Here is a 247,311-nt window from a genome sequence, read left to right as displayed (position 1 = left end):
ATCATTTATAATCTTGTTTAGCAAAAAAAAAAATCAGGCATGACTTTCAGGTGACCACGAGGGTCCTTGTGATTTCCTCATTGCGAATGTTTGTGTTTTCTCGTACGTATGTCACGTGTTGAATTCTGAATATGGTCATAATAAAACAAACTCCTTCATCTTCTCTTGCTGTTTTTTTTTTTTTTGAGGAGGGGCCCTTGGGACGTGTTCCCAGTATAGTTTTGCTGTCAAGGCGCAAATGAAAAATAGATGGAAAGGAAGAGAACTGTCGAGGTTAGACGGCTTGAGAAAGCCCTGAAATAAGTGTAACCTTTCACCACATGTGATTGCTGAAGAAAATGGTGCGACCGGAAGCAATCAGCCTTCCTCGCCATCACCAGAAATATGACTGCAGCGGAACATGCAAGGCATATTTGAACGTGTTTCCCACTATTATTCTTATATAATAAAAATATATATTTAAATGTTATAGTTACAGAGACGTTGCCATTAAGGAGCGACTAAGAATAAACTAAACAGTTTAAACACATTTTTTTCTCAAGATAATGTTTTACGCATTAATTCACATGATTTCCTACGTTATATGAACCATGTCAATGCACCACAATTAGTGCGTTTAAATGGCTGTTTGATAAAATGTTTAAAAGAACACAACACTCTCTCCACCGACACAGGTTTTTATCAATGTACACGTGAAACATCTGAAATTTAGTCAATGAAGTAACTTCTTTTGGGATGTAATAAAACTAACTCAACGTCACGTTTTAACGAAGACGGTAAACACACGAAACACTAGGATTTCCTACTTTATGTGATGTCGAATGCACCACGACCGATTGCGTTTATAGGGCCGTGTGCCACTCGACTACCGTTAAGTTTTCCTCCGTTCTGACCACGTTTTAGCGTTTGAATGGTGTTGAATTAACATTATAGACAACAAACAACATGTTGTAGTTCGGATAAACTGGAAGTAAGTGCAACGCAATTCGCATTTACTGGAGAGGACGTCGCTTTACACACGAGATAATGGCATTTCCTATTTTCAGATACAGCATTCAAACGCACCACGACTCTCAATGATTTCGAGGGGTCCGCTTGCTACGCGCGATGTGTATTCTGACCAATCTTTTCAACAGTAAAGTACTCGTCTCCTCTCGTAGACGACCATAAAAATTCTTTCATGTAGCCTTCTTAAAGCGATTTTACTGGGGAACCCCACGAAGCTCCTGTGGCGCAATCGGTTACCGCGCGGTACTTATACGGCAGTATGCAGCAGAGCAATCCCGAGGTCGTGAGTACGAGCCTCACCTGGAGTAGAGATTTGGTGAATAGGAAGTTACTAGTCCCTCACACGGACCTGGAAGAAGATGGAATTGTGCCACTTTTAGTCTAAGTGTAAGCCATTAAACCTTAAAAGGGCACTATTTTCCTGCAGTAGTATAAGGAAGTCGTATTGTGGAGTGAATTGTTTTACTAGTGAGTGCAAAGACTTTTATCTCAGCAGCGACATCCTCGGGTCAAAACTCTTTTGTTGTTGTAATGATTTAAGTTGACCACTAGAGGGTAGCCTAACAATGGCATTTAAAGATGTATTCTAATCTTTCTAGATGTTTCTTGTTTCTTTTAACCTTCATAGTGCGGGCTCACTACATTTGTGCTTTTACATGTGTGATGTCTTTCTTCTTTTTTAGATTTTTTTTGTAACGTAAAGAAACATTTGATTATTTACGTATGTGGGTGTGTGTGTGTGTGTGTGTGTTTGCGTGTGTGATGTATTTTCTTTATTGACTAATGCTGTGATGTATGGTCTTTTTTTGTAAACCAAAAATGCATTAAATATTTCCAAATGTCACTTAAGTGTGTGGATCGTCTTCTTTTTTTTTTTTTTTACAGCTGTTCTATTCCTTACGTGTGCGTGTGTGCGCGCGTGTGCGTGGGCGTGTGCGTGCGTGTGTGTGTGTGTGTCACTGTAAACCCGAGCAAAGCTGGGAATGAACAAGCAGAAGATTGCAGTAATGACGTGACCCAGATGTCCTGGCGGCAGCCTGAAAATGAGAGTGCAGATCAGGGGGCCTTGTTAACCCCCACCACCACCCCTCCCATCCGGTCATGGTGGTATTTAACAGCAGGATGTGCGTGTGCGTGTGTGTGTGTCACATTTTTAGGAGTGTGTGCTCTCTTTGCTCCGGATTACACAAAACACTTTTTTTTAATTTACCCTTCATCTTTTGGAGATGGCCCGAAGACCCCCCCCCCCCAAAATGCACCCCGATTTCCGCACCCCCTTTGTCAGACCAGGTGGCAAAACCAATCACACGCCATCCTCAGTGGGCTACTTTACCGGATGAGAAGTGTGTGTGTGTTGGTGAAAAAAAAGGGGGACAAAAGACAACAAGAGTTTAATATTTGGGATAAGCTGTGATTGAACATCCAGTGAGATCAGAGCGGAATGATCAAATTCTGCCACTGATAATCCCTCATCTTGGAAAATTAAATACCACTCGGCTCTAACACACTTACAACACACACACGCACACACTGGCGGAGAAAAAGTGGGTCTTAATCTGACCTGTCTCATCACCCCTTTTGCTTCCTTGGGGATGTGTTCTGATATCTGATGAGTTTTTCATTAACAAGACTCAAGTCTAATCCTGCGCGAGGAACATAAAACGACAACGGATAAGCCCACACGCACACACACACAGACACACACCCTGCACTGATATCCGACATGACATCTTCATACACACGTATACTATTTTTTTTAAAGCTTTAATCCCCTCTCGCCAGTTGTATTCATGCCAATCTTATCTCTGCGTGGCCACCGATGGTGCATTCACTGAACAAGAAGAAGAAAAATCTTATCTTTCACTTTGTGTATTCAAAACAACCACAGTTTAGCCTTTGGGGATAATGCACATACAAAATAGCTTTTATGCGCGGTGCTTTCACACTCGAAGATGTGACGAAATGGTGCAGCTACAACATATACACAGACAAGAAACAATACTCGAGTCATATATTGTTTATCCTCTGCATAGAATGACTCATATTAGTGCCGTACTGGTGAGCTGTGATGCGTTGAGACATCTTAAGGAACAGTATATATGCTGGTTGAATAACGTCCGAAGTTAGCCAAGGTGGCACTTTGGAAAGAGCAGCACAACAAGCATTCAGTTGACGCAGAGCCATTTTTCATCATTAAAACACTCATTACAACATTTTGGTAGTTTTGGCTGTTGGATTTGGAATGAATTAATTGCATTTTCATTCATTTCAAAGGGGAAAAATGATTTGAGCAGATTCCATTGACACCGCAACACAAGGGAGCTGAAATGTGATTGGGAAAAAATCGAACGGCCTCATATTGGAAGCGGTGTGGGAATCGCTAAATGACGAAAACCGACTGTTGGGGATCAATAAAAACACTTTTACGGGACAAATATTAGAATTTGGTTGTAAATGTAACTCAGTGGTTCTGAAAGTGTTTCAGCGTTTGGCCACTTTTGTATGGCATGGCATGACATTGTGCACAGCAATTATTGCATGTGTGTGTCCGTATGATAAGAGAGGCAGGGATCAATGTGCAAAGTGTCGAGGGTGAAGCTGCCTGAGCAAAAAAAGGAGCAAAGTCAAAGCATGACTCAAGCCATTTTTCAACATGACTGCGAGGCGCTTCATTTTTATAGGCAGGACCTCCCGGAGCTAGGACGTGTAGCGTCACAGGAACTTAATTTAAACACACTCAAGCGTCCCACACAAGTTCAGTTATCCATTTAAGTATTTTATTTAACTTCGTTTCCAAATTGGAGCCAACGCTACGCTGACGTTTTCACACCCCGTTTTTGAATTCCGCCTTGCGGGTGGACGCTGGTGCAGTGAACGAGCGCGTCATGACGAGTCAGATAATAGACCAATGAGCACGTCGTGTTTGGCTAATTGACACGGAAACCAGCAAATTAGCTGACATCTCGACCTCAAGGATTTTTCGACCAATCAGGTAGCGCCTACCCAAAATAACACCTCCTCTTGTTCAGCACCCAAAGTCGAAGGAAAGCTCTGCCTGTGGGCCTTTCAATGGAGGAAAGTGCCACATTTGGCACTCTTGTATAATTTTGCCCTCTTCTTTTTTTTTTTAACGGAATTTTCTTACATTCACTGCTGAGGGGGGCACCGAAGTAGCGTCAAACATGCATGATAATGAACGCCATCCAAGCAGGGAAGCACCGAGAGAGGATTTAACGCCGCTCAACTGAGGCCAGCCTCGAATTCGTCCCCCCCCCCCTTTCCCCATTTTCTCCTTCTCGCTCAAATAAGGAAACGTAGCTCCGCGTTAGCGCCGCAGAGAAGCTTCTCGAGGCTTTTCGACGACGCCAATCCAGCAAAGATTGGATCGGGAATTGCGGAACGACGGGAAAACGTAAGTAGCCTATGCTAAGTCAGCCCGTGTGTGTGTGTGCGCGCGCGTATGCTAACACGTTAGCTTTGGAGTGTCACTACTAAGTAGGCCTTTCCGCACCAACTCGGGGACCGTTTGAGTAAATTCCGCGTGCATTCGTAATTGTTTTTTTTTGGTCTCGTACACGCGCGTTGATGGCTGCTCAACGTGTGTGTTGTAACGCCAAGGCCTAGTGGAGTTTGAAAAGCCTTTAGCGACGAGCGTGAAGTTTTCAAAGTTACTGCATCTCTTCCGCCCCCCCAACAATCGTCACCAGTCGCCGTCATAAACAGTCGCGGTCGCTCCGATTAGAAGGTTGTTATTTTTTGTTTTTTTTACATTCGGAGTGGTAAAGACGTAAGCGAACCGAGCTAAGTAGTTAGCAACAAAGCTAATTTTTTTTATTATCGGTGGGGGTGCGGGGGGTCTTTGACCCGAAGGCTACGACAAACAATAGTCACTCAGATTATTTTAATGTCATTGTCAGTGGGGAGCAATTCACCTAGCTTAGCCTCCAGGTTGCAACGATGCATTGATTACATTCGCACAGTGAAACATTTTCGAAGAGAACTTCCTGACATTTTATTTCTGTTCATCAATTAAAACGTTACCTTAACCTTACCTAGCATTGACTTGCAATCTTTGTTGACGTCAACAACGTCACCAAATTCTACCAAACAAGTTTGGCCTAAACGTGTCAGTAAATAAACACAGATGTACAGTTTCCTCACTTGAACATTTTTGTTTTATGAACATTGACATGAAAACATGTGGACTGCTCCTCTCAAAAGCTGAACTTATTTATGTGCGCTGACTAAATAAAAATAACACATCTGGGCTGTTCCTGCTACAGCGTCAGGCTGCGATTCTGATACAGAGCATCCAAAGTTCATATATATCTAAATGTATAAAAATATTAATTTTGAATCAGCGACTGTTCTCCAGTTGGATGCAGGCTGCCAAAGCACAAGCTCCCGGTGATGAGAAACAAAAGGCGTTGACCATCACTTTCTTTTCCACGGAAATCAGCCGATTGCAATCGGTTTCTGATCACCACTGGTGCAGACATATGAAGCGTATTGTTTTCCAAATTGCACACTTTGCGATTTGGCAATTACATCCTACTAAACCGCCAATTATATTTGAATTTGATTCATTGTGCGTTTGACTGCCTGTCCCATAAAATAAACGGCGACTGTAGCTTGGAAAAGATGAAGTTGCATCACTCGTGTGTCAAACTACCACGCTGTAAACGTCTCAAGAAGATGCAGAGAAAGGTCGGGATTGTTGCTGGCAGTGGTGGAAGTTATTAATTGATCAGCTGGCAACAGAAGGTACATTAAATCTTTGCTTGTGCTGTATCCGCTTAACAAACAGATGTACCGTATCGGCAGCAATAACGGTTATCTATACATCCCTAACTTCCAACAATGACAAAAAGAATTCTGTCATTTCTCTGCATCATCTTGAAACGTTCTGGCGTCAACACCAGGAGGAGCCTCGGAGCCTCACCTGCCTGTCAGACCGCCGCGGGAATCTGCCATCACGCTGCTGTTTGTCATCAAATCGGCCAGCATTTGGGAGACACCGAAGTGTATATATATATATATATATTTTTTAATAATTCGAGTAAATGTTTCAATTAGGCAATTGTGATCTACTAACGGACACAACATGAATTGGCAGCTTAAATCGTGAGCTAGCCGCACATCCCAACCTCAAATGCCACGTGTCACGCTAACTCGCAGTCATATATTCTCTTTGTATATTTAGCCACACGTTACATTCTGCATCACACACATCTCAAGCCCCCCTCCCTCTCCCACCCCTTTTATAGGGCGTCTATATTTGGTGAAAGCCATGAAATGTCATCTATACTGTAGCTAGTCTTATCCGCTTGACGTGGCAGTAAACCATCTAACCCCAAACCTGGCTTCAAAGGGGATGACAGCTCGCTTATGACATGAACAAAAGTGTTTCATGCTCATAAAACTGACCAAAAAGATTCTAACGTGAGTAGCGTGGAGCTGAAAGCCTCGCAGATGCCGGTCAGCAAATTTTTTTCTTGTCTCTTAAAAGGGGGAGTGAGGCTTGTTTGTATATTTTGGGGCCTGAAAGTAAAATCAGATACTTTTTTTTTCCCCCGTTCTGAAATTTCATTTATTTCTCCAGATGATGGCAAAAGCAACTGTATCCTCCAAAAAGGCCTCAAAAACATTTGCGTGAGAATCAAGAGCAGACTATGAAACGCCAAATAGTTTTGTGTTCACTTTCTGTCGAAGCACCGGCAGGTCCCCAAACAAATTAGCCGTCAGAATTAGCGGCCGGAAGCTTCAGCGCTTTGGAGCAACACACTCCGCAGCGTTATGTAATCGTTCCCCCAACCTGACCTTCCACTTCCCTCTCGGTCGTCGCTGCTTTTTTGGCAGACGTGTGCGTCTGGGGGTGGCTTTTGGGGGTTTATCCCACGGTCACGGCGCAGGTGACGACCAGTCGTTTTTTGTATTGATTTATTTTATTTTTTGATGGGTTAAGCGGCGGCTTTGCGGACTTCCTGCCGTTAACGTGGAGCGTGAGCGTGATGTGTTTATTTTGACAGCGCTTGTGCGTGTCTCCATTCAGGGCTTCAAAGGCAGGATGATGCAATGGCCCTTCCGTCTTCTCACTTGCCGTGTGCATGTGTGTGCGTGAGACACACGGTAGTTGGTGCGGAGGTTTGTCGCTGAATGAAGCTAAGCCTGGATGTTTGCGCTGCAGGGTGGGTGGTTGCTAGGCGACGGCTGCGTGTTTGTTTTATTTTTAGCCGGAATCACTGCCGGCGCGAGCATACCAGATTTCTGCGCTTGCGTTCTTGCCGACGTCGCCCGGACGCTGAGTGGTGGGCTGGGTCTGGGGGGGGGCATTCGCTTTCCACAATGGTGTCGCGGCCCCCGGTCCCGCCCTGGCAGTGAAACCTAAAGCGGCTTGATGTATTAATAGTGTTTCCTCGCACACACATGCACACATTCCAATGAAAACGATTGTAGTGGCGGCCTTTTTTGGGCACATTCCTGTCGTGTAACGTGGGCGGTAAAACCCCTGCGAGGAAATGGAGACGTCAGATCGATTTGCTGCATTCAAATTTCTGCCGGGCATCCAAAAGTTTGTGAGACTGTTTGGCAGCCAAAATGCCAGCAAGTGCTGCCTCATGTTCGCGTTGATCATTGTCGACTTGTTACAAGTTGCAACAATTGATGACAACTAATCAGTTTGATCTACAAATTGAGCTACAACTATTTAAAAAAATCGTTTAATCATTTGGAGACGATATTTGATTCAAAATTTAGCTCCTTGGAAATTTAGTGAGTAAATATTCTCCCGATTCTGTCGTCCTAAATTTCGAGCTGACTGATTTTCTGTGCGTTTAATCAAAAATAAGAAATTTTAGACATTTGCAAACATCGGCAATTTTTAATAATATAAAAATATAAATCATCAATTAATCCCAAAACTTCTCGACGGCTTCAACAATTATTAAAGTAGCCGCTCTAATTTTCATGAGTGAGTCGTAACGCTCTCGCCAAATGAGCCAGCATGTTGTGAGCGCACGTCTGCTCTCAACGTACGACTCACTTGCGATTCGATGCCTCGTCGACGTCGTCCCAACTTGCCAGGTTGCCCTTTGGCCCACTGCTGATGCTCCGGCGTGACGCTGCCTTTGCTAGCCAACTTGGCTAATAGCATTAGCCGCCCCGCGTGGCGGTGTGTGTACTGGAAGAAGCTTTACAGACAGCGCTGTAATCCTCCACCTACCCTCCTTGTCTTTATTGTCAGGAACTCTGGCTCTCTCTGTGCGTTAAGTCATTAAAAGCGCGCCATCACTTACAAAGCGGTTTAAGTCCTGCCAGACTGCTGACGCGCATCCAAAAAAAAGCAGCAGATGATTTACAGAAGGCTCGTTTCAATGCGTCGTTGTTTTTATACTGGACTGGCGAGCCCCTTTGCACACCGCTGCTGCCGCCGCCTTCATACCGGCAAATTGGCGGAACGGCATTTATCTGCCTGTGCTTTTCAGACAGACAGCGACAGGTGATTTGGACACAACGAGGTTCTGTTTCTGAATTTCACGCTCGACTTTCGCGGGCCGCGTAAAATGATGAAATTAATGTGGAGGCTGGGATCAAATCAGCTTTCCTTGAGTCATAACAGCCCACTGGGAGGAAACCCGAACATGTCGAAAATATGTTTGGTCAGTCGCCAATGTAACTTTTTGTCTTCAGCTGTAGGCAGCGATGGGTGCGTTCCTGGACAAGCCGAAGACGGAGAAGCACAGCGCCCACGGCGACGGCAACGGCCTTCGCTACGGCCTGAGCTCCATGCAGGGCTGGCGGGTGGAGATGGAGGACGCCCACACGGCCGTGGTCGGCCTCCCCCACGGACTCACCGACTGGTCCTTCTTCGCCGTCTACGACGGCCACGCCGGCTCCCGCGTGGCCAACTACTGCTCCGGCCACCTGCTGGAGCACATCTTGTCCGGCGGCGCCGAGTTCAGCTCGGGTCCCGGCTCGGTGGAGGGCGTGAAGGACGGCATCCGCGCCGGCTTCCTGAAAATCGACGAGTACATGCGCAGCTTCTCCGACCTGCGGCAGGGCCTGGACCGCAGCGGCTCCACGGCGGTGTGCGTGCTGCTCAGCCCGAGCCACCTCTACTTCATTAACTGTGGCGACTCGCGGGCCGTGCTGAGCCGAGACAACAAGGTGGGCTTCTCCACGCAGGACCACAAGCCGTGCAACCCCCGCGAGAAGGAGCGCATCCAGAAGGCGGGCGGCTCGGTCATGATCCAGAGGGTGAACGGCTCTCTGGCCGTTTCCCGGGCCCTGGGGGACTATGACTACAAATGCGTGGACGGCAAGGGTCCCACGGAGCAGCTGGTGAGCCCCGAGCCCGAGGTGTGCGTGCTGGAGCGGGCGGCCGAGGGGGACGAGTTTGTGGTGCTGGCGTGCGACGGCATCTGGGACGTCATGTCCAACGAGGAGCTCTGCGAGTTTGTGCGTTCGCGACTTGTGGTGTGCGAGGACCTGGAGAAGGTGTGCAACTCGGTGGTGGACACCTGCCTGCATAAAGTAAGCGCCGACCTTTTTTGAGCCAAAGCACACGCACGCACACACACACACGGTGTCCAATTGTTGATGAAAGAAACTTGCAGTTAAATCTGACAAAAGTAGACATTTAATGCATTTGGACATTTAGCATCGCAGGTGCCTTCAAACTTGCAATCAGGGGTTCGCCGTGGTGACATGGTGTGTGGCACACTAAACGTGGCTCAGAGAAAGCGAAGGAGACGTTTCAGGTCATTATGAAGGAAACAATGACGAGCACGTTAAACATAAAGCAACTTGATGTTCCCGCGACTACTCTTGCTCATGTTATTCAGAAATGCCAGATAAAAAGAACTGGCGCCGACCTTCCTGGATGTGGCTGCAGGCGGAAAAATGAAGAACAACCGAATTTTTGTTAAAATAATTCACAACACGCCACCAAACAAACAAAAAATGTATATTGCGTGCAACCTCGCCGAGGATTTGTAATTCGCAGTTGTGGTGTGGTTGCCTTTTGACATCTGGCTTTTGGAAACGTGTGTCACGCTGCAGGGGAGCCGAGACAACATGAGCGTGGTCCTGGTGTGTTTACCCGGCGCTCCCAAAATCTCAGAGGAGGCCGTAAAGAAAGAGGAGGAGTTGGACAAGTATTTGGAGGCTCGCGTCGAGGGTCAGCTCGCCACCGCGCGTTCATTTACACGCCTCTCGTCGGCTCAACAAGACTGAGCCGATTCCTTTTCTTCTCTTGGCGCATTACAGAGCTCCTCGCCAACGGCGGCGAGGCCGGAACGCCCGACCTGGTGTCCGTGCTGAGGAGCATCGCCACAGAGAACATCCCCAACCTTCCGCCAGGTGGAGGCCTGGCCAGCAAGTAGGTAGCACACGAGGGACGGAAGATTTTATTTTATTTTATTATTTTTTTCTAGCAATTCAGTCAAATTTATTCGGCAGGATAAACGTTAATGCTAAAGGAAAAGCCGTGATTGGTTTCAAGGAAAATAAAACGTAAGGCAAAACCAATTCTAGGAAAAACAAAACACAGATTTCAAGGTTACGCCACTGAATTGCATCCCAAAATGGCAAAATTGTGTCAAATGCGTCAAATTGTGTTGCTCTTAAGCGCCAGCTGACTTTCAGGAAATCAATTTGTGTACATTGTTGCTAAGTGCGTCGCTGTTTGTTTTTTCTTTCCAGACGAAGCGTGATCGAGGCAGTCTACAACAAGCTCAACCCTCACAAAGAAGAAGAAGGGGTGAGTCTGTAGTTCTTTCTTCTTTATTTACCCCCCCGTCACACACCCCCACCTCCAAAACCTCTCACCTCTTCGTGCACACATGACGTGTGTGTTTGTTGTACGATGTACCATGTGGGACAACATCGAGTATGTTTCAGAATACATTCAATTTATCAAGTGTGTGTGCGTGTGTGTCTCTTGGTGAGTTCCTTAGTGTGTTTTCCTGTGCGTCAGTGAGAATGTATGTCCGTTAGAGTGTTTAATAATGCGTGTGTTTGTGTGTCCGATTGAGTTTCTTGTTTGTTGTGTATCTCTCAGTGATGGTGTGTCTTAGTTTCTTAGCGTGTGTGTTTTGGCATATGTGTGTGTGTGTATGTCTTTTAGCAAGTAGACGCCACGTTAGCGTCCCTGCGCATTCATTGCAAATATGCCGAAGGGTTGACGTTGGCCGACTCAAGAGGCAGCGTGGGCATGACGCCGTCTTTTGTCAAGATAGTTGGTGCGCGTGCGTGTGGCGCTGGCGCGTGCCTCCCATCAGCTGAGTCTGACCCCCTGGCGTGTTACCTCAGGCTTGTGCGGGGGGAGAGGAGGAGAGTGAGGAGGGAGAAGGCGGCGGCGGCCCGGCGGCTCACCTGCTGGAGGCGCTGCGGCAGTTCCGCCTGCACCACCGGGGGCAGTACCGCGCCGTCCTGGAGGACTCCCTGGCCGCCTACCAGCTGCGTCCCGACGGAGCGGGCCAGCGCCGGAGGAACGACGGCGGAGGCGAACACGACCACGACGGCCGGGAGCAAACCGCCTCCCCTCCCTCTCCCCCCTCGCCCCCGCCCTCACCCGCCGCCGCCGAGTCCGACGCCTGCCAGGACGCGCTCGCTCCCGAGTCCGATCCCGCCTTTTGACTCCTGTCTTGACTGACCTCCTCCTCCTCCTTTCTTCCTTTCCTCAGTTGCTACTCTCAATCAGTACCTTCCTAACGCGTCCGTCTGCTCAAGTTCTGCCTCTTCAGTTGACACCAGGCGCCATCATCAACTTCATGGTCTGTGCTTTCACCCCCACCCCCTCACTTTTTTTTTTTTTTTGGGCCACCCGGATGTACCCTAGTAAGGTCGATAGCGAGAGTGGCTGCATAAGCACCTGGAGCTTTGGCTTTAATAGGACTCGCTGGTCTGTCTGTACCCCCAGTCACCCCCCTTCACCCCTTCGTCCCTCCCCCTTCCCTCCCGAGGCCCTATCCCAACCTCTCCCACACCAAATTCTCAGTGGACGGAGCAAAGAGAGCACACTCAGAACGGCTTAGTAGAACGCACTCCAACTTTTCTTTTCACACTCTGAACACACACTCATCTGCGCGCGTGTGTCAGTATGCGAGGATAAACTGCAAGTGTGTATGTGTGTGTGAGTGAGAGACTAGCAGGTGACCAATGATTGCTGCTGACATTCTTTTTTTGTTTTAACATTTTATTTTTTTTTTTTTAAACTGCAAATTGTCTTGAATGTGTGTGTGGTCGCGTGTGGGGGTGTCCCACTGCTCCCCCACCCTGGTCATGTAAAAATGAGCGCCACCTTGAGGCTTCCGTGTTAACTAACTCCATTTGTGGGACGTTCAACACAGCATTAACTATCGTGAGGTTCACACTGATTCAGGACATGCATGTTTCCAAGGCACTTTGTGTGCGTGTGTGCGTGCGTGAGTCAGTGCAGTTACATGGGGCCAAATCAGTCTCGCAAAGTAAATAAAAATGATTTCAGGTACATGGCTATGTCTTGTCTGTCTGTCTGTGTGTGTGTCCACTGCAAACTGGTCCTCAGCCATCTTCATCATCGTCATCCCAATTTATTGATCCACATTGTTAGCAGATGACAAATATCACACAAGCTTTGGCTTGGTGCCATTTTACCGCATTTTTAGGGGGCCAGGAGGGGCCCGGAAGGTTCCTGGACCTCTCTAAATTCTTTCCTTCGGTTGTGGGTGCTTCATTTTGTGATCTGTAGGATGCCATGTTTGATATTTTTCAGTACGGATAAGGATAGAAACAAATAAGAGGTGCAAGAAATTAAATATCCAATGGTTGACTGTCCTCCCAAGCTCGCTCCTTCCATGCCCGTTTTTAAGTTGTGCGGGCGTCCTGGTGGCGCTCGGCAAGGTGAGTCCTCGTCAGGTTGTTGGTCTCGTCGTCGGACGCGGCGCAAAAAAAGCGCCCCAGGCTATTTCGTGCGACACTGCGATTATTCAAAGCGACCCTCAAGACTAACTCGCTTTCTCCATCCCTTTGACCCGCCCAGTGTGCCAGCGAGCTAGAAGACCCCTGGTAGCCGTGGCAACCGACCGCGTCCCCTCCACCCGCTGCTGGATTGCATCCGCCCCCGCGGACGAGGAGGAGGAGGAGCAGCAGCCGCAGCCGCAGGAGGAAGAGTCTCACCATAGCGCCGTGTTCTTTCTCCACTTCAACGGGACTTTTGGTGTGTGTTGGTTGTGTGCGTGCATGCGTGCGTGCGTGTCTGCCGGCGGGACGACAACATGACACGCATACACACGCGCAGACCGCTTCAATCTGGGGGGGTTGTCAAGATTTTATGAACTGAAGCATTGTGAAGGTAAAGATTTTTTACCATTAAGATTTTTTTTTTGGGGGGGGGGGGGTGGAGTGTTCTTTCTTGAATGTCGACGCCTGACTCCACAATGACATGAGGACCGCGTGTGTGTGTTTGTGTCAAGGGTGGCTGAGAGAAGATGGTGGATAAAGACTACAGTGAATCCCCGGTTATCGCGGTTAATGGGGACCGAGACCACCCGCGAAAACTGAAAATCCGCGAAGTAGCGTCGCACCTTAAAAAAAAACAAAACAAAAAAAAACACCGTATATATATACTTCACACCTACATATATATATATATATATATATATATATATATATATATATATATATAGGTGCGAAGTGGCGGCACACCTTCAAAAATGCTTAAAAAAAAAAAAAAAAATATATATATATATATATATATATATGGGTAGAGAGAGAGAGAGTGAAATTCATGTTATAACAAAAAAAAAAAACCAAATTATTATTAAAACTTGTGTTTTTATTCCCCAGCCATTATTTTTGTATTTATTCAATTACTTCTTTTTGTATTTATTTAATTACTTCGACTTTTACCTGCTGGTACGCCGTCCGGTGTGCCCTGTGAATGTTATGATCAGGGAACAGGACTCTCCAAACGCAGACACGGGAAAAAAGGTGGTGATACAAAGATAGTGTAGCGACTTTGTAAATGGTTCAAGGGTTCTGTGTTTTCCTCTTTTCTGTGGAGGCTGTGAAGGCAGCAGGGGAGTGAACGTTATGTTGTTGTCGTTGTGTTGCTCTCTCTCTCTGATCGGCGTGGTTGCGGCCAACAGCAGCCGTTTTTGGCTTAATAATAAAAGCGTTCGCTGATGGACAAATTGGCCTGATTTATTATACAACGTTACAATATTTATTATAATCACAATATAGTCAGTGTAATCAGCGCGTCTCGCAGCAGCTGATGGCATGGCGCGAGACTATCGCTGGAGGAACGCCCACACAGCTGAAAAAACAAAAACACACGCGGCATGACAGGCACGGATCATGACAGTGAAATGAAAGGTGGCATTCTTCATTTATTTACTTATTTATTCATTCATAACTGACAGCCTCGCGCTCCGCCCGTGCCCGGGGAAGGTGCTCCTCTTCGGCTGACTGTGACGCGAGCATGCCCTCCTCCTCGGCAGCTCCCATTCGGTTAAACTTAGGGGCCGTTTGGCACCGCCCGTGCCCGGGGAAGGTGCTCATCTACGGTTTAACTGCCACGCACGCCGGCCGGAGCTCTGATACGGTCCGAACCGCGCGAAACGTCGCCACCAATCGTGTCCGGGGGAACCTGCTCTTCTTCGTCCACTCTCCTCTTCGGCGCACGCCGGCCGTCTAACCGCTTCAGCACCCCCTTGTGCCGCTCGGCGAAACTACAATGCCCCCGAATATTTTTTAGACCCGCGAAAGGTGAACCGCGAAGTAGCGGGGTTTCACTGTACTCAATTCTTCTACTGGACTACTTTTTTTTTTTTTTTTTGGTTGGGTGGGGTGTCACCCCCCCACCACCTCTTCCACGCCAACACACACACACACACGCGCGCGCGTTAAGTCCACCCGTGCACGTACTGTACGTGTTGTGCCACCAACGCAGGCCACACTGCATGAGGACTCCACATGTTCAAGGACCTGTCATTAATAGGTGGACTCTGACTCCGCCCCCCCCTTCCAGCAGCTTCTGGACTCTTATTGGCCAATCTCCTGTCTTTGTGTGTCGTCATGGTGGTGATAATCAGGCAAGAAGAAGCTGGGATGTATCTTGCGATTGTGGGTAAGACTAAAAAGGGGTGTTTAAGAGTGTAGTATCACTGGTTGGACTTTCTGGTTGTCGGTGAGGGTGGGGGTGACCCTTTGAACCCCCCCCCCTTTTACTAGCACACTTGGAAGCGCACATGGCGGCATGTTTTTCCTCAGATTTTTATTTTTTTGTATTTTTTTTTCTTCCAATGTTGTCCATGAGGTTCCTTAGCTGCTCGCTTCGTAGAGTGAGTGAAGTGGTCGTTTAAAAAAAAAAAAAATAATAATAATCCAGTACGTTTCTGGTTCTCATGTTTGTATTGGTGTTGTTTGTTTGCACTCAACATTTGATTACAGAAAAAGCGTCTATATATGAAATAAAACCAGAGGGGTGAAGAAACCCCGCCATGGACAAGTGCTGGATGTCCTTTTCTGCCGCCGAAGGAAGTGCAGTGGGTGTTTTTCAAAATAAAAGGTGACGAGAGGTCAGTGTTTTTGAGTATCAACTTGTCCAATGATGCTTCGATCGTACTTTTGTTCTTTTTACATTTTGTGGAGCCTTAGTCACAGCAAATCCTTTCCAATTTGGCGAAAATCTGGATTAAACGTAGCATATATGTTTTTTTTTTTTCTTTTCCTCATTTGACCCCGCTAAGAAAAAAAAAAAATCAGGTGCTCACGGCATATGCTGGTTTTGCTCAAATGATTTGAGCTTTGCACTCAAATAACGTACGACCACAAAATATCAGCCCCATCTAATCTGTGACACTGTCATTTAATCATAATCACATTGTGTCTTTAAGGTCTTCTCAATCCACGGTGGGATTATGGGATTTGTGTTAAAATGTGAATGAGCAATCTAAATATATTGTATGAAGAATATAGTCCAGGCGGGAGGGTTTACGTTCAATTTGGATGATTGTTTGCCGCACAGACACGTGGCCACAATCCACTTAAAAGCCGGTGTTAAAATGATGGTGACCCGTTATCAAGTAGCATATGTGCGCCCTAGCCGGACCCGTGTTTAATCTCCGCTCCTCTCGTTTGTTTGTGTTGAGAAAAAGCAAAATAAAGGTCTGCTATGCTAACAAATTAGCCGGCAGACAAATCCATTCGCTGCCACCCATGTCACTCACCAGGCCTGGCTCTGATTTTTAAAGCCACACACACGCACACAGTCGCAGATACTACACTAAGTAGAATGAGACGTGCCCCAAAGTGAACAAAGAGAATTCCTACACCTCACATGCACATTATGTTTAATGGCACAAAATCAGTTTTTATCGGATTACGTAATGGGATAAATAACGGAATACTGAAAATAGTTTGGTGTTGCTGCCCTCCCTGCTTTGTCAAAGTATTACTTTTAAAATAACTATTTGACACGTTTCTTGACCTCTATTAATTTTTTGTACCGTTACATTTTACACATGTGCTTGAATCATGAGATATTTTAATAGCCACTTCCAAAAATTTTATTTCACGGTGACTCCCATTGACCCGCCCCCCTCCCCGCCCAATAAAAATAACCCTTAAATATTTTCAATGATGTCCCCCCCCCGCCTCAAATGCCTCGTTTTGGTTGAGGCCATTTGCAGTCTTTATCTCCTTGCTCTTTTTTTTATTAGTTTTTTAATCTTCTGAAAATTATGCAAAATTAGAAGTCCAATTTCTATGCATGGTTTTTAAATGCAGTGTGTGTGTGTGTTTGAGTGTGTGAGTGTCTCCCCCTCCCTCGAGCGAACGTGCACGCTCATCTCTGCGCGAAGCATATGATTTTGAGTGGAGTAATTTAGAAGATGAGCGGCCGGCCATTGTTATCGGGATAATCTGGCTCTTGCTGCTCAGATAGGTTAACATGCGGCGGATTAGAGGGGGGATTACCCTCCCGACCACACCAGACAAGGCCACCTCCCCTCCTCGCCCCCCCCCCCCCCCCGCCATCGACTCACAATGTGACCCCACCTTTCGCTTGCTTTTTAATTTAGCTTTCACCCTCTCCTTTCATCGTTTTTGTGTGTGCGCTTAAAAGCCCCCAAAGAAGACTTAGTGTATGTTTGAATCGAACATTAATATCATATTTTGAGCTCCTCCCCTGGCTAAAAAGCGATTGCCAAAATATTAGAAAGGCCTCATTTTGTTGATCTGTGAACTTAATCTGTGATCGTAGCAAACAAAAGTGTGATACAGGGCCGGTTTTCAAAATGGTGTACGTCGTGCTGCAACTGCGTTTAATAAAATATCAGAGACAGGCTTATGTGTTGTGTCACTGTGGCAGCGTTGTAACACTTTTAGCAACGGAGAGTTGGAACACAAACATAACAGAACTCGCGGGCACGTTTTTTTTTTCGACTACGACTGCTCGTAGAGTAGTGGTGAAACTCGTCTTCTCTTGTTTGCATCACTGTATTCTACTGTCCCCTGGTGGCCATGTTGAACACACCTAGAGGTGCCCCAATGAATTATTCGTGAAACACATAAAAACAAAAAATAAATAATAAAATAGATTTTTATTCCAAGCCATTTTAAGCGTTTTTTTTCCCTAAACGAATGAGCGTTGTGTCGCTAATCACGCTAATTGCTACGTCGCGCGTGTCCATCGCCAGACATTGTTTGCGCTCCAGCTGTTTGTGTTTTTATGGCTTGCGCGGTCACGTTCGCCGTTGCTATTGTTTCACGCGACCGCACAGTGACCGCACGGGCCGCAACATCTGCCGCAATCCCGGCCGGGATTTATTAGTCAAATTATGGGATTATCTTGTTTGTCCGTTTAGCGGGAAGGTGTTTTGTGTTTTCATGTTGGTGGTGACCTGCATCTGTCTCCGTGTTGTTTGTGCACATCTGTGGCACGCGGGAAAATTCCTTTTTAATTGAATCAGGAAGTCTAGATTTTTTTTTTCTTGCTGTCGTTATGCTATGCTAGAAAATCACCTGCCTTCTTTATAGGTCAAAACAATGTAAATGGGCTTTCAATCTTGTAGGAAAGGTGCCCCCCCCCCCCACACACACACACACACTTTCTGTCTTACCCCCCACCCCCTCCCTCACCATTGTGCCACAAACTCTGCTGGCGTGTGTACTCCCAACAAAAGTCCCCCAAAGTGCCAGGAAGTGATTAGCGGCTTAACGAAGACGAGGAGCGGGGGTCTCTGTGTGACCCCCCCCCACACACACGCACACACACACCCGTCAACCCCCTCCATTCCGTCAGGTAAAGTTAAAGTTTGGTTGGGTCGTTGGGTGAGGGGAGGGCTTAAGAGGTCAGTATTAAGTTGTCAGAGGTCAGATGAGGGGTTAATTGGGTGTTGGGGTCTTTGTTTACAGCGCAAGGGGGGGGGGTAAGCACTCCAAAAGTGTCAACCATCTTTACACTAATTGTCCCGCCTCTGAAAGGAGACGTCGCGTAAGTGACTTGATTGTCGCCATAATATGGATGCTGCTTCTTTGTTGTGCAGAAGTGGGCAAACTTTGTTACTTTTTAAATATGTATATATATATATATTTTTTTTTTTCATAATATTTTGGTTTGCTTGTTCTCGCGATGTGACAAAGCCACGGTACAAAATATACAAGAAATGCCGTCCCCCCGCCGCCGTCATCCGGCAGAGTTGACCACAAAGGAGCAGCTGATGTGTGAGCAATCCTCCAAAGTATGTGAAGGCGCTTGATTTTTGCCCCGCCCCCAAAACACATTTTGACTTTTCTAATTGATGTTAGCGGCCCTTCCGGACCCCCCGCTTGACCAAAAGTGGCACGCTCCCAAGCATATGGCGCTGCCGGCCCACCAACGTGTTCATGTTGATTGAATAACGCGCAGCTATTAGACTAATGTTAGCCTCTCTTTAATCCGAGAACGCGGCTTAGCTCGCAGTTTTAACAATATTAGAGAACAGACAAAAGTGATTAGAGTGGCGCGAGATACACGCGCCGTCCGTGAAGCGGCCCGGCTAGCTGGATCGTTATGTGGTCACAGTCGATTTTTTTTTTTTTTTTCATCGATCATCCGTGCGTTTCGTAAAGTTGTTGTGAGAAGAAAGTCAAAAGTAAGGTTGAAATGAGAACAAAAGTCAGACTTTTTAATCGAACGCTATGAAGATTTGGTGATGTTTCGAATGCATTCACGAATACAACACAAATGACAACTTTTTTATGAAGTTTCGACTTTGTCATAATATGACTTCCGTGAAACAACTTATTTTTATAACTTTTCGTCACTATATTCATGAACTGACAAGGTTGCGACTTCATTTTTACAGAAGATTGCAATTTATTTTAAATGATTACCTTTTCACATCAAACTTCAACTTTACAACCTTACAACTTTTTGAAACTTTCCAAATTATTTTGTAAATTCACATTTTTTGTAAAGATTTTTTTTGGGGTGAAATTTTGACTATACAAATAAAACTTCCCTTCTTAGAACATTGTGACTGCATTCTCATCAAACGGGGTTTTCTACTCTAAATCAAACTTTGAAATTTACGTCTGTCGAAACATTGCTTAATTTAATTCATCATATTTAGAATTTATTCACCAGTCGTCACATTCTACAACTCGATTATAAATTGTCAGCTCAGGTCGTGTCACTCAAATGTTGTTGCACTACAAACATCTGGCTGTGCACATTCGACGGATGGTCGTCGCCCTGACGACCATCCGTCGTCTGTCCAATCAGAAGTGCGAGCGGCGGTCCCGCCCTCCCGCCAAGGTGCACCCAAAAAGCGCATCCCTGAGCGACTTGCCTCCACATCGTCCGGACGCCTCCGTCCCCTCCACATGGTGTTCAGGTCGCCTCTCGACTTCTTCTCCGCCTCCCGCCTGCTCCTCCCCCACCCGGCGGATGTCCCCCCCGGCGACCCCTCGGTCTCGGGCGCCCCTCTGCCGGGCCTGTGCTTCTCGGCGTCGCAGATCGCCAGCGTGTGCGAGACGCTGGAGGAGACGGGCGACGTGGAGCGCCTGGCGCGCTTCCTCTGGTCCCTCCCGGTGACCTCGGACGGCCGCGACTCCATCTCCGAGCACGAGTCGGTGCGGCGCGCGCGCGCGGTGGTGGCCTACCACAGCGGCAGCTTCCGCGAGCTGTACCGCATCGTGGAGACGCACCGCTTCACGCGCGCCTCCCACGGCAAGCTGCAGGCCATGTGGTTGGAGGCGCACTACCGCGAGGCGGAGAAGCTGCGCGGCCGCCCGCTGGGCCCGGTGGACAAGTACCGCGTCCGCAAGAAGTTCCCGCTGCCGCGCACCATCTGGGACGGCGAGCAGAAGACGCACTGCTTCAAGGAGCGCACGCGCGGACTGCTGCGCGAGTGGTACCTGCAGGATCCCTATCCGAACCCTGGCAAGAAGCGAGAGCTGGCGCACGCCACCGGCCTCACGCCGACCCAGGTGGGGAACTGGTTCAAGAACCGCAGGCAGCGAGACCGAGCCGCGGCTGCCAAAAACAGGTGAGACGCTCCGACCGTTTGGATTTCTCGCGATTAAAACTTTGAACCTTTTCTATTTGCCAGCAATTCTGAGCCCTAACGAGCTTTTTTGTGTGATTCCTTCACCCTTCCGAGTGGCTTTACTAGCCAACTGTGGCGACTGTGGCCGCGCGTAAAAGGAGCATTCATGCGTAAAAGTGCGCAGCCATTCAAACTTGTTGGTTTTGGGTAATTTCGCTCAGGCAGAACTAACTATGTCTGTCTAGGACTACAAATGGATTCAAGAGGGGGCGGGGGTGGAGATGAACAATTATTAGTTTCAATATTTTTCTACACCTTTCTTTCAAATGAGTTGTGAAAAGAATAGAACTTGTCTTGATGGTGTTTAATTATGGTGCAATTTAGCGTGTTTTTTTCTCTCCACAACATTGAATCTTGAATGAAAATAAAAATATACATTTTATAAATTGTGTTTAAATGATTGTATAATGGAAGTAAGAACTCAACCACTCCTTTTAACTTTTATTGTATTTCCAATGCCTCAAAAGTAACGTTTGAAATTTATTTCAATTTGAATAAAAAATTGTGTCCGTTTTTTTTAAAGTTACCTTAAAAAAATCGTACGACTAGTAACTTGTGGCATTTTCTCCATTTAACAGTCTATCCATTTTTTTCATTGTCACCAAATGTACTTTATTATTATTTTATTCCAGGTTGCAGCATCACCGGTTGTGTTCCGAGCGCGTCGGCCTCCCCCTTCGCGGCGGGGCGTGCAGTCCACACGTGAACGCGGACCGAGCCGACGGCCAAACACTCCTCTCGGTAACGGACAGTGACTCGGACCTGGATGTGTGAGCCATTATTGTTATTCTGAAAATGAATGGCCTGGATTGAGAAGACCCCGCGGGAGTTAAGTGATCCGAAGCAAAAAGACCCTCGCACATTGAGCTATGCAAGCTTGTTGCAACATTGACATGTTCCCATGAATGTCAAAATCCGTATTTCATTTTTTTTTTTTAATATTCATCCCTAGTGTTCACTGCTGTAGACAATCACGAAGTTTCCTCTCTCATCTTTAGCCCTGGTTTAATTTAATGCTGACCAATGTTTTTATGTTCCTAAAATGAAATATTTTGCTATTTTATATAAATAAAACTATTTAATCTATATGCCTGCTTTTGATTGAGTGATTGTGTCTTGTTGGAAGAACTAACATTGTACATTTTGATTTTAAATGGAATGTTTTTTTCTCCCCAAGGAGACTGCATTTTTTCACAATATAAAGTATACAGGCAGACACCTGCAGAAAAACGAGTACAAACAACGCAGAAACATAATTCCACAAACACACAAGTACGTCGACACAATTACTTTTGCAGACTCACAAACAGTATGGACACACTGAAACCCGGACGATATAAGTAATTATGATTGATGTATTGCTTGTATTTCTTCGAACTATTACAAAAAAAACATGTTCGTTAACAGGTCAACCACTGAAAAGAAATGGGCGCCATTTTATGGTTCAATCCGGTAAAACCTGCTTCCCAAAAGCATTTTTTGGGCCTTCAATATTCATCTCGACACTCGAGATGATTTCACAGTTTTATTTTTAAATTTCTGTCCATGTTCTCCGGCAAAGATGTGATTTAGAATGTGCCAATCTGCTGCGAGCCTTCGAATAGCTACATAGCTGCCAGGATGGCCGAGTGGTCTAAGGCGCCGCGTTCCGGACCCAGTCTCCCCAGGAGGCCTGGGTTCGAATCTCGTGGCTGCCAGGATGGCCGAGTGGTCCAAGGCGCCGCGTTCAGGACCCAGTCTCCCCAGGAGGCCTGGTTTTGAATCTCGAATTTCCCCATTGTGGGACTAATAAAGGCATTATTATTATTATTATTATAAAAATCTCTTAACTTTTGTCTTTGATTTGTTGTGGCAATTAATAACCAGATACACTTGAACATAGCGCCATTCACGAGAAGCTTTAATTTCGGAAGTGTCATTGAATCTAAGCTCAGCAATTCAGGATCTTGGTGCTGTGATTCCCCAGGTGTCATTGAACACACCACCATATCCAGCGAGTCATGAATTTCAGTAAATCATAATGGTGGTGTTGTAGTTTTCTAGGTAACAGTGAACCTGTCACTCTTCCGTCACAGCTTTTTCCGTGCTGACAGGAAAATGTCCCAAGTGCCATTGAACACACCCGCGCTGCTACGTGACGTCACATCCTGGAAGCTGGATAAACCGTGGCGACTCGTCCAGACATCCAGAGGGGGTCGCAGTTGCTCAGGTTTTTAAAACGCATGTCACCCATACTCCTTGGCTTATTTATGAACATTTATTGATGTTTTGTATATTTGGAAGTAACGTGTCGTGACATTTGTACGAGCCTCGTTGTTACCGTATCTTTTTAAATTCAGCTGTCGTGTCGTTTTTGAATCTGCTGCCATTGTTGTTAATGCTACTCCCTGTCACTGCTGTTCATGTTTTGTTTTTTCCTAATAATGACTTTGCCGCTCCGCATTTATGTTTTTTTTAACATATTGTTGAAGGTTTAAAAAATGTAACAGGTCTATTTTGACAAATTAAGTAGAAAATACTGATACATATTTTCACATGTTGAGACTAAAAGTTATCAGAAAAATATATACTCAAGTAAAGTACAGAATACTTCACTTTTACCATTTCTGTTACTCGAGTATCTTCTTTTTATTACATTTCTGCGGAAATCTAAAAGCAAAAGTGTTAAATTGGCATCATCGCTGGCAACAATGACAGACACGACCGCGGGCACGCGCCCCACCTCTGCCTTCCTCTCCTCGCGAGCGCGCGCGAGTGACGCGTTTTGCGCATTTCCTGCGGGCACGCGCGGAGACGGGAAGCAGAGGCAGGCGGGGGCGCGCGCGCACGCACACGAACACGCGCAAACACGCTCACACACCCATACACAGGCACACACACTGAGAAAAATCGAGCGGTGACGAAGAAGCGGACGTGAATGATGCACTCGTGAACGCCGAGGAACCGAACACGCACCCCGGGGGAGGCGGACGACTCGGAGCCGTGGTTTTGACGCGGGAGCGAGCCCCGTGAATTGAGCGGTTAAGCGGCGGGAGATTAATCCTTCTCGGCGGAGGGGGGAGCGACAGCCCACAGACTGGGGGCCGGAGACTGGAGCGCCAATCCCGGATGGCTAGGCGCGGCTTCTCCCGCTCTCCCCCACCCTGAGCCCGAGCAAGGCACACCGCGGACGTGTGTGCTGTGTGTAGGGGTGGCGGGGGTGGGGGGCCGCAGAAGAAGACCGCTCACGGGAGGCCGTTAGTCGGCGTCCCGGGTTTGTGATCCCCGGCCTTGTTTCCGCTTTTGCCCGAGCGTAAACAAACACACCGAGGCCAGGACGTCTTCATCCTTGTCATCTTCAGACCTGAGTATGTGCACACGGCTGATATGTCTGCAGAGTCCAGGCGTCATTATGGGATGTAGCCCCACTGTGGAGTGAACGCCCCCCCACCACCCACTCCCCCATTTCCCCACTCCACTCATTGGAAGGAAACTGCTTGGAAAAGGCAGACGACCTCCAAACAGCTCAAGGAAGGAAGCAAGACTCAGCCATGCCGGTGTTCAGCGGCCTCCTGAAGGTGCGTGTGTGCGAGGCGGTGGACCTGAAGCCCACCCCGTGGGCACTGCGTCACGCCGTGGGCAAGAGCGGCTCCTTCCTGCTGGACCCTTACCTGGCGCTCAACCTGGACCAGACTCGCCTGGGCCAGACGGTCACGCGCACCAAGACCAACAGCCCTGCCTGGCACCAGGAGTTCTGCACCGAGGTGCGTGAGGGCCGTAGCCTGGAGCTGTCCGTGTTCCACGACGCGCCCATCGGCTATGATGACTTTGTGGCCAACTGCACCATCCAGCTTGAGGACCTGCTGCAGAACGGGACCAGACACTATGAGGACTGGGTAGGTGGGCTTCATTGCAACTTCTTGAGGTCTTGTGACTGTAGAGAATGCTTTTTGGGCCTTCCGAGCTTCAGTAGTTTGTGTGTTTTGGTCATTCATTGTCAGAAGTTTTTATGTTGTTAGAACAGTTAAGCTGAAACTAAGAGCTTGAAGCCAATCAGGTACTATCCAAAAACAAGTGCCATATTAGCTGCTGTCAAAACCGGGTGCCAAAGTCATATCAGCTACTTCGAAAAAAAAAATTAGGTGCCTAAACTTGAGACTTAACCGGGTCTTGTAAAACCAGCTACCAAACTAGGGACTTCCAAATCAGGCACCACTAAATTCTAGTGTTAAACCTAATGTTACCAGGTACCAACAGTTCTGGTACCACTAAATTCTGCTGTTCAACCTGATTTTACCAAATCAAGTACTCACAAAACAAGTACCAAATCCTGTTGGCAAGACCGGTACTAGCGAACCAGGTGCCAATCAAATACCACCAAGACCAGGCAAGAACTATGTCGTTTCAAACCAGGTGTCAAATCTGGGACTACGAAATCAGCACCAAAACAGCGACCAAATCAAATCCAACCAACCCTGATGCCAAATCAGCTCTTTTTCAAACCTTATTTGCATATTTTGTGACACAATGGCGGAAAGGTGTGATTTGCCTGCAAATCGTATCCCCTCCAAGCTGCCACTAAAACGTTGGCAGAAGTCGTTCATGTTGCGCTAGCCCAGTGAGTCCTGATGTTTTGTCTTTTTTTTTTTTTTTTTTTTCAATTAAAAATCTTGCGCCACCGCATCCCTGGTGCCGGTCCTCCCTCCACAATTCTTTACATTCCTCCGAGGCTGGAAGGAATGGGATGTCTCATTCCCAAGCGTCCAGGTTGCAAGGCGCATGAAGCCCCCGTAAACCCCCCCCCCCCCCACACACACACACACAGAAGCGCTCCTAATTTCTTGTCATGTAATCCGATTTGATTCGGTACCGTGACGTCGGAACGGTGCATCCGTATGCCGCCACGTATAAAAGGGCCCGTTTGTTCGGGGGCCTGCGAGTTTGTCCTCAGCGACAACATGTGATCTCGTCCACACACTAACCCCCCCGCCCTCCCCCCCTCCCTCTCTCCGTCCCTCCGCTCTCCAGCACTTTTGTTTTATCTCGTCTCACTTCATGTTCCAACAAAAGGGGAATTCTGCTGGGGACTCTGGGTTCAATTAGCTCCACGTGCTGTCTGGAATTTGGTTCTGAAGATGCCCACGTTTGAATAAAGTCTTGCTTTGAATTCATTCATTCCGAGCTCAGTGAACTTCATTCACTACCATATGGAGATGGCAAATAGCTCGTACAAAAACCAGGCACCAAATCATTTAGGACCAAAAATCAACTGTTACCAAATCTGACAAAACCAAAAATGGATTTTTGTGCCAATACCAAGATCAGGAATCAGACGGACATGTCACCTACTACCAAAACCAAATGCCAAATCAGGTCCCACCGTAACCAAATTCTAAACCTGATGCTACCAAAATCACATGTACAATTTCAAAGCCGTTTGTAACGTTCCAAAACACGTTGATTGCTTTTTTTCCGCGTTCCAATCCAAATGATAAGAAAGTGAGCGAGTGAAAATGTTTACGCACGTTACGCTTACGTAAGCTTTGGCTACATACGTTAGCCTCAAAATAGGGGCAGGCACGCTCGCACCCTCGGCCGCCCACGCTAAGGTCAGACCGCGATTGACCGCCCTCGTATTGATTAGCTCGCCGCTCAGTCGTTACATCACAGCGACGCAGCCCCCACTTCTTGGTGGCCAAGCCGCATTCGCGCGCTGCTACGACGTTTACGATTTTCATCCAATCGCTGGCTGGCACTTGATTTTTTACGGTGCATTAAGGCGGCCGTAGAAGTTTTTGTGGCCGTCTTAATCGATTGCGGGATGTTAAATTTCATATGAAAATGGAAATTGATCGCCAGAGTTTTTGGGCCAAAGCTCATACCACAACCAGATTCAATTTCTTCGTACTTCGAAAATGAAGCCTAAAGTTAAAATAAAATAAAAATCCCAAATTGTGCCGTCCCTTTCCATTCTGTTCCTTTCCTTTCCATTCTACCCGAAAACCAGACTCCCCACCGGCCGCCGGCCTCATCGCATGGGTGAAATATTAACCAGGCTTTGATGCTTATTAATTGCCCCCCCCCCGACGTCCTCCCCCCTCAGTAATTGAGATGCTCTGTGAAGAGCGTCCCTATGGCGACGCTGACAGGCCGTCCCCTTGGTGACAGCCTCTCACCTACAGACGAGGAGGCGCAGGAGGAGGAGGGACAACAAAGTGCACATGAAGCATTTCTGAAGGAGGCCTTCAAAGACTTTTTTGGGGGGGGGAATAAATGTCATTTTAAATGAACGTGAACAAAAGCATGACAACAATATATATATTTTTGAAAAAACACAGCATTTAGAAAATAAAACATTTATTCATTTCATTTTTCCAAGTTCAGCGGGCCGGATTAAAACGTTGAACATGTGGCCCCCCGGGCCGTAGTTTGCGCACACCTGAAATATGGCATGGTTAAAACCTGTAGTACCAAAAGCACTTACTTTTATTTATTTCTTTTTTGAATGCTTCTCCCTTGGCAATGACGTGCGCTTAAATCTTGTGGTGTCTTTGGTGTCATCGGGATGACACGGTAGCGCGCAAAAGTGTGTGTGCGTGCGTGGGGAGGCGGCCAAAGTAGAACATCTTCATGTGGTAAAAATGGGGACTCTTGCGGCGGCCTTGGCGTCTCGTCTTTTTTCTGCATCTCTGCGGTCGCATCTCGTCCTCTTTTGTTTGTCCACAATCGGCTCATTTTATGGAGCGGCCGTCCATGGCGGCGCCAGCGACACCTTAATCCAACGTCACGTGTCAAAGAAGACGCGCTTCGGTGCACCGCAAAAGTCTTGCATGCAGTCGGCGCTTTCGTCTCGTCTCCGCATGGTGGAGGTGGACATCGGTTCTGGCGTTTTTTTTGTTTTTTTCTTCCGCTTTCTTCCGTGTCATCACGTCGACACTTGAACGCAACGCTGTTTCCATCACAGTGACACGCCAACCTTAACCTAACACGCACACACACACGCACACACACACGCATACTTGGCAGGATTAACGACTGCAATACAGCCATTAACGTCTCAAATTGTGTTTTGGATGCTCTGCAAGAGAAAGTGTGGGTCGTCATTATAAAAATAAAATTTCTGGAGTGCATAGCAAACGACATGTAAAAAAGACGATACATCCCCCATGTTTTTATTTTTCTGTAAATAAATAAATATTTTGACACCAAAGGCCGATTTTCAGTCTTTAAAGTTGTATAGTTTGAGATTCACAAATGCAAAAAAATAATATTTGCATCAAAATCAGTGCTTTTTACTCCGCTTTGCTTTTTTCTCCGCTCAACTGGTGATTTTGAAAGTGCAGCAAAAGAAACTTGACTGCTTATGCCATTTAGACAATATTTTGTCGGTCTGGAAAAATCCGCCCGAATGCTCCGAAGGGCTGCTTTCAGAACAGCTGGCAGTGAATGAATGCAGTATTCTGTTAAAGGGGGCGTTTTCTTCAAGGAGAACTGTTGCATTATCTGTAAAAAAAAATAAAATAAAATTACAAAAAAATGTCAGTGCTGGTTAATCTATAAAAGCCTGCTTTCAATTTCAGAAGTAAAACATAGCCCAGAATCAGAAAAAAAAAATCATAATCTTATCACTCATCCCGATACAAAAGTATTCAGGTCAGCCTCGTTTTGCGATGCTAACTTGTAGCCACCTAGCATCGGCAAAGGATCGGAACGTATCGTGAAGGTGACCCGCCTTCTCCTTCCCTGACTGACACTCGATCGGGGGGGCCGTATCTGGCACCTCATCAGAGCGCCCGGTGCCTTGTCGTGCGGCTCCTCTTACATGATTAGCCGTCTATGATGTTCCATTAAACTTGCATGAGGCGCATGCTGCTTCACTCTGCACACACGCACGTGCGTGTGCGCACGTGCGTGTGTGTGAACCTCATTGCCATGACCTGGATTCCTGCATCAATTGCTCATAAAATGTGATCTGAGTGGATACAATGGGCCAGCACAGTCCACTTGAACTATTAGCACACAAACAAAGATGTGTTTTCATGTTTTCACTGGAAACACAATTTCAATGTTCACAGTTGCGGTCTGTTTAAAAAAAAAAAAGCCCGAGGTGATAAAGGTGGAATCACAAGAGTCATTTGGAGTCAGCAGTCAGGCAATCTAGAGTGGAGTCGATGGCACAAGATTGGGAGTGTCGCTTAAAGCCGCCCTGTTCTGGAAACACACACACGCACACACACACACACACACACACACCCACGCACATCAATTTTGTGGGTGTTCTCGCTTGTGTGCGTTTATATTTGTATCTCTACATGTGTTTTCATGTGTGTATTCTGTGTACTGTGAGGGCATTTTCATGTGTGTGTGTGTGTGTGTCTGTTTCCGTGCACACGTCGGTACCTGCCGGTGTATTCTCATGTTTGAATGTGCATCTTTGTGTGTATTTTTGGAGATGAGTGTGCATGTATTTATGTTTATGTGAGTGTTTCTATTTGTGTTTTTTCATGTCTGCATCAGTGTGGACGCACGTGTATTTTCAAGTGTGTATAGATATTACGCGTCGGCGAGTGTGTGTTGTCGTGCGGGTTTGCTGGCATCTCACGCTCGCTTGTGAAGGACTAACGCACGCACGCACACTCGCAGGCAAGTCTTAGTGCGAGTGTGACGGCGCTCCCTCGGCTGCCATGGCGAAACGTGTCATGTGACAGATGGATGTGGGAGGCGGCCTGTCAACGAGACTAAACGCTCCGCTGAGGGCCGCCGTCTGAGTGGGAGGGGGGGGAGGCGAGGGGAGAGGGTGAGCGAGCCACTAGCGCACTATTGATACAATGCGTGCTTTGACTGGCCTGTCTGCGCCGCATATGGTGTGCGTGTGTGTGTGTGTGTGTGTGTGGGTGTGTGTGTGTGTGTGTGTGTGTGATGTCAAGCTTGGACAGTGGCAACTTGATTTAGGATGACCCCAATTTCTGGTGGTGTTTTTTTTTTCTCCCCAAAATGAATTCCCCCCATTGAAATGAATTGAAATACCACGAATCCGTTCCAGCCTCCACAAAAACACAACCAAAATTTTTTTTTGTTTTGAAAACAGCAAAATATAATTTTTATTGTGGTATCAAATGGAAAAGATGTGTGTTGTTGTGCCTTTGAGGGGGCGTGGCCAAGTGAGTGACATCAGCGCGCGTGAGCGTCTTCACGATGTTCCTTGCAAGTGTTGTCATTTGGTATTTGTGCATTTGGCTTTTTGTCATGCTTAAAAAAAAAAAGCTTACTTGTAATTCAAATTTAGGCCCGCAAGAAAAACAGACAAACGACAAAGCGACTTTGAAAAGTTCATAAATTAGGGCACGCTTACTTGGTAAAGGGACCATTTTATATGTTTTATGATAACCTCGCAAATCTGTTTTATAATCCGCACACACAGACACATTTCTTTGGGTTTGTGAAGTTATCCGTGTCCTCCTGCTGGTATGTGCTTCCTAATTGGACTAACAAGATTAATGAGGCCAACTAGATTCTCCAACCTTCTCCTCCCATCTTTTGTAGCCAGGCCCAAGTGCGTGTGCGTGTGTGTGTGTGTGTGTGTCCCAACTAAAGAAGAATGTGACGCCAGCTGAGACCTCCAGTACATTCACTTCGACCTCCTTTATTTGTGCTTCATTCACATTAACAAAGTTTGCAACTTTGAAATTGTTTGTACCCTTAACCGAGTCTGTCGGGTAAGGCATTGCAGCGACATTTACCAACCTGAAGGCGTGACACCCCCCCCTCCCCTCCCCCCTTTGGAAAATGGTGGGCGAGTGCATCTCCCTCGTGTTCAAATCCTGCCGCGTTACGCAAGAGGCAGCGTTTGAGGATTAACGTCTGCTTTTCAAGGGTAGCGGACGGACGTGAAGAATCCCAATCACGATATTGGAAACGGCGCGGAAGCAACACGAAAAACGAAAGCAATAAAATGATCAAGGTGCAGATTTCTGGCCACCACAAATCAAGATTGCTTCGTGTCCAACGGGTGAAGCGTGATGCGTCTGTATCGCAATTTTTTCTTTTTGTGTGTTTTTGATTTATTCGCCAGCCGTGCGTTAGCGTCTTTCACGCGGGCCTGATGTGCGAGTTGGGCCGCTTGCATAAGAGGATCTGCGGCTGTCCCGGAGCTTAGCCAAAGATTTAAAGCCCCCCCCCCACCGCTTGCTTTCCTCGTGCCCCGCCCCCTCCCCCACCCAACTCTAATCTGTGTAATTGCGTGTGTATTGTAAGGGGATGATGTCATAAGGGCTTGAATAATTTGGTTGGATGGTGTCTTTTATAACGTTTGGGGTCTTAATCTCTCCTCGTCATCGCACACTCAAGCACGCTGGCTTGATTAAATGTCTTTTTTATTATATTGTTATGACCTGAATGCTAAAAATGACCAGAATTGATTATTAAAAAAAAAAAATTGGTGGAGTTAATGTCCTAACTTCACGTGTCTTCACAAGATCAAATCAGTTGTACTCACAAAAAAAAAAAAAAAAACGGTCTAAAAGGATATAAATTGCAAGTAAAAATTAGTTAAAGGGAAACTCACGTCAAAAGTTTACTTTGCAATAATATTCTGTATCGGCGAGCATCGACCCGCTTATCGTTATCAAGCCTTATTTTGAGGTATCGGCTTCTCATGGAGGGTGCCGATACCAGCCACTGATACTTTTTTCGGGCCCCTAAAATTTCATCGAAATGTTTCCTTTGCCTCTTCCAACTTTCTTAGACAAGAGTTGTCGTAAATCAACATCCATTTTCTATTTTGAATCTTTTTTTCTCCAGATTGACTTGGAACCAGAGGGGAAGGTTTACGTGGTCATTGATCTGTCCGGATCGTCCACTGAAGGTAAGAGAAGCTGCAATCGATTGATGGCATTTCAGTTCATTTGGAAGCAGGAAATTGCTGCGTGACCATGTACATGTCAAAACCCATAAAAAAAAAAATCTGCAGTTTCGCTCGGCACGATGGAGGAAGCGCTATATACGACGACTCAGACGACTTTATATATAATTGAAGTTCCAGCATGAAAAACTAAGAAGCCAAGAGTGGCGCTCCATGTCATTGTGTGATGATACGACGTCCAACGCATACATTAGAGAACATCCTGCGGCCATTTTGTTCCCTCAAAAGACGGGAGGCACACAAGTAATTCTTATTTCCCCTCCTGTTACAAAAAAAAAAAAAGCGCGTGCACCTGCACCTGTGCGCCCTCACGCCCCCCCCCTCCTATAAATAGACGTGCTGCCTTCCAGTGGGAGTGTGTGCATGCGTATGGATGTTAGGAAGAGGAGGAGGAGAGGGAGGTTCTCCGTGGTGACGGGACAGGGAGGGGCAGGGGAGGGGAGAAAGGGGTGAGGGGTGTTTTAAAATAGCAGGTGAGATTGAGCTAAGGATTACGCACACGCACGTCTGAGAGACGGCGGCATCTTGGCGGCCATTGGACAGGATGGCCGTGACCTCACGGTTGCGTGGCCACGCCCACTGCTGAACTTCCTGCCAGAGTTCAACTGGCTGGAGTGGCTGCAGATGTACACAACTGCTGTGTGTGTGCGCGTGTGTGCGCGTGTGTGTGCGCGTGTGTGTGTGTGCGCGCGTTTCCTCCTCCGCTCACTCTCGTCTTCATCATTTTCTTGCAGGAGGCAAATAATCTGACCTAATCTGACCATCTGCGCTCCCTCACTCCTCTTCCTGCATCTTAATTCTTAACTGCCGTCATTTCATTTCGACCTCGATCAGTCCACAAATAAAAATAATAAGCCAGTGCGCTATTCATGAGTAGCCACGCCGATTCCAAGTATTTTATTTTATTTATTTATTTTATTAATCCCAAATGATTTATTGCGTTACGTCTGCTCACTCATGACTGGATGGATTACTGCCATACGTGTGCGTGTTGCGCCAGAGTGCGTCTGTCGCCACGACGATCACTCTCTGCCGTTGTTAAGCCTCATCAACCTTTTTTTGTCTTCCTGTGTGTGTGTGTGTGTGTGTGTGTGTCTCTGGACAGATGGATGATGTATTATGTAAAACAAAAGTGATCCCACTGATGGCCTGTTTAGCTGTCGCCACACTCTTGCCAGCATCGCACACACACACACATACACACACTGCGCAGTGTAATCTTGCCTCAACTAGCGAGCTATGTTTACGGCCTTGAAAGTGTTTCTTCCCCGGATGCCACAATTTACAGAAACATCCAATCGATTGACTGACCGACTTGCGACTATGTGGGCGGTCCAATGGAGTCCAAAAGATTTGCGTTAAAACAAGGTCCTTTGCAAAATTCTTCACAGGACTTGACCATTAAAGCTGAATTCATGAGGATTTTTTTTTAATAATGATTTTACACACACACACACACACACAAGCTGTACGTGTGTGTGTGCGCGTCCCTCGATATCTCGCCTGTAATTGAGCTCAGGAGGAGTACGCACATCTCCGCCTCACCCGGGAGAGAGGTACTTGCATAAAGTAGGACGCCGGCAAGTGTGCAGTGTGTGTGGGAGGAGTGCGCGCGGAGGCGGTTCTCTTGTCTTAAGGTTGCCCTCCGAAAGCGCCCGTCGTCTCTTCCGGGGAAGCCAACCAGCCGCCTAGCTCGCGAGGAGGAGTATTTTTATTTTAACACGCCATCCTTCGCTTGTGCCAGCGCCCACACGTTGAGGTATTAATAGCGGCGGCAACCAGCGCTCGCCCCTCCCTCGCCCTTTAAACGATGAAACATCTTAAGCCAGTTGGTACCTCGGCCTTTGGTGGGGAATTAATTCACTTCTTAATACTACCACTATCACGTTGCAAATATAGAAACCATCAACTCGATACAATCACCCAAAATAAAAACTGTAATGCTGCTCAACGGATGCAGCCTGAAATCTGATTGGACAAAAAAAAAAATCTAACATCACATCCACCGACTCGAAGCAGCCAAGAGAATGGCTACGTTAAAACTTCCAGGAACTGCCTTCCATCGCTTCCTCAAGTGAACGAATCTCAGTCACGTTCATCTTCTCATGTTATTTGTGCGCCCGTTCTCCGCGCAGCCTCGGGAGCCAACGACAATGAGGAGCGCGTCTTCCGCGAGAGGATCGGCCCGCGGCGGCGCCAGGGGGCGGTGCGCCGGCGCGTCCATCAAGTCAACGGACACAAGTTCATGGCCACCTACCTGCGGCAGCCAACCTACTGCTCGCACTGCAGAGACTTCATCTGGTACACACACACACACACACACACACACTCGTTGTGTGTTGAAATGACGTCACCGTGCCATTAATTCTCTGTGCGACCTCGTAGGGGCGTTCTGGGGAAGCAAGGCTACCAGTGTCAAGGTGAGTGCTTCTCAAAATATCAACGACACCTGATCTAGATACACAAAGAAATGCCAAAACATCAAAGACACATCTGCTCCAAAAAAAAACAAATAGTTACGTGATGACCACATATGTGGAAGTCTCTAGTAAACATTCCCGAACGACATATCATGTTATTGTTTTCTTCTGGCAGTGTGCACGTGCGTGGTCCACAAGCGTTGCCACGAGCTCATCATCACCAAGTGTGCCGGCATGAAGAAGCAAGAGGACACCCCGGAGGAGGTAAGACAGCAAATGTCCTCCAATCAGCACACGCCTGCCACCATGTGAGCGCTCGCTTCCTGTTTGTCTCCCCCTGCAGGTGGGATCGCAGCGCTTCAGCGTCAACATGCCGCACAAGTTCAGCATCCACAACTACAAGGTGCCCACCTTCTGCGACCACTGCGGCTCGCTGCTGTGGGGCCTCTTGAGGCAGGGCCTGCAGTGCAAAGGTGAGTTTGGGCGCCGCACGCACCTCTCAGCGTTTTCCTGAAATCACGCACGTGATCTTGTTTTCTGAATTTGCAGTGTGTAAGATGAACGTGCACAGGCGTTGTGAGAAAAACGTGGCCCCCAACTGCGGCGTGGACGCCCGAGGCATCGCCAAGGTCTTGTCCGACTTGGGAGTCACACCCGACAAGATCTCCAACACGGCGCAGCGTCGCAGGAAGGTCAAACGAAACGGACGCCTTTTGGCCGAGCAGAAAAATGACACATCATCACGCTCAAACACAGGATATATTTCTTCCGATGTTTGTTTATTTATTTATTTATTTTTGTTCTCAACACTGACTGCGCTTGTTTCTGCAGTTGACGCCCGGGCAGGACGCTCCCCAATCTCCTCCGGAGCTCTCGCAGTCGGAGAGCAGCTTCAGCCAGCCAGCTGTGCCCACCTCGCCTTCCCAGCGGGGTAAATATCCCATGAGCGCCTCGTTTCGTCTGCTTCACGTGACTGACGCAAACCTCGATCGAGAAACACTTCATTTATTGAACGGGAAAGGTTCTTTATCAAGGACACTGAACACTTTCTCCGCGCAAACATCAAAGACACTTGCTCTAAAGATGCTCAACCGACAAACATTGTCAAAGCACTTCATTTAGAAGAACCTGACTAATCTAGAACCACTTCAGAGGAAATCCATCAAAGACACGTAATATAGATCATCAAAGACACTTCATGTAGAAAGTCTTGGCTCATCAGGAAACACCCAAGTGACTGCAAACACCTGAGAGACACACAGAATCAAAGATGCTTCATTTAGAGGCGCTTTACAAATCCAGAAACCACAAACATCAAAGAGGTTTCATCTACCCACCAAAATGTGTTTTATATGTTTTGTACACACAAAAAATAAATCGGCTTTGGCAATCAATGTGAATAATGTTGCGGCCTCTTTTCGAAAGAAGTGTGAGCGGCCCCACTGGAGAGCGAACCTGAGGAATTCTAACGCGCCGCCCACCGCCATTTGCTCGTCGCAGTTAGTCATCACCGCCTCACACTTTTCCTCGCACATCTTGACTCGTTTTGTTCTCCAAAGTGCCTCTCGCTGATGCCGTGAACGAAAACTTTTTGTTCCATTAGTTTTGCGTTCCCAACTGAAGACGACGGGTCCCAAAAACGTGTGCCTTGTGCGCCCACAGACTTGGCGGAGTTGGATCGCCTGCAGGACACGCTGTCATTGGACCAGCAGGGACCCCAGCACTCCTCCTCGTCGTCGTCCTCGTCCTCCTCCTCCGCCACCTCCACCACCTCGTTGTCCACCGCCTCGTCGTCGGGCGGCCGCGAGAACGGACAGAGCCAGAGGAGGACCCTCAAGGATTTCAACTTGATCAAGGTTCTCGGCAAAGGCAGCTTCGGCAAGGTTTGTTGTTTTTTTTTTCACCTTTTCACGCCATCAAAGACACGATCTAGAAACACTTGACTTCCAAACACCATCATCAAAGACACTTCGTCTTCACTTATCAGTTTGCGTCTTGTCTCGGTTTCAGGTGATGCTGGCCGAGCTGAAGGGGACGGAGGAGGTTTACGCCGTCAAAGTCCTGAAGAAGGACGTGATCCTGCAGGATGACGACGTGGACTGCACCATGACGGAGAAGCGCATCCTGGCTCTGGCCCGCCGGCACCCCTACCTCACCCAGCTCTACTGCTGCTTCCAGACCCGAGTAGGACAAACAAACCTTGAAAAAAAAAAAAGAAAACTGAAAACTGATTGAAAAAACGGACACAAGCAAAAACACTTGAGCAATCTCAAAGCGCTCGAAAACCCGAAAACCCTTGACGGATAAAAATTTTGTCAAAATATTTTCAGCCGACATGGCCCATCACGGCAGTTCTGTTGTATTTAACTTTGAAGATGAATCCGTTCACATGCAACCGTTTTGTTTGCTGGCAGGACCGCTTGTTTTTCGTGATGGAGTACGTCAACGGCGGCGACCTGATGTTCCAGATTCAGCGCTCGCGCAAGTTCGATGAGCCGCGTTCGCGCTTCTACGCCGCAGAAGTCACGTCGGCGCTTATGTTCCTGCACCGCAACGGCGTCATCTACAGGTGCGCTCTTGTGCTCATTTCTGATTTTTTTTTTTTTTTTTTTTTTTTGTCCGTCGTGGAAATCTCTGCACAATTGCAAAAATGTTTGATTTTTTCCAAATCTTTTGCTTCCGTCAGGGACCTGAAGCTGGACAACATCCTGCTGGACGCCGAGGGCCACTGCAAGCTGGCCGACTTCGGCATGTGCAAAGAGGGCATCATGAACGGCGTGACCACCACCACCTTCTGCGGCACGCCCGACTACATCGCCCCCGAGGTGAGCGCAGGCCACGCCCACAAATCGGACCACTGGCCGTTCTGGTTGAAAGGTGACTTTTTTTTTTTTTTGTGGCGTCAGATCCTGCAGGAGCTGGAGTACGGCGCCTCGGTGGACTGGTGGGCGCTGGGTGTCCTGATGTACGAGATGATGGCGGGCCAGCCGCCGTTCGAGGCCGACAACGAGGACGACCTGTTCGAGTCCATCCTGCACGACGACGTCCTCTACCCGGTGTGGCTCAGCAAGGAGGCCGTTTCCATCCTGCGAGCGGTAATGAGCACGGAAAATCAAATATTATTTTCTGTAGACTGATATTGTACATTTTGTTTCATTTAAAATTTTGCAATAATGTATTATTTATTAATTAAATTATTTTCAGTTTTTTTTAGATATTTTTATCATTGTCGATTCATTTTTTAACATATTTTGTTAAATGTTAAAAACATTTTTATTACATTTAAACAATATTGCTTTTTTAATTCCTTTTAATTATTGTTTTTATTTTCTGTTTTTAAAAGATCACATTTTTGTATTTTTTAATCATGGATTTTTTCCCCCTTTTTCTTTAAATTACTGGGAAAAAAAAGATGATTGTCAATATTTGGATCAAGCCACTTTACTTCACGACTTCCCGCTACGCAGGTGTACCTAATGTTGTGTCCGTTATTGTACTTTCATTTCAACGACAAACAAAACGTTTCATTCACATTTCCACACACTCAAACCCTTGACGCCACTTAGTGGATGAGGTGGTTGGATTCTCTTAAAAAAAAAATAAAAGTCAGTCAGAGGTTCCGAACACTAACAACGTAATCATAGAGCCGCAAATTGCTGTTGCTGTACTTGACAGACGCCGACACAAAAGCGCGGCGCGCTTTCAGCGGCGGGAAACCGCCGGCCCTCGGCTGACCTGTCTCATTAGACGCCTCTTTGCACCATTATTGCCGATTAACGCCGCCCCGTTTTGTCCCCGCCATTTACCAGATGGAAGAGATAAAGAGCTGTGTCGTATATGTGGAGCTGACACGCTCCTCGTCGGAATGCGTTGAGGTAGTTTGCGCGTGTGTCACGACGGATCGGAAGACATGTCGACATCTATGGTGAGTCGGACGTCATATCAGCAAGCTCGAGTGCTTGGAGGTTGTACCCCACCTTGGTCCGATCGATTGCCTTGTAGAGGAGCTACTGGGCATGGCAAACTTTTCATTTCTATCTGATTGATAGCCGAGGTCCACTTAATTTCTAAATATATTTCTCATCTATGTATTATTTGTGATTTGTGTGTGCAGTTCATGACCAAGAACCCGGCCAAGCGTCTTGGCTGCGTGGTGAACCAAGGCTGCGAGGAGGCCATCAAGACGCACGCCTTCTTCCGCGAGATCGACTGGCTGCTGCTGGAGCAGAGGAAAGTGCGACCTCCCTTCAAGCCACGCATTGTAAGCGGAGCCCACCTCCAAAACACTTTGACAGCTTGACAAATTCACTTGCAGGCACTTTGATGATGAAACAACGACACCTGGTGGCGGCTCACGAAGTGTTCAGTGGCATGCAATTGCAGACAGTGCTCTGATGGTGGCGCTGTCTTACTGGGATTGCTTATGGACAACGTGTGTGTGGCCTTTTGTAGACATTTTTAGTTTTTAAAATTTGTATTTCATTTTTTTCCTTTAGACTAGTTGCTATTTTAATCTTGTAACTTAATTAAAATATTGACCTTTTTTATATATTGATTTTCTATTTCCATGTATTTATTTTTCAGTTTCAATTTTATAATTTTTTTAATTATTTTGATGACAAAGCAATGCCATTTTCTTTTCAAGTTTTATTTTTTTCCCCTAAATCTTAAGACAACGTGCTAGGAAAAAAAAATGCTTTTGCTTGGTATTATTCAGCATCTTATAAAGACAAACAATATTTTGCGCTTCCACTAGATGGCGCAGGGTGCCCATGGTGATTTTTCTTGTTTTTGTTCTTTTTCTTGCAGAAAACCAAGCGCGACGTGAACAACTTTGACCAGGACTTCACCAAGGAGGACCCCGTGCTCACGCCCACCGACGAGGCCATCATCCGGCAGATCAACCAGGAGGAGTTCAAGGACTTCTCTTACTGCGCCCCCGAGGAGACGCACACCTAACACTCACGCGCACACACGCGCACACACACACACACACACTCTTTTTGATGCTATTGTTACTTTACACGCATTGTCGTCGTCGTCGTCGTTCTTGTTGTTGCCTGGATTTTATGATGAATATGCACCTCCGCTTGAATACACTTTGACACCCGTACGGTGCATCCCGAAAGTAATCCGAGCACTTTGCTTTTCCCACATATTGTTATGTGACAGCCTCATTCCAAATGAAGTCAAATTTCATAATGACAACACGATAGAAGTTGTAGTGGAGATTTCACGTCAAAATGTTTTGGACAATTTCCCAAAACGTTTTGACCTGATTTGTGTAAACACACAATTTTTTTTTTCTTAACTAAATGCACCGCTTATTCACATGTTTATTTATTTATTTTGATCAAATTCTTTTTTTCAATGTCAGTTATAAGGGAAGGTCAATTATTCACGATCCACATTTGGGCTCAGTCCGTATAACATAACTTACATGTTGAAAGAAAATGAAGTGCTTTGAATACTTTCCAGATGCACTACACACACACACACTCACACGCACACACGCACACATGACTTCTTCCTCTCAGCGGACTGCCTGTATATATAAATCCATATATTAGCCTGTGTCGCGTGGCTGTATTGTGTCGCAATCGTCCGCAAGCTTGTGGCGCATGGACAAGCCCCCCCCCCCACCCCTCCCGCCCCAAAATAACCCCATCTGTCTCTTCACGGCCCTCGTTGTGGACCAGTTAGGGCCCCGAGTCCCCCCCCGTTTTGTGCAATATACCCCCCATCATATCTCTCAATATTATATATTTTATGTGTTTTTTTTTTAATCATTCTCGATCGGTATGAATGACGCTCCTGTCCATCCAATGAATGTGCAGCTTACTCACAGGCTATTGAACTAATTATGACGAGCCGCCGTTTTGTCCCGAATGTACATTTTGGCTTGCGCGTGCGTGCGTGTGTGTGAGCGTTTCCACGGTTACCAGCAGTGTTTACCCCCCACCCCTCTGCAGCCAAACCGCTTGCTTTACTTTTTCTTTATTACTTTTTTTTAATTCTAATTATTATTATTATTATTATTATTGTAAAGTGTATTATCCGAACGACATGTTTATGTATATTACTCTCAACTATACTATTGTAGGTCTGTTACAGCCTGAGTGAGAGGACCAGCAGTTGAATTACCTCACATTTCCAACACACACACACACACACACACACACACAAGCGCAAATATATTTACATTCACACGTGCACGCACAGTGGCGGCGGTCCTTGCTTGGCTTGAAATGGAAACCCATAGACACCCTTCTGGCACACACACACACACACGTCCATGTGTGTGCATAAGCCGACCTGTGTGGCCTCACATAATGTGCATGCCAGAAATCGCCACTGTACACGTACTGTACACACACACACACACACACACACACACACATCCATATACAAGACTGTTGTTGCGTGCACTGTAATCGGGAGGGGGGCCCAGGTTAAAAGGTGGAGGGGTCAGGTGCGTGTGTATGTAGTGAAGCTTCGCGCAATCCAGGGATTAGCCTGATCCCGTTCACACTATCTTACTTTGTGCCAAAAAAAAAAAAAAGTGAAAACAAACCAATGTAGTGCGATGGCAGCCAGGCCCTGTCGTCTGTCTGTTGTCCGTCTGTCTGCTCTGACTCCAATAAAACGAGAAAAAAAACGAAAAGCACCCGTGCTGGTGACAGCGCTCCTCCTGCATTCTTCCTTCCTTCCTCTTTTTTCTCACTTGTGAGGCTGCGGCTGATGCATGCAGAGGGGAGGGGAGGGGAGGGGGATGCTCTTTCTCTCCTGGATGACCTTTGAACTGCAGTTCAGTCATCGCTGTCTAATTGATGACGGACGGACTAGACGGCCGACGCTCAACGTGATGCGGGTTGACAAGGAGAGGAGAAGGTAAATTGACTTTTAATAAATCATTTGTAAATTTTGCTTTGACTTGTGAGGATGAAGTGGCAAATTTTACAAGTGCAATAACGAGCATACTGTAATGAAATAATTCAATATTTGGACTTGCAAGTTAGTTCTTTCCAAATCATGTCGTACATTCTTCTACAAATTTGAGTGAAAATTGCATGCTAACGTATTTCATTTTCTCACCAATCGTTTTTTTCTATTCTTTATTTTTAGTTTTAATAAAAAATAAATACTTTAGTTACATTTTCTATGCTTTCATCTTATTTTTATTGCCGTATTTTATATTATTATATTTTATTTCTTTTTGCTAATGTTAATGAAAAAAATCCATGTCCAAAAATTTGAATTTTTCTTGTAATTATTTTGCAAAAACTACGTTTTTCCCTTGTGTCTTCTTAAAGTTTCAATTTTGTAAATTAATAAATAGTAATTCCCCAAAGACTTTTAAAGTTAACTTCACGGTTCAAGTTTCAATGTCGAGGTTCATAAAATATACGCAATCAAAATTAAGAAAATAAATCAAATCCAGTTCTACAATGCACGATACCTCCTCAAGAACTGAACAGCTACTTATGAACGAGTTTTAATAAATGAGGATGTAAAATAACGACATAAAAACCACATTCACTTGAGAAATTGCTCTCGTGAAAATTCAACTCAACGAGACTTTGAGAGCACTTTGAAAACAACCACGGCTGCATGAAGTAAAAAATCAGACATCAAACCATCAAATGGAAGCTTTCCTGTTGCTACAAAAGCTCAACAGGTGAGCGTTTTTAAAACAATAATTGGAGGTTAATTACATATTAATGCTGGCACAAAACCTACTGAAGCAAAAAAAAAATGTCAAGAAAAGCCAACCAGAACATCTGAACTTTATTTGTGGGTATTTTTAAAAAAGTTATTCTGTGCAAACCCGCATCACCAGAGGGTGTGCAGACTTATGCAATCTCACTCTCTTACATGTTAATGTTTACTTCTCAAATGGTGGAAAAGGTTTTGTAATCATTTTAGTTGCTGTTTTTTTTAATTAATATAAAACAAATATTAGGATTGAAAAGGGGTGTGTAGACTTTTTACATCCACTCCATATGACCTCCTCCCCACCTGCGGCTGTGTCCCAGCGTATGCCAGTCCCTGGCCATTTTTGAATATGACACGTTTCTTTCTGGCAGGGCGATCAGTCGCGAGGCAGCCCGGAAGCGTCGGCGAGTGGAGTCGGATGTGTTTGGCGATTTGTGCCGCCTGCTGCCGCTGCGAGCGTCCGTCAGAGATCACCTGGACAAGCCGTCGGTCATCCGCCTGGCGCTCTGCTACATGCGACTCAAAGCGTTGCTACAAGGTGACGCGCCGTACGCCTCAATACCCGCTTCAACTTTGGGAATTTTGTTTAGCTTCATCCCTGCGTCGCAATCCACAGATCAAATGTACGCATCAAAGTTCTTCCTGGGAGGACCCGATATCCGTCTGGATTTAAAGAACGCGATGGAGGTCGCGGAAGAAACCAACGTCTACCTGACGATCCTGGAGGGATTTGTGATGGTTCTGTCTTCCGAGGGGGACATGATGTTCCTGTCTGACAATGTCAGCCGCTACTTGGGCCTCACGCAGGTTTACACACGTCCTTCTGCTCAGACACTTTTCCAGACATTGCAGGTGTGCCTCAGGGCTCCATCCCGAGGCCCCCCGCTTGTATCATTCACTTCCAGTGTGGTTATTTTGCATGTTTCCCTTCTCTCCCTCCTGCAACACACCCGATTCAAATGATCAGAGTCGTGATCCGGTTCCTTCAGAATTTTCTGTTGTCTGACGTTTGCCGCCTCATCGTTTGAATCAGGTGTGCTGCAGCAGGGAGCGATGGAAAACGGGCAGGAAAGTGGCCCTCGAGGACCTGAGTTTGACACCTCTGATTTACTTGGCTTCATTTCCTGTCAATGAAATATTCTCTTGCGATGACGCCCACATCAACCTTTCCCGCTCGCTTGCATCCTCCTCACTCGACTTGTGACTCCTGCTTCTCGGAAATGAACTCCTACTCACCTTAACACTGATGCCCTGTGGTTTGATTGATTTTTCTGTTTTAATATAATTCTGTGGAATTAGTACACACACACATGCAGAAAGGTGAGAATGCCTATTGAGGATTTAATTTTTCCTCCCCAGACTGAGCTGATGGGCCACAACGTGTTTGAATTTACTCACCCGTGTGACCACGAAGAAATCAGAAGTAACCTCCGCCTTTCTGCAGGTGTGTGAGCACGTGCGTGTTGGCCTGAGCTTGGCACATAATTTTTTTTTTCTTTTGAAGTGGAGTCTTGGAACGACACAAAGCGTGACTTTGTGGTGAGGATTAAAAGCACCCTGACCCTCCGAGGACGAAGCACCAACCTCAAGTCCGCCTCGTGGAAGGTTGCTCACAAATAGTTTCACTTGATTCAATCTTTGTGTTTTCAGCGTTTGCTTTAATTTCATTTCAACATTCAAATTTTTTTTAATTAATTTTGTATTATCAGATTTATTTTCAAATATGTTGAGTTGACACACTTGTGGCTATATTTCAAATTGTCTTCAATTTTTACTTTTTGCACAATGAGCTTTCTCCATTTGTATTTTTTACAATTCTTTCCTTGTCATTTTTGTGGACTTTGTCGACGGTGATTGGCCGTCGTAGGTGTTGCAGTGCCGAGGCCGAGCGAGGGCCTGCGCCGACCCCTCCCTGGCGTCCTGCCTGCTGCTCACCTGTCGCCCTCTGCCCGTGTCTCACACGCTCCTGTGCGCTCGCACCTTCAGCAGCCAGCACAGCATGGACATGAAGTTCACGCACTGCGACCACAGGTGACCTCAAACGCACTCGCCAAGGTGTCATCACGCATTTTCCAACCAGCTTTTTTATTTTTGTCAAATGAGTTGTACAGGTCATCGGTCACATTCATTTGATTTATCTTCTAATTTGTGTGCGTATGTGAAGAGTGTTGTCAATTTTAGGGTACAGCCCTCACGAGCTGGTGGGCCGCTCCATTTTCGAGCTTTGTCACGCGCTGGACACAATCTGTTTGACCAAATATCACATCAACTGTGAGTAGCAACAGATCATCCAAAGTTTTTTATTTTTTTTATTTTTAACTGTTGTTTGTGTTTTCTAGTGTATTCCAAGAGCCAGTCGGTCAGCGGTCACTACAGGATGCTCGTGAGGGGCGGCGGGTACGTGCGGGTGGAGAGCCACGGCGCCGTTATGCCAGTGGCCCGAGCGTCCATGTCGAGAAGCGGGCCGCCGCAAAGCCTCTTGATCCTCTGCGTCACCTACGTGCTAAGGTATCGCCACAGATGTTGCGAGCTTTTCGGGCAATGTCACAATGACGCAAATGTGTTCGTATGTGCGACAGCGACGTGGAGGAGCCGTTTTTGCGGCTCTCGCTGGACCAGTGAATGCAACGTCGGAGCGTGACCTGCTGCTGAGGAACGGATGCAACCCTTTCATTTTTTTTTTTTCAATGGAGTCCGTCATGGCAGTTTGCAGTCCTTTCAGCTCAAGCTGTAAGTGAAAAAGCTTTTTGAAAATTCAGCCGCAGATTCCAGTTTCACTTGCAACGTGACATTTGGTAGCTACATCTGTTGGGAGTAGGCCCACAAAAAAGTCTCAAGACCTGAAAAAACACAGCAAGTGTGCCATTTAGCAGCCATTTTTTTTAACCATTTTTACTTCGCCGCACTTACTTCGGTAGACCCCCCAAAAAAGACTCAAGAACCCATGTCATAAAACAAAGAACAAGTCAGCGATTTGAGTTTGAAGCTGTCACTGTTGCCTCCGTTTTGGCTATTTGTCGGACCTTTTTCGCAAGCTTTGTTCAACCAAAAAGCCAAGACTGATTTTTGGTGGCTCTGATTGCGGTCGTCAGACAGTTATCCGGCCGCAGTGCGCGAGAGTGTCGAAAGCGACCCGTTTGCCTCGTTTTTGACCTCTCTCTTTACTTCCTTTGGGGTTTCCTTCTCGGTCGGCGAACACGTGAACTGATAACGAAAGCGTCAGACATTGATGCTCCACGCACACACACGTCGAGAGTGTGTGCGTGTGTCGATGGGGAGATGTGAGCAGACGCGAGGCGAAGCCGCAACTTCCTGAACAGAGACGCTCAGCGGGAGAGTTCTCGTGGGAACCTTTTCAACTTTTTACCTCTTGGCCTCCACACGTAAACCACTCACGCCGTTTCCATTCAACTGACTTTACAACAATGACTTGAGACGACATTCCGTGCTTGAAATGCGGTTCAATTTGTTTGATTTTCATTTTCTCATTCCGTTTCGCCACACTTAAGCTTATGCATGTTTTTGGTATTTGGGAAGACACCTGAAGAAAAACTCTGCAAGCTGCCCTGATTCCAACCCCGAATCTCTGAGCTAGGAGACAAAACATGCTAACCACGGATTCGTTGTGCTTCCTTTATTCATCTGCATTCAAATAATATTGCTACTTTATAATATTTTTGTCTTCACCTTTCATTTCTGTAACCAGTTGAAGTGACATTGCTTGAAGTGACGGGGCCTCACACGGTTGCAATAAATGTAGCGTGGAAAGACTCTGGCGCCATCTAGTGTTCGTTTGGTCGCAGTAAAAAGAAATATGTATTTAAAAAGTGTCGACACAGCTCTATTATGTTCCTTTAACTTTTTTGTACGCCTGTTACTATCCAGTGCGTTGGTGCCATATGAACAAAAATGTTTTTTGTGTAACAAAATTCACGAAAATTGAATAAAGGACACCTGACGTTGTTGCAAATCGCAGCTGTACTGGATTCACGGTGCTACAATTTTAGGATTTCATTTAAAAAATGAGCAATTAACCAAATTTAATTCAATTCCTAAGAATGATAAAAAAAATTCTGATTTCTTTTTACCTTGGTTGGGTCCAAGCCACGTGGCTGGCGGGTCAGTACAGTACAGTTGCTAGGCAACAAGTTGACTTTTTACTATTTAAAGCTGATCCCTTTAAATGGAGTTGCCATAGAGAGGCAATGCATTATAAGAAGAAGAAAAGTGTACAAGGCGCATAATGTGTTGGATTACAATATTAAAATCAAGATATTTTCAATGCACTATTGCAGTAATATTTCATATTTATCTTGATCTCTTGGTCATTAAAGAATAGGATTATTGCAAGTCAAATATGTGCCTTGTGAGCAGGATTTCAAGGTGACCCACAGCCGAGTCACTACTGTGTGAGTGTGCGTGCACGCGCATGTGCGCGCGTCTAGAGTGCATTCTGTCAGTGTACCGTGAGCTGACTTTTTTTTTTTCTTTTTTGTCCTCTGCATGTCAAGGGAGGAGTAAGCGACCATTTTCACCTCCTTGTAGCGCTGCTGCTGTTTCACGTCAATGCAGCATGTGACTACTCACAACAGCAACACGCACACGACCACGCGCACACGCACACAAGTCCACACCCCCATCATCATCGTCACACCACGACGTCCTTCCCGTCCGGTGGGTGTTGTCGGGCTCTCAGCCAATGACACGGCGCCGTTGCAGCCTTTGACTTGCTACTAGAAAAGGGGGAGGGGGCGGCGACCTATGAGGTTGAGGTTGAGGTGATTGAAGTAAAACAACAGGTCATCTTTTGAGGATCCTTAATATGATTTGTATGCTCATCTCATAAAAAATGTATGACTAGAAGTTTGTTTTCCATTATGTTCTGCAGCCTAAAAATGTATGGAAATGTTTTGGGTTGGCGGGAAAGCAAAGTGTGGAGAGTCTCTGTCGCCAAACTGCGTAGCAATGAATGAGGCGATGAAAAAATATCCACATTCTTCTCCTTATTCTTGCCGCTTTCCTGTTTTTGTAGCGATGTGCTTATTCCTTGACAATCACGCCGTGTTTTTGTGGTTCAATATAAAATAATACAGTTGTTGTATGCTGAACCTGACACGGCCGTACAGGTTTCCGTTGCAACGTTTGTTTTAATACGTATAACGTGTTGGTTGCTAAGATCTTGTTTTTGCACTGAGTGACTGTCTGTGATTGTGTTTGTTTGTCCCTGTTCTGAGTGCTTATCTGCCGTGTAGAGTCCACGGGTTTAAGTCCAGTCCGTTACATCTCCGCGTACAATTTTCATTTTGCCCCTGCATGCCAAATGAGGCTGAACGGCACGTATGTGTGATGGAACACCCCATCAGTCACGTCCACTTCAGATCGATCCATTTTTTTTCATCTCTTTTTCCAGTGCCAGTCGTGACTCATTTCTGTTGAACAATCGATGGGCCAAACTGGGTTTTTTGCTTTGGCTTTTTTGGTACCTGTACAAAATACAATTATAGATTAGAATGTGGAGATTTCCAACTGTCTCTGAAGGCAACACCAACCTCAGTGTATCTTTCATAGATTTAACATTATGGAACAATTCCACTTTTTTTTCATTCAAAAAGACTGTCCTTGAAGGTAACACCAATTTCAAGAGATATAGTAAAAGTAAACAGAATACTTAGTTGACGATGGACACACTAAAGTGTGAAACTGTACTTGGTGACCTGCAAAAAGATTGGGACTGACCGACCCACAATGCCTTGCAAGTGTGCCGTTGACAGCATAGTTGAGCAGGCTGCCGACGTCAACAGAGGGGAGCGACTCCCACTCGCCCACTTCCACCCCCAATGCTCTCTCCTCTCCCCGAAAGACCCTCGCTGGCCACCTCCCCATTTCATCCAGCTGTCACACACACTTTCAAGCACTCAAAAACACCCATGACCTGTTGACCTCTCACACGTTGGCTCAATTGCACATGTTTCCTAGGGTGCCATAATCTCATTTTTTCAATGGAGACTATACATAAAAGTTAGAGTAAAATGCAATTTTCATGAGAGGTTTCAGTTAATGTTTACACTATTACACAAAAATAGAATTTAATATCAAAATTGTTCTGGAGCTGTCCCATTAGTTAGTTATTATCCAATTGAACTTAATTTGTTTGAAAAAGTATAATTTTACAACAACTTCTAGGCGCGTAACGTGTGGTGACAGGCCGAACAGTTCAATGCTCTTCCACTAGATGGCAGAAGGTGCAATTTATGGATGCTTCCAACTATTGCCATTCATACAGCAGAAGTAAAATAAATGTTTCTTTAACAGTTTAATCCGTAAATCAAGTGAGCCTCTGTATATTCAGCATTTGCAAATATTCTAGGGGAAGCTATCTTGTAATTTACTTGAAATCAGGGGCGGAAAATGAGCCATTTGCCGCCATCTTGTCAATGACAAACCGTTTAGGGTTGGGATCAATTACTTGCCAATTTCCAGTATATGACGGCTCACTTTCAAAACAACCAAGAGACGGCTGCAGATAAAGTCGAAATTAGACAAACAAATGAATAAGATCCAAACAGCATACACCATAAAACAATGGCGAGTGTCATGGTTGGCGTTTTCAGACGCTTTGTACGCAGAGCGGGCGCGCGCACGGTCAACTGCGGCGCAAGCGGGAGCACGCACGTCAGGCTACGTCGCCCTCCTCCTCCTCCTTCCGCGTGCCCCCCTCGGTGCCCTCCTCGGTTGTTGTCTGGCTCTCCGCTGCCTTTTAAAGCAAACCCGCCCAGTATGTCCATCCTCACTCGCTCGGAGGTCCCGACACGGTGAGGAGCACCTCGGTCTCTCTCTGTCTCGCTCTCTCCCACCTCCCGTCGCCGTCCACAGGACCACAGTCCGCCCTCCGCCCGTCGTCTTCGCCGCCTTTCACCCAACTTTCACCGCGGCCATGTATCGCTACTTCGGGGAGCTGTTGAGCCGCTCGGCGGGCAGCGCGCTGGCCTCGAGCTGCGTGGACTCCGCGCTCCCGGCGTCCGCCTCGCTGCTGCGGGTCCGCCGCTATGCCGACGCTGCGAGTGGGCAGCAGCCGGACGACCCCAACTTCTTCCGCATGGTGGAGGGCTTCTTCGACCGCGGCGCCGCCATCGTGGAAGACAAGCTGGTGGAGGACCTGCGCACTCGCGAGACCCCCGAGCAGAAGCGGCACCGCGTGCGGGGCATCCTGCGCATCATCAAGCCGTGTAACCACGTCCTCAGCGTGTCGTTCCCCATCAAGCGGGACAACGGCGAGTGGGAGGTGGTGGAAGGATACCGCGCCCAGCACAGCCAGCACCGGACGCCCTGCAAGGGAGGTGAGCGCTGGAGGACCTCCCAGGTTGACAGCTAGCGCTTAGCCTAGCATCCCGTTAGCATTACTTTGCGCTTTTCGAGCTTGTTACGCAGCAAACTGTCCGCTCTTCTTTTTCCCGACAGCTAATAACACGCCACTGTTTTCTCACTTTTAATTGTAATACTTTCGACGCCAACTTGCATTTAAATATTTTCGCTTATCTGTAGCTACGAGCTTTGAAAGCTAGCAGTTCACATCTGGTTCTGGTTGAACTATTTGGCCTCTTCCCTTGAAAACGTTCCTGTGGTTGGAACATAACCAAAATGAGCAATCCTAGTTATTATGATACGCCTTTATTTTTATTAATGGGTTCTTGTACGAATGTGTTTATCGAAGTTAAATCACAGTCATGCAGGTGTTAATCTAACATGAAAAGACCAAAGTAATTGAATACAATTAAAGGTTTGGAGTAGATGAGTTTAGATAAGTTTGTTATTGGTGCCTTTTATTTTTATTTTATTTTTTACTGAATATGATTAGTAAAATGAGCTGCAGGACTTTTGAATCCAAATTCAACAAATCACATGATTTCTAACGAGCAGGTGTTATGTGTCCCGTTGAAAAAAAAATAAAAAAAGCTGATTGATTGTAATATACTTGGAGATTTCAGGCTTCGCTTTGCTTTGTTTTATAGGTGAATAAACTTCAGTGTTCCCCAGCCTATTTTTTTCTCTTAGCTTTTTATTTTCCCCTTTAAGTTAGAATGCGTTGGCAATCAAAACGAAAACCAACTTGCACGGCCATAAAATGGCCCCCCAAGCAGACTTTGGACACTACTGTCCACCTTTGACACTGTAAAGTTCAAGGCCTAATCTATGTAGGTCCAATGCCCCCGCAGTGCATTCTGGGTAGTTTAACAGTGGGTGAGATGTGATGTATGGCGAAAGTGCGTGGGAGTGTCGACGGGGGAGGGAGGGAAGTCTTTTCTCCTTGCATTCCCATTTGCCCGTGACGGGTGGGGGAAGGCGTCGTAGTAAGGAGCCTCGTCGGCTGTTGTTGCTGTTAACACTCGCGCACCTGCTGGATGCACAAACTATTCTGGGGCAGCCGTGTTTCTACCTCGCCCGGCTGGTTTCTCCCTCAAGGCAACTTAAAGGCGAGTCGAGTCCAATCCACTTTTGGGTCAGCAAGAAAACCGAGCGCGTTTAATGATTGACGTGGCGCCGAGACCCTTGACTTTGCGCTGCAAAGTTCAAAGAGGTGTTTTTGGGTACGCCCCGCCCCCTTTCAAGGCTGCCTTTGGTGCATCATCGTCATTGTGGGAGTGACACCAAAGTATCGGGAACTCTCGCTATTGGTGACCCGCTGCAGATGGTCGACGCCCACCCTCTAAAAAAACGTTTCGAATTGCTCATTCAAACGTTAAGATGAATTCCATGCCGAACATTTGACTGTTTTCCGATACATTCTTCTTTTATTATGGGGCTAATCGTTTGTGGGGTAGCCACGATTGGCAAATGCGCTTTTAGTGATTGAAGCAGGACAGAAACGCAAATCAAAAAATGAAAACACTCACAAGGAGCCACTGTGACTCCAGCTCCTTAAAGGTCGCTTAAGCATTTTTGTGAAACTCTTCCTGGCTCTCTCTAGTCAACTTTACTCACAATTTGCTTGTTTTAATCAATTCTTCAATTCTATTCAGTTTCCAACTTTCATGTCAAATTTCCGTCATTTTGCAATCTTATTTCAAAGTGGTGTCAACGGCAAAACCTTTTGAGGTTAGTAAAATATCAATTTGTGTGATCCAAAGTCCGATGAGAATCAACCGGCAGTGCTTCTCTTTCAACTGAATCTGCTCTTTGATTTGCGACGGTTGTTGCGTGACGTCAATGTCGTGGTGGATAAATGAAAGAAGGGAGGGGGGCGGCCTGTTTTCCCAGATTTATAATTTGATCACATCACAAGCTTGGGATTGTCCTCCCGTCTTCACTCGTGGTGGCTCAGCTGATGTTTGCAAAGGATCTAAAAGATCAGGCCTTGCATTTCTTTTATTTATTTTTTAAATCAGACTTTAATTCAATTCACGTGCAAAGTGCTGACAGCTGCGTAAATTGAATGAGCTTTTTGAAGATGTGCACTTTCATCCTGGCCAAGCTGGATGAAGCGTTTAGTTTAACTTAGACACGCTGGTGAGAAAACAAATTTGCTCAAATTATCTTTAAATTATTTTTCATAATGAAAGGTGTGTCAACGATTTCTTACTAATTATTAAACCCGTGTAAACGAGTCGTGCCAGCTAGGAGAAAAATGTTGGACTGTCTCACAAATTATATTCTAGAAGTCATCACACTCACTTAAAAAAAAAAAAGAAAATTGTTTTTGGAAAGCCCGTCACCGTGGTAACATGTTTTTGTGTTTCAGGTATCCGTTACAGCACCGAGGTGTCGGTGGACGAGGTGAAAGCTCTGGCCTCCTTGATGACGTACAAATGTGCCGTTGTGGGTACGTTGGAGCGAGTCTTTCAATTTGGGGCTCTTTTGACCACATCTTTGCTGTCACGAATATTGCAAGCCAAGTTGTTCTCCTTTGCCAGATGTGCCGTTCGGCGGGGCCAAAGCTGGAGTCAAGATCAACCCCAGGAATTATTCTGTGAGTCATAACGCCGCCGCCACACCCGCAACACAATATGATCTTTGATCAAAAGGGGAATTCAGGAAAAAATGGAGTCTTGTGAGGAAATGACGCGTGTCGCGCCTTCTACGTCGATAAGCTAATATTAGCGTTTCCAATGTTTGGTAAACGATAATGTCATGGTTTGGCAGGACAACGAGCTGGAAAAGATCACCAGGAGATTCACCATCGAGCTGGCCAAGAAGGGCTTCATTGGTGAGCGTCAACGTCTTTCATATTTTTTGCTAGCCTGCAGCCTCAAAAAAAAAAAAAATAAAAACTCCCCACACATCCCAGCTCAGACTGCACCCTTCCCCCATCTTCAGTTTGGAAACCCCGCCTAAGTTTTTGGACCGCGCTCTGGAACATTTTAAACATCAGCCGAGGTTTCAACTTTGAAAGCTGAAGCTTGTGTTTAGAATATTCCACACGGTTTCTGTGATGGCTTAAAAAAAAAAAAAAGGAGCCATCTTGAAAATGGCCTCATCATCTCTCTCCCGACCAGGACCCGGCATCGACGTCCCGGCTCCCGACATGAGCACAGGCGAGCGGGAAATGTCCTGGATCGCCGACACCTACGCCAACACCATCGCGCACACGGTCAGTTCGAGCAAAGTTGGGCCGCTTCAAACTCTAGCCTGCATTTGGCATCTGTTCCCTTTTTCTTTTTTTTTTTTTCGGTAAACACGAAGCAAAGTGGAAGGAGTGAGTCACTCCGAACCACCAGCTTCCTGCCTCTCCCTTCCCACCAGAGCAAACATTCCTCTCCTCTTCTCTCTCTCTCTCTCTTTGGGCTGAAAGCAAGCAAACAAGCCGTCTTCCCCACTTGTCAAGTTATTGATGTATCAATAATGGATTAACAAGACAACATGAACTCTGCAAAAAGTTTCAGATGAGGTGTCTACGAATTGTTCCATTACAAGTTGAGCACTTTTTTGGCCACACCCTGTCTCATGTTGAAAAGCCCAAGCTGGTCACAACATTAGGTACACCAGCAATAAGAAGACAAGCTCTAGTTTTCAAACCAGGGTGAGACATTCAAATTGGGTTCTAATTATTGGTTTGATTTAAAAAAGAATATATTTTTAACACACACGCATCACTCACATCTGCTTTGTGAGAAAGTCGTGCAGGGTGCAGTACCTCTCACGGCCAGTTGGAGGCAGACTCCAAACGATAGTCTTCTTAAAATGTTGGTATGCGTCTTTTGTCTCGACAGGACATCAACGCGCACGCCTGCGTGACGGGCAAGCCCATCAGCCAGGGCGGCATCCACGGCCGCATCTCGGCCACCGGTCGCGGAGTCTTCCACGGCATCGAGAACTTCATCAACGAGGCGTCCTACATGAGCATGCTGGGACTGACGCCCGGCTTCAAGGACAAGACCTTCATCGTCCAGGTGACTACATGTGGCGATGAGCGGGAGCGAGGTGACCGCTTTCGATGGGCCGGAGCTGCGATGTCGTCGGCTTTTTAGTGTCTGCGAAAACAAGAAGTAGGTTTTGTGAAAGAGGAAGCCGATCTCGCCGATCAGGCGACAAGTTAGTGAAGGAGTCGAGATTTGCACTGAGTATAAAGATGAAGGCCAGTGGAGTGGGAACAGCAGCTTGTTGGCAACATCCAGGATCAAAAGGATAATCCTCCTTTGAGTGTTTTGTGTGCGGATTGCATCGAGCGTAGATGACATCATCTTGGAGATTTAGCCGGCAGAGAATTAAGCGGCACTCCTCGCTCATCTGGAACAATAGCGACTGTTCCGACCATCTCATTAAGCGGGAATCATTGAAAAGAAATAATTTTTTGTTTAGTTCAGGCGACGGCTGTCACATTCTGTGTGTTAGTTTTTTATACAAGAAAAATGCAGAATTGCAAAAATATTTTTTGGGGAGGTAGAGGAGACGGAAAAAAGAGTCATCGTGTTTCCATTCATTTTAATGGGGAAAAAAATGACTTGAGATCCCCTCACATCAAACCACCACTTTTGCTGAAATGTTGAAAAGGAACAATAAATATTAAAAGTGAAGTCAAATTGAAACTTGTGTTCACATGATCTGCCCAAATGGCCAGGAATTCAAGATTCCGCTACCGTATGCGTTTGTGTGTCAGGGTTTCGGCAACGTGGGTCTGCACTCCATGAGGTACCTGCACAGGTACGGCGCCAAGTGCGTGGGCATCGGCGAGATCGACGGCGCCATCTACAACCCGGACGGCATCGACCCCAAGCAACTGGAGGACTACAAACTGGTACGGCCTCTTCTTACTTCTCTCCCGTCTTGTTTTCACGTCTCAAAATACACCTCGGTGTCACCGTGGCAACCTGACCCCTGCCTCAACCCCCCCCCCCCCCCCCCGTGCGTGTGTGTGACTCGACCCGACAGCAACACGGCTCCATCGTGGGCTTCCCGGGCGCCAAACCCTACGATGGGAACATTCTGGAAGCCGACTGCCACATCCTGATCCCGGCCGCCGGCGAGAAGCAGCTGACGCGTCACAATGCCCCCAAGATCAAGGCCAAGGTGAACACCGCCGCCCCTCCCTCCATTTTGTTAGCAAAGAACTCTCATCTCTATTATTTTTTTTTTTCCCCCACCATCTTTTTATTGCTTTTATGCTGCATACAAAAACCGTCAGTTGGAGCAAATAGACTTTGGAAACTTGTTGGTCAACTTTGACAAATAAGAGGTGACTTACGAAACGTGGAATATCCTGCAGACATTTAAAAAAAAAAAAAAAAAAAAAGTACACTCACTGGTGCTGCGCGGGGACAGGATGTCCAAATATGGTCTTTTTTTTCCATCAATGGGTCCTATTATATTTATGCTTCATTTTAAAATGTTGAAAATGGCTCAAGAACAACTCCACCGTGTGGAAAAGAAAACTGTCAGCATTGTTGCCTGAAGATATAAATCTTCTAATCTAATCTCGTTGCACACTTGAGTACAATGACAATAAAGGGATTTCGAATTCTAAAGTCAGTTTTTTTTTAGTTTTTTTTATTAGGCGAAAAATAAAAAAATGGTTTGGTTGGATAGATTTAAGTAATTTGATTTGTTAAAAAAGCATCATGGCATTTGGCGCTGAAGGGACGAGTTAGCCACAAAGGTGACAGCGTGCAATTTCTTTTCCATTAATTAATCTTATTCAGCTCATCGTTTTGTTTATTGCGCAAGTTGTGGCTCTGAAAAAAAAAATTGAGAGGATGTGACTCATTTGCTTTGAAGTATGAAAACCTTTTTGTGCTTTTGGAGGTGTTGCGACTTTGATGAATGACAGTTTGAAAATTTAACATGCTAATGTGACTTTGGAGACGTCAGCGCACCACTCGATAGCAACGATATGTTTTTCTTTTTTCTTTTTTTTAAGAAGTTTAAAGCGTAATGGTCACACTGGCCCACAAAAAATGATTGATTTTCTTCCAATGCAAAAATATCTCAACGTTTCCAGCGTTCTTGGCATCAAAATGTGTTTAATATTTTTTTTGTTCTCGCCCAGATCATCGCCGAGGGTGCCAACGGTCCCACCACCCCCGACGCCGACAAGGTCTTCCTGGCCAACAACGTCATGGTGATTCCTGTAAGTCGTCCGCTGGCAAATTGAAAGCAAATCTCGAGTGGTGCGTAGGACGACTGCAATTGCGCCGGCGTCTCCCCCTGCAGGACATGTACCTGAACGCCGGCGGCGTGACGGTGTCCTATTTCGAGTGGCTGAAGAATCTCAACCACGTGAGCTACGGACGCCTGACCTTCAAATACGAGCGGGATTCCAACTACCACCTGCTAAGTGAGAACAAGACGCAAATAAAAGAAATCCTCTTTTGTGTCCGCTCTGGAACAAAATTGTTTGTCTCCTCCAGTGTCGGTGCAGGAGAGTCTGGAGCGCAAATTTGGCAAGCAGGGCGGACCCATCCCGATCGTGCCCACCGCCGACTTCCAGGCTAGAGTTGCTGTGAGTAGATGCGCAATTTGGTTTGCACGGAAAGCTCCGCCCACTAAGCGCTCTCTCACGATGCTTGGGTGCACAAATGGGAGCGTTTTGAAAGTGACTTTGTGTTGCAGGGTGCCTCCGAGAAGGACATCGTCCACTCCGGCTTGGCCTACACCATGGAGAGATCCGCCAGGGTAAGCCATGCTGCTCATATTTTTTTGAGTCGTACTGACAGATGCAGATGCAGACAAATTCACGATTTAAATACATTTGTATTGTATTTCCGTTGGACAGCTCTGATCGAGTGCTTTGTGAAGTATGGCTAGTGGTGTGAGGGCTCCCTCTAGTGGTATGCTAAGAACCACTAAATTAAATGTTGACACTATCAGAAAGCAACTTTTTATTTTTTTTTCAAAGCACAGTACTTTTCATTAGAGTCAATTTATATTTAACCTGTAGTGCAGGCATTTTCATGTATTTATGTGCAATTTCCATCTTGTTTATTCAAATTGAAATGAAATCATGTTCTGATATTCTAAGTGTCATGTGGCTTGTTTTCCAGCAAATCATGCGCACGGCGAGCAAGTACAACCTGGGCCTGGACTTGCGGACGGCCGCCTACGTCAACGCCATCGAGAAGGTGTTCAAGGTGTACAATGAGGCCGGCCTCACTTTCACATAAATGCGTCCCTCACCCTGCCGCCGTCTTTCCCTCCCCGCACCCGTCAAACTTTAAACAGCCTTGAGAACATATCAGCGTCTTTGCATATTTCGTCGTCTTTGTCGTTGTTTACCCGCCTTGACATGTAAGAAAAAGCAGACAAAGTTGAACATCTCCACAGAATCAAGATTATGTTGGCAATTCATTGTAGTTTGATCGCCACCTTTTGTGCGCCCCCCACTGGCTGTGATGAGCACTGCAGCTGCCTTAATGCTGGAAAAAAGGGATTTAATATAATCACAATAAAAAAATCTTATAAAGTGTCATTGGCAAAGTTTTCACTATTAGTGACGTTTTTGTTTTCCAGTAGAAGATTTTCATTTCCCCCGATGAAGTTTTGTAATGCAGCTTTTCCTTCGGACAAGAAAAGTGGGCGTCTACGGGGTTTGCCGTCTCTGTCCTGCTCTTATTTTAACCGTCCATGTCCTCATTTTCAAATATAATTTTCTTTTTTGTATTTTTTTTTCCTTTTTTGGGGGGAAAACAATAAAATGTTAAAACCTCAGTTTCGAAGTTTGATTTCTTTATGCATTTTTGTTAATCAAATTATTTCGGTAAATATAGTAGCAGGCGATGAAATATATTTTATGTGTACAAGTTGTGCAGTGTTATGAAGTGCACTTAATACAAAAGCAGACACAAAAAGTGGTTTCCAACAACAACAATTTTTTTTATTTTACTTTTATAAAATCAGCTATAATGCTAACTTAAACTGTATTTGTGTGTGTGTTTGTGTATCACAGATTGCTTAATAAGGCAACATGCAGTCATTTCATGTCTAATGGCGGCGGAATAACGCATTTGTTGGGCTTAAACACAAACGCGAGTACACTTTGCTGGGCTGGAGCACAAAACAACGCTGACGTAAAATGCCGCTGCTAAACGACTACATTTCCCAGAATTCCATCTGAGCAGACTTCTCGATCCGCCATGAAAGCTTCCCCATGATGATTTTAGGATGCCATGCAACCAGGTAAGTACACAAAAACGTTTTATTCAGATAGGCAGACACTACGTATTGTTATGGTGACGTCATCTTTATTGCTCATTTAAAAGCCTTTCTTGTCATTTCACTTTGTACGTTTTATTGCCAATTACAGTATCGTGTGTGTTTCATGCATGTGCATCTCTCATTTAATTTTTATTTTCAGGGCTCGGGTACTTGATTGGGACGACACTTGACACTAGATGGGAGGCGAGGGGATGCTGCATCCGGAAGAGTTCCACCCAGACGCCTTTGGTTCCGGTAAAAGTCACACACAAAGACATGTAATAAAATGAAAAACAAACACCTGGACTCCTGTTGAGCGAGGCAAAGGGTGAAGGGGAGCGAGGGGCCGCTGGAGGGCACGTCCTGACAGGAACTAATAACCCTGATAGAGGAGACATTACATTAGTCAAATATTATTAATTTCACAAGAAAATTAAATTGAGATTTTTTTTAAAATATGTTGACAATTGTAAAAACAACACATTGATATAAATGGTCCCAAAAAAAACACCTCAGCAGTACAAAAAAAAATGTCATATAAAATTGGGAACACAGATGAGGCGATTGCACTTCATGGTGGATTTTATTCGAATCGTCTGGTCTTACCTCTCCCCCTTCGCCGCCTTGCTCCATCCCTCCGTATTCACCCTGAGGAAAAATAAAAATATTAGAATTTTTGCAACTGTGAACTTTAAAAAAAAAAAAGCCGTCCAAACATGCTGCCGGGCTGTCGTCCAATCGCTGGCTTGCTTCATGCCGGAAGTGTTAGTGTTGGTTAAGATTGACAAAGTGAGCCAGCTCACATGCGTGCATACTTGAAACTACGACGGTTAAAATGGAAACACTAGCTCGCGGATGTGCGATATGGCCGTCAAATAAAAGCTCTGATTTATTTATTTTTCCTCTTCCAGCTCTCACAAACTTTGATTTCTCATTGTAACCTTCTCCACCACTACTTTGCAACAACTTCCCCAGAAAATAATGAAAAAAAAGATCTGAAACTAAGAGAAAAAGAAAAGTTTGACAGCACCTACCTCGGGTCAACCAACGTTAGCAACAACAACAACTGCGCTTTTATAAACTCGCGCTTCTACGATTACAGCCATGTTGTTAGTGTAAGTAGTGCATATCAGCAGAGATGCGCTTTGAATGAAAGAATCTTCCCCCCCCCAAAAAATGTTAATATTAGTCCGAAATACTGGTAGCATGCAAGGTGTCGGCACCTCGTTTACGGACTCCTCCTATCAGGGCGACACAGACACAAACAATTTGGAGAAAAACAGCGATAAAATGAGCGGTCCCTGAAGTGGGAGGCGGTCGCCACGGTAACCAACCTGGTTGAGCCCGGTGGACGCGGCGATGTTCTCCACGCCCTCCGTGGCGGCCTGCGACACCTCGTTGGCGCCGCTGACGGCCGTGTCCGCCACGATGTTGGCCTGGTCCACGGTCCTGTTGGCCACTAGGGGGCCGGCAGGGACGCGTTAATTCAAAGCGAGTTCAGTTTGCATAATTTGGAGCTCGTTGAATGTACCTACCGGTGTTTACTGACGACACGACGCCTTCCTTCGTCTTGTTACCTGAGCGAGAGAAAAGGACACACAAAGTTTCAACTGAGTGCGCTTCTTGCCCGCCTTCCTCCTCTGTCGACCAATCAGCTCTTTCCCAGTTGACCAATCAGCTCCTTGCTCTTTGTGTTTTTTTTTTCTCTTCTTTTCCTCACCTGTCTGGTCCGATGATTCGGTTCGGGCCTTCCTGACCGAAACATCCCAACCGGACGGTAACATTTAGACAGCATTGCCCGTGCGGCCCCGAGTGCTCGTTCCAGGCAGCTTAAAGCCATTTATTATATAATCTGGCACGGGGAGCGATGGCGAGCGGGACGAATGTGGCGAGTGAACAACGACATCGCGGAGTCGTTATACCTTGGCGCATTTGCGGCCTTTCTGGCCCGCTTTTTTTTTTTTTTCTTTCTTTCTTTCTTCTGCACATGCACCGCTGGCCTTGAGCCTGCAGACACTATGCTGCTGCAGCGCACACGCGCGCACGCACGCGCACACGCACTGCAATGATGCAATGACACAGCTTCTTTTTAATCCACTCGTAGGCAAGCGGCAGGGTCCCCCCCCTGTGTGCTTTAGCGAAAAGGGGGACATCAAAGCATGTGGCTTGAATCTTCTAAGCATATTATTGGCGCGTTTTGCACGTAATCCCCCCCCCCCCCCCTCATGTTTTCAGGGTGGGAGGGAGGCCGAGTGAAAGGTGTTAAGTCATCCAAGCGGCACGCAAGGGACACAAGGATGAGGTGACGCAGTGCCCATCTTCCTCACCCCCCCCTTATATAATTACAACCCCCACTTTTGTGTCGCTTCCCCACCCAAAAAAAAGCGAAGCCCTCGGACGCCTCCATGTAACCTTGAGAGGTGACGCAGACGTCACAGGATGGCATCGCAAATTCGAATGCTCACGTTTGATTCCGAAGATTAGAAAATGTTCTTTTTGCCCCCCCCCAATCTTGCAAGCAACACACGTCTCCCCCTCCCCCCCAACTCTTCCTCGTACACCATCCGCTCGCCCCTGCACCATTTTTGCCCATGCCTTACCGACATACATCACCCCTTCCTTGGTCTTGGCCGCAGCCTCCTCCATGCCGGCTTTGGTCTTCTCAGCGGCCGCCACCACCCCCTCCTTGGCCATGGAGAAGCCCTTCATGAGTGCATCCATCCTGGGGCGACGACACGGCTGGGCTCCCCTGCTGCGGACGGTCGGCGGGCTCGGGCTGGATGCTTGACGGTGAGCGTGCGGCAAGTGCGGGATGCAAAATGTCAGTGTGCGTGCGCGCATGTGTGTGTGTGTGTGTGGCTTGACTCCGCCTCCCTCGGCTGCTCCAGCTGGGAAAAGGGGGAGGAGGGAAGCAGCAGCAGCCGGCGGCGTACGCACGAGGCAGAAAGATGCTGCAGCATTTCTCACGTCATCATTGCCTCACCGCCGACACTTTTTTTTTTTCCTCATTGTGTGTGGAAACACCTCTCGGAGATGCCAAACTAGCAGTTACATAACGAGCAGCTTCAGGAAACTTCTCATCTGGCCCTGGGAGATGATGTCATCGGGTTTGCCATGTCATGTTTTTGTCACGTGTGGGATTTTATCGCATCCTCTCCTGCGGTCACTTCAATGAGAGGAACAAAAATGCTGAGTCAGGATCACATGTTGAAGGCGCCTGCTCAGGGGTGTGCAGAGGTGGGGCCAGGGGGGGGGGGGGGGGGGGGCGGTTGGTGGTGGGCCCCGGGCATCCGTCTGAAGGGGGGGGGCATCCGAAGCATAGTGGCCCCCAATCAGGTTTTTAAAGTAGGTTTTTAAACTTTGGTTAGGTATTGAAATTGGCGTTTTAAACTAGGGTTGAAGTTACAAATTTGTGTTTAAATCTAGGCTTTGAGTTTAAAGCGGGTTTTTAAAGCTTCTGTAGTACAATTAAGCAAATTTCAAAACGAATTGATTCAGATTTTTCAAAATGTCTCACATGTATGAGGTGTGAAACAGCTGCAAAACCCAACGCCATTTTGTTTTTGTGGCAATGGGGGAATTTTAAAATCTGTTTTTCTGAACTGAGATAAGTGTAAAAAAACCTAGCGTCTTCACTGCTGCTTATCAGTGAAAACATTGCCACCTACAGGCGAGAAAGCACAATTGCGATTTTTGAAGGTGGAATGCAAAACAGAAGGAACAGGAGCGCGAAATTAAATTTAAAAAAATTCTACTGTCTTTTTACTGTTTGCCACAAGATGGCAGCAAAGTTTCTTGCTGGGTTACCACTTGATTTGTTGCCAACACTAAAATTTCTGCCTTCTTGAACCTTTTGGTCATCTCATTTGAGCGAGATGTCATCTCTTGATGTTGCTAAGCGAATTGAATGCGTTTGTGTGAAATGTCGCCAACATACAACACGGGCGTTTTGTTAATGAGACGTCATTTGGCTAACCGTGTTGGGTGATTAAAAAAAACACAAATAAAACTTACAAATTGCGAAATATATGAAGTTAAAAAATGATTGCTAAAAATCGTAAATACACTTGATTTTTGCAACCCTGAACCTCGAACCCTCCATTTTAAACACGCAATTGAGTGGTGAAATCCGAATTTGAAATCTTAACTGAACTCTTACCCATGCATCCTTAATTTTAATCACATCCTTTGTTTCATCAAGTCTTGAAACCCTGACCGAGACGTGCCACCCAACTTCTCTCATCTTTCTCTACTCATCCGCACTTCCCAATCCATCTGCATGACTTTTCACGCCTTCATCGCAGCACCGTCATTGTCCTCCCGCATCCTTGTGCATCCTCCCTCCTCCGTCGTCCCGCTGGCGGCCTCCGTCACGGGAAGACCGGAAGCGCACGTGCACGGGCGCTCACGTGCGGCGAGGTGGCAGACAGTCGCTCACGCGTTCTAAAAATAGCCTCGGCGGGGGAGGAGACTACGCCGGCGTTAAATAGAAACCGCCGAGCTATTTTTAGATCGGCGTCCCTCTGCTGCAATCTTGAACGTGACTTCCCTGTTAGAAATGAATAAATAAACCCCAACTTCTATTTCCGTCCGTGTGCATGTGCGTGAAACTTTCTCTTCTGATGAATGAATGTGCGCATGCATGGAGCAACTCAACTACTCTGTCACCATAACAACCGTTTCTTGCCTTTGGGATGATTACTCGCACTCTGATGCTTTTTGGCCTTCCGTGTGCATCCGCGCACCTTCTTTCTGTTCTTCTCTGGCTTTTTTAATTCCTGCTACCTAAGCGCACCTTTTGTCCAATCTTAATAAGGTGCTGCCCATGGGCCTGTTTTTGTCCAGTTGTCTTAATATGCTGCTCCTCGTGCGCACCTTTTTGTCCGAACTTAATCGGGTATTCCCCGAGTGCACGTTTTCTTGTCTCGTTGTCTTGATATGTTGCAACCCAAGCGTGTGTTTTGCTCGACTTAGCTAAGAATTTTACTAACCCTGTGCGGATGTTTGTCTGATCTTAATGAGGTCCTGCCTAAGTGCACATTTTTATCTGGGTGCCCGACCCGAGCACGCGTTTTTGACAAGTCTCAATATGCTGCATTTCGACTTTTGTCTTTTTTGTTTCTATGAAATCTCGTCCTCCACTTGCTGACCGAGAGATCGATGGCCAAGATTTGAAGGCAGGCATCCACTGTCGGCAAGCAAAAAAAAAAAACGCTGCATGTGAGGTATGTGAGAGAGGCTTCAATCCGAGCAATTATTATCATGAAAGTGTTTGATGTTGGCGCTCGCTCGCCGGCGCAGCTGATCACGTCGTGTTCTTTAAATTGACTTTAAAATTCGAATTGCACTCCGTTTGTCCATATTTGCTTGTCTAAAGAATGCAGAAAATCTTTCAATTCCTCGAGTCCGCTTGAACCTCCTGATGGAAAAGATTTGGTCTTCATCAGACCCGAAGGACCGAGAACTGAAAGAACTGCACGTCGTCTCCTTCAGGGTCGGAAGTCGTTTATTGTCCGACTTTTTGCCGACATTTCTTTCGTGAGCTTTCATTTTCTCCTCCTTTCTGAATCCACTTTTTTTTTTTTTTTTGAGTCTGTTTTCTTCCTGCTTGCTTTACATTCCACGTCGTCGTGCACGGCATCTTGTCTTTGCTTTAGATCTCCTGGCTTGGGCGCTCCAAATCACGCAGATTACCTGTTCCTTGGATGCCCTTTAGAGATTTTTTTTTTAAATGTCAGAATAAAAATAAGGGAGCAGCTCAGGGGAAAGACGAGTTGCATTTGAGCTCTCCATCTCGTACGTTGGCTAAATCGAACGGTCGTCGATAGCGGAACGTTATCCAAAGTTCTCAAAATCACCATCAAATTTTGAGGTTCTCGAGAGTCCCCAAAACATTTGGTCCTTTTCCGGCACGTTAATCTCGACTAAAAAGCATTTTGGATTTTACAAGCCCCGTCGGATCAAGTGGTTTGTTTTATTGGCCTCTCCTCATTGACGGCGGTTCTCGACGTACTCAGACTCCAACGACTGTCGGAACGCCAGCGCCGACATTTGACTCAAAAAGCAACGCTCGGTCATCCGTCGGTTGCGAGGTTGCTATTCTTCGGCGCAGCCCCGCCGCCACACGGGCTCCCTGGATTCCATTACCTGTGTGACATTTATATATCTCTCCAGCTTCAGGCTTCCATCTTCCATTTATCTCGGCTGACGAGCTGAATAATCCTCAGCGCTATATGAGCCGCCGCGCTCGCCGCCGGACAAACGGCATCCGGCATGTTTTCGGGAGCTACTTACCGTACGTGTCGCATGCCAGGCGGGTGGAAGTTGTTTTCGGGTTTTGAGAGGCGCCCTGTGACGGGAAATCAATGGATGGATCTCGTCCAGTTATTAACACTGGTCAGTGTTAAACGCAAGTGAGGTCAGCTACGCCTGGAAGTACAACTTTGACCCTGATGCGCGCTCTTAAACCTTAAATGTGACTTGGGGCATGCCGTCATCGTATTTAGCCGCAATTAAACCGTCAACGCGTCAACGTCGCCGACGTGTTGCGCTCGCCCACTCGACCTGTCCGTCGACGCTGAAATATGTTTTATGAAGAGCTACTTGTGATCTTCAGCTTTTGTCCTCTGGCACTCAAAACCTTCCTTGCCTTCTGCGTCTGTTTGTTTCTTTTGCCCCCCCACCCACCCACTTGTCTTTCCTTATTAATCCTCGCAAAGATTGCATTAGCATTAGATTTGCATTTTTCCCCTCTCGCTTGAATTTGATTCGAAATCCCCTTTGTCGATCTCAAAACACAAGAACATAGAAAAGGTTGGGCCGAGACATTTTTTTGCGCGTGTCGCCGCATATTTCAATACAGTCAATACGACTTGAATGCTTGAAAGGCAGAACGTTGGCCGTGACTCAGCAGGCATACATAACGTTGTATATTGAAAGTGCGCACTCGAAATGAAAAGCCTGCAGTGGCGTCGGCGTTGCCCGCGTTATTTGTTGAGTACATTTGCACAAATGATCCCTTGTAAAGCTTTCACTCCGGCTTGTAATCTGCTTCTGTTACGCAACGTCAAGCAAGCAAGGTCAGGCTCAATGTGAGCACAAAAGAAAGTACAGTACCTGGCACCGGGCGGGCGAATATTTGTCATCCGCAACTTGACTGCATGTCATAAAAAATGATGAGCTCGGTAATATGAGGCTGGCGGCGTTTTTTTTTTTTTAACGGGCTGCGCAAACGTGGCATTCAATTGGACCAAACGACACTTTCGGCTTTCATCCTAATGTGAGCGCCATCCGTTTTTAACGCATCCTTTGTGGAGGAGATGCCGCAAAACGAGGATGCAGGAGTGGGGAATTTTTATTGGGTGCTTTTGATTTCTTTATTTATTTGCTGGTTCTTCGCTACCCGGCACCTGCTCGCTGAAGCTTTACGACTTGGCAAGCTCAAGTGGTGGCACCTGGCACGGCGGCCCGCGTGTCCACATGCAGTCACTTCATTCTCGTGCTTCTTGAGTCAAATACGCCTTTGAAAATGTCCTAATGAGGAAGATTTTTTATTTATTTTTTTTATGGTTGCGTATTGTCTACTTTGCGTTTCTGGGAATATTCAATTGATTTCTTTTTGTTTGTTCGAAAAGTTATGCAACTTCCCTCGCGCCGAAGACGCTGCGGCGAGTTTAGCATGTGTCGTTTTGTGGGATTGAAATGCGATTTGAACGCTGGCAGATGGCATTGTTTATCAATTAGATAATAAATTTAGAACAATTGTTGAAAAAGTTCAAGGGTCCGCCAGAGGGTGATTCACTTTAGCGCCGTCACCGTGCGATGACCACAAGTCAAACGCTTTACGATTTATCGTCGGCCAGCTTCCTCGCAGTCGTTGTTTGAATCTGATAAAAATCTGATCAAATCTCTCGCACGAGATCATATTTGCAGGATATCTGTAAACGGTCAAAATGATGAGCCGGCGGGTTCTGGTTCGAGTCCCAGTGTGTGCAAAGATGTTATTCCGCCAGATCCGATTTGACGCCGCCACTTTTCCATGCGTGCATGGTGTGCGTGCGCATGTGTTACGCAACACGATACATACAGCAGAGTGTAAAATGAATTTCCCCTGGAGGGATTATAAGCATTCTAATAAATAAATAACATCTCTCCTTGCATGCCCGGCGCATGTGTGATCTGGTTCTCTTTGTGGCGTGCAGCACAAAACATACAACAGAACGTGAGTCCAATTAGAATGAGAATTATAAATGAGGGGAAAATGGATTCAGTAAACATGGTTGCATGACATTTCTGGGGCAGGTTTGCCTTTGAAAACACCTGCATAAGACAAAGTGTGTGTGTGTGTGGTGGGGGCGGTGTCAAATTACGACCTATCCGATTGACTAACTCACCAGCCGGTCAAATGACTAACTAGCTGACCAACTAACTGAATGAAAAAAGGACCAATAGGATAACAGACTAGCAACCAAACAAGCCAACGAGCCAATCAATTGACTAATTGGCTAATCAACTGACTAGACTAACTACTTATCCAATTAGTTAGTTAGTTGTATCCAATCAGCGACCCAAGAAACTATCTCACCACAGATCCAACCATCCACCCAGGCAAATAACCAACCAACCAACTGACATCCCCGGCAACGAAATAACCAAATAGCCAACTAACAGACCAATGACATAACCACCAAATAAACGACTTAACCAACAACAACTAACTGATTAACTGTCTTTCCGATATACTTGCTTAACTAATACGAGTAACTATTCAGTAAACGGGATAAGAAACTAGCCCTCTCACAACCCAACCAAGTACGCAGGCGACTAATTAACTAAGTAGGTAGTTTGTAGTACTAACTAACCAACCAAGTAAACTGACTGACTAATTGACCAATTAACAAAGTCATCAACTACCTACCCAACCTGTTACCTGAATGATGAATTTATTAACTCACATAATTACTTCCCTATGAATCTAACTTACCCACCAACCCACAAACTAACTAATTAACCAAACAATCAACTACCCAACCAACTAATCAATCAACTAACTAATTAACCAAGCAACTGATTGCAACAACAACAAAAAAGAACTAACAACATGTGCTCCAATTAAAGCTTTGCCGAAGGGGATTTATGCTAAGTGGCAATGATAATAAAGAGCTGTCAATCAAAACTGATTATTATTCTCTTTGACTTTTTGTATCGTCTGCCATTAGCTCATGTGTGCGTTCTCCACACATTGTCAGTATTCGCCGTCTACTTCATTGAATTGGCGGCTCCCGCATGCCTGCAGAGAGGCAGATGTTGTTAGCCGGCGAAACAAAGGCGAGTCGGCGCCGCTAACAAGCAAAGAAGAAGAAGAAAAAAAAGGTCAAATAAAAAAAAAAAAAGATTTCAAATGGAAAGAGAGAAGACTGAGGTGATAATGAGGCTGTGACATAAGTTCCGACATCTTGTGGTCGGGCAAGCATAGCGTGCACACTGGCTTCACTTTACGCACAGCGCAGGGAATATTTTAGCCCAGAAGCGCTCTCACAAAAGTTGAATGGAGTCGGCTTTTTCAAGTTCTGTTCAGGCTGCGTTCATTGGCTGCTAAAAGCAGTGATGGTGTCCACTACAAAAAAAAAAGTTCTCCATTTTGAATGAATTATTTTGATTTGTTAACATCAAAATATGGCGGCATTTTTTTTTCTTTCTTTTAATATGGACACCACCCCCCAAAGTGATTATTTGCATGCAGGACTGGAGGAGAGGACTCCCTGACATGTCACCTTGCTGTTCACAAGTGTCTTTGCTTGTATTCACTTAGTGGCAGCCTCTCATGCGGCACAAAGCTGCGGCAGGCGAGTCTGTGAACAATGCCTTTCCATGTGACCTCCACTTGTACCCTGCATCTCAAAGAAACAAGGAGGTTATATTTAGTCTTTCGTCAGCAAATGGTTTCTTAGTGTAAATTCTGTGAAATGGAACGTGTCCAATTAATTGCCGTGTAATTGCTCAACTGGGCGCGTCCAATGTGTGATGTACTCGACAACTGGATGCATCCCATGACCGTCAGCAGAGAGAAGGCGAGAGTCATTGTTTTCGTTTTCTTTCGCATTGTTGATGGAACGCAAAAGAAAGCAACAAATCCGGTAGTCTACTGCCATTCTTGTGCTTTTGTGGTGGCTTTTGCGACGCTCCAAATGTCAACGTGTTCTCCTCGCTTCTCTCCTCAGTGATGACAGTAATATCACAATTTGTCCTTTTGTCATTTCAACAGATGCAGGGAAGACTCCAACGGGTTTAATTTATGCATTGTTTTTATTTTTCTTCCCTTAAAACATTGAAAATCCTGCACGCTGCTTTTTACCTTTTCCATTTGTTTGGAATTATTGCATATGCTCCCAATTGTATGTTACTTTAATTTTTTATTTGTAATTAGTTTTTGAAAATATTATTATTTTCTTTTATTAATCATGATACTATGAAATTTCGGTAACGTTGTAGAGCAAGTGTGCGGCGTCTTCCGAAGGCGCATTTTTCGGCCGCGTGACGTCACTTCTGGCGCAATCGACCGCACGGTGGTTTCGAAATTCTAGAAAAATAATTTGCAGGCTGGGTCCTTGGTCGCCTTCAAAGGCTGTTCCTCGTGTAGCCTCGGTGGACCTCATAAACAGTGGCCAATTTTGGACACGTTTCTAAATGGGAATTTGGACATTACGCGCGGCAGTCGTGTCGCGCCGCGCCGCGCCGGAAGTGACGTCACGTTGGCTTCGGAAAACGCAGCCCGTGAAATCAGTAAACGGCCATTTCGACATCACTTTGAGGAGGACAAAATGAGGTAAGCGATGTTTGATAAGCTGAGCAACCGTTCAGGAAGTAAAGAACGTTAAGAATGTCATCAACTCTCAGTTTTATTATCATCGTCAGATTCCTGAAAGAAATGTTTTGCTTACGGTCAATACAAACGTCTCATTAGCATTCTGGTTAGCTAGCTAAATGCACCACTCACCTTAGAGCACGCCAAAGTTGTGCCACTTGTTTTAGTTTGCTTATCTTGAGCCATCATAAGACAATTCAAAATGAATAATTAAATCAGGAAATTAAATACTTGCCCAAAGAATTACATTAGAAAGAACTCTTTGAGGAAATATTTAAATAGAATAGAAAAAAAACTTACTTAATCAAATGTTTCTCATGTTAAGGTGCCCCAACAATTTACTCCAAAAAATGTAAATTAAATATAAATAATTATGATTAAGAAAAGTAAAAATGATATTTCTCACATCCCCTTGAAGCTCTTTGGGCGAATGTCCCCGTTCCACAAAGAGCCGACGGGCTGACATTAGCAGAAAGGACATTACAGTGCTAACTTTTCGTCTTCACTGTAAAATAAAGTTACTTGACAGTCAGCTGAATTGCTGCTTCGGGCCACCGCCAGCGAACTGAATTTCCTCCGTCATGTTCACATGACATGAATGGCTTATTGACAAGTTGCGGACCTCCTGGACACGTTCAATCTAAAAGTGGAGCGGTTTCAATTTGATCCACCCATAAAAAAATATAAGAAGCACAGAATAGTTGTTTTGTATCTTTTTGGTTTTTGAAATACTTAAAATGACTCAGGAATGACACACATTCACAGTTGGGTAAAAAATAAACCAGAAAATGAGAATCAGAATGCCCTTTATTGTCATACTCGGTGATTAGACAGACTAATAGCAGTGGAAAACGGCCGTTAATAAAAACTAGCCGATTAATCGCCGGGCCAATTTAATTTTTCAGTGGGGTGGTTGAGCTTATTTTTTTTTTTTGCGTCCTTTTTTTTGAGTGCATTTTATTTTGTGAAAGCATGACTGTCGATGGTATGACAAACAATGACTTCTCTGCCATGTTGTTCATTCACGCCATACCTGCATCCCTTGTCATTGTGACAATCTTGATTGTCTTTTTGAAATTCACACCGCTACAACTTCCGTCATTCTTGTCTGTCTGCGCCGAAGCTTCTGATTGCAAATCTGGGCATTAAAGGCGACCTATTTAACCGGAACGGGAGACGTGCTGGTGTCACAAAGACTGTTCTTGTTTCCAGCCGACGTGATCCTCTTAATGCCAACCGCCGCTCGGCATCATGGGAGCGTAACGTGTACCCCAGGAAGTGTTGCTCAAGTTTTTCTTTTTGTTGAAAGGCTACATGAGTGATTGGAGGTGTTCCTCAACGTGGCGGTGGTGGGGGGCGGTCATATGGATGCAAGGTCATGTGAAGGTCAAGCGGGCTGCCAAGATTCCGTCTGTATTCCTGTCGGGGAATTTGATCTGCGATTCCGATTTGCCTCTCGCAGCGTCCCACCGGCTGGCCGACGGGCAAGCTCGGAGCGTTAGTGCGCATTACGAAGAATTAGTCGGTATTTGGCAGCATTAGCCGCTTATTATTGGTGGAAATTGCACACTCGGGCAATGGCGTGTTATGTAAACAAGAAAGTGGGTGTCCTGCCACCATACGCCAGAAAAACAGGTTGCAGATTTGCTCATTTTTTCCTCTAAAAATTTTATTTAAGAGCTCCTTTTGGATCTTGTACATTTTTGGCTTTTACTTTCTTTCTTTGCTTTATGTGTTTATTGAATTTAGCATCTTTATTTTACTTTTTTATCTTTAATGTTTATGGTTGTACATTTGTGTTTATTTTTTTATTTGATTATTTTATTTAATATGGCTTTTTTTTCATTTTTGGATTTCTTTTTTTGGTTCATAAAGTTGAGTTGTTTGATTTTTTTATTTTATTTTATTTTTTTTTAATCTTTCCATTGTCAATTGTAGTTGTACTTTTACAAATGATAAATAATCCTGATCATAACATATTTTCCCAGTTGATACCCCTGTTCTGAGAATGTCCGACTCCGGAAACGTGGCAGCGTTGCGCAAGCTGTCAAGTGGACGTCGAGGTCGAGGGGTTAAGTTGCCGTTTGTGGATGAGAATTCAGATTGATGGTGGAGGTCAGATGCGATAAAAGGAAGCACAGATGCAAGACGGTCCGTGGTTCCGACTCCTCTCATCCCTCTCGGGTTTTTTGACGCCGCTCCATTATTCCCAATTTATCTTCCCGCTGCCGGCAGCTTAAATGTCATCTTGAATCTGCCGAGAGTGAGCGCGTTTCTGGCGCAAACCGCCAGCATGTGAAGACAAAGACGCGCGGCGTTATGGGAACGAATGCACCCACTGGCCACTTGATTAGGTACACCAGTACCATCAAGTTGTGATGTTACAAGTCGTCGGACCCCGTTGGCATACGTTGCACTAATTAGTGCAGAACTCACCTCAGTTCTATTGGGCAAAAATAAATTATTTTATTTTAATACCAAAAAAAAGTTTATATTTATTTTAACTTTTTATTAATTAATATATTTTCATTGTGGCTACATTTAATTGATGGAGTTCCCCACTATCTGTGCTGTAATTGTGCTGCCTACACATTTAAAACTGCTGGGTTACATGCCAGTTTAACCCAATATGAGTTAAAAAAAAATAGCCCAATTTGTGGTCGTTTTCAAGTTGTACAATCATGCAGCGCTAGTTATTGTTGGCGTAGTTGTCTGTGGGATGTGCATATGCGTGGGTGGGTGTGTGGGGGCTTGGTCTTGGGGGGCTGTCAGTCTGGTGTGTGTCTGGTGTGTGCATGTGTGATGTGTTGCAGCAGAGCTCACCGCCACGGATGGAAGCTAGAAAGCGGTGGAACAAAAACATCAGACCTACTGACAGTACCGAGAAACCTGTGAATGTGGGATTGGACGCTGCACAGAGACGGAGAGAGAGAGAAAAAAAAGAGAGAGCGCGCGCGCGACGCACAACTCCATCCTTTTCCCCACCTCTCATCTCCTCTCCCCCCTCTGCTCCCAACATCAGCCCATGCTGTCACACTTTGGACTCCACTCCTGCGCGCTCACTATGAACGTGTAGCGCTTGCTTTGCCGTCCTCTCAGCTGAGACTTTTGCGCACATGCAGTGAGTGAGTGAGTGTGAGCGAGCGGAGCGGAGGAATGGACTCGCGGCTGCTGATCGGACCCGGCATGCCCACGCCAGAGCCTCCGTGGAACGTGAGCTCCGTTGGTCCGCCGCACCGACTCATGGAGCTGGTCCCACTCGCCACGGCCGTGAGTAAAAGCAGTGACACGGGATGGCTGTTTAACAAAAAAAAAAAATTTTTTTTTTTCATTCATAAATTTACACTATCATGGAGGTGTGAATGAATGAATGAATGACTAAATCCCTCCATCTTCCCCTGCCATCATTCACAAGCATCCTGAATTCTCTTCTGGTCTTAAAGCAAAGCAAAGCAGTTGTGTTGGGTGTTGGCATGTGGCAAAAAAAAAAAAAATTTCAATCTGCGAGGACGCGCGTTTTATGACCCTCCAGCGTCGCACCGAGCTCAACTCGGTTTATTTCCATGCTGCTGTGTCACAGAAAAGCCGACTAGAAAGTGCATTTAAGCAGCAGCAGCAGGGCGGATGTTTTGCTTTGTGACTCCTAAAAGAATCAAGCCCCCCTCCCTCCTCCACACAAAACTCTAAGACCCCCCCGCTCCCATGTCTTCTCCTCCTCCTCACCCTGGAGGAAAGTCCTCTCTTTGTCAGGAAGCGAGCTGCACTACATAATCGACTCACTGAGTGAGTGCTGTCATGGTGGAAAGTTGGGATGGAAAAGCGGTTTCCCCCACGGGAGGGGGCGGGGGGGTGCACATCACATGGTATCCTCTCGGTGGATTTTCATTTTAAGGCACACCTGTGCAATTTAAGGGAACCAGTGCCACACTTGGGACCAATATTTTCGGAGGTTTATGACATGTTTAGTTCATTCTAGGTTTCTCTGGCTTTCTTCTCATATATCATTATTAAATCATTGTTTTATTGAATTAAAAAGTATTTTGATATGTTTTCTGTATTTATTTATTTTTTTACTGTGAATTGTTGATTAGCACGTCACCGCTTTTATCGAGGCAACAATGAATTTATTTTTGTCTCTTAATTGCCGCCGTCCCTTCCCTTGTGTGTTTTAAGTTTGGCTTGGTGCCTTTTAATGATGCTAAAATAACTGAATAATTGATGTCTTTTTGGGTGAAACTCGATCTCATCACAAGATAGAGGCAGAAATACGTTAAGGCGGTCTAAAAGCATAAAATGTTTTGTTTTCTGATATTCTTGGTTGAGCGCGCGGAGGATTTGGCAGTTTTATCGTCGCGCATTGACGAAATGTTAAAATCTTAGCTGAGCGCCTTTAATCATGTGACAAACATGATCAAACACCTTCGGGATGATTTATGATGTTTGTTTTTTTTTTTTTTTGTCAGTTAGGATGCGGAATTGTCACTTCTAACCATTGTTGTTTTTGAAAAATATATTCTCAAGTGATGGAGATCTTGAGCTGAAGATGATATCTCGTTTTGATTTATGATTTTTGGTCGAGTGATTCATTGTCATATGCACTAACAAGATATGATCAACTTGGTGGGTTTCTGGTTTAGCGTATTTAATGGCGCAAACAAGATAAAAACGCCTTTTGAATTTTGGATGAAACTGAAGTCTTCTCTTTAGTGGGCCTTTTTTTTTTTTTCTGACTAATTTTGTGACATTTTTGATGAGAGCGATGTCTGGCGGGATAAATGCTCTCTCTCATTTTGTTTTTGATTTATGATATTTTTGTTGAGTGATTCAAGGGTTAAACGTTTATTTCTTTTTTTTTTTTTTTTATGGTCAAGATGATTTAATGGTTCAAGCCGTTTTCATTTTGAGTCATGACATTTCGGTTTGAGTGGTTGAAGGCTTCAACAGCTTTTATTTTTGTTTGTGACATTTTTGAGTGAATCCTTCAAGTATTCAACCTCTTTTATATTGAAGTTTGACTTTTTTGCTGGAGCGATTCAAGGATTCAACAGCTGTTGTTTTGATTTCTGACATTTTTGCCAAAGGCAAAAAGCTTTTTCGGTGTTTGTCATTTTGGTCGGAATGATTCGATGATTCGACAGCGTTTGTTCTGCTCACCTCCAGATTCCCCCGAGGAATTAAAAACATGCGTAAATGTGTGTGAGCGGGAGAGACGGTGATGGAATGTGTGTGTGCGTTTGTGAATGTAGTGCTGTTAGCGGCGGATGATTAGCATTGTGCGTGCAGCAAACAAATGCCTTCCGAGTCGCCGCTCGGAAAGCATCAATGTGACGAGCGCAACGAGCGACTTGAATAATGATGTGATCACTCTTATGCGGCGACCAATCCCTTTTGGAGCATTGTGCGCCTTTTTAATTCTTAAAAAAAAAAAAAAACACCTGCTTCTTGAGCATGCCATGGGCCGGGTCCAAATGTTAATCAAGCATTTGTTTGAAAAAGATGGCCGTCTACACGATGCCCCGCTGTTGATTGATTGCTGAAGCAAAGCTAACGAGTAGCTTGTTAGCTTTGGCGACTTTGTTTGTGCGGCACAGCTGCAATCAATATCTCATTACACAGAAAGTAGAGATGCGCTGGCATCGTTTCCTTCCCGACCTCCTTCCTTCCTTTCTGGCTAACCTACTTCCATCCTTCCTTGCAGAAACTTACTTTTCGTTTCCTGCCGTCCTTTGCCTTATTTCTGGCAGCTTTTCCTTCCTTACCACTCTGCTCCCACCTCAGACATGATTTTTGTTTTATTTCATTTCTGACTTCAATTCTTCCTTCCTTCCACGTTGGCTTTTCTGCCTTGATTGCATATTTCCTTCCATTCCACCTGTTTTTGTTCATGCGCCCTTCCATCTCTCCTTCACTTAAACCTGCTTGTTAGGCACCCTTCCTTCCTTCCTGGCCTCCTTGCATCAGCCCGAGACATGCTTTTGACTTCCTTTCCTCCTGACATCATCCTTCCTTTTTTGCCTATATACTTACATCATTCCTTGACCCAAACATAATTTCCTTCATTCCTTACTTCCCTCAATCCATCATAGCTGCTTTTACACATGCATCTTTCTGTTCTTCCTTCACTCCAACCTGCTTTTTTTGCCTTCCTTCCTTAGACCCTTTCCTCCTCTGTTTGGATTTTGTCTCCTTTTTTTAATATCCACTTTCTTTGTTCTTGATTACAAGTATTTTGCCATTAGTCATGGTACCCGTAAAGGTGTTTTTAGGTCAACCCTGCATACGCTGCCCCTCAAAACTTTTTATATCCTCCATTACAAATATGGATTTGCAATAAGACAACACAAACTGCTGGAATCATTGCAGAAGCCAAGCTGCCATTACATATGAAAGTGGCCATCTAGTGACGCTTTTGCAAACAAAATCGGCGAAACAAATGGCCAATTTGAGGGCTTTGCAGGTGTGTTCTTGTTTGTGGAAATGTCTGAGAGCAATTGAAGGTTCACTTTAAAAAATATTCAGCCCTCAAAGCCTGCTCCTTTAAGCAGCATGAAATTCGGTAGGCACGTCTATCATGACTGGAACCAACAAAAAAAAGTCATGCCTGAAAAGTCACATGAACTCGGCCATTTTATGGTCATTCAGCCATTTCCAGTTGTCCTTCAAAAACTTTTTTTTTTGTTTTTGTTTCTTCTTATCTGTCAGCCTCTCTAATCAGTGAGTCGCAAACTTTAGTCCCACCTAAAAATACTTGGCTCTTCAAGTTCCTACATCAATGTAACATCACGTACAGTTAGATGATTTGAGTCAGTGATTCTTTGGCATGCCACTAGAGGGAGCCCCAATACACCGACCCACTGCTGCAGACACTAAAACTTAGCTTGCGTTACGCTGCACATTTTGCAACAAAGCCTTCACACCCGCTTTGAAGTGCTGCAGTGCCACCGTGTTTTTTCCCTGACGATATGCACTGCTTCAATTGTGATTATTAATTTATGCACGTCATATAGTGCTTGACCTTTGGCGTGTCATCACCGATACCATCAGTGCAACCATTATGACTTAACATGGGGGGAGTATTTAACAACCCATGGTTGCATCGGGGGGACTGCACACCAGCGGAAACTCCTCCTAAATGAGAGCTTTTTTTTTTTTTTTTTTTCCGACATTTGTATACGGCTCTTGTACAGGCACTCATTACATTGTGCAGCCGTAACTCGTGCGTGTGCGTGTGTGTGTATAAATAATGTAGTGTAAGTGGCTCGGCTCCTCATCTATTGCATCATTTCCAAGAACAATTGTGACCAATTTAAGATTTAAGCGTCCCGCTACGGATTGGCCGACCTTCTTTTTATTCACTTTGTCCGATTGTGTTTTGTTGTGAAACATTTCAATGACTTTTGAGACTTGCATATTTTTAATGTCAAGCAAATGCGAAGGTTGTATATGTCTGTTTGTTAAACCGTTGTCATGATCGGGTGACTCAGATTAAAAGAAAAAAAAAAATCTTCGCCATGGCAACAGTCAAGTCTGACGAGGCCCTCGCCATCATTACAACTTCCTTTTTGTCATTTGTTGTTATGCTCCGTATTTTATTACTGCTGCTAATGAAATTGGGGCACTGAGTGTTTTGTTTTGTTTTTTTTTACACAAGGGACTCTATAATAGAAAAGTGGATTTCTTCGCAATTAACTTGCTGGTATTTTTTTTGTTTTTATTTTGACAAATGTGTTTCTTTTATTTGTAGTTTTATTTTATTTATTTTATGTTTGCATGGTTTCTTAATGTTTGTTTTTATTTATTTTTTTTGTATTGACTTTTTGGGGCAAAAATGCCTCTGAAGTGAAAAGAAATATGTGCTGATGGGTTAGTACCGATACCAAGTATCAATACCAAATACCGGCATGTTACCAGCCTTGTTTGGGAAACGGTTTATAACGTTTAGTCTGAAGCCATGAAAACTGCCGCCACCTGTACTTTAATGGGCTATAGCTCCCGTTTGTGAGCACAATTAATTGTGATGCTGGAATTATGTGGTCGTAATACCATTTTTTTTTTTTTTTTTTTTTTGGGGTGCGTTTGTTTTCAGGGCGCCGTGGTGCCAAGCTACCCATTTCCAACGGTAGACGTCCCAGACCACGCCCACTACACCATCGGGGTGGTCATCCTGGTCGTGGGCATCACGGGCATTCTGGGAAACTTTCTGGTTATATACGCCTTCTGCAGGTACAGACCTTTTTTTTTTTCCCATTTCAATTTACAGTGTCTATATATCGTATGTGTGTCGGCATTTTGGTGCCGTACGTCGTGTAGACGGCGAATAGCTGACAACTGACTAACTGACGACGGCCTAATATGCTCACAGAAGCCGAAGCCTGCGGACGCCGTCCAACATCTTCATCATCAACTTGGCCGTCACCGATTTCTTCATGTGTCTGACGCAGGCGCCCATCTTCTTCCTCACCAGCATGCACAAGAGGTGGATCTTTGGCAAGAAAGGTAGCCTCGTCACGGAGGCTCGAGTCATAACGCACACGTGCATTGTTTTGCCCGCCGCTTTATCGAGCGTGATCGGCGTTAGCATCACTTTACGCCAGGCGAAGCGGCCGCGGGACGTCTGCTTCTGTCCGATTCCATCACGCCGTGTGTTGAATGTGTGCGCGTGTGCATTGTGTGTCTCTTGTGTAGGTGTGTGTGAGGGAGTTCTTGCATGTGTTGCAAATGTTTGTGTGTTGTGTCATGTGTGTGTGCCAAGTGCAAATGCATGCGTGTCTCCTGTGTGTGTGTGTGTGTGAGTACGTGTGTCTCATGTTTGTGTATATTGTGTGTAAGTACGTGTGAGACCGTGTTTCTTGTGTGTGTTTGCAAATTTGCGTTTCGTATGCCTCTTGTGTGATTGTATCTGTGGTTACTGAGTGTGTTTGTGGCGCGTGTGTGTCTCGCACGCATGTGTGTGTGCGTACGCCTTGTCTCTGTATCACTTGTGCGCGTGTGTGTGTTTGTGTTGTGTGTGTGTTCCTCGCGTGCAGGCGTGTGTGTGTGTGTGTGTGTCCCAGTGGGAGTGCAGATAGAGAGGATCCGCTGATCAAACAGTGATAGTTGGCCGCAAGCGTGTTTGCCTTCAGGAGTTGTCCCGACCTTCATGAAAACGACCGATCCCCGCCACCGCCTCATCGATGTCGACTCTCGAAAAAAAAAAAATGGTTTTATTCAGTGAAGAAAGAAAAGGCTTGGATAGAAAGCAGCACATTCCCTCGCCCCTGTTTCACAAAAGACTCAAGATGATAAAAGAGATTGTAAAAAAAACAAAAAAAACTAAACAACATGCCATTGATTCCTGTGCGCCTTTTCAGTCCTTTTTTTTTTTTTTTTCTTCATTTTTTGTGTTATTCGTGGATTGGCAACCACAATGGTGCCTCGCTACTTAAATGAGTTCCATGACCAAACTTGCGACTCAAAGCAGACATTTCTTAAATTGAAATGAATGTAAATGCCACAATGCATTCAAACCTCCTTAAAGAATATTTTTGGGATGTTGTTTAAGAAGGAAAATAGCTTTGTAAAAAAATGTACATTTACAAACATAGGACAGAATTAAATCGAATGCTTTCGAACGTCACATGACCAGACCCAGAAAACAGGTGGAAAAAAAATCATCAGAACGTCGGATTGTATTTTAAAAAACTTGAGTCGCTCACTTTTATTTATTCATTGTGTTGCGACATATATTTTCTCTGATCCAATTTCTCCGCTTCATTTTTTTTGCGGCTGAATTTTAGAATCCTTTTTGTGTGCCGCTGTTGTCCACTTTGCTGCCGCTGTCAAAGTTCTCCCCACGGCGGGTGCCCTCATGGCTTGCTCCGGTTGATGTTGTCCTTTTTATGACAGAAAAGGATCATAAAAGTAATGTTTGTTTGTTTTAGCTATTTGTGCGGTGAATGTGTGTGTACAAGAGAGTAACTCTTAACATGTTTGGTAGTTTGCTTGAGTAAGAACACACTCAAGTCCTGATGAGATCGCGATTGGCTGGTTTTGCGTGTGCGTGTGCGGTTCATCCATTTCAAGCAGGTCCGGCGTCATACATAATGGATACACTTAGCGCGATGATGAAGTCAATCAGGAGACGCGTTTGCATGCGCGTTGCGTTGAGTACGGCATGGAAAGTGAATGTTAAAACGCTGCTCTTAGTCCATCCTTTCATTTTTTGTTTTTTTTTTTCAATTCTTTCAACTGCTCATAAATCTGAGGCGCCTTCGTGTTTCTTCACATTACCCATCCCATTTGTTTTCATTCTTGTTGTCCAATTTTCTCAGTCCCAGTCTACTTGGACGCCAATCCATCCATTAAACTCAACGGGTATGAGTGCGTGCGCTTTTGGATGGAAATGGAGACGCTTCACGTGTGCTGCAAAGCGTTTGTTCCACATTCTTTTTGACAGTTCATAAAAAGTCGTTTCACTTGCGCACATGAAATTGGATTGGCTTGGCTGCGGCGAGAAAACCCACAAAAAAAGTCTCATGAAGCCATACCCGACACAACACACGCAGTCGGCCATTTTGGTTTGAGGCTCCCATTTTAGGGACGATTGGGCTATTTCCAGGTGGCCTTCAAAAACAACATGTTTTAGTTATATCATCACAATTTCTGATAACTTCTTTAATTTTGGACAAAATCTTCCCACGGTGTGAGGAAATAATGTTTTCCAGTTACTTTTCTCGTGTTTGCCTTGACACAGGCTGCGAGTTGTACGCCTTCTGCGGCGCTCTCTTCGGCATCTGCAGCATGATAACGCTGATGGTGATCGCGGTGGATCGCTACGTGGTGATCACGCGGCCGTTGGCCTCGCTGGGAGCCATGTCTCGCAGGAAAGCGCTGAGCATTGTGGCGGTGGCCTGGCTCTACTCCATGGGCTGGAGTTTGCCGCCCTTCTTCGGCTGGAGTGAGTGCAAACTTTGTGTGTGTGTCTCTCAAATGTGCCAGCCTCCTTTAGCGCGTGTCAACACGTCAGTCACAAGTGCAAAAGCAATTAGATGATATCACGCCCAGAGGGTTTACCTGACTTCACACCGCTGCTGTCTTTTTTTCCTCCTCGCGGTTGCTTGACGCTACTGGCTGCCCAACACACACGTTTCGGAAAAATTGCTCGGTTTTGTGCCGCCCCACCACCATTTTCTCTACAGATGGCACTTAAATGCAAGCACAATAAAACGGATGTTTATTAATGCTCAGAAGCACGCTGAATAATTCCCTTAATTGCGGGTAATAGAGGCAATCACACAGGCAGCTGTGTTTAGAGAGGTGGTGAGCAAAAAAAAAAAGAAAATGAACATAGTAATTTCTCGTGTATTATGCCCGAAAGCAGAAGTATACAGACAAAAAAAAAAGGGGTACCAAGGACAGCTCATTATGAATCACCAAACCTTAAATTAGTCACAGTGCTGTCTAGACGTGAATATAATGACTAAAAAGATGTCAAAAAATTACAATCTGAACACGGTAGTCCCCTGCGATGAAAGTTGTATACAGAGAGAAAGTTAGGGGACCACAGGCAGAGCTTTGGGGAACGCCAAACATGAATTTAGTCACAACTCCCTCTCGCTTGCGCACACCCTCCAAGAACTGTATAGAAATATTTGTTGTAGAGTTTGCACTGTACGTTCCAGGCGCTTACGTTCCGGAGGGTCTCATGACATCGTGCTCGTGGGACTACATGACGTTTACGCCGGCCGTGCGCTCCTACACGATGCTCCTTTTCACCTTCGTCTTCTTCATTCCGCTGTTCGTGATCATTTTCTGCTACTGCCGCATCTTCAGGGCCATTCGACACACCACCAGGTCGGTAAATCTCAATCTCTGATAAACAATATTCTCGCGTAACAAAGTGTACTTATGGACAGCATGCGAGTACTTTTCCCAGATTTGCTGCTAATGCTAAAATGCTAAACGGCGCTGATGCCGGGCAGGGCCTTTGAGAAGATCAACTGCGAGGGCACCAGGGAGTCGGCTAAAAGATTTCACAAGATGAAGAGCGAGTGGAAGATGGCCAAGATTGCGCTGATCGTTATACTGCTCTTTATCATCTCTTGGGCGCCCTACTCCTGCACGGCGCTCACCGCCTTCGCCGGGTAGGTGTGAGTGCCACGCACAACACAGTGCTTTACTGTCTTATTGATTATGTTTTTATACTATTTTTTTAAGACCATTTTGTTTTCTAATAGCAGGCTTGCAAATCACATTTCTATTATGTACAGAACGAACGACTTTTTCATTTTTTTTGCTTTTGTATTTTTTTTTTTGCTGGGCACATTAACTCATGTGTCCCTTGAGCAAAAAATCTTGCCCTCCCCTCGAATCCATCCTCACATCTTTGTCACGGCGCTTGTAATTGTTGCAGATTAATACTCAACCTCCACACATTTGTTTTTGGATTTAGGTACGCAGACCTGCTGACCCCGTACATGAACTCCGTCCCGGCAGTGATCGCCAAAGCGTCGGCCATCCACAACCCCATCATCTACGCAATCACGCACCCCAAGTACAGGTAGGACGCACGCCAAGAGGATGAGTGTCATATTATTCAACATCCAAATTTGATTCATTTAGTATTTTTCACCATCTAGTGGCTGACAGTGGAATTACACCCAAAATAAACGGGATGGAGAACAAAGTAGATAGAATGTACCAAAAAAAATCTGCACAATAGCAAGACTGTGAAACTGGAACCTAAGCTGATTTAAAAAAAAAAATTTAGATTTTATTTTATTTTATACTTATATTTGATGTCAACCGTATATTATTTTATTTATGTCATTTTCTAATATGCATATTTCCAAAGTAAAAAAAAAAAACTGTCCGGATGTGTTAGGTCTGCCATCAGCCGCTATGTGCCCTACCTGGGCACGCTGCTGTGCGTGCGCGTGCGCGACCGCTTCAGCAGCAGCAGCTTCCAGTCCACCCGCCGCTCCACGCTCACCAGCCAATCGGAGAACAACCGCCACTGCAAGCCCGCCCACTCCTCGCATTCGGACAGCGAATCAGTGAGTGGCGCTTGTGTCTTCTTCTGTATGCCCGCGTCGCCTCTCTTGCCCCCCCCACCCCCACCGCGCTTCCCCGGTAGCCAGCGCTTCGTTGACCGTCGCATTTCCCCTTCAGGCCCACTTCTCCGACATGGAGGACGACAGCTCCTTCCGAGCGCCTGTGAACCATCAGGTGTTCGGTGATGTCAAACATGCGCGACGTTCCAGCCAGAGGTTAAAGGTAAGGACTTTGAAAAAGTTAACATCATCTACTTTGTTTGCCTCCAAAAGCTTTTTGGTTGCATCGTACTTTTCGATATTGTCCGTCTGTAACCACTTTCATTGGCAGCACTGAATTCCGAAGTGTTCCGGGCAATATTTCTTGCTTAAATTCTGGCAAATACAATTTGGATGGCGCTTCACAGCGCACTTGGACAACAACCCAAAGCGAAATGCCAAAGCAGCTGCAGCGGTTTTAAAGGCAAAGAAGTGTGAAATTATGCAATGGCCAAGTCAATCACCTGACTTGAATCCAACTGAGCATGCGTTTCAAAACTGATGAGGAAAATGCCCCAAGCAACAACGTACAGGAACGGGAACTTCTGTTGCCTGCAGGCCCCGATTAGAAACGTCAACATCTATCCAACCGTTAGCCGAAACGCTTCTCCTCACGAGGGTCGCGGAGATGCTTGCGCCTATCCTGATGTCTTCGGGCTGTCGGCGGGGAACACCCTCAACGAGTTGCCAGCCAATCGCAGGGCACACGAAGACTAACCCTTTTTTTTTTTATCACTAAACTGTGATGCAGTGTTAGGTGTTGCTGAACGAATGACAACAAGTCACATTGGTTGGCCTTCCTAAAAACGGAACTAAGCTGCTCACTCAAGACAAAACGTTTTTGTAATCAACTAGGTCACGTTGCTTTTGATCGCCATCACATGTTGGAATGGCTGCTGCAGGCTTCCTTTTTCTTTGCTGACATACAAAAAGAAAAGGCTGTAGATGGACACTATTCGTAAAATTGCAACTAAAGAGCAAAAATACTTTGTTACTCCTGGCAATGTGGAGCATTTGTTAATTATTTTAGCATTTTAAAAAATATTTTTGAGTTCTGATGCTTCTGAAAAAGAAGACCATTTAAAACCGGATCATTTCTGTTATTTATTTTCCGACATTTTTGCTTCATTGACTCGCATTCAGGCTACTTTGACATTCGACGGCTGTGCCTTGGCGGAGGTCGTTTGAGTTATTTCTGATGTTCTCGCTTTGTTATCGACAACCTGTCGGCGCCGTCGCATGCTTATTTTTTCCCATGTGGAACATCCGCTTTATGGAGCATTTCCGTCTCTTCACATAATCATCTTAGACCGCTCAAAACACGCACGCACACATTGAGGCTGGGTTCCCTGAGGCCTCCATTACACCGGGTCCAAAGACTAATCCAGTAATCTGGGAGTTTCAGACTTAATCCACCGCTCGCATGTCGCCTTTCTACCCAACTCACTTATTGGAGCAAGAAGAAGACGACGACGGTGACGGTTGATGTTTTCTATCTGACCTCTCGCTTTTTTTTTTTCTGCTTCCTATTCTACCATCTGTAATATTCGAGTGCGTTCCATAATCTCTGCTCTCGGGACTTCCACTTTTATGTGATAATCCCGCCTCGCAGATGGGTTATCGTCACATATTGGAAGCCAAATCTTTTTCTTCTCTGTTTAATTTCATTGGGGTTAAGTCAAATACGTTTTTAAAATGTGTTTTTTCTTTTAATTAATTTGAAATAAAAAAGGTGATTTACATTTTTTTTAAGCATGAGTGTTTTCCAATAACCTTTGCCTGTGCCCAGAGTGTGACGGAAGCTGAGGACATCTCCATGTCGGACCTCGGCCTCCTGCCAAAGAGTCACCTTCCCGCCAGTGTAGGCTTCGAGTCACTTTACTTACTTTTCGTGTCATTTTATGTTGGACAATTAGGAAATGGTGTGATGACTTTTTTTTTTAATATTTTCTCATACCCTTCAGATGCAGGTTTGTTTAATTTTCATGATAATATGTGTCTGGCTGATAAAATAAAAATAAAAAGCGCTCAGCAGGCGGCAACTGGCCCCAGGGCCGAATGTTGGACATCCTTCATTAAGCGGCGGCTTTGTTTCTTTTCACTTCTAAGCGACTTTGACGTTTCCAATGAATAAAATTCCAACCTTTTGTCCAAATAGTCCAATCAAAAGCACGCTCCTTCATCAAATAGAAAGGAGCGACTTTGATCGATGAAAAAAGGGGCTTCTGGTTCTGCTCCCACCAAAAGGCGCTCTGTTCATCAGTGCACCCAATCAATGCGACAACCACTTCCATGTTCCCTGACACCAACACGCCCGCCACTTATCCATCCCTACATATTTGATTGTGATGGTATAACGCAAGCAAAAATATCTCAGTATCTAAATTACAACTCTAAAATTTTACTCTTTTCAAATATTTGTGTACATAATTCTTATTTTGTTGTTGTTGTTCAATCTATTTAGTTTCAAACAAAATATAAAATATTTGGTACGTTCAGAAATCTGGAGCATGTTAAGTTTATTGTAATAAATGTTTCTGTTGTCATTTTTAATAAGTCACAATGTTCCGTCATTGCTGAGCTATTGTTAGAACCAGACCCATGGGCTACTCATGTTGTCCTTGGGGCTCACTAGTACCCGCTGGCTCTGTTTTTTTTATTAACTATTATTATTGATCTATTTACGTAAAAGAGGTGTTACTAAACAACTTAAAACAAAATTAAATCATAAAGTATTTTTCACATTTAATAATAATAGTGAAAAATATGTTGTTTTTTTTCCCAGCTATGTCGAGCAGCGGAAGAATTTGGTCCGCGGCTCGTCTGCAAGCCGACGCCTGCTGTCATCGTCACGTCCATATCCAGCCCGTCCATACTGCACAGCCCACCTGGTTTCCACGGCAACCACAGTAAAAGCGTCAGCCTCGTCGCCAAGGCGTCGCTAGACATCGCCCGACTGGACGCACCGTCGGCAACGCCGTGAGCGCCATCGGGCGGACGGACGGACGGACACGTGTGTAAATGTGGATGTGTTTTTTTTTTTTTTTTTTTTTTTCTTCCTCCCCATAAAGACATGCTAAATGCTAACAGAGCTCATTTAAAGCTCCAGCATGCAGTGTTTATTGCTTTATATTGCCTTTATTAGTCCCACAATGGGGAAATTCGAGATTCGAACCCAGGCCTCCTGGGGAGACTGGGTCCTGAACACGGCGCCTTAGACCACTCGGCCATCCTGGCAGCCAAAAATTCGAGATTCAAACCCAGGCCTCCTGGGGAGACTGGGTCCGGAACGCGGCGCCTTAGACCACTCGGCCATCCTGGCAGCCACGAGATTCGAACCCAGGCCTCCTGGGGAGACTGGGTCCGGAACGCGGCGCCTTAGACCACTCGGCCATCCTGGCAGCCAACTCGGCCATCCTGAGGAATATGAGGAATCATCCAGCACAGCCTGAATGAATAGATGACTTCAATGTAGTCAGCACACAAAAGCTGTATTTTTGCACAGAACGACTACTAATAAGTAGGGCCCAGCCGATTTAATCGGCCAATATTAGCACTTTTAAAATTGGCCAAAAATCTGCAGATTTTTTTTTTTTTTTTTGCAGATTGTTGCTGTTGCTTTAACACGTTAAAACCACCCCCAAAAAAAAAATTGGCCAATAAAAAATGTAATTTTTTTTGTAAACTTTTTCTGTCCGTTGTAAAGTTCAACTTTGCCTTTCTTGTAATTTATTTGCAAAGAAAACCTTATTTCATTCATGATATATTTTTTAATTAATCAGCCAATTTAATCGGTTATCACAATTCTATTTTGGGAAATATCGGAATTGGCTTCTGCCATAAAAAATAAAAAAAAGCTGCTCTTCTTAGGCGCGTAGTTTCACGCAGTAGTTTTGCCGCAGTGGTCCGCAAATGCCGACTAAAACATGCACTATGTTAAAATGGGTCGTGATCTCTTTCTCGGATTTCAATGACATTGGCTACTGTCAGGAAAGATCGGGTTCAATGATTTCAATCGGAATGAATCACGCTTATTCGCTCTTTCCGCGATTGTCCTCTGTTTACGCGCGGTGGGTTTGTAAGAAGTCTGGACGGGACTTTATGCATTCTGCATAAAAAGTGTGCAAGCCCAGGTGCGCAAAAAAAGCAAAATGATAGCCCAACACAAATATTCATTTTTTTTTTTCCATTATTAATTATTTTGTATTAATTACTTGATTATTTAAAAAAAAAAGTTAAAGTAGAGTGTATATAAATGTGTTTATTTTTACAGTAAATCAACAAATTATTTATTGAGATGAATAAATACAAATTATGGAAAATTTTAAATGCATTCAGGAAAAATGGCTGAATTAATTGTTTGTATGCCAAACTTTGCCCACCCCGGCACTACATGGACTACACACTGACTATATACATTGTTTACATCAAGAGAGCTTTAGTCTCCATTATTTCCATCAAATTTTGTGTCCTTATATGTAGATATAAAATCCTTGTCCTGAACGTACAGAAAAGGGGGCGGGACTGTAAATGTAATGTTAAAGGATATCACAGAAGTGTACATTGTGGTCCTCCAAAGTTGCGTTTGGTTAATTCTTTGCACAAAAATGTCTCCGATGGTTGCTTTTATTTATTTTTCTAAATAAACTTGTTGCTACGTTGTCTAAGAAGACGTGCTGTGTTGGCGAGAACTGTTGTGTGTGCGTTCGAGTGTGTTGGTGTTGCCAAGTTGCGAGTGTCTGCAGGACGTGACAGAAAATTGAGACAGACGATGACGACGGCGGAAGGACAGGAAGACGAACACAACAAACATCTGCACACGAAACAAAGCTGAGCTGCTTGAAGTTGGATTGACTTTTCGACAGTCTGCCTATGTAACTGTGGCGCCCTCTGCTGGTAAGAGATCACATGACATCCCACTACTACACTTAAAAGTTGTCTTTTTGGGGGGGGAAATGATTCAATGATGCGTTGAAACATGTATTGAATATTAATATTGGAACAGTGATAACTGTTAGTACGAATAACATTTGACTGTTTGGTTTTATTTGTGGTTGCATACTGTATATTGTCTCTTTATTCCTAAAGCTCCATAAAAAACACCCACCCACCCGCAAAAATAAATAATCATAAATATAGGCTGCAATAATGCAAAATGTCACCACCTCGCACACGCACTTGATCCTTCAGCCTTTGTTAATGTTATTCTTAGCCCCATACGTGCTCACATGGCACCCACACGTTATGTTGAAACTCAAATTTTCTTTTCCTGACGCCACTGACAAAAATTAGAAGCGGGTTAAATCCTCTTAGTGCTCCTTTTTATTTTGTTTTCTACTTTTGTAGTTTCGAAGCTTGTGACGCATTCACACACATTGTTTACAGGCATCTGTGACTGCTAATTGAATCACCACACACACACAGGCGAGATGCATATAAACTGTTGAATTTTTTTTGTTATTTTTTAAAATATATATCTATATATTTTCTTTGGGCGTTTTTTTTTTTCAAGCAAAACATCGCTTTTTTGGGGAAAACTATAAACTCAATTATATTTTCTATATTTTTCCCATATATATATATATGTATATTTATTTATATTTATTATTATTATTATTATTATTTTAATGAAGTCCTTAGTTCGTGAAAGTAAAAAATAATATTTTCATTGTTTTTGGAACCACCCTACCCCACTACGATGTGAAAACCAGTTGGACCCGTTTGCGTTGGACGCCGGCCCCAGCCCAGCCCATATTTATTTGCATTAATGCAAATCAAAGCGAAAGCCGGGAGAGAGAGAGCGAGAGAGAGAATGTGTTGCAGTAAGACGGCGGGTCTATATTGGCTGCATGTGCTCGGGCACTGAAGCATTCTGGGGCTTCTGGTTACCAACCTTATAAGGGGCCACAGGGCCCCCCCGTGCCCCTTGTTGCTATTCTTAGGCTTGTTGCTTAGAGCCAGTTTGAAGGCCACAAATGTATCCAGATTCTTCACATTTGAATGATTTTGGTAATCACCCCCAAAAAGTATCAAACGTGTCATTTTTTATGGTGAAATTGACATTAGGAGGCAAGTTTGAGGCGTGGCCTGTCTCTTCCTGTGTGTATTTGTGTGTCGTGACAGCGTCTGAGGCCTGCCCCCCCGCACCGCCCCACCAATGTTGGGGGTCTGCGCGTCCAGGCTCCTGACGTGAGGAGCAGCAGCAGCAGAGGTCCGAGCCGGGGGTGCTGCACACAACACCAGCAGGATACCAGGGCCAGCGCGGAGAGCCAGGATTCCCAAAAGCAAGCAAGCGAGCGTTTTCACAAACCGACATGAGCACGTACACGGTGACGCTGAGCGGCCCGGCGCCGTACGGTTTCCGGCTGCAAGGCGGGAAGGACTTCAACATGCCCCTCACCATCTCCAGGGTAAGAGCGGGCCACCCAAAAAAAAAAAAAAAGGACAAAAATGGCACCAGGCAAAAGTTTTGTGCACAGGCTTTGTTGGATTTTACTGAGCCTTTCAGTTTTCTTATGAAATCTGAGACCCGAGAACAAGAGTGAGCTCACTCCACTTTTGTTACGTTGGCTTAGCGTTAGAGGAGACTCAATTCAAAGTTTACGTCCAAAATCAGCTCGATGGGATTTTTAGCTCCGGAATTTGTATAGCAAAGATTTCTCCCGGTTATTTGTTTTTGACCGATAATTTGCATCCATTTTTATTTTGGAACTTTTTTTTTTGCATTTGTTTGCATAATGTGCAGGTTGTAACACAATGACAAAAATGATTTTATGTATTCTTAGTATCACTTTTTTTTCTTTATTACAATATTCCAATTGAATTCAATAGCGAGGCAAGCAATCAACTAACATCGAAAAGAATCTGAAATAAATCGAACGGTCCTTTGCCCACACAACCCGGCAGCGTCCCGAAGAGTTTATTACTTGGAGAGAAAAATTATTACATCTCGACGTTTACATTTTTATTCTGGCGCACCCCTTGGAGGGCACTCATGCACCCCACAATTTCTGACGACAGAAGTGGATAAGCAGCTGTGGATGGCAAAAGTGGCGCATAACGTTAGTATAGTTAACAAAATAACTAAACCTGAAAAAAAAATTCAAATAAAATCAAAAATGTTTTTTAAAAAAAAAAAAAAAGAACGACAACGAACTAATCATATCATAGGATTGTAAAACTAACTGAAACTAGGAACTATTATAGCAAAAATATTTTATGAGCTTTGGGGGTTTATTTTGAATGCATTTAGTATTTGCCATATGTCAGAAGAAGGATTTTCAAACAGTCATTTGAGCAAAACATGGTCACTTTTTAATGTATTAAATAAACTAAAACTAATGCAAAAACTAATAAAGACTAAACTAAAATGAAGCCCTTTCCTAAAAAAAGTTTTTGAAATAACTAAGTCCAAAGTAAAAAATAAATATTACTTACGAAGATTCAAAAACTCTTCTAATCCCTGTGGTGCACCCACCAAAAAAAAAAATTGCTAGCAAACTAAACTCCAGATGATCCAAAGACGATCACTTTAGTTACCTGTTGGCAACATTATTTTTCCGGATTAGCATGACAATAAAATTTCTTGGACCGTCACACCCCCTTACAATGATGGCTAACGAGGGAGCGACTCAATAGGAGAGAGCGTTCAAAAGACTTCTGGCGGGAGGTCTCAGGGGTCTTTGGTCCCTGGCAAGGCCTTTGATGTATTTACAGCTTTCCCTTTAAATAGCATTAGGAAGGAGGGGTGGCCAGTTTGGAGAGGGTGGGGGGGGGCCTTATACTCACCTATCCTGGGGTCATCGGCGAGTGTCTTTGGCTCGTCAATAAGTGGAAAACTTTGCCCGTAAATTCCCTCCTGACAGTGTATTGTTCCCTGATCCCGATGTCGCTGCGTTGTATCGAGCGTCTGATATTTCGGGTTCACGTCACAGTGGAGATAAAGAGGCACCGCTGTCGCTTGTTGACGCAACAGCGACCCGCCGACGCGGCTCCCGTTTCGGACCACATTTGCCAACTTCTAAGAAAAGAAGGCAGAGAGCGAGAGAGAGAGAAAGAGAGAGAATGCCTTGTTCGCATCTTGTTCGCCAACATCAGGCCAAATGACACTCTGGCAGCATTATACAACTCAACTCCATTTTATTTATAGAACACTTTCAAACCAAATTAAATTACATGTCATCAAAATTTATAATAATAAATAATTTATAATTTATTTTTGAGGGGAAATACATTTTTTAATTCCTGAAATTATATATCTATATTCTATATATATATATATATATATATATATATTTGTTTTGCTCAAAAATAGATTTGAAATCACATTAAAAAAATAATAAAATTAAGGACACTGTCAATTTTTTTCCCTTAAAAAAAGAAATCACAATTTTTCTTGAAAATAAATTTTAAATGAATAGAAAAAAAACAGACCTTACACAAGTCAGATATTGTTTTTTCTCTTAGCTGGGGATGAAAAACAAAACAATTCATAAATCTCCAGAAATTGTCGTTCATCATAAACATCAACATCAAGCATAACCTCTGACTGCACTTCTGCGCATGTGCGTGTGTGCGCGCGTGCATGCTGGTGTGTGGAGCTTTTCATGCAAAGACAAAGAAAGAAATAGAACTACTGTCAAATGACTATTAATGATGGTAAATATGTGACAAAGTCATGTAAAATGTTGATGCGTGGAGGAAGTCAGATCGCTAAATGTAAACAGAAACTTCAGACGAGAGTGAATGTCAGCGGCAGGTGCGTGCGTGCGTGCGCCTTTGCCTCATCCACAGGCATCAACAGCCTGCAATATTTTTAACTCTTAAATGAGTCGCCTGTAAATTTAGACCTGATACTGTATGAGGCGGTCTCGTCTTAAAGGGCTAACTAAAATAAATAAATAATCATTTCTCAATAACTTGAACTTTGAACATTCTGCCTTTTCCCAGATAACGCCCGGCAGCAAGGCATCGGGCGGCACCCTGGCGCAGGGCGACGTCATCTCGGCCATCGACGGCATCAGCACTGACGGCCTGACGCACTTGGAGGCCCAGAACAAGATCAAGTTGGCCACCAGCAGACTCGTGCTCAGCATGCACAAGTAAACCGCACGGCAAGCATTCAGAGTGCCAAAAATTGAAAACAACAACAACAAAAAAAAAAAATGGATTGTTGAACCATCAGGTCGAGACGTCCTGCGCCGGTCCCCAGCGCCACCCCCAGGATGGACTCCCCCATGCCCGTCATCCCCCACCAGAAGGTGAGGACACACACAAGACAAATGTTTCACGTTTCTTAATTCTTGTTTACCATACGAACAAGTCGTCTTCTCCTTACAGCTCTTGTTGCATTTTGCTGCCCTCTTGTGATGTTTTAGAAGTGCAAATGCGGCTTCCATACGCATCAAAGTATGTGTATGTAGTCTTCGTGACTGACCAGTTCCTTTTGCACCAAATCTGCACAGTGAACAAAACGGCTTTGTCATATGTATACTACATCACAATTGTCAATCTTGAGGAGTCATAATGCGGAACAGCTCTTGCACTGTGAGCGAGTTTGAGGATCATTACAACACTTTGAGACTGCATTTAAAATGGTGAAAAAACAACTGATCATATGGTACTGATTCGTTGACCATATTTGGTGCTTGTGATGCCGTGGCAGCCACTCATGAAAAATTGTTTGAATTAGTGATAGGTTCGCGTTCAAATAAGATTCGTCTTAGGCAACAGATGGTTGCCATCTAGCGGTTGGCCGTCGCTATGGCAACCTTCAAAAGCATCCTCAAGGCTGCTGTTTTTCCTCAGCTGTCGGCACGTCCTCGCATCCGCCAATCAGCGAGCGCGTGGCGGCGCCGATAAGTCAGGTGTCGCGGGCACGTGCTTGCCTAGGACGCCGCTATCGGACCTGACGCAGACGCCTCATTGGACGAGGCCTGGGCAGCTGTCCGACACGCTGGCGGAATGTTCCGAGCCTGTCACGCATCATCAGCAGCAGCATCATCTTCTTCGGGCGCAGATCGGGTGTCCATGCGCGCTTGTGATAGGTGCACTCATGACATAAGCGGATCAGGTGGTGTGTGTTAGTGCAGGTATTTGAAGCTGGCTATTTATGCCCCCCCCCCCCGGACCCCCACCTCCTCTGTCCGTGTCATGTGATAGAGACTCCCCTGCTCTTGTCACTCACACTCCGACATGCCAAAGTGGGGAGGGCCGAGGGGGATGACGACAATGACGACGATGATGTTGTTGTTGGATGGTTTCCTAGCAGCTCGTGCCATTGTTGTAATTATATGACGTCACTAGAGTCTCTAATTTCTCTTTCTTTATTTGTGTGTGTGATGTAGGTCATCGCCAACACACCAGCAAAGTCAGTATCGGTTCCTAACATGCATTTATGTGCGTGAAGTGTGCAGTGCGAGTGAAGGCGTGAAGTGAATTAAAAAAACATTTCTTTTTTGGAGATGGTAACAAAAGTGTGTATACGTGAATGTGTGTTGTGTTGTCAGAGACCCAACTTTGAAACAACAGCTTTTTCGAGCAAAACTTAAAAAGATCAAAATTTGCGGGAACGTTTTTCCCCCACAAACATATTTCTTCTCTAAATTATTTATTCTAAAAAAAAAAAAGGAGGGAGGGAGAAAAAGGGGTGTTTTTTTTTTCATTATAAAATTTCAAATGTAAAATTCTACTTTTTTCCCTGAAAAATACTGCTTTTCTTCATAACTTTTAATTTCTTTTCTAAAAAAATGCAAGAAATTAAAGACTAGATTTTTTCCCTCAAGTATGATTTTCTAGAAGGATCTATCTTTCGGGAGAATTTTTTTTTCTTTTCAACGACAAGATTATTTTTTCATATGTATATGTGTATGTTCATTGTTGTTAGCTTTTTTTACATTTTGGCCCTCAAACCGCAGACTAAAAGTGCATGACTTTTCCTTTAGAAGTGATTCACAAAGCAACAGCGCCCCCTGTGTGTGACGTGTGCATAACATGTCCTTTTTGTGGGACAGCGTGGAGTACACCCCCAGCTTCAACCCGATCGCACTGAAAGACTCGGCCTTGTCCACCCACAAGCCCATCGAGGTGCGCGGCCCCGGCGGCAAGGCCACCATCGTGCACGCGCAGTACAACACGCCCATCAGCATGTACTCGCAGGACGCCATCATGGACGCCATCGCCGGGCAGTCGCAGGCCAAAGGTCACGACGGGTGAGATTGCGCTCCCGCCAAAGCTGTCATGTGGTCTCCCCCAATTTGTTCTTGCTCATTCCATCCCTCCATTCCTTCCCTCCATCTTCATCCTCATCCCGCCGCCGCCTGGTCGTGACCTCAGTGAGGAGGCGGGATCCCCCCTGGCGTGAGTACCATCCCGCCTCATGAAAATGCTTAAAGGGGGCATCTTATGCTAAAACAAAAATCTGAAATAAAATGGATTTTTTAATAGCTTTGATAGGAAAAGAACATTTATTGCTATTACGTTGTTGTTTTTTTTCCCCACCCGCCAAAAGTGCTGATTATTTTTCTCTAAATAAAAAAAAAAGAAGACTATGTTGTATACAAATGCTGATTGGCCGTATAACCAGCCAAATTTAAAATGCGTTTATAATTTAAATACATTTTGACAAGAACATGTCAAGAATTCTGGGCGGTGCTGCCTAATATGTCTCCTTTAAGACAGCTCCATACATTGCTGCTTGTTTCCTCTCGCGCTTGTCATGTAAGCGCAAATACTTATTCTGTGCGTGTGCGTGCGTCAGCGCCGTGCTGCCCATGAAGGACCCGGTGGTGGACTGCGCCTCGCCCGTGTACCAGGCCGTCATCAGGCCCAGCGACAACTCCCTGGACTTGTCCGAGTGGGCTCGCCGCGCCGCCAACCTGCAGTCCAAAAGCTTCAGGATGCTGGCGCACATCACCGGAACCGAATACAGTCAGTTGGCGCTTCAAAAAAATGTTTTCTTCAAATTAAATCACACTGTTGAAGAAGGAGGGGAAAAGAGTTGATTAGAAACAAAAGCTGTCATTTTAGGAGAGTCTAAGTTTTACGAATCAACTTTATTGGATCTGTGTCGTGTAAATGCGCAACGAAACCTCTCTTCTGCCCTTGCAGTGCAAGATCCAGATGAGAAAGCTCTGCAGAAGTCAAGGTAAGCTCTTCTGGGTTGAGGTGTGGGAAACCAAGCTCCCCTCCGCCTGTTGTGAACGCGAGACGTCCTCATTTACTTCCTGTGGCCTCCGCATGTTCACTTGACGCAGAGAGAAGTTTGAGTCGGAGATGCGAGGTCCTCGCTTCGCCAAGCTGAGGAAATGGCACCACGGATTGTCGGCACAGATCCTCAACGTCCAGCACTAAAGTCAACGAGGAGATGTAGCAAGGAAGGAAGCAACGGGGACATGGAGCAATACCAAAACACAGCAAATCAACAAATAAGCAGGAGGAGGAGTGTAAGCTTGTCGCTTGTAGAATGTAAACGCGTTAGCGTGAGAATGCCGCCGTACTGATATTCTGCAAATATATAGAGTAGGTACAGTACATGTTTGTGTTAGGCGTGTCACGTGTCTGCTGCTGAGATCTGCATACTGTGTTTCCTCCATGCTCAAGTGACATGTACAAAAATAACACACGTGCGTTCAGTCCTCATACGCGATCATACGGTACGTTGTCACACAAACATGATGCTTGGACGTGCACTCCAAGGCAGTTATGTAAAAAATGCACTCAAAATACACTGATGTCAATGTGAATAAATGTTTTCCTAAAATGACACCCTGGATATCATTTGCGAGGCAATTGTGGAGATTTGTGTTTTTGTTTTTTATTCCCACAGATAATTAAGAAAAATAGACTGGGAATTATATGATTTAGTCACAGTCAAGGTACGTTGGAACCCTAATTTGAAACCTTAACCCAAGTTTAAAACCCTAATTTAGAACCCTAACTAAAGTTAATTATTTGGAGATAAATCTGTAATCTTGGATTTTTCTTTTGATCTCACAAAATTGGAATGCTGCGTAAAAATAAATATTTGAAGTACAGTGTGGGTGGTTTTTGGAGTTAATTTTCACATCGCACATTACAACATTTTGGTTTAAAAAAATCATGAATGAAAGTCAGATTTCTTTTAAGCTCATAACACTTAATAAATGATTCTGAAGGTAAGGCGTTATTTTGCGGTTCTCGCAAGTCGACCAAGCTTGCAAATGGAGCGCACTCGATTGGGGTAAATATGACGTCACTCCTTCAAACGAGGCTGACCTCGTCACGTGACGTCATCAACTTGAGACCAACATTTGGAGCGGCGAGCGCTCAAATCCGTAGTCTGCTGTTCCCTCCAAGAAATGTGAGCATAACATCAAAAAAGCAAAAATAAAATTAGAACAATGTGGTGTAGCTCACCGCAAATGAGGTTGGATGCTGAAATTCTGCTTTTTTGGCAAGACACGAATCACTCCATTGCTGGTGCGCGGATCACTGTTGACCACTAGATGGCGGCACAATCGTTCACTGGACACGCCGTGAGTTTGTAAGAAGAAAAATGAAAGCAGGAAGTAATTTAGCTCTGGAAGACCCCTGAACGTCAGGTCGTCGTCAATGGCACTTTTTACGCCTACACCAAGCAACGGCAGTAGGTTCACTTTAGAATGTTTTGGACATCTTTGGGTGTGACATATATTGCCAAATGATCATTGAAGTTTGTCTAGAAAATAACGGGATTTGTTTACTGCAAACAAAACACTCGACGATATTTGTTCAATCTTACCCGTCGCTCTCTAAATATAATATTAATATAATCAATCATATTACATGTTTAAATGTGTTTGTAATGTTTTAAACGTGTGTTTAAAGACCTTAAAAACAATTGCTTTAAAATACACCTAAGGAGTGGTTTTCATTTAATCGTGGGGGTGGTCTGGAATGTAATTTAAAATCATAATAATTGCCTTATTAATTAAATGTAATTATTGATGTCGCGCATTTTTTAAAAATAACTAAGATATTTTACTTTACTAAATAGACTAACTGTTGATGTTGCACTTTCCCCAAAAAAATCTTATTGTTACACATTCTTCAAAAGCAAACCTTTACCGAAGTTAAATATTAATTGTTTATCTTCTTTTTATGATAGTCCAACATCAATAGTTCTATTTTTCAAAAGTCACAATCAGAACGCCCTTTGCTTCCCCTTTCCAGTGCAAATATAAATACAATAAATAAATGTTGCACTTTCCTAAAAAAAAACAACAATCTATTGATGTTATTGTGAAAATGACTGTGTTTCGTGAGAACCTGTCATTCATTGCAGAAGTGACTGCTAACAATTTGACAAGTTATTTTAAGATTTCGGATTAAGTGTCATTAAATGTATTCTCGGGTACACTCTGAAATCACTTTTCTGTTTTGCATTTTGTTCCTTTGCTCTGCCGATGAAAAACCACGATACAGTCAAGTACCCAACCATGACATACTTAATGAAATGTTTAAGCCCCCCTCTTGTTTGGTCAGACTTTAAGAAAGGAGCATGAACCCCCTCCCTTCCCCGGGGGGGGTGGTGAGGCCGACTTTCGTGGAGCAGCTCCAAAAGGCTAAAATAACTTGCTATTAATGTGTTTTGAACTCGTGATCCGGGCTGCCATTGTATTGGTTTTGTGAATGACATCTTTGTTGTCGTTCACAGTGTACGATTTGATGGCGCCCCCCGGGTGGGGAGGACCCCGTTGGATGGAGACAAAAAAGAAAAAAAAAACAACCACAGTTCTATAATTGACATGCTTATTTTGTATCCCCCCCCAAATTAGCATGCCGTGTTAAAGTGGGTCGAAATGGACATGTGGGGTGACAATGGAGGTGGGGGGAGCGCAAGGAGGGGGTTGGGGAGGTCAAGGCATAACACGCAGATATCAACAAAGATCCTCTCTGTCTCCTTCTTCTTGAAAGCGACAATGTCCACCCACAACAACAGTTGCTTGTGGCGACTTTTTTTTTTTTTTTTTTAACAATCACGTTAAGAGCATAAATATGCGTCACTGTGACTATTTGCACGAAACGCCATCGTGAGATGGGCGGGTCCGAAGCCTTCCACTTGTCTAAAGTTGCTGTATTGTGATGTCACAAGAGTTTTTTCACCCCCAACTTGGGTGCTAAAGCCAAGTAGGTAAGCAGAGCTGCAGTTTTACTGCAGTTGGCTTGCAGCATTAATGTCAGATTAGAGGCGCTAACTCAAATGTTGGACTGAGTTGTCGACGTGGGGGGTGTGAAGTTATTGTGTGCATGAAGTGCTGCCTTCCTGAGTGAAAATACAACCAATCTTTATGCCGTTGGCTTTATAGAGAGGGAGTTTTGTGTCACTGCGCGCTTTGTGCCGTTCCCATTGGCAGCTGAGTCGTGCAGCTGCACGGCGGCTGCGTCTCTTGAGTGCAAAGCAGGCCTGTAAAAAGCTCCAAGCTTTTGTGCTTACCTGATTGATCTCTGGCAGGGGCCGGACCAGACCAGACGGGGCCGACGAGAAAGCTCGCGCGCGGCTCCGAACAAGCGAGCCAGTGTGCCCGTCGGAGGAGGCCGGACCGCAGGTGGCTCGCCGGGGTCCACCGAGCCTCATCGCGTGCCAGCGACGACTTGTCCTCGACACAAACGAGGCGTCCCGGCAACGGCGGCATCACCCGGAGAATGAACAACCGGAATTAAATGTAAGACTTGTTGAACATGAACAGCGGCACATTAGGTACACCTGCACCGTCTAACTTGGACTTTTACAACCTTTATTAAGCCAAAACATATATTTTGGGAAAAAAAAATCACCAAATGAAACAAATGAACCAATTCACTGTTTTTTTGTGCTCAGGCCCAAGTCTTGAAGAGGAAGCGGAGTTCATTTGCCACCATCTTGGTGCCAAGGAACTATGTTTAGGTGAGTTGAAGAGCTTCATGTAGTGCTTTGGCGCCGTTTTGAGGCATCTCGATGTCATGGAACTGCAAATCATTAAGTGGCCATTTTTGGGCGTTTGTTAATTTTTCACGAGACGTTTCCAAATATTTTCTTCCATTTTTTGATGCTTTTCATCAGCAGCTTGAAACAAGCGTCCCGTCATTTAAAAGCCAGCCACTCTACTGGATCTCAGCAGGAGTGCGTAGACGAGTAGTGAGTCAGTGGTACAGTATTCGTAATGAGGCTCTCTATTATTCAAGTGCCCGAGGGTCCGGCAACCTCATGCCAAGACACTCCAGTGCGCCAACCTTTGACCTTGGCAGGAAGTGCCTTGGCGCGGCGTCAGGGTTAGCGGGCCCCCCGCTGTTATTTCGGGTGACCCCCGAAGGACAAAAGTGGAAGTTGTGCGGCCCCGCCCCGACCCGCTCCGCCGTTCACACGGTTGCTGTTTGCACGACGGATTATTTTCCTGTCGTCCTCCAAACAAACCAGCGCCGAAAGCATGAGAGTGTTTGCTTAAAAATGTGTTAACCGACGCGTACTGGCCACTTTGTGGTTATTCTCGGATGCGTTTGGAGAATCAAATGTGACCGCCAGGGAGTACTTGAGTAAAACAGTATTTAGGGAACCTTTAGGAAGCTTTTCATCAATTGAGAGAGTATTAGGTAGCGTTTAGGTTTTACTTAGCTTTTGTAGATTTTAACTCACACTCTGCCAGGCCATGTAAAAATTTATTTTGGCGTTTATATCCGTCAATGGCTGTGAATGAGTTAAGAGGTAACTTTTAGTCTATTTAATAGATTTAAGAGTATTTAGGAAACTCTAGGGAGTATTTTGTTGATTTTAAAAAGTATTCGGGTAACTTTTAGGAGTATTTAATAATATTAAGACTATTTGATTGTCGTCCAAGCGTTGCGAATTGCGTGCTGCTGCGCAAAGACACGTCGTCACCGCTCGCTCGTCATGTGTCGCTCACTCATGGCGCATTTGTCTCCATCGACAGACATAACGGCGCTTCATCCATCCCGCTTGAATCAATAAGCACTCTGAGGCCAAAGTGTCTCCCGTCCGTCTGTCTGCCCGTCCGTCCGTCAGCGCTCACGTCTCTGCTGAGCAAGCTGGACGCACGGCAGCGCAACGCGATGCGAAGCGACACGGCCGCCAGCCTCCACCTCATTTGTTTCCAATTGGAAGACGTGATGAAGAACACATGTGCTTCCAAGACGTGTGCCATGACTCAAAAGTTTTTTTTTTTCTCCCCCCCGGACATGTACTGCAATCACATGGCTTTCATTTTTGGTGTAAATATTTGATGGAGCCCTGTAAATATTACTGTATCGTTTGTCGTTCTCGACACAAAAGCTGACGTTTAGAAATATGAACGAGCGACAAGTCTTTCATACAGGAAATATACATTGATGAGATTCTATCCACGTTTGCATAGGGAATAAAATCTCATTTTCCATGTTCATCTAATTTGTCCAGTTCAGTCATGTTGGCCTATGTAACTACAACTATATTAACAATTGGACAGTTTTTTACCAATCAGATTTCAAAACGATGTCATCTTGGGCCTGATTGTCAGCATTGATCTGTTCTCTGATTGGTTGGTCTGAGCAAAACTTGTTTCAGCCAACTTGGACGAGCCAAACGTGTATTTAGCAATCTGGACACATTCAACGTCTCTGGTGCTTATGACGTATTTTATTTTAAAATGGTGTGTTTTGTCATGTTATGAGATAAATATTTCATTTAGTCTGCTCCAGGTAATACGTTTGTGATTAAATTAAAAGGTGGATTTGGTCAAACAGTCCCTGGCACTGTCCAGTTCCGTCTAGTTCAGTCACGTTGTTTGGTGTGCAGCGGTGAGAAGTTTTTTTTCTTCTTTTTTTTCTTTTTTTTTTGAGAACATTCATGCCTTTGTGTTTTTCCAATGAAGTTGCGCTAACTTCGCCGTCGTCGCCGTGCGTTTTGTGGACTTTCAAACCACAAGAATGCGCAGCTCTGGGCCGATTTACGTCACATTCAGCGCCACTTTTCCAACTCTCGCAGGAGTGCGATGAGGTAAACAGCGAGAAGAAAAACAAGCCAGGGCAGGTTTTTTTTGTGAATGGGACTTTTTTTCCTCCTCCTCGCTCTCCTTTTTTTGTGAATGAAAAACAACTGGAAAGTCCGGTACGACACTTGAGTCCTAATGCGACGGCGCCGATTGGCCGTTGGGTGTTTGGCACCGCCTCTTTCCTCCCCGTGAAGCGTTGTGATTGGCTGAAGGGCGGGGTTTCGTCTTCATTCATGAGTCGCAGCATTAACAAAAAATGCTTGAAACTGGAGCCCCTGAAAGAGGAAATGGACCAATCACGACGCTCCTTCGTCCCCCCAAAAAAGGAAGAAAACATATTCCAAAATTGTGTTGGTCGATCTTTCTAAAAAGTACATTTAATCGCTCGTGACAGATTGTATTGAGGTAAAGTGTATCGTAAAGTGTTCAAATGATCACAAAAGCAGAGGTAAGCTGGCTGTGCAATCACTCCCCCTTGGCGTTTTTTTTCTTCCCTTCTTTCCTTTTTTTGTGAATGGAGCTCATTATGCATGCATCCTCCATTCAACCCTCCTTCCCTCGCTGCCCCCCCCCCTCCACCTCCTCTTCCTCACCCGTCTTCCTCCCTCCTCCCTCGTCAGGCTTTTGCAGGCTGCGCGGTCGTCCGCTCCGCTCGGGCCCAAATGACCGCAGACGGCTGACGGATGGACCGTAACATGGATGCATATTTGGACCAGCAAGTGCCTTTCACTTTAGCAAACGTACGTATGCTTCCGCGTGCACTTTTCACGCAGTCTTTCCGTCTCTTTTGTGTGGTTGTTGTTGGTCTCTTTTGCGCGCGTGCACGACGACGAGCCGAACTTACGCCCGCCTCCTTGCTTTATTTTTTGGAAACTTTTTAACAGCACCTCGTCAAAGCTTTCACGGTGTGCGCCAAATGGTCACTTCTCCTCCTCTCCTTTCTTCAGCCCCCCACTCCCAAAAAAAACATGTTTTCACTTCACGTACCATTCAACCCACTAAAGTTCCGAATGAAATATTTTTTTTCATGTGAAATGTGCGCCTTGCATATGTTCTAGTGTTCATCTGTCATGTGTGTTGTTGTGCAGAAGTCTCAAGGAAATGGGCCCCCAAATAGATTGTTGATGGCCACCAAAAGGAAATACATGGACACAGAATTGCCCCCTCAGGAATCTGAAGGTAAAGTCCACTTTATTTGAAAGTAATACCCACCCCCCCAAATCCCCACGATTGCTTTCCTCGCCGGATCTGTACTTAATGTACGTGTCTTGCTTCTGTGCAGACCTCTTCCAGGATTTACGACAACTCCAGGAGACGTGGCTCACGGAAGGTAAGATTTCCTTCATGTCTGCTTCTGAGAAGCTGTGAAATGATCATTTGACAAGGTTGGCATTGTCTGTGTTTTCTAATTTAAGATACAAAGGTAGCTGTTGTTGGCAATGGCGATGGCACACTGTCGCCGTGTAACCGACTCAGAGGCATCGCTCTTGTTTATTATTTGTCGTTAAAGTTGTGTAATTGACTATCAAGCATAGTTAGTTGTTGAAAATTCATTCTTGTTGTGCAAGTTGGCTGTTTTTCTTTGAGGGGGTGATTTTGTTCATAACTGCAAGGTTGCATGTTGACATGGAGCAGCGAGGTGGAGAAGTGGTTATCACGATGGTTCCGCAGTTGTGAGGTTCCGGGTTCAAATCTTGGACTTCCATTCCAAAAAGAAACACGTTTGCAAAAAACATAAAATGTTGTTGTTAGCAAGCAGGCTAGTTATTATATTTTGCTTAATTACGCAAAGATAACCAAACATTTTCAAGTTTTTGTCGAGGTTTCAGTCACTTTTCAGCCCCCACTTTAGAAAATAAATGTCCGGACGGATGAGAGTGGAAGGTAGGAAGCGGAGCCATGTTGGCTTATTGATTTTGGCTCTGCTGGCATGTATCAGTCATGCCAGCAAACATGGAGAGCGAGCATGAGGCTGCAGATGATGATGACGATGACGTGAGCACTAATGGAGTCATTATTCCACTTTGGGCGCACAAATAAAAGCTGCATGTTGCCCCGTGGTGGGAATTGCAATCCGTACATCGATTGCCCTTTCTTGCATCGCATGTGGCGCTTTGCCACGGTGGCAAGTAACCAAGCACAAACGCGCCTTTGCTTCCAGTAGATTCATCTTAATATACATTTTTTTCCGTCAACTTTATACTTTTAGTCCCTACTCTTGAAAGCATTCGCTATTTTGCTTATTTAAAAAATTGACAGGTCAAAAGGGGCTGAAATAAAGAGAGGCAAATTCTACCATGATCGAGGTATTAAAAAAAAAAACAGGACCGGCAACACAACCCGCAGCATTAAATAGCAATGATGCAACCGATTTGGAGAAGCAAGATATTCCCCATCCGTGGTCTCCTTTAAGGGAACAAAACACATACAATGTCTATTTTTTTGCAGTTATCATTAGGTAATAAAGCTTTTTTTTTTTAACATTACGTTTCAAAAGCATGAGTCTGAGTTTTGTAACCCGTGTGACTCAGTAAGCTGCTGTAATGTTAGTCGTTCTTCTCAGAGGATAAACAATATATGCCTGTGAGCAATGTTCGATTGTCTGTCTACATGTGTTGCTACACCAAATTTTCCCACAACTTTCCAACCCTAATTCTTATCCCCTTTTTGTGATCTGACTTAAATTTGTTTATCTATGTTCAAGTGAGTCGCAAATTCACAATCTGCGTTTGAGTGAGTGCTTTTGGAAATATTCAATTCTTGAGAGGCGAGCTTTGTTTAGTTTTTTTTTCTCTCAAGTGTGACAACAACTACTTGTTGGGCCTTCAACTACAAAGCCAGCCGCCTATTGTGGCACTTTTATTGCCGCTGGTCTTTTGTCTTTGTGTGTGTCGGGACGCTGGTGTGAAGTGAACTTGTCGCTTTCGACGCCGCATGTGAAAAGGACGGACACCGGCGGGTGTGTCATTGTCAGGCTGTAAAAAAAAAAAAAAACACACAGTTGCTGAGACAGTCTAAAACCACACACGGCGTAAAACTAAAAGAAACAAAAACGAAGCATAAAATCCATGCCAAAATGTCTGTTTCAATGGAAAAATCTGAAATAATTGCCGTGGACTTGTGACTAATCATAGTCCCGATCATAAGTAAAAAGGTCATGTGACATATCAACTTATTTTGGTAATCGCATCCCAGCTGAAGCGCAGCAAAGACGTTATTTAACTTTAAATAGCGGCTTGAGTGCAGACCTTCTCCTTTTCCTGTCGCATTAATTAAAGACTTTATCTTCAGCGATTGCACTTTTGAGGGATTTGCCCCGATTGTAAACAGCAGAGAAGCTCCGGGAATTTTTTTTTCTTTTTCTCTCCCTTTTGGCCATGAGGAGGTGAGCGGAAGCGGCGGACGGCAAGCTCCGGGAAAGCTTGTTGCGGCTTGTCTTATTGGCCCTCAGGTTTATACACCCAGGAACTCCCACCAGGGAGGGGGGGGGGGTTCGCTGGTGTGTGTGTTGATTTTAAAAACACACTTTTGCTTCTTGTGCCGACTTGTATCTTAAAGTTCCTGCAAGCGTTGAAAGTAACAAAGTACTGCACACATCCTCAGTTACTGTACCCAACTACATTTTCAGGTGTGTGTGTACTTTGATTAAGGTCACCACGATGAGAATGTGTAAATGGCAATTTTTTAAGTATTTTTTTTTTTTTGGCAGAACGTGAACAATTCTTCCAAAAAGAGGCCTCAAGCCATTTCTTTCCACTCCCATTTGAAGTCGACTGTTCAAGATAATTACACCTTATGTATTGGGAACAACCACGTAGCTTTGCCAGAAGAAAGTCCATTAGCTTGATGCTAACACACAATGCAAAATGCCGAAAAATCAGTCTCGTTAAAAAGCAGCATATTTGAAAAAGTGTTCCTTAAGAAGTTGAGTTGAATAATATGACAATACTGACGAGCATATATTCTTTATCCTCACATATCTTACTTGAGTCAGTTGTTAAGCTCTTCTTCATGAGTGCCCTATACTGCCCCCGGTGGCCAATGAGGGCACATCATTAGGCGCACTTGGGCTGGAACGGATTAGCAGTGTTTCCATTCGTTTCAATGGGGAAATATGCAATTGCTGCATGTGCGCGGCTCGTTGTTGGTCCGCTTCGTTGTCTCTTCCCTTTGCTCAAGAAAAAAAAAATGCAATCCAAGCCAACCCTGAGGCCAAACAGTGGCAATTTAGCGACTAATGTTGTTATTATTAGGTCTCAGCAGGCCGCCGGATGCTACGTTGCATTAGTAATCAATGATGTGTGTCTGAACATGCCACAAAAAAAAAAAAAAGTGTCATCCGGTCATCCGGTTTTCTGTGCACAGTAGGGAGAAGTGTGATGACAAGAAAAAGTGAATGATTTGATTAAATATCTGATTTGCTTATTTTTTTTGTGTGTGCTGGCTGCCTGTTGTTTGTCTCGCACTCAAAATGTGGACACAAGCAGGACTGAGAGTGAATCAACTGAAACCCGAACTCGGGTTTAAGTGAGGTTATCATAGTTTCCGTGAATTGAAATGAAATTAGAATCGTTATTTAAACAGTCGTCTTCATCACGCTGTTCGCATTTTAACGAGACCATCCAACAATCGATCACAAATGCGGCGGGCCAAAATAGTCCAAATATTCATGCTGCCGTGCTTGGCTTCTTTCCACATGACACATTTGCTCGTGTTTCGTGTTCAGGTCAAATTCTAATTGAGTGTGATTGGACGGGCAGCTGTTTATGTTCACTGCAGAAATCCAGAGCGACTGTTCTGGCTCAGCGAGCGAGGAAACGTGCCAGGCGCCGTGACTCGGATGCCACTTGTCACTGTCGCGCTGACTTTGTTTAGCCAAGTCGCGCTGGTCTGGATTCTGTCCGCATCTCGCGTGAAGAAGCGCTGCCTGAAATCACTCGATGATGATTTATAAATTTTGCAGCAAAAGCTCCCAAACCTCTGGGAGAAAATATTTTGTGGTCCCTATGATGTGGAACTGGGCCCTTTTGGTCACGGTGGAGAGAATTCAGAACTGGTTCAGTATCTGTTTGTTTTTAATGACTTCCGAAGAAGAGTTGTTGGTGCGCATGCGTTACATGAATGCCATCAGCGATTCCTCGCTCCCGTTTGCCTTTTCAAAAGCGGCAGATTAGTGAATGAAACTCATCCCGACTGGACGTGAATGAGTCCAGTCAGCGACGGCGGCCCAGGTGCAGGCGGCCTCAGACACGCGCTATTGTGCTGTGGGCCGGCGTTAGGAATCCCCGTCCATTCACCATTGTGCTGCCTGGATGCGGGGTCGCACACACACACACGTGCACACACGCAGGTTGGAAATGAGTGCCAATGCGCCGTTGTGGGGGTGCGGAGGTCAGAACCCCCCCGCTGGGCCGTAAGCTCGCAGGCATGATGTTTGCAGCTCTCGAATGAATGAGCTAAACGCTGAGCAGGAAGACGGCGAGAAAGCTTTTCATGTGACTTTCCATTGCTTTGCACTTACATCACAGAACCCAGGTGGGGGATGTTTCAAACAAGGTTGCAACTAGCCTGGGTTGTAATTTTAAATCAGGCTTTCAAATTAGATTTTCATGCCAGGGTTTGGCTTCAACCAACATTTTCATGCCTTGGTTGAGGTGTGAAGCCAGTGTCATGGGTTTAATACCTTTGAAGTTGGGGTTTCAAATCTGAGTTCGGGTTTTAAAGTAGGGTTTAAAGACTGGATACTGATTTGTAATCTGGGTTGGGGTTTCAAATTAGGGATTGAGGTTTCAAATCAAGGTTCATCTTTCAAAATAGGCTTGCAGGACAGATTTATGACTTCAACAAAGCATTTCAAGCTTTGGCTGGTGCTTCCGATCAGGTTGGAGCTTTATTGAAGGGTTTCAATATTGTAAAGCAAGTTTATAATACCTAGCTTGTCTCAATAACAATTATTAAAAAATTAATAATAAGTAATAAATGGTCGTTAAAAACGAACAATAGAGAATGCCTTCGATTAAATTCGAGAAAAAAAAATTAGGACGCAAACCCCGACGCCGCCTCTGTGCGCGCTGTGGGCGTTGCGCAGTCGACTCCAAACAGGAAGTTGCAGCAAAACCAACGAAGAAGAAATCGCAACGCGGACGTGGCTTCACTTCGTTCAAGTAAATACAATACAATATGAGCACAACTCGTGCAATAAATGCGATATTGTACACAGTAGCCCGCTTAAACACACCCGGACCGATACGTGGTGTAACGTTAAGGAGTTCCCCGTTTTTGTCGTATCATGAGTTAGCCATGTTCGACTATCGACATCGCACTCAAGTCACAATCAGGCAAGTTGACGATGGCAACAATCAGTCTTGCTTGCAGACAACTTTTCTGAAGATGTTTAATTTCACAAAAGTTTGTTTCTCTGAAAATGCCTCTTTTAAGTTTGACAGGCTGCTTATGTGAACTTTTCTGTCTTCTACTTCCAGCTCAGGTTCCTGACAGCGACGAGCAGTTTGTTCCGGATTTCCACTCGGAGAACTGTGAGTACTTTGACTTTTCTTTGTCCTTCCAGAACTCATGCATCCATCAGATTGTTTTCGGGTCAAATACCCCCGGAGATTTTATTGTTTATCTCATGTGATCTGGTGTCACCAGACTTGCTCGTGTTGTGACAGCAAGGTCAAACGTTGGCCAGCGGAGGTGTCAGTGGGGGCTCTGCGACCCAAAAAAACGACAATGGAAAAATTTTTAATGGTGTCCTCCAGATTGTGGCTTTTTACCTGTCACGAGTGGCTCTGGAATGTGTCGTGCGCGATGAGCAGTCGTTCACTGTAATCTCTCCGGCAGACAAAACGCAGCACACCAAAGGGCCTCGGCTTTGTGCCGTGCAGCCCACCATTTGCATGCTCTTGAAAAGCCGAGAGGGTCCGGCCCAGGAAACCGGTAGAAAAGCGGATTCAGGTCCAATGATGGGCCTTTATGCGGGAGGAAGATGTAAAAAGGGAAAGCAAACTATTTGAATGTGCTTCCGTTTTGTTAACAATGGCGCTTCAGGATCCAGGTGGGGAGGTGCGCCCTCGTCCAAACATCCATTCATGTGGACGCTGCCGTGTGTCTTTATGAAGCAGAGGTGGCGGGACTCGAGTCACATGACTTGACCTGAGTCACACTCAATTCGACAATTTCAAGACTTGCGACTATATTGGCTTGCATGAACTTTGAAGACTAATTTACATCTTGCCTAAATTTTGTGTGACTTGGCATGAAAAAAGTGACAGGGACATCCTGCACGCCATCTTTAGTGTGCAAACTCGGCGCCGTCTAAGCGCGATCCCCACATGACACGTCCCCGCCCGCAACATTGTCGCCGTCCATTAGGGCCACAAAGCGCCGGCGGAAGCGCAGATGAACCCGAGGGCGCGCAGGGGTCATGTCTACTTAACCCCCTCGGGCCCGGTCAGCCAATCGCCCGTCGGCCTGATGCTAACTGCTGACCCCGCCGTGATTTGCGGGGTCACGGGGGGGGCTCCACGTTGACGGGCACTTCATTTAAAGGCGAAGGGACGCTTTGTGTTGACAGAGAGTGTCCCCGCTGCTCACAGTCACTCCGACTCTTAAACTTTGACCGGCGTCTATAGTGACACGAACACTGAGGTTTGTTTCGGAAGATCTGGCGCTTTTGACGACGCGCGACTTGACAGGTTGGCATTTCGGCATTGAAAGAATCTGGTTTGATCCAGTGTTTGCGCAACCTTCCTTGAGCCAAGTATTTAATATTTGAAAGTTAAAAATGACAAAAATCCACAATAAACTATTTTCGCTAATCAGAAGCCTGATGAAAGGAATTTTTGGAAAAATCGCATTTAGATGTCTTGAGGACCTAATTGACGAACAGGCTAATATTCGTATTTTTGTCTGCTTTTTAATTTTTTTTGTCTATTACAACATCACACAAAGATAACGCCATTTAAGCAGTCTCCACGACACAATGCCGATTATTTTGTTCCTATTGTGGCCTTCCGATGTTCACCGCTAAAGAATGGGATCAGTCTTGATCTGCTGCCAGGAGTTAAAAGTTCAACCGGCGTTGGAATTGAAAGACATCTGCGCAGGTGACTCACCTGTTATTGAAACTAGCATGTCTAAGAGTATTCAAGCAGAAAGACCGACTCTAATCTCGCCCGGCTGGAGTATAATTGATGCTTGCGGACAAACGCGGCGCCCCGGCAAGCCTGTTTACCGTGTCTGCTTGTTACCTGCACGGGCGTGGCCACCAACGGGGCGTTATTTAAAAAAACAAAACAACAACACTTAAGTTACACAAGAGAATTTCACACTGACGGATTGCGCAATAGTGTCGTGCACATCTGGTAAATTGATCTCGTCTGCTGCCTCTCTCTCGTTGAGCTGACAAGTGCTCTGTGTTTGCAGGCTGCCGTGGTGCAAAAGTGCGTGCGTGTGTTGAGTGGGGGGGGGGTGATACTCTAACATTTCGAAGTTGCCGACTGCTCGTCAAGAGTTGACAGAAGCGACGTTGATGGTGTGTTGCTTGTTGTGCAATAACTGCGGCGAAAATGTTGACACACCTCATCCGAGTACGTGTGGTTTTGTTTTTTTTTTTAAGGCAGATAGCACTTCTTTTATTTAATATTTAAATTTTTTGTTACGGATTTTATCGTGTGTTGTAATTTATAGTCCTAACGTTTGCGAAAAAAAATTTCATCTGTTGCTGAAACTAACCCTCATAAGTATTGCTCAATATTACAAAAAAGTTCACTTGCATCTCTGATTTAAAAAAAAAAAAAAAAAAGATTAAAAATGCCTTGAGCGGTGTTATCATCATAAAACACACATCGCACGTGGGTTCAACGACCTTGCACGTGTTTAATGGTCACGAAGTTTAAATTGTGAAAAGAATCCCAAAAATATTTCCCCGCTGTGAACGTGTTGTGTCGTCCACAATCCCGAATATCGTCGGGTGCGCCGAGACGCCGAGATCCCTTCGTCTTTGTTTACACTCGACGCGAGCCATTCATAAATTTTCTTCCCTGCCTGCGTAAGAGGAAGTGTGCCTCTCGGGCCGCGCGCTCCTTTGCGCTCCATTCATAAAAAAAAAAAAAAATACAGTCCCCCCCTTTTGCGCCCTCGTCCTTCTTTCCAAGTGGATACTCCAAAGCCCTCCCTCCCTTCCTGTGTGTGTGTGTGTGCGTGGGGGTGTGTGTGTCAAATTCTCTGCTCTTTTACACACACACACACACAGAGAGAGAGAGTTTGAGTGTTCCAAGATGTGAACTAATCCAGTGATTTCTGAGCTGTATGGGACGATTGTTTGGTTTTGTGCCTTGCAGTAATTACGTAGGAAGTTGCGGCCATCGAGCGCCGTTGCACTCCTTTTCAGGAAGACGACGCAAAGGAGAGCAAGGAGCCGCCGGAGTGAATGGCGAGCGGAAGCAAGCGTCGAGCTGCTCCGAACTCCTTCACACAACCGGCAATTTTTGCACGCTCTTTTTTTTTTTTGGCTACTAATATGTTCACCATGAGTGGCGGTGGAGATTGTGCGGCGACACATCATCCGTAGGGTGAAACTAACCTGTCTGACGACGGTCGAAACTCTGCTCACGTTTCGCTATGAGTTGAGATTCATTTGCACTTTGCTTCCTTTTGTTGATGATCGACGTGTTGCGAAAAGAGAACAAATTAGGTGGCTGCTCTCAGTCAGGTCATTGTGAAGATGTTCTGATTCATTAAAGCAGGGACAATGGTGGCCAGGTGCAAGCATGTCCATATTTGGCACTGGTTGCTAAGCGACCAAAGTAGTAGTAGCCTGCTTATGGCTTACATGAAAAAAAGAACCAAATTACAAACTTTCTTTTCCTTAAATCGAGCTTAAAATGACGTCGTCGTCCCTGCAGCACTTCACTCACGTGGACCTCCTCTTGTTGAACGAGCAACCGAGGCGGGACGACTGAGCACCTCCCTCCTCCTCCTCCTCCTCTTTCTCGCCTCCGGAACATGCAGCTCCATCGCTGCTGTCGTCCTTTTCTTTTTCCGAAATAGAGGTGCTACGCAACAGCAAAAACAGCCAGGTGCCTGCCAGCGACTAGCGCGCAAGCCACCAACGCGACGCCTCTTTCTGGCACGCTTGACTCCTCGCAGTTCGGCGCATGCGCGCGCACACACACGCAGTGGCGGTTTTATGAATGGGCTGCTTGTGAAAAGCCAGCTGAGGTTGGCGAGCCCCCATTCACAGCACCCAAGAGACGCTGGTGTTTGCGCCCCCACACACAAACACACACACACCTTTTTTTTTGTTTTTGTTTTTTTTACAGCATTGCGTCATCTTTTGATGTCATTTATTTACAGTCGTGAAATAAATAACCTTTTGGTACATTTGCGGAATCCAAACAATCCTCCGTTCTTCTGATCTTGATGGCCCAAAAAACTGTTGCAATGAAGGGAGGAGCTTCGTTTAGTCATTCCACGGCCCTGTCTAATTGGAAAGTAGTGCTTTGCCGCCATATTGTGACTTCTATAGCGTCAGTAACAAATTAGTTGTAGAAGAAGACCTGACGTGCTGCTTTATTGCCATTAAGCAGTTCATGAAACACCTGAATGAAGGAGGGGGGGGGTGAAGTGGGGTCAGGAGCAAAGCTTTATAAATGAGCACGAGTGTGTGTGTGTGTTATAGTAGTGTGTGTGTGTGTATGTGTGTGGCTCCGCTTACTCTTCTTGGAACTATGGACAAAAGGGCTCATGATGATGATGATGATGATGATGATGATGATGAAGAGAAGTCTTCCATTTGAAGTTGTCATGTGGAGACGGGCTGATGCGTTCAAATGTTGCCAGGAAAATCAGTTTCAGTCCTCATTTGTTTTTTTTGCCACAAAGTAAGATGAGCTGATTTTGGCCGCCATTCCTCTCCAGTTTACACACACAGAGTGCACATGATTATCTTGACCCCCTGACACAAGCCTGTAGGCGTGCTGGTGGGGGTTTGGGGGGGGGGTAGCAGAGTGTAGCACATCGATCCTCAGCCACCCCCCCTCGCCCCAACAGAGCAACTGATAGATGACTTGATAGAGATAAAGTGCAGATAAATCAGCTCGGGGGGAAGAGAGTTAAGACACGTGCGGGTCAAATTGTGTCGTGAAGCATTTAGAGATCTCCATCATGATATTGAGATGGGGGGGGGGTGACGGAGGGGGGGTGGCGAGAGGGCTTGCTAAGAGGATCAGCAAGAATTGCGTGTTGCTAATTTCCAGTCAGTGGTGTCTTTGTATGCTAAAGTGAAGCATACTCCAAAGTCAGTTTTCGTTATTTTTCGCTAAATTTGTGTGTGTGTGTTTGTGCGTGGGGGGGGGTGTTAATGATTTATTATATAATATTACAAAGGGCACAATTGCTCACTTGGGTTAAGCAAGACGTTAGTCAAGTCATACAATTTTTCTTGGTCACAGTATACTCGCCTATTAGCCACTTAGCGCGCATTAGCTGTGCTTTGGTTAGCTTGCTAGCTTTGTTGCTGTATTAACACGTTTGCAATCACATATTTTGTCGATAGTCCCGAAGTAGTCTCCATATTGTACATTAGTTTGTCTTCTCAGTGAAACACTTTATTGACATCGGCAAGCGTGCTAGCTATTAAGCTAATGTAGCTTACATTTGACACTTCATGAAACTGTTCATCATTTTTGTATATATATATATATTTTTTTTTTTTATATAGAAAACTGAACTGTTTGTCTTCTTTAAGAATGTGAAACAAAATCCAACTTGTTAGTCGAGGTCCTGCTGTACATTGTGGTCGTTGTATATGACGCGGCATGCTGTTCCCCGCGTTTAGCTAAGCCAACGGTTCCTCCCTGAAGCGCCTTTGCGTGCAAAATAATCCCATCAAGCAGCGGGAGCTCATTATATCATCTCACAAACGTGTGGAGTCATCGATTGCTACATTAAGCGGGGGGCGGCTATATTGAGAGTGGGGGAGGGGCTGAGGAGTCAATATGGTGTCAAATTAATTACATCCCACCCTCGCCTATAGCGAGATGTCGCTCAGGCCGCGCGTGTTCCGCGACAGGGATGTATTGTCCTGCATCGTGAGCGTCAGATTTACGGCGGCTCGATGGAAGTCAGAAGTGCAAACGCGGCACGTTTGGAAGTGAAGTGGACAGCGGGGAGAACACGTCACGATGTTGACGCATCGCGTCAAGACGCTCGCAAGGTTTATCGCCCTCTTTAGTGCGGGACACATCCAAACGAGACCATCATTTACAACGGAATGATCTTCTGTAGTCAAAGGCGGCAAAAGTACTCACACTTAAGTACAAGTACCGATAAAGCAACATCGATGCTAGTTTCGTTAGCCCGTCCGTGGCATTTTCCATTGTGTGTTAGCGTTAAGCTAGCGGACATTTTTAAGGGAATGTTTTGTGATTTACTTAAAGACGCAAAGTGTACTTCTCTTTAAACACAAAATAAATACTTGTTTATTTTTGACAAAATAAGAAGAGACAACTAATAAGACGCAAAAGTTAAGATCGCTGAAAAATCGACCTTGGTCAGTCGAGGTGAAGACTTTCTGTCGTGCTGCGTGGCGACACGCTCGGACAAGTGGCTTCTCACCCTGGCTGACAAAAAGTGGCGTTTCCACGCACAGGGAAGTGAGAGTGTGACATTTGCAGAAAACCACGGCAACGGATGACGCCATGTCCGCTTCCTGTTGGCCAACGTTTGTCACCCTCGCTGTTGGCAAGAGGCCGCGACGGCGCAACAAGTCGCTTTGCTGATGTTGCACTCGTCTCCTTTCTCAGATTTTGTTTGAATAATAAATAATAATAAACTTGACATATGGACTTTTTGGGAAAAATACGGTTTTGCATCTCAAGGTGTTGGCAAGGCTCGAGTCATCCGTCGTCGTTTCCCGTCCATGCGGTTAAAATTCCCGACATCAGATAAGAGAGCACATCGGCGTGACGGTGACCGCGTCGCGCTCGTCGCGCTCGTCCTCGTCGGCTTTCCTGACTGCGCGTCGACCCGAGAGGAGCGCACATGCCGCGCACATGTTTGCAATGTTGCCTCACTTCCTCTCCCGCCTCGCTGTCTCGCTGTGATTTACAATTCCACAAAGCAGAAATAGATTGATGACATTCTAATTGCTTTTGTGTGTTTTTTCTTTTCTTTTTTTTTTTTTGTGGCATAATCTCCTTTACGTAAAGATGCTGCAAAACTGCAAATGGTTCAGCCTTTGCTTTTTTTCCAGTGAAGCGCAAAGACTGCAAAAATTTGTACTCACGCCAGCATCAGCACACAATATGACTAACATCGAATCCTAGAAAGAGAAACCTTATATCTGTTTTTTTTTATTTTACGTTAACTTTGGTGGCTCTCAGATTGAAAATTGAAATTGCTGTTTTGTTAGATGAAATTTGGTGTTTGGCAGCATATACAAACATTTTTTTTTTTGCATTGCCGTGTCAGGTTTCTGTTGGCGAGTTTTGCAAACATTTCTTTTGCAAGGTCCAAAAACAACAAAACGATGTTTCCCCCCCCAAAAAAAGATTTTGTTGGCCGTGGCGGCTTTTATTTGCTCAGAGTGCGCATTCATGTTTCTCATGGCAGCGGTTATATATTATTATTCTAAAACAAAGAAGCAAAGGTGTGCAATTCCAACGCGTCTCTCCACACGGCTTTCGTTGACGCAAGCTTATTTTAGCGCGTCGCTCTCACCCGCGTTTGTGTGTTTTCGCAATCCCGCAGGAATCCACTCGACGTGAATTCCCAGTGGTGCGCCTCAGCTGAGAGGCTCATTGTGCGCTGGATGGATTGGGTGGGTGTGGGGGGGGGCATCCCGGCCCAGCTCGGCCCGGCCGCCTCTTGTGATTTGTTTGTGGTGTGTGTGTTGAATGGGAAGCCCCCCCGCCCCCCCTCGCTGATGTAATGATCCCTTCACTTCCTAAAGCACTCAGCCATGACCATCACCTTCCTCCACCCTCACCGCAGTTCACATTTGCATATGTAAAAGTACGCCCCCGCCTTCAGCCGGTTGGGAGTCGTCCCCTGTAGCCCCCCACCCCCTCACCCCCCCAGCCGACAATAGGCAGTTGCTCTGACATTCCGGCAAATAGACGGACGGGAGCAGGTCTTTTGAGTTTAGCTCTCAAAGGAGCTGCCGGGAATCTTCGGGACTTGACGTCTGGTCAACTTCAATCGCAACATCTGCTTTCCTTCATTTGTCCTTCTCGGCGCAAGTTTTTTTTTTCCACGTCCTGGTTGTCCAAATAATGGCCGTGAGCCGGAGGCGGCGGGACTCGAGTCACATGACTTGACTCAAATCGGACTGGACTTGACTTGGTTTTCATTCGGTGGCGAACGTGCGAATATTTCTTATCGTGATGATCGGATCGGTGGACTTGAGTCGTGACTTCGTTAATCCAAGCGATGACCTGACTGGGCTCGATTTGATTTGCTTGATTTGGACTCGTTCAGGATTTTGTCACACGTACTGTATGCACCTTGCAACTCCGCCACGAGCTAAAAACATCCCCGCGAGGACGTCACGACGCATCGCAAATAAAAATCCGAAAAAAACACGACTCTCGCTTTCTCTCACTCGCTCTCGTTCTCTCTTTCTGGTTCTTCTTCCGTTTACATGACCGGCCCTGCCGTTGTAAATGTCGACGCCATCATTTATTTTTGGAAGTGGATGTTTGATTTGAGGAAAGTTGCCAGAAAATGATCCGTCGGTTGTGCACGGCAACCCGATGAAACGACGAGCTCTTTCACTTTCGGGCCACACATGCTTGCCGCTCGGCCGTTTTTTTTTTTTTATATGAATGAAACGCAGCGTGCAATTCTCTGGGCCGGATGAAACGACGAGCTCTTTCACTTTCGGGCCACACATGCTTGCCGCTCGGCCGTTTTTTTTTTTTTTTTATGAATGAAACGCAGCGTGCAATTCTCTGGGCCGGCCCCGCACGCAGGCGCGCAGCAGCACAGACGCAGGTACACACCCATGGAGATTCCAGACACGCACATGAATGAACGCACCCCTCCCCCAAGTGGAAGTGCACAGCTGCTGCTGTTTACCCTGCCGGGACCAGAAAAACATCCTGTACACGTCTCGGGCCCAAAGCCTCCCCTCACATAATAAACACCAGCCCTCGGCACAGCTTGAAGCTTCACTTTGGATGTTTTTCTTTGAGAGGTGGGGGGGGGGGTGCATGAGAATGTTCCACCAAGAACCCCCCCACCACCAGCCCAGTCCAGCTTCCCCTTTGAGTGACAGCTCGCTTTGAGTGTGCAGATGTGAGGCTTCCCGATCGTGTCAATAACAGCTGACGCGTGATTGGCCGCGTTGCGCTACAAGTCAACATCTGGTTGCAAATAGGAAAGAATTCCAACTTTTTTTTTTTCTGTGTGATTAAGTGTGTGTGTGTGCGCGCGCATAGTTGGCACGCAGGTGTGACGTTTGCTTTGGTGGCAGACTTGTTTAGCTTTGAGGGAAGTTGGCTGTTGTGTCTGCAAAGTGGGCGCCGAGACTTTGGCCTGGAATGTGCTCGTGTGTTCACGCCACACGCACACACAAGCACCGCGTTGCGTGTGAAACACGTTCAAGTGCTTGAATGGAAATATCCTGAACTACTTTTGTGGATAATCGTACTCGAGTGACACCAAACAAAGGTCACGCGTGTTGTTCATGTTTTTACAGGAAAGTCTTCACGTCCCCAAGTAAATTGTGACAACAAATTTGACACGACAGAGCCAAATTTGAAATATTACAAAAATTGTCCAAATAACCAGAAACATTTTGATGATTTTTTTTTTTTTACGGAAATGCTTTTGATGCCTTTGGCTAACTGTGTGTCTTTGGTCTCTTGTGTGTGTTGACAGCGGTGGCCTTTCACAGTCCGCCCGTCACCATCAAGAAGGAGCCGCAGAGTCCGGGTTCGGACCCCAGCCAGTCGTGCAGCCACAAGCCCAATTTTGGCTACGCTGCCAATGGGGAGCAGTGCCTTTATGCCAGGTGAGCATCAGAACACCCTCTGAAAGGTTCTCGTCACGGCCCAGAGAGGTTCTTGTCACCAAGGAAGGTTTTAGCCCTGAAAGAAATTCAGGTCCCAAGAGAGTCGAAGGCATTGTTAGTCAGAAATGTCTCCCCGTCAAATTATATCGGAGGTCTTATTTGCATGTCTTCCACAGTGCCTCTGAGCAAAAAAGGGGCGGGGCAGGGGGGTCCAAGCGGTCCTGCCCGGGCACCCCCATGTCGCCCATGCAGCAGCATTACTCGCCCAAACCCGCGGCGGCCGGCCGGCCCGACGCCGGCTACATGAACGCCGCCGCCGCTTCGCAGCCGCTGCCGAGCAACACGTACCCCCTCAATGCCAGGTCAGCCTCAAGCGGACACCCCAAATTTTTGGCCGCTCGTGTGAATTGCAAACGTTAATCCTCTCGCTCACCTCCAGATATCAGGGCCCCTCAGGAGACCCCATGTGCCCGCCATTCCCCGCTGCCTCGCAAGCCTTCCAGCGAATGCCCTCCGCCTCGGCAGGACACGGCTGCGGGGGTGGAGGCGGGGCTGGGGGCGGCGGCTACCACCGGCAGCACTCGGACACCTGCATGCCCTACCTGCAGCAGAGCTTCAAACAAGAATATATGGACCCCCTCTACGAGCGGGCGGGACACGTGGGGGCGCACGGCACCGGACGAGGGCACGGGATGCCGCCCCACGGACCCCAACACCCGCATTCGCAGGTGCACCCGCACAGGTTCCCGCCGGCACATATGATGGTCAAGCAGGAGCCCACAGACTACACCTACGACACAGGTGAGAAGTGGGCACGAGACAAGGAAATACACACAATAGCTAAAAAGGAACGTTAGAGCCAGACTGGAAAAAAAATCCAACATTTTGGGAATACATGTTCTATGTTTTTAGAATATTTTGGAGATAAAATATATATGTATATGTTTTTTAAAAAAACACATTTTCAGTTAAAAAATATTTACAAAAATATCTTAAAAATGTTTATGTAGAATAAAATTGTAAATTACTAAAAAGCAAGAAAAAAGTGATTGTACTCAGGAGAAAAAAAGATCATTCTAAAAATTAAAACATTTTATTTTATTATGACTGAAGGAAAAAGCTTTTTTTTCCCCATGATTTATTTTTAATTTTTTTAGATCAAAATTGTGACAAAAATTAGCTCAAATATGAGTAGTCGGGCCACACCGAAAAAAAAGCGAAAACTTTTCAAGAAAAAAATGTAACCCTACCACTACCCCTTGACCCCTGACCCCTAACCATAACCATAACCCTAACATTAACACTAACCCTACCCCAAACCCTAAACCCTAACCTTAACCCCTAACCTAACAATATTTTTCTCCAGTTTCTTTTTATTTGAAACTGTGACAATTTTTAAAATGTATTCTTGAAATCCTTTTTTTTCCCCCACTACGTCCACATGTATATATTTTTAAATACAGAACAGTCTCATTCGGATAGGAAGCAAAGTAGACGTCTTGAGTGTGTTCTAGGCGAAAAATATCCAAACTTATACTGACTTGATGGAATAAATAGTAGTGAGGCCAAATTTCAGTCCCCAAACCGCTTTTTGTCGTCTCAGCAAGCATTGGAACAAAATGTCCGTAAAGAAGCAAACTTTTTCTCCTCCTCCCCTCCACTTCACTCCTCGGACACTCGAGGAAAAAAAAAAAAGTTATTTTCTGGCACGTTTGCACCTTCTCCTTCCTGCTCTCCAAAGTCTTCCCTCCTCGCCATACTTCCCGCCTCCCTCCCTGGATGCGGTGGAGGAATTTCATTGAGAAAATGGAGGGCAGAGGAAAGACTAGAGTCCCCGGCGGAGGCCGCAAGGTTTCACGTTGCACCGGTGGCTTCCTTTTGCTGCAGCCCCATCAACTCATAATGGAAAAATGAGTGCGGCCGCAGTAACCCGAACCTCTCGCGAGGGCGGGCGGGAAGGGGAGGGGGGCAGGGTATGAAGCAGTTTTGAACAACAACAAGCTACAAGCACAAACCAGCTCTTCCATGCAAAACCAGCTCTGAGTTACCAAAAAAAGTCAAGTCTTAGACGAACCCGAAGACCGCCAGTCAACTCTTGTCGACGCCCACCCGCCTCGGCGTCCAGCCAATCGCCGGTGCCGCCGCTTCCGAGTCAGCGGGCGTGACCCGTTCGGAGGTGGCAGCCATATTGAAAATGACGTCTACGAAGTGAAAGGGTCACCTGATGCCAGAACGGTCAGAAAGAAATGAATCATTTTCCCAAAGGGAAATAAACAAAATCAAAATAAAAACAATTCCAAAATGGCGCCCCCATATTTACTTTGGAAAAAAATTAAAATTGAGAATTCTTTTGTTCGTTGTTGGTGGAAAACGTTTTAACCTGGAACACTACTCAAGAAGAAAAATATCAAACAAATTTTTTCCTTTAAATTTTGTTGTAATTTCACTACTTTTTCTGGGGGGAAAAACATCCACCCTTTTTTCTAAAGTAGAAAAAAAAATCTTTTTTTGTGCGACGTTTTTGGCACCGAAAACAAATCTTACCTTGTTTTAAAAATAAAAAAATTAAAATAACATAATTTCTCTTTTTTTTTCTTGAAAGATAGCTTACCGTTATCAAAACATTTCTTGTATATAATTATTACTGGGTTTTAAAAAAATACAAAAAACTTGCGGAGTGTGAGTTTTCATTCATGAAATAATAATAGCAGCTTTGATACAATATGAAAATAAAACAATTGATGTGATAACTTGCACTGATTATTGCGAACTATTGAAATGTAACAAAGACACTCGCTCTGTCGCATCGCTTGCGCGCGCACACCGACACACACACACACACACACACACACACAACGCTCTCAATGGCATCTTATCGGGAGCGTTGCATTCCGCCACAGTGACTCACTGCTGCACCTTTTGTGCTTATTATGCTCGCTTGTTTTTGTTCCTGGGATTGACACAAACACACACACACCCCCACACACACACACACACTATCATGATTGCATTCACTTTATCTACGGTTTACCTGCAATTATTTGACTTCTTTTATGAAGCTATCAGGCTCTACACTCATTTCAAGATTCAGTTTGAATAAATGTTTGATTTGGCATTTCTTTCTTTTTTTGGCAGATGTGTCTGGTTGCTCTTCCATGTACCACCACAGCGAAGCCTACGCCAACCCTCAGCCGGCCTCCGAAGGTAAAGAAGACACGACCAAATCTTGAGCATTTTTTTCTTTTGCCCTCCCTGAAGATTGATTTGACTCTTGGATTGGGGAACTTTTTTTTTAACTGTTTTCCTCACAATTTTTTGGGGTAAAAATAATCTTTTTTTTTTTTTCAAGAAATAGCCAACCATTTCCAAAGAACAAAAAAAAGTCACTTTTTTCCTCCTAGAATTAGTTTCCCTTGTTTCCACTTTACACAGAATCATGTTTTTCTTTGGGGTAAGAAAAAAAAAATCAATCTTTTTTTTTTACCAGCATTCTTTTTTTGAGGGGGGGACTTTTTTCCATGGAAAAAATATTTTTTCCTATAAAAATGTTTGTTCTCCCTTCGTTTCTTGAAAGAAGTGTCTCTTTATCCGAGGTAATAACCTTTTCCAAGAAAAATACTTATTTTCTGTGGCAAAAAGCAACATTTTTATCTTGACAAAAAAGTTTTTCAGATAAATATTTTTTACAACTGTAAATGCTTTACAAAGCTTGGAAATGAACTTTTTCTTCTCGCCATTTTATATTTTTGTCTGGAATTTTGTTTTGTAAAATGAAAAAAAATATGTTTGCATTAGGCTGTCCTTGTTCCTGTCGTAGTTTGTGAGTGGTTAGACTGCGACCCCAAAGTTCCTTCTGTTGAGACCGCAACAGGTTCTCCTTGATGCTCAAGAGCTTTCCGCATCGTTTTTGCTCCAAAACACTCTTGTTATGCAACCCACTGACGCTGACGCAAATGTGCTTGTCGTTGCCTAGGTTACGGGTTTGAGAACGACTCTCGCGTGGTCCCGGAGAAGTTTGAAGGTGAGTTATCGCTCCGGACGAAACACGAGATGCTCGACTTGAAGTTTAGCGGCTTTTATTTCAGCGTGAGAACTCGCCGCTGATGGTGCGGTGTGCCTCAGGGCACTGACGTGTGCCCCTTCTCCCTTGTTGCGCGTCTCGCATTTCCACGCTTGTTTATGGCGGACAGTCAACTGATATTGTTTAAAAAAAAAACAACCATGTATAGAAAGGGTTTTTTTTTTCGACAAAAAACGCCTTACTATACATGGTCGCTTTTTTTTTTTTTTTCCGACAAAAAACGCCTTACTATGCATGGTCGTTTTTTTTTTTTTTTAGCAAAAACGCCTTACTATACATGGTCATTTTTTTTTTTTTTTTTAGTAAAAAAACGCCTTACTATACATGGTCGTTTTTTTTTTTTAGTAAAAAAAACGCCTTACTATACATGGTCATTTTTTTTATTAGTAAAAAAACGCCTTACTATACATGGTAATTTTTTTTTTTTTTTAGTAAAAAAACGCCTTACTATACATGGTCGTTTTTTTATTAGCAAAAAACGCCTTACTATACATGGTCGTTTTTTTTTTTTAGTAAAAAAAACGCCTTACTATACATGGTCATTTTTTTTATTAGTAAAAAAACGCCTTACTATACATGGTCGTTTTTTTTTTTTAGTAAAAAAAAACGCCTTACTATACATGGTCATTTTTTTTATTATTAAAAAAACGCCTTACTATACATGGTCGTTTTTTTATTAGCAAAAAACGCCTTACTATACATGGTCGGTTTTTTTTTTTTAGTAAAAAAAACGCCTTACTATACATGGTCGTTTTTTTATTAGCAAAAAACGCCTTACTATACATGGTCGTTTTTTTTTTTTAGTAAAAAAAACGCCTTACTATACATGGTCATTTTTTTTATTAGTAAAAAAACGCCTTACTATACATGGTGTTTTTTTTTTTTTTGTAAAAAAAACACCTTACTTTTTTACTATTTTTTTTATTAGCAAAAACGCCTTAGTATACATGGTCGTTTTTTTTTTTTTTTTTAGCAAAAAACGCCTTACTATACATGGTCGTTTTTTTTTCGCAAAAACGCCTTACTATACATGGTTGTTTTTTTTCCGCAAAAACGCCTTACTATACATGGTCATTTTTTTTTTTTTTTTTAGTAAAAAAACGCCTTACTATACATGGTTGTTTTTTTTTTTAGCAAAAACGCCTTACTATACATGGTCATTTTTTTTTTTTTTTTTAGTAAAAAAACGCCTTACTATACATGGTCGTTTTTTTTTTTAGTAAAAAAAACGCCTTACTATACATGGTCATTTTTTTTATTAGTAAAAAAACGCCTTACTATACATGGTCGTTTTTTTTTTTTAGTAAAAAAAACACCTTACTATACATGGTCATTTTTTTTATTAGTAAAAAAACGCCTTACTATACATGGTTGTTTTTTTTTTTTAGTAAAAAAACGCCTTACTATACATGGTGTTTTTTTTTTTGTAAAAAAAAACACCTTACTTTTTTACTATTTTTTTTATTAGCAAAAACGCCTTAGTATACATGGTCATTTTTTTTTTTTTTTTTAGCAAAAAACGCCTTACTATACATGGTCGTTTTTTTTCGCAAAAACGCCTTAGTATACATGGTCGTTTTTTTGGGGGTTTTTTTCGACAAAAAACGCCTTACTATACATGGTCGTTTTTTTTTTTTAGTAATAAAACGCCTTACTATACATGGTCATTTTTTTATTAGCAAAAACGCCTTAGTATACATGGTCGTTTTTTTTTGTTTTTTTTTTCGCAAAAACGCCTTACTATACGTGGTCGTTTTTTTATTAGCAAAAAAGCCTTACTATACATGGTCGTTTTTTTTTTTTAGTAAAAAAAACGCCTTACTATACATGGTTGTTTTTTTTTTTAGCAAAAAACGCCTTACTATACATGGTCGTTTTTTTTCGCAAAAACGCCTTACTATACATGGTTGTTTTTTTTTTTTTTAGCAAAAACGCCTTACTATACATGGTCATTTTTTTTTTTAGCAAAAACGCCTTACTATACATGGTCATTTTTTTTTTTTTTTTTAGTAAAAAAACGCCTTACTATACATGGTCGTTTTTTTTTTTTAGTAAAAAAAACGCCTTACTATACATGGTCATTTTTTTTATTAGTAAAAAAACGCCTTACTATACATGGTCGTTTTTTTTTTTTAGTAAAAAAAACGCCTTACTATACATGGTCATTTTTTTTATTAGTAAAAAAACGCCTTACTATACATGGTTGTTTTTTTTTTTTAGTAAAAAAACGCCTTACTATACATGGTGTTTTTTTTTTTGTAAAAAAAAACACCTTACTTTTTTACTATTTTTTTTATTAGCATAAACGCCTTAGTATACATGGTCATTTTTTTTTTTTTTTTAGCAAAAAACGCCTTACTATACATGGTCGTTTTTTTTCGCAAAAACGCCTTAGTATACATGGTCGTTTTTTTGGGGGGTTTTTTTCGACAAAAAACGCCTTACTATACATGGTCGTTTTTTTTTTTTAGTAAAAAAACGCCTTACTATACATGGTCGTTTTTTTTCGCAAAAACGCCTTACTATACATGGTTGTTTTTTTTTTTAGCAAAAACGCCTTACTATACATGGTCATTTTTTTTTTTAGCAAAAACGCCTTACTATACATGGTCATTTTTTTTTTTTTTTTTTTAGTAAAAAAACGCCTTACTATACATGGTCGTTTTTTTTTTTTAGTAAAAAAACGCCTTACTATACATGGTCGTTTTTTTTTTTTAGTAAAAAAAACGCCTTACTATACATGGTCGTTTTTTTTTTTAGTAAAAAAAACGCCTTACTATACATGGTCATTTTTTTTATTAGTAAAAAAACGCCTTACTATACATGGTCGTTTTTTTTTTTTAGTAAAAAAAACACCTTACTATACATGGTCATTTTTTTTATTAGTAAAAAAACGCCTTACTATACATGGTTGTTTTTTTTTTTTAGTAAAAAAACGCCTTACTATACATGGTGTTTTTTTTTTTGTAAAAAAAAACACCTTACTTTTTTACTATTTTTTTTATTAGCAAAAACGCCTTAGTATACATGGTCATTTTTTTTTTTTTTTTTAGCAAAAAACGCCTTACTATACATGGTCGTTTTTTTTCGCAAAAACGCCTTAGTATACATGGTCGTTTTTTTGGGGGTTTTTTTCGACAAAAAACGCCTTACTATACATGGTCGTTTTTTTTTTTTAGTAATAAAACGCCTTACTATACATGGTCATTTTTTTATTAGCAAAAACGCCTTAGTATACATGGTCGTTTTTTTTTGTTTTTTTTTTCGCAAAAACGCCTTACTATACGTGGTCGTTTTTTTATTAGCAAAAAAGCCTTACTATACATGGTCGTTTTTTTTTTTTAGTAAAAAAAACGCCTTACTATACATGGTTGTTTTTTTTTTTTAGCAAAAAACGCCTTACTATACATGGTCGTTTTTTTTCGCAAAAACGCCTTACTATACATGGTTGTTTTTTTTTTTTTTAGCAAAAACGCCTTACTATACATGGTCATTTTTTTTTTTAGCAAAAACGCCTTACTATACATGGTCATTTTTTTTTTTTTTTTTAGTAAAAAAACGCCTTACTATACATGGTCGTTTTTTTTTTTTAGTAAAAAAAACGCCTTACTATACATGGTCATTTTTTTTATTAGTAAAAAAACGCCTTACTATACATGGTCGTTTTTTTTTTTTAGTAAAAAAAACGCCTTACTATACATGGTCATTTTTTTTATTAGTAAAAAAACGCCTTACTATACATGGTTGTTTTTTTTTTTTAGTAAAAAAACGCCTTACTATACATGGTGTTTTTTTTTTTGTAAAAAAAAACACCTTACTTTTTTACTATTTTTTTTATTAGCAAAAACGCCTTAGTATACATGGTCATTTTTTTTTTTTTTTTAGCAAAAAACGCCTTACTATACATGGTCGTTTTTTTTCGCAAAAACGCCTTAGTATACATGGTCGTTTTTTTGGGGGGTTTTTTTCGACAAAAAACGCCTTACTATACATGGTCGTTTTTTTTTTTTAGTAAAAAAACGCCTTACTATACATGGTCGTTTTTTTTCGCAAAAACGCCTTACTATACATGGTTGTTTTTTTTTTTAGCAAAAACGCCTTACTATACATGGTCATTTTTTTTTTTAGCAAAAACGCCTTACTATACATGGTCATTTTTTTTTTTTTTTTTTTAGTAAAAAAACGCCTTACTATACATGGTCGTTTTTTTTTTTTAGTAAAAAAAACGCCTTACTATACATGGTCATTTTTTTTATTAGTAAAAAAACGCCTTACTATACATGGTCGTTTTTTTTTTTTAGTAAAAAAAACGCCTTACTATACATGGTCATTTTTTTTATTAGTAAAAAAACGCCTTACTATACATGGTTGTTTTTTTATTTTAGTAAAAAAACGCCTTACTATACATGGTGTTTTTTTTTTTTGTAAAAAAAAACACCTTACTTTTTTACTATTTTTTTTATTAGCAAAAACGCCTTAGTATACATGGTCATTTTTTTTTTTTTTTTAGCAAAAAACGCCTTACTATACATGGTCGTTTTTTTTTCGCAAAAACGCCTTAGTATACATGGTCGTTTTTTTGGGGGTTTTTTTTCGACAAAAAACGCCTTACTATACATGGTCGTTTTTTTTTTTTAGTAAAAAAACGCCTTACTATACATGGTCGTTTTTTTTCGCAAAAACGCCTTACTATACATGGTTGTTTTTTTTTTTAGCAAAAACGCCTTACTATACATGGTCATTTTTTTTTTTTTTTTAGTAAAAAAACGCCTTACTATACATGGTCATTTTTTTTATTAGTAAAAAAACGCCTTACTATACATGGTCGTTTTTTTTTTTTAGTAAAAAAAACGCCTTACTATACATGGTCATTTTTTTTATTAGTAAAAAAACGCCTTACTATACATGGTTGTTTTTTTTTTTTAGTAAAAAAACGCCTTACTATACATGGTGTTTTTTTTTTTGTAAAAAAAAACACCTTACTTTTTTACTATTTTTTTTATTAGCAAAAACGCCTTAGTATACATGGTCATTTTTTTTTTTTTTTTAGCAAAAAACGCCTTACTATACATGGTCGTTTTTTTTCGCAAAAACGCCTTAGTATACATGGTCGTTTTTTTGGGGGGTTTTTTTCGACAAAAAACGCCTTACTATACATGGTCGTTTTTTTTTTTTAGTAAAAAAACGCCTTACTATACATGGTCGTTTTTTTTCGCAAAAACGCCTTACTATACATGGTTGGTTTTTTTTTTAGCAAAAACGCCTTACTATACATGGTCTTTTTTTTTTTTTAGCAAAAACGCCTTACTATACATGGTCATTTTTTTTTTTTTTTTTTTAGTAAAAAAACGCCTTACTATACATGGTCGTTTTTTTTTTTTAGTAAAAAAAACGCCTTACTATACATGGTCATTTTTTTTATTAGTAAAAAAACGCCTTACTATACATGGTCATTTTTTTTATTAGTAAAAAAACGCCTTACTATACATGGTTGTTTTTTTATTTTAGTAAAAAAACGCCTTACTATACATGGTTTTTTTTTTTTGTAAAAAAAAACACCTTACTTTTTTACTATTTTTTTTATTAGCAAAAACGCCTTAGTATACATGGTCATTTTTTTTTTTTTTTTAGCAAAAAACGCCTTACTATACATGGTCGTTTTTTTTCGCAAAAACGCCTTAGTATACATGGTCGTTTTTTTGGGGGTTTTTTTTCGACAAAAAACGCCTTACTATACATGGTCGTTTTTTTTTTTTAGTAAAAAAAACGCCTTACTATACATGGTCATTTTTTTTATTAGTAAAAAAACGCCTTACTATACATGGTTGTTTTTTTTTTTTAGTAAAAAAACGCCTTACTATACATGGTGTTTTTTTTTTTTGTAAAAAAAAACACCTTACTTTTTTACTATTTTTTTTATTAGCAAAAACGCCTTAGTATACATGGTCATTTTTTTTTTTTTTTTAGCAAAAAACGCCTTACTATACATGGTCGTTTTTTTTTCGCAAAAACGCCTTAGTATACATGGTCGTTTTTTTGGGGGGTTTTTTTCGACAAAAAACGCCTTACTATACATGGTCGTTTTTTTTTTTTAGTAAAAAAACGCCTTACTATACATGGTCGTTTTTTTTCGCAAAAACGCCTTACTATACATGGTTGTTTTTTTTTTTAGCAAAAACGCCTTACTATACATGGTCATTTTTTTTTTTTTTTTAGTAAAAAAACGCCTTACTATACATGGTCATTTTTTTTATTAGTAAAAAAACGCCTTACTATACATGGTCGTTTTTTTTTTTTAGTAAAAAAAACGCCTTACTATACATGGTCATTTTTTTTATTAGTAAAAAAACGCCTTACTATACATGGTTGTTTTTTTTTTTTAGTAAAAAAACGCCTTACTATACATGGTGTTTTTTTTTTTGTAAAAAAAAACACCTTACTTTTTTACTATTTTTTTTATTAGCAAAAACGCCTTAGTATACATGGTCATTTTTTTTTTTTTTTTTAGCAAAAAACGCCTTACTATACATGGTCGTTTTTTTTCGCAAAAACGCCTTAGTATACATGGTCGTTTTTTTGGGGGGTTTTTTTCGACAAAAAACGCCTTACTATACATGGTCGTTTTTTTTTTTTAGTAAAAAAACGCCTTACTATACATGGTCGTTTTTTTTCGCAAAAACGCCTTACTATACATGGTTGTTTTTTTTTTTAGCAAAAACGCCTTACTATACATGGTCTTTTTTTTTTTTAGCAAAAACGCCTTACTATACATGGTCATTTTTTTTTTTTTTTTTTTAGTAAAAAAACGCCTTACTATACATGGTCGTTTTTTTTTTTTAGTAAAAAAAACGCCTTACTATACATGGTCATTTTTTTTATTAGTAAAAAAACGCCTTACTATACATGGTCGTTTTTTTTTTTTAGTAAAAAAAACGCCTTACTATACATGGTCATTTTTTTTATTAGTAAAAAAACGCCTTACTATACATGGTTGTTTTTTTATTTTAGTAAAAAAACGCCTTACTATACATGGTTTTTTTTTTTTGTAAAAAAAAACACCTTACTTTTTTACTATTTTTTTTATTAGCAAAAACGCCTTAGTATACATGGTCATTTTTTTTTTTTTTTTAGCAAAAAACGCCTTACTATACATGGTCGTTTTTTTTCGCAAAAACGCCTTAGTATACATGGTCGTTTTTTTGGGGGTTTTTTTTCGACAAAAAACGCCTTACTATACATGGTCGTTTTTTTTTTTTAGTAAAAAAAACGCCTTACTATACATGGTCATTTTTTTTATTAGTAAAAAAAACGCCTTACTATACATGGTTGTTTTTTTTTTTTAGTAAAAAAACGCCTTACTATACATGGTGTTTTTTTTTTTTGTAAAAAAAAACACCTTACTTTTTTACTATTTTTTTTATTAGCAAAAACGCCTTAGTATACATGGTCATTTTTTTTTTTTTTTTTAGCAAAAAACGCCTTACTATACATGGTCGTTTTTTTTTCGCAAAAACGCCTTAGTATACATGGTCGTTTTTTTGGGGGTTTTTTTTCGACAAAAAACGCCTTACTATACATGGTCGTTTTTTTTTTTTAGTAAAAAAACGCCTTACTATACATGGTCGTTTTTTTTCGCAAAAACGCCTTACTATACATGGTTGTTTTTTTTTTTAGCAAAAACGCCTTACTATACATGGTCATTTTTTTTTTTTTTTTAGTAAAAAAACGCCTTACTATACATGGTCGTTTTTTTTTTTTAGTAAAAAAAACGCCTTACTATACATGGTCATTTTTTTTATTAGTAAAAAAACGCCTTACTATACATGGTCGTTTTTTTTTTTTAGTAAAAAAAACGCCTTACTATACATGGTCATTTTTTTTATTATTAAAAAAACGCCTTACTATACATGGTCGTTTTTTTATTAGCAAAAAACGCCTTACTATACATGGTCGTTTTTTTTTTTTAGTAAAAAAAACGCCTTACTATACATGGTCATTTTTTTTATTAGTAAAAAAAACGCCTTACTATACATGGTCATTTTTTTTATTAGTAAAAAAACGCCTTACTATACATGGTCATTTTTTTATTAGCAAAAACGCCTTAGTATACATGGTCGTTTTTTTTTAGCAAAAAACGCCTTACTATACATGGTCATTTTTTTTTTTTTTAGTAAAAAAAACGCCTTACTATACATGGTCATTTTTTTTATTAGTAAAAAACGCCTTACTATACATGGTTGTTTTTTTTTTTTAGTAAAAAAACGCCTTACTATACATGGTCGTTTTTTTTTTTTAGTAAAAAAACGCCTTACTATACATGGTCATTTTTTTATTAGCAAAAACGCCTTAGTATACATGGTCGTTTTTTTTCGCAAAAACGCCTTACTATACATGGTTGGTTTTTTTTTATAGCAAAAACGCCTTACTATACATGGTCTTTTTTATTTTTTTTTAGCAAAAAACGCCTTACTATACATGGTCATTTTTTTTTTTTTTTTTTAGTAAAAAAACGCCTTTATACATGGTCGTTTTTTTTTTGTAAAAAAAACACCTTACTTTTTTACTATTTTTTTTATTAGCAAAAACGCCTTAGTATACATGGTCATTTTTTTTTTTTTTAGTAAAAAAACGCCTTACTATACATGGTCATTTTTTTATTAGCAAAAAACGCCTTACTATACATGGTCATTTTTTTTTTTTTTAGTAAAAAAAACGCCTTACTATACATGGTCATTTTTTTTATTAGTAAAAAACGCCTTACTATACATGGTTGTTTTTTTTTTTTAGTAAAAAAACGCCTTACTATACATGGTCGTTTTTTTTCGCAAAAACGCCTTACTATACATGGTCTTTTTTTTTTTTTTTTTTAGTAAAAAAACGCCTTACTATACATGGTCGTTTTTTTTTTGTAAAAAAAACACCTTACTTTTTTACTATTTTTTTTATTAGCAAAAACGCCTTACTATGCATGGTCGTTTTTTTTTTAAGCAAAAAACGCCTCACTATACATGGTGGTTTTTATTTTTTGCAAATAAAACGCCTTACGATACATGGTTGAAGGGCTGTACATATATGAGCGTGTGCATGTGTATATAAGACATAACTCAACACGAAAACAGTTTTACTGATATGACTTCATCTCTTTGCTTGTCAAATAAAATGAAAAAACAGTGCTTCATTTGCTGCGGGTAGCGTCCGCGCAGTGGTAGGAAGGACGACCAAAGTCATTCTCAAAGTCTTGCGTCTTCTTTGAATTGGCTTGTGGCTGGCTTTCTCATCGTCACGCCGACTTTTGGGTCTCCCTCACAGGCGAGGTGAAGCAGGAAGCGGGCGGCGTGTTCCGCGAGGGAACGCCTTACCAGCGGCGAGGCTCGCTGCAGCTGTGGCAGTTCCTGGTGGCCCTGCTGGACGACCCCGGGAACGCGCACTTCATCGCTTGGACGGGCCGCGGGATGGAGTTCAAGCTCATCGAGCCCGAAGAGGTACAAGGGGCCCGCCCACGTGCACTTTTCACAACACCACAAGATGGCGCCTGAGTCCTGGATAATAGGAAAGTAGTAATTTGTGTCAGTGAAGTACATATACCCTATTCACATTAGGGGGAAGCGTCCCAACACGGCTTTGCACTTCCATTATGTTTTCACAAGGCATTAAAAATGTACGAGTACAATTAGAGACTGAGAGCACTCAGCCATCACACAAACGCATCACACGTTGCACAGCATTTCGAAAAAAAAAAAAAAAAGGTACAGAGTGCATTTCCTTTATGACAATGTAGATTGAGTGTTAAAGCCATGCTGCAAAGAAAAAGTCACAGTAAAACATGTATCGGACGTTATAAAGTATACGAGGCATTTTTCGAAAGCCCAAAAAGAAAACGGAATATTTTTTTCAAACGCCGTGATGCATACATTTTTTAAACATGTTTTATAAAACACAGTATTGTAAGGCATTTATAAAATGACATTTTTAAACAGGACCAAGTCATTATTTTTTTATATTTTATTCTCCACTTGCAATTTCTCCAGCACAGTAATACAGCACGTTATCGAAATGTCGTTCTTCAGGTGGCCCGACTGTGGGGGATGCAGAAGAACCGTCCCGCCATGAATTACGACAAGCTGAGCCGCTCTCTGCGCTACTACTACGAGAAGGGAATCATGCAAAAGGTAAATTGGGAGGAGGGGAGAAAAAAATAATACATTTCACGTTTGTCTAAGCGTGCGTGTTTGTGTTCAGGTGGCGGGGGAGCGCTACGTGTACAAGTTTGTGTGCGAGCCCGAGGCGCTCATCTCGCTGGCGTTTCCCGACAATCAACGGCCCAACTTGAAGGCCGAGTTTGAGCGCTACGTCAACGAGGAGGACACGGTGCCGCTGTCCCACCTGGACGAGGGGGGGCCGCCCTACAATGCCGCCGAACACGCCACACAGCCCTACTCCAAAGCCTACATGTACTAAAAACGACGCACCCCCCCCCCCCCTGCTGTAACCCCCGAAGGCCGCGTTTGACTGAGCAGCGACGATTTGCAAGTGTGCGTGGACGTACTAAATGTTGCAATGACGTTCGCAAACCGTTGTCCGCGCCACCGTCAAATTTTGAACGTTCAAAATAAAGGCAATTTGAGCTCATCAACGTTGTTGAACATGCAGGTGGGCGTGTCTCGATGGTAAAGCGGTCGTTTCGCAACCTAGAGGCTGTTGGGTCGAGCCCGGGCTATCCTTGCCGCTGCTTAGTCAAATTCGGCTTTTGAGGGATGCTTAACTCATTTTGCGATTTTCAGCAGAGAAAAAGTTTTTGTCAATAATGAATTTGATCACTTCAATACTTTTCATGTGCAATTAACAGCTTCAAAAGCGCATTTTGCCATTTCCTGTTGACTGAAAATGACATCACGTGTTGAGGGCTCAGTTAACAGCCAATCACAGCTCACGTGGAGTTCACAAGCTGAGCCGTGATTGGTCGTTACCTGAGCACTTGGGATGTTATTTTCAGTCGACAGCAAGTGACAAAATGCGTTTTTAAATGTGTTAATTGGAAATGAAAAATCACGACGCGATCAAATTAATTACAAACAAAAGATTGAAAGCAAAATGCGTTAAGTAGCCCTTGAAAACATTTTCATATAATGCACCTCTTGCACACTCCACTTGTATATACAGCTATGGTGTTTTTGTTCTAAATTAATCTCACGAGGGAATTTAGTTTTCCGAGGCACGCTGTCATCACCGAGGACTCCAAATGCGACCGTGGATAAAGAGATTGCTTAATAAATACTCCGAAGTATATGCGACGACGCGTCCTGACTCCTTCTTAGTAGGACATTTTTGGTTTGAAGTTTGACCGATAATATTGCAACGTTTTTATTTTTTTATCTTTTAAATTTTATTTATTGCACAATATGAATTGTGTCTAGTAATTTATAGCTATGAAGGGATAAACGTGCACAGGTTCATTGAATAACTTAAATATTATGAAATATTTTATTATAATTTTGAAAACTATGTGTTAGCAAAAGAAACAAGGGCAGACTTGGATTTGGCGCAAAAATGTATCGAGAAAATTTGACTGCCATTTGCAAGTATGAAATGTTGTCTTCCTATTATTGAGCATGTCGTGTCTGATGCTGATCCTACCTGACTTTCCCGATGTCCCAACAACGAGGTCAGCGTCTCCTGAAGGCTCTGGAGATCCTCCAAGCGTTGGGCTCCTCGTAGCGATTGTAGAGCGGCTCGAGGCGCTGCTGCCTCTTCTGCCGGCTGAGGCGCGTCGGGTCGGACACCTTGAAGAAGGCGGGCGCGAACTCCACCAGCCAGCGCGGGTCGATGATGGTCACCTCGCGCATGTACTCCTTGGTGGTCAGCACCAGCTCGTGGTAGACTAGCCTGCAAAACAACAAGTTATGTTGTTGTCAAATATAAAAACCAATACTAAAACTAATAAAAACTAAAATGGTGCACTTATAAAAAGAAAAGAATTAAAACTAAGTGAATTTAAAAAACCTAATTCAACCAAACTGATGAAAAATGCCAACGTGCGGCTCGACGCCAACTCACCATTCGGGCTGGCGGTTGAAGAGCGTGCTGGACGGGTGGAGGTACACCACCTGCTGGTCGATGAGGGTACGGTAGCCCTCTTGGGGGTGCTTCCTGGCGGCGTTGCGGAAGAAGCCGCTGCAGATGGCCTTCTGGACGCGCACGGTCGACTTGCCGCAAGAAACCACGTCCAGCTTGTGTCTGCGGAACGGACGCATATGAGCGCGATTCTCGATGACGGAATGAGCGAGGCGCAAGTCACCTGTCCATGATGCTCATCATCTGCTTGCGGATGTCCTGCGCCCGCTTGAGCGAACGACCTTGGATGAAGTTCTCGAAGCACCAAGGGTTGGAGAACTTGTTGTTCTTCCACGAGTTGAAGACGGCCAGCAAGGTGAGATGGTCGCCTTCGGGCTGGAAGAACTTGGCCTTCCTCTGGTCCGCCTGGATTTGCTTGTCCTGCAAAGTACAAGAAGCAACGCGCAGTTAATCCGACTTCATTTTTCATAAGGCACGCAACACGAGATTTGACTTATGACGCCACATGTCAATATTTTGCCTCAAGTTATTTAAAAATGGCAGGACACATTTATAGTAAAAAAAATAATTTTGGTCGCAATGCAGGATGAGTTTCAATATTTTCAATGTGTTATTCTTGTTAATGAAACCGAACCAAATAAAACTAAAATTGGGGGAAAAAAACTTTAATGAAAATTTAAATCTATATTAATCTATCAATTTGAAAAATTGTATAAAACAAAAATTAACTGAAACTACATCTTACACATTTATGGACCCAATTATAATTATATTGAAAGTGTGCATTTAAAAAAAATAAAATAAACATTTTGAAAGTCTTACAATGCATTATTTCATTTAAAAATCTTTTTCATCTACAAATTTTTTTTAAATTATTCACTGCATCATTGAGCAGTGCGTCACCTTTGGCCTGTAGAAGACGTTCTGCACGGACAACATGGACACGATGGTGAGCATCTCCTCGCTGCAGCCCAGATGCACCGACATGATCAGCATCTTGCACAACATCGGCTCCAGCGGGAACTCGGCCATCTGCGCAGACGGAACGTCAGCAATCAAAGAAGCGACTCGCCGGCACCGACATCGTTCCTCACCCTCCGTCCGAGTCGCGTGAGCAGCCCCTCGTCGTCCAGCGCTCCCAAAGCGTACAGCTGCTCCATGGCCGTGATCAGCGTCTCCATGGGGGGCGCGTCCATGAAGTCGAAGGAGAGCAGGTCGTTGATGCCCATGGCCTGCCGCGCAAAGTGACGTCGTCGTGAATGCCACACGCTTCAACAGTCTGAAAACGATCCGTCATCGTTCGACATGACACGCGCCGAGCGTTTCGTCATCACCTTGAGCGAGAGCACCGTGCTGGCCAAGTTGGTCCTCTGGATCTCCGGCACGTTGGTGGTCAACATCTCGTCCCGGTACGCTCGCTCCGTGTAGAGGCGGTAACACTTGCCGGGACCCGTCCGACCGGCGCGGCCCGAACGCTGCTTGGCTTGCGCCTGAATGACAACATTGTCATGTCAACGTGGCACGGGAAACTGCTCGTATGTCGCAGTTTCAAGAGTTTGAAGCTCGCGGGTCAGTTAGCCACATTAGCACGCTAGCGTTGGTCCAAAGCCGCTCGCGGTCGTCATGAAAGGCGCGATTGGGATCATTTGGGCTATTTGCATAACGTAACGTCACCTCGTGTAGGACCAATTTGACTTTTTGCGTCTATAAGTCTGGGAAGACCAACCTGCGAGATGGGCGTCACCACCAGCTGGTCGATGCCCGACTTGGAGTTGTAAACAATCTGCTTGACAAAACCGGGGTCCACCACGTAGTAGATGCCGTCGATGGTCAGCGACGTCTCGGCGATGTTTGTGGCGATGATCACCTGCCGGTCGGCATCATGAACAAAACGTTGCAAGGTTTTAAATTGACAGGCCATACAAAACAATATACTCATTTTCTTTTAAACATAAATTGGATTTTTTTTCTCTTGCACTAGAGGAAGAGGCAAGTATGAATATGACAATACTTGAAACAAGTTGAGCACCTGACCCCGCCCCCCTCTCTAGGATTTTCTTTTGAGTAATCCTCCAGTATATCACGGTTGACATTCGATGCTGTTCACCTTCCTGCTGCCGAGCGGCGCCGGCTCAAAGATTCTGGTCTGCATCTCGCTGGGGAGTGCGGAATAAACGGGAAGAATGATGAGCTGGGGAACGTCGGTGCCGAGCATCCGCATGCGCTCGAAGAGCATTTCGCAGGCCGTGTCGATCTCCTCCTGACCGGTCAGAAACACCAAAATGTCACCTGCAAAAGGCAAGAGATTGTCATTGACGGGCTTTTATTAATATCTGTAAATAGTAGCAAACACCCTCTAGTGGCAACATAAGGCATTACAACAAAAAAATGCAAATAGCTGAGTGTGAGACGATCGAGCGTACCAGGAGGCTCGGTCAGGTGGATCTGCATGACGGTGATGAGGCTGGCGTCCAGGTAGTCCGTCTCGGGCTCCCTGGCATAGAGGATCTCCACCGGGAACGTCCTCCCCGGGATGGTGAAGATGGGCGCCTCGAAGAAGTACTGCGAGAACTTGACGGCGTCCAGCGTGGCCGACGACACGATCAGCTTGAGATCTTTGCGCTTTCGCACCGTCTGCCAGAAAGGACGCTCACAATTCTTGTCCCAATTCTGGCCGGCGCGCCAAAATCGACTCGGTTACCTTCTTGAGCAGCCCGAAGAGGACGTCGGTGTGGATGGTCCTCTCGTGGGCCTCGTCCAGCATGATGAGCGAATATTGGCTCATGTCGGGGTCGAGCAGACATTCCCGCTGCAGCATTCCGTGAGTCATGTACTTGATGACCGTCTCGGGGCTGGTGCAGTCCTCGAAACGGATCGTGTAGCCCACCTAAAAACAAGCAAGTTTAAAAAAGAAAAGAAATTTAAATCAGAGGACGGTTTTATGCATTCCAATTACGTTTTTGGTCTCGAGACATTTTTGAATCAAGAGCTTAAAATTTGGTTTCGGGCCCAACCAGTATGGATTTTTATATCAGCCGATAAAATCGGCTCAAAATTGGGTCCAACGTTTAGACATTTTCAACTGGTTTTATAGCAGTAAGCTCCTCTGCTGCCACCTGGTGGACACTGCGCGCACGTCAAGCAGCTTCCGTCTCACCTCCTGACCCAGCCGACATCCGTACTCCTCCGAGACTCTCTTGGCGACCGACATGGCGGCGACGCGACGGGGCTGCGTGCAGCCGATTTTCCCGCGCGCCGTGTAGCCCGCTTCCGCCAGGTACTGCGTGATCTGCGTGGTCTTTCCCGAGCCCGTCTCGCCCACCACGATCAGGATCTGGTTGTCGTGGACGGCCTGTGGAAAGGGAAGGGAAGGAAATCAACGGGGGGAGGAAGGGTTGGACATACTGACCCTGCGAGCGGCGTTCCAAACCTGAACGAGCTGCTCCTTGAGCTTGAAGATGGGAAGACTCTCCCGCTGCTGCATGATGGACAGCTCCGTCTTCCTGCCATACGACACCTGGTTCCCCCCGAAGGCGTACCGCTTCCACTCGGGAACGTCGACGGGCATGGCGCCGATGCCGCGCATGTTGGCGGCGATCTGCCGGCCGTCGTCTGCGACGGGAGAAGCGAAAGTGAGCCCAGGGCGCAATCGCTCGCGGCCCTCCGAAGTTGCGAGCGCCTACAGTCCGGCATGGGGTCGATCCAGTTCTTGTGCAGGCCGGTCGGGATGCGGTCCATCTCGGTGGCGCGAGCCGCCTGCTTGAGCTCGCGTCGCTCTTTGGCCAGAGCGCTCTGCATCATGGCCGCCTGCGACAGCGAGCCGTCGGGATTCTAAAAGGAGAGAAAATGGACATTCAAAAGCAACGTTTTTTGGTTCACGTTCATGAGATCCAAAACAAATATTTTTTCAGAAAAGACATACCTTGACGATCTTGACGGGACTCATGTTGGTGCTCCATCGGGTCTGACCTTGCAGGAAGGGCGGCTCCTCTTCCACCAAGTCGATCTCCACGTCCACGTCTGCGCACACGATCGGCACATCATCACATGACAACGCCCCCAAAAAAAAAACAGTCACCAACATGCTTACCTTCCTCGTCGTCCAAGTTGGGAAGGATTCCCGTTTCCTCGTCAAACTCGGGGTACTCCTCCTTGGGAAGCACGTTGGCGGCGATCATCTGGATGAGGAAGCGACGTCAGTTCCGAGTCGGAATGTGTCTGAGGAATCGACTTGATGGATTTTATCGATGCTGACCTGTTTGATCTCCCACTTTTCCAGGTCGGTGATCTTGGCCATCCTCTTTTGCTCGGTGGGGTTCTCCTCACTTTCCACCACGCAGACCTCCGCGGGAAAGTCGGGATTCCTCATGGCGTCGTCCCCGGCAACCGCACCCGTTTCAAAGTTCCTCTTGCGGTTGGGGTTCAGGTCCTCTCCCGTTTCCTGGTCGGCATCCTGGAACAATGTTTCCAGCTCGGTCACAAATTCTTTTGTGTCGCTCCTCCTCCTTTCGCTGGCACCGACCTTCATGCTGAGGCTGGCCTTTGTTCCGGTTACGGACAGCACTTTGACCTTGACCTTTTGGCCCCTGCCGACCACATTCGACACATCTGCTATGCGGCCTTCCTTGCGCAGCTCCGACACGTGCACCAGGCCTTCCCAACGCTTCCTGCGCACATTTTCAGCTACTTTTTTAAATATTACAAAAATGACAATGACATTCACAAAAATGTCCTTGTTCCAGCGTTGACCGTGTGAAGTCGACTGAAAACTTTTCCGCAAACAGGAGGACGTACCGAAGTCCTTCCAGCTGCACGAAGCATCCAAACTGCATCACGCTGGACACTTTCCCGCAGTAGATATCGCCCACCGCGGGAACGTCCGACAGAGGCCGCTCGACGGGCTTCGGCTGCGGGACCGCCCCCTGCCCGTCGTCGTCGTCTCGAGGGGGGCTCGGCGGCCGGTCGCTCCAGCGGGACGGTCGTTTCCGTTGCCGCTTGCCGGTCGTCTCTCCGTCGCAATCTCTCGACCAGGAGCGATGGCGCTTCTGAGCGCAGTCCTTGCTTGCACCGTTTTCTTCGGAACTGCGCGACATTGTGTTTTTCCTGCCCGGAAAAAAAGGTTTTCAAACTATTGTGTTTCGGTCTGGAACGCATCTGTGCAGTAAAAAAAAGTTGACTGTATTTTTGCGCTGGACTTGACCAGATTGTGCCTGTCCAAAGTATAATCATGCGCTTTTATGAGTGTACGTATTGAACTCACCCAGGTGCACAGTGAGGCATGAGCATCTCCAGCTCCTTCATGGCGGCTGCTGCAATTTGCTCATCGTGTTTACTGACTTGACATGTCGTAATCTGATGGACAGAAAGTCACAATAAAGACAGCACGTTCTGGATTGTTTTTCCATAAGAGACTAATGTCACGATTCCAGGGCTGACTTTACTTATAAATGAATACAAGAAAGTTCTTAATGAGTTTAAAAATGGAATAGAAATTCAATTTTAATGAGAAGTGTCATACCCTCCACACGGGATCATCTGGTTTACATAAAGCAGGAAATTTATCTTTCAGCTTGTCTTGCTCACTTTTGGGTTTTTGCTGATGTGCTGTTGCGAGCCACAGGGAAACAAACGACATATTTAATAACTAACAATGTTCATGGTTAAAAACATCACACGGAAAGAAGAAAAATGTATACCTAGACCCGTGCACGCTTGCATGGTTTTGATAATCCGAAATAAATTCGTAGTGAGCGTTTCCTGAAAGAAAGAACAAAATTTGTCGTTCGACAACTGTCTGAAAATTTTTATTAGGAAATTGTACACGAAGCCTACCGTGAAATCGGCTCCATTTTGTGTCAAGGCAGCTTTAAACTCTCCAAATGTTGGATGTTTGTCTGCAAGGCTGATGATGAATTCAGCTGAAAACAAGAACATGTTAGCAAAACGTCAAAACAAATTCAATGCCAAGTTGTGGACCAACAAGTTTTTAAACACACCAAGATCCTTTTCGCTTATTCCAAGATGGTTTTCCAACTCGGTGCACACTTTGGATACCAAAGATAAATATTCCAGACGTTTCAGGTCGTCCAGGGCCGCCATTTTGGTTGAACTCGTCTGTGAAAACACGGAAGTGATTCTTCTTCTACGCCCAAGTGAAAGAAAGTGGCCACACTGAAAGCGCCCTCTGTCGGCCACATGCGAAATACAATAAATAACATCGCCGTGATGCTGACAAAAAATAAATTAAAATGGACTAAAATAAGAATGAAATAATACATTTCGATACGTTTACGTAATCTTACACCTTTAATAGAGTGTTATTAGATGAATGTTTTGCCTGCATGTTTGTTTTACGTGTAGCATTAGTGTGATTTCACAGCTTTTGCATCATTGTAATTCACTACAATCAACACCACACGGCTCAAAAAATATTAACATTTTGCATTTATTAAAAAGTTTTATACATTGACGAGTAAGTACTGTATAACAAATTTCTATTCACAGATGAGAATATCATTTTTTTCTTTGAATTCACTATTTTGGTTTGTATCCAATTTTTTTTCTTACTACTGACAAATCAAATAAATACAAATGTTTTTGCAAACAGAAGAGTGACAATCATATGACAAGCACTGCATGAACTAAAAAATAATGACAAATTTAATGTAATGTGTTTTTTGTTTACAGGTTTGAATAAGTCTAAATGTAAAAGTCAGCACAGGGAGCACGCCAGCTAAACATCGTCAGCGTCTTCTGAAGGCTCTGGAGATCCTCCAAGCGTTGGGCTCCTCGTAGCGATTGTAGAGCGGCTCGAGGCGCTGCTGCTTCTTCTGCTTGCTGAGGCGCGTCGGGTCGGACACCTTGAAGAAGGCGGGCGCGAACTCCACCAGCCAGCGCGGGTCGATGGTGGTCACCTCGCGCATGTACTCCTTGGTGGTCAGCACCAGCTCGTGGTAGACCACCCTGAGCACAAACAAGCGGGCAACACGCAAAAACGTCAAATCACGGCAAAACGCGTGGAAATAAATAAATAAATAAAAATCACGGCTAATAGCCTTAAAAAAAGTTTTAAAAAACAAGCATTTCGACAAGTTAGAACTTGAGAATTTGTTCATTTAAGCTAAATAGACCAGTAAAAAAAATCTTGAGTTAAAATACCTTACAATTAATGAACAATTTTTAAGGAGAATTAATCTACAAACAATTGTTTGATTTTTTTTCTCTCCTCACCATTCAGGCTGGCGGTTGAACAAAGCACTGGAAGGGTGGATGTAGACCACCTGTTGGTCTATGAGGGTCCTGTAGCCCTCCTGAGGGTCCTTCTTGGCGGCGTTGCGGAAGAAACCGCTGCAGATGGCCTTCTGAACCCGCACGGTGGCTTTGCCGCAGGACACCACGTCCAATTTATGCCTGAGAAGCAGCATTTAAAAGTTGAGGAGATGAAAGCATTTTCTTCAGTGCGTCCTCGTATGCGGTGAGTGTACCGGTCCATGATGCCCAACATCTGCTTGCGGATGTCCTGCGCTCTCCGCAGCGAGCGAGCCTGGATGAAGTTCTCGTAGCACCAAGGGTTGGAGAACTTGTTGTTCTTCCACGAGTTGTAGACAGCCAGCAGGGTGAGATGGTCGCCCTCGGGCTGATGGAACTTGGCCTTCTTTTGGTCGGCCAAGGCCTGCTTGTCCTGTGACACAAATTTTTTTTTTAAAAAATCATGACAAACTCTAAGAACAAGAATATGTCCATGAAAGAAGGAGGCGGGCGCCGTCTCACCTTTGGCCTGTAGAAGACGTTCTGCACGGACAACATGGACACGATGGTGAGCATCTCCTCGCTGCAGCCCAGATGCACCGACATGATCAGCATCTTGCACAACATCGGCTCCAGCGGGAACTCGGCCATCTGCGCAGACGGGACGGGACGGCGGCGGACGTCAGCGATTAAAGAATACAGCCGACGGCATTCCTCACCCTCCGTCCGAGTCGCGTGAGCAGCCCCTCGTCGTCCAGCGCTCCCAACGTGTACAGCTGCTCCATGGCCGTGATCAGCGTCTCCATGGGGGGCGCGTCCATGAAGTCGAAGGAGAGCAGGTCGTTGATGCCCATGGCCTGCCGGAGACGAGAGCGCGGAAATATGATTCACGTGCGCACACACACACGTACGACGCCAACGTGGTGGGCGTGTACCTTGAGCGAGAGCACCGTGCTGGCCAAGTTGGTCCGCTGGATCTCCGGCACGTTGGTGGTCAACATCTCGTCCCGGTACGCTCGCTCCGTGTAGAGGCGGTAACACTTGCCGGGACCCGTCCGGCCGGCGCGGCCCGCCCTCTGCTTGGCTTGAGCCTGTGAGAGTTCAGACATGTCACCCTGACGAGCTCGGTGGCGGCGGCGCTCGCAAGCTACCTGCGAGATGGGCGTCACCACCAGCTGGTCGATGCCCGTCTTGGAGTTGTAAACTTTCTGCTTGACAAAGCCGGGGTCCACTACGTAGTAGATGCCGTCGATGGTCAGCGACGTCTCGGCGATGTTGGTTGCTATGACGACCTGACGCAAACAAACAACGCATGAGAGTATTTTTTTCCCCATTGGATTCATTTACTCTTCATTCAAGTGATTATTGCGAGGCCTACTTTTGACTTTCTTCTAAAGTAACAATTCTGTAACTTGAGTAGAAATCTGGGCTCCAGCAGCCACCACTGCTAAAATGTGTACCTAATCAAGTGGGCACTTCCCAAACATACTTTTCTGCTGCCTGGCGGCGCCGGGTCAAAGATCCTGGTCTGCATCTCGCTCGGCAGCGCGGAATAAACCGGCAGGATGATGAGTTCGGGAACGTCGGGGCCGAGAGACTTCATGCGCTCGTAGAGGATCTCGCAGGCGGTGTCGATCTCTTCTTGTCCGGTCAGAAAGACCAAGATGTCGCCTGGAGGACGAGGAGGTGACGATTTGATGTTGTGGATCGGAGGAGGGCACAAGTGAAGGAACGTTACGCACCGGGAGGCTCGGTCAGGTGGATCTGCATGACGGTGATGAGGCTGGCGTCCAGGTAGTCCGTCTCGGGTTCTTTGGTGTAGAGCACCTCCACCGGGTACGTCCTCCCCGGGATGGTGAAGATGGGCGCCTCGTAGAAGTATTGAGAGAATTTGACGGCGTCCAGCGTGGCCGACGTCACGATCAGCTTCATGTCCGTCCGCTTCTGGACCGTCTGTCAACAAAATAATTTTAAGAACACAGAGATTCACCGGCTTTCAAAACATTTTCTCATACAGAAATGATGACGTGTGCATGATAAAAATAAACGAGAAGCGAACCTTCTTGAGCAGCCCGAAGAGGACGTCGGTGTGGATGGTCCTCTCGTGGGCCTCGTCCAGCATGATGATGGCGTACTGGCCGAGCTCCGAGTCGATCAGACACTCCCTGAGCAGCATGCCGTCCGTCATGTACTTGATGACCGTCTCGGGGCTGGTGCAGTCCTCAAAGCGGATGGTGTAGCCCACCTACGGTGAGGAAAGCCACGGGTTTAAAAAAAAAAACAGCCAGTGGGGGGCGCTCAAGATCGCGCACCTCCTGTCCCAGACAGCAGCCGTACTCCTCGGAGACTCTCTTAGCGACGGACATGGCGGCCACACGACGAGGCTGCGTGCAGCCGATCTTCCCGCGCGTGGTGTAGCCGGCCTCCGCCAGGTACTGCGTGATCTGCGTGGTCTTCCCCGAGCCGGTCTCCCCGATGACGATCAGGATCTGGTTGTCGTGGACGGCCTGCGACGACACAACCAGAGGTCGGCGGGCGAGTCCAAGCCAGGGCGCAAGTTGGCGGCGGTGAAAAAGAAACCTGAATGAGTTGCTCCTTCAGCTTGTAGATGGGCAAACTTTCCCTCTGCTCCAGGATGGAGAGCTGCGTCTTCTTTCCGTACGACGCCTTGTTGCCGCCAAAGGCGTGCTTCTTCCATTCGGGGATGTCGTTGGGCATCATGCCGATGCCGCGCATGTTGGCCGCTATCTGCCTGCCGTCAACTGAAACGGAACAGCGGAAAACCTTTGAGAATTTCTTTGGTTATTGCGACGGTTGTCGGAGTGCGATCCTCTCACTAAACATTCTCTTACAATAAAACGTTCTTCAGGCCATTCATTCAAATTTATTTAAATTATTTTACAAACATTTGAATCAGGCTGGAATAAAAAAAAAATAATTATGTCGAAATCAAATTAAAACTTGGTCATGATTCATTTCATTCATAAAATATTGTTTTCCTGAAGTCATCCGATGCACGAGATGTGATTATGAGAATCGTGCTTGTGGTTTAACGTGCTGGAAATCTCCGCTGACATCAGCGTTATTTCCACCACGGCGGCGCCCCTCATTTATTATGCATCCTCGCGAGTCTGGACGGGACGAGTGCAGCGGCGCTTACCGTCGGGCAGCGGGTCCACCCAGTGCTTGTTGAGGCCCATGGGGATGGAGTCCATCTCGGCCTCGCGCGCCGCCTGCTTGAGCTCGCGCCGCTCTTTGGCCAGGGCGCTCTGCATCATGGCCGCCTGGGAGAGCGAGCCGTCGGGATTCTGCGCACACACGTTAGCACACCTCAGCAAGTGAAACCATGAAATTATTTTTACTTTGTAATGAAAATCGAAATATAGATTATACTGAAAATGCAAATATTATACAATTAGTACCAAACAAGCGTTAATAGTTTTAGCCCCAGCATTACATCGAATCAATTTCCACAGAAATATTTTTTTTATCTTTAAAGCAAACCTGAAAATGCACGATCGTTACCAAATTTGCATTTCAAATGTTAACTGAAGTGGAAGCTCACTTCACAAATTTAATCCAAGACTTTGTTTGTCAACCGAAGGTAATTGTCCCATTAAAACAAATGGAAATAAAATTAATCCGTTTCAGCATCGGAACAAAATCGTCTTTCAGCTGTCAAACTGCTCGGCGAGAATTACGCGAGGTGGAAAAGTCAAAAGCATCTCGTTCGGATTTGACTTTATTTAAATTGTCCTAGCAAAATCAAATGCTGAATTTGCAAAATGCGGCACCTTGACAATCTTGACAGGGCTCATGTCCATGCTCTGCTTGGTGTGTCCTCTCAGGAACGGCGGCTCCTCTTCCACCAGCTCGATTTCCAAGTCTTCATCTGGCAAAGCGTGATGCAAGATCTCGTGAGCGCGGCGCCTGCTGACGCTTTCCGAGCAGACGACGAGACGTTTCGTTACCTTCCTCGTCGTCGACTTTGGGAAGGATCCCCGTCTCGTCGTCAAAATCGGGGAACTCTTCCTTGGATAAAACGTTGGCGGCGATCATCTGGGGGAATAATTAAGACTTTAGTTTTATTTTATTTTTTTTGCTGAAACATATTTTGGGCTCTAACGACTTTCAACCAACCTGCTTGATCTCCCATTTTTCGGGATCGGATATCTTGGTGAGCCGCTTCCTCTCCAGCGTGTCATCCTGTTCCAGCTCGCGGGCGGGGCCAAGGTTGAGGTTGCTGGGCCCGTCGGGGTTCCTCATGTTCACCTCCTCGCTGCCGTCGGGGCCCACGTTCCGCCTCCTGTTGGGGTTCAGGTCCTCGCCCGTCTCCTGGTCCACATCCTGAAAAGATGGCCGACGCGACGGGCAGTGACGACAAGCGCTGACGCGACTCAATCGGAATGATCATGTTCCCTCGCTCACTTTCATGCTGAGGCTGGTTTTGGAGCCCGTGAAGGACAAGACTTTGATCTTGACTCGTTGCCCTTTGCTGACCACGTCGGCCACGTTGGCCACTCGGCCTTCGCGTCGCAGCTCCGAAATGTGCACCAAACCTTCCCATCGTTTCCTGCGGGAGTAGAGCGGCGTTCATTTGATGGATGACACACTTTTAAAAAAAAATTTTTAAAATAAAATAAATAAAAGGTTTTCATCATTTCATTACCTAAATTCCAAATGATTACAAGGCACAGTTGCATTTTTGTACATAATTGAATATAGTTTTCGGCAGGTACTAAACTCAACCACGACAGGTTTCATGCTAAGCACACAGACTGACAATGCAGAACAGACCTGAGGCCCTCCAGTTGGACAAAGCATCCAAACTGCATGATGCTGGTGACCTTTCCGTTGTAGATGTCACCCACAGAGGGCTCCTCCGGGGGCGGGCGGTCCACATGTTTGTCCTTCCAGTCTCGGTCTTGGTCTCTGCGGGGACTAGGCGAGCGCTCGCTCCAGCGGGAAGGTCGCTCTCGTCGCCTGGAGCGCTCGCGGTCTCTGTGGCGGTCGCGGTCTCTGGACCTGGAGCGTGAACGGGAATGGCGGCGCCTCCTGCGGTCTCTGTCCCTGTCCCGGTGTCTGTGTCGTTCCCGGCTTCTGCTTCGACTGCGACGTCTGCTCTTCTCCGCGTGGCTCCGATCGCTTTTGGAATCTGTGCCGCTCACGCTGGGCATGAACATTTCCAGCTCCTTCATGGCGTCGGCCGCGACCTTCACGTCCTCTTCGTCCAAGAGTTTCTAGAGAAGACACGGACACTCGGTGCTCCGGGATCATATGTCACGTGATCAGTGAGTGAGTCGTGTTGTTAAGCTCATACCGGTGGTGCTTCATTTGGTTTGCAAAGCGCAGGGAACAGCTCCTTCAGCTTGTCCTTCTCGGACTTTGGCTTCTGAGCCTCAGAGGCTGTGATGACATTAAGAAATTCATATTTTTCGAGAGCAACACAAAGACTGTCTCGACATTGCGACATGACTGTAGAAAATTATGCTTTGCAGTGAAAAATGATAATTCACCTTTACTTTCGGACGACTTCGATGGGGGTCTCATGGTCTGAATAAGTCTGAGCAAGTTGCCAATAAGGGAGTCCTGTCATGTAAACAATAAAGCCGTCAAGTCAACTCCAACTTGACTAATTTCAAACATTTTCTTGTGACATTTGATGAGACGAACTTACTGTGAATTCGGCTCCATTTTCAAGCAGGAGAGCTTTAAAACCGTCAAAGCTGGGTTCTTTTTCCGCGAGGCTAATGACGAATTCAGCTGAAAAACAAGCAAGCAAACATCTAATCAATTTACCACACAAAAAAGGCTAAATCCGAATTTGAACATGCAACACGACGCTTCAACGCAGTAAACATTAGCTGGAGCGATGCGAGCTTTAGCGGGCTAGCTCAATTGTTCGACGTGGAAGTCTAACCTAAATCTTTGTCGCTTATTCCAAGATGGTTGTCGAGCTCCGTGCACACTTTGGACACCAAAGATAAAAACTCGAGCTGGGAGAGCTCGTCGACATCGGCGTCAGCCATCCTTGCTCAGGTTTTGTTTTCTCACTTGCTCGCAACAGAAGCTAACAATCCATGTTAGCACATTACAGAACACAAGTCGTCCGCAGATTTACTTCCGGTTTGGGCGGAAATACGTAAGCGCGTCATGGCGTAGACAAACGCACTTTGGTTTAATCCACAAGATGGCGCCCTCACTATTTCCAAACGATCTTGGGAAAATTGTTTCAGGGTTACAAGTTGTCAATTTGCACTACGGCAAATATTTGAATAGTTCTCTACTGACATATACAAGATTACGTTCAGGTCACCCGGTTGGTCCTTTCTCCCCCATCTCAATTATGGAGAAGTGTCTTTAAATAGTAGTGTCTGGCCACCCATCAAGTCTAAAATTAAACAAAATTATTTACCGTAGCTATGTGCCTATTTCTGAAAAGTTTGTGTGCGCAGGCCGTTCTGTACGTTTGCCCCACTCTTATTTCCTAATGGAGCAAATGAATATAATAATAAATTAAAAAAATGATACGTTGACGCAATCACATGTGCTATCTTAATTGAGGCCCGTGCAAACAACATGTTTTCTTCACGTTAGTGTTTGTTGTCATGTAAAGGTTGTAAAGACTTGAATTATGTCCCTCCATTGTACTGCCAGTGGAGGAAATGAAGTGTGCGCGCTGGAAGGAAACAATCAAACACAACAATCCCAGTCTGTCCGTGAGCAATGAATTGGGCCAGTGCAATTTGGAGCTCTTTGACGTGATCTCACTTTTGTATCTGCAGACAGAGAGAGAATGTCAGTGCAACATTATGATGCACCGCACAAGCACTTCGCTAATAAACGCAACCGTGACGTGATGGATTGCGCCTGTCCTTGGAGCTCATCTATCCTCTTTTAGCTTGTCCTGACACTACACTTGTTCCACCCTCTTCTGTCATGTGGATGCGAAACTAATGCTCACATTGCCACTGCTGTAGTGCGACTTATTAAACGCTGTTATGCCTTGTTGGACATAAGAGTTCGAAAATGTCACGGTAACAACTTTCAAACTGTGCTTTGATGGCCTGTAATGAGACAGCAATGCAACACATGATAAATCTTCACTTTTCTTTGAACTATTTTCAACTCAATCAAGTATCATTTTTTATAGCTTTGTAGATGGCGTCATCCATTTTCATCATGGAGGAGGCGGAGCCTGTCCCAGCTGACTGCTGAGCTGCCAGAAAAGAAATAGTTCAAATAAAGGAATCTGCATATGCATAATCCCAATCCAAAATATGAACGTGAGCTGCAGGTGTTATTTTTGACCATTTGGGGTCGCCATTCTCACATTCTACACTGTAGTATGCGTGATTTTTGTGCATGTGTGTCTTTAAGAGGCGGGCGCTGTGCCTGGTGAATGATATGGGAGTCAGGCGTCGACTTCCCCAGAAACCAAAGCCATATAGCGGGGAGCAATACATGTCGGCTGAGTGAAAGTAATCACAAAGGGCCTTAAAAGAGGCGTCAGGAAGCGCTTTCGCAGTTGACAGCGATGGCTTTGTTCCCGCCAACACTACTTTTATGCCTTCCTGCGAGTGTTATTGCCTGAGAAGCTTCCAGCACAAAGACGTTTTCATTCCTCACAAGTCCCACATAAGCTCTTCAAACACAGGGCACCTTCCCAAATATGCCTCCCTGTGCCATGCGCCGTGTGCGCAATTTATTGTTGTAAGACGTGCTTTATAGCCTATCTGAGAGCCTGTCGACAAACACACGTCGATGCGGCTTTTTTTTTTTTTTACTAAGCAGCACAGAAGACAATGTTGTCTTTGTATGACTGATGCACATACAGCAGTTGCGATAGGCATCAAAAGAAGAAAGTGAATCCAATTCTGTTTATGTGTTGGCTGCACTAAAATCTGATTTACGAAAACCCAGCAGGCTGTCTGAAGGTCGCGGTGGCATTGTCGTTATTATTCTGCTTCGGATGAAAGAAGGGCCAACAGCATTACCCAAATCTCACCAATTTTGGCAAAGAAAATTTCAGTAGTGTGTGAGAGGCTTTAATAGTGTGAATGAGAGTGTTTTTGAAAAAAGATCAATCGTGTGTGTATATAAGTTCTTTGTAGTAAAAGTGAGCAAAAAAAAAAAAACGCTCATCAATGTGTACATGCATTCTCGTAGCATGTGTGAGCAAAATATTTTGGTAGTGAGAGAGTTTTTCAATCGAATGTGTGAGTGTGTTTTAGTAGTGCATGTGCAAAAAAATCTGTAGTGTGTGAGATTAGTATGTTAGTGAAAAAAATGTAAGTGAGTCTTTTACAAGTGTGTGTGTGGACATTTCTATTGTGTGTGTGTGAGAGTGCTACACTATTGTGTGAAAAAAAACAGTTGTGTGTGAGAGCATTTCAAAAATCAGTATTTTGCATCAAAGTGTTTGAGTAGTTTGTTTGAGAGCTTTTCAGTATGTGCGCGTGAGATTGAAAAGCCCGTAAAAACATTTTCAGTGAGGTGTGAGTGAAAAAAAAATGTGTAGTGTATGTGAGAGTGTCCCAGAAGTGTGTGTAGGCATTTCAGTTGCGTGTGTGACGGCAGTAAATTTAGTGAGCGACAACATTTTGGTAGCATGTGCGCCCAAAATGTTGTCGTTTGTATGAGCGCCTTTTGGGTTTTTTTTTGTGTGAGAATTTTTTTTTATAGTTTAACTGGGAGTGTTTCAGTAGTGTGTGAGAGTGTTTGCGTAAACACTTTGTACTGTACAGAAGTGTACATCGCGGTTGAGCTGCTTGGGCGCGTCGTCCTCGCCTGACCTGATTTGCAGGCCCACGTATGTGCACCGGGGCAGGAGGGGGAGGGGGTCTTACATAAGCTCGGGCCTCACATCTCACATGCTACATGCACATGCTCGGCGTGCTCATCTCATGCATTATTGGACGTCGCAGATGAGCGAGTGGAAAAAGTGAGATGGGAGAGGAGTGCTCACTTTTTTCGAGAGAACACGAGCCGGACAAACAAGAAAACAAGAACTGCGGCCTTCCCTGTCGGCCCGGTCCACAAAGAATTCCGAGTGTGAAATGCGTGTACGGGGAAAGAAGGATTTGGGGGGGCATCATGGGAGGTGGGGTACACAAAAGGGCGTATCCAGAGGGCGGGGCCAGCGCCAGAGCAACTGCGCAGGGATTGGCTGAGAGGAAAGCTGCCCGAGTGAGCTCACGGGCCCCACGACAGCCCCCACCCGTCCTTTGCACACCCCCCACCCCCTTAGCCCCACCCACCCTCCACATGGCCCACTTCACTTGACAACAACATTCTCACAACTATACACTTAAAGTTCAACGCCCATCCATGCATTCCGTTTCTCTAACAGACGGGCAGGCGGGGTGGAATCAAAGCAGTAATGTGTGAGAGTGTTTTAATCGAGTGTGAGCAAAAAAAAAAAATCAGATGTGGAAGAGCAGATCAGTAGTGAGTGCAAGTTTTGGGGCGGGGGAAAATTTATTTTTTTTAGTTTTCATTAACTACAATAAACTTGGTGAGAGGCTGAAAGGATCCCACTCATGTGTGAGAGCGATTCAATCGCAAGTCCCCTTCTTTCACAGGAAATGTGCGTTCTCTATCGGGTTTAAGTCCAAAGAATTTGCCAAAGCGCTGCTGTTTGAGGTTCAATTTATTAGTGCATCATTGAAAACAACGAAAAAAAAACAAAACGACTCAACAGACCAGAGAGGCGCTGAGAAGTCACTTAAGTCACATATTTATTACATAAATATATCATTCAAATAGACCAGCCACAAATTACCAGAAAATATCTTCCTTTGAAAAGCCTGACCCACAAAGAAAATCTTAAAAAAACAAAACAAAACAATACACATGGACATTTTACACACAAACACGCTGATTGTCACACGCGGACCACCACACACACCTGACCTGACCCCGCCCCCCTATAAGGGAGGGAGGTGTGTGTGTGTGTGTGTGTGTGTGGTGGTCAGGTGCAGGTGGGCAAGGGTCCAGCGTGTTTTTTTTTTTTGTTGTTCACATGAGAGGACATCACAGTAGATCGGCGGCCGTTTTCCTGCTCGTTTTGTTTTAGTTGTTTATTTGCTCCTGTGTCGGGACGCCAACGCATTCAAAATGAGCTTTTTTTTTTTTTTTTTCTTCTTTGTGGGCGTGTTGGCACCCGACTGGCTTGCGCATGAAATAAAAGTGAAAAATTAAAGAGGTTTCTTGTCAATTCCTGTAAGACAATTTGTGTCCACGAGCACTCGGGGCAACCTTGTGACGAGCATGTGTCATCGTGGCGGTGAGAAAGGTCCCAAGTGTACCGCGATTTTGGATGTGCCGTGTGAAAGAACACGGAACTGGCTGTTTCGCTGTGTTCCGTGTGAATTCACCAATTTTGACATCAAGTTGGTGGATTGCAGGATTTTGCCATGTTGCTGCGTGAACTTGCGCACAATAAAAAAAAGTTCTGCTTTGCTGGGTTCTGTGTGAAATACAAGATGGAAAAAAAAATCCAAGCTCAGACAGGCCATATTTCCAAAGGTATTATTTGATTTGGGAATATTGCTGTACCGTTTATGACCTTGCACACAAGTTGCAGGAACATTCTGCTTCACTGGTTTCTGTGTGAAATGTGAACAACTTTTCTGTTGTGTTTCAATGTCCCAATTTTGCAGATTTCCCCCTCGAGTGCCAACTGCATTTCTGCACACACCGCAGCTGGATGGTGTGTTTGCACACAAACATGGCAATATCCTGCTTTTGCTGGGTTCTGCGTGAAAGGTGACCAACTTTTCGCCTCTGTCTCTTGATGCGCCAATTTGAATGATTCCTCCGGTGATGTCAACTCCATTTTTTTTGCATCTGCGCCAGACGTTCAGGGATGCCGTGTGAACTTGCACGCCTGATTTTGCTGAGTTCCGTATGAAAGATAAACAACGTTTCTACTGTTCTGTTTTTTGATGGACCAATTTTAAGGATTTTTCCCAGGATGAGATTTTCCCAATTTTTTTGGTGCATACACCAGACAAAATTCTGATTGCAGGATGTGATGTCATCTTGTACACACACAAGGACATCTCCTGCTTTTGCTGGGTTCTGTGTGAAAGATAAACAACTTTTCTACTGTTCTGTCTTTTGATGGGCCAATTTTGCAGATTTCTGCCCGGGAAAACCTCCTCGGCCACACACGGTGGACCAAATAAGGAGAAGATTTTGCTTTTTTTTTAGGGTTCCTTTTTATTTATTTCTATCCGTTTGTAATCTGAGAACGTCTGCCTGCCATCCAGACACATTTCACGGTCTTTGGCACCTTCCGTCTAACCTCCCTGAGTGCGTGCAGGGCCAGGCCTCTGCGACGGACTGGAGAGCATCTCTGCGAGGTGGTTTGTGTGGAAACAAAAAAAAGGAGAACTTCCCAAAGAAGATCTTTGACATCTGCAAACGAGGAATTCACCGTGTTGAAATCGGTTTGAAAAGAGCAGCGCAGACGTTGCAGAGCGCACTTTGGAGCCGGCGTCTTTTTTTTCTCGAATGCAAACAGCGGACACACATTTGAGTACAACGTTAGTGCGACACACAAACATCGATGACGAGCACGCGAGCGGCGTCTTTTATCCCCGCGCGGCGAACGGCGTGAGCAAGCGAAGAAGAAGAAGAAGAAGAAGAAGAAGACGTCGCGGGTGGACGTGAGGTCTGGAGAGGTGTTTGGACTTTGCTGGTGTCGTGTGAGGCGGCTCGGACCTGCTACAGAGTGTTTGTTTGTTTGCTTTGCTTTTTGTCGTCCCTTCGTTTGGACTGCCGGCTTTGCATACGACGGAGGACGGACGTGTGCGGCGGATGTCGGCGTGCGGCGAGACACAGAAAAATGGGCGGGAATTTAGGGAGCCTCAAAAGAGCCTTGGGAGGCCCGTCTTTTTTCAACCTGAGCAGCCATGAAATTATTATTTTTTTTTTTTCTCCACCTGACAACATTTGCATATGTAAAGCAGACTATAAAGCATCTCGGGGTCAAACTCTCATTTGTGTACATTCTTAGCTGTCTTCACTTCCTGAATGCAACCTTTCACTGCATCATCTTAGGTGGTTTACACTCCCGACCCGAAAAGAATCTCCCATCACGCTAACATACTCAACAGTAAGATCAAGTCCCAAGTGTAATTGTTGAGTTCCGTGAAAGACGGCGTATGAATCTCCGTTCTTATTATTTGGCACCTGACGACGTCTTGCTGACGTGGTTTCATCTCACACCTGCTTTTTAATCTCCTCCGCGACAAGCTTAAATATGAAAAACGACCCCGAGCTCTCGTTTGCTCGCCTGGCCTGCATCACGGCAAACGCATGATGAGGTACATTCCTCCAAAGTGTGGCACACGGGAGACGGGCCTCAAAAGGTGCTTTGAGGTTTTTAAGGGGGGGGGGCGACGAGGAAGAGGTTGGGGACACGCACGCACACACACACACACACACACACACACACACAAACGAGACGTCATACACAAAAAGCAGGAAAATCTGGATGATTCATGGCTTGTGGGAATATCTCATTGTCGACAACGAAGACAAAAAATGATCAGCATGAAAATTAAAATCCCACCGTGAATCGCAATCATTAAAAAAACAAACAAAAAAAAATTAAAGTGTTTAAGATGGCATGTAGTGATTTTACAAAATTAAACGAGAGCTTCCGGAAAAGCACCCACACTTTCTGTTACCGCCTTATTTCATAATGGAATAAATTTATTCAGACTCAAAATTCTACGTCAAACTTGAGGGAGAATAAATTTAATTTTAGAATAAGGCAGCAAGAAAAAAAATTGGAAAAAAAAAATCGGGCTTGCATGCAAGTATTCACAGCGGAAACCAAAATGACGACAGCACAGAAAGACAACGAGGACGCCACGTGTGACATCACGACATGACATGACGACATGGAAATGAGTGACGCCACGTTGAATGAAGACAAACAAAATAAACGTTTGCGTCCATCTAAGTTTCATCATCATTTATTTCAAAAAAATGTTCTTTTACCTGAGAGAATCCTTCAACAGCTTTCGTTACCCAGTCACAAAAAGCCGTCTGTGTGTGCGCGTGTATTTGCGTGCGCGCGTGCGGGCGTGTGTGGGCGTGGCCTTGCTGCTCTCAGGTGGGCGGGTCACGATCGCCCCGCCCCCCAACGGATTATTTGTGCGTCTAAGTGCTTCTCACAAAAAGAGTCAAGACTCGCTTTCCTATTGCAACTCCTTTAAAATTGTAAACTTTCGGTCAAAGTCAAAATGCGCCAAAACGTGCAAATCACAATTGCCTCGTCACAAATCTTTTTTTGTTTTTGTTCCACCGCCTTTGTCGAGACGCCCGCGCGCTTCCAAAGTGCTTGTGAGTTAAGTGCTTTTCGTTGGAGATAGACGTGTCCTGAAATATGACTTTGACGTCAGCGCTCTTTACATTAACTTGGTCGCTGGGTAGAAAACTTTAAAGCTTTGCACATGTCTCAAAGAGGCGGGAAATTCAGGGGGGGCGGGCCATAAATCTAAATCTAAATCTAAGACTATTTATATATATTAAATTTTTTTGTTTTTTCGTGAAACTGCCCACCGAGCGACGAGAGCAACAAGTGCAACGAGGTACACACGCACACGCACGCACAGTTCACAAAACACCATCCCCGTTTAGCAGTAAGGCTAAAGGTCAACTTGGGCCGCGTGGTTACCCAAAAGTCATACGCAACAAAATGGGGAAAAAAAATGGCCACAGTTAATTGTCAATTTGTTTAAATTATTTTTTATTTTTTTTTTTAAATCTAACCATGACAAGTCGACCAAATTTCATGTTAAGTGAAACCAGCTCTTTTTAAGGCAAGGCTTCTTGAGGCTTTTTGTTGGTCTACTCATGATCCACTTGCCGTCCAAATTTCACGTTCCGAAGGGAAAGTGGCTTGAGGGGCTGATTTACTGCAAAATGATCACAATGACCTTCAAAGATAAATAACTTGCTCCCTGTCTCTTTTTGGGCACGCTATCTTGAGGCTTTTTTTTTTGTTGTTGGTCTACTCGTGCTCCACAAGGCAACCAAATTTTATGGCACTAAAAGAGACTTTGGTGGTCTGAATTTTCCAACACTCCAAAGATTGACCAAATTGATTATGTCCCGGCCTCTTAACTACATTTTTCCGTGTGTCGACTCATGACAGACGTGAGTTGCTCAGTGAAAGTGGCTCCAGGGGCTGAAATGTTTTTTTTTTTTTTTTCGGCAGCTTGTTTGTCGATTTTGTTGAGCATGCACATTGGGTAACCACGGAAGTGAGCAGATGATGTTTCAAATTGCATAATAGACATCGAGGCATGTCAACAAAACATTGCATGTCATTTGAGCCGCAGACGCACACGCACACGCAAACTGGGCATTACAACGGGTAAGAGGGCGGGTGGGGTCAGGGAGGGACGGGAGGTCAGGTGACGTCAGTTAAAGTGTTGGACGGTTTGGCCGCGTTGAACAGACAACATTTGTCAAACACACACGTACACGAACAACAGCGCAGGTGTGTGTGTTGCGTGTGTTGTGTGTGTGCGCCGTCCTCTCTGCTGGTGTGTGGAAGTTTGGGGGAGGGGGGGTTCGGGTGCAGCCCCCCCGCCGCCCCGCGACTCCTGTCAGCTACATTCAATACCAGAAACACTCAGCCATGACAAAAACTCAAGACCACCGCGGAGCCCCTCGGGCTCCGCACAAGCGCGCCACTAGAGGGCGGCGGCGTGCGAGCGGTGAGGATTTGTAACCTGTACGCACAACTCGAGCTAACACACAGTTGTTTGTTTTCCAAGCGTTCACATGTGCCTGCAACAAAAACGTAAGACTCCCGTCTCCCGCGCTCCTTTTGACTCTTGTGAGGTATGACGAGATTGTGTTTCAGTTCCATAAATGTTTTTTTTTTCACTTTCAGTTTTTTTTTCTTTTCTCCAAAGACATATTTCATCATAAAAAAACATCGACATTTAAAACAAAAGAAAACAAAAAGGTCATATTCCTGTTTTGTTGGTTGTAAGTTGCTCCTTATAAATGGGGGATTCTGTGTGTGGGGGGGGCGGGACGGACAACACACACGCACACACACAATCGCACGCACGCACACATACACAGACAAAATGGCGGTTACACTGCATGCGTGGTCCGAAAGTGACGACAGCTCCTTGTTTTTCCCCTCCCCGCCCGCAATAAAGCAACAAGAAAATGAGGAAAAGCAAAAAAATAAATTTGTTTTTGTTCAGGAGTCCTTTTAAGGTCATCTCTTTCTTTCTTTGAAGGATTTTCAATCATATCTATTCGCGTTTGCTAAACTTGCTCAAGCAGTGGTTCTCAAACTGCAGTGCGGGGATCCTCAGGGGTCCAAGGGTCGTACCTTGGGGATCACAAAAATTATTTGCAATATATTATGAAGTCATATAGACTTTATAAGGATTTTTTTTTAAGTGCAAACCTACATTTGAGGGGGAAAAAAATAATAAACCAATGACTCATCCCTACATTAGCTTTGGGCAATCAAAAGCAACGATACTGAATTATATAAAATATAAAAATGTAATCATTAAAGTCCCTGTTAAGTATATAAAATGTGGCGTCAAAGTAGTGAAAAAAATTCAAGCCCTTGTCTCCACTCTCAAACACTGTCTGCTGAAAAATGCCTGCTCATTGTTTGAGCCGCCAAAATATGTCAGCTTTAAGCCTCGGATGGCTGAAATATATCGCACAGCGTCACATGGCGACGAGCGGCAGCTAGCCAACCGCTAGCCTGCAAGCTAAAAGGCTTAAACGTAAATCCCATACGATTAGGATATTTTATCCCCTCGATGTTCTTGTAAAGACCGGGACTTTTTTTCCTTGAAAATAAAAGCATTTTACATAATTGCTATCACTTTGCATTTTTTTTTCTTTGAAAACAGGCAACGTGCTATTTCTGTTGAATTGTCATTAGGATGACGAAGGGGGGGTCCTTGGAAAGAATTTTTTCCCCCGTAAGGGATCCCTGGACCCAACAAGATTGAGAACCAATCTGCTAAAGCAGTTTTGCAACTTTTGTGTCTCACACACACACACGCACGCACGCACGCACTCACACTCAGCCGTTTCGCCCTCTTCTTGTGGAATTCCAAAGCTGCATTGGTTTTCTTTCTTTTTGTTTTTAAAATTCCAATATCTGAAGGGTGTCTGCCTCGTCTCACAAGGAGGGTCCCTTCCCACTTCCTACTTTGGAAAAAGGTGGCGCTCAAGCCCCGCCCCTCCTCACCCCTGATTGGTGGATGGACATGGTCGCTAATACTGACAGTTGCGAGTCTTGGGCTGAGCCCGCCGCCTCCGTCACACAGAGGCCGCTCTTTCTTTCTTTTTTTTTTTACTTGCACCAGTTGGGAGTAGTGCAAAACAAACAACTCAACAGCCTGGCTGAGTGGAGAAAGGGGGACAAGGGGGAGAAGGTGGCGGGAGGGAGGCGGGGGGGGGGGATAAGTGTTGGTGGTGTGGTGGCGCTCCTGTTCGTCTCCCAGCGTCCAAGTCACAAGTTGGGCTTGTCGGAGCTTCCGGAGTGAGAATGAACATGGCTGCTCGCTGGTTCACGTTTCTCCTTGCGGCGTCCAAGCTTTCCTTTTAGACCACTTCTTTGAGGTGTGTGTTTGTGTATGTTTTCCATGTGGATTTAAAATCTCCAAAAAAATGACTCTTGGTCCCTTATTTGAAAAAAAAGAAAAAGGAAAAAATCCAAATGTGATTATAAGATCTCCGTGTTAGAGCAAGATGGGCGGGCCCTCCTGTCTTCTTCAGTGGTACTTCTTTGCAACCAATTTCACTGAGGTGTGTGCGCGCACGTGCGTGTGTGTATAGAAGTGAGGTAGTGCCCGAAACCAGTGGGGGTATGTGTCCACTTTTGAGGTAAATGGTCGCCATTTTCTTGGCATGTCTTGCCTGCACTCAATGATGTCCATCATTTTTTTTCTTTTTTTTTTTTTTCTTAAGACGATTTAAAAAAAACAAATCGAAACCAAAAAACAAAAGGCAAATGTGTATGGAAGCCTGTAGGAGGACTCTGCAAAGGCCCCGCAGGTTAGGACCCCCCAAAAAGAAAAAGAAAAAAAAAAACACACCATAAAACAAACCAACAAGAAAAAAAAAAAAAGCCACCGTGCAAGGCAGCCAATGAGGCATTCACGTTACTCTGAGGTGAGGCTGCAAGTGTGTGTGTGTGTGTGTGTGTGTCACAGGCGCCGGTCCGATGACTTTTAAAAAACAAACAAACAAAAGAAACCAAAAAGGTAGATATGGAGCCACGGTCAACACAAATAAATGGAGTAGTCTGAAGAAGGTTAGCACCGGTTTCGCTTGGGATGGACTGGAACGGCTCAGATTGACTTGAGGAATCCACGTCCGGTCGGGACGCGACAAAGAACCATGAGCGTAATACTGAGAGGAGCTATGGCTGCCATTTCTGTGTGTGTGTGTGTGTGTGTGTGTTGGCGCCACATGAGACAGCATGCTCAGACAGAAGGGCCGCCACTAGCGTATTTCCTGTTTTGCTCCTCTCCCACTTCATGCTGGTGAGTCCATTTCCAGTTCACAAATGTTTGGTTTTGTTTTTCTCTTCTCCGTCGACGGATGTCGCGTTTTGTTTGTTTCCAGCCTTTCCGTCACACCTCCTGGTCCTCAAAGACCTCCAGGAAGAGCGGCGGGAACAGTTCGTTGGGACACTCCACCTTCATGTGCAGGAAGCGGCTGGCGTGGCAGGCGCCGATCATGCGCAGGTCCGTCACCTTCATCAGCAGCTTGGGCCAGAAGTGAGGAATGTTGTGCTTGCGGTAGTTGATGTAGTGCTCGAACGCCAGCAGGTACGTCTCCTGGCACTTCTCGATCTTGTCCACGCACGTCAGGCCCGAGCGGTCTGGCGAGAGACCAGCGCAAAAAGAAAAGGCTTGATGGATGGCGCCGAAACAAAAGAAATGCATTTTCCCATTTTTATTATCGCATTTAATGCATTCGCATGTTCAAGATGATGTCAATGTGGCACGTCAGATATAATAAATAGAAACTCGGCCGACTCACCCGAGCTCATGAGCAGCACGGCCTGCAGCAGCGCCACCTCCGTGTCGTCCAGGTTGAACTGCGCCAGACTCTTGCCCAGGTCGAAGATGGCGTCCGACACCACGCCCAGCCCGCCGTTTTTGAGCTGCTCGCGCTTCACCGCCATCTCGCCGCTCAGCGTCAGCGTCTCGCTCTCGGGGTCGTAGCGCATGGCCGCCCGCAGCGACATGATCTCCATGCAGCAGCCCTTCAGCAGGATGATCTGGTCCTCGCAGGGCAGCTGCGCCGGGACATGATGGTTGTTATGGAAACACGTAATCACACCAAAACTTGGCGTCACCTCGGCCTCAATTTGAGGCAGGAAAAACGCTGATGAAGATTAAATTCCCCTGATGGATGCAAGCTTCAGCACCCTCATATTCATCTTCGGACTGTGCAATTAATGAACATTTTTTCATTCGGCGTCGCCTACATTTGTTGCCACCGCGCCAGCCTCAGCGCGCGCACGCACGCACACCGACTGCAATCCCACGACACGCACCCCTTTTTATTTTGAAGGTCATTCGCGGCAAGTTCGACAAGCTGATGAAAAAAGTGACATTCATGTAAATGAAAGCGATTCTGTTGGCTGGCAGGAATTCTAAACGTTATCGCGATGCTCCCAGAATGGCGAAAACATTCATCACGGAGGCGCGCCTTTCAATGCTAATGCTCATCATGAGTAATCATCGAGTTCACATTTAAGGTGATGCAATACAAGGGATGTTTAACTTGAATAATAGGAAAGTAGTAATTGGTGTCAAGGCAATCTTGGATTAGATTGAAGTGATGCATCTCGATTGTTCTGGTTCTGCCTGCAACTGGACGTCGCTTGCACGGATTTAGAAATAAGCAAATCATTTTCTGACCATTACGTTATTTACTGCGGCACAACGAAATAATGCTGATCCACTCAAGTTATTCCTCGCAGATTTGAGGTTCAAGATTTTCCCGGCCGGGTGCGTGCGTGAGCGCTCACCTCGGAGAACATGTGCAGTTTTTTGGCAAAGTCGACCACTCGCGTGATGGCGGGCGTGATGATCTTGGTGAACTCGCTGAAGGCCTCCAGGTCCACCTTGTCGCCGTCGGACGTGGGCGCCACCGGCGATTGGCCGATTTTGTCCGGCTGCGCGGGAGCACAAACAAACCGTGTTGAAGGGACACGTTGAAAGGCAAACGGACGGAGAGAAACGAGCACAAAGCCCAAGAAAAAAAGCCAAGATGAGGAGGTGCTAAACGATGACAAGAAGTCATTGTTGAAAACAAAGAGGAATGAATTGATGACGACGACGTCGGAGGTTTCCAATGAGTTGGCGAACAACACGACACAAAAACGATCAATAACTGCCTGGTTATTTTGAAAATTCCCAGAATCTCGCAACCCAAAAGAGACGGCCGACCACGTCACACGCTTGCTCAAGTAATCCCCTTTCCCACCACAACCCATCCCCATCCTTCCAGTTGCCTAGCAACCACCCTCCACAACGGCTCCCGCATCCCACCTTCGCTACCCCAACCCAACGCCAGCCTCCCGCCGCCGCCGGCCCCCAGCGGGCGCGTTGAGCGGGAAAAGCGCAGCCTCGGCCAGAATTGGGTGAGACGCTCGGAAAAAAGTGAAGTGATGTCAGAGGACGCCGACGAGGGCGAACCCGAGCAACAAACTCCCGAGCGAAGGAGGATTTGCTAAGGCCCGCTCGGGGAGAAAAAAAAACGACGGGAACGTCGCTTTGGGACGGCGAGAGAAGAGTGGGAAGAGATTAAAGCAGAAGGAGGAAAACGGAGAGGAATTAGAAGCCCAGAAGGATTAGCGTGAAGAAAGCCGCAGAAAAGTGAGGCGGGAATACTCGCGAGATGAAGTCAAGATGGGACAGCGGCTAGCTTTTATTGTTCTTGCCGTTTGTTGCCGATTATGCGTGCTCATCTCCGAGGGCCTCGCAAAGCAGGGAAGCCAAGCCGCACTTCCCGATCTTCACGCGCGGCCATTTTGAACGCAACAGCTTGAGGCAGACGGCTGCCCTCGTCCCACTTTTAGCGACAAAAGTCTTGGGACGCCAGGCGACGACTCGAAAGAGATGACATGACGCGAAAACGCAAGTCCGAAGCTCGTTCAGTGGAAAATACAAAGTTCGGTCCCCTCAAAATAGTCAAAACGCGACCCTCGATGCTCAAACCGCCCGCAACAAAAGTGTGAAACCATGTGAAACTCATTTCTTCAGTGAAACGATACAAAAGAAAGATTTGCGTCACGGAAAGCATTCTCTGAAGGTTGACGCTTTGTGCAAAGTCTCAAGAAACCGCCCGAACGACAGCTGGCAAGACAGCGAACAGCAGATTCCAGTTGACGTCCGACTGGCAGGCGAGGCTCCCGTTACGTTTGACGCCGGCGAAGGCAGCCTGGTAAACTACTCAAGATGATGCAGAGAATATTTTACCGAATCGTTCAGATGGAAAGAAGAGCGACGACGTGACCAGAGAATGCGCCCCGCTTCCCACAAGCCCCAAAATCCACGAAAGGCAAATTTGCCGCTGCCGCACACAACGGCCGAAGGAAACGGCTTCCTACCAGGAATTTGCGCTTCTGCTTCCACTGGGCGCCCTGAGCGTTGGTGTGCCGGTGCGCCTCGGTCACCATGTGGATCAGCTCCCATTCGGAGCCGCTGGGCTCCGGACGGTTCTGGAGCGTCTTGACCAGCTCCTCCTTCTTGCGGCGCTCCCGGTTTTCCTCGATCAGACGCCGCTTGGCCACCCTCTTGGAGTCGTCCAGCACCACTGCCGGAACAAGATGACACGCTCGCGTTTCAATGCGTGGACAGCAAACGTGCGCGATACAGTGGTGCCCAAAACTTCCGAGCTTCATTTGTGGGGTACGAAGTCAATGCTAATTCCGTTAGCACTTTTACTGCGTTTCTCATAATGTGTTAGCATTAAGCTAGCAGACTTCCAAACGATTTTTTTTTTGTTTCAACAGCTTGAAGCAATCACTTTCTTTGGATCCACGATTTCATTCGTAACGACTACTTTCCTAACAACTCGAAAGGTGGGGCGCTCATAAGTCAAGGCACCACCGCGTACGGCGACACTGATGGAGACTGACAGTCCATGGCCATGCCCAGAGCGATGCACTTCTTGAAGCGACACAGCTGACACTGGTTGCGCGTGATCTTGTCGATGATGCAGCAGCCTTCATACTTGCACGAGTAGGCGGGGTGCAAGTTCTTCTGGATGGTGCGGCGGAAGAAACCCTGCAAGCGGCACAACACAACAACACAGGGGGTGTCAGATGACGACATTAAGGTGTTGATCGAGCACGCGGCCGCAACTTCCTCACGTGCAATAAGAAAACAAAAATAATCGATTCATCAAAAAAAAAAAAAAAAAAAAATCTGTTTCTGGTTCTTTTAAGTGCGTTTGCGAACCTTGCAACCCTCACAGGTGATGCAGCGGTAGTGGTAGCCTGTGGCTTTGTCGCCACACACCACGCATGGCTCATCCTTCTCCAGGTAGCTGGGGATGTACCCTGGCACGCAAAGAGACAACGTGGGAACAATCAACGTCCGATCAAAATAATCTCCACTTTCCACGCATTCCCGTCAGGTCGGTACACCGAACACGTTTCACTCCAGGCCGGCAGGTGGCAGTAATGTGCCGTTGAAGGACGCTATACCGCCACCGTTTGTGTGAAATTGAGCTGAAATTTGAGATTTTTTTGCGCTCGACTCATCGGCCATTTTGTTCCTCGAGGATTCTCAAAATGGCTGCAAATCGTGAAAAGTTTTCAGAATCTGTCTTTAGGAATATGTTAAGTGGTGCTCAATGCAGCTAAATTGAGAAAATAGCAATATTTTGGTTCAAGCAAATCATTTGGAGAGGATTTAGGGGATGAAATAGGAGTTCTGGTTAATTGCTGTTAGTGGTGGTCCTTGGGAAAAAAATTTTTAAAAAACTTCCCAGTAGGATCCAAAAAGTTGGAGTTCGACTCCCCAGATCGAACGGTGGGAAATGTGGAAGGCGCTCACATGCAATTAAAGCTGACGTAAAGAATCCATAAATTGTCACAATTTGAGGTAGAAAAAAAACAAAACAGGACAAACAAATGAACGTGAACATGATATGACCGATTTGGAAAATGCTGATGCAAAACAGAGAAAAGAAAATTACACTCAAAATCCCTCGGGGAGCGAGAGAAAAGACACCAACGAAACAATAATAATCGCAAATAAAGCCGAGGAGAAGTGGACGAGAACGAAGCGAGAGTAAAATCAACAAAGCGCTCAGATAATCATCATCCCGGCGGAGAAAAAAGCTCCAGCCAAGGCGCCAGTGTGAGCTTTCGGAAAAACTGGAATACCGGGATGAAGCTTAGCAGACTTCCAGAAACTACGTCCTCCGCAGAACGCAAGCGGCTTCTATCGGGGGTGAATCAAGGTTGCAAAGTTTCCCAGCATGCCTTGGGGCGCCCTCGACATGATCTCCAAGACGACGGATGAGCTTTAAACAGGACAAAAGACTTTTTTCTTTTTTAAACAAATACGGGAAAGGTCATGCAGACGGCGGTTTGCCAGGTTGGATTAAGTGAGTCTCGATACTCAGGGAAAAGTGCGGCCATACGGTAAAGATGTGGCGGTTCCACAAGGCGTCTTCAGTTCCGATAGGGAAAACGTGACGTCAATGTCATTTGGTCTGACAAACATAATTAGGAGGGCCCCACTCAGGAGAATTTGTGGAACTTTTCGTTCCCGCAAGGTCAAACCGCGCCTCCTCCCCAAAATGGCTTCGTGCAACTTTTTGGTGGGCCAAATTCAGTGGTGGGCGGTCAAGGCCTTCGAGGCCGAACACAATCAAGAAAAAAAATGATCATGTTCTTCACATTGATGTCATATTATTAGGTGAGAGTTTTTATCCAATCAGAATTCACCTAGCTCGTGTTGCCAGGCAGATTTCACGAGACCAGTAGGACGCACTATTTTCCCGAGGCCTTCGATCGGGCGGGCATCTGTTCTGTCAAAGTCAATCGGCTTTCAGATTTGATAGACAGTTGCGATAGCCAATCAGATCACGAGTTGGTTGCAGTAAAGCAGAAATTTTAGTCAATTCTGGCGGCACTTGAATATATATATATTAAAAAAAAAAAAAAAAGAAATGGAGGGAAACGTTGTCATGCAGCCTACTCACCCGTCATACTCTTAACCGAACATTGGCTGTTCTTCCTCTTCCTCTTCGGGCCATTGAGCCACCTGAGCGAGCGAGAGAAAGCGATCAAGTCAATAAATGACAACATCGGCTCGTCATGATAGAACGAGCTTTCCATCAAACCAGTTTGCTCAGTGCCAATCACATTTTGGTCGCTTTCATTGCAAGCGGCAACCAAAAAGGAGCTCCCGCGTTGCCAGCGCGCAAGAGGGCAACACGGGACGCCCGTCAAGTTCGGAGGTAAATTCCGGCAGAGAAGAAAGCCGAGCGCAGATGGAGAAGGGCGGGTCGAAAAGCGTTTGTGACAAAAGCCTCGGAGGAGCGGCAGAGATGGAAGTGATTCCCAATCCCCCCGAGTCGCTCTGCTCTCACGTCAAGGTCGTTTAAAGGCAGCTCAGAGGAGAGCAAAGACTTGCCCGTCTTCAAATCTCACTCCAGGAGAAATGCTTTGACATATTTTGGAGATAATTCAACCAATGCCACAATGACACATTTTGACGGTTGATCATTTTTATCAGTTAATTCAAGTTCATTTGTAATGATTCTTTTTCAATTGCAAGAAGCTCCAAAGAATTCACAAAAGCTCAGCGTTGGACTTTTTCCTAAAAAGCGGAAACATCTTATAATGTGTCAGTTGACTAATTTACTTGTAACTTACTGGAAAATACATAAATTAATAATAAAAAAAAAATTTGAAATAAAATAAATCAGAGATTTATTACGTTCTTCCTTGACAATTGCGCCATGTTTTTGTGTTTGGGGAAAAAAAAACGGCAAATTGAATGTAAAGATTTAAAGCTTGTTAGAGATATGCACAAAAAAATGAATAAATAAAAATAAAAATAAATAAACACAATCAGGCGTGAAATCTTATTTTTTCTTCTCTCCATGTCGTTCTGTCGCATTAGTTGAAGCTAAAACTCGCCTTTCGCGCACGTGGCTACCACACAATACGACGCAATGTCTTCAGCTAGCACGTGTCGTCTCAATAACTGCAATATAAATAACTTTCTGACAGGCCGTTATAAAAAAAAAAAAAAAAAAAAAAAAAAAAAAAAAAAAAACAGTTTTCCCACTGCACGCACATTTTTTTGTCTTCACAACGCCATAAAGACGTCAGTCGATGGTGAGGAAAACATGATTACCTTTTAAGGGTTACTGCTTGGATTCAAGCCAAAAGCCATCACATTACGTGTCGCTGAGGCCTTCCTTGAAAGGACACGTCAGCCGACATTTGGCATCTTTGGACGAATCCCGTCGTCAAGCTCGCCGGTCACGATAATAATGCGAGGAATGTGGGCACGACCGCTCGGCGCCGGCGAAGGCTTCCTCCGCCGTCTCGTCAATCGACAACAACGGCAACGACGTTTCGCCGAGACGAGCACGTTTGGAGGAGGAAAACTATTTCAACAGTCACGAAAAGCCGGAATGTTGACTTCCAGAGTGACGGCGACGTGACACCCGAGACATTAAAAATGTCTCGGGTGTCAGGTGGTCAAAGTGGCAAGTGCTGCCCTTCTAAATCAAGCTACCGCTCTACTTATTTTTATATGATCGTTAAAGAAAAAAAACATTTATTTCTTTCAAGTCGGTGGAAACGACTGCAAATCTGAGAAGTGAGGTAAAAATGTCAACAAGTCGGCGCCATCTGTTGGCTAAACTTTGCATCACCGTATTGAGCACCAGGCCGTGACGATGTTCCTCACTCTTCTGTGCGTGTGCGTTTTTTTTTTTACGAGGATGTAAAGCCTCTATGAGCATCAAAGCCCAAAATAGCCACCATGGAAATACAAACACGGCCCGCTAGCCAAACATGAGCTTAGCATTGCTGGCACGGCCCCACGGCAGCAGAAAAACAAGCGGCACCTTCAACTTGATATGAAAATACGCAAGATGAGTCCACGTCGGCACGCCGAAATGGTAAATTGAAGCAATTTGCAAGGAGAAGATTGTGGAAACTTTCTGGTCGTCCTCACGCGGTTGCAGGATGAGCTGGAGTCCATCGCAAGACAACCAAGGCCGCCTTCCTCACCTCACACCAGACTCAGTCAAGTATCCTTACTGCCTTCCTTTCCTTCAATTCAACCTGTTTTCCTTCCCTCCTTCCGCCCCTCAAACCCACCTTTTTATTTTGCATCCTCGCTTCCTTCACTTCAACTTACTTTTCCGCCTTCCTTCAAAACTGCTTTATTTTGCATGCATACGTCTTTTACGACCTTTTGCCTTCCTTTACACCATTTTTTTATTCATACATACTTGCACCCCTTTCCTTCAACGCTTCCTTTTTTTTTTTTGCCCAAAACTACTTTTCTGCCTTCCTTCTGCGCAACTTTCTTTGTTCTTGGCTCAAATGATCCAGCAGGACTTTTGTGTAAAACGGCAACAAGAAAAAAAAGTGAATCTAAAAAGCGTGTACCAACGTTTGGCCACCCTGGAAAGACTGACAACCATTCCCACTCTGGCTGTCAGTAAGCTGGAACTGAACCACGACATCGTCAGTGACTTTGTACAAGCACTTTTGAAGTTTTCCAGAAAGCCAAACACCTGCGGAAACCTGTTTTTCTCCCTCTTGGCGCTCCGGCTGCAACCGCAAGAACTTAAATGCGTGGAAAAAGGAGACGGCGAGCGATGACGGGAGGTAACCGCAGACCTGGAGTGCCCTTGAGCGACCGGCGGTCATGTGACGCAATGACGGCGGCGTGGGCCGGGTTTGTTGAGCTTGCATTATTATTATTAATTTGGCGTTTTGTTTGTTTTTGTCTGCGCGGTTTCTTTTTGAAAATCAGGACGCCGTCTTTTTTAGAGCACAGCAAATTCTTCTTGCAGGCGAACATGAGCGGGCCTGCACTACCAAGAGCGTTGCCAGTGGAATGCGCGCGGTCGCAAGTCGAGTCACGGCGGCGCTCTGCAAACACAGCAAATGTCACCGTTGCGACACCGCACCGTAATATGTCCGATATCTCGCACGTGTCTGCGCTCAGTTACTTGAGTGTGCGAGTCAAAGTGCACACTGGCGCTACTTCAACACACGTACACACAAACAGCTGCCGCGTCAGAAGATGTGCAGCCACGGCGGGAAAGAGCGAGCAACGTTGGCGTTCTGACCTGGTGACGCAGCACGGCGACAAGATGTGCATGTCAAACAAAACAAGCCGATGTCCGAGCGCAGCGCTGGAAGCTCTCTTTCCTGCAGCGGGAGCGGCGACCGGTCTAAGTTTAACTCGCTGATCAAACGCACCCCAGCGCAGCTTCCCACTAAGCTCCACCCCCTGCCGGCTCCTGATTGGCCCGCGCTCGTCATTTTCCACCTGGCTCGAGGAGCGACTTCTTTAGACGAGGGGGTCCTTTCCAGATGAAGCCACAAAATAATTAGATTTTCAAAATATTGGGGGAACGGAATATTGTTTATTTAGAAAATGGCCAAAGGCGATCATGCGGTTGTGGATTGTGGTGAGCGGCCTCGTCCTTTCTTTAATATTCATTCATCCCAAAGTAAAGCAAGATCATGATCCGGACATGTGACCATCACGGTCGTGACATCCAAAGTATAATGCTGGCATTTTGTGAGAATTACGGTACATATTTTCCAAGCTCTCATGCAACATCGCCAAACAAAGTTTACATGGTCATCATGTCGCATTTCTTTTCTCCAGTTTTGCTTTGTGTTTAGTTGAGTTCCAATGTTGAAATTAAAAAATAAAAAAAATGTTGAAAAATGTGCAAATCAGCGACAATTATTTGGATAATTGATTAATCGTTTAGAGAGAGACCTTGTTGAATTTAAAACGAACGAAAAACTCTGAATTTCAGCCTCTCACCGCTAAAAATTCTCAAATTTCTGCCACAAAAGCAGACTTATTCTCCATTTGCAAAAATCAGCATTTCCTTTGGAAAATTTTTCCATTTTCAGACCATTTGCGTTAAATTGGAATATTTATTGATTTATTTTTTTAGGAATCACTGCTCAATTCAATGTACTTTGTTACATCACCGGATGACGTTGTCATGGTAAAACATGACGCCTTATTGGCTAGAAAGTCTTTTTGTTTTTTTTAATTAAGAGTGCACGCCAACACTGTCCGGACATGGAAGTCGTACATTGAAGTGAGTCATGAGCATTAATTGACTCAAACTGTGCAGTTTTTTTTGTTGAACACAAAGGCAGCATTTGTGCTCTAGCGGTTAGCGTGTCTGCCTCGTCTTCGAATCTCGGCGGCAGGCTCCCAGCGCGCTCGAGCGGCGCTCGTGTGGGTGTTCGCCGGGTAAACTAGCGCTTTCCCACATGCCAAACATCTTCCAAAATGTCACACACTCAGTCCCGCCCGTCACAGCTATCGTCACCTGTCTGCACTGCTTTTCGGTCAATCTCACCGCATTTCTTCCATGATTGTGAGTGAACGAGATTCTACTTGATCGCCAGGTTGGCACTGCAAATGAGAATCTGTTCTCAATTGCCTGATTATTTGGATACACCCAGACTGAAGAGAAGGGGTCGCATGCTCCAAGGTGACCAAGTGAAGCTTCGTCATGCTGCACGCAAACGGATGAAGTCCCAAGTGCAAATGCTTTTAAATCAAGGTTATAAAAAAAAAAACGATATACACTTTTAGGTACGCTTTTAATTTCACTACTTTGCTTTTAGATGTTTTCTTTTTATTTATTTCTTTCTTAAATTGGTTTGCATTAAAATGTGGTTTCGTAACCAACCACGTGAAGCACACCGACTTACTTTGTGTACGTAAGGCGCTACATAAATAAAGCTCCCTTGGCTTGCCTTGCATTTAGAGTCTTCAATTAACGGACCGTGCATGTTTTTTGGGAAAATGGGAGCAAACCAGAGCACCAAAATATTTACATCTGATTTCGAAATCTGGGGGTAAAAAAAAAATGGAATCCCGAGAATGGCCTCAAGTGAGTGAATAAAGCAAACGGCTGGTGGCTCCCGAGGTCCAAATTGCCTCTTTGCGCTGATAATTGCGATCACATCACACTGAACAGAAAGATTTTCGCCTCGGGACTTGCTCCAGATCCCCTTCCCGTTCTATTACGCCGCCTCTATTCACAGCTGACAGGCGCTCGCCTCGAGTGAACGTCACTCAGGGCCCGACTGGATATTCAAGCCCCTCGGCGCACAAAGCGGCCGTGATGTAATCAGTCACACAATCCACCGCCGAGGAGACGCAAAACAATGCTTGTTAGCGCGGCGTGACAGGACATCCTCGCGGGAAGGAAAACCTCAAGCTTGTTTACACTTGTATGACCTGCGCGTGCGCGCACACACATCTGCGCGAGTGAACACAACCAGGAAGAAAACGCGACACAGTCGGTCCGAATCGGAGTGCGTCATTATGATCGGCGGCTGCGAGGTGTCGAAAATCAAAAGGTTCCGGAGGACGCACCAGTGCGGCTAACGCAACGCGGTGCAAGTGACAGAAAAAAAAAAAGAATTGCTCCACGTTTAGCTCGTAAGAAAATGATAATGAGCGCGACGAGCCATCTTAGACACTTCTCAACGAATAAAATGAAAATGTATGAAAAATGCAAATAAATAAATAATTTTTTATGATTTTTTTTTTTATGACCTCTTTTTTATTTTGAATAGTTTTGTTTTTTCCCCAAAAAACAAAACTTCTTGATAACATAAAACCAAAACAAACCGATAACATTTCGTGTTATAGTGACACTCCATTCTAAATAAGTCAGGCTAAGACTGTCTCAGCTAACGGCGGCTCGTTTACGTTACACTCTTTGTCCTCACTCGTAAGATAGATAAGATATTGTTCATGTGGTCAAAATCCACTTTTGAAAATATCAAATCCTTTTCATGGAAAACAAACGCTTCCACGGTAGTATATTGTGCAAGCCCACATATCAGCTCTGCGAACGACAACCTGATCGGATGCCATTAGACAGACGGCGTCGACGAGTCCCAAGTTCAATCGGAATCCAAATGGTGTGCAATGGTAAAATGAATTCTATGATTTGCAGTTTTGCATGATAGCCATTTTGTCTTTGGCACACGGCCACCGCGCTCTTTTTCTTGTCATACAGAAAACAACGCGAACAACGGTTGCTCTCATGTGTCATTTTGTGGCGGCGTTAGTGACTGTGGCTGTGCTTTCTCGCGTGTGGGAAATGAGAGGAGCTTAGTGGCGTGACGCGATGCAAACCTACACATAAACACACAATGTTCTTGGCAGAGGTAGAAGGAATTCAAACAGTAGCCGCCACGCCTTTTTGTCTACACAGAAGTCCGTATTTATACGTAAACATTCAGACTGAGACGAGACATTTGATCAAAGCGCAACTTCTAATTGGTCTCTTTGCGTTTGGACCGGCCCGACTGGATGGGCCGGCGCAGACGCGATGAGATGCAGGTAGAGCATGAGTTCACGCACCGTTTCTCTTCGCCCTCGAGTGGGTTAGGCTCTTGCTCCTTGGGCATGTGTTCCATTCACCTCAATTCCATCCAGCAGCCAATCACGAGAGACTGAGGCAAGCCCCGCCCTCGGATGCACGCTTGTCATTCGACGCTCGGGAGGGGTCGGTCGCCGGAAGATGGCAGGGTCCGGGCCCCGATTTGTCAGACGGGGTGGGGGTGGGGGGGGTGGGGAGGGGAGGGGGTGGCGGTGGTCTCCTGAGGGAACAGACCCCTCTTGGCGTGCGGTATGAGCGACCTTGGACCTGGACGAATGACTTTGGAGGTTGCGCAGGGGTTGATGGTGGGCCTCAAAGTTGCAGAGGGGGAAGGGCGATCCAGGCTGGAAGAGGACAGAACACGTTCACATTCATGATATTGCATTTTATTTTGGTCACTTTTCATGTCGCTCAAGGTCAGCGGACAGGATTAAAAGAAGGGAAGAATAAAATACAACAAAGTAGGATAATATATACGAAAAAGTGCGGAACACCAGATTTCACACTATTTAAGTTTTTGCTATAATTTGCATAAAATACTACACACTGTGGCACAGTGGTCGGGGAAACAGGATTGAACAACAATGCAAGGAAGAAAAAAAAAAAAGGCGGCTCCAGGGTGAGCGTCGAAGCTGATTTCAAGAAGCAAGCCACGCCGACTGGCCTCTAACGGGACGCCAAATTAACGAGCCTCACTCCACGGCACAGCCCGCCGCTAAATTTTTGTTTGCGCCACAACAATCGGCTACGAGAGGACGGTCGGACAGATGGTGTCTTTGTTCTTGCTTGACAGAAAGAAATTTCCACGGAATCGATGCGCTCATGTTTTTCTCGCGTTGTGGCTAAATGTACAAAAAAAGAAAACAAGCGGCGGGGGCACAGCGGGCATGCTGGGCATTCCCTTCACGTTTCAAAGCAAATCTACATTTGAATGGAATGTACTTTGGACATATCCACCAATAAACTTTGGCGCATCGCTGATTGCATGCAAGCGTCATTCTCAATGGAATCCAATTTTTATTCTCCGGTCGAACAAAGCTCTGACCTACATTTACAACATTAATTCCAATAAAATTGTATTCATTTATTTCAGTCTATTCTCTTGATTTCATAGTGTTTCTCTTTTTTTTTTTTGTCCAATCAGATGTGAGGCTGACGATGGGCCAGGTCATTCATAGAACTAGTTCCTCGTCAACATTCCATCCGTTTTTACGTCAACTGCTTCCAAAACACACAGCGGAGCCGCAGAAGTTTGCCTGGTTTTTTTTTTTCCGAAAAGAATCACCCGCTAACTCTTGGAAGAACTTCTCCTTTCCACCGCAACTAGGGAGTCCTTGAGCGTTTCTCCCCGCAGTGGAAGTCACCATTAATACTCGCCGGGTCCAAGGTCGGCGAGACGAGAATTTGGCCTGGAGCCGGCGCGAGAAAGCGCAGCGATAACGACGACTAACGGTGAAATGAAGATTAAAAACTCTTTGTGGGTGAGGGCATGAAAGGAAAAGTTGAAAATCAATGAGAGGAGATTTAAGGCAGGCAGATGCTTTTGCGCTCATCGCCGTTTGAAAGTGTGCAGCGTGCGGAGCGCATGGCGTCATATTTAATGAAGACAAATGTGTTGACCACATCTGTTTACAATATCAGAATACAGCGCACGCTAATTATGACGCAAATGAATCATATGCTTACGTTTGACCCTAACTGAAAAAATAAATACATAAATAAATCAAAAATACAAATGGAAAGCTGTGTTGTGAATGCATCCAAACAGAATTTCATTCATTTCTTCACATGCTGCAAGGGCTTCTCTCCCCTTCACGTTTTTTTTTTTTAAACACAAAGTAATTGGGCCAACTAAATTTTTTTTTTTAAAATGAGGCATTCTCCTCGCAGCAGGCTGTACCTTTAATTGCGAACACTGACACACATTCTCAAAATACTTCAAAGTTCCGACGAGCGAGCTAATTGTGAGAAGCAACCACGACTTCACCGCTTGGAATCTTCAAATTAGGCCTGGGCGAATCGTCCATTTTATTGATTCTTTCCAGTCAATTTGGCGGGATGATATTTATTATTAAGGTCTTTAGCAGCTTTTGGTAGTTCAAAGCAAACCCCCGCCGAGGATGGACAGCGGGGAGTGAGTCGACAAAAGCAAAGTCAGTGTTGTCAACTTAAACATTGGGTTGCTAAATTCGGCAACTTTTCTGGCACCTCTGAAAATTTTTCAAAATAATGATAAGTAATACAAAAGATGAGCGCTACGGATAACATTTTATATCCAAATAATGTTGGTACTTTTATATCCCAATAACAGGGATCGAAGGACACCATGTTGGAAAAGTTGAAAACCCAAATCCACTTTGTGCCGACGATATCATTCAATAAGTGGAATTGTCAGGCAAAAAAAAAAAAAAAAAGGGATTCCTGGGAATCGAATTTCTGGAACTTTGCGGAAGTAAAAAGTCAACGTGGATGACAAGCCTCAACATCGCACGACATTCGCATGTTGATCGCAGACGCATGTAGTCAGTAAACACTCGCCACCTCCCTCGTCAAATGTGATGGTGGCGGGAGCTCAGGTGGAGACGGGGAAGGAGGAGGAGGAGGCAGGGAGAAGGGAGGCGTGTTGTATATCGCGGGGCGTGTGTGTCTGGAGGGGAGATGTTCGCACCCCCACCAGTAAAAGGCCAAAAGATCAAGTTTCATGTCTCCGCAGCCCAATGGCCGTCAGGGGACATTTTATTGGTCACGCTGGCTGCTGGAAGAGTCAAACCTTTGATTTGGGGGTGTGGTCAAAAGTATTGGGACAAACACCACTGAATTGATCCTTTTTTTTTTTTGGGGACGTTTCAATAATTGGGTCAAAATTGCACTTCCTGTAATGCACTTTTACTCATGTATGACTTCCTGGAAGTGACTTCAGCCCAAACACCCCTTTTCTCCACTTCCTCAAACTTCCTTTAGGCGTTTCAACACTTTTGTCCATTTTCTTCCTTTTCAAACTTTTTTTTTTTTTTTTGCCTCTGCAATGTATGCATAAAGCTCTGTGAACTTTTACCTGGCGCCTGCGGGTCCAGCGTGTATCATGTTCTGTTTGCATGTACAGTGTGCGTGTGTGCATGTATACAGTGAGGCCCGTGGCAGCCAAGGACACGGAGGGCGTGCAGGGTAGAACATTCTATAGGGTGCGCAGAAAAGAGGTCACCCGGCGTCCCGTCGGTGCAGACGTTTGTTTTTGAGTGGTTGTTCTTCGTCTGTCACTCGCAGCAAGTACTCGGCTCATAAATATTAAGGCCCGGGGCGACTCTTAAACTTTGCTCCCAGTTGGACAACATCGCGGAGTGGTCGCTCCGGACAAAAGAGAGAAGAGGTCAGGCGCAGAGAAAGGCGGAAAAGCGGCGGAGGAGCACCGGTTGACAGTTTTAAGAGCGCTGAGTCATCAAAACACTCCAAGAATGGCGCAGCACTTTTTCTTTAAAGTCACACAGATTCAAACACGGGAGCCTCGCGAGGACAATCATTTTGGACTCAAAATGCGTCGGCGCCAACATGCGCAGCTCACACCACTAGTCAGGCCCAGCTAGTCCACAAAAGTGTGTCATTTTATTTTATGGCTAAATTGACAACCGGATTACAAAAGACAGAAGGTGACGTATAATTCGCTACTTCAAACGTCACGTAATGCTGCGCAAATGGTCCAAAACTAACCAAATCGACACATCAAGAGCACATTCATTCGCAAGCTGCCAATAGTCACGAGTCAGCGAGCAGACGAGAGCAGCCAACCAAGTCTCCAATCGCATGGCGCGACACCCACGTCACTCACCGGTCCGGGCGCCGCCTTTTAAGGCCATACACACTCAGAAGTCACAGATACGACAGTTGAACGTGAGCATGGTGACCCCAAAGGTTGAAGTTTGGGTTTAATAAAGCATTTAAATGCGGTAAACTACATGGAAAATGTCAAAGTATATAAATAGTTTGATTAAGTTTCTCAACCGATTGTGGGCGGCTCAGGTTCAGTCAAGTGTTGTTTTTACTTTGGTGAGACAGTCCAAATTTATGCTTGAAATATTTCCCGCAGTTTATAGCAACAGCGTAACCGTGGAACACATTTTTTCCATCCCTACATGTCGAAGGGGGGGAAATGCAAACAAAACGGGAGGGTGGACCCGTCGTGTCCCCGAATGACGTCTCCACACCCACAGCGTATGGAAAAGTGTACAAGTAAGCTTTCCCCTCTCCTGTTCCCAACCAAAGTTCTGCCAAGAACGTGAGCGCGCCGAGGAAACCAATCGGGCTCCACTTCCTGCTTCTTGACGGCCCGAGCGCCCGTATCGTCCACATGCATGTGGCGTTGGTTTTTTTGTTTTTTTCCCGCTGCACTTCCTTTTTCCGTCCTAGCTCAGCTGTTTGTGTCATCTTGTTGAAATCTTTGTCCTCGTGTGTAACGCCCAAGTCCTTTCATTCCTTTCTGCGGCATAATCAACAGATGTTCGGGGCTCTGTGTTCGTTTCTTCATTAGGATTTGATTAAGTGCTTCAGCAATCTTTGCTTTTATCCCATTTTCTTTTAAAAAAAAAAACCCAACGAACAACAACTAAAAATGCCTGCACTGGCGGCGGGCGCTCATATTTTCAGACTCTTTCAGTTCTAAAGCTGAGCACACTTCAAAACACGATCCCTCTCGTTAACTTTTCAGTTCACGGGCAGCACCGTAAGTTGATTGTTGAACGTATTGATTGGTCGATTGACTCTTCGGTGAACCAATGACGCCCGATTGGTCAGGTTTGCGACCACTAACGATCTTCAGTCGATGAGCTCAACAAGCGAACATCCGCGACGCAAACGTCAGTATTTGAATATGTTAGCACCTTGCAGCCTAAGCCGTGTGTCGTTGCGTGTGCGCATTCCAGGGAGTTCACAGTTTACACAAGGAGCTGGGGTGGGCGCGGCTCAAAAAAAAAAAAAAAAAAAAATCAAACAGCATAAATACATCAAGATAAATATATCCTCTACGACAAAAATTCCCTCGCTCGGGTCCTAAATGTGAAGACGCTGTCCACAACTGCTCGGCGTTCTTTCCAGAGGCAGCCTCATTGAGCTGGCAGGCCTTCAAATAGCAGACGCGAGACGGTGGAAAACTGTCAACGTGCGGCCAAAGTTGTGTTGTCATCACGTTCCTGTGTTATGGAAGCACGGAGCGCTGAGGTTGCGCATTGAGCAACCGTAAAGTGCTGCAGGATTGGACAAATTAATACGTAAAGGGAGGGGGGGCTTTTTTGAAAATGATCGCACGTCTGCTCAAAGTTTTTAGGTCAAAGGTAAGAAAGAGTCTTCCGTCGCAAAGCAAACATTGCACATTGAATTTTGAAAGACGAAAGTCAACACAAAAGTGGGGCGAGGGGACTGTTCCTTTAAGAGGTGCATGAATGGACACACACGTGTCAAGACAGAAGTGCGCACACACAGCTGGCGTCACCTCTCGGTACCCCCTTCAAGTGTTTCCATTCATCGCCACATCTCGGCCACCTCTGTAATGAGCAATAAAAACATTTTTTTTTAAAAAACGGCAAACACGCAGCGCACACACCAGCATGGTCACTTGTTGCCCCCGCCGACACACCCACACACCCACCCAGGGGGATGGTAAAGCCTGGTGAGGCCCCCTCCCAGCCACACACGCTGTAATCTGAAATCTTTTTCCTGAGCGGATCCAGAAGAAATCTATGAAAGATGAGAAGGTGGCGTTTGAGGGAGGGGTGTGCGTGTGTGCGGAGGCGTTCACAAAGGTGGACACAACGGACCGGAAGGTGATTTTCTTGGCAGAGACTTGAGCTGGGGCACCCGAGGGCCAGGGGCCCCGGTCCGCCCCCGCCGGATCCTTGCAAACGTGTGTGGTCCTGGATCTGATTAGTTTTCATCTCATCCACACGCACTGTACATGTGCCTTACACATGCGTGTCCAAGAGCACAACACAGTCGTCGGCCTGCTTGTGTCAGAACACATCAAGAACTTTTCCGTCTTTGGACGGCAGACGAAGAGGAGAGCTGATAAGAAACAGCAGAAGAAATGAGAAGAAGAAGCCGTTTTCACATTCCACATGGTCGCACACGTGACAGAATCCTCACAGGCGTGATTCAACATCACGCAACACGTCTGAGCTACTGCGGTATGGATGACTTGACGCTGGGAGCAGATCGGCGGGACGGTTCAGAGGGAAGGATCAAGGTGAGGTTAAAGGTGAGGGTTCAGGGGGAAGAGTGATGGATTTTGGATGTTCAGGGTCAAGGGTGAAGTTTTAGGGTTAAGAGTCAGGCTTAAACGTTTCATCGTTAGGGATGGAGGTTCAGGGTGAAGGTTCAAAGGTGAGTTAGCGATAACATTGAAGGTGACGGTTCTGGATGAGGATCCAGGGTTGGAGGTGCAAGGTTCAGGTTCAGGTTGAAATTTAACGAGGAAGATCCACGGTGAGGGTTCATGATCAAGGTTTAGGGTTAAGGATCCAAGATTCAAGGAGAATCGAGGTTTTGGGGTCAAGGTTCACCGTGAAGATTCAAACAATTGCGGCCCTTTTTTTTTTGGATCCACTCCCTCAATAAGAGCATTGTGCTGTTACCATGGCAACCACGGGACATTTGCCTGCTGCCATGGATGACACAGACTGTTCATTACCCATGCGGCCATTTTGGCCCATAAAGTGACGGCGGCCATATTGGCGCTGACAGGATTGCGATTTGAAAAACATTACGACTGATCCACAAAGTTGACAGGAGGTGAGACATGCTCGTAATCACGACACGAATGGAATGTCTATCGCTAACGTGATCTTAAATACGTGATGAGTTTACGTTTCCCGTCCAACCAGACGCACATCCACCACAGCTGAACATTCCTTCTCACGACGACCGGAAGAACGTGTCGACAATCCAAAACGTTACGTCCGCGCATAAGTCGGCTCACGCGCTCATTTTCAGTACATTGGACTAATTGGACGGGACATTTACAAGTCACTGTTAATAAGATTATGCTTCCAATTTGACAAAAATTAACGGAGCAGACTTGGACTAAGTTTAGAACTCGACTGACTTCTGTGTTTTCCCCGCTTGCTTAGATTTAAATTTGGATTTAAATTTCCCAGCCCATTCTCTCATCCTCTTATTCTGAATCATTCGACTCGGGGGTTGGGGTTTGGGGGTGACTCCACCGAGACCACGTGAGGTTCCGCCGGACCCAAGGAATGCTAAATATTTATCTCCGACTTTGACATGCGCACTTTACAATATGTACGCACGCATTTGTGTACACGAATTACAGAAGGCCACTTGGCATTCATAACGCCATCTGTGTTGCTTTTTGTGAGGAGCACGTACACACTTTTGCTTTCCGACATCAACCTGGCGGTCCATTTCCACTCGTTCGACATTCCGGCTTCTCCAGAGGGTCACGCCGAGGCTAGTCCTCATAAAAAAGTCAGCGGATTAAAGGAAGAACCTCCATTAGCATGACAAATTCATACAGCATCAAGCACTTCAACTGTCGATTGAAAGAAATGTAAAAAGAGTTGATGAAGGAAGGGGTTTCAGAACATTTTCAGTGATTCTGGTAGGATTTAATTTTTTTTTTCCTCCTCATAAATTCTACACACAACTTCCAATAATGATCACATGAAAAATATTAGTTTTTTTGCAAATGATTAAAATAAAAGAAACCAAATGCACAGTATAAAAATACTTTGGAATATGGTTGGAACATGAAATATAGAAAAAGTGAAGCGCTGCGGAACATAAGGGTACCAATGACGTAACCCTGTGGGACACCACATCTAACTGTCGCTATGTGTAGGATCATATTTTTGTAAGAAGCAACTGAATGATGATCACGTAAGTAATCAAACATGCATTCAAATGTCAATTTATTGAGTCCAGAAAAAAACGATTGCGTCCATTTCTTCCATGATGCCCGGCACGCTATTGTCACAGTGACTCGCCAGCAAATAGAGCAACTCGACCCGCACTAAGACAAAGGCGCCGTGACACCGACACGGTCGACCCACCAACAGGCGCAAATGAGCTTTGGGGCGCGTGACATCGGATATGGCGGCCACGCCCGTGCTTCGCCGTCACTGCAATCGTCAGGTTCAAAGCAGCGTCATTAATCATCAGCGGGCGTCATCAATTGTTAACGACGAGTGCGGTGTCATGCGGGTCGACGGGATCCGCGCTCTACCAAGGTACGGCGAATGCAGGAGTGACGCAATCCTGCAGACAATGCATCTGAAAACGCGCAACTTTGCGGAATCTTCGTTTCTCTGCAGCAAGTAATCCAGGCCCGACTTGTTTTCTGTCCCTACTGCACGTTAGGGGCTGCTAATTACTTATTGTCACGAATCAAATCCAAGAAGTTGTCTGGCCAAGTTGGCAACAAGTGTCAAAAACAACAATTTTGCCCCCTTTTGTTTGAGCCGCTCAGCAGGTTGATCAGTAAAGTGCAAAGGCGTGATGAGTTTAGGCAGTAAAGCCACAACATCGACTCAGGACAGTCGTCGTCCAATCACAGGCCGCCAGGACAATCGTCCAATCGGACGGCGGAGATAAACGAGGAAGATAGATGCTGGCGGCGGCGGAGGAGGCGGAGGAAGATAACAGGCGAGAGGGGGCATATAGGGGGAATTCTATATGGGCTGACGATAAACACCAGTGTGCGTGTGTGTGTGTGTGTGTGTGTGCGTGCCCATGTGAGCGCTGTGTTGACAGAACAGGAGCAAGACATTCTGGGTCATCCAGTCCACAAAGAGACACGCGCACACACACCTGCTGTACACTGTGTGTGTGTGCGTGTGTTTATGGTAAGGAGGGGAGGGTCACATAGTCCATGTAAAGGCTAGAACATTCTCGGGATTAGTGGAGTCTGACTGAAGAAGTTAATTTAGGACAGGCTCTGCCTCGCCGTGTCCTCAAGCGACACACACGCACGCAAACACAGCCGTGCTATACATTACATGCTGCTCATGTTACACAAAAGAGATGAGATATACGCAGAGTGCACAATGCCGCAATCACAGATCACGCAAGGGGAAAAATGAGAGGATCGAATCAGTTTCGATACGCTTTGAGTAAAATGATGGCATAATTGTCACCTTTCGGTCATGAAATGACATCCGGGGCCAAAGCGGGCCCGCTGGCCTCCAGTTGGACACCTGCGAATCTGAATGCAATTCCATATAACAGAGCGTTCAAAGCGCCCGCGGCGACCGTATGGCATGTCCTGATGCAGGCCTGACCAATCGATGCACGCGGGCGCATCGAGCGCGTTAGCATCGTCAGCTGACTCACGACGGCGGCGCTGCTGCGGGCTTCGGTGCCGCGACGCGAGCTCCACAGATAGAACCTGGATAGCGGCCAGCGTGCCTACATCTGTGTCGCATGCACACGCTGGGGGGAGACAGAGCGGCCTCTAACATACGCAGACGTGGACGGCCCGCGTCAGGACGGGAGACATTAGCGTCGCCGAGGGCAACTCTGGAGAAAGGACCCGAGGAGTCCCCTGCGTGACCCCTGCGCGACCCCTGCTAATCACATCGTTGGCCGCCTCATGAGTCAAAGCTAAAGGAGGGATTGAGCTTTTAATCGGGCGTCCCGCTTGGCATCGTCCCGTCTGTGGTTACCGGATTGAATGTGAGAGGGCACAAAGGGATGCAAAGCAAACATTTCGATGGCGTCGACGAGGGAAGTTACGATGGAGAATTTGGGGAAATATTCTGAATTACAATCGAATCGGTGAGGTTTTCACAAATTTGGGAAAAGTTGAGTATTTTCCCACATGGCGGCAGCACTTCATCAGCAAGCCGCCGAATTCCAATTTGTCACTGCAGATCAGTTCATGTGGCGCATGGCCAAACACAAAAATATCCTCATGACTGTTTTCATTTTGATCACTGTAATTGTGAACGTTTTTATGATGACATGGCTGCTAGCGCCTGGCAACGCTCGCCTGTGATTTCTAATGCGCGTGTGCGTGTGGGCGGGCATTAACAGCCTCACAACAGACATCCAAGTCTCTAATTGCCCAGTCAGACGGGCCAGCTTCAAGCTCGTGCCAGCAACCTCAGCAAGAGTTTTTTTTTTTTTTTTTGGTGGCTGGTGTGCAAGTGGGTGTGTCAGGGGTATGTACCGGCGTCGGCCAATGGGCGCGTGGCGCCGGCAGGAAGTTGAAACACGTGTCGCTGTAGCTAACGAGGAGGAAGACTTTAGAGGTAGAGCTCAACAGTGGATGCGGAGTCAGAGAGAGGGAGCGGTCTCTGTTTACTTTTTGTTTAGTTTTTTTCAGGGAAGCAGCACACATGCACACACACTATCTCTCTTGAAAATCAGTGATACGTGCTCGTAATTTACAAAGGAAGGCAGTGAACTACAAAAATGTTGCTTGCTTTGAATGGGGAAAAAGTTGTGCCATCGACTGCATAAATATTTTTGAAAATCAAAAGCCATTCACGCATACTCTCAAGCAAAAATTATATTTCATAGAAATGTACTGAAAAAGTCAGATGCAAATTTTTATCGCTTGCTTTGAATGGGGGAGAAGTAGCGCCACCTGGTGTAGACATTTTTCGAAAAATTAAAACAGCGACGTGCTAAATATTGTAGTCGGGAAAAAAAAGCACTAAAACAGGATGATGTGAAATTTTGATGCACGCTTCGAATCAGGAAAAAGTACTACCAGATGGTGTATTACTTTTGAAAATGAAAAGCCACTCTCTCTCTCTCACACACACACGCACACACACCCACTAACCACCATGAATATCAGCACACGCTTACCATTTCAGTAGCGAGGCACCCATGCAGAAAACACTAAAAAGTGTGAAATGCTGCAGCACCCTGAATGGGGAAAACGCAGCACCATCTGGTGTACAAAGAAAAAAGAAAAAGCCAGTCACACACACACACACACACTTTCTATCCAACATCAATAGCAACGCACGCGTATCATTTCAGCAGTAAGCCACATTTACACAGAAGAGTCAAATGTGAAATTCTGCAATATGCTTTAATCGCTCTCTCGCTCTGCAAGTGGGCAGGAAAGAAAATGAATAAGTCATGCTCCAGTGGTAGGAGCGTTTCCACAGGATGAGACGAAAAACTACGAGTTCACAAATGCAATGAAGGCGACCCGCTGGAGGTCGGACGTTTATTGGCCCGCGATGATGTAGCGTATCGCCGCAAAGTAGGATGGAGAGTGGCGACTTTGCTACAGCGGGAATCAAATCGGATGAGTTCACGCGCGCGGGCTGATTTTCGCCACCGTTGTCGCGCTCGGCTGTGGCTTCTGTCCAAGTGAACAGGAAATTGCTTTAAAAAAAAAAAAAGAAAACTCCATCTGCTCACGACGCTAGCATAGAAACAAGATTTTTTTTTTTTCAACTGCCTCTCAAATGTTCTGTTGACTTCTGAAAGTGTGTTTGAACGCTCTCTCCATAATAAAACGTCAACACCTCCAAAAATTCTGACTGGGGCTCATTTGGGCAAATTCCCGAGTTGCAGTTTGCCAAATAGTGAGCCCTGGAGCTCACCCAAAATGGCCGCTTTGGACGAAAACGGCCAATTTCCCGTGACACTTTTTCCATGTGTCCTGTTATGATAAACATGACCACATTCATTTTGTGTGGATGTTTGAAACTGGTGACTCATTTTTTTTTCCCCCCTCTGAGAATCTTGAAATGACTCCAAGCTTTAAGGTGAGCTCAGATTAAAATTCGGATTGCGTTTTGAAACATCTACTATGGGGGGGGGGAATACGTCAAACAACCAATCACATCTGTGGACAATTTAGAGTCTTCAACGTTGCACATTTCTTAAAGTTTAACTAGAGCAATTGAGAACCCAAAAAAAGAGTCAGGCAGAAGAAGGAAAACAAAAAGAAGAACAAATGATCTGACACAAGAAGCGAGAAACTAATCAAACACGCGGACGCCAGCGGCTGATTAAAGACACACACGGGCGGACGAGTCATATTTCACAATAAAAGAGCAAAGAAGGGAAGCACGCAACTCACATCGGCCAACACGGACGATGATAATGAGCGTCGCCGAGGACAAATGAAGGTGAAAGATGGGGATGAATGGCCACGTTTTTACAGATCATGAGAAGAGGACGACTAATTGGCAAATGGACACATATATATATCAGCGTTGGACGACTCAAAGAAGCCTTTTAGTCTCCAGAGAGGCTTTTAAAGCTTTACAACAAACGGAAAATCTACAACCCACATGGAAATGATATTTTTTTGCTCTTATATTAAAAAAAAAAAAAGCGACAAACATTCACTTGTGTGGTGGAAAATAAAATTCAAGGCAGTAAAAGGTTAAAAGCGGACGAGCAGCGGCTGGCTGGCTAGCGTAGCGCATTAGCCTACATTAAAGGCCGTCACGTTACATTTAGTCACGTTAGTGAAACAGCCTTGAGCTGTGTTTTTCTTTCTTGTGTCTATTTGAAGTGTTTTTTTTCAAGGCAGGAGGGAGAGGAAAAAAAGCAGCTTGCTTTGGAAAATGTCGCTAAGTATGCTAACATAAGCCACCGCGGTTGTGTCGTTTCTGCTGAATCACGGTCATAAAACAAAGTCAACAAAAGACGTGGTCCAAAAAAAATGTTTGGCATTGATTTGGAAGACGCTGCAAAGCGTTACGGCGAGGCTATTAGTCGTTATTAGCATAGCTCATTCATCGGGATATTTTTAAAACAGCTTCCGCAATACGCTAACGCGCATGCTAGCTGCGTGCGCACGCTAACGTGCTAGTTTCAAAAAGCAAACGGTACTGCTAGTTTAGTGACTTTTCGGAACCCTGCGTCATGCCGTTTAACGGCTCATTTTATTGCATCACATTTTAAATCATTAAGTGATTTATTTAGATATGTCTTGACAAAAAAAAAAGAGATTTTCTTTTTTTCAGATTAATTGCACTTTCTTTCATGTGGAGATAAGCGTGCCGGCAAAGTCGGACAAATGCAATTTATCTCACGGGGACTTTATTGAAATTTGATTGCCATTCAAAATGTCACGTATGCGTTTGGTTTCAGCACCAGCAATGGTGAGGTTTGGAATAACAAAGTATGTAGCGGATTGTGAGGAAACGGGCGGGGGGGAGAAAATGGCAAACGCAGGAAGTCGAAGCCCCGCAGCTCGCCTCATAAACTGTTTGTGTATACGTGTGTGCGTGCGTAATTAACTCTTCAAACAAATACAGCGGCGGGCTCATGCTGTGGGTGGGCTCAAATAATCCACATCATTACATTTGACTGCTGCTATTTTTTAATGAACGTCCATCAATCAATCAATCGGCGAAGCACTTGGCCAGCTGAAAGAAAGCAGACGGGTGAGAGTCCTTAGATCCCGTAGGGCCGGATAAAAGTCCTCTCGGAGCGTTTCATCCGTCCCCGCGATGACATTTATGAGCTGATGGACGTGAGCGAGCGCAGACGTGCGTCCGCTAGATGGCCCGCCGCCTTCAGGAAGCGAACCCCAGCGGAGACGCGGGCGACATTTGAAGAACTCTTGGAATGTCCGTATTCGTTTCATAGCAGAGATTTTTGAAGAATAGTCATTGGAAGGGTCGGAAAAGTTGATAAGTAGTTAGCAAATTAATGATTCGAAAAAAAAAAAAAAAAAGTTGTCTGGGCAAATAAAGCCGCAATTGATGACCCAGCCTTGCTTGGTCACGATCAGACCCGACCAGGCTAGAGCGGACTCAAGAAAGATTATTATTATTAGTGCCATCGCGGCATGCGATGTAATGACTCGAGGAGAATTTGCGGCGACGGGCCGAGTCTCTGACCTCAAAGCAAAGACGCAGTGGGACAAGGGAAATAAAAACAATCATTACTGTCCGTTAAATGAACATCCCGGATGCTGGAGAGCGAGCGAGCGAGCGGCGAGACCTCACACGGCAACAAAAAACATCTCGCCGGCTCCTCGGGAGAGCAAACAGCTTCCAGCGTCGGCGTAAAATGAAAGCGCCGGCTTTCTTCTGACGTGAAGCAAGAAAGTGAAGCCATCGAGCGAAGCGAGCTCAGCAGAGAAACCACAGCAAAGAAACGAGAAGTGGTTGAATTATGACTTGAAGACTTCTTCAAGCAGTTTGCATATCGAAGGGAAAAAAAAAAATCCTGATGGGAAAAACACTGTTGTCATGACGATGACGCATCGCAATGCGATATTCCTGTTTTATGATCGTTTCCTGTTGTATTTTTCCAAGTTGTTTTAGATCGGGGGCGTTCAGATTTGTGCTCAGACGTCCATTATCCTGGAGACTGAAATAAACTCACATCTGACAAGAAAAACTTGAAACACATTTGAACTTTTAGTCAAATTTGTCCATTCTTCAATTTATTTTTTTTTGTCACACCCAGTTGAAGTTCACTGTAAAAGTGAACTAACAATGAGAAACGCCATAAACGGGCTAACATAAATTAACATGACTGTTATGCTATTTGAGATGGCGTGCAATCTTGCCGGGTTGTTTTCTCGAACCCGGCAAAAAAGTGGAGGCCTCCGTGAGCCGGACAGCTGCAAATCCCCACGAGCGCTGACATAAACAGCTGTGACGGACGACATACTGCGAATTCTCGCCCATGATGCCTTCAATCCCACCGCCCGTCCGAGTAGGAGGCGAGCAAGATCTCCCGCTGCGGACGGCGGCGAGCAAATGGCCGGCAAGTCGGCGCTGATCAATGAGCTGTGGACAGCGGGGCAGCAGCTCGTTAGCTCGGATGATAGCGCTCGGGCCGGAGATCTCGAAATAAAATCGCCCAGGCCTACAGTATTACAGGCCGACGCTAATCTGCGCGAGGAAAACGCATCGACCGTTTGGACCCACGAGAAACGGAAACGGCAGACCAAAGTGCCGGTGATGAGCGACTCTTTACGAAACACAGACGACCGGCGAGTCTACACCGAGGGCCACCAGCACACCCGTTCCGTGTTCATCGGTGGCGGTCGTAACGGACCTTCCGCTAGGTTTGGAGAAACGCCATGTTGGAGCAGGGTAACGGCTAGAGTATCAAGCGTTCCAAAATGGCGCAGAAAAAGCGTCAGGGCCAGAAAAACTGTCAGCGGAGGTTAAGCAAGTTTTCATTTGAGGACAAGTAACATCCATGTTGATGTCAGTGAGTGTTATTCGCCAGAGTTGATGAAAACGACAACTTAAATAAATGATAAACGCGCACCGAAAATCTAAGAAGTGCTGCGGAGTCGACCCTGGGCGATATTTGCATTCAAATTGTGACAAGAATGTCAATATTGAGCGAGCTTTTAGCAGGATCACCGGCGGGTTGGCCGCCACTCAAATCAACAAAGGAAAATAAACAAATCTTCGGAAATCTACGGCAGATTCTTTTTACTCTGCACAAAGTTGTTTTAAAAACGGGGACCCGAACATCCCGTCTCTGTCAGTTTGGGCTCCAGAAAAAAAAAAAAAAAAGCGCATCAAATCATGATGACAAACAGCAGCATGTCTGCCGGGGGAAAAAAAGAAAAAAAAAAACCAACAACATTTTATTTTTCATACTCATACTGGGTGTCCGTGAATACTTGAAGACGTCAGCACGCAGCTGCAGCAGTCAACACAATTTTGAGGGAGGACGAGGGCGGGGGGGCTCATGGCGGAAATGTGGGAAAAACTTTCTTTTTCCCGCGACACTGAACAGGTGGAAAGATCGTGCGCGTCTTTTCCATACGGCACGCTATTGTTTCCTAACCTTCATTGCGCATAGTTGACATTACAGCAATCTCAAGACACGCCATCAAACACAAAAACGTCACAAATAGTACAGTATGCGGAAATCGCATTTTATGGGCTGTTATTCCGTGGTCTGAATCGCAACAGGTGGAAACCCACTTTATACTTTCGGCCATCTCGTGGGGGGAACATTGAATTGTTCTGCCTGTCACTATACGACGCTGGGATAGATAGATGAACAAAGATATATTTCTGGTCGTTTCCCATTTGCCGTGGCGAATCATGACTCAATAATAGTCCCCTAAAAGCGCAACAACACTTGCACTTGATTGCAAAAACTTAGCGGTAATGTCAAATCTGAAGGTTTCCGAGACTTGCCTGGATTCTCAAATCGACTTTATGAGTCCCAGCTTTTGTTGGCTGCGCAATTAAAAAAAGCTTTCATAAAAGCGATTCTGCCTTCACAAAAGAAAAAAAAAGCAGATATAGTTGCGCTCAGGCGGGCTCCTTGCACTCCAAATCATCAAAACGTCCTTTTTGAACAAGGCATTGTTTTGTTTTGTTGTCATGTTCTCATCAAACGAAAGCACGAGATAGTCGGTGTACAATAACGAGCTTATGTTTAAGGTGCACCGGCAAACGTGCCAGAGGCGACGAGTGTCCGTGCAAGTACAGAACGTCCTGAACGTTGTGTTGATTTCACAACAGCACATCAGACGCACCACGAGTAATTCCGGAGGATTTTGTAGGTGATGTTTTTTTTTTTTTCTTTCTTTCTAAGTTTGGGGCCAATATTTTTGTGGAGCCGCAGCAGAAGACTTCATGTAGAACTCGGCTTCAATGCGGCTGCTGTGTTGTCCTGCCAACAGCTTTGCAAATATCCACACCTTCCTAATTCACGGCTGCTTCGTTTGCGGTTGCAATAGCAACATATTTTTATGGTCCTGTTTAAAAAAAAATAAAATGTAACAGTACAGGTACAGCAGATGGTTCCCCGTTTTGTTGAATTTGGTCATGCCACCCACCGGCTGGCTTTAAAAATAACAGCAGGTTTAATTCCCACAAACGCAATCAAGCATTTATGGAGGTGCCGATTGGTCCCTCGCAGGAAGACGAACGAGCGCTCGACTCTGGGACGGGAAGCGGCAAAACAACAAAGTGGTTGGCGGGGTGCAGCGGGCGGACACTTGAGAAGGTGCGCTTGGAGGGGGGTGCGGGTGATGCAGACGTCACATCAGGCGAACACTTGAAGGTTTTGGGGTGGGGGGGGGGGTTGAGGCGCCTTTGAAGGGGCGCAGCGTGTTCATGAGCGCCGGCCGAACAGCGCCCCCCCACCTCGCAGCGGGCTACAGGTGAGCTCTCTTAACACCTCGTAAATCTCACCTGGTGCTGCACCACCACTGCTGACACGCACACGCGCACGCACACCCCCACACGCACATGCGCACACACGCACACACACTAACTCTAAAGCAGGAGTGGGCAAACTTTTTGATTGGCGGGCCACAATGGGTTCAAAAATTTGACAGAGGGGCCGGACCGGGCGAAGATGGATGGAATGTTTTGGTAACCTCACCTCATCGGGGAAAAAAAAAATCCATTTAATTTGAAATGAAAGTGAACAAAAGCATTACAACCAAATATGTCTTTGACACACCACAGTATTTCGAAAATAAACCATGAACAAGGTTTATTCATTTAATTTGTTTCAAATTCGGCGGGCCGGATTAAAATGTTTAACGGGCCGCATGTGGGCCCCCGGGCCATAGTTTGCTCACTACTGCTCTAAAGAATACATCCTGTTTTTTTTTTTTTTTTTTTTTTTTTAACAAGCAAGCAATAAATGAATAAGTATTACAATAAACTACATGAGATATATTCAACATAAAAGTTTTGGTCTTATGCAGGTAACAAAATTAGTTTTTGGCGAGGAAGCAGTGTGTTTTACTGGAACTGTCTTATGGCATTTCAATTGACTTCAATGTGGAAAATTGACTTAAAGTACAAGACGCTTGCTCACGGAACAAAATAAATGAATAAGTCAAGGTAGCGCTGTGAAGTGACGTCAGCATGACTTCAAATAACGGCCAGTCAACAACTGGATTGCGGTGCGACACAAATTTGAGGTTCCAGCAAATCCTCCTTATTGGAATCTCCTGCAAATGTAATCACTCCATCCACTTTTTTTTTTTTTGAGTGTGAATGGAGCGAGTGAGTTTCCCCAGGCGAGTGAAGTTAGCTCGTCAATACTTTTGCGAGCGTTTGTTTCCATCGGTCGGCCTCCATGCTGACACATTTTTCCACGAGAATCAAGTACAGCGAGTCCCTCAACATCTGTCCAGTCGACTCGGACCCGCATTAGCCGCTACCGGAGCGCCGCTTTGGGGACTTAAAGCGGGATTAAAGCTCAATTACGCCCGCCAGATGTGCGGCCAGATGAGCCGGCCGGGCGCGACGTTTTGACGGAGGAAAGTTCCAAACGTAGCCCGGCAGCTGCGTTGGCATACAGTGGCCTCGACAAGACGGACCAACGCGAGGCTTCCAATTACTCCTCCAATTTCCTAATTGCGGCCTTGTGACAAGTGATGTCCTTAATCAAGCCTACCTGCGATATGATCACGACAACCGTTACTCGAAATCTCACACCACGGCGCGTTTTACGGTGGCCAACACAAAATGACCCAAAACGTTTGACTGCTGGCGTACGCTTCAACCTGGCCATCTTGACTTGATTCTATTCATAACAACAGACGACATGATGAAACAGAAACTCTTGGCTCGCTCCCCTGCGCTGCGGAAAGCACCAAAATCCACATTCATGAATCACTCTGTCCACACATTATTCCCACAAGCGTACGAGTGACATTATGTAACGGAAGCTGGCTTGCCATCAAGAGCCAAGGGAGGACTTTCCTTTTATTTCTTTTTTTCCTCTCCTGCCAGTGCCGTCCCGGCCGCGCTCCAACACGAGCTTGGAAGTCCGCGTCGGCCTCCGAGGGCAAACATTCAAGAGAACAAAGTCCGAGATGCAAAAAGGCCCCGCTTCTGTTTTGTTTATTTGCTGACCTCGTCCCCTTTTTTTTTCTTTGCATGGCTAGAATGTAGCAATGGCCTTTTTAACCGCAATCAAAACACGTTTGAGCAACACAAGCCTCAATGAACTGCCAACAGACACTCGTAGTAATAACACGTGCAAGCAGCCAAAAGAATGACGTGGTAGTTGCCTGAATAAGAAAGTCATCGCACATGATGAGCTTATTATGAAAGTGACTTATTTCTTTAAAAAAAATGTGTCCCGTGAATGACACTTTGTGTGTTTATAAAAACCACCTAACTTTGATTTATGACAACTAGCTTAATGCTAACTAACGCGTGATAGGAAACGCCTTTTAAGATAGGGTGACACAAAACCCGTGGCGGCAAAGCTTGCACGCACGAGGGAGCGGCACAATGTCAACTGACTTGAAGCAAAAACGGTTCCATTCTTTACATTCCATATTTTAAATTCAATTTTTGCTGATTTTCAAAGCGCTCTTTTTGGCCGATTAACTTACTCGCACGGTGTTTCATGTCCAATTTACATAACAGGAAGTAAAACAAAGCGTGGCAAAGAGAGGCGTGTGCGTTCGTTCCACCTACCAGTCATGTTGCGTGTGATTGCATGCGCGGCTAATTATTTCCTCAGGCCTCCTGCGTGGCACGGTCCGCCTCGTCTCCACCCTGCGGGACACGAAAAGAACATTGTGAGGGCGGGTTGGCGTTACTTTTGCATCGGTCGAGCCGGAGTGGAAAGCGAGCTAATAATGCCGTACAGCAAGACTCATTTGCGTTATTTCTCACTCAAATAATATACCTGTGTCTGTGTCTTATACTGCCCCCAGGTGGTCAAAACAGGCACAGCGGAAGGGGCAGCACAATGGCCAGTCCTCCGCATTTGAATATTTTGTTGTTTGTTGGGGAGGAAGTTTGACCGTCAGAGAAATAAAAAAGTGTTTTTGGGCGGAACATTCGAATGCGGAGAATCGACAGCGAAGCTCAACGACACTAAAAATATGAAATAATTCAGATATTATGACCAATTAGCCCATGAAGCAGTTCTATACGCAAACAGTCGATCGTATCGCCACTCGCGCTGCATGCGTCGCTCGTGAATCGTGAAGCGACGCCAGAAAGAAAAATGGCTAAAAGATGTTGATGAGCTCGTTTGCGGAAGCAGAGAGAAGCGATTCTGCGAGGGACAAAGACAGGCGACGGCATTCAAATCTTTGAAGTGCTTCGTAACGGGAAGGCAAAGAGGAAGCAGCCCGTGACACGTGCGAGGCTCACTCGTACGCGACAGTCGCGCTCATCCATCGTGTTCAGTCTTTGTTTTGACTTTTAGAGCCTTCTCGAGCTGCTCACTGGCCAACTCGGCAACAGTGGAGGAGACTTCCGGTCAACATATTACCATGCGAGCGCTCGTCGTATCGTCCGTGCTTGCTGCCTAAACGGGGGTAAAATTTAAAAAAAAAAATAAAATACTCGTGCAGTGCGACTACGGACAGAAATTGAAACAAGGGCAAAAGAAGTGAGTCATTCATAGAGTTGTATGAGTGGAAACAACTCGGACCGATTACTTTGCGTAAACATCATGCAAGCTCGTGCGTCAAGAATACTATAAAAGTCAATTTCTATTAAAGAAAAAAAGCGCTCAAAACAGCGGGAACCCGCTGTGGTTGTCTTTTACTGTCCTCCCGGCGTTCAATAAACTCTCCTTGCTCACATGCGAGGCAATTAGAGGAAGAAAGACGTGGCTTGTCAGGTGGCGCCGCAACAACACATTTGACGGCCAAAATGGATCGCTTGCCACGCGAAGACAACGCGCCGCACGCGCGACAGTAGGTCAAGTTTAGCTTGGGAGCCGAGCTGACAGAGTGTGACAGTCGGCTTCGCTAACTGCTCGGAGCGCCCGCTGTCGCCAACGCAACCTTTTGAGCGCCGCCAGCATGAATGGATCCCTTTGTCGCCAGCAAATTCCACAGGCAGGCCTCTAATTAGCTGGAGGCTCGCACCCCTGCAGCCCAACAACGACGCACGGGAGGGTGGGGGGGGGCGTAAGGTAGCACGAGTGATGCGCGTCAGTCCAATTAGGAAGTGGTCACAATTGCTTCAAATTAAACGAGCATGATGGAGCACAGTCCAAAACATTGAACATGAATTCAAACGGTTTCACGCCGCCGACTAAATTCTGCCCGCGGCCATTTTCGTTTGCTTTGAAGTGTGGCCCATTACCCATGATGCATTGCCTTCATATCCGCCTTGTGCATGTCCACGAAGTTGGATTCCAAACTTTCGCTGCACAGTGGAAGCGTCATTCTGTGCTTCAAGTTGAATTCTTTTAGATAATAACATGGATGAGGAAGCTCTTGTTGTCCCATTTTTTTTTTTTTTTGGGTCTAATCATAAATAATCCCCAAGCTCATGAGTCCATCAAGTCTTAAACCACGGATGATTTTTTAAAAAAAAATGGAGAAGAGTGATTGTAAATCACAGTCTTAGAACAGTCCAAAAATACTTCCTTGACACCAATTTCTACTTTCCTACAACTCAGGCTTAAAACGGTTGAGTTTTTAAGCAACTACCCGAGGATAAGTTCCACAGACCAAAATAGGAATTTGTGGCGAGCAAACATCAAAAGGGGGCGCTTTTTATGATGATGCATTACTCATTGTTTTGACCTGAAGTGTGTGGAAATGATGAATGCTAAGTGGCGAGTGACTACAGCGTGGTTATGAACCGCAAAGCGATTGCGCAAACAGACGGCTGAAAAAAAATGCGGCATGCCTAATTTGAGCTTTCACAAGTGCGACGCTGAAAAAGAAATCCCCACAACAATTTGACTTCTGCGTGCCTTCTTAATAGAATTGATGGATTCGCTGTGGGCTCTTGTGCACTCGCTCGACTGCTTTGTGTCCAAACAAACACCGAGATAATTATTGCTTGCAAAAAAATACATTGTATATATTATATATATATATATAAATTTTCACGCTGTTATTTCTTGATGCAAAAGCATTGCGATTACAGTACTCGGCGGCCTCGCTTCCGCTTGGACAGCTCTCGGGTAAGTCACGCGAGACGCCCCCTTGTTTTCTTCACGCTGTGTGCGCCGTCCTTCCTCCCCCGCCTCTCGCGGCTTGCATCTCGCCGGCCAGCGTTCCCCCGCGGAGGATTTTGAGGCCCACAACGGCAGCAGGACAACTCGCCACAAGAGAGGACGTCGGCCTGACAACATCTCCGGGGGGCCGAGTCAGCGCCGGGGAGTACGCCGCGGCCGGCGAGGGGAAGGCTTTGATGGTGTCTTTGCGTGCCTATCAAGATGGTGACTCATGATTAAAAAGGGCCGCCTGCGGGCTGATGAGCCGCTGAAGAAGGAGGGCTAAATATGGTAAAGAGCCCATGCTTCTCCGGAAAGAGAAAAGTGACATCTTCAAAGGGGAACACGGGAAGAGCGGGTTTTCATCTCTTCACATGGAGTTTTACGAAATGAACACGTCAACTCGAAAAGTTGCGAGCATGTCTTCAGATCCGATTGTCTGCCTGAACGGACTGTGGTAAAAAAGTGAAATTGTGGGGGAGGCAACGTTCAAAAGGTTTCGACGGACTGAGTGGTTCATTCTACGGCCTTCTTGGCAACGGCGTGGGACAGTCATTTCCTGTAAACATCCCAGCTGCAGCTACCGGCAAGCATGCCGACTAGATGGGTTGTGGTAGAACCTGAACCAGAATCCAAATAGCCACCACACAGCGCAACAACAGCAGATGAAAAGACAAAACATAACAAACGATTGCCTGAAGCAGCGAATAAAAACATTCCTAGATTGATAGGTTATCGTTTTATAGCTGCTAATTGGTCTGTTTGGGGCCTTCTTGTTCCGAATTCCTGCGTACGCACTCCCAACATCTCGTACAAAGTCTTTCCATAAGGATGGAAAGAGACTTCGATGGGGGAACAACAACTCCATTTTTTTTTTTTAATTGCTGTCTGTGGAATGTGACCCAAAAGTTCAGTCCACATGATGTCAAGCCGTGATGACGGCATGTTCATATACGGTAACATCCCGCCACTGTCCATCCTGAGAGGACAAAAACAAAATAGCGTCTGGAAGTTATTTGTTTTGGCGCGTTCAAAACAAAAACGTTTTCGGAACAAGTTATCAGCATTTGTGGAAATGTTCTTCCAGTAGCGCAGCGAGCGACACGTCTTGGCAAGCGTCAGTCCAAACGCCCATGAATTGGCCCCTTGAGTCACTCCGCCGCCGAGTGATGCGAGGGCGCTCGTTTTGTGCCGAGGCGCACGCCATCAAGCGCGCAAGACCCGAGAGGTGATGACGAGGATTGAAAAGCAGCCGGTCTGCGAGACACAAGGCCTTGTGGACGTGGGCGCCTGGTTCAAGGAGACGCGAGGAACGCGCAGAAAGAAAATGGACTGCTACGCGGGCGGCAATTAGCTCGCAATGCAGCTTTTTTTTGTTGGGAGCGGGCGCACATGGCGGAAAGTGGACCGGCAAGCAATCGAGTCATTAATCGGAGGTTCGGACGAGAGCAGCGATTCCGTCAGGTGTGCCTCCAAAGTCACATGAGGCAGACCTGCAGGTTGGGACCCTTTCCAAAGAGCAGCCTCATAACCCCTCCTTGCCAAAATAATTCCCGTGAGATTATTGATGTCATGGCCATTGTCGTCATGACGCCGCCATTACCCACATGAGGTCCAAATTAGCGACGGGTTCAGGCAGAACGTAGGTTGCACATGAAGAGAAACTGATGACAAGTGGCAAAGTCCCCTTGAGAAATTATTATTATTTTTTTTTTTTAATAATGGTACAGTGTCATCTTCCACGGGACGAATGTTGAGATGGTTCAAGAAAACGAACGTCTTCTGTTCATGGTTCAACCTGGCGCTAGTTTCTCAACTCATTGGCTGCCGGACGCTTTCAAAAAGACTTATTTGCTCATCTTATCACAGCCGTTGATAAGACGCTTATCAAGCGAAGGATCTGAGACCATGTGCCAAGAACAACATCGACACCAAGTAACACTTTTCTGGGGTGGCGATGAAACGAGAAAATTGTATTTAATTGCTTTATATCAACTAATCAATTTTTTTTTTTTGTTCATCTATCGTAGCCAGTGGCCGAGTGACAAGCAATGACTTCTCAGATTCGGTCATAAAACCGATTTACAAAAGTGATGGTTAACTCTTCAATTGAATTTTCTATTTTTGCCGCGCGCAGAACGCAAACGCAATCCAAGCGCACCTTGAAAGAAAGCAGCTCTGTTGAGATACTTTGCTTGTGTTGACAAAATGAAGTCCGTTAAGCTCCTAATCCGAGATCACTTTTTCAGTTTTAGCTCTGTGCAAATAAATTTGTGACCGGTGCATGACATACAAAAAAAAAAAAAAAGAAAATGTTTTCCTACTTCTACCGAAATCCTTTTGATTGACACGAGCCACTTTTTACGCGCTGTTGCTGCACAATTGACGCGTCGGGGACACAAGAGAAGACCCGCCGTTTTCCTTTCACGCAATGTCAGTCAATGTCAGGTCACATATAGACAAACAATAGACTGGTCGCCAGCCAACCGCAGGGTAAATATAGATCCGGGCATCCATTTTTCTATAGGCCTGATGCAAATTAGGCTCGCGGGTGAGCTGGAATTTGTCCCAGCGGACTTTGGACGAGGCGGGGTTCACCCTGAACAGGTCACAAGTCAATCACAAAGTATTCATAAAGCAAAATAAAAAAAAAAATCACAGGATTATGGGATGTCCGCAGGTGTACGTCACGTTTTGTCCGATGACTGGCGGTCACGTGGGCGGCGCAGCGTGAAACGGCAAACGGCGTTTCGTTGACTTTGCCTCGCGATAAGGCTCGCCACTTTACAGCCGCGCTATGAAAACAGAAACACACTTTATTTGTCTAGTGGCGCTTTTGCAGTCATGTCCAAGCAGCAACCCAAAACAAATTCACATTTCAATTGTTCAACATCACAAAATGAACCGTCACACTTGCAGTTGTGAAGATTCCAGATAACAAGACGGCTAAAAAAAAAAAAAGCTGCACTCCCAACAAGCAGGCCAAAGTTTCCAGTGTGAGCAAATCAGCGCTTTTGCAAATGTAGAAAAAAAAAAAGGACGCAGTGTCTTTGGCAACGTTCCACCCAATTGACTCCTTGACTGCATTTCCACGAGTTGGCTCGATTCTTTTCAGACGGAGAACAAAAGGAAAATTATTCCGCTTATCGTCTGCTTTGGAGCAGGAATTAAAATAAATAGTCGCTTGAGGCGTCGGAGAAAAGTCTTGACATATTGCGTCCGAATCGCTCGGTTGGCAACACGGACTGCTTTTGTGTCCAAGTCTACAATGTTGGAAGCCGCACGAGCCTCGCCTGCGGTCACATGACCTCTCATCCCTCCCAACCCCGAGGTCTTAAAACGCGCACGTCGATCAGGTGGGACGCCGCGAGGCGATTCCCACTAATGATCGCGCTTTCGTTCACCCCCGACAGTCGGAACACGTCTGGCGCCGCCCCGCCTGGTGTGCGAGTGCGAGGTCAAGGCGGCGAGCTCCTCGTCACCGACAACAACACGCAAACGGGACCTCTCACCTTTAGCGGGAGAGGTGAAAGCTAAGCACCAATTATCAGCTGACACAGCAGAACCTCGTCCCACCTTCCGGATTCAACACGTACGGGTTTTTCCACCCACGAGAGCAGCGCGACAAAATATATCGTTTGGATAGTGAGTGATTACAAGCGCACGGCAGTCAACGAAAGCCAAACACGTGCTCGTCTCATAACGCGAGTAAACAAAGTGTACAGCTGCGTCACCCAGAAGCTGAAAAAGGCCGACAAGCCAAATATTCCCAGCTGATCGGCGCCAAGTTTGTCTTTGGGCCAACTCCTACTACCTTCCTCTCTTTCTTTTTGCTCTCGCGCTCGCTAGCAGGCCACAGACTCATGGCAGCGTTGCAAGACCTTGGCGGGCTGACAAGCAGCAGGAGTAGTGGCTCCACTAAATCCTCTCGCCGTGTCAATACCGCTGAGTCCGAACGGGCCATCTTGGGCGGCGGGGGTGCGTTTAATAGCAAAGTGACGACGCTCAGAAGAAATCCGGCGTGACGTTGACAAGTTAATGTGGGTTTTTCCCACGCTATCTGCAGGACTCTAAAACTCAACGGATTTTGGCTTTTCACACCTAATGTCCTCATTAGGAGCTGCCCCTTAAAGGCACGCATCCAAAACACAGATACGACACTATGTAAAGGAATTCTGTCCAAAAAAAAAAAGGTAGAATCTTTGAGGGGTCGGAACAGATACAATTCCTTTCAATCGGTAAACATCTTTTTGAGATACGAGTAAATTGAGTTATGAGCTTCGTTATGTCATAAATGACACTCGTAAGTCAAAGCACTATAGAATTTGACGGTTCATAGTGTTGCTGTGGACACCTGGTGAGAAAGCTTGACATGTTATCAGATGGTGAAAAGAAGACCAAGAGGATGCTAGCTTTAGGTTGAGAGGGGTCATGTTTGGAGGAGCGGGCCTGGGGGGGGGGGGGGGGGGGGGGGGACTGGTTTTGTTTAGGAACGCAAAGCTGGGAAAGGAGGTCGGAGTTGTGATTGTCAGTCCCTTCTGGGAGCGGTGGAAGGCGGGAGTAATGTTGCCGTGCGGGGGCGACAGACGTGAAGCGAGGGGGCCCGACCCGGTCCGACCCACCTCGCTCGCCCCCTACGGCAGCCTGGAGTTGATTTAGGATTTTTGAACGGCCGCCAACATTCCTGGAGGAACTCTCGAAGAGGAGGAGCTGCGAGTGGGATGTGCAGCAAGAGAGAAGAGAGAGGGAATGTGGCAAATATGGAACGTCTGCGTGTGTGTGTGTGCGTGCGCGCGCACATGCGAGAACACGCATACTGGGTTGCTATGGTGAAACCAGTGTGATGGGGGGAAGGATTGGTCGAATTCCAAATGGGAACTTTGGGAGTGCTGTGTGCTCAGGAAGCCAAGCACAAATGTGTGTGCGTGTGTGTGATGGGGTGTTAGTGAATTACAGTAGAGGTGCGAGGGGGGGGTTCAAATTGAGGTCAAGTTTGACAGGAGGCAGGTGAATGAGAAGAACGACTGTGTGTTTTGGTACGACACATTATCCACAATACAATGGGACCTTGAATTATGTCTTTCATTTATTCAGCGACCAATCTTATAACTCAGCTTATTAATATTAAATCAATACTACTCATTAACATGAAATAGAATGTCAATCCTTTCCAGAACAACCCCCCCCCCAAAAGAAAAATAAAAAAATTAGTTGGGTTGCGTTAAACACTAATAATTCTGCGTGGCTTTAGAAGGTGCGGCCAGGTCTGGTGAGTGACGTGGGAGTCATCAAACACGAGTGTCGCGTTGGCTGCCGCGAGCTCAGCTTGGCGGCCAGCTGCTAACCGGCTCGCCGCGTGGTCATAGCAACCTGTGTATGAACGTGCGCGGGTTTTTATTTGTTACTGGTTGTTTAATAAAGTGACTGCTGTGCTCTGCTTTATTTAAATGAGCTAACAAGAAATCTCGTGTTATTGAATGTTGACGTGCTGTTGCGGTGAGCTGGCTCGTTAAAATTTTGGCTGGCAACACAAAGGAAAAACAAAAAACAAAACAAAGCAAAAAAAACCAAAAAAACAATGATGACGAAGCAATGACATGTAACTGGAAAAACTCGGGTGTTAGGACTTTTGCAAGTAAAATGACATTGTAGAACAATTCTATCACACAATGAAACCCAAAAAAAAGTGACATTAAATGGCGTTTCATTTTGTCCAACAGGAAGCGATATGTTTAGATTTCCCGCGCGTGGGTGTGTGCGTGTGCACGTGCACGTGCGTGCGCGCGTGTGCCACTGACACCAGATGTCCGGTGGCACAACAAGGCTTTGGCGCACCGCCACCGGAGCGGGCGCGGCGTTTGCAGAGGATTTAGCCTCACGTTTGTCGTCATGCCAGCCGAAGCGCGAAGCTGTTTACATGTGGAGATATCAACAGCGTCGCCAAACCCTTTGAGGTGATCTTACAAACACCACTTTTTGGATTTCTTTTGTCCCCTCAAGTTTTTATTTTGAAAAGCATCGAAACGCCAAAACACACTCATCGCAGTCAAGTGATGCCGCGGTAAAAAAAGGAAGACCACAAGCGAAGACCGCGTCATCCGGCTTGCCATCGAGGCAACGACGCCTTGAAAACGGAAAAGGCCGCGTCCATTTCCAAAGCCTCAGCTTTGCGAAGCGGGATTTTGGACCCCAACAAAAATGACGACGTAGACCGCACGTAGGTATGACGTCACCGACGTCAAGCCGTATGCTTCCAAGCCCGACACGACGCAAGACGTCCACGAGGGCTTTTTCTTTTTGGATCAGAAGATGATTTGTAGAAGAAAGAACATCTTTTTTCTTCACGTGCCTGTTGTGCTTCTTAAAAGCAGAGCAGCCTCAGCATGCTGCGACTTGGGCTGAGGGGAGGGGGGGGGGCCTTGAGCCCCCGGCTGCATCTTCAAACGCCAACCGGCCTGGTGGGTCCGTTTCAAACCCGTTGCAGCAGCAGCAAGCTTCTTTTCTTTTTTTTTCCCTGTTCTTCTTCTCTTGCCCAGTTATCAGCGCCGGCTATTTATAGATGCTCCACTGCAGCAGCAGCAGCAGCAGCAGCCCCAGTGGAGTACAGTACGCTCCTCACAACACGGGCCTCTCTTGACCACAAACCCCGGCAGGTCTCATGCTTTGGCTGCTCCGTGAACAGGCAACGCGGCGCACACAGTCAGCGTTTTTGTTTTGTTTTGTTTTGGTCGGAGCACCTCCCCCCCCCCCCGCTATCAATCACGTTAAGACAAGCATGCAAATCCTTGGCGGGAGCTTCAGATGTTGACGGCGAAAACGTACTGTGACTTTGCAATAAAAGATAAATGCGTATCAGATGAAGACGAGCAAAGCGGAGACATTTGAAGCTTGACACGAACGTGCACGCAGGATGTGGGCGTGGCCACCCGCAGCAAGCGGCATCATCCTCAGAGGCACGAGCTCGCCTGATGCATTCGAGACTTATTTGAGTTTAGCGGTTTGTGGCGCCACATCAAAGTTGGCCGCCGTGCGCCGTCCGCAAGCTTTAAGCAAAAGTCAAACGCTTGTCGTCTGTTTGCTCGCAATATGACATCATCTCAAGATTGGCGTTTTTTGAAGGACCGCGGGAAATTAGCCGAAAAGTGTCAAACCAAGATGGGAGACTTCTGGTGTCTTTTCAGTCATTATTTTTCAGAATTTTTTTTGAGGGTCTTCTCGTGACCGTGAACTGAAACGGGCTTTGGGTCAGCCAGGATATTACTCAACGGACTGAAAGATGGCCACTTCCAACCAAAATAGCAGACGCCGTGTGCCTTTTCAGGCATGGCTTCTTGAGACTTTTTTGGGGGTCTACTCATGACAAACATGCTTGCCAAATTTCAAGTTGCACAGAGAAACTATAATTTTTGGTCATGACAGCGTCTTCTCCAGGCTTCCGATCGGCGACGTTGGCCTTCCTGCTACAACTAACGGCACCATTTGTTGCTTGGACACGCACTTGACAGCCAGCAAATCTGTTATCATGTGGACGTGAAGCAATTTTGTCGGCGCACTTATTCCAAAATGAAAGGCGGCGGGACGGCTCGGCTAACGAGAACGGACGGACGGACGGAGGGGCTATAACGAGTCACGGTACGCCAACTTCTTTAACAAGGAGGCGCAAAAAAAAAAAATACTGTTCACTGATCTGGAAGCTGTCCAAGTGCCGAACAAAAAGTCGGCTTGTGAATGGGACTGATGTATGCCGCGAGTGTGCGCGTGTGCGCATTCACCTGGTTTCAATCAGGCCCACTTTAATGGAACGTTACAACACAAAACACGAGCGTGACGTATTTGTCCTCAAGAAAGCAGAACAACAACGGTGAAAGAAGGAGAAAATGCAGGAAGGCAACGTGGATAGGCGTCGAAAAAAAAATGTGTTTGCGGTGTAAATGGAGATCCATAAGATGCTTTCCATCACTCCTAACCACCGCCATCATCATCATCATTATAATGGCGCTGCATGTTCCAACATGTTTGCTCTGAGAGGAGACGCAATCAAGTGAATCATATTTACACACAGCTGTTAGCGTCTCAGGCGCACCGCCGCATCGAGCGACGTGGCCGAAAACGGCTTTTGCGGTGTTCTGCCAATAGTTTTCATGAGATCGGTGTTGCAACGTCGCCGATGTAACAACATATGAGCTCTCACAAAATTAAAAAAAACTAAAAACATGATCCACTTGGGAGGGCAGCACACAGTTCTATAATTTTTTTTTTTTTATTGTATTGAAATTCATAGTGTGTTTTTGAAATAATTAACAAAATTAAAAAAATACAATTATAATTTAGCATTCAATGTTGTGGTTTGGTTGATCATTCTGGAGTACGTTTAATCATTTGTTTCTATTCTGCTTTGTCAAAATATTATTATTATTATTAGAATTAGAAAAATATTTCTTTCTGTGAAAGGCGGTTATCGGCGCACAAAAAGTTGGGGAGCGATAATTGACGCGATAGTGGTCTCACATCAAAACGTTGCGTCTCTTCCCGTTGACACATCACAACAAAAAGGAAGTGGTTCCTTTTTAAAAAAAACAATTTTTCAGAGAAAAGCACACAAAAACCACTTCCCGTCTGTCAAGGAAGCGCGCCTGCTTGCCAAATAAACCGCAGCACACAAATCGGGCCGAGCCTCCCCTGGGTCCGAAAGCAACGGGGGAAACGAACGTTATCGCTACCTGAATGGCGACAAATGTCAGCTCCCAGCATGCTTTGCTGCTCCACACGCTGCCACGAAAGTAAAACATCTTATTAGTGGCGCTCCTTCAAATGTCAGCATCACAAGTGGAGACGCTAATTATAATCATTAAAAGTGCCTGCCATTTTTTTTTTCCCACTTGAGCGTCACTGGGCGTCGCCCGTATGAAATAAATATATAGAAGATTTGAATGTCTTCATGGCCCACACGCTGCATGTACACAATTTACACGTGCATGAAAAACTTGTTAGTCGGCGTACTCAAATAATGGCAGCGTTGACAAAAACGACAAAAGGCCAAATGAAGATTCCACAAGTAATTGGAATAATTGTCTTCTTGAAGATTAGGTGATCTGCGGGAAGTTTTGCAGTTCCACTTTGTTGTTCGTTGCGAGACAAATGAAAGTTGAACGGAAAAATTAAGATTTAGTATTGTGCTTTTTTCTGTTCTCGAATGACGAGAGACGACGCGTGACTGTTTGGCCTGGCGTTGCGGCGCACGGGAGAGCGAAAGGGAGCTTAGCGGCGGCGGATACTGATAGTGACGGGAGTTAGCCAAATCCCAGCGGGAACGCTACGATGCGGGAAATCCACTGCCAAGCTCGGGGATGATAGGGGAGGTGTTGGAGGCGACGCCACGTGGTTTGGTCGTCTATGCAAAGCGATGCTCCATTTTCCCTGAGACCGGCTTAGCACTAAAAGGCTCAGCAGGCTAAATCCTTTAGCCAAATGAAGTGTCTAACCTGAGGCTTAGGCTGCCCACGGGAATCACGGGGGGGGGGGGGGGGGGGGTTAATAGTCGTACACACCTCGCACCTGTTCAGCAAAGACGGAGACAGATTTGTGGCAAACCTGCGTGACCGGTACTGACACGTTAACAAGCGACGCCAGTCAGCCTTCACATGGCAGCTGTCAAAAATGGAGCCCAAGTCATGCCCGCTTCAAGAAAGCCTCTGCCTGCCCCACTCGGATCCCACGTCGTCTTTACAAGCGCATAAACATTCCCTGAATGTCACATCCAATCAGTTTACAGCAAAGCCGAGCGATTGAATTAAGCGATGCTCTGTTTTACTGGAACTCAAATGCAGTGAAACACATTACAGGCGGCGTGTCACATGAGACGTGCCACGACCGATCATCTTGCGGCGACACAAAACCAAAATCCCAGATAAATTATTTTGTAATTGCCATGTAAAAATTTGATCAAAAGACAAAATAATCCCAGATTTCAAGATGATCAGGTTCTTTCTGAAACAGGCAACTAAGACCTGGCGTGAAGGAAAATAGCAATCGGTGTCAAGGAAGTATGTCGAAATCGTAAATCTCGACCTCAAGAGGAAGGAGCTCAGTTTATTCCCGTTTTTTGGTGGAAGTCATAAAGACATTCCAAACCAAAACGAATATACTTCGAGGCACATGAAAATAAACGTGGCATGCATCGCAACGCGCGAGCGCTCAACCTGGACAGGACGCAGACGTGGCATCAACGCAACGTGGTGACCATGTGCTCCGCTCCCCAAAAGACACGGCCTGGTGTCGGCTCCAGCCTCGAAAGCGGGCAGTGGACGACACAAAGGAAGCGTTGAGCGCTATAGGCGGCGCCGCGTAAACAAACGTCGGACGCGGCGTGACGGACGCGCTCGCACGGCGCTTCGGTGGATCCAAACAATCGGAGCAAAGAGCAGAAGTGAAGTGAAAAGATGATCTGATGCTGATCGCGCCGTCAGCAGGTTCGCATGCAAGTACGGGGCGGGGGGGGGGGGAATAAAGAAATATTTTCATAGAGCCAACTTGTAGACAATACGATTTTTTCCAATTTACGGCATAGCGAGGCGCCGTCCCAGCACAAGTAGCAAAGGCGACCGCAGCGACGAGATTTTTAACCATTTTGAAGCCTTCTTATATTCACTTGAGTTGTTTATGTTTACAACGCTCTTCTCTGCGGTACGTCAAATTTACAAGACATTTATTTCCCCTCGACTTCACGAAAAGGCGTCGACTCTTTTATTTTTACCCAAGAATGCGGAGTTCTATTAAAGTACGGTGCTAGCGAAACGCACGCGGTTGTTGCTAGCTCAGCGAGCGCGCCGTAGTGTCAAAGGAGCCCCAAAACCACAAGTGTCAAAACCTGCCTGACGCCTTGCAGCATCCCGCCGTCTTTCATTTGCCGGGTTTACACTGCGGAAAGGATCTCTTACTCATTTTTCTCGCGTGTGTGTGTGTGTGTGAGTGACAGCTACTGTGAAAGATCTCTACAAAGCGGCCTTTGAGCGAATTCGAGTGTAGAAAAAAAAAAAAAAAAGCATTTGCGGCAAAACTACTTGACTTGAACAGTTTCAAATTCAAAGCTTTGCAGTGACAGAACTTGGCAGTCGAGTCAGACGGCAACACACCACATGGACGATTTGGCCACAACAAAGGATAGCAGGCTAACGTGTGACAATCGCTATTTTTTTTATTTTGTCTTTACGTGACCAACGTGTACAATAAAAGGCTTCCGGTGGCATGTCTGAAACGCAGATCCCAAGATGGCAGCGTTGCATCAGTTTGGATTTGAGGGCAGCACAGCTTTTGAGTAGAAGATAAAGATGAAAAATGAGGTGGGCAATCTCAGCTCGTCACATTGACCACATATTTTTACGAGTTTATGACGTCTCAGAAGCAAACGTTATGTGAGACCAAGACATGTTTCTTTTCACCCAAAAATTGTTTTCTCCGCTTGGTCGTCAGAAACGGATGTTTTTGCTGAAAGCAAACTTTGGGGAAGTTCTGCATGTATAATGTGACAGAACAGAATTTTGTGGGTCTCGAAAGCTCAGCCAAAATGCTTCAACGTGGCTGCCGACATGTAGAACTCTGATTTAATTATTTGTTTGTTTTTTTCGGGCTTAGTTCCTCTAGTTCTGGATTCTTGGGCTGTTTTTCATGATGCCTCCAGTAAATGTCATGATAAACATCTTTTTTTTTTTTTGCCCCCCTAAACACAAGAGGGCGTCCGGAAGCCTCCGAAAGCCCTCAAAGCGCTTGCGCGGTCGTCTTGTTGACACTCCAATCAGCGGTTTGGCACCAGTGCCAGCGTATCGCTTAAATCTCTCTTAATGAAGCAGCATGTTCATTAGAGCGCTGAAGCCCGACGCGTTCATTCTGGATTTGCATTTTCAGACCCGCCCCGCTTGCAAACTTGGAGCGGAAATGCGGTTGGAGCACAGCAATAATCCAGCGTTGAGTTGCCGTCTCGCTCGCTTTCGCGGCAATCTGCTTGTTTGCATAGTTGAAAAGCTCAGCGCTCGCATGCGGCCGCGCTCACTCACTCAAACACTCACTGGCAGCGCCGCTGTAAGCGAGCCAAGCGCAGAGATTGATCAGCTGGGCCGCGTCCAAGCCGAGGCCTTTCCTCCGCCGGCTCGCCAAGTGTAACAACTCTCGCCACGCCTCGCCTCTTTGCACCGGCTCCGTGCGCGCTGCCGCGATTGTCCCGACGCTCAAACGCAGCGGCCACCTCTCGCATGACCGACCCAGATTCTCGCTGGCCGGCCGCGGCCGCATATGGGAACACAAACAAACACACTCACACACACACACGCACAAATGGACAGAATCGTATGTTTTCTTTCTTTCTTTTCAAGTGGAAATCAAGAAATGAAAAATTGAGCCTATCTTTTTTAACTCATTGACTGCCATTGACGGCGAAAGACGTCAAAGATCCTTTTTTTTTTTAACTCCATTGGCGACAACGTTTACTGTAAATGGGCACCAGTTATTTGGCAATGTTGTACACACTTGACTTTCTAAGATGGAATTAAAGTCGCCTTTTTTGAAAAATAGTCGCCGAGGGCACAAAATAAACCGTAGCTGCTAATTTAGCAACGCTGACGGCAGCTCTGCACCATTTGAAGCCAAGTGGGGGCATCGTGGCGGCGTACGTTTCTCGCATGTTCTCTGCGTGTTGATCATTATGCAAAACGGAGCCGATTAATTAATCACATCCTGGCTGGCGCTGATTACACAATCGAGTGGCACACACAAAGACCATTTTTGCAATTGACGTATACACGTGAAATAGATTCCTCGGTCGTGACTGCTAACTTGCATTTGAAACATATTCCTCCTTGGAGTGACTTCATTCTCCAGCACCGCAACATTTAACATAATTCACCTCAAATATTTGGGGGGGAAGGAGGGCAGACACGAAACCCGAGCATGTTAACAGAACCAGAACAGAACGTTTCTGAGGGTTTTTTTTTTTTTTTCCATCTTTTTGTTTATATGCCGAAATGGATCCCATGTGAAACATCTGCTGTGTAAAAAGTTGAGTTGATTTAAACACTTTTATGACCCACAAACAAAAGGCCTCATGCTAGCGACAAACCGTTAAGTGCAATAGCCTGCTCGGAGCTTTTATTTGGCTGACCGTCTTCAGTAAGCAGCAAAGTCGCCGGAAGGGTCGGAAAAAGTTGCTAAACCATGTGACCGATTTGCTACGTTGGCAGCGCCGATTGTGCTTTTGCAAACGAGCTCGTCTATGTTCGCAGCTGTGTTGTTAAAAAAACAAAACAAACAAACAACCAACGGTGATCAAGTTGAATTCTCTCTATTTGTGAGGCCTGGGACACATATGGCACACGGAACGCAAAGGTTATTCCGAGCAGCTCAGCGCTAATGCGTCGGGCACAAGGATGGCGGCGGGCGAGGTTAAAGAGAAGCAGGGGGGGGGGGCCGCCTCTGGTCAACTCAACTAATCACCCGCCCCCTCCTGCGCCAGATAAAGAATGTGAACGCCTCCAACACACAGACGTGTATATTTATAAATGTACAGTCCGTATGGGGGAGGGAAAGGAGCGGGGAGAGGCAGTGGAGTGCACACAATGTGCTCCCACAAACAGACACATGAAGTCACTTTGCTCGAACGGAGGGCGGAGCATTGAAAGCGGCGAGCGCAGACAAACACCGCCATGACACGCCGGATCACAACAAGCAGCCACCGCCTGTTGTGGCATCTTTGCTTTTATTTGGTTTTTCAACGGACGACATGACAACCATCACCACACTGCAAATAAATAAATAAACAATGAAATCTTTCATAGGCTAAGCATTCGTGATAGCATATGAAATGCTAGACGCCACACGCTGGATGTTAATAAGTGGCTAAAAGTAGCTAAACTTAGCATAAGCTTATTGCTAAAGTATGTTGACGACGATTACAATTATTTATTCCACACCGCTCATTCCAATTTTGGGGGTGAATTCACTTTCTTACATGGCAATTATAAGGGGGCATCTATCATTTTTAAACTTTCACTCTAGACCCGACGGTCCACTGAAACTCAATTTTCAATCAATTTAATGGGGAAAATGGATTTAGTTCAGTGAGACTGGGACCAAATTTAAGCGTGTGATGCGACTGTTGGCAGTTATGTTGTTAGTGGAAGCAGAGCATGTGAGCAAGAAAAAAAAAATCAAATAAAGCATTGCGCCAAATAAACTCAAATTAATTAATCCCACAGCCCGACAAAAAGGCTTCATGATAGCGGCAACAGCTTCAACTTGAGGGACTAAAGTCCGGCGCGGGCGAGGGTGCAGCTTTACAGTGATCAAGTTTCACGGAGAGGAAACATTCGTCCTGGCGTACACAGTCGCCGCTCTGCACACACGGTATAGACAAGAAGGTTTAATTAAGCGTTCAGTTTGCACAGCACCTTGGCGGCGTTATGACAACAACAAATATGAGCAGCTGCCAGATCAGCAAATCCCTCGGCACGGGTGGCACGCGAGTGGCGAGCCCGCCATTAAGTTGGCGGCGCGAGGCGTACCCGAGCGACACGACCAGGTGGAGATGAAAGATGGCGCAGAGCTCACTCTCTGGCTGGCGTACATTGAGTGTTAATTATTGTCAAAATGACCCACATTTCTCCAAAGTGCAACTCGAGTCTCTGAAAGGCTTAATTAGCAAAGGAATTGTCGCGAGGCGGCGGCTCCGTGCGCGGAATCGGGATTTAATTATCGTTATTTTTTTCCCTTCCTCTCGGGGGGAGAAACGTGGCAGCAAGGCGAGTCGTATTTATTTGGATTATTTGCTTGTTTTACACCTCGAGCTTAACAAATTCCCCTTTCAGTCGACAATGGAGCGTGACGCCCCAAAAGCGCCGACGCGTGGAATTATTGCGCTTTGCTTTTCTTATTAGCGGATGATTGGGGAAAAGCAATCTGCATTATTACCTTGCTTATCTGTCTTGATGGCGGCGCGTAATTACGGCGGCAACAAATAGTTTTAGCCATAAAAGGAGACGAGCGTTCAAAGGACCAAAAGCGGGGCCGACCTTTTTCTGTTATTCACTTATCACGATCATCACTTCATCAATTTAAATTAGCTTCATTTGGGGTTTTTTTTTTGGTCTGTGAGTTGAAGGACTGATGATCTTATGACTTTGGAGCTTTTTGTTAAATATTGTAGGACTGTAGAGAATATCCCGTATCCGATTATGTGCAAGTTTAAGGAAGGCAAACTGGTGACAACCTCAATTGAAAATTCAGGGGATGGCTTGTCAAAGGAGATTTCATATTTTTATAATGACAACACCTACATTATATAATACTATATTTAACAAACTAACAAAGAAATCCTGGGGAAAAAAAATATCTGTTGGAGAAAACTAAACGTGAATTTGCAGATGGCAAACTACGACTATGCATCGACTGTTGTTTTAATTTGTAATATCACTATTCACCACTAGAAATAGAAATAGAAATAGAAATCCCTTTATTGTCATTGTACTCAAGTGTGCAACGAGATTAGAGGGCTCCCCTCTCCAGTGCAATACAACAATAATACAGACAAATATATAAATTAGATAAATAAAGAAGACAGTGCAATGGAATTCAGTACTGAATAGGGCATATAGAAACACATCACAATGCTGTTTTGCGAGGTTAGGGTGGTCTCGTGTGTGTGTGAGAGTTCAGTATGGAGATGGCTCTCGGAAAGAAACTGTTTCTCAGTCTATTGGTCCTTGATTTGATGCATCTGTAGCGCCTGCCAGAGGGCAACAGGTCGAACAGGTGTGAGTTTGGGTGGGTATTGTCACTAGATGGCTGCCCTATACTAAAATATGAGCAATATTTTTGGGGGGATTTGGGATGACATGCAGAACACAGTACCTCATTAATATTACAATTTTGAGTGAGTTGATTTTGGAAAAATACAAAAAAGGAGTTCCTGCACTAAATGTTCAGCAGTTTTGTGCCATCCTTGGACGGTAGTTTTGATGCAAGTCAGCCCGTTGCACTGGGGCATGAGAGAGAGTTAAAAAAAAAATCAATTCCACAAACGCATGAGGCTCCCTGAGCTTCTGAGGTTTGCACCTCAATGCGCTAAATCGTGGAATTTCATTTTCATCCCAATTTGCGATCGCTCTGGCATTGAAAAAGATGATTTGTGGATAATTTTGCCGAATGGACAGTTCGACTCATTTACATGCGGTCGTTATTTTTCGTAAAGTGGAGGATCTCAATTGTGGCGCTCAGCTGCATTGAGAAAATAATTGAACGTTGAAGTGGTCTCCTTCACTCCCCCAAGAGTCGACACTTTGAAAATGTTTTACTGAAAACGGGGGGGGGGGGGGAAGCTCTTAGGGGCCTAAAAGAGCGCCAGAAAAAGGCCGTCTATGACATCACCGACATGAAATATGAAGATTGATAATGCACATTCATATAATTTTAGAAGATTGTTTCCAATGGGTTGAACACACACACACACAACTATTAATTCAAGTGTCATTATTTTAGGCCTTGGAATGGGTGGAGGGGGGCAGGGGGGTGCTCAGAGCTTCAAATTGTTGTTCCCACTTGAATCTCTCCCCACATGAAGGGAATTCTTGGCTTTGCCACAACGCCAAGTGCTTATGACATGTGACAAATTTACGATCCTGGGAACCGCTGGACTCTCGACTTCAAGCAGCTCGCTGAGAGCATCGCTTTGCCCGCCTGCCCCCGGCGGAAGTGCACCTGCCCCCCTCCCCCCCAGCGCCACAGCTCGCCGGCCGTTTTGGTCGGAGCACGCGTGCCAGCTGAGGAGCAGAGGCAAACATCTGCGCGTCAACGCGACAATAAAAGAACAAAACGTGTATCAGGCGGGCCAGCAGGACACTTGGACTGATAACCTCTTGTCTCGCGCTCCACGAGGTCGTGCTTATCAGCCGGCGGGCCCAGAACGTCACCACAGCAACGCCGGGCCGCAAGTTGAACTCATTCTCCACCACAATCAAGGACAAACACAGCGGCGTGCTTAACGAACTTTACGTAGCATCAACAAAAAGTGGGACGTGTATAAGAGTAGTCAAGTCCATCTTCAGCAAATTACCTGCCGATTAATCGAAATACTTTGGTCGATTTTCCGAAACGATGAGTCTGATGGTCGCTTCAGAGCACAATGGCAGACTTCCTGCAACTTTGTTGTTTTTGGCTCTACTCATAACAGATGCCCTTACCTAATTCATGGCGCTAATTGAAACTAGATTGACGAGATGAATTAAAAAAATAAATAAATAAGTAAGTAAACATATTCAAAGGCCCCCTGGCAAAAAAGCCAAATGAGCCAATAATTTTGTCTTGAAAGCAAAGTGGAAGACTCCTCGTGTCTTTTTGGGCTCGGCTTCTTAAATTTCTTTGGTGGTTCTACTTATAATAGACATGCTGTACTATTTCATGTCGCTAAGTGAAAGCAGCTGCGGGGGCCCAATTGTCAAAGAATTGCGGTTGGTACGGCAACGCGGCCAATGATGAAATGGGTCAATAAACGTGATCAGGCTACGGCTATCAACAGGGTGCACGCAAATCAAACATGCGAGCACCCGCCGATACTCGCGAGGCAAAACTACAAACACTGTTCCTAAGAAAAAGTACAGATACTTGAGTAAAAAGATGTTTGGGTTTTTTTCACGGCTCGGCGCAATCAAAGTGCCCAAAAAATACCGATTCAACTCCAGTGCAGAGTTAAAATATCAAAAGGATGCTGAAAAAACTTGTTTGCACGCAAAAGGTTTCCCCCTTCTCTTAAATTATATCGTGCTCGGACTGTCACCTGTGTTTTTTTTGTGTTTTTTTTAACGGCTAGCTGACAACGGCTGTGTTTCCATAGCTTTGCTAACATCGCGACACGTGACTAGCAATTTGCTAATGGCTAACTCTTTACTTGTACGTTGTTGTCCCTTGATGACAACCACAAGATCCTATTTTTGACAACAAAAACAAAACAAAAACAAAAGTACTCGATTACTTCCTCCACCAATGCCGATGCAAGCCGGCCAATCTATGAGCCCAGATGCAGAGCGCGCACCCGTGATGATCAGATGACATTTCACTGCTGGCCTCATTCTCCCGCACAGAATGGATCCTATGAAGCCGCCCACAAGCCAGCAAGCATATGGGTGCTATAATCTAATTAGGCGACGGGTGGGGGGTGGCGGAGACGGAGGGGTTAAACACACACACACACACACACACACACACACACAGGCAATGTGGGAAAGCGCTCAGGGCCTGCATGGCTCCTATGGGACGAGCAGCAGTCAAGTCAGGTCACACTGGCTGTAAACAAGCGAGCTCGTACGTCCTATGCAGGATGCGATGCTTGCCTCAACATCCGCACAGGGCAGCCAACAAGCCGGGTGTCAATTCATAAAGAAAAAAAAAAAAAAGAAAAAAAACATTTACAGTAAATCTCCACACATTCCTATCAGCACGTTTTTGACCATCTTTACAATAACATGTTTCATGCACACGTACATGTCACGTTTGTGGAATATGAACTCGGCAGCCATTTTGTCTACATTTTGACTACAAATGACATCACGGTACAGAAGGGCTCAGGTAACGACCATCACGGCTCGCCTGTTTTTTGGGTTTGCCGAGTGACCCAAGTGAAAGATGCAGCGCTACAAATAAAAAAACAGATGGCTGCAAGGACGCAGTTTGATTTGTCCAAAATGCATCTCGCAAACAATTATGCGACAATCAATCATGCAAATATGCAAATGCGATCAAATTCTCCAATCTGATTTCTAATTCGACAGGTGCGCAAGCGTCGCGTGCCACGAAGCATCCAGTCTCAACAATGTCGACAAAGAAACCACGACACTCCAAGTTGCCGCTATTCATGAATCTGCCTGGGAATATTCTCGGCATGTGATTTAAACGCCATTTCCTCACACCGCTAATGGATCTTTGCGGCCACAAACTGATGTATAATTCAACTGACACGCAATCAGTATCTCACGCATGCCGAGAGCGTCTCAATGAGCTCGACAAGGTCCTGACGACAAATACAGACGGCGGATTAAGCGGCAGGTGAGAGAGTCGGGAGGCCGCGGCCCACTTTCCCAGCATGCCCCGTTGCCTCTCCAACACACCTCTGACATCATTACACAGCTGACCCGAGCAGAAAGTCAAGGTTATATAAGAAAGCGCTCCATGTTCAAGAACGCTGGAGTGCTGCTGCCCTGGCGAGGAGGGACCTGGGGGGGGTGGAGGGGGAGGGGGATAAGAAAGAGAAGGGAGAAAAAAAAAAAGCCAGGAAGAAAGGCTCATAGAGGGAGACGAAAAAAAAAAAAAAAGCAAGAGGCCCTGCTGGGGTGATGGCTGCTGGAAAAGAGCCATGAAGGTCAGGCAGGGCCCCCGAAGGAGGTCCGGACGGGAGGAGAGAGGATACGGGCCGGGTCACGTGGGGTTCCTCAATGTACAGATGGCAAAACAACAACATAAGTTTGAAGGATTTGTGCTAGGCTAATAATCAACTCGGAGCCAGAACATGCATGCTCCGTTCATGGCTAATGATTGGCTAGTTGGGGATGAAACATTTGCAGCACATGCTGAAACATTTATCTCCATGCACGTCTGTTGGCAACATGCAAACATTTCTTCTCCACTTCAGGAGCATGCAGATGAGCTCCGAAAAGGGGTGTGTGGTGTCGGCGCATGCGCTGTGCACGCTACACTGTACAGTGTTTTTTTTTGTATTTTTTTTTCCCTCCCCCAAGTGCTCCGTGTGGCTCTGTAGGACAGCTGACCACCCTGACGGCTGCTCCAGCGGAGGAATGTGAAGGCGGCCAACATGTGGCCGGATGATGAGCCGCTAATGCAGGCTGCATGGCGGATAAAGATGGATCAAGCGTGCGCGAAAGCGTCGCGCAGTGGCGATTACTGACATGCGAGTCGATCGCGAGCAGGCCCCTGCCGCGCGCAAACCAGAAGGAAGTGTAACATTTCATCACACCGATCGAGGGACATCGGCGCTTCATTACGCCAAAGTGATCCGTATCGATTTCGGCGCGCGTGCGTGCGCAAAAAGCGTCAATCGCGTGCACAAGCGCGCATGAGGCGGCAGAAAAGCGCCATTAGGGACACCGAATGAGGAGGAGGAGGGATGAGATCCACTCATCTGTCAAAGCCGCTCGCTCGCGCGCACGCAGGCTCGCTCGTGCACGCACGCCACCACTTACCGCGCGTTGCATGGACGCCGGCCGGGGAGTGGGGGCTGCTGCTCCTCGGTTCCCACCGGCGGACACTTTGCTGGGGTGCTCGCGGGGCTCCTGCGCGGCTCGGCCACGTCCAAGGGTAGGTAGGATGCGTGCGCGCGCCCGCCTGCCCTCCCTCCCCCAGCTCGGCGCTGTCCGATCCGCGTCCACGAGTCCACGCGGCTTCGGGAGTGAAAGGGAGAAAAAAACAAAACACGAGCTCCGGCGCGGGCCACTGGACTTTGGTGCTTTTCCGGCTTCTCGCCGAGTTGCTCGCTGGCTTGCCTGCGACGCCAGTGAGGGGCACACCGAGGCACTGAGGGGTTCGTGTACGCGCTGGTTGGCTCCGCCCTCCAACATGTGCGTGTGCTGGCTAAAACGATCTACCGCCCTCTACAGGAGGCGCACAACTTATTTTTTTTCTAAGTACAGACTTGTACCCAAGTCAACCCAATTTTGCTAACTTGGTCTATCCCAGCTGTGTTCGAGAAGTAGGCGGTGTACACCCTGAATTGGTCGCCACCCAATCGCAGGGCACGCAGACAAACAACCACTCTCATTCACACGTAGGGGCAATTTAGTGTTGAATTAACCTACCACGCATGTTTTTGGAATGTGGGAGGAAACCGGAGCACCCAAAGAAAACCCACGCAAAACATGGATCCCGGATTCTGACCCAGACTTCTGAACCGTGAGACGGATGTGCTCACTACTTGTGCCGCCCTGATGCTCACAAATAATGGGAAACTCCAAAAGCACACGGGCTAACAATTAGCACTTTGGCGGTGTTGTTGCCATTTAAGCAGCACATATGAACACAAATGGTGCTGCAACACTCACAGGCAGATATGCTTTATCCGCTGTGAAGAACGACTAATATTATTGGCGCACTGAGAAGCTGCGCCAACAGGCGGTCCGTATGGTACAAACAACCATTCACTCCCAACGAAAACAACGGCCAATTTCGAGTCTTAAAAATAAACTAACATGCATGTTTTTGGAATGTGGGAGGAAGCCGGAGAAAAACCACAATGAGAACATGCAAACTCCATACGGCGCCTGGAACCCAAAACCTCAATTGTGAGGCAGACGTGCAAAACCGGTAGAAAGTTGATCGTGATTTTAGTTCAGGCGGAAATGTTTTGCCTCGTTTAGGTCCTCACCCTCCGGAGTGACGTTTGAGTTATTTCTGGAGGGACAGAAATATTTAATGGCGGCAACTTACAGTAGATCAGCGGCGCGGCACATCAGTGTGCCGTGCCATGAGGTGCGAGCGCTGATCCACGCTTGCATAAGCAACCGTCAGCCTCCGGCCTGCACTCGGCGTGACCCCGGAGTGAGCGTCGATAATGCGGCAGACGCGCGACGGGGAGCCTGCTGGTAATTGGCCACCTCGCAGGCGGAGGTTTTCGCTCTCGCTTGCAAATCGGACACAACGTCCTCCCTGAAAAAAAGAAGACGCGTCAGCGTACGGCGCCGTCAAGCGTGACCGTGTTGATTTCTCCCCAACTTTCGGAATCGGACGTGGATCCCGGGTACAAAGAAGCCTTTTTGTCCACCCTGATGATAAACACGGCGAGCATGTGATCCAACACAAGCAGCCCGGAAACAAACACGGACTTTATCTGGGCCGCTTTAGGCGGCATAAGTCTCGACACCGTGCGTGTCATTCATCCGTTTGGATCTCGCCGTACGGCGTGATCGCGCCCGCGAGGCTGGCCGGGTAGCGAGGGGGGGACGCTCGCGTGGAAAAAGGACATCTGGCCTGGAGGACGGTTGGATGAGTCGGCGGGACGGCCAGATGGATAATAACGGCGCTATGTAAATCTCGCTAGGCTGCGGAGAAATATGGACACGGGGTTCAGCTCCAGTCGGGTCGTTTGTGGCGCAGCTGTCGGTGAAACGATTCGACGTGGGCGCGCTCGAATTGGTCGGAAGGCTCGCATGTGCGCACGGTCGTTATTTCTCTCTCGTTTCTTATACAACTTTGATTCGATTTTTTATGAAGTGTTTGATCATAACAAATAATGAGTGAACTGATTTCTTTTTTTTTTTCCCCGAATCTCAGATGCCACTTGTAGCAAATGGTCGCATCGGGTTCAAATTTCTCGCGCTCCCCGTTAGATGATTGAATTTGTTGAAAAAAAACAGCTGTTCCCTCATGACAAATGTTAACGCCTTGGTGGTGGTCTACGCTCTCGTTAGTGATTTTTTTTTTCTGTTGCGAGCTTTAAAAATAGATTGTTTCTGGAACGTGTGCATAATTTAGAAGCAGCCTTGCTCCGTTGCGAACGGCAATGAAATGTGGCGTATAAACGAGGTTAAGCGCTCGGTGCGTCTAATGTCGGATGTACGCGTTACCATCCCGACTTGGAGCTCTTTTCGTACAGAACATGTTTGGCGCACTTGACAACTTTGAATAATGCAAGCGTGAGATGCGCTTCCACTTGCAATGTTCCGCCCGACCATTTTGGAGATGAGCGACAATCAATCAGCGGCCATCTTGGAGTCACTCGTTTGTTCTCGGCTCATTTCGTCGGAGACGGATGACGCTCGTTTGCTGTCGCTTCATTTCTTATTAGTGACGCTTGGATGTGTGACGGGGGCCAAAGTCACATGACACGAGACTGCTTTATCATAATTAAGTTGTCTGATATGAATATAGCGGGGCCTTGAGATAAGACTAATTTGCGCCCTGACCAAGTCTACAACTGGGACTTTAAGCGAGTTCTTGTGACATTCGTCATTTTTCGATTTTTTTCAATTGAATGACGTTTCTTTGTTGGAGTGAGTGGATTGTGTTCTCCGCTGCTCGCCGCGATTGTGCCGTTTCACTTCTCCCCAAAAGGAAATCTGAGCTTTGCATCCGACCGCAGCTGCCGTCCATCCTCTCCCCGCGCAGAGCCGCAAAATCCACAACCTTTGTGAATATGAACGCAGCAGCCGCAGAGCGCTCGTGGCCCAAAGTTAATGGTTCCAATTCGATCCGAGTTTGTTTGCTTTTACGGCATGCCCAGGCTTTTGTCCCAACGCAAACAAGTGCGAGCTAATCTGACAAATGGCTGATATTGGAGAGGCCCGGTTCGTGAATAATGGATCGCTCCATTTGTGGCTCGCCGGTGCAGCTTCCCAATCTGGTCTTGATTAAGTTGACTTGGAGCTAACATGTCGAAGGTAGAAGCGGCAACCCAGCGAGGGCAGAGATGCCAAATCTGGTGTTTGCCCGCAGGATTTGCAGTAGATTTAATTAGCCGGATTTTTTCCAGTAGAAATGCGACATTAGTTGGATATAATGTGAAAACATTGAAAGAAAAAAAAAAATCACGGCACACCACAAAGTAAAGACGGGAAAACAAAAAAAAAAAAGTATAAATGCAGATTTACTCACAACTACACATGAGAAATGTGGGATTGTTTAGTTTCACACAAAACTAATATTCTGCAAGATATACCGGTTAATTGTATCTTCTGCCATCTAGTGGAGGAATATTTAATTGTTCTGCCTGTCACTATACGTCACTGGCATAGAAGAAAGTGGGAGAAGAGTAGGAAATGTAAGAACGCGTATCCAGGTTCTTCGTTTGCTAGTCACATGGCCAGTTGGTGGCGATATTTTTGGGCCTGGATATTCCGCCGTAGTTTCAGCAAAGCTCATGATGCCCAAGGTAATTATTTTACTCATATTCTAATGTCAAGTTAGACATTTTTAACAAATATGTCAGAGATTGGGGAAAAACTGAATTGGAATCTTTTTTTTTTTCACGATCAAGTCTGCAAAACAACTTTGGGCCTCAGTCGGCATCATCTCTTCGGAACACTTGTTAATTCCCTTTATAGAAGCTGACGGCATGCAAATAAATCCTCGAAACGATGTGCACCTGAGGACCACTATTTTCTTTGAACTGTGCTGCTCCACTCGCCTCGCAGACGCAAGTCCCGAAGTGGTCAACAGGGTGTTGCTTTGCATATGCTAATCAAGAGCAGCTGGCGCATTTCTGAACAATTTTGCACTTTTGGGAAATCCCAGTGATTCGGACTTGGACCTGATCAAGACCTCGGTGAGGATTGAAAGAAAGAGTCCGTTGACGACGGCGTGCTTCCTTGCAGATGAGCATCAGCGCGGATGACGATGAGACTGATTCGGAAGGGCTCATCTTTGTGTCACGCTGGCGTCCTATTGTGCCCAGCCTCATCATCCCAGCAGGACATTTGCATTTGGGGCTCATTTCCATCCCTTCCATTTCCCCTCGTCAAAAGGAGAGACACTTTGACGTCTCAAATCTTATTACAGGCACTGCTCAGCGGCCCTGCAGACTGATTTGCCCTGCCTTGGAAATGGCGGCGGGGGGGATGATGAGGGCGGCAAATCTCTCTGCTGATGGATGCGCCAAGTCTGAAGTCTCCAGTTAACAGCGGCGAGCGGCGGGCTGCGACACGTTATCAACACTCAGGAGCGATGTGAATCACAACGGCGTTGTAGCGCGCTCGCAGTCGACGATACGAGCGAGGGGAAATTTGAGGCGAGTAATGGCGGCCTCCAATTTGGCACTGGCCGTCTCGCCGCGTTTGGATAAATGTGCAAGAGCCGCACCATTTGTCTTGAGTGAACAAGACACTTTGGTGAGCACCCTCCTGGGTCGGCCGTACGGCGGCCACATATAGCTGGGATCAGAACGCGGCGGCGGAAAGGTCGGCACAGCGGGAAGCAACAACGTTTGCGTCGAGTTGTTGTGAGCAAACAACAAGCCGCCTTTTGCTTTGCGCTCCGAAGCAAACAAAACGACTCGGGCGCATCTTGGCTCATTTTTCTTAAGTGGGCCACGTTAATTGACTTGGTGCTCGGAAGAACCTCACCGCACCTCGAGTGTCACTTCTCACGAGCGTCCGAAAGATTTCTCGGCATAAATTCACCACGCTTGGCGAGCGACAATGGAAAAGCAACACGCGAGTGTGCATGTGTTGCGCATGTATGCTCGCTGTGTTTGCATCCACCCACGCAACACGCCAGGATGCCAACTGGGCTGTGGAGATTTAGAAAAAAAAAAAAAAAAGAAAAAAGATTCGGCAGCAGCGTTGGCAACGATTAGGGTGCGCAGGCTGATAATGAAGGCGTAGGATAAGAAAAGTGAAACCACCACGCCACCGTTGCATCACCACTTGGCCACTTTGTTCTTGAATGATCCACTAAAGCCTTAACCACTAATTACCGATGACAGGCAATTTTTAAACTTTTTACTTTTCACTTGACAGGTCGAACCGATGATTAGCCGTGCGGTTTCCATTGTGACATTTTGTTTCGACATTATTGTTGACAACATGCAACGCGTCCATGCGAAGAAGAAGAAGAAGAAGGAAAAAAAAGCGCTCGCCTCGGCACGGACCACCAGTGGCGGCCATGAATTATTAGTCAGCAGCCGTCTGTCTCTGGAGCGCCGTAGACGGCGTCATCGCATGCGAGCACTTTTGAGATGGTCGAGCGTAAATTGTGTCAAATTGAAGGAAATCAAGAAGTGATGGAACCGAAAAGGTCGGCAAATAATTGCCTGAAAAGGGTTTGCAATTGTCTATAAGATGGCGGCGAAGCACTATTTATGTCTAAGACGCGCCTCAACTCACTTCAAAATGATTCGGCGATGTCACCAAAGCAACAATTTTACTGCTTTGCAAGGAGCACAAAAACTGTTTTTTAGCGAAAAACTCAAAATAGCAACAGCAAATCCCAGAAGAGGAAAACTATAAGAAGAAACGTATTTAAAATCATCATTAAAGGGTTCAAATTAAATAAAGGAAATAAAATGATTTTCCGTGTATCGTGTAACAACAATATGAAACCGTGAAATTCCAAACTAGAAAACGAGAGGAACGGCAGGATGTAGAAATCAAAGCGGTCGTCCTCTCTTTCTCTGGAGAACACAATGGCACAATTTCTTCATCAAATCCGTCTTATTGTCTTTTAATATCTTTTCCGTCATGACTCCGCTGAGAACGATGTCAGGAGCAAGCGCACTCATATCGCACGTGACCCTTGACACGCGCGTCGAGCTGCCTTTATGAGCTGCAAGTGTGTTATGGCGCTCCTTAATAACGTTGGAGCTAGCGCGGGCGCTTCGAAGGCACACCTGTGCGCTCGCGCCCGTCAAAGAGTTGTGTCACATCATCTTTCACAACACAAATGAGCAAGACACACACATCGCTTGCTTGTTCTGGTCTACCAAAAACTGATTTCATGTTGGATCGGGGAAATTCTCGCTATTTCGCAGAGTTTGATGACGAAATGACGATTAAAAATAAATAAATAATGGAAAATATTATTCATTTATTTAAAATCTGTTCCTACTGAGTGTGGGTCCAGAACCGTTCTAGAAAGAAGTTTCAACCTGTTTAATGCCACTCGCTGTTAACGTTTCGAGTCAAACTAAAGAAAAAAAATAAAAATAATGACACGTTGTGTAAGTGAAGCAACCGCCAAGCTTTGCCTTAGAAAATGTCCGCTTAGTTTATTGCTAACATTTAGAAATGCCACTAAAAACGTAAACACTTTTAATACAAATATGCATATATTCTTTATCCTCTGCAGGAAAAACAACAAATAATTAATTAAACGTGGCGCACAAATTGTTTAATTCATGACATTTTATTGCCGCAGTTCAATTTGTCCGGTCGCGTCTTGTTCACACGCGGTACTTGCAAGCGGACGTCCCGTCGAGTCGAGTCGGGTCGAGTCGGGAGGAAGCAGAGGGAGGCTCTGCGGCGACCACATGACCTCGCTCCCTCATTCATTATTCACGAGCGCAGTCAAAGTACTTTTGCGGACGATTTAGAGGGGCGCAAGGGGTCAAAGGTGCGAAGAGGCGGGCGGTGACGGGAAGTCACGTGTCGCTCGACATGAATGTTTCATGTAATTTCAGTCAGCAGCTCTTAAAAGTCGAGCGTGCATGTATTCATGCACGAAAGCGAGGAAGTCAAACTTTGGGACGGGTATGCGATTGCTGCTACCTGTTAATGCGTGCATGTTGAGAGCAGGTGCCAGCTGCTCCTCATTAGCATATGCACATGGCCGACTTTTGCCCATATATGGACGCAACGTAGCTCATGAATAATAGCAGGGGAGAAAGATCCTTATTTGGGGTTTGATTTGATTGGGCGGTTAGTCGATGTTACCGATCAATCCAGAATCATTTTATTTATTTATTTTAAATTAAATAACTGTTGTTGAAATTTAAATTCGTTAATTCAAATCAGAAATGTGTAAAAAAAAAACAACAAAAAAAACAATAATAATCTTGTAAAATACCCACATAATCCAACGCTACCTTTTTAATTGTTCCTTTCCATGGATGACGAAAGTTGGATGTGCAACTAACTACGTGCGCATTCAGGAAGACGAAAAGAAAAAAAAAAAAAAGAGGCGGGTAACAAGGCAAATAAGAAACGGGCATTGTGTCCAACACAAACACGTTGCCACAGAAACGCAGTCTTCTGGCAGGGGGGGGGGAATAATATCAGGAAATGATTTCTTGGCGCGTCAACAAGAGCCCAGACGGCTCGTTGAATTGCAGGACTTTGGCAGGCGCTTCGCTCGCTTTGCATCGGCGTGCGTAAACACGATAAACCTCAGAGGAAGACGGAAAATCAGGCCCGATGAAGCCGTCTGGATTAGCGACTGTCACAGTCCATTGTTGCTCGGAGCAATGAAGACATCAGCAAATAATCCCGGAAAATATTCTCTTGGATTATCTTTTTTTTTTTGCTCACGATGAGGTCAAGCGGCGCCGTCATCAGGCTCCTTCATGTTCGCATGGGCGGATTGCAGCTGCTCGGTTTTAATTGCTTGATTTGCTCCACACAATCAACACAGTCACCAGCCACTTTATTAGGTACACACGCGGTTTCATCCAGGTCCAATTCGAGAGTTGCGCAGAAAATTATTAATATTTAGGCCTCGGAGCATTTGACTCTGAGAAGTAAACGGAATGTAGCCAATCAGAGAAGCACAAGAGTGACCAACAAGGAAGTGACAGTAAAGGAAACAAAATATGTCGTTATTTACTGTGGAAAATTGAAAGGAATCATTTACTTGTTTGGGTTTTCATTTCATTTAAGAGATGCTGATAACGATGGCAGCGCAATACAATTTTTTAAAACATTTGAAAACAAAGTGTTTTCTCTCGATATTCAAAATGAAAATTCAAATCTCCAACATTTTGCAGATTTAGAAAGTTCATTCTAGCAAAAATACTTAACGGCATTTCAACGACGTTAACATATGGAGTTTTTTTTTTTGGGGGGGGGGTTATTTTTTGTTGCGTGAACAATGAAAATCTGCATAATTGACGCCCACTGAAATGCAATTGAGGAAAAAAAAAAAAAAAAGAAAGCCGATAAATTTCTGGCGATCTCCCAAACTGCTGCCTGTTGTGAAGTGAGCCGAGTTGACTGCAGACTGTACTTATGACTCCAAGGATGAGATGTTATTGAGACAAATGCAACGTGGGTGGCCGCTGGATTTGCACTTAATTAAAATCTGCATGCTCGTTAAGGCGAGGCGAGCGGCTTGTTATTCATCAATTACAGCGAGGGACTAATGAGTAAAGTGATGCATCACTCCGCACGGCCGCGAGACAGCCGCTGGATGTTTTAACGACACTTCGCTAATCCCACCGCTTATTCGAATATGGGGAGAAACCCCGCCCGCTGCAAGGACAATATGGAACTTGTTTTGAGTCGCCACGCACGCAAATATCCTCTGAAAAGACACAAGAGGCAAAAGACGCCTCGGCCGGCACGCTACCAATTCACTTGCAAGTGACGAGAATCTTTAGAGAAAACTAACAACTTCACAAGGGACATACGTGTTCACACACAAACGACATGACAGACAACGCCCCCCATGTGTAACCAAAGTATGGCCTGTGGGTCATGTACAGCATTTTAATGATCAAGTGGTTTTGACTTTTTTTCTGATCAGCTGGTATTAGCTAGCTGCGCAACGACAGAAAGCGGCCAAATAAAATTGTTGTTTCCGATATGATGGAAAATAAGAGCATTTATGTGTCGGCGATCGTAGATGTGATGATGCGGTCCTGTTGTGTTCTATCATTCTTGTTAAACGCAAAACGATTCGGACATTCCCCGTCTCGTACAGATTCTTTCATGCTGGCTCACTGCCATCGCGCCAACTTATTCCTACACGGAGTGATGCCTGCGGCTGCGGTAACATGAGCCCGTGTCGAATTATTATCCCTGCCAAGCTTCAAGGCAGAGATTTCGCTTCAACCTCGGGGGATTCATGCCTCAAATAGCGAGGGTTGACTGGACCAGACAGAAACCTGATGGTCCAGCTACTCGTATGGACGCCCCACAGGGACATTTTCCAAGAATGTGATCGGAAGACTGTACCTGAACGCATGGACGTCTTATCCGGTGGTCTGGTGTTGGCCTCAGATGGTATGATCATCCTGGCGCAGACTGCGAAGGAAGCAAACAAATCAGTGAGTGAGTGAGTGAGTGAGTGAGTGAGTTAGGGTCCATCAGTAACAATGTTTACATGGCCTCCATTAACCCGACAAGGATTGATCTCTTCCTGTGCCGGCTTACATGACACCAAGGGTTAAGTGTTCCTTCATTGAGCCACACTGCTGCCAGGGCTCATTCATTATTCATCGGGGGGGGCATCGGCAGGTGGGAATAACACTGCTATGTGCGCCGTTAGCCTGCTAGCAGCTAACATGAAAGGCCAGCTCTCAGAAAATGATTCACGGCGAGCACAGTTGTCACATTAAAATAGATACCAGGCTATTAGACAACTACATTTGTTTGTTGGAAAAGCTGTATTAACATTCGTCGCGCACAAATGAGAACACTTGTAAGAATTTAAGATTCCTAGACTGGAGTGAAGCCTATCCTGTTCAAATTAAGTCAAAAAACATCGGGACAAACAAGCTTGAGCGAGGCACTTTGCTCCTGGTGCACGTCGCTCACGTATGACAGCGCCTTCCTCTACTTTCATCGCCAACGTAAACCACATGAAAGCTCCTTCAAACGGAATTCACTTTGCAAGCAGGCAGCATGTTGTAACGAGCCTTCGCCGGTGCACAAATCCAACGTGATTGGCTGGAAAGACAACCCATGCTGGCGCTCATCCTCTTTATTCCGGAGGGTTCTGCAGGAGCCAACATGAGGGAAGCTTGTAATTAGTACGTGAATGTAAAGGAATAATGTCAAGAATGTTTTTTTTTTGGGGGGGGGGGGTTTGGAGGGTGGAGGAGGATTGAAGAGTGAATTTATTTTTTGTATTTCTTTTCCCCTCTGGCAACATTTTTCATTAGCCACACATGATAACATTGCCGTCTATCTCGTCAAAACGAAGCTTAATGAATAATTTAAACAATGGCTGGGTAATGTGGTGTTAAAATAAATGTGATTTTCAATTTTAGTCATTCTTAATTCCCTTTGCTTATAGAAAAAACACCAAAACTTGAGTACAATGACAATAAAGGGATTTCTGATTCTGATTCTGAAAACAAGTCTGAGTTGTGTGTGGGAGGAATCACAGATACCTGGAGACAACTAACACCAAGCACGTGAACAAACTCCAGGCAGGAAGCTGAAATTCAAACGCAGAATCTCAGAACTTGGGATGCAGACATGTTAAGCACTGGCCCATCCTACTGCTGTCTGTGATATTTAATAACCATCAATCGAAGCTGTCTTCATTAGAAAGTCTGGACACAATGTGGAGTGATAAGTCCACTTGAATCCTAAAGTGTATTGACATTTGGACATTTGAAAAGGTCATTTGTTTAAAAAAAAAAAGTGTCCAGACTACAGGGACACAAAAACAAAAATTTCCAAGTCTGAGTTACTTCCATTGTAAAACATGCTTCTTGGCAAAAAAAAGTATTAATAAATAGATACAAAATTTACATTTACAACAAAGTACAAAAGCGCTATTTGGTCTACAGTATAGCAATTAGCTCGCTGACATAGCAACGCCGATCTTTCACAAAGAACGAGTGAGCTAACGTTGACCTAGACAGCAACTAGTTAACAAATAGTTGTGTTAAATAATGTTCACCTTGCGTTGTCATGAAAGTGACCTCATTTGAGTCGACTTCTTATGAAACAGGTGACCGCAAAAAAAAATCAATATAACTCGTCAACACCGGAAAACCGGTGACGCTCTCATGCCGTTAATGAGGCGAGCCGTGGTGCAGTCTGGGATATGTAGTACTAACCCTGTTAGCTAGAGCATTCGCTTCTCTGTTGTTTTGACGTACTATTTTAGAAACTGGCCACATCGCTAGATGAAAAGAAATAGTAATACAGTAAGGTATATTATGTTTTATATGTGAATATTGTTAATTTTGTTACACTATTACTGGTGATGTGTCCAGTGTGTACTCGCTTCTTGACTACAACTACTCACGTGACCCGTATGATGACAAGTGACAACAATCACATGGATATCACATTTAATGACCATTTAAGCCAGATGTTTATTTTGGAATTGTTTTTTATTCCCCGTAAATATTGACAGTTCAGATGATTATGTGAACACTTCTTTAATTTTTAGGGGGCAATTTTAGCGATTAAATGTGTAATAAAAAAAAAAAGCGAGCGTTGGTTCTTCTTAGCAGATGGACATTTTTAATACAACACCCGGGGAACGTTTTACATGAAATGGTCCTGGAGTTCTTTTTCTTTCTGTAGACGAGCCAAGCCGGAAGGATGCCCAGTGGAGTTTCCAAAGGCCTTTGAATGTGGACATCTTCTGAAGCTCACATCCAGAGAACGCTTGTTTTTATTTTTTTCATTAATACTCCTGCACGAGGAAAAGGAGAACCACAGTTTCCGATGACCTTTTCAGCAACTTTTTAAGATTGGAAGAATAGTAAAACACAAAAATTCAATGACCACACTCTCACAGAAGCTGCTGTCACTGCTCACCCAGTCTCATCTCCCATTCTCCACCTCTTAAAAGGCACATGTACTACACAAATATAATTCACAGTACTTTCAGTGCCATTTTATCTCTATTTGTTCAAATTTGTTTTCACAAGTTGAAACGTGTCACCTGTGAGTGGATCGGGTCCATGCGAGAAACCTCTTGGACTGTGAAAACACGCTCGTTAGCGGCTAGTGAACTGGGTGCTAATCAATAAGCAGATACGCCTGAACATCACATGGACAAATGTCAGCGTACAAACAATCATTGGAAATCACTGACTACAAGCATTCACTTCATTTCAGCCATTTAAGAGACACTGGCCCCTCAAATAAGATAATTCTGTACAAGCAAAGTCACATTAGCGTGGCTATCACAATAAAAAAATAAATTTTTAAAAACGGCATCACGAGTGAGGTTTCTTTAATATTACTTTCAAGGTGAAGAGCGATAAAAAGTTGCTCGAAGAGATATCAGGGAGGATGGCTGCAGGAAGCTTTATCAAAGCCCCCCAGTCTGCCAGAAGTAACTTCACCCAATCTCCTCTCCAAGCGCGAGAAAACACAAAAGCTGACATTTCTGTTGAAGGCCGACAGATTAGAAGATTTGAGATGAGAACCAAGCCCGGGTGGATTGCCGCGTGACGCACCGATGATCGCGTTTCGAGACCGTTCCACGTTGAGAATATCAACAACCGGAAGTCAAAATTCAATTTGACCGTTTTGATAGCTTGGCACACCAACAACAAAAAACACTCCCATTATGTTGCTCTCGTTGTTAATTCTCGTCCATGTTGCTGCTGTCCCCGTTTTTTTTTTCCTGACTCATTGACTTCATGTTGTTTGGTTTAGGTGCTCATTACGCAGAATTAGTGTCATCATTGGCGAATGCTGAAAAAAGGAACAAGGCTATTTTAGTAGCTTTATAAAAAGTTTTCAGGAAATAATTAAGGTACCAAAATGTGCAAAATGTACTCTAACAAACTATTTGTACTTTGTTACTTCCCACCAGGGGGTAGCACACTGACAGGAAGTTTGTGGCGCCCTCTAGTGGAATGCAGAAGAATCACTTAGTGACACTTCAGTTGTATTTAACTTTTAAGTTCAAAACATTTGCATTCATACTGTAAGAAATTTTAATTTTTAAACATTTATTGCGGTGCAATTTAGGGGGATTTTGTTTTAACTTTCATGTTCAATATCTTAGCACGGATGGACAATTAGGATTGGCAGCTGTGTCCCAATACTTTTTGCCCACATATGGAGCGTGTTCCAGGCATGCTCCCTCACGCCGGCTCCATGACATGAAAGCAAATTTATACAGCGGCATACTAAAAGCTCTGGCGTGCATTCTGCATGCTGCGGCGGTGTTAAAAAATGCAAACCCAATCAAAGAGTCTCCTGCCTCTTCTTGAGCCTCCATGCAAAATCTGATGAAAAGCTCCAGCTATTTTTAGAAACATGTTCCTCAACATGGTTCTCTCGGAGCGCAACTTTTTATGGTTCTTGTGTTGCGTCTGACGTGCTCTAGTTAGCAAGCGGATCACCTGCGCTAACTTGGGGGGGGAGCGGAGGGTGGGGGTGGGGGCTTATTATGAAATAATGATTATCAAAATAATTGCATAAATTAACATTTTTGTTTTATCCGTTAAACAACTGACAACATAATGCCCAAATTGCAAATATTTAGAGCAGTTATTTTCCGAAAATGAAAAATGGACACCGCACACTCCTCTCACTCGCACACAATTAATTCCCTTTCCTAACCGTGCCAAGTTTCCTGGCAAAGTAAAAGCGCTTTGGAAGAGCATAAAAGCTCAAACATTTGTCGTCTTCTTTTTTTTTTTGGACACTTTGAGTGAGCGCTGCAAATAAACAACACCACAAAAAGTCCTCCCACTGCCTGGCACGCCGACGCCGCAATCACGGACAACCAGACCAAAGAGCTTCCTCTCACGCTGATCAATAAGCGGCTCATTGGAGTGACTCCTCGCCGTCGGGCAAAGTGCTGAGGCGAGGCGAGGCCCGCCGGGCTGCTGACGCTCCATCTTGTTGCATCGATCCGTTTGGGAGGAATCAGGAGCGGTCAGTTTTTTCACTCCCTGTAGGAGGATGGAATTGAATCCTGCCCCCCCCCCCAAAAAAAAAGTCCAGCATATGAGGACGTGCGGCCTTCGTCAGAGCTCAGGTGAGCTGGAGACCTCGCCCGTAATTGGCGTCAAGGAAGTATTTCAAGGGGACAAATCTCAATGGAAGGAAAAGCCCCAAATCAAGGAGAATCTACTGCAAGTTTAGCCTGTGTTGTTAGTGGAAATAACGGAGAGTCTTCGGGGGCAATTTCAGGTCAATGGTGTGTTCAGTGTCCTGGGATTCTTCAGCACTGTTGATTATTTATGACTCGGGCTCATTCACTTACATCACTGACATGTCACATCATTGATGAATAATTCAATTGAAGACATGATCCATTAAGAGCGGAGGCCGCGGAGAGACCAACACGTGTCCCTCTGTACATGTTGTACTTGACTGCATGTACTGTACACGGATGTGAAATGTACATGTTCAATTACAAATGCACTTAGAAGTTGAATATTAAAAAAATTGTAGCGTATTCGGTTTGTGTTCATAGATTAAAGTGCGGCTTGAAGGTTAAACAAAAGAAAAGGAACAATTGATTTGTCGTCTATCGATCGCTTTGACTTCCGTTTGGTGTCATGGCTGAATTCCGCCTAGCAACAGTGACGGCAACGCGAGTCGTTTTATCCACGACGACATTCCGACTTGAAAATAAGCACACAATCCTTTTTGCAACGTGGAAGAGTGCAATAAAGTGTCTTGTTTTTGTCTGTGGGTGCCCTCAGGCAAAATATGTCAGCATGACTTTTATTTATTTTTTTTAAGAACCTTTCTTACAAAATGAATGCTCCGCCTTAGGATGGATGAAAGGAAGTTTTCATTTTCTATAAGAGTGTTTGATTGCATACATCAATTAATGGTGGAAAGTGATTTTTTTTTTTTTATCAGCCAGGTGATGGCTTGTAATGTGTGGGAGGGAGGAAATATGGAAATTTGATTGAAATTTTTGCTCATTTATTCTGGTGAAACGCGAGACAGGGGAAAAAAATGTAAAAGGAAAACGAATGCCTAAAAAGATTCGATGCAAACATCTGCCTGAGGTAAACTTGGCTGAATGTCTTTGGCTAATCTTTGCTGCCCTCTGTTGGACGAATTTGTCTTTTTCAAATACAAACGACAGAATCATCTGTCTCCTCATAATCAACCTCATATGATACAATAACACAAAAGAGGTTTCTGAATTTGAAAAATGTGAATCAAATGCCATCCCTTCCATTTATCGACGTTAGCACACCAGCTCATGTTAGCATCAAAGTACACAAAAGTCATGTGAAGTAATACCTGAATACACGGCTCGGAGACAAATCTGGATGGTGAGCAGTCCGGGTCGATCTCCGCCTTTAATCCCTAAATGGGAATTCACAAATTAAAATAAACCAAGAAGCTTCTGGAACCGCATGAAAGGAAACGACGACCAAAATGATTTTGCAAGACAAACTTTTACCTGTGATTGGCTGTGTGGGCGTTATCCAATTCTCGCCCAAGTCATCTCCGACCCTCATGAGGACAAGCCCTCCAGAAAATGCATGACAAACACCACACTTGACAAGAGTGCGTTTGAAAAATATTGTGTATATAGAGATTTTTTTTGTTTTATACACAAAATCACGTGACCACTAACCAACAACTTCCCTTAAATTCAAATAAATCTTCCATTTCAGCCCTTTTAATGGCGACAGCAGATATGCCGAAACAAACGAGAACAACAATAATAATAATAATAATTATCAGAATAAATATAAAATATCAACATGAAATGCTACCAAAGCAGTCGTAGCTGCGGACCACACGCACACGCACACACGCTGATGCATGCTGGGAAGCACCTCTACTGGCACCCGTGGGCAGAGAGGACACCCCCACTTCTCCGGGCTCATCGGAGAAACGTATGAGAAACGAATACTAACATGCTAACTAGCATCTAAGCCGTCCGAACGTTTTCCAGTCTGAAAGTCCCCCGCCCCCCAAAAAAAACATTCCCACGTTTTGTCCTCTGTGCAGGTATCTCTTCCAGGGTCCGAATGCAAAAATGGCGACAAGCCCACATCGTCCCCGCTGCCGGTCAGTACTTATTGATCCCAAAGAGGCGGACGCCGTGCAGCTGCGGCAGCTTGGGAATGAGCACGGTGAGCAGCGACACCGTGTTGACCACAAAGTGCACGCGGTCGTATTTGGTGTAAAAGCTGGTGAGGATGTACCTGCGAGACACACAGCCGAGATCAAACAATGATCTAGTGACCGAGGTGTTGACAAAAAAAAAAAAAAAAAAAGTATTTCTAGTAAATAGGACCCTCAAATATCTGACTTCAAAAAGTAAGGTCATAATGGAATCGAATTAAACTTCAACGGAATGTCCACCTTGGCCACCAGGGGGCAGTATAAGATGGACGGATGGAAATAAAAGTACACTGACCTTTTTGGACGTAAAATCACTTTTATAGTCAACTTCAACGGAGAGTGACCTTAAACTATTTGAAGCGTGTTTGGGGTCTTTTAATCAGGAAAAATAGCACTCTACACTGCTGAGAGAGAATTTAAAGAAACTTTTTTTTTCTTACAGAACGATGGGCGTGATGGTGAGGAACTTGCGCGAGGCGGTGAACTGCACGCCGTAGTCCATCTGCTCCCAGTGCGTGAGGAGGCGGGCCTTGCCCTGGTCGGGGGTCTCGAAGGGCGTCCCTTTGACGGTGTGCAGGAGCAGGTACATGCACTGCATTTTTTCACAAAAATCCACACTATTAAAATCTTGTTAAATACTTGCCACTTGGAAGCACATAATCTAAAGTTTCAGAGATGTCGCTGATTTTGTTAAGTGCACATGCGCTTTAATTTTTCAGTGTCTTCCTCAATTTTCATGTGTTTCAGTTTTTGTAAAGTTGCTCATCTCTAGTCGAAGCCATGCGGTTAGCGCAAGCAGTGTATGTCAGTGTAGATGCTCAGCCTTGAAGGAAGACAAGGGATGAATGACGACGTGCGCCTACCAAGTTATGGATGAGGTTGGTGAGGGTCCACACGACGGGCACGCTGGCAAAGGGGATGCTGAGCAGGATGACGTGCAGCAGGCCAATGCCCAGGATGTAGGACAGCCACATGCCGCGGCTGTTCATCACACGCGTGTTGGGGTTCACCTCGCTGTGTGCCGTTCCCACGTTCATGGCGGCGTCACCGGCTACTGCCTAGACGAGTAAAATGGAAATCCTCAGTCATACATTTTTGATGCAGCTTGTCCTCATTCGGGTCACGAGTGAGCTGCAGCTAACTGATTTGGACAAGATGCGGGGTACACTCTCGAGTCTCACAGAGAAAAGTGTTGAAACTAGATTTCAATGACATTAAATTTTTGTAGATTGCTAGTACCTAGAAAAAACGCAAAGAAGCGTGGGGGGAAACGTACAAAAAAGCAGATTTCAACTAAGAACATTAAAATACAAGTTCCAAGGCCAACACTATATAAAACAAATAATGTGGATTATTTATATCCACTCCTTTGTTATTGTGACTACTGTGGTGGGCGTGTTCCTAAAGCCAAGGTAGTAATTAGTCACCCTAGCCAATCAGAAGGCAGCATTTAAGGTGGCTGACGTAATTATAGTAAAGTTAAACTGGCGACCCCTGACCCGGACATAAAACCCAAGGTAAACAATAGAACGTCTTAACCTGCCACCAGCTAGCTAAAAATGGCTACACGGCTCCTTAGCTGATCACAAACCAGACAAAAATGCCTCCGACAGCGACCTGAGCAGGTTCGAGCGGTCCGTTATCCCGGCGTCGGTATTGGCGAGGCTCTCGCTTACGGAACGACCGCAAGCATCTTGGTGGCGAGCAAAGCGAAGTCTTAAAAAAGGCAAACAAAGCAACCAAGTACACACGCGAGCGCTTCTTTTCGGTCGTCTTTCCCCAGCAGCTGACAGCACGGCGCCGTTTAGCGGCCTAACGTCATCTCTACTCGCCCCCGCGCCGCGGTCAGAGTTCGGCCTCGGAGGTTCCGCCTACTCAATTCACTCTCGTCCCTGATTGGTTGTCTTGGGTCACGCGGTCAATGTGGGACATACACAACATGCGTAGAAGTCTATGGTAGACTCTCCATTGAGTGGGTTGTTCCCTACGTCAGTGTTGAACGCCATATTAGATGTGGCATATTTGCCCGTAAATTAATGCTGGTAAAAGGGCTGAACTTCACAAAGCAACAACATACAAAGTGTACATTGCACAATGGCACTTAAAGAAACACTATTATGTTTGTGAAAAAAGATTACTTTAAGTTCCTGAAACTTAATTAAGGGAAATATATCGGAGGAATTTATCACATTTTCATTGAGAGAGTTGTGCGGTATTGTGTTCCAACATGAGGGAACATAATGCACCAGTTGAGATTGTGGGTTCCAATCTTAGTGCTTCTCTTCCTGGGTGAAGTTTCCATGTACTCATGGTCACCTGTGATTGGATGCTGACTAATCCACTGTTTGCCCTCAGTCCATTTATTGTCTATGTATCCCCTGACATTGGTTGTAGAGACCAGTCCGTTGTTTGTATACATCACATGTGCCCTACGATTTGGCTTGAAAACAGTCTATTGTTTGTCTATGCAGTACAGTATTAAGTAATAACAAAATAAATATATAAATAAAGTCTTCATGGCAGGCTCTCAGGTTCACACTTGATCCGAGTACACAAAGGGAGGCCAATACAACCTTGCCGCGGGCCCAAAAACAAAACAAAAAAAAAGATGAGTGACAGCTGATAGTCACTTCCAACATCAAACATCAACAGTGTCATATTCCAGATAAGCTCCGCCCTCTGTACTAATTCAGGCACACGATAGCCTGAGGCCAAAGGTCGACTTTGCTCTGTTGGCATGCGATGTCATGTGACACCTGTACCCGCAAACAGCTCGGAGCTTCGGGCACTGTGGTGGCGTTGGACGTCGCACATCTGAGCTCGGTTCGTGTGACAAACATTCTACTCCTCACAAGTTAGGGCAATGGTTTTTTTGTTTTTTTTTACACTACAATGATTCACGAGCGCCTCCTCAGGCAATGTTAAAAATAACCAGCAGATGTCACCATACGCGCACTTTCAACAGTCAAATTGTAACAGTGCAATAGTTATGTGACAGAAATATTACAAATGTTTTGTGATAGAAAATGAATGGAATAGTATTTGCACACTATAGGAAAAAAGTTTTGTTTCATAAATATATTTTATAAATTAGAATAGCAATTAGAAAAACCTTAATATATTTTGTATTAACATTTTGTTTCAGAAAAGTAGAAAAAAATAGTTGCAGCTGTGATCATCAAAAGTTGTGATACGTAGAATGTTACCTGCCCTAAAAAAGGCCAACAGCGTGCGGCCCCATCCTCTCTGCGGGACGAGGGGCAGGCGAGGGGGTGGACTTGTGACCCGGCCTGGGCTGGAAAAGGCTGATGATGCAGGGAGTCCATTATTGGGCCTGGAGGAAGCGGAGGATTAGAACAGCAAAGAATTTCAATAAAAGAAGTGTCTGTTTCAGGGAGGGGGGGTCTGCGGGACGGTGTGGTTGGGGGGGGGGCATCAGGGGGTTCCCCCTTATTGTCCCAGCAGTGATTGAGAGCAGAGGAGGGGAGTGGGTGAGCTGCCGCCATTGTGGTCGCTGCTCCTGTGTAGGTGCTGCTTATTAGGGGAGGGGGGTGGAATTGGAGGAGGGGGGGGGGGTTTCAGGGTTGGGGCTGTTGACTCTTCATCTTGTGTGAACAAAGTCTGTGGCATGTAGCCCCTTCTGTCCTGCGTCCCCCTTGTTTACGAGTCCTATGAAGCCCCGCCCCCATCAGCCCCCACCCACCACCACCACCCATCAACAACACCAACCTGCACCGCAGCACTTTGTGGGGCTTAAGTGGCCTTTAATTAGGACGCCTCAGTGTCCGGCTCAAGAGTGGCCCACCATCCCTGTGGGACACCCCCCCACACACACACACACCCCACACACACACACACACACTGAATGGAGTGTTTGCTGCGCTCATGAAAAGCTTTTCTTTTGGTCCAAGAGTCCTTGTCCCCCCTCTTAAAAGGGAATCCCGACAAAAGGCATAGATATGATACCCCCCCCCCCAACACTTCCAGGACGTGTTGCACAGGAACTCCACAAAAGAAAAAAAAAAGGGGCATTATTAAGATTAACGGAGTGACCTGATTGCTGGACACTTCATTAGGGACTCCATCAAAAACAGCCAAAAACAAAACAATGAGGATCAATCCCCCCCCCCTCTTCTTTTTTTTTAAAATTGACATGACATAACTTCAAAATCAAAGTGCTATCACAGCCATGTTGGCAAGCGCCATCACTGGTATCACATGACTTATAATCAAGTCATGTGATTTACGAGCGACATAAAAAGACTTTTTGGCCCCGCTGCAGATTATGCCGAGAACCTTCCAGAAGAAAAAAAAAATCTCAGCAATTCTTTTTGCTGAATTAAGGCAACAGGCAACATGGAGGACTCATGGAGCTTAGCGTAACTCGTATTTATTTATTTCTTTTTTTACGGTCTCCATATATGGAAGACTTTCACCCATAGTGGGTCTGAAATGTATGCCTCACAAAAAATGAGGGTCCACTGTATGTCCTAAATGTACATTTTCTAACCGTGTCTTCGTGACTCCAACGACCGGTGACAAATTCCTTTTGTGTTTTAACATTCTCGGCCAATAAAGATGATTCTGATCCCGCTTCTGAGTTTGCCGACAAAATGAGTCATTTCTTGGTGTCCATTGTGCGAGGAGCTTACGGGGCTGAAAGGCAGCGAAGGGGTCTCAAAAAAAAAAAAACGCGACGAATAAAGCGGAAAGATGGCAGCAGAGGGGGGCGGGGCCCAGGCGTGTTCACAAAGTTTGTGGCTACAGCTCAGTGTGTGTTGATAGTCTCCTAATCCGGGTTTTATTGGCTGCCTGTGTCCAGCCATGCTGTTGGAGGGAGTGGTGGGGCTGAGGGGGGGGAGTGGGGGGTCAACACATGTCCTCCTTTGTGCTAATACGCTGATTAGGCCTGAGAAAGGGCCGGACCTACTTATGGCCTTTCTCAGGTCACCGTAGAAACCAGCCCGGTAGGGGACCTCATTGACACCCCCCCCCCCCCAATCCCGCCCTTCCCCTGTGGCAGACCCCTCAGATGCACACTGAGGCGTGGGCTAGTGTTTAAGTGTGTGTATGTGTGTGAGAGAGAGTAAAAGACATCGTTTGGCTGCGACGTTGTTGACCTTAACCGCTGGGGCCGCTTCCAGCCGCGGTTGGCCCGGCGCGGGGAAACACGTTTCCAGTGTTGTCGGGCGTCCGACCGCAGACCGCGTCGCCTGGGCGCCGCGCTCGTCAATCAAATGCTTGTCGCGTCACATTCCCCTCACGACCAGGTCGGCATCCAAAAAAATCCCAAAGCTGAGCTCGGCACATTTCTGACGCTGTCGTAATAACGCGACAACGCCGGTGATAGAAAACAGACCTGCAGGCTGCTCGCATGACGTCCACGATGCGACCCCGACGACCACGTTGTGGGTCCCACACAACCTCCAGTGGCAAGTCCAGTGGTTCTTCTTACTCTTTGTTGTCACATAAAAGACACTGTGGGTGTGTGTGTGTGTGAGGAGGCTCCAAGGGGGGAACCTTTCTGCTGACCTCCACGCTATGCTCACTGGCTGGCACCCAGATCACTCACACACACGCGCTCAGAATACCCTTAAACAGAACCAAAATCCCCAGTGAACTGAAAAGCCTCAAATACAACCAAGAACGGACTAGAACTAGAACTCCTCTCAAACAAAACCTCAGACAAAAAAAACGATCTCCATCAAACATAACTTCCCTTTACACGGAAACCAAAAGTGTAAACGGACTAAAATGTACCAAAACAGAAGAGCAGCACCTGCCTCAAATGGAATCAGAACCTCCCACTAAGAAGAACCAGAACCTATCCTAAAGTAGACCCCCCCTCGCATAAACAGAACCAGAACCCGCGTTAAATCGGGCGAGACCCATCCTTAAATACAACCATGACTTCCACCAAACAGAACCACAACCCCTCTTAGACACGACAAGAACCTCTCAGTAAACAAAACCAGAGCCAGAACCTGACACTAAAAATAACCAGAACCAACTAAACAGGACAAGAGAGACAGAACTAGAATCTCCATAAACGGATCATTCAGTTAAAAAAAAAAACAGGAACCTTTACTAGACCAGCCTGAAACAGAACCCATACAGAATCAAAATCTCTCTAGAACGGACTCAACAGAGCAAGAACGTGACACTAAAAACAACCAGAACAATTCTTAAAGAGAACCAACACCTCCCACGAAACCGAACAAGACTAAAACCAATCCCAATAACCACCACCAGAACCTTCCCGAAACAGAACCAGAAGCAGTCCCAAAGGGTGGTTCCCCATCGCTTACGACAATGGGCTCGTCCACAGCGATGACGTGCTCCGGGTCGGAATGAGCTGCTTGCTGACGGGAGCTGTCGGCGCTCCGGTTGCCATCTGGCTGTCGCCGGGCAGCGGGCCGCCCATCAAAGCGGCGTCCTGTTTCCAGAACCGCCACGACGCGCGGGACAAGGCGCGCTACGCCTGCAGGTGGGGTAGAAGGCCGCCGCCGCACAAGCTTGCAGTCGCTTTCGTGACGCATCAACATTCTTGCAAGGCACTTTTCATCAGTCATCGTTTCAAGTCACGTCAGCGCCTTCGCATGATCTCATTCAAAAGTTCTGAACGCATCGCGACCTTTGTTGCTTGGGACGAGATCTCGTCAAAGCGGCACGGCTCGTTGATAATAACAAGAATAATTATTAAAGGAGTACTTGGAGAGGAAAATATTTTTCTTTACGTGGTACTTGAAGGCAAAAGTTCAAGCGCCACTAGTCTCGGGCAGATATTTTTGACTATTTTGGGGTGAATTCCAGATTAAGAATTTGTCCTCGTCGAAAAATGTGCCCAAAATGGCGGACTTCTTCCTCAATTTCAGGCAGGCGTCCTTTGAATATAGACAACATTTTTTGTGTCGATGGGTGAAATTGGTGTCAATTATTTACATTCGTACCACTGAGTGAGTTTTGGGAGGTTCTGTTTGGCGTTTTTAAGCACAAAACATGCTTGAAAGAAACACACTATCAAGTTATTACAAATTCTTTTCGCAGATATAATTAAAATAATGACGAGCATATGTCTGAATTATACTGATTCTCTCAAGCCGCCACTAGAACATTTCTAGAGTTTTTGCAATCATAAAGCATAGCGACCAGGTGGAATTTGGTGAAAACAGGACTGCGGTTGGAGTCTCCAACTGGTGAAAGTCTTGTTTTTCAGCGTGTGACATCATCAGAGCCCCTCGTCGCGCGACGGGACGTCTAGTCGTCTGGCGTGGTGCGACTCGCCTTTGATGCTCGCTATCTTGTTGCTATTCATGCTGATCAGTTTCCTCGTATGTGAATCGAATGACTCCGGGCCATCTATCACAAGCCCCCCCCCCCCCCCCCCCAACCACCGCCCCTCCTTCCTCCACTCTCCCTCCACGCCGCCCCCCTCCCCTCCCTCCACCCATCAGAATGACAATGGTGCTGATGTAAAAAGTGTCGCCTTTGGGCCGCAGCACCGTCGCACTTTATGGCTTTATTGTGGCCCCTTTTATGCGCTCCCCCCGCTGGGGCGGGCGGGCAACAATTTGGAAAATGCACTGTATACGTCCTCCCACCCGACCGCCCCTGCTCGGCGGCGTGCGGCGACATGCGCTCGCCGACCGATATCCGGATCAATTAGTCAAGCCGCAACCTCCTCAACATTTTTTTTTTTTTTTCGGGGATGGGGGGCTGGAAACAAGTTACCTTCTCCATGCGTCCCGCCCTCGCTGCACACGACTGGAGGATGGGTCGGGGATGTGGTGGGGTGGGGGGGGGGGGGGTGATTGACAGATGGGAAGGAATAATAATTTTTTTTTTTTTCGTAACCTAAGGCCATCTCCTGTGATTGGCTTGCCAGCTGACATCTCCAGACCCCCCCGCCCCCCCACACCTCCCGCCCCCACCCCTCCCTCCCATTTAATATTGGGCCTGTGGATGAGGCATCCTCAGGGAGGAAAAAGTGCAGCGAGAGGAAGACATCTACCTTTGGGAAAGAAGAAGGCGAAGAAGAGAGGGAGGGAAGGAAGGAAGGAGAGGAGCGTCACTCACTTTTCTTTCTGGCACCCACCAGGAACCTCACACACTTTTCCTGGCCCGACGCGAACAACAGGACGCTTCTTCTTCTTCTTCTTTTCGACATTTTCAATTGAATTCCCCCCCATTTGCCCAAATTCTTGTGGGAAAGTGGAGCTTCTATGCGTTCAACCCTCCAAGCAGGCTGGCCTCATGGATTTGTACCTGATTGGATATTTGGCGTGCGTGTGGCTGTGCGGCTCGCGGGTGCTCGGAGGCTATCCCATCTGGTGGTGAGTACGCCGCGACACGACCGGCAAGCCCCGACGACGCGTGCGCCGCTCGGGGGGAGAAAAAAATGCTAAAGGCCTCCCTAGTTGATGAATTAGCTGGAATTGAGGGGTCGGATTTTAAGGGGGGAATTAAATGCGTTTGAAAATGGTTGACGGGTTGATGGCATTGATTTTGGATGTCATTTCACAAAAATATGGGAGTCGGAATCCCATAAAAAACAGGAAGTGTACAAGAAATGAAGTCCAAATTCAAGACGACAAGTCAACTCAATTATGAGAGAAATTCCAGAAAGGCACAAAGAAACAAAGTCAAACTTCTTTTTGAAGAAGATACAAACTCAATTCCACAAAAAAATTCCAGAGAAGCAGAATTCAATTAAACCAAATTTGAAAGCCGGAAATCATTTTCTCGTTTTATGTTGAATTTCATGAGTCATATTGAGCTAAAATAAAATTAATTAATTTATAAAAATACTATTTTGCAAAAAAAATAAAAAAAAAATTTTTATGTTGCAATTTTCAAGAAGCAAAAAGTTGTCAGGTTACAAGAACAAAGTCATAGTTTCTTCTAAGAAAAACTCAAAAATGGCTTTTCGTCAGGACAAAAATTTGTTTCCATGCCAACATAATTTGGCAGTGGAATTCTTTGTTACGTTTTCCAAGTTGTCACCTCCGTACGAGTGACTGCAACATTCTGGTGAACTTTTGAGTGATTTGAAAGTTTCACTTACGTACGTGATGCATATGCGTGCTTGTGCGTGACAAAAGCCATCTTGGCAGCGTCTGCGCCGCATGTCAACGCTACTACGCGTTCGGTAGCCCAAACGAGCATGTGGCCCGCCGCGCAGCGCCAGCGCGCTCTTCTGCTTCCATTTAGCGCGGCGGCGAGCGCCAAGCGCTTTGCGAGGCCTGCACGCCCACTGCTGGCTGCGGCGAGGACCACCGCGCACGAGCCACAAACGGGCTCATTTTTGACATTTTTCTCTTTTTTGCGCCTTCGAGGAGCTTGACGTGACGACGGCGTCGTGTTCCCCGTGGCGAACAAAGCGCGTGGTGGCCTTTGATTGGGGCTGAATCAAAAGCGAATTTTTTAGCGCCGTGGCTTCAGGTGACGACGCAGGTGCTGAGGAATGGCTGTCGCGAAGGCCCCGCTTTCTCTCCTGAACGTCAAACGAGTTCAGTGACGAGCCCGGCGGGACAGACGGAGGGAACGTAAATTGTGAGGGAGCACTGAGATGCACATACTGGACACAAGCTATTCGGGAGGATTTAGAGAGTCAATTAGTCTCGTAAATTTCAATTCAAGTAATGCTGCGGGGAAACGAGAGTGCTGTTGGAGCGTCATGTTGACGTTCACAACAAAACAAAAATCATCTCTTCATGATGAGAAGCTCCAGGGCCTTGCAAATGTGTTTTCTAGCAAGCTCTAAAAACATTGAAGCGTGGAAATGGCACTTTCACTCTCAAGAGTATTTCTGAGCATTGCAAGTTAGAGATGCCCACAAACTTTTGTTTAGCCAAGTGAAACGGAATTCGTGACCAATGGATTTTTTTTTATATAGTTTTTTTGTGGTCTACTCGTGATAACCAACTTTCATGTAGAGAGGCTGGATTCACGAGCTCCACGAAATTGAAGGACCCCCAAAAATGGCAGCTTCAAAGCAACGCAGCAGATTTTTTTTTTTTTGAGTATGACCTTTTTTTGTGGGTCTCTTTGGGATAGACATGCCAACGCATTTTCTTTCTGCTCAGTACAATGTTTTTTTGAAGCTCAAAATGGTTAAATCTGTTCAATTTAAGACATCCATATTCACAAAATTTCATGTGGATCGTTGAAAAGTTTACATTTTATCTAACTTCCCAGGAGGTGTACTGTTTGAGTTTTTGGGCACGTGCAGGCCCCCAAAAAGCGGAAGAAAAATCCCCAGAACATTATGATCCTGGTAGAGGAAGAATTTTTGTATTGAAAAGTGATAAGAATGACGTGGCAAAAAGGTTGCTTTGGCTCAAAATCAGAATTGAGGGGTCACTTGTTGTCCTGAGATCTGAAGGCAAAGCCAAGGAGGTTCACACACACACACACACACACACACACACACACACCTCTCCAGTGTGACCCAAAGCAGCTTAAATGGAGCTGAAGAGTCCATCTCCGGGTCTCAGGAATGTCATTATCTGACAGTCCCCTCACCCCCCCTCCCAAAAAAAAAAAAAAAATTCAGAGGGATCACTTTAAATGATTCCTAGTGCGACCGCTCCGTGTGAAAGGATGGAGGAAGTCGCGCTTCTATTCGCAGACGTGCGGTGAACGAGAGGACAGGAACGTTCCTGAGAGGTGGAGGGCTGGGGGTTAAAGTTCATTTGAGGCTTGTGGCAAAATAGTCTTTGGACAGGCAGGTGCGCTTCTGACACAAACGTCGCTGCCAGTCGCAAAAATCAAACTTTTTTAGCGGGTCTACTCGTGATCGACATGCCGACCAACTTTCACGCAGCCGAGTGAAATGATCTTTCGGGACGACGTCAACGTGAAGCCGCAAAGAGAGCGAGCACAATTTCAAAGCAGGCGTAATCTGGCCCGTCATCAAAGCAGATGCACAGCGCTCATGTAGGAAATGACAAAGTAGACCCCCACTCGCAATCACCCCTCCCCTCCAACTCCCACCTCCAAGCGCGCATGGCGATTAGCGGCACTAAAACACAGGCCGGACCGGTTCCACAAAGGGAAACCTCGGAGGCCCGGAGGCTACAAACTCATTAGGACCGAGCACACATGCAACATTTAAAGTCTTCATTAGCTGGCCCATCTCACCTGCGAGCGCGTTCATTAGGAGCTAAGACACACGAGGTCACATGCGCGGCTGAAGGTGCGACGAATTCATCGTGACCCGGTCAAGCGCGGCCCAAAAGTTTCATTTCGTTGATGGTCACAAAAAAGACGCACGTGAGCATTTCAAGCATGCGACGATTCACAACATGCGAGCAACGACGCACGCCAGCAGCACGTCGTGTGTCTTCATATGTTTAAAAGGCGCCATGTCTAAATTCTCATCATCACAAACAAATTCCAGAAGCACACCTGAAGATTCCAGACGCTCTCGTGCGAGTTTTGATTTGCGTCGGACGGATTGGTGCTGACATTTGGAGAGCGGAGCCAACAAAATCGCATAAAAAAAAAAAAAAAATTTAAAAAGCACGCCTCAAAGATCATGCAAGCAACGGAGAAATGCTTTCTAAAAAAAAAAAAAAAAAAAAACATTTCCATTTTCAACATTTTAGCCACCTACGAGCAAGTCGGGAAAGCTTGCCCTGTTTTGGACACTGGGATGACGTCCTTAAAACGAGGGCAACATCCGAATGTCTCCAGTTTGCCGATCGGCACCGAGATTGTCACCTCGCCCAAAATTGCGAGTTGCATAAAAACTCTCCTTCTGCGAGTACACGCAGGTATGCGAGAAAACAAAGCCGTTGCTACGCCTCGCGTTGGTGCACGACACTCACGAAGGCGTGAGTTTGCAAAAAAAAAAAAAAAAAAACTTTTTAGCTTTGATGGCCCCGCGGCATGGAATACTTTGCTGACTAAAGTGAAACTCTCTGAAGTGATTCCACTTGGCGTTTGCCATTCTATCCTGAGGGACGACCAGCTTGTAACCACGCAACAGTGGCCGTGTTTGTTGTGCGCACGTTTCACTGAAAAACGTTCAACACTGCTCGCTTCGTCTTTTGGTGTCACGGATCCGGATCTCAATCAGCTCCCGCGCGCGTTCGCGCGAGCGCCTTTCGTAAATCCGTCCTAAATGCGTCTGATGGTCTCGGCGGAGAGTTTGCAAGTTGACGTCGCGTTCATCTTCCTTCTCGTGACTGCAGGGCGTCGTCGTCCCAACGCTGCACTCTGGCAGCGGCGGGATGAGCTCTGTGGAACTCCCGACAGGTTGGAACATCTTTCAATGGTCCTGTCATTTTTTATCTGATCAGCCGGAAGCTGTTGGACTACAAATCAAAAGTGTGCCAGAGAAGAAGTCGTCAACACGAAGAAAAAGTCCCGTCCTCGGGAAAAGCCGGCAACCATCCGTGGCCCACTTCGTCGCTCCCCGCCGTCGGCGGCTCTCCGCGGACCTTCTTGAGGGATTCGGCGACAACAACAACACGACGGCAGCGCGGCTCTGCCGAGGACCCGCCCGCGGCCGAATGTGACAAACACACGCTTATGCGTCGGCGTTGGAGTCGAACGCAAATGACGTCCCCAACGCCGCTTGGGAAGCGACACTCCGGGCTCAACGTAGCATATGCTAGCCTGACTTATTCACGAGCAAACACATTTTCCATCGATTTCTTTGCCGTCATTCCAATCAAAAGGTCACCTTTGTCAACACACTCCCGAGATGATGTTCTTGTTTCGGGGAAGTAGCGACATCTGAAACAGTCCCCCGGTTGCTTTTTAGCCTGGAGGGTGAAAACACGCTTATCGCTTTGAGTATGCTGGCCCTGCAGTTTTGTTTTGTTTTTTAAACTGGGAATAAAGTTTCACAATAAGAGCAGAAGCTACAGTGAACTTGCTTCCATGAAGTGCTTATTAATCCAAAGGCAAACTCGAGATCTTTTCAACATTCACCACTCGTAAACAAACCCATTTGATGAAAATTGTAGCTTGAACTTGAATGAAAAGGAGAGCCAACACGGGGCAAAAAATGACATTTCAACTAGTCAAGTGATTCGGAAATATACATGGTGGAAATTTCGACGGCGTAAACATGATCTTTGAGGGGCTGGCTAATGCGTTGACTTTTAGATTTCCGGAACCGATTGGCTGCTTTGAAGGTGCAACGGATAGCGAGCGCGCTGGCGAGCTGACGTTAGCTAGCAGGCTAGCAATGTTTTGCTAAATTTTGCCATCAGGGAGTCTTGCAATCATTTCTGTACTCCTACTTACGAAAGCACTCTATTTGTACCACAAGTTGCACTGGATTGTGCCAAAAAATAAAAATTAAAAAAACGAAAGCTTTTGCGACCCCAAACAAAATGGCGCTCGCTAGGCCACGCCAGAATAAAGCCACACCAACACCCAAATGTACGACTAAACTGATTATCGACATTCTCTTGAATGATTATTTTTTTGAAAAATCCTATTTATTTTACAATAAAGTTTTATTTTCTACTCAACTCATTTCAAATTGATTCAAAGAGTAAAGAAGTGATTGCATTAGAGCGTTACGTTCAAGTGCTACTGTACTCCCACATGGGCCCACTTAGATCGAAAACCCCCAACCAGGTTGTAAAACCCCCCGGGGCCAAAAGAGGCCCCACGCGCGACTTGCCGGGGCACGCACCTGCCAAAGCCTGCAGTTGGCCGCTGCCGCCGCCACCGCCGCTCTTTGCCGCTTGTCCCAGCGCCTGCAGCAGATTCCCCCGGATGGCTGGCTGCCTCCGTGGCGGTCTGCCGTTCGTCGACCCGGTCGGGACATGTTGCTCACGGCTTACGAGAAGCCAGGAAAAGCAGGAAGGAAGGCGGGACCGGCACGGTCTACGTGCTAGCTTGATTCCACTCTCAGCCCCTCGGGGCTGAGATTCATTCCTCATCCGCCCTGCGGAGTGACACGACGTCCAAAGTCACATCGGAAAATATTTTGCGCCCTAAATTGCTACGAAAGCTCTGGCTATTAGGAGAGTACTAATTGTTGTCAAGGAAGTATCAAAAAAAGTACTTTAACATGACTTTGATGATTTATTTTTAGTAATTCTGGGTTTAGCCAGGGTTGTCGGGGAAATTTCATTCTGTGAGTAGCTATAAAAAATCTCAAGCTCTCGTTACTGTAGAGCTCGACAACAGTGCAGAGCTTACACATCTGTCAGGAAAATGTTACACGATGTGTTGGAAATGATATTTAAGTGGTTAAGTTTATGTGGGCAATTCTACGCGTGAGCATCTGGGCATGAGCTGAGGTAGACAGCAGCTCTCACATTTGGTGTGTTTTTGAAATGCACCGTCTAGTGTAAATAAAGTATTGTCGTAGACGTCTGTCGGGGAGGCTGCAGCACGCTCATCGGTCTGATTGGGTTGCGCCCGGCGGGGGTCAGAGGGCATTCTGAGTGGTGCTATGATCTGATGGATGTCAATTAAGATTACGGACAACTCCAAAAGACTCAAGTCCAACCCGCGACTGATTGATTGAGCGGCATCCCCTCGGCCCCCCAAGAAATAAGTGTTGAGGACTTAAGTGACTCACGGTGAACGGTTGCGCTGAGCGAGTCTGCCGTTGCGGCGCCGCAGGTTTCCATCCAGAGAGCCTCCCCGCCCCCTCGGCACGTCACCGTGATCGGGAATGGAGGAAGTTCATGGAGGACACAAACTGCCAGGGCGGAATTTGTGCGGAATAAAAAGCAAAGAAGCAACAGGATTACACTTGATTTCCGACTTGATCCGGCACAGATTTAATTCATTCATTTATTCAAAGGAGGTGGAATCTAATCGACTCACCTGATTTCCGGCGACTTGCCGGTCGCTGCGCTTCGGTTCTAACTTGATGGTGACGTTAAAGATGTTTGAGACTCTCGACTCAAAGGTGTTGTGAAGGAAGAGCTTCGACGCTTAAAGTTAATTAAGTTCAAGACCTTCGACTCTATCGACGCCTACTTCTTGAAAGTCTTGTAAATGAGGAAGTAACGACTCGATGCGAAAGACCAGACTGAGGACATGACACCAGAGCCTTGAAGTTGCAGATCAAAAAGAAGTCCAAGACTTTACGTGAACTCAATTCAAGATTTCTGACTCCCAATGTCTAAAATGTTGCTGAACAAGTGAATGACTCCCGACTTTGGACTGGACACTGGCGACTTACAACTTGTGGATCACAAACACTTTAAACAAACACTGTCTTAAAATTCTTGTGGAGGAAGAGCAAGTCAAAGACTCAGCTAAAAGTCTTGTCCAAGAATTCGACTTCAAATGAAACTTACTGGAGCGTCTCAGCTTTGTAACGCTACAAAGTGTGGTAACTTTATATGCACGTATGTCGGTGTTTCCCCGAGATGCTGACTGCCGTTGTTGCTGCCCCCCCCCCCCCCAGGTCGCTGGCCCTGGGGCAGCAGTATTCATCGTTGGGCTCCCAACCCATCCTGTGCGGCTCCATCCCGGGCCTGGTGCCCAAGCAGCTCCGTTTCTGCCGCAACTACATCGAGATCATGCCCAGCGTGGCCGAGGGAGTCAAACTGGGCATCCAGGAGTGCCAGCACCAGTTCCGCGGGCGCCGCTGGAACTGCACCACCATCAAGGACAACTTAGCCATCTTCGGCCCCGTGCTGGATAAAGGTACGCCGGCCTTCCGTGTTTGCATCACTGCGGGATGACTCATGTTTGGCGGGTTCAGAAAGGCGACTGCAAGCCGTTACAGAACCTCCACATGTAGCAGAGAACAGTTTGCAGCCCGAGGCGCAGGGTTGCTTGTACTTCGGCTGCCAAAACACTAACTGGGGCAATTACAATAATAGACACCTTTCCTGGCTGCAGCCGGCGCAGACACAAGCACCGACACATTCCGCTTGTATCCGCGTTTGTCGTCGACACCGATAGCCCCTTTACAGTCCGCCGCGTTTAAGAGGGTCAGCGCAGCGCATCTATCCGTCAAGTGGCGCTGAAACACTGCACACATTCATCAGGTGGCTCACGGGCGGAATATTAATGGTCGGGATACCTCCGGTGAAGGCGACAGTGGGATGAGGCCTCGCAGTCGGTGGTTGGGAAGGTAGACGCTTGTGTTGCTGCTGATTGGAAAAAGAATCAGCGTGTGTGTGTGTGTGTGTATGTGTGTGTGTGTCGCAGGCAAATGAATGTGGGCAGCGTAAGCAGTCCAAGCGCCTCCGTCAACTCAAAAGGAGAGGGGAGGCCAAATGAGATTACAGGCAATAGAAAAGGGCCGGGGGGCTCCGCTCAACCCCTACTGTGCATGAAGGCTGCTGTTGGCCTCACACAGTCCGGCTCCCACGGACGCCCCGTTCACACGCCCTTTTGACTCTGTCATGAACAGGCTGAAAGGGGATCTCTCCCGACCTGGCCCGGGTGTGCTCTTCAAAAACCAGGGGTGAGGCGGCGACCGAGCCTCGGACGAACCGAGCTGGACTGGGGAGGTCGGAGCCCTACGGCGGGGCTACCGGCGATTTCAGAAGTGGGGAGTGGGCTTGGTTAGGAGAGTCGAGGGAATGCCAGTGCGGGGCAGAGCGAGGGGGTGGGGGCGCGAGTCGTTGGCGCTCTGTGAGGTTAACGCAGTGTGACACATGGGAAAGTCCGGCGAATTGACGAGCCCGGCAGGTAGACGGCGCAGCGGCGTTAGCCGAAACCGACAAGCCGCCACTTGCAAGGCTCGTCCGGGATGACCCGGTTCGAAATCAGCAGGGACCGCTGAGCTGATTGATAATTAGCATCATGCTAATTGGACAAGATCATGTGTGTTTGGGTTCTGGTGTCATTTTACTGAACGTATTGATTTTTGCAATATTATGTTATTAAAATCAAAGGTTGATGAAGAAAAATTAACGAAAAATTAAAAATGTAATCTCTTTGAGTGGCATCCTAGTTAGGTTTGAAAATCACTTAATAATATTTCGCAGACCTCAACGGCTTGCACGTCAGTCTCGTTGCCAGGATGGCCGAGTGGTCTAAGGCGCCGCGTTCAGGACCCAGTCTCCCCAGGAGACCTGGGTTCGAATCTCGAATTTCCCCATTGTGGGACTAATAAAGGGAATATTATTATTAATATTATTATTTACTAACCACTCCTGGATCTCCCCACCGAGCAGTCAAACCAGCAACATCTTGACGAATAAACATCCCAAGTGAGCGGTGGACTCATCGTCTTGGAATTTCTGGCTCTACCTGAGTAAACCAGGCACCCCAGCGCCCGCCCCAGCGTATCAGCATGTATTCACATTTGTGCAAGAGCCGGCGGTGCGTAATGGCAGAGCCGCAGACAACAAGTGTGCTACGATTATGAAACAATGGGATCGTCTTACATAAAGAGCGGCTGCCTTCAAAGGGGGCGGGGGGGGCATCGGCAAAGAAAACGGCCGAACGTGCTGCTAGATTTCACCTGAAAGCCTTGGGCACTAAACAGGGACGGGGTAAGGGATGGCGGGGGAGGGGGGAGCGGGGTGACAACATTCCTGAAACACTATCCAGATGCAAAGCAGCACACCTCAGGGATGACAGGAGGTCATGAGATCCCACCGAGCGCTAAGGCCCCTCCTGACACCGCCACAAAGGGCTGATGTCACTGCAGGGACGCGGCTTTTCCTGGGAGTCCGCAGTAAACAAAGTGTTTACTGTCCTTTATCATCTCGCGGGATGTGGAGGGAAGGTCCGCCCGCATCCCAAAGGAGGTCTCGTTAACGATCCACTCCGAGTGACTTACGTGCCACTCGCCACTCCAAACAGAAACAGGTGACATTTCAGTTGAACATTTGAGGTGGGGGGGTGTCCTCGGTTTACGACAGCGTTTCGTTCCTAAAACGGAAAAAACACAATGTGGCGGCAGAACATTGTCATGATTTCAAGTAGGATCTTCAAATGAGCGTCCTCTTTGTCCCGAGTTGCGTTGAAGGGAAGCACTTTGAAAAGCAGCGTCTGGATGTTGGCACAGCTCACGTTTGCTCTTGACCATGTTTAACACGATTGACACACTCTCTCGCTTCTCTCCCCCCCGGGCCTCCGTCTCCCGCAGCAACCAGAGAGTCAGCGTTTGTCCACGCCATCGCCTCGGCCGGCGTCGCCTTCGCCGTGACGCGCTCCTGCGCCGAGGGGACGTCCACCATGTGCGGCTGCGACTCCCACCACAAGGGACCGCCCGGGGAGGGCTGGAAGTGGGGCGGCTGCAGCGAGGACGCCGAGTTCGGCGTGCTGGTGTCCCGGGAGTTCGCAGACGCCCGGGAGAACCGACCGGACGCCCGCTCGGCCATGAACCGGCACAATAACGAAGCGGGACGCACGGTAAATCCTCCAGAATATCGCTTCAAGCATGTGACTGGGGTCTGCCGGTAATCAAACAGTATTAAGGAGGGGAAATTCCTTCCGTGATAAGAACATCAATAAGATGATCGACGCTTTCTTTTTGCCATGTGTCTGTTTGAGCGCTTTTACCAACACTTGGCCACACACACAACACACCCACAGCAAAAATTCCCTGACTGTCAAGTCAGCTGCATGACTCCAGGGTGAAAGTTGGGAGTTTTCGCATTAGCGGCTGGCCGGGACCACACGGGAACAAGCCGGCAGGGTCCGCCACCTGGCCATGCTCACGCTGCCTTTGTTTGGAGCCCGGGGCACCTCAAGACCGCCGGTTTCATTTCACCTGTCCGTGCTCTAGTGGGATGCTGAGGCGTAGGGGATTTTTTTGTTTTTTTTTTAAATATAGAATGAAAGAATGAGAAAGGCGGTAGGCGCCTTGGGGCAGCTCACTGATGATGTGAGCAACAAATTAGCAGCTGTACTTTGCAGCTGCGTCAAAAAGTCTCCTTTACAGAGTCGAGTTAAAACTACTTACTGTAAATAATATCTAGGGGGAGCTGGATAGGCTTCAAGATGACTTTATAGAGCAAAAGCACACCTGATGAGCTCACACGGCATTGTTGTTAAGAATCACTGTTGTCTGACTCCCATTATTTTCGCTTAACCCAAGAAAACCACTCGTCTACTGTACTTTACAAATAGTGGCTTTTAATACAGCAAAAACTTCGCTCATGGGGGAAAAAAAATCATAATAAAATCGAGATTTATTTAGCGTATTTTCTGAACTATAGAGCGCCCCCTACTGGTGAAATAAAAATCCATAGAAAAGCCACACCGTTGTATTAGGCGCATGGTTCAAAATCGAGGAAAAAAGTCGCAGCATTTGGTCTGGAAAATACGGTAATTGAACAGGAACTATCCCACCCAACCGCAGACATTAGTCAGTATCAAGTAAGTCAAATGTGGGAGACTTACAGTCAAGAGACTGAAACGCAAAAATGAATTTTTACTGACAATTTGAAATAAAACCCAACCGGTTTTGATAACTTGGCACAACCAAAAAAACAAAACTGCGCACACAAAATAGTTTCAAGACAAAAGGTAACTCCAAAATGGAATTAAGTAGAGTAAAAAAGTATTTGTATGTGGTTACTCCCCACTACGAGTGAATCCGCTGATGAAACTTTTTGTCTGCGAGTGTCAAGAATGCATGACCGCAGGCTTTGGAATCTTTCGATCTCGGATTCCATCTCTCTTCCAGCGTCTTATTGACGTTTGAACAATGTGGTGTTGTGTGTCGCCCAGACCATCTTGGACCACATGCATCTGCGCTGCAAGTGTCACGGCCTGTCGGGGAGCTGCGAGGTGAAGACGTGCTGGTGGGCGCAGCCCGACTTCCGCATGCTGGGCGACTACCTGAAGGACAAGTACGACAGCGCCTCCGAGATGGTGGTGGAGAAGCACCGGGAGTCCCGCGGCTGGGTGGAGACCCTGCGCGTCAAGTACGCCTTCTTCAAGCACCCCACCGAGCGCGACCTGGTCTACTACGAGGGCTCGCCAAACTTCTGCGAGCCCAACCAGGAGACGGGCTCCTTCGGGACGCGAGACCGCGCCTGCAACGTGTCGTCGCACGGCATCGAGGGCTGCGACCTGCTCTGCTGCGGCCGCGGGCACAACACCCGGACTGAGAAGCGCAAGGAGAAGTGCCACTGCATCTTCCACTGGTGCTGCTACGTCAGCTGCCAGGAGTGCGTGCGCGTTTACGACGTGCACACGTGCAAGTGAACAGGGGGGTGCGGGTGCGGGTGGACCGGACTACGAGCGCCGCCTGCACGGCGTCCCACTTACTGCGCGCAACAACCCGGCGCGCTCTGTACCCAACATCCGGTCCCTGACCTGGTGGACTCTTCTGACCTTCCCCAGCCCCCAAGCTCCCCCCCACCCCCCCTCCCCCCATTGTCTCTATTTATTTCCCCTCTGTGCCAACCACATGTACAGTAAGACACAAATGCAGTCAAAAGAAACAACAAGACTATTTGCTTTGGAATTTTAAGAAAAGCATCTAACACCTCACGTGTCTGGCCGCTTCGGCTCCTTTTTTTTTTTTTTTAAATTTTGCTACCGACAAATGGTTAAGGGTATTTTGCTTTCAAGTGGAATTTCAGGATGAACCGAAAATGCACTATAAGCTTTACAGGTGTTTTTTTTGGGGGGGAGGGGGGCACTTTAGAATGCAACGATCCAGTATTTCAGTATCGTTTGCACGACATGCTCTTCTGAAAATAATTTCTGAATGGCAGAATTCACATGCACTTACTGAGACTCATCCAGCCTCATCTGTAGGTCCTACTTTAAAGCTGTGCTCATCTCAAAAAAGCGATGCAACGGTGCCTCGACTGCA

The 247,311-nt window shown here is 45.6% G+C and overlaps 15 protein-coding genes across 27 annotated transcripts; 9 read left to right on the top strand and 6 right to left on the bottom strand.

Annotated features, from left to right (window-relative positions):
* Nucleotides 1–4,021: 4,021 nt before the first annotated feature.
* Nucleotides 4,022–15,589, top strand: ppm1bb (protein phosphatase, Mg2+/Mn2+ dependent, 1Bb). Of its 2 annotated transcripts, XR_015840031.1 has the most exons (7): nucleotides 4,022–4,420; nucleotides 8,698–9,540; nucleotides 10,069–10,186; nucleotides 10,276–10,387; nucleotides 10,711–10,768; nucleotides 11,320–14,442; nucleotides 14,546–15,589. XR_015840031.1 is itself a non-coding variant. In XM_088284313.1 (6 exons), the coding sequence occupies exons 2-6, from the start codon at nucleotides 8,710–8,712 to the stop codon at nucleotides 11,644–11,646; spliced, it is 1,446 nt and encodes a 481-aa protein (XP_088140439.1). In that variant the 5' UTR covers nucleotides 4,022–4,420; nucleotides 8,698–8,709; the 3' UTR covers nucleotides 11,647–15,589. The 2 variants fall into 2 exon arrangements, 1 of the variants encoding a protein (XP_088140439.1); XM_088284313.1 differs by having other exon boundaries at nucleotides 11,320–15,589.
* A 4,049-nt stretch (nucleotides 15,590–19,638) lies between these two features.
* six3b (SIX homeobox 3b) lies at nucleotides 19,639–21,614 on the top strand. Its single transcript, XM_088284321.1, has 2 exons — nucleotides 19,639–20,528; nucleotides 21,221–21,614. The coding sequence occupies exons 1-2, from the start codon at nucleotides 19,864–19,866 to the stop codon at nucleotides 21,360–21,362; spliced, it is 807 nt and encodes a 268-aa protein (XP_088140447.1). The 5' UTR covers nucleotides 19,639–19,863; the 3' UTR covers nucleotides 21,363–21,614.
* Nucleotides 21,615–23,362: 1,748 nt separating this feature from the next.
* On the top strand, nucleotides 23,363–40,575 carry prkcea (protein kinase C, epsilon a). The gene is made up of 15 exons (XM_088283630.1): nucleotides 23,363–24,463; nucleotides 31,368–31,431; nucleotides 33,624–33,789; nucleotides 33,874–33,908; nucleotides 34,084–34,172; nucleotides 34,252–34,381; nucleotides 34,458–34,600; nucleotides 34,740–34,839; nucleotides 35,571–35,791; nucleotides 35,919–36,092; nucleotides 36,323–36,477; nucleotides 36,595–36,733; nucleotides 36,815–37,003; nucleotides 38,023–38,169; nucleotides 38,718–40,575. Exons 1-15 carry the CDS (start codon nucleotides 24,119–24,121, stop codon nucleotides 38,865–38,867), a joined length of 2,247 nt encoding a protein of 748 aa, XP_088139756.1. The 5' UTR covers nucleotides 23,363–24,118; the 3' UTR covers nucleotides 38,868–40,575.
* A 64-nt stretch (nucleotides 40,576–40,639) lies between these two features.
* Nucleotides 40,640–45,594, top strand: LOC148317767 (endothelial PAS domain-containing protein 1-like). 3 transcript variants are annotated; one of them, XM_088283631.1, is made up of 9 exons: nucleotides 40,640–40,799; nucleotides 41,996–42,162; nucleotides 42,241–42,431; nucleotides 42,984–43,068; nucleotides 43,129–43,229; nucleotides 43,492–43,655; nucleotides 43,806–43,895; nucleotides 43,964–44,132; nucleotides 44,204–45,594. In XM_088283631.1, exons 1-9 carry the CDS (start codon nucleotides 40,654–40,656, stop codon nucleotides 44,360–44,362), a joined length of 1,272 nt encoding a protein of 423 aa, XP_088139757.1. In that variant the 5' UTR covers nucleotides 40,640–40,653; the 3' UTR covers nucleotides 44,363–45,594. The 3 variants fall into 3 exon arrangements, with proteins under 3 accessions (XP_088139757.1, XP_088139759.1, XP_088139758.1); XM_088283633.1 differs by having other exon boundaries at nucleotides 43,789–43,895; XM_088283632.1 differs by having other exon boundaries at nucleotides 41,996–42,431; nucleotides 43,789–43,895.
* A 2,956-nt stretch (nucleotides 45,595–48,550) lies between these two features.
* LOC148317766 (glutamate dehydrogenase, mitochondrial) lies at nucleotides 48,551–56,759 on the top strand. The gene is made up of 13 exons (XM_088283838.1): nucleotides 48,551–48,961; nucleotides 51,361–51,441; nucleotides 51,533–51,588; nucleotides 51,762–51,825; nucleotides 52,115–52,209; nucleotides 52,829–53,008; nucleotides 53,716–53,853; nucleotides 53,988–54,125; nucleotides 55,102–55,182; nucleotides 55,266–55,389; nucleotides 55,463–55,554; nucleotides 55,665–55,727; nucleotides 56,096–56,759. The coding sequence occupies exons 1-13, from the start codon at nucleotides 48,559–48,561 to the stop codon at nucleotides 56,213–56,215; spliced, it is 1,635 nt and encodes a 544-aa protein (XP_088139964.1). The 5' UTR covers nucleotides 48,551–48,558; the 3' UTR covers nucleotides 56,216–56,759.
* Nucleotides 56,760–56,900: 141 nt separating this feature from the next.
* On the bottom strand, nucleotides 56,901–60,106 carry LOC148317765 (uncharacterized). The gene is made up of 5 exons (XM_088283837.1): nucleotides 59,846–60,106; nucleotides 58,781–58,822; nucleotides 58,580–58,704; nucleotides 57,852–57,893; nucleotides 56,901–57,627 (listed from the first exon to the last, which is right to left on the bottom strand). The coding sequence occupies exons 1-5, from the start codon at nucleotides 60,084–60,086 to the stop codon at nucleotides 57,619–57,621; spliced, it is 459 nt and encodes a 152-aa protein (XP_088139963.1). The 5' UTR covers nucleotides 60,087–60,106; the 3' UTR covers nucleotides 56,901–57,618.
* A 2,259-nt stretch (nucleotides 60,107–62,365) lies between these two features.
* Nucleotides 62,366–85,841, top strand: LOC148317764 (melanopsin-A-like). Of its 3 annotated transcripts, none has more exons than XM_088283967.1 (11): nucleotides 62,366–62,470; nucleotides 76,196–76,332; nucleotides 76,472–76,605; nucleotides 78,842–79,045; nucleotides 79,770–79,941; nucleotides 80,070–80,231; nucleotides 80,540–80,647; nucleotides 80,972–81,143; nucleotides 81,259–81,363; nucleotides 82,969–83,040; nucleotides 83,965–85,841. In XM_088283967.1, the coding sequence occupies exons 1-11, from the start codon at nucleotides 62,369–62,371 to the stop codon at nucleotides 84,160–84,162; spliced, it is 1,566 nt and encodes a 521-aa protein (XP_088140093.1). In that variant the 5' UTR covers nucleotides 62,366–62,368; the 3' UTR covers nucleotides 84,163–85,841. The 3 variants fall into 3 exon arrangements, with proteins under 3 accessions (XP_088140093.1, XP_088140094.1, XP_088140092.1); XM_088283968.1 differs by lacking the exon at nucleotides 62,366–62,470 and adding an exon at nucleotides 67,976–68,070; XM_088283966.1 differs by lacking the exon at nucleotides 62,366–62,470 and adding an exon at nucleotides 70,903–71,379.
* Nucleotides 85,842–86,001: 160 nt separating this feature from the next.
* ldb3b (LIM domain binding 3b) lies at nucleotides 86,002–93,956 on the top strand. 2 transcript variants are annotated; one of them, XM_088283969.1, is made up of 9 exons: nucleotides 86,002–87,589; nucleotides 90,129–90,280; nucleotides 90,364–90,439; nucleotides 91,526–91,548; nucleotides 92,192–92,389; nucleotides 92,514–92,537; nucleotides 92,938–93,107; nucleotides 93,288–93,324; nucleotides 93,434–93,956. In XM_088283969.1, exons 1-9 carry the CDS (start codon nucleotides 87,494–87,496, stop codon nucleotides 93,528–93,530), a joined length of 873 nt encoding a protein of 290 aa, XP_088140095.1. In that variant the 5' UTR covers nucleotides 86,002–87,493; the 3' UTR covers nucleotides 93,531–93,956. The 2 variants fall into 2 exon arrangements, with proteins under 2 accessions (XP_088140095.1, XP_088140096.1); XM_088283970.1 differs by lacking the exon at nucleotides 92,514–92,537.
* A 3,141-nt stretch (nucleotides 93,957–97,097) lies between these two features.
* On the top strand, nucleotides 97,098–130,553 carry etv4 (ETS variant transcription factor 4). The gene is made up of 13 exons (XM_088284032.1): nucleotides 97,098–99,608; nucleotides 99,781–99,900; nucleotides 100,249–100,339; nucleotides 100,443–100,490; nucleotides 105,643–105,696; nucleotides 115,049–115,181; nucleotides 115,358–115,543; nucleotides 115,621–115,982; nucleotides 118,317–118,385; nucleotides 119,155–119,202; nucleotides 128,572–128,744; nucleotides 129,330–129,431; nucleotides 129,502–130,553. Exons 2-13 carry the CDS (start codon nucleotides 99,844–99,846, stop codon nucleotides 129,718–129,720), a joined length of 1,542 nt encoding a protein of 513 aa, XP_088140158.1. The 5' UTR covers nucleotides 97,098–99,608; nucleotides 99,781–99,843; the 3' UTR covers nucleotides 129,721–130,553.
* Nucleotides 128,655–137,443, bottom strand: LOC148317761 (ATP-dependent RNA helicase DHX8-like). Its single transcript, XM_088284031.1, has 24 exons — nucleotides 137,331–137,443; nucleotides 137,167–137,252; nucleotides 137,031–137,091; nucleotides 136,853–136,938; nucleotides 136,595–136,686; nucleotides 136,129–136,437; nucleotides 135,857–136,001; nucleotides 135,590–135,787; nucleotides 135,425–135,512; nucleotides 135,257–135,354; nucleotides 135,018–135,165; nucleotides 134,765–134,946; nucleotides 134,492–134,686; nucleotides 134,036–134,221; nucleotides 133,758–133,968; nucleotides 133,442–133,623; nucleotides 133,061–133,201; nucleotides 132,669–132,824; nucleotides 132,429–132,566; nucleotides 132,238–132,366; nucleotides 131,558–131,754; nucleotides 131,317–131,496; nucleotides 130,897–131,145; nucleotides 128,655–128,801 (listed from the first exon to the last, which is right to left on the bottom strand). The coding sequence occupies exons 1-23, from the start codon at nucleotides 137,431–137,433 to the stop codon at nucleotides 130,926–130,928; spliced, it is 3,531 nt and encodes a 1,176-aa protein (XP_088140157.1). The 5' UTR covers nucleotides 137,434–137,443; the 3' UTR covers nucleotides 128,655–128,801; nucleotides 130,897–130,925.
* A 317-nt stretch (nucleotides 137,444–137,760) lies between these two features.
* Nucleotides 137,761–144,702, bottom strand: LOC148317760 (ATP-dependent RNA helicase DHX8). Its single transcript, XM_088284412.1, has 22 exons — nucleotides 144,503–144,702; nucleotides 144,260–144,345; nucleotides 144,099–144,171; nucleotides 143,903–143,988; nucleotides 143,380–143,822; nucleotides 143,011–143,155; nucleotides 142,723–142,929; nucleotides 142,554–142,641; nucleotides 142,377–142,474; nucleotides 141,743–141,890; nucleotides 141,163–141,344; nucleotides 140,895–141,089; nucleotides 140,642–140,827; nucleotides 140,325–140,535; nucleotides 140,072–140,253; nucleotides 139,734–139,874; nucleotides 139,518–139,673; nucleotides 139,302–139,439; nucleotides 139,105–139,233; nucleotides 138,819–139,015; nucleotides 138,565–138,744; nucleotides 137,761–138,297 (listed from the first exon to the last, which is right to left on the bottom strand). Exons 1-22 carry the CDS (start codon nucleotides 144,609–144,611, stop codon nucleotides 138,078–138,080), a joined length of 3,600 nt encoding a protein of 1,199 aa, XP_088140538.1. The 5' UTR covers nucleotides 144,612–144,702; the 3' UTR covers nucleotides 137,761–138,077.
* Nucleotides 144,703–148,216: 3,514 nt separating this feature from the next.
* Nucleotides 148,217–168,426, bottom strand: LOC148317759 (thyroid hormone receptor alpha-B). 2 transcript variants are annotated; one of them, XM_088284452.1, is made up of 8 exons: nucleotides 168,255–168,426; nucleotides 161,839–161,900; nucleotides 160,083–160,183; nucleotides 159,761–159,908; nucleotides 159,230–159,435; nucleotides 157,646–157,792; nucleotides 156,649–156,907; nucleotides 148,217–156,487 (listed from the first exon to the last, which is right to left on the bottom strand). In XM_088284452.1, the coding sequence occupies exons 1-8, from the start codon at nucleotides 168,308–168,310 to the stop codon at nucleotides 156,237–156,239; spliced, it is 1,230 nt and encodes a 409-aa protein (XP_088140578.1). In that variant the 5' UTR covers nucleotides 168,311–168,426; the 3' UTR covers nucleotides 148,217–156,236. The 2 variants fall into 2 exon arrangements, with proteins under 2 accessions (XP_088140578.1, XP_088140579.1); XM_088284453.1 differs by lacking the exon at nucleotides 168,255–168,426 and adding an exon at nucleotides 164,962–165,054.
* A 55-nt stretch (nucleotides 168,427–168,481) lies between these two features.
* LOC148317758 (uncharacterized) lies at nucleotides 168,482–226,053 on the bottom strand. 3 transcript variants are annotated; one of them, XM_088284460.1, is made up of 5 exons: nucleotides 225,913–226,053; nucleotides 225,750–225,815; nucleotides 219,786–219,854; nucleotides 187,644–187,724; nucleotides 168,482–168,617 (listed from the first exon to the last, which is right to left on the bottom strand). In XM_088284460.1, exons 1-4 carry the CDS (start codon nucleotides 225,968–225,970, stop codon nucleotides 187,678–187,680), a joined length of 240 nt encoding a protein of 79 aa, XP_088140586.1. In that variant the 5' UTR covers nucleotides 225,971–226,053; the 3' UTR covers nucleotides 168,482–168,617; nucleotides 187,644–187,677. The 3 variants fall into 3 exon arrangements, 2 of the variants coding, with proteins under 2 accessions (XP_088140586.1, XP_088140585.1); XM_088284459.1 differs by lacking the exons at nucleotides 168,482–168,617; nucleotides 187,644–187,724 and adding exons at nucleotides 204,125–204,520; nucleotides 211,612–211,830; XR_015840034.1 differs by lacking the exons at nucleotides 219,786–219,854; nucleotides 225,750–225,815; nucleotides 225,913–226,053 and adding an exon at nucleotides 210,372–210,736.
* On the bottom strand, nucleotides 226,021–228,485 carry LOC148317757 (ORM1-like protein 3). Of its 4 annotated transcripts, none has more exons than XM_088284456.1 (4): nucleotides 228,338–228,485; nucleotides 227,450–227,644; nucleotides 227,027–227,178; nucleotides 226,021–226,666 (listed from the first exon to the last, which is right to left on the bottom strand). In XM_088284456.1, exons 2-4 carry the CDS (start codon nucleotides 227,621–227,623, stop codon nucleotides 226,531–226,533), a joined length of 462 nt encoding a protein of 153 aa, XP_088140582.1. In that variant the 5' UTR covers nucleotides 227,624–227,644; nucleotides 228,338–228,485; the 3' UTR covers nucleotides 226,021–226,530. The 4 variants fall into 4 exon arrangements, with proteins under 4 accessions (XP_088140582.1, XP_088140584.1, XP_088140583.1 ...); XM_088284458.1 differs by having other exon boundaries at nucleotides 227,450–227,640; nucleotides 228,338–228,472; XM_088284457.1 differs by having other exon boundaries at nucleotides 228,178–228,462.
* Nucleotides 228,486–234,579: 6,094 nt separating this feature from the next.
* Nucleotides 234,580–246,807, top strand: wnt3 (wingless-type MMTV integration site family, member 3). Its single transcript, XM_088284454.1, has 4 exons — nucleotides 234,580–234,919; nucleotides 241,981–242,222; nucleotides 244,627–244,892; nucleotides 246,216–246,807. Exons 1-4 carry the CDS (start codon nucleotides 234,840–234,842, stop codon nucleotides 246,693–246,695), a joined length of 1,068 nt encoding a protein of 355 aa, XP_088140580.1. The 5' UTR covers nucleotides 234,580–234,839; the 3' UTR covers nucleotides 246,696–246,807.
* The last annotated feature ends 504 nt before the right edge of the window (nucleotides 246,808–247,311 follow it).

Source organism: Idiotropiscis lumnitzeri, chromosome 20, assembly GCF_059441095.1.
Source record: "Idiotropiscis lumnitzeri isolate Australia: NSW breed Sydney's pygmy pipehorse chromosome 20, RoL_Ilum_1.0, whole genome shotgun sequence".
Classification (NCBI taxonomy): Eukaryota; Metazoa; Chordata; class Actinopteri; order Syngnathiformes; family Syngnathidae; genus Idiotropiscis; species Idiotropiscis lumnitzeri.
The sequence above is the reverse complement of the archived record's forward strand: the minus strand, read 5'-3'. Positions and strand labels throughout refer to the sequence as shown.

Excerpts from the sequence above, each read along its gene's own strand:
- wnt3 (XM_088284454.1), top strand. The coding sequence starts at position 234,840 with ATGGATTTGTACCTGATTGGATATTTGGCGTGCGTGTGGCTGTGCGGC. Across the intron at positions 234,920-241,980 it reads GGAGGCTATCCCATCTGGTG|GTCGCTGGCCCTGGGGCAGC; the intron begins GTGAGTACGCCG and ends CCCCCCCCCCAG. Across the intron at positions 242,223-244,626 it reads CGGCCCCGTGCTGGATAAAG|CAACCAGAGAGTCAGCGTTT; the intron begins GTACGCCGGCCT and ends CGTCTCCCGCAG.
- LOC148317757 (XM_088284456.1), bottom strand. The coding sequence starts at position 227,623 with ATGAACGTGGGAACGGCACACAGCGAGGTGAACCCCAACACGCGTGTG. Across the intron at positions 227,179-227,449 it reads CCAACCTCATCCATAACTTG|TGCATGTACCTGCTCCTGCA; the intron begins GTAGGCGCACGT and ends GAAAAAATGCAG. Across the intron at positions 226,667-227,026 it reads ACCATCACGCCCATCGTTCT|GTACATCCTCACCAGCTTTT; the intron begins GTAAGAAAAAAA and ends TGTGTCTCGCAG.
- etv4 (XM_088284032.1), top strand. The coding sequence starts at position 99,844 with ATGGACCGTAACATGGATGCATATTTGGACCAGCAAGTGCCTTTCACT. Across the intron at positions 100,491-105,642 it reads GGAGACGTGGCTCACGGAAG|CTCAGGTTCCTGACAGCGAC; the intron begins GTAAGATTTCCT and ends TTCTACTTCCAG. Across the intron at positions 119,203-128,571 it reads GGTCCCGGAGAAGTTTGAAG|GCGAGGTGAAGCAGGAAGCG; the intron begins GTGAGTTATCGC and ends TCTCCCTCACAG.
- LOC148317761 (XM_088284031.1), bottom strand. The coding sequence starts at position 137,433 with ATGGCGGCCCTGGACGACCTGAAACGTCTGGAATATTTATCTTTGGTA. Across the intron at positions 136,939-137,030 it reads GCAAGCGTGCACGGGTCTAG|CACATCAGCAAAAACCCAAA; the intron begins GTATACATTTTT and ends GGCTCGCAACAG. Across the intron at positions 131,755-132,237 it reads ACGTCTTCTACAGGCCAAAG|GACAAGCAAATCCAGGCGGA; the intron begins GTGACGCACTGC and ends TGTACTTTGCAG.
- LOC148317760 (XM_088284412.1), bottom strand. The coding sequence starts at position 144,611 with ATGGCTGACGCCGATGTCGACGAGCTCTCCCAGCTCGAGTTTTTATCT. Across the intron at positions 143,823-143,902 it reads AACCAAATGAAGCACCACCG|AAACTCTTGGACGAAGAGGA; the intron begins GTATGAGCTTAA and ends TGTCTTCTCTAG. Across the intron at positions 138,745-138,818 it reads ATGTTGGGCATCATGGACCG|GCATAAATTGGACGTGGTGT; the intron begins GTACACTCACCG and ends GCTGCTTCTCAG.
- prkcea (XM_088283630.1), top strand. The coding sequence starts at position 24,119 with ATGCCGGTGTTCAGCGGCCTCCTGAAGGTGCGTGTGTGCGAGGCGGTG. Across the intron at positions 31,432-33,623 it reads GTCCGGATCGTCCACTGAAG|CCTCGGGAGCCAACGACAAT; the intron begins GTAAGAGAAGCT and ends TTCTCCGCGCAG. Across the intron at positions 37,004-38,022 it reads CCGTTTCCATCCTGCGAGCG|TTCATGACCAAGAACCCGGC; the intron begins GTAATGAGCACG and ends TTGTGTGTGCAG.
- ldb3b (XM_088283969.1), top strand. The coding sequence starts at position 87,494 with ATGAGCACGTACACGGTGACGCTGAGCGGCCCGGCGCCGTACGGTTTC. Across the intron at positions 87,590-90,128 it reads TGCCCCTCACCATCTCCAGG|ATAACGCCCGGCAGCAAGGC; the intron begins GTAAGAGCGGGC and ends GCCTTTTCCCAG. Across the intron at positions 92,538-92,937 it reads GAGGCGGGATCCCCCCTGGC|CGCCGTGCTGCCCATGAAGG; the intron begins GTGAGTACCATC and ends TGCGTGCGTCAG.
- ppm1bb (XM_088284313.1), top strand. The coding sequence starts at position 8,710 with ATGGGTGCGTTCCTGGACAAGCCGAAGACGGAGAAGCACAGCGCCCAC. Across the intron at positions 9,541-10,068 it reads TGGACACCTGCCTGCATAAA|GGGAGCCGAGACAACATGAG; the intron begins GTAAGCGCCGAC and ends GTCACGCTGCAG. Across the intron at positions 10,388-10,710 it reads GGTGGAGGCCTGGCCAGCAA|ACGAAGCGTGATCGAGGCAG; the intron begins GTAGGTAGCACA and ends TTTTCTTTCCAG.
- LOC148317766 (XM_088283838.1), top strand. The coding sequence starts at position 48,559 with ATGTATCGCTACTTCGGGGAGCTGTTGAGCCGCTCGGCGGGCAGCGCG. Across the intron at positions 53,009-53,715 it reads ACAAGACCTTCATCGTCCAG|GGTTTCGGCAACGTGGGTCT; the intron begins GTGACTACATGT and ends TTTGTGTGTCAG. Across the intron at positions 54,126-55,101 it reads CCCCCAAGATCAAGGCCAAG|ATCATCGCCGAGGGTGCCAA; the intron begins GTGAACACCGCC and ends GTTCTCGCCCAG.
- LOC148317759 (XM_088284452.1), bottom strand. The coding sequence starts at position 168,310 with ATGGAACACATGCCCAAGGAGCAAGAGCCTAACCCACTCGAGGGCGAA. Across the intron at positions 159,436-159,760 it reads TCTGGGCATGGCCATGGACT|TGGTGCTGGACGACTCCAAG; the intron begins GTCAGTCTCCAT and ends TTGTTCCGGCAG. Across the intron at positions 156,908-157,645 it reads AACTGCACATGTTCTCCGAG|CTGCCCTGCGAGGACCAGAT; the intron begins GTGAGCGCTCAC and ends GTCCCGGCGCAG.
- six3b (XM_088284321.1), top strand. The coding sequence starts at position 19,864 with ATGGTGTTCAGGTCGCCTCTCGACTTCTTCTCCGCCTCCCGCCTGCTC. Across the intron at positions 20,529-21,220 it reads GCCGCGGCTGCCAAAAACAG|GTTGCAGCATCACCGGTTGT; the intron begins GTGAGACGCTCC and ends ATTTTATTCCAG.
- LOC148317764 (XM_088283966.1), top strand. The coding sequence starts at position 71,266 with ATGGACTCGCGGCTGCTGATCGGACCCGGCATGCCCACGCCAGAGCCT. Across the intron at positions 76,606-78,841 it reads GTGGATCTTTGGCAAGAAAG|GCTGCGAGTTGTACGCCTTC; the intron begins GTAGCCTCGTCA and ends GCCTTGACACAG. Across the intron at positions 83,041-83,964 it reads AGAGTCACCTTCCCGCCAGT|CTATGTCGAGCAGCGGAAGA; the intron begins GTAGGCTTCGAG and ends TTTTTTTCCCAG.
- LOC148317767 (XM_088283631.1), top strand. The coding sequence starts at position 40,654 with ATGCAGAGGGGAGGGGAGGGGAGGGGGATGCTCTTTCTCTCCTGGATG. Across the intron at positions 40,800-41,995 it reads GTTGACAAGGAGAGGAGAAG|GGCGATCAGTCGCGAGGCAG; the intron begins GTAAATTGACTT and ends TCTTTCTGGCAG. Across the intron at positions 42,432-42,983 it reads GCTACTTGGGCCTCACGCAG|ACTGAGCTGATGGGCCACAA; the intron begins GTTTACACACGT and ends TTTCCTCCCCAG.
- LOC148317765 (XM_088283837.1), bottom strand. The coding sequence starts at position 60,086 with ATGCGCGCACGCACACTGACATTTTGCATCCCGCACTTGCCGCACGCT. Across the intron at positions 58,705-58,780 it reads CGTGTCGTCAGTAAACACCG|TGGCCAACAGGACCGTGGAC; the intron begins GTAGGTACATTC and ends CCGGCCCCCTAG. Across the intron at positions 57,894-58,579 it reads CGTCCACCGGGCTCAACCAG|GGTGAATACGGAGGGATGGA; the intron begins GTTGGTTACCGT and ends ATTTTTCCTCAG.
- LOC148317758 (XM_088284459.1), bottom strand. The coding sequence starts at position 225,970 with ATGAGGGTCGGAGATGACTTGGGCGAGAATTGGATAACGCCCACACAG. Across the intron at positions 225,816-225,912 it reads GCCCACACAGCCAATCACAG|GGATTAAAGGCGGAGATCGA; the intron begins GTAAAAGTTTGT and ends ATTCCCATTTAG. Across the intron at positions 219,855-225,749 it reads TCTCCGAGCCGTGTATTCAG|TCTGCGCCAGGATGATCATA; the intron begins GTATTACTTCAC and ends CTTCCTTCGCAG.